General features: G+C 39.5%; 1 protein-coding gene, 1 non-coding gene and 2 pseudogenes across 2 annotated transcripts; 2 read left to right on the forward strand and 2 right to left on the reverse strand.

Annotated features, from left to right (window-relative positions):
• Nucleotides 1-54,827: 54,827 nt before the first annotated feature.
• AR (androgen receptor) lies at nt 54,828-237,256 on the reverse strand. The gene is made up of 8 exons (XM_078065269.1): nt 234,943-237,256; nt 128,125-128,276; nt 91,078-91,194; nt 74,146-74,433; nt 68,079-68,223; nt 63,173-63,303; nt 62,158-62,315; nt 54,828-61,478 (listed from the first exon to the last, which is right to left on the reverse strand). The coding sequence occupies exons 1-8, from the start codon at nt 236,502-236,504 to the stop codon at nt 61,323-61,325; spliced, it is 2,709 nt and encodes a 902-aa protein (XP_077921395.1). The 5' UTR covers nt 236,505-237,256; the 3' UTR covers nt 54,828-61,322.
• LOC118535669 (U6 spliceosomal RNA) lies at nt 154,074-154,180 on the forward strand. Its single transcript, XR_004917286.1, has one exon. It is a non-coding gene; the product is annotated as a U6 spliceosomal RNA (small nuclear RNA).
• On the forward strand, nt 175,580-185,653 carry LOC118533914 (large ribosomal subunit protein uL15 pseudogene; annotated as a pseudogene).
• Nucleotides 237,257-284,202: 46,946 nt separating the features above from the next.
• LOC118535448 (RNA-binding protein EWS-like) lies at nt 284,203-285,959 on the reverse strand (annotated as a pseudogene).
• Nucleotides 285,960-288,358: the final 2,399 nt, after the last annotated feature.

The following is a 288,358-nucleotide window of genomic DNA, read 5'->3' on the forward strand; positions in this document are numbered from 1 at the left end:
ATTCATCTCTTGATAAGTGCTTATTTTGTGCCATGGCCTTATCAAATTTTTAGGAATACAAAGATGGATAAGATAAGGCGTCTCCCTTCAAAAACTCCCAGGCTACTCCTCACAGGTCCTGGTGCACAGCAGTCTCTGACACTATATGATGAACTTAAGTGCTTTAGTGTTGCAGCTCCTTAGGTCTATGAGAATCCTGTGTGATTGGGACATCAGTGTTAAAAGCCAGAAGGTGTATGTGTATGTGGAGGATTTTTGCCTCCCTGTAGACAATTTAAGAAAATATCTAAGACCAATATAAAGACTATCTCAGGCAGGTTGTGCCTGGAGTGACTGAATGAGTGCATTCATACAACATTTGGGAATAGAGTAAAGTCCTTCCAAATGATATCATTAGTAGTTTGCAACAAGGCATTCCTTCCCTGGCTCTACTTTAATATCCTGCCCGATAATTTCACCAGTTCCCTTGTTGAGGAACCAGTGAACATGCCAATCAAAATCACAAATGTTAAGAAGCTGGGAAAGGGTGGAGTCAGGAGACAAGAGCCCAAGAGCACATCCGCAGCCCAAGGACATTGTGTGTGAACTGGGACCTTGGGCCACAGCTAACAACATGCATTTATCTTATTCAAGTGCAAAGTCCTGCACCTCAGCTACATACAAAACCTACCTGTAAAAGTCAATTAAACAGTAAATGCTGACACAATGCAAACCTTGTAGGAAGCTCTAGAATTAGTGGGGGAGACAGGGAGAAAATTATGGTGCAGTGTGATAAGTGCTACCAAAGGGACAAATGCAGGACACTGCATTGAGATGGGGGAAGATTATATCCAGATGGGAAGGTTGAGGGAGTGTCAAGGATATGGCAGTAAACAATAGACAGAAATCACTGCCTTCATGTAACTTACATTCCAGTAGAGGGAGACAGATAATAAACACAAAAATAGTAGGTATTAAATGCTATGGTGGAAAATAAAGCAGGGGAAAAGATGAGATGTATGAGGATAAGGAATGTAATTTCATATAGGGTGTTATCATTGAGAAGGTAATATGTAAATAAAAACCTGAAAAAAGTTAAGGAGTGAGCCACATGAATATCTGGGTATAGAGAGCTCCAGACAGAGGAAATGACAAGTACAGAATCCCTAAAGTGGGAACACACTTTTCATGTTCAAGGAATAAGTAGGGCAACTGGTATACTTGAAACAGAATGAGGTAGGGTAAATAGTTGGGCATGAGGTCAGAGAGATTAGGATTATAAAGCAGGAGAAGGGGCAGAACATGTAGGGTCTTACAGGTGACCATAAGGATTTTGACTTTTACTCTGAATGAGGTGGGAAGTCACTGGAGGGTTTAGCTAAACCCTAGAGGGACTTAAATACTGTATTCAGAGTTGGACTTTATTCTACACGTAATGGGAAGCTCTCAAGGGTTTTGAGAAAGGGAGTGACATGTAGATCTCTGTTACAAAAATCACACTTGTGGCTGGTAGAGGATAGGTTGAAGGGGAGTACCTGGAAGTAGGAAAACTAGTTAGGAGAGCATGTCCCTTCTCCATAAAGTGCCCGTGATGGAGAAGTAATTATCTCTCATCTCAGTTCTTTCACTGTTATTCTTGCCTACTCCATATCCCTGAGGGTGCTGGAGAACAGTTGGTCCTTCTCTCAGAGTCTGGAAACCTCAAAGCCAGCGGAATGAAGGGAGTCTAGAATGGTGGCAAGGATACTGGTTAGGAGACTTTACAATTACCTCAGTGTGAGATAATAAGGACCCAGCAAAAAGGGTAAGATTTGCTAGAGGATAAAAGTATAGGTACAATTACAAGATGGAAAGTCAAGACCCGGTAGCAGCACTTGTGAAAATGAGGTAAGGATTTTATATTTTCTTTCTCCAAATTTTTATTTATTTATTTATTTATTTATTTATTTATTTATCTATCACTGATGCTCTGTTCATTTTATTTTATTTTATTTTTTATTTAAATTTAATTAGTCAATATATAGTACATCATTAGTTTCAGATTTAGTGTTCAAGAATTCATCCATTGCATATAAAAATTTTTATTTAAATTCCAATTAGTTAACATACAGTGTAATATTAGTTTCAGGTATAGAATTTAGTGATTCATCACTTCCATACAACACTCAGTGCTCATCACAACATGCTTTCTTCCTTAATACCCATCATCTATTTAACCCATCTCTCTGCCCACCTCCCTTCCAGCAACCCTCAGTTTGTTCTTTATAGTTTATAGTCTGTTTCTTGGTTTGCCGAAAATGAGGTAGGGATTTTAATTGGGAGTGACTTCCTTGGCTCATAGTAAAAGACTCTTAAAGAATTGAGTAGGCACTCAATATCACTTTGAGCATTGGAATAAATGAATAAATGAATGAGTGAGTAACAGAAAATGCCAGCCTTTTAAATAAAGTGCTTGATGATATTTATTACTATCTAATATAAATATGTAAGCCTCATATATATTTTTAAATGTTCTAGTGACCACATTTTCTTAAAGTTAAAAAAAGTAAAATTAATTTTAATACTATATTTGCAATGACATGGCGGGAGCTAGAGGGTACTATGCTAAGTGGAATAAGTCTGTCAGAGAAAGACAGCATATGATTTCACTCATATGTGGAATTTAAGAAATAAAACAAATCAGGAAAGGGGAGAAAAGAGAGAAAAGCAAGAAAACAGACTCTTAATTATAGAGAACAAACCTTTGGATATTGGGGGGGAGGTGGGTGAAATAAGTGATGGGGATTAAGGAGTGCACTTGTTGGGATGAGCACAGGGTGTCCTATGTAAGTGCCAAATCACTAAATTGTATGTACACTTGAAACTAGTATAACACTGTATGTTAACTGAACTGGAATTTAAATGAAAACTTAAAAAAGAGTTATAATGAAAGGGAAAGTGCATGAGTTTTACAGTCGCAATGACGTGCTACTTAACAGCTGTGTGACCTTAAACAAATTACTTAACATCTCTAAACCTCAGTATTGAGGTGCCTGGGTGGCTCAGTGGGTTAAGCATCTATCTGCCTTTGGCTCGGGTCATGATCTCAGGGTCTGGGACTGAGTCCTGAGTCGGGTTCCTTGCTCAGCGGGGAGTCTGCTTCTCCCTCTGCCCCTCACTCCACTCATGCTCTCTCTCACTCTCTCTCTCTCAAATAAAGTCTTTAAAAAATAAAAATAAATAAATAAACCTCAATTTTCTCATAAATAAAACCTAATGGCTTAAGGTTGTTGAAGGCCTTGGACATAATCTATTGCCATAGTTCATCAAATCTAAGATGCTATTAGTTGAAATCACACCATTATTTTATGTAACACAGGGGAAAAAATACTGTTAATTAGACAACAACACACTACCAAAGACACCATTGATCTCAAGATGTCTGGCAATTTCAAAGGTGTCAAAATGTGAAAAATTTACCACATTGTTCTTCTCATTATTGATTTACAGATAAATATTTGCTGAAAGAGTTTAAGTTCATTTTCTTCATTTGACTGTGAGCTACTCAATGACAAAATCTGGGTCTAAATCACTTCTTTCATTTCCAAACAAGGTCTGGCACAATGTAGTCACTTAATCCACTTTATGTACATTGATTTGACTTCTCTTCCTTCCAACTTGCTCTATGTCAGGTACTGGAGAGACAGAGATGAAGCAGAGTAGGCCCCAGCCCTCTAGGAGCTCCAAGTTTGGTAATAACAACAGCAGCAACAGCAACAGAATAATCATAGCTACTACTCATTGAGCTCTTACTATGTGAAAGCATTTTACCATTACATTCACATGCAAGCATACATTGTTTTATTGCATTTCACTTTATTGCACTTCACAGATAATTGCATTTTTACAAACTGAAGGTTTGTGGCAACCCTGCATCAAGCAGGTCTGTCAAGTCCATTTTTCCAAAAGCATTTGCTTGCTCATTTTGTGCTTCTGTGTCACATTTTGGTAATTCTTTTCTAAAAATTTTTCCAGCTTTATTGAAGTATGATTGACAAAAATTTTATATATTTGAGGTTTTAATGCATGTATACATTAGGTAACAATGGCCACAATCAAACTAATTAACATTTTACATACTTCACATAATTACCACTGCTTTTGTGGTGAGAAAATTTTTCGGCTACTTTCCAAACAAATTCAAATATACAATATATTATTATTAATTATAGTCATCATGCTGTACCTTAGGTCTCCAGAACTTGCTCATCTTATAACTGAAAGTTTGTACCCTTTGACCAATGTGTTCCCTTCATCTCTAACCCTCCCAGCTTCTGACCAGTCAGCAGCCATCAACATGGAGGCAAGACCCTCCTCCAGCATAAAGATGGTGACTTGCTGAAAGCTCAGATGATGGTTAGCATTTTTAAGCAATAGGGTTTTTTTTTATTATTATGTTATGTTAATCACCATACATTACATCATTAGTTTTTGATGTAGTGTTCCATGATTCATTGTTTGCGTATAACACCCAGTGCTCCATGCAGAAGGTGCCCTCCTTAATACCCATCACAGGGCTAACCCATCCCCCCACCCCACCCCCTCTAGAACCCTCAGTTTGTTTCTCAGAGTCCATCGTCTCTCATGGTTCCTCTCCCCCTCCGATTTCTCCCCCTTCATTCTTCGCCTCCTGCTATCTTCTTCTTTTTTTTTTTAAACATATAATGCATTATTTGTTTCAGAGGTACAGATCTGTGATTCAACAGTCTTGCACAATTCACAGCACTCACCACAGCACATACCCTCCTCAATGTCTATCACCCAGCCACCCCATCCCTCCTACCCCCCACCACTCCAGCAACCCTCAGTTTGTTTCCTGAGATTAAGAATTCCTCATATCAGTGAGGTCATATGGTACATGTCTTTCTCTGACGGACTTATTTCGCTCAGCATAACACTCCCCAGTTCCATCCACGTTGTTGCAAATGGCAAGATCTCATTCCTTTTGATGGCTCCATAATATTCCATTGTGTATATATACCACATCTTCTTGATCCATTCATCTGTCAATGGACATCTTGGCTCTTTCCACAGTTTGGCTATTGTGGACATTGCTGCTATAAACATTGGGGTGCACGTACCCCTTCGGATCCCTACATTTGTATCTTTGGGGTAAATACCCAGTAGTGCAATTGCTGGATCGTACGGAAGCTCTATTTTCAACTTTTTGAGGAAACTCCATATTGTTTTCCAGAGTGGCTGCACCACCTTGCATTCCCACCAACAGTGTAGGCAAGTTCCCCTTTCTCCGCATCCCCACCAACATCTGTCATTTTCTGACTTGTTAATTTTAGTGATTCTGACTGGTGTGAGGTGGTATCTCATTGAGGTTTTGATTTGGATTTCCCTGATGCTCAGCGATGTTGAGCACTTTTTCATGTGTCTGTTGGCCATTTGGATGTCTTCTTTGGAAAAATGTCTGTTCATGTCTTCTGCCCATTTCTTGATTGGATCATTTGTTCTTTGGGTGTTGAGTTTGAGAAGTTCTTTATAGATTTTGGATACTAGCCCTTTATCTGATATGTCATTTCCAAATATCTTCTCCCATTCCGTTGGTTGTCTTTTGGTTTTGTTGACTGTTTCTTTTGCTGTGCAAAAGCTTCTTATCTTGATGAGGTCCCAATAGTTCATTTTTGCCCTTGCTTCCCTTGCCTTTGGCGATGTTTCTAGGAAGAAGTTGCTGCGGCTGAGGTCAAAGAGGTTGCCGCCTGTGTTCTCCTTTAGGATTTTGATGGACTCCTGTCTCACATTGAGGTCTTTCAACCATTTGGAGTCTATTTTTGTGTGTGGTGTAAGGAAATGGTCCAGTTTCATTCTTCTGCATGTGGCTGTCCAATTTTCCCAACACCATTTGTTGAAAAGACTGTCTTTTTTCCATTGGACATTCTTTCCTGCTTTGTTGAAGATTAGTTGACCATAGAGTTGAGGGTCCATTTCTGGGCTCTCTATTCTGTTCCATGGATCTATGTGTCTGTTTTTGTGCCAGTACCATACTGTCTTGATGACGACAGCTTTGTAATAGAGCTTGAAGTCCAGAATTGTGAAGCCACCAGCTTTGCCTTTCTTTTTCAACATTCTTCTGGCTATTTGGGGTCTTTTCTGGTTCCATACAAATTTTAGGATTATTTGTTCCATTTCTTTGAAAAAAGTGGATGGTATTTTGATGGGGATTGCATTGAATGTGTAGATTGCTCTAGGTAGCATTGACATCTTCACAATATTTGTTCTTCCAATCCATGAGCATGGAATGTTTTCCCATTTCTTTGTGTCTTCCTCCATTTCTTTCATGAGTATTTTATACTTTTCTGAGTACAGATTCTTTGCCTCTTTGGTTAGATTTATTCCTAGGTATCTTATCATTTTGGGTGCAATTGGGATCAACTCCTTAATTTCTCTTTCTTCTGTCTTGTTGTTGGTGTATAGGAATGCCACTGATTTCTGTGCATTGATTTTATATCCTGCCACTTCACTGAATTTCTGTATGAGTTCTAGCAGTTTTGGGGTGGAGTCCTTTGGGTTTTCCACATAAAGTATCATATCATCTGCAAAGAGTGAGAGTTTTAACTTCTTTGCCGCTTTGGATGCCTTTTATTTCTTTTTGTTGTCTGATTGCTGTGGCTAGGACTTCTAATACTATGTTGAATAGCAGTGGTGATAGTGGACATCCCTGCCATGTTCCTGACGTTAGGGGGAAAGCTCTCAGTTTTTCCCCATTGAGAATGATATTCGCTGTGGGTTTTTCATAGATGGCTTTTATGATATTGAGGTATGTACCCTTTATCCCTATACTCTGAAGAGTTTTGATCAAGAAAGGATGCTGTACTTTGTCAAATGCTTTTTCTGCATCTATTGAGAGGATCATACGGTCCTTGTTCTTTCTTTTATTAATGTATTGTATCACATGGATTGATTTGTGGATGTTGAACCAACCTTGCAGCCCAGGGATAAATCCCACTTGGTCGTGGTGAATAATCCTTTTCATGTACTGTTGGATCCTATTGGCTAGTATTTTGGTGAGAATTTTTGCATCCATGTTTATCAAAGATATTGTTCTGTAATTCTCCTTTTTGATGGGATCTTTGTCTGGTTTTGGGGTCAAGGTAATGGTGGCCTCATAAAATGAGTTTGGAAGTTCTCCTTCCATTTCTATTTTTTGGGACATTTTCAGAAGGATAGGTATTAATTCTTCTTTTAAATGTTTGATAGAATTCCCCTGGGAAGCCATCTGGCCCTGAGCTTTTGTTTGTTGGGAGATTTCTGACTACTGCTTCAATTTCCTTAGTGGTTATAGGTCTGTTCAGGTTTTCTATTTCTTCCTGGTTCAGTTTTGGTAGTTGATACATCTCTAGGAATGCATCCATTTCTTCCAGATTATCTAATTTGCTGGCATAGAGTTGCTCATAATATGTTCTTATAGTTGTTTGTATTTCTTTGGTGTTGGTTGTGATCCCTCCTCTTTCATTCATGATTTTGTTTATTTGGGTCCTTTCTCTTTTCTTTTGGATAAGTCAGACCAGGGGTTTATCAATCTTGTTAATTCTTTCAAAGAACCAGCTCCTCGTTTCGTTGATCTGTTCTACTCTTCTTTTGGTTTCTATTTCATTGATTTCTGCTCTGATCTTCATTATTTCTCTTCTCCTGCTGGGTTTAGGCTTTATTTGCTGTTCTTTCTCCAGCTCCTTTAGATGTAGTGTTAGGTTGTGTATTTGAGGCCTTTCTTGTTTCTTGAGAAAGGTTTGTATTGCTATATACTTTCCTCTTAGGACTGCCTTTGCTGTATCCCAAAGATTTTGAACAGTTGTGTTTTCATTTTCATTGGTTTCCGTGAATTTTCTTAATTCTTCTTTAATTTCCTGGTTGACCCATTCATTCTTTAGTAGGATGCTCTTTAGCCTCCATGTATTTGAATTCTTTCCAACTTTCCTCTTGTGATTGAGTTCTAGTTCCAAAGCACTATGGTCTGAAAATATGCAGGGAATGATCCCAATCTTTTGGTACCAGTTGAGACCTGATTTGTGACCTAGGATGGGATCTTTTCTGGAGAATGCTCCATGGGCACTTGAGAAGAATGTGTATTCTGTTGCTTTGGGACGGTATGTTCTGAATATATCTGTGAAGTTCATTTGGTGCAGTATGTCATTTAAAGTCTTTATTTCCTTGTTGATCTTTTGCTTAGATGATCTGTCCATTTCAGTGAGGGGTCCCCCGTCTATTATTGTATTGTTGTCGATGTGTTTCTTTGCTTTTGTTATTAATTGCCTTATATAATTGGCTGCTCCCATGTTAGGGGCATAGATATTTACAGTTGTTAGATCTTCTTGTTGGATAGACCCTTTAAGTATGATACAGTGTCCTTCCTCATCTCTTATTACAGTCTTTGGTAAGATCTAATTTGTCTGATATAAGGATTGCCACCCCAGCTTTCTTTTGGTGTCCATTAGCATGGTAAATGGTTTTCCACCCCCTCACTTTCAATCTGGAGGTGTCTTTGGGTCTAAAATGTGTCTCTTGCAGACAGCATATTGATGGGTCTTGTTTTTTTTCATCCAATCTGATAGCCTGTGTCTTTTGATTGGGGCATTTAGCCCATTTACATTCAGGGTAACTATTGAAAGATATGAATTTAGTGCCATTGTATTGCCTGTAAGGTGACTGTTACTGTATATTGTCTGTGTTCTTTCTGGTCTATGTTGCTTTTAGGCTCTCTCTTTGCTTAGAGGACCCCTTTCATTATTTTTTGTAGGGCTGGTTTCGTGTTTGCAAATTCTTTTAGTTTTTGTTTGTCCTGGAAGCTTTTTATCTCTCCTTCAATTTTCAAAGACAGCCTAGCTGATATAGTATTCTTGGCTGCATATTTTTCTCATTTAGTGCTCTGAATATATCCTGCCAGTCCTTTCTGACCTGCCAGGTTTTTGTGGAGAGGTCTGTTGCCAATCTAATGTTTCTACCATTGTAGGTTACATATCTCTTCTCCCGAGCTGCTTTCAGGATTTTCTCTTTGTCTGTGAGACTCATAAGTTTTACTATTAGATGTCGGGGTGTTGACCTATTTTTATTGATTTTGTGGGTGTTCTCTGTTCCTCCTGGATTTTGATGCCTGTTTCCTTCCCCAAATTAGGGAAGTTCTCTGCTATAATTTGCTCTAATATATCTTCTGCCCCTCTCTCTTTCTTCTTCTTCTGGGATCCCAACTATTCTAATATTGTTTCATCTTATGGTATCGCTTATCTCTCAAATTCCGCCCTTGTGATCCAGTAGTTGTTTATCTCTCTTTTTCTCAGCTTCTTTATTTTCCATCATTTGGTCTTCTATATCACTAATTCTCTCTTCTGCCTCATTTATCTTAGCCGTTAGAGCCTCCATTTTTGATTGCACCTCATTAATAGCCTTGATTTCGACTTGGTTAGATTTTACTTTTATTTCTCCAGAAAGGGTTTCAGTAATAACTTCCATGCTTTTTTCAAGCCCAGCTAGTATCTTTAAAATCATCATTCTGAACTCTAGTTCTGACATCATTCTAATGTCTGTATTGATTAGGTCCCTGGCAGTCGGTACTGCCTCTTGTTCTTTTTGTTGAGGTGACTTTTTCCGTCTTGTCATTGTGTCCAGAGGAGAATAGATGAATGAGAGAGCAAAATGCTAACAGAGTAACAACGTCCCCAGAAACAAATCAGAAAAGACCTGAAACTGGGGGAAATGAAAGGGAAAGAAAGAAAAAAGAAAAAGAAAAAGATAAAAACAAACAAAAACAACACAAAACAAAAAACCAGAATATGTTCAAATATGATCAGGCTGGTGCATAGATCAGTTCCACACACTAGATTTTGGTCTGTTAGTAGAAAGTGCCTCCCAAAATTTTAAAGAAAGAAAAACTTATATATGTACAAAAATAAGGGTTAATACGATGAAGGGATGGAATATGACTGTAAAGATGAAAATTATAAAAGATTTTATAAAAGGAATTGATAAGATAAGAGGTTGGTTGAAAAAAGAAAGAAGAGGATTTAATAAAAAGGGGGGGAGAGAATGTGATCAGGCAGGAGAAGAACAAAGCTATACACTAGAGATTTAGGGTATATTTTGGTCTGTTAGAAGAAACTGTATCTCAAAATTTTAAAGAGAGAACAACTTATATATATATACCAAAAATAAGGGTAACTACTATGAAGGGATAGAATATGACTCTAAAAATGAAAAATAAAAATGTTTTTTAAAAAAGGGATTGATAAGATGTTGGTTGAAAAAGGGAAAAAGAAAAATTTAAAAAAAAAAGGACAGTTAAAAAAAAATTAACTTTGAAAGACTAAAGAATCATGGTAAAAAAGCCATGGATTCTATGTGCAGTATTCCCCTAGCACTGGAGTTCTGCCGTTCTCATTGATCAGTAAACGTGGCCTTGGCTGGCTGTTCTCGCTCATCTTTTGGGGGAGGGGCCTGTTGCCGAGGTTCCCAAATGTCTTTGCCCAAGGCGGAATTGCCCCACCCTTGCCATCCGGGCTAAGGCATCTGCTCGGGTTTGCTCTCGGGAGCTTTTGTTCCCTGCAAGTTTTCCGTACAGCTTTGGAGGACGAGAGTGAAATGGCCGTCTCCCAGTCTCCGCCCCGGAGGAGCCGAGAACTCGGGGCCCCACTCCCCAGTGCACCCCCAGAGAAAAGCAGTCACTCACTCCCGTCTCCCCGGTCTCCGGCCGCACTCCATTCTCCCCCGGCCTGTGACTGAGCGTTTCTATCTCTGGCACCTGACCCCATTTGGAGTCTCCAAACCCAGCAGATCCCTGCGCTGTGCTCCCATGCCACTCCTCCCGGGGGAGGAAGGGGAGTCTCCCCGGATCTGCCGCTTGTTGGGTCCTTGCTGGAGGAGCAGTGGCCCCACTGTGCTGTGGATCACGGTTTATGGCAACCCCGAGCTGAGAGCCCGCGCCTCAGCTCCGTCTCTGCAGCCGGCTTCCCCGCTCCGATACCTGGGAGCTCTGCCACACTCAGGCACCCCCGGTCTTTCTGTGACCCCGAGGGTCCTGAGACCACACTGTCCCACGAGGGTTCCAGCCCCCACTTAGCCACTGGAGCGACGTCCCTCAGCGGAGCAGATTTCTAAAAGTTCCGATTTTGTGCTCCGCTGCTCTATCACTTGCCAGAAGCGGCCGATGGAGGCCCCCTCCCCCGTCCTCTATCCTCCCGAATATCGCCTCGGATTCACTTCTCCGCACGTCCTACCTTCCAGAAAGTGGTTGCTTTTCTGTTCAGAGAGTTGCTGCTCTTCTTTTCTTCGATCTCCTGTTGAGTTTGTAGGTGTTCAGAATGGTTTGATTCCTATCCAGCTGAATTCCTGAGACCAGAAGAAATTTAGGTCTCCTACTCCTCTGCCATCCTGCTCCGCCAGCAATAGAGTATTTTTAAATTAAGGTATGTACATTGCTTATTTTAGATATAATGCTATTGAACACTTAATAGACTACAGTATAGTGTAAACATAATTTTTATATGCACTGGGAAACCAAAAAATTTATTTAACTTGCTTTATTGTGATATTTGCTTTATTGTAGTTGTGTAGAACTGAACCTACAACATCTTCAAGGTATGCCTATATTCTTTTTCCGTCCTTTATTTTTTACACCCTCCCTTTAATTTTAATTTGAGTCTTTATATTTAAGGTGGGTTTATTTATTTGTTTATTTTTTACCCATTCTGACTACCTCTGTCTTTTTGGTGTATTTAGACCACATTTACAATGATTATTGATATTAGTTTCAGGTGTACAACATAGTAATGCAACAGTTCTATACATTACTCAGTGCTCATTAAGATAAGTGTACTCTTGATCCCCTTCACCTATTTCACCCATCCCCCCACCCACCTCTCCTCTGGTAACCATCAGTTTGTTCTCTATAGTTAAGAGTCTGTTTTTTGGTTTGTTTCTTTGATGTTAACTATACTGGAATTGAAATTTAATTTTTTCCTAAAAATGATACAATAAAAAAGTGATTATTGATATACTTGAATATGTAAACATCTCTAATGTTTGTAACTGTTTTCTATTTGTTGTATTTGTTCTTTATTTCCTTTTTTCTTCCCCTCTTTTTTCTGCCTTCTCTGGTTGTAATTGAACATTTTACATTACATTTTATATGATTTAATTTCTTCTCCTCTCTTAAAACATTATTTATCCTTTTAAAAAACAGTGATTTAGACTGTACAACTAAGTCCACTTTCAACCTAATCTATGTTGAATTAATTTACATCTAATCTAAGTCCACTTTCAGATAGCACTATCCCACTGTCATGTAGAAGTTGGTGTACCTTAGAGCATTCCCTCCTCCCTCCCATCCCTTATAACATTGCTGTCATTCATTTCATTTATCCATATGCTAAAATCACACAGTACATTGTTACTAGTATCACTTTAAACAGTTTCAGATTAATTAATAATGATAAATTATTATATTTTACTTTTATTTATTTTCTACAATATTCTTCTTACCTATTTATGTGCATCCAAATTTCTGTCCTATATGGTTTTATTTCTTGAGTAAGTTCTTCAAAATTCCTTGCAGGGAAGGTCTGCTGGCAATAAATTCCCTCAGTTTCTTGTGTGTCCAAGAAAGTCTTTATTTTTCCTTTACTTTTGAAAGATAATTTTGCTGGATATAAAAAATTCTATGTTCGTGGATTTGTTTTTCTTTTGGCCCTCTAAATTGTTCACTCTCTTCTTGATTGCAAGGTTTCTGATGACAAGTCTGCTGTGATTCTTATCCTTGTTCCTGTATAGATAAAATAACTTCTGTATCACACCACCATCACCGCTAGCTTCCTTCAAGATTTTCTCTTTGTCTTTGGTTTTCTACATTTTAAGTATGATATGTTTAGATGTACATTCTTGGGATACTTATTCTGGTTAGATAAGACATTTGTGCTTCTTGGAACTGTGACTCAGTGTTTATTATTAATTTTGGAAAGTTCTCAGCCATTAATATTTCAAATATTTCTTCTGCCCTGTTCTTTTTTCTTATTCTGTTATTCTGAGTAAGTGTATCTTACACCTTTTGGCATTACCTCATAGTTTTTGGATATTCTGCTTTTCTTTTTCTTTTTGTGTTTCAATTTGGGAAATTTCTATTGACATATTTTTAAGCTAATTAATTCTTTCCTTGGTTGTGTCCATTCTACTGATTCTTAATTTCTGAGTTTTTATTTAGAGCATTTCTTTTTGTTTCTTTATTAAAGTTTCCATCTTTCTACCTCTGATACTGATCTCTTTTTGAATGTTGTCTACTTTTTTCCTTATAGCCTGTTACATATTAGTCATAGTTATCTTAAATATTCTGCCTAATAATTAAAGAATCTGTGTCGTATCTGAGTTTGGTTCTGATGCTTTCTTTGTCTATTCAGACCATGTTTTCTTCCTGCCTTTAATTAGTGTACATTGCAATGTTTTGTTGAAAGCAGGAAATAATGTATCAGATAGCAGCAATGGAGATAAATAGGTCTTCGGTGTGAGGTTTTATGTTTATCTGGCCAGAAGTTGGGCTGCATTTAACATTTTCTGTAGTAGTAGGTGCCAGAGGCTTCAAATTCCTCTTGTCCTTGTGTTTCCCTCTCCTGTTGTCTTTAGGTGTCCCTAAGACTTACTCCTTAAGTAAGCTCTGTGTTTTGCAGTTCTTTCTGTTGTAATCCACTGTTATTATACTGGAGCCCTATTGGTGTAGTGCTAAGGTATGAAGCGGAAGTGTTCTATGGCCTTATGATTACATTTCACTCTCTTATTGGACCTGTGTTATTGGGATATGACTTTCACAAGCATTGTTTGTTTGTTTGTTTTAGCTTTTTTAAAAACTCCCTTATGTGAAACAAAGTCTTGACGGGACTGGAGTTGAATAAATGCCTTATCCCTGCAAGTGGGATAAAGCTCTGGTAAAGTCTTTTCCTCTGAAGAACAGGCCTTTGTTGTGAAAATGCTCTAGGTGCATCTTAAAATGTTTATTTTTCCTCTACCCTGCCAGAGCTGCAAGGGGGATTTTTTTTGACTTTCCAATATGAGAAAATGATGGAATTCTTGGAGATAAACTCTATAAGATTATGGGTTTCCTTACTAAAACCGATGCTCCAACTCACACTAATACACATTCAAATTCCAGCAATTTGTCAAAATTACCATTTAAGTGTTCTTACAAGTTTATGGCTCTAATGATTGCTGCTCTAGATCTGGGTGGTGATTCTGTAGATTCACCTGTTTTTCCAGATTTTGGTGTAGTGGTTTGCCCTGAAATGTCAATTCTCTGATGGCTCCAAGAAAAGTCATTTATATTCAGTTTGGCTTTTTTTGTTGTTAGGACAAGATTGATGTTAGATCTGAAAGTAGAGGTCTGGGAAAATATTTTAAGTGTGTGTTTTGGCCCATAAAACAAACTTATGTGATAAACATTATTGCCATGACAATTTTCTAGATGAAGAAATTGAGGCTTAGAAATGTTAAAGAATTTGTCCAAGATCATTCAGTAAGTAGTGGAGCTTGAATTTGAACTCAGCTCTGACTCTGATAGCTAGGACATAGGCACATGTAGCTAATAAATGAGTCAGAAAGTGATGAGAATCATAAGGGGACAGAGAAAGTATTATGACACTGTGGAGCATGAAGCTGTCACTTCAGGATGGGGGAAGGAAATTTTATTAGATGAGGTAGAAGTTAGGTGGGTTTTGAGGTATTTAAACACAGGGGAGACCAGAACAGAAACTTTGAACTCTGGAGGCAGGGAATGATGATATCCAGACTTTAAGATTACCTTACATGAATGTCCCATAATTTCTAGCCTGGCCATTGCTTATCCTACTTCTCTGTGATAAGAAACAAGTAAGGTCATTCAGAGCCTGACGGAAGTGAAAGGTTATTGGCCATTCTCCTTCACTGGGCTAAAATTATATGTCAGGCATCTGGGATTTGATTAGTTTTATTATCTTCAGAGGCTCCACCTTGGGAAATTGTTAAGGAGAGTGGAAGACTCAATGCCAGAAAGGCCCTATCCTTCTAAGAGTGGCCTATGTCCTCTCAACATGGAAAAGCCAAGAAGAGAAAATGACTGCCAGTGAATTACATCTTGAACGGACTAGAAATTGTAACAACTGCCACTTCTACTCACTCCCCTCAGGATAGCCTTTCATGCCAAAACCTTCTTTATTTTGCTTTCTAACCATGTTCCTGGCACTCCCTAACCTGCAGAAATGCTGATGACAATCCCATCCCATATAATCCTGGAAACAGAATTGATTCTTAGTTCTTTCTTGGGATTGAAAAATTCCCTCTTCTTGTCCAAAAAAGAACCCATGAAAGACTTGTACACTGAAAACTAAAAGACACTGATGAAAAAAGTTGAAGAAGACATATAAATAAATAAATAAATACATTAATTAATTAATTAAAATGGAAAGATATTCCATGCCCATGAATTGGAAAATTTAATATTGTTAAAATGGTCATACTACCCAAAGCTACCTACAGATTTAATGCAAGTTCTATCAAAATTACAATGGCAATTTCACAGAAACGGAAAAAAGAATCTTAAAATCTGTGTGGAACCACAAAAGACCCAAATAGCCAAAGCAAACTTGAGAAAGAACAAAGCAGGAGGCATCACACTCTCTGATTTTAAGCTATATTACAAAGCTATAATAATCAAAACAATATATTATTGGCATAAAAACAGATACATATATCAATGGAACAGAATAGAGAGCCTAGCAATAAACCCACACATATATGGTTAATTAATTTATGACAAAGGAACCAAGAATATACAAATGGGAAAGGACAGTCCCTTTAATAAATGGTGTTGAGAAAACTGGACAGCTACATGCAAAAGAATGAAACTGGACCACTATCTTACACCACTCACAAAAAGTTAAGTACTTGAATGTAAGGTCTGAAACTATAAAACTCCTAGAAGAAAACATAGGCAGTAAGCTCATTGACCTCAGTCTTGGTAATGCTTTTTTTTTGGATCTGACTCCAAAAGCAAAGGCAACAAAAGGGAAAATAAATGAGACTACATCAAACTAAAAACATTCTGCACAAAAAGAAAATCAACAAAATGAAAAGGCAACCTACAGAATGGGAGAAAATATTTACAAATCGTATCTCTGATAAGGAATTAATATTCAAAATATATAAAGAACTCATACAACTCAATAACCAAAAAAATCCAATAAAAACGGGCAATCTGAATAGACATTTTTCCAAAGAAGACATATAGATGGCCAAGAAGTGCATGAAAAGATGATCAACATCACTAACCATCAGGGAGATGCAAATCAAAACCACAATGAGCTATTACCTCACACCTGTTAGAATGCCTATTATCAAAAAGAAAGAAAGAAATGAAAGAAAAGAAAGGAAAGGAAAGGAGGGAGAGAGGGAGGGAGGAAGGAAGGAAGGAAGGAAGGAAGAAAGAAAGAGAAAGAAGAAAGAAAGAAAGAAAGAAAGAAAGAAAGAAAGAAAGAAAGAAAGAAAGAAAGAAAGAAAGAAAGAAAGAAAGAAAAGGAAAGAAAGAGAAAAAGAATTGGGGAGGATGTGGAGAAAGGAAAACCTTGCACACTTAAAAATTCCCTTGTGTTGGTGCTGACATAAATTGGTTCAGTAACTATGGAAAAAAGCAAAGGTTCCTTGAAAACAAAGGTTCCTTGAAAACTTAAAAATAGAATTACCATATGATCCAGCAACTTCTCTTCTGGATATTTATCCAAAGAAAAATGAAAACACTAACTCAAAAAGATATGTTCACCCCCATGTTTGTTGCAGCATTATTTACAATAGCCAAGATATGGAAACAACCTAAGTGTCCATCAACAGATGAATGGAAAAGCAATACAATGGAATATTATTCGGTCATATAAAGAATGAAATCTTGCCATTTGCATTAACATGGATGCACTTAGAGCATTATGCTAAGTAAAATAAGTCAGGCAGAGAAAGACAAATACTGTATGATCTCACTTATATGTGGAATCTAAAAAATAAAAAAAAAAGCTCATAGATACAGAGAACAAACTGGTGGTTGCCAGAGGCCATGGAGAGAGGAGTCACGAAATTCTTGAAGGCGGTCAAAAGGTACAAACTCCCATTATTAAATAAGTAAGTCATAAGGATGTAATATGCAGCCTGATAAGTATAGTTAATGTATTGCATATTTGAAAGTTGCCAAGACAGTAGATCTTTAAAGTCCTCATAACAAGAGAAAAGTTTTATAACTATGTTTGGTGAAGGATACTAACTAGATTTATTGTGATCATTTCACAATACATACAAATATCGAGTCATTATATGGTACACCTGAAACTATTTTAATGTCATATGTCAATATACCTCATTTAGAAAAAAAGAATTTATGCTCTGAGAACCAGGCAGACACAGGAAGTGCTAGAGGGCCCTGTATGGTTTATTCATACTTGTCAATGGCACACCAGGGTGAGTGGAGTCTAGAGGCAAACACTGAGGACCAAAGATGGAAGCCCCAATTTACCAATCCCAGAAGGCCTTGTTCTTTTCTCCTCTTAGGTGTGTTTCTGCAGAAAAGACTCCCTGAAGAACCTTCTTACACTGTTGGTGGGAATGCAAACTGGTGCAGCCACTCTGGAAAATAGTTGGAGGTTCCTCAGAAAGTTAAAAATAGAGCTACCTTATGACCCAGCAATCGCACTACTAACTATTTATCCTAAGAATACAAACATAGTGATTCGAAGGGGCACCTGCACCCCAATGTTTATAGCAGCAATGTCTACAATAGCCAAAATGTGGAAATAGCCCATATGTCCATTGACAGATGAATGGATAAAGAAGAAGTGGTATATATATATTAGAATATTAGCCATCAAAAAGAATGAAATCCTGCCATTTGCAGGGACATGGATAGAACTAGAGGGTATTATGCTAAGCGAAATAAGTCAGTTAGAGAAAGACAAATACCATATGATTTCACTCATATGTGGAATTAAAGAAACAAAACAGATGAACATAGAAGGGAAGGAAAAATAAAATAAGACAAAAACAGAAAGGGAAACAAACCATAAGAGACTCTTAACTATAGGAAACCAACTGAGGGTTGCTGGAGGGGAGGTGGATCGAGGTGTGGGGTGACTGGGTGATGTGCATTTAAAAAGGGCACTTGATGTAATGAGCACTGGGTGTTTATGCAACTGATGAATCAATAAATTCTACCCCTGAAACTAATAATACACTATATGGTAATTAATTGATTTTAAATAAAAAAAGACTCCCTGAATACACTCATTATCTTGGTGGGGAGGCTAGGACTACCTAAAATGCACCAGATCTAGTGTACAAATAAAATCAGAAGATTCTACAGTTAACAAAGAAGGTTGCTACCTTTATTTGAGAAGTACTGAATCCCAAAAGGCCTCTGCTCAAAGTTGTTTCCCCCAGTGAACTACCTACAGCTTGTCTCTGGCCATCTCCTCTGTTTAAGGCAGCGACTTTAAACATTTTTTACCCATTGATCCATAGTAAGGAAGACATTTTATTGTATGAACCAGTAAATGCTTTCACTTGCATGTGTATTTGTGTGTATATTCATATATATTTTCATGTATATATGGATTATAGTTTTTATACGTCAAAAATTGGTAAACATTGGCAATTTCATATTGTTCAACCAAATATAAAAACAAGTTTCACTAAACAATAAGGATCCTTAGTATGTGAAATCACTGTGATATTTTCTATTTTGTTCTATGTAATTTTCAAGACATGTCAGTTGTTACCCACTAAATTGATTTCATAATTTACTAGTTTGTTGTGACTCACAGTTTGAAAAACACTGGTTTAATGTGTTATCTACTAAAGGCTCTTCTTAAAATACAGGAATTTTCCTTGGGATAGATAATGCCATAGGTTAAGGCCAGAGGTTCCTCCAGAGAATGTGCTGATGAGAGAAGGGAGAGAGGGAGAAAAGAGAAAGGAAAGGGTTAGAGGCTCTTGACCTAAAGTCTTGGGCTTCTTCTTGCCAAGAGGAATTGTGGCAATACATGGCTTATTCCCATAGGCATATCTAGCCTAGCCCCATAGGCCAGAACTGGCACTAAGTACTCACAAGGATTTGTGTCCTAGCACATGAGCCAATGGTCAAGATTTAATCAGACTCCTGTTGGATTCTGTACATGAAGATCAGCCCTAGTCTGTTTGACATGCCTTGTCATCAGCAACCTATTCTGCTGCTGACAGCTCCTGTCAGCAGAACCAGTGTCTGGTTACATGCTCATCCTAGCTAAGACAAGGACAGGGAAGAGGAATGCAGCCCACATGCATAACTGTCCCTCAAGCCAGCTCTCTGGTTTGGACAAGGAAGAGATGGCTTATGGACTAATGGGAGCAGCTATAGACAACAGGCTCTCAGGATTTTTCTTCATTTTTTTAAAAGATGTATTTATCTATTTGAGGGAGGAGGGGCAGAGGGAGAGAATCTTCAAGCAGACTCCCCCAGCTGAGCAGGGAAACCAATGAAGGGCTCGATCCCATGACCCATGACATCATCATATAAGCAGAAACCAAGAGGCAGACGCTCAACTGACTGAGCCATCCAGGGTCCCCTCAGGATTTTTCTTATTAGACCCTACTTGGATTCCAATTTCTGCCTCCCTTCTCTAAGAACAGTTAGGACCTTCTGACCTGACCAATAAGCTCAGACTGTTTTGAACTGAGGCTTTAGTACCAGCCCAAAATAAGTGCTACTTGTCTTCCTTTTGTTACTGCTATGATGCTATCTTGGGGCCCCTAATCTGACATTTAATTTCCTGTCTGGGTCACCTACCTTGTGCCTCCAGCCTAGGATCAGGGATCATTCAGTGATTATGAATCTGAGCAGGTAGCAGGTTGCTCAGTGATTATGACCCTGATTAGGCAGCATGTTTTTAAGGACTGGATTCAGGGGATCTGAACTCATCTCTGAGTAGCTGGGCTCCTGGGTTGCTATGAAGTTCTCTTACCCAGCCACAGAAGGTTGAGTGAAATAGATAAGCATCTACCGGAGGCTTGGTACTGGGACCTTCAAAGAAGAGCAACTGATCAATCAGGGCTCTTCTGGTGGGTGGTTCTTAGAACAATACCCAAAATCCAACAGTTTCCATTTAACTATTCTGCAATTGCCTCAGGAAAACTTCCCCCTGCTGAAATACCTCAAATACCAAAGCCTGTGGCCTTTAGATAAGAACCATGAGATTCTGGGGAAATCTTCCATTTTTCTTCCAGCCAAAGCAAAGGACTTGAAGCCCTATTCCTTGTGTGAGAGTCTAGGTAGCTCTCTTCCAAGAAAGGCTAGACTGGCGCCTGATGAACTTCTCCACCTATACCCATCTTCTTGGTGGTGGTACTCAAGGCCACATTGTAGGGTTGTACCATTTACGCCTTACAATTGTCCTGCTTATCAAATAGCTGCTCATAGTGCTGCACTCACCCAGAAGGCACACCGTTGTGTAGTGGGTCTGCCCAAAGAAGATTTTTTTCTAACTCATACTGCATAGCCTAGGGCAACACTGATGACTCCAGAACTCCTCTTGAAAGAAATAGTTAAGAAGTTTCTCTGGACTGGTCAGAGTTCCAAAAAGAGAGGCCTCTGTGAACTAGGTCTTCCCTTCTCACTCACTTTAACCATCTGGTACTCTCTTCTTCAAGGCTCCAAGTCTTACCTATATGATGATCTATCCTTAATTCAGTTCTTCAGCCCTAACTTCACTCCTGAACTTCAGACAGGTATGATCCAACTATCTACCTACCATCTCCACCTGGAGAATACACAGACACCTCAGAGTACATTCCAAACCACCTCCCTGTCAATATTCCCTATCTGCACTGGACATTTTCTACTTGCTTGTCCAGATGCACTCTCCATTCTTCCCCTACACTGCTCTGTTTCCTGCAACTCTGACATATACCTCCTTATTGCCTTCCCTGATTCTCCTTTCTTCTCATATGCAGGTCAGAATCCATGATCCTTTTCTCTCAGCTTCCATAGCACTCTGGAGATGAGCAGTTTGTGTATGTGACTGTCTCCTCTGCTAGAAAGTGATCCCTTTGACAGTAGGGATCATGCTATGTTCATTCTGTAGCTCCAGTACCTATCAGAGGGTCTCCCACATAGTAAGTACCCAAATAATTGATTAAAGTTGATTTTTTCCCCTATTTTTTCTTTTCTTTTTTGGTATGTATATGTGAGCACATATGTGCTAATAAAGATGGAGGAGTGGGGAATCAGTGTACTGAGGATCACAACAAATGAGGAGAAAAAGTTTAAAGCTAAGGGTACAGAATGAAGAAAGTGCTAAAGAAATAAGAAAAGGGCAGAAAGGAATTGAATTTTAAGGAGCACCTATTGTATGCCAGGCTTCTTAGTCTCTGAGAAGTTGAGTTAACTTTCCCAGAATCACAAGACTAATAAGCCCGGGGAGAAAGTTGAAGAGAGCAGTAAAGGACACAAAAGGTTTGGGTGAACTATGAAAATACAGAAAGGAAGGAGAGGAGTCAATGGTTGGAATGGCAAAAGGTACAGTTTTGGGGTTACTTATTTGTAACCCAACAAGTAGTAGGAGCAAGCTGGAGTAGCCAGGTAATTTATTAAACACTCAAATTACTGGCAACTATTGTCCAACAATCCTGATTCAGTAGCAAAGGATGGAGCTGGGAACATAATATTTTATAGGTGCCTCACATTATGCTAATGCAAAGGATTCATAAACCACACTTTGAGAGACCCTGAGGTAGGCAGCAGGGTCCACTGAAGATTGAGTTTGTTTGTTTTTTTAAAGATTTTATTTATTTATTTGACAGAAAGATAGAGAGCATAAGTAGGCAGAGCGTCAGGCAGAAGGAGAGGGAGAGGGAGAAGCAGGCTCTCCGCTGAGCAAGGAACCCGACGTGGGGCTCGATCCCGGGACCCTAGGATCATGACATGAGCCTAAGGCAGACACTTAACTGACTGAGCCACCCAGATGCCCTGAAGATTGAGTTTTTTAAACTTACTAAATAATAAAATCTCAGAGATGAAAGTGGCAAGAATCACTTCTTCAACATCCCTGCCAAAGGGCCTTCTAGTCCCTGTTCTTAACCATAATGTGAGACCATCCCCACATTACAAGGAAGTCTACCCAATCTATTGTTAGACTGACAACTTAAATCATTAGAAAACTCTTTCTTTAAAAAAAAAAGAAAATTCTTTCTTAAACTGAATCTAAATTGGCATCTCCAAAGCTGTCACTCATTGGCACTGTCTCTGCTTTTTGAAGTAGTGCACGTCAACTCTCTCATCATGGGCTGGATAGGCAGGTAGCCCCAAAGGATAGGTAATGAGGGTACCTTGGGAATAGCTGCTGTGGGACTACAGAATTAAACTAAAATTCTCTCTATGAAGTTCCATCCAAAAAGTAGAAATATCTCAAGAAAGCCCAACCATTTGAGATTTCATGTGGTAGAAAGCTCAGCAGATTTCACATGGTGGAAAAAGTTCAGGGGTCATGGATACATATGTATCCATGTGAATTCTATATGGAAGATAGTATTCCAGGAAAAGGGTGTGATTTTTCTGCTCCCACCTCTAATACCCTAGGCAAACCTATAGGATCTGGTTTACAGGGTTTCCTGGGGGTTGGGTGGGCAGAGATTCTTGGAAAGGAGTATGGGAAGGGGGTTCTCAGAAAGAACTGGTTTTTTTCTTTCCAAGTTTTTATTTAAATTCCTGTTAGTTAACATACAGTGCAATATTAGTTTCAGGTGTAAAATTTAGTGATTCATCACTTACATACAACACCCAGTGCTCATCACAAGTGCCCTACTTAATCCCCATCACCTCTTTAACCCATTCCCCCTCACCCACCTCCCCTCTGATAACCATCAGTTTGTCTTCTATAGTTAAGAGTATGTTTCTTGGTTTGCCTCTCTTTCCCCTCCATGTTCACTTGTTTTGTTTCTTAAATTCTACATGTAAGTCTCCGAAGGAACTCCTGAGCAGAGCTCCTTCCTGACTTTTGATGCCTCCCAATTTCCCCAAAGAGATCTTTTCATCAGCTGTGATCACAGCATATTAAGTTAGGCAGTTCTATTTAAGATGAATTTTAGCAATATAATAATATAATATATATATTATATACAATGAAAGAAATATAATAATAGCCAACATTTATTAAGCATTTTTTGTGAGCCAAGAGTATTCTACATGCTAAACGTGGATGAACCCATTTAATTTTCATATTTATCCAGTGAGTCAGGTATTATTATAGTCCTCATTTACATATGAAGAAACGGGAACAGAGAAAAGCCCAAATTACCAGTTAGGAAGCAGCAGAATGAGCTCTTGTCGAGAATTTAAAGAATTAGAATTAAACCCTAGTTTTTCCCCTAAGTCACTGTGTAATCTTCTCTTTTCCTGATCCCAGGTTCCATATTTGTAATACAATATGTAATGAGATATGGACCAGGGGCTTCAACTAGATTGACCCCAAGTTTCTTCCAGGTCATTCATTCAGTTCATTCAAATATGGTCACTCAATAATCACCTCAACGCCAGGCCCTATGTAATCAAGACACAATCTCTCCCTCACAGAGCTCCCACTTTATCAAGGGCAGGAAGACCACACTAACCTTTCCTGGGTCTCAGGCAGGTGGATAATAATCACTTGGTGTCTGCAAACCATAAGTGTTCCTCAGTCAAGGCTCTTAAAGGGACTCAGGGTAGGGAAGATGGACTGGAGACACCCCTGATGGCACAGCACAGACATAGCTGGGGATTTGGGCAGGAAACAGAATAAGAGAGGTCAGAGAGACAACTGGGGACAGGAAGGAAGAGGTGAGATAAAGGAGGATAGGAGGGAAGAAAGGAAGGAGGGAAAGGAAGAGTAGGGGAGAGAGGGAGGGAAGTCCTCCCAGCTAGTATGTAGGAACTGAGCTGTTCTCCATAGTCATTTTGTTCTTGACACCCACAGGCATGGGGTGAGTTACCTTAGAACATGACATGATCTAAAGGACCAAGGTGAGAATCAACACCAAATCTATCACCTCTCTGTCGTGACTTCTAAAGAGTACGGGGACCCAAGAAAGCCCAGAAAAGCAATGAACATGGCCTACAGATAGGAAGCTTCATTTCTCTTCTATGCCCTGAACTTTCAGCAACCAGTATTATCCTATGTACCACTATCATCAGGTTTGAGCTGCCTGTCAATCAGCTCTTGCTATCAGTCTAGGCCTACTAACGAGCCTTTGGTTGCTCCTTTGGCCCCTCCCAGAGGTATAAAACACCAATGGTGGAATTCCAGGCTTTGGGTCAGGTGGTGGGAAGATATACTACAAGATCTTGAATAATAATCATGCAGTAAAAATGCCACCATTCTTCCATTATGTGCTTGAGCACAAATCACTAATTGATCATACCATTGTCTTCTGTACAACTTAAATAAGCACTGCCTCAGAACCATCCTCTGTCAGTGGATAAGCATTGGAATAAAAAATTATATCTATTTGCAACCCTGTTTAGCCTTATCAGATCATACTAAGTAGGCAACCACCTGCTCCATGCATGCAAAATCCTGTGATTGAAAGCTGCAAGCAGTCTATAGGGGCTCATTCAGTGTATGATCTTCTATTTATACCAAGCACTCTCATGGAAAGAACCAGAAACTACAGCCCTGAAAGGGTCCTTAAATATCATTTAGTGTAACTGAGGCACTTACATTGCTTGCGCTGAGAAGTTTAGTGCTTGAGCTATAAAAAAGGGGGGGAAGTGGTAAGCTATATAATTTCTATATTTGAGAAAAGAAACTGAGTTGTTTTGGAGAACAAAAGTTCTCCTGGAATTTCTAGAGGGGAGGGGGGTGGGGGAATGGGTTAGCCTGGTGATGGGTATTAAGGAGGACACATACTGAATGGAGCACTGGGTGTTATATGCAAACAATGAATCATGGAACACTACACCAAAAACTAATGATGTAATGTATGGTGATTAACATAACATAATAAAATATAATTTAAAAAAAAAGGTTCTCCTGGATTAAATGGGAAGGGAATTTATGCAGGAAAAGGCTTACTGCATGCTTCTTCTGTTTTGACATTATGATATGGTAAGAATCTTGATATGAATTATTTCCTTTCAACTTTGTGACAGTCCTATAAGATAATAATTATTAATTTTATTTTGAAGATGATGAAATTAAATATTAGAGAGGTAAAGGATCCTGCCTGAGGTCAATAGCTAGTAAGTGATAGAGTCAAGATTTGATCAATTTGATCAATTTTATTCTAAAGAACCTTTCCAACATACTATGTTGCCTTCCAATGTAACACAGAATGACGTAATGGAATTGTATTCCATTTATTCCACAAATATGTTGTGTCCTATGTGCCAGGCATGGTTCTGGCACTGTAAGGAACACGTAGATGGGGTTCTTGTACTCATGGAATTTATGGCCTAGAGGCCAAGGGGTTAAGGGGGACACTGGCAGTAGTTAAATTATTACTTAAAATGTTATTATCAATTATGGAAATATTAATAAAGGAAAATATGGGGAGCTTGGAAAGCATATCGAGGAGGGGTTTGATGTAGTCTGATAGGTTTGAGTTGAATCTGTAGTTGAAGAATGGTAGGGAGAGTGCTAAATCATCCCAAGCTAACAGAAGAACTTTGCAAAAATCCTATAATGAGAAGACCTGAAAAAAGTCCAATATGTCAGGAGTACAGAACAGGAGGAGGGGAACAATTGATGAAGAAGACCCTGTAGGCCTCAATGAGGAGTTTAGATTTTATCTTACGAACAAAGGAAAACAGCAATTGGAGAATTTTAAGCAAAGGAGCAAATGTATATTTTGAAAATATATTTTTCCATTATGATATATGTCATATATGCAGAAAACTGCATAAAACTTACTTGTACAATTCAATGAATATTTATGAAGTGAAATGCATATAACCATCACCCAAGTCAATAAATTATACATTGCCAAAACCACAAAAATACTTCCATGTAACCTTCCTTGATTATAATCCATTCCCTTCTCCCAGTGGCAATTTACTAACTTGACTTTTGTGATATCCATGTCTTTTTTTTTGTAAAATTAAACTTCCCATTTTATGGTAATTGTAAATTCAGATGTCATAAGAAATGATATAGAGATATCCCTGTACCAAGTTTCCCTCAATAATAGCAATTTGCAAGCCACAGTGTCACAACCAGGATATTCAAAATGATATGGTCAAGATACAAAACAGTTATATCACTACAAGGGTCCCTCCTGGTGCCCTTTTTTGACCATACTTACCTCCTTGTCCCCCTGACCTACCCGTTCCTATACCCTGGCGACCACTAACCTGTTCTCTATGTTCTCCATTTCTATAATTTTTTCCATTTCAAGAATGTTATATGAATGGAATCATACAGTATTTGACTTTTTTGGAATAGCTATTTTCACTCAGCATAATTCCCTGGAGATTCACCCAAATTGCTGAGTGCATCAATAGTTTGTTCCTTTTTATTGGATTCCATGGTATGGATATAGCACAGTTTGCTTAACCATTCACTCACTGAAATATGAGTGGATTATTTCCAGTTGGGGGTTATTAATAATAAGTTGATATAGACCTGTATATATATATATAGGTTTTTGTATAGGCAGAATTTTACATATTCTATTATATTCTATATATTCTAAACTGCCTATTTATATATATAGGTGGTTTATATATCTAGGTTTTGTATGTAGGTTTTCTGTTTATGCACAGAAAACCTATATATACAGTATATATACAGGTTTTTGTGTGAACATAGTTTTCATTTCTTTGGGATAAATGGCCACAAGTGCAATTTCTGCAATGTATGGTAAATACATGTTTAATTTTTTAAGATATTGCCAAACTCTTTTCCAGAGTAGTTGTATCATTTTCATTCTCACCAGAAATGCATGAATTAGCCAGTTTGTTCATATCCTTACCAGAATTTGGTGTTGCCACTGTTTAGTTAAGCCATTCTGATGGATGCACATGATGTTTCATTGTGGTTTTAGTTTGCATTTTCTAAATGTCTGATTATATTGAACATCTTTTCATGTGCTTATTTGCCATCTGTATATCCTCTTCAGGGAAATGCCACCTCATGTCTTTTGCCCATTTTCTAGTTGGATTGTTTGTTCACTGTTGAGCTTTGAGAGTTTGTTATGGATATTATTCTTTGTTGTATGTATATATAATCATTTGGGTTGATTGTATTGTTTAGTTTCTTTTCTGTTTAGTACTCTATAAAGCTTTGAGAGTAGGGGTTGAAGTCATCTACTACAGTAGTAAATTTGTCTATTCTTTTAGCTTTTTCATTTTTTTGCATCTTGTGTTCTGATGCACAGTTCTTTGATGTATATGCATTTAGGAGTGTATGCCTTCCTAGTGGACTAATCCTTTTATCATTATCTCATGAACTTTTTTGTTTCTAGTCATTTTTTTTATTCTGAACTATATTTTATCTCATATTGATATACATATTCCTGTTTTCTAAATTAATGTTTGTATAGCATATCTTATCCTTCCTTTGCCTTTCAACTTAGCACTGTCACTGTATTTAAAATGAGTGTCTTATAGAAAGCATTTTGTTGGATCAGTTATTTTTTTCCTACTCTGTGAATCTCTCTTAATTATATTGGGGGCATTTATATTTAAGGTAATTATTGTTATGTTAGTGTGTCATTTTTTTTCCTGTTTGATTTTTCTGTTCCCTATTCTTCTTCTGTTCTTTTCTTACATTCCTCTGGGTGATTTGAACATTTTTTTAGGATTCTATCTTCATCTATTTGTAGTGCTTTTTAGTATATTTCTTTGTATCATTTTCTTAGTGTTTGCTGTAGATATTACAATACACCTACATAACTTATCTCAGCTTTCTGGTATTGCAGTTTAATTATTTTGATTTAAGTGCAGAAACCTTACTTTCTTTATGTCCCCTTACCCTCCCCACTTAAAAAATATAATTTGTTAAGTATTTCTTCTACATAAATTGGGCACTATATCAGATTTTATAACTTTTAGTTCACTTATCAAATACTAAGAAACTAATGAGAAGTAAGAGTCTATTATACTCATCCATATTTTCCCCCATTCCAATGTTCTTCTTTCTTTTCTATGGTTTCAACCTTTCTTCCACTAGCATTTACTCTTTATTAAGAGAACTTCTTTTAGCTATTCTTTTAGGGTAGGTCTGCTGATGACAGATTCTCTCAATTTTCCTTTATTTGAGAATTTCTTTATTTTTCCTGCATCATGAAGTATAATTTAGGTAGATATAGAAATCTAGGTTGATAGTTCTTTTCTTTCAGTATTCAAAAAATGTATCCCATTGGAGGAGCGAGATGGTGGAGGAGTAGGAGACCTAATTTTGTCTGGTCCCAGGAATTCAGCTAGATAGGGATCAAACCATTCTGAACACCTACGAACTCAACAGTAGATCAAAGAAAAGAATAGCAGCAACTCTCTGAACAGAAAAGCAACCACTTTCTGGAAGGTAGGATGTGCGGAGAAGTGAATCCCAGGTGATATTCGGGAAGATAGATGGCAGGGGAGGGGGCCTCCATCAGGTGCTACCAGCAAGTGATAGAGCAGCGGAGCACAAAATCAGAACTTTTAAGAAGTCTGCTCCACTGAGGGACGTCGCTCCAGTGGCTAAGCAAGGGGTGGAACCCTCGCTGGGACTGTGTGGTCTCAGGACCCTTGGGGTCACAGAAAGACCAGGGATGCCTGAGTGCAGCAGAACTCCCAGGTATCGGAGAGGGAAGCCAGCTGCAGAGACGGAACTGAGGAGTGGGCTCTCAGCTCAGGGTTGCCATAAACTGTGATCCACGGCACAGTCGGGCCACTGATCCTCCAGCAGGGATGCAACAAGTGGCAGATCCGGAGAGACCCCCCTTCCTCCCCCAGGAGGAGCGGCGCAGGAGCACACCACAGGGATCTGCTGGGTTTGGAGACTCCAAATGGGGTCGGGTGCCAGAGATAGAAATGCTCGGTCACAGGCTGGGTGAGCACAGAGTGCGGCCGGAGACCGGGGAGACGGGAGTGATTGACTGCTTTTCTCTGGGGGCTCACTGAGGAGCGGGGCCCGAGTTCTCGGCTCCTCCGGGGTGGAGATTGGGTGGCCGCCATTTTCACTCTCATCCTCCAAAGCTGTGCAGAAAGTTTGCAGGGAACAAAACCTCCCAAGAGCAAACCTGAGCAGATGCCTTAGCCCGGACTGGCAAAGGCGGGGCAATTCCATCTCTGGCAAAGACATTTGGGAACCACGGCAACAGGCCCCTCCCCCAGAAGATCAGCAAGAACAGCCAGCCAAGACCAAGTTTACTGATCAGTGCGAACAGCAGAACTCCAGCGCTAGGTGAATACTACACATAGAATTCATGGCTTTTTTACCATGATTCTTTAGTCTTTCAAAGTTAATTTTTTTTTAACTTTCTTTCTTTTTTTAAAATTTTTCTTTTTCCCTTTTTCAACCAACATCTTATCAATCCCTTTTTTAAAAATTTTTTTTATTTTTTATTTTTAGAGTCATATTCTATCCCTTCATTGTAGTTAGCCTAATTTTTGATGTATATATATAAGTTGTTCTCTCTTTAAAATACTGGGATACAGTTTCTTCTAACAGACCAAAATATACCCTAAATCTCTAATGTATGGCTTTGTTCTAGTCTCCTGCCTGATCACATTCTCTCCCTTTTTATTTTTTTTAAATCCTCTTCTTTCTTTTTTCAACCAACTTCTTATTTTATCAATTCCTTTTATAAAATCTTTTATAATTTTCATCTTTACAGTCATATTCCATCCCTTCATCGTATTAACCCTTATTTTTGTACATATATAAGTTTTTCTTTCTTTAAAATTTTGGGAGGCACTTTCTTCTAACAGATCAAAATCTAGTGTGTGGAACTGATCTCTGCACCAACCTGATCATATTTGATCATATTCTGTTTGGTTTTTTTTGTATTTGTTTGTTTTTATCTTTTTCTTTTTTTTTTTTTCTTTTCTCTTTCTTTCCTTTTCTTTTCCCCCAGTTTCAGGTCTCTTCTGATTTGTTTAGTGTATATTTTTCTGGGGACATTGTTACCCTGTTAGCATTTTGTTCTCTCATTCATCTATTCTCCTCTGCAAAATGATAAGATGGAAAAATCACCTCAAATAAAAAAGAACAAGAGGCAGTACCGACTGCCAGGGACCTAATCAATATGGACATTAGTCAGATGTTGGAACTAGAGTTCAGAATGACAATTTTAAAGATACTAGCTGGGCTTAAAAAAAGCTTGGAAGATATTAGAGAAACCCTTTCTGGAGAAATAAAAGAACTAAAATCTAACCAAGTTGAAATCAAAAAGGCTATTAATGAGGTGCAAAAAAAAATAGAGGCTCTAACTGCTAGGATAAATGAGGCAGAAGAGAGAATTAGTGATATAGAAGACCAAATGATGGAAAATAAAGAAGCTGAGAAAAAGAGAGATAAACAACTACTGGATCACGAGGGAAGAATTCAAGAGATAAGCGATACCATAAGATGAAACAATATTAGAATAATTGGGATCCCAGAAGAAGAAGAAAGAGAGAGAGGGGCAGAAGATATATTGGAGCAAATTATAGCAGAGAACTTCCCTAATTTGGGGAAGGAAACAGGCATCAAAATCCAGGAGGCACAGAGAACCCCTCTCAAAATCAATAAAAATAGGTCAACACCCCAACATCTAATAGTAAAACTTACAAGTCTCACAGACAAAGAGAAAATCCTGAAAGCAGCTTGGGAGAAGAGATCTGTAACCTACAATGGTAGAAACATTAGATTGGCAACAGACCTAACTACAGAGACCTGGCAGGCCGGAAGGACTGGCAGGATATATTCAGAGCACTAAATGAGAAAAATATGCAGCCAAGAATACTATATCAGCTAGGCTGTCATTGAAAATAGAAGGAGAGATAAAAAGCTTCCAGGACAAACAAAAACTAAAGGAATTTGCAAACACAAAACCAGCCCTACAAGAAATATTGAAAGGGGTCCTCTAAGCAAAGAGAGAGCCTAAAAGCAACATAGACCAGAAAGAACACAGACAATATACAGTAACAGTCACCTTACAGGCAATACAATGGCACTAAATTCATATCTTTCAATAGTTACCCTGAATGTAAATGGGCTAAATGCCCCAATCAAAAGACACAGGCTATCAGATTGGATGAAAAAAACAAGACCCATCGATATGCTGTCTGCAAGAGACTCATTTTAGACCCAAAGACACCCCCAGATTGAAAGTGAGGGGGTGGAAAACCATTTATCATGCTAATGGACACCAAAAGAAAGCTGGGGTGGCAATCCTTGTATCAGACAAATTAGATTTTAAACCAAAGACTGTAATAAGAGATGAGGAAGGACACTATATCCTCCTTAAAGGGTCTATCCAACAAGAAGATCTAACAATTGTAAATATCTATGCCCCTAACATGTGAGCAGCCAATTATATAAGGCAATTAATAACAAAAGCAAAGAAACACATCGACAACAATACAATAATAGTGGGGGACTTTAACACACTCCTCACTGAAATGGACAGATCATCTAAGCAAAAGATCAACAAGGAAATAAAGGCTTTAAATGACACACTGGACCAAATGAACTTCACAGATATATTCAGAATGTTCCATCCCAAAGCAACAGGATACACATTCTTCTCTAGCTCCCATGGAACATTTTCCAGAATAGATCCCATCCTAGGGCACAAATCAGGTCTCAACTGGTACCAAAAGATTGGGATCATTCCCTGCATATTTTCAGACCACAATGCTTTGTAACTAGTACTCAATCACAAGAGGAAAGTTGGAAAGAACTCAAATACATGGAGGCTAAAGAGCGTCCTACTAAAGAATGAATGGGTCAACCAGGAAATTAAAGAAGAATTAAAAAAAATTCATGGAAACCAATGAAAATGAAAACACAACTGTTCAAAATTTTGGGATACAGCAAAGGCAGTCCTAAGAGGAAAGTATATAGCAATACAAACCTTTCTCAAGAAACAAGAAAGGCCTCAAATACACAACCTAACACTACATCTAAATGTTTTTTATTTATTTATTCATGAGAGTCAGAGAGAGAGAGTCAGAGGCAGAGGGAGAAGCAGGCTCCCCGCCTAGCAGGGAGCCCGATGCGGGACTCGATCCCAGGACCCCGGGATCATGACCTGAGCCGAAGGCAGACGCTTAACCATCTGAGCCACCCAGGCGCCCCTAACACTACATCTAAAGGAACTGGAGAAAGAACAGCAAATAAAGCCTAAACCCAGCAGGAGAAGAGAAATAATGAAGATCAGAGCAGAAATCAATGAAATAGAAACCAAAAGAAGAGTAGAACAGATCAATGAAACTGAGAGCTGGTTCTTTGAAAGAATTAACAAGATTGAAAAACCCCTGGTCCGACTTATCAAAAAGAAAAGAGAAATGACCCAAATAAACAAAATCATGAATGAAAGAGGAGAGATCACAACCAACACCAAAGAAATACAAACAGTTATAAGAACATATTATGAGCAACTCTATGCCAGCAAATTAGATAATCTGGAAGAAATGGATGCATTCCTAGGGATGTATCAACTACCAAAACTTTACCAGGAAGAAATAGAAAACCTGAACAAACCTATAACCACTAAAGAAATTGAAGCAGTAATCAAAAATCTCCCAAAACACAAAAGCCCAGGGCCAGATGGCTTCCCAGGGGAACTCTACCAAACATTTAAAAGAAGAATTAATACCTATCCTTCTGAAAATGTTCCAAAAAATAGAAATGGAAGGAAAACTTCCAAACTCGTTTAATGAAGCCACCATTACCTTGATCCCCAAACCAGACAAAGACCCCATCAAAAAGAAGAATTACAGACCAATATCCCTGATGAACATGGATGCAAAAATTCTCACCAAAATACTAGCCAATAGGATCCAACAGTACATTAAAAGGATTATTCACCACGACCAAGTGGGATTTATCCCTGGGCTGCAAGGTTGGTTCAACATCTGCAAATCAATCCATGTGATACAATACATTAATAAAAGAAAGAACAAGAACCATATGATCCTCTCAATAGATGCAGAAAAAGCATTTGACAAAGAACAGTATCCTTTCTTGATCAAAACTCTTCAGAGTATAGGGATAAAGGGTACATACCTCAATATCATAAAAGCCACCTATGAAAAACCCACAGCAAATATCATTCTCAATGGAGAAAAACTGAGAGCTTTCCCCCCAAGGTCAGGAACACGGCAGGGATATCCACTATCACCACTGCTATTCAACATAGTATTAGAAGTCCTAGCCACAGCAATCAGACAACAAAAAGAAATAAATGGCATCCGAAGTGGCAAAGAAGAAGTTAAAACTCTCACTCTTTGCAGATGATATTATACTTTATGTGGAAAACCCAAAGGACTCCACCCCAAAACTGCTAGAACTCATACAGAAATTCAGTGAAGTGGCAGGATATAAAATCAATGCACAGAAATCAGTGGCATTCCTATACACCAACAAGACAGAAGGAAGAGAAATTAAGGAATCAATCCCATTTACAATTGCACCCAAAACCATAAGATACCTAGGAATAAATCTAACCAAAGAGGCAAAGATTCTGTACTCAGAAAACTATAAAATACTCATGAAAGAAATTGAGGAAGACACAAAGAAATGGGAAAATGTTCCATGCTCATGGATCGGAAGAACAAATATTGTGAAGATGTCAATGCTACCTAGAGCAATCTACACATTCAATGCAATCCCTATCAAAATACCATCCACTTTTTTCAAAGAAATGGAACAAATAATCCTAAAATTTGTATGGAACCAGAAAAGACCCCAAATAGCCAGAAGAATGTTGAAAAAGAAAGGCAAAGCTGGTGGCTTCACAATTCTGGACTTCCAGCTCTATTACAAAGCTGTCATCATCAAGACAGTATGGTACTGGCACAAAAACAGACACATAGATCAATGGAACAGAATAGAGAGCCCAGAAATGGACCCTCAACTCTATGGTCAACTAATCTTCAACAAAGCAGGAAAGAATGTCCAATGGAAAAAAGACAGTCTCTTCAACAAATGGTGTTGGGAAAATTGGACAGCCACATGCAGAAGAATGAAACTGGACCATTTCCTTACACCACACACAAAAATAGACTCCAAATGGTTGAAAGACCTCAATGTGAGACAGGAGTCCATCAAAATCCTAAAGAAGAACACAGGCGGCAACCTCTTCGACCTCAGCCGCAGCAACTTCTTCCTAGAAACATCGCCAAAGGCAAGGGAAGCAAGGGCAAAAATGAACTATTGGGACCTCATCAAGATAAGAAGCTTTTGCACAGGAAAAGAAACAGTCAACAAAACCAAAAGACAACCAACGGAATGGGAGAAGATATTTGCAAATGACATATCAGATAAAGGGCTAGTATCCAAAATCTATAAAGAACTTATCAAACTCAACCCCCAAGGAACAAATGATCCAATCAAGAAATGGGCAGAAGACATGAACAGACATTTCTCCAAAGAAGACATCCAAATGGCCAACAGACACATGAAAAAGTGCTCAACATCGCTCAGCATCAGGGAAATCCAAATCAAAACCTCAATGACATACCACCTCACACCAGTCAGAATGGCTAAAATTAACAAGTCAGGAAATGACAGATGTTGGCGGGGATGCGGAGAAAGAGGAACCCTCCTACACTGTTGGTGGGAATGCAAGCTGGTGCAGCCACTGTGGAAAATAGTATGGAGTTTCCTCAAAAAGTTGAAAATAGAGCTACCCTATGACCCAGCAATTGCACTACTGGGTGGTCTTCGGTTGGGGCTCTGCATCAGGAGGTCTAAGGTCCATCCTCCTATTGCTAATGCCTAGCTTCCTGCCTAACACTATTACTTTGTTGTATATCATGAAATCTGGGATTGTGATACCTCCAGCTTTGTTCTTTCTCAAGACTGCTTTGGCCTTTTGAGATCTTTTGTGGTTCCACACAAATTTCAGCATTATTTGTTCTAGTTTTGTGAACAAATGTTGTTGGTATTGTGACAGGCATTGCATTAAGTCGGTAGATTGCTTTGGGTAGTATGGCCGTTTTAACAATATTGGTTCTTCCAATCTATGAGCATGGAATATCTTTCCATTTGTTTGTTTCATCTTCAATTTCTTTCATCAATGTCTCATAGTTTTCAGAGTACAGGTCTTTCACCTCCTTGGTTAAGTTTATTTCTAAGTATTTTATTATTTTGGTGTAATTGTAAATGGAATTTTTTTCTTAATTTCTCTTTCTGCTACTTCATTATTAGTGTAAAGAAATGCAACCAATTTCTTTTTTATTTTTTAAAAGATTTTATTTATTTATTTGAGAGAGAGAGAGAGAGAGAGCATGAGTGGGGGGAGGGGCAGAGGGTGAAAGAGACTCCCTGCTGAGCAGGGAGCCTGATGCAGGGCTCAATCCCAGTACCCCGAGATCATGAGCTGAGCCCAAGGCAGCTGCTTAACCAACTGAGCCACCCAGGTGCCCCAGAAATGCAACCAATTTCTGTATATTAATTTTGTATCCTGTGACTTTACTGAATTCATTTATCAAGGAACCCTTGTGCACTGTTAATGGGAATGCAAATTGGGGCAGCCACTGTAGAAACAAGATGGAGGTTTCTCAAAACCTTAAAAAATAGAGTAACCATACGATACAGTAATTCACTATTGTAATATTTACCCAAAGAAAGCAAAAACCCTAATTTAAAGAGATAAATGCTCCGCTATGTTTATTGCAGCATTATTTACAATAGCAAAGATATGGAAGCAGTCCGTGTCCGATCATAAAGGAAAGCATAAAGAAGTTGTGTGTGTGTGTGTGTGTGTGTGTGTGTGTATATATATATATATATATATAAAATGAAATACTAACCTTCAAAAAAGAATAAGCTCTTTTTTTGCAACAACATGGATGGACCTAGAGGGTATAATGCTAAGTGAAATAAGTCAGAGAAAGACAAATACTATATGATTTTACTCATATTTGGAATTTAAAAAACAAAACAGATGAACAAACAAAGAAAAAAAGAGACAGACAAAAAAAAAAAAAAAAAAAACAGACTCTAAATAGAAAGAACCACCTGGTGGTTGCCAGAAGAAGGTGGAGGGGGCATGGTGAAATAGATAAAGGGGTTCAAGAGTGCACTTATCCTGATGAACACTGAGTAATGTATAGAGTTGTTGAATTATTATATTGCATATCTAAAACTAATAAAACACTGTATATTAATTATACTTCAATAAAAATAAATAAATAAATAAAAGGGGCGAAAAGAAAAATAAAAGATCTTCCCAGGTACAAAGTTAAGCATGCATTGGAAGGAGTGAGTAGAACATATTTTCAATGGCAATTTTATGGATGATATAGACATACCCATCTTATTTTAGATTGCTATTACAACAAAGGATGTGTTGGGGAAGTGCAACTAAGGAAAGACATTTCAGCAAGTGGAGGAGAAGGTGAAAGTTATGACTAAGAGTGTCCAGGAATTTGTGGCCCTGGGTTCCTAAATTATGAATGCTGAGGTTCTTTAGCGTACCATAGTAAACAGGGACAATGTGGCATGTTTTAATTTTTTTGAGTGAAGCATCAAGTAGTACTTGATATCTATCAGACATTCTGCAAGCTACTAGCTTCAGGTAGTTTACAGTTTCAACATTATATTGTGCTATATTTCTTTTGATGGTGATGATAAAAATCAAGTACTGTGCGAAAATCCATATGGAACAGGAAATGAAGAAAGTGATGTCCAATCTGATTCAAAGATCTAAGAAGTTATGCACTGCATGAAGTGTGGCTATTTAAGATAAATTAAAATGATGTTTTACTGTTTATTAATATGTATATTAATATTTTTCTATTTATGTGTATTATTTTGTAATCAGATACTAAATTAAGTCTAATTAATTCTAATTACTAATTATAAGTACTTAACTGAGTTGTTTGAACTTAACAGCTTAGTAAATGGAACTGTTAGATATTTCTTTTGGCTCAGAGATGCTCTAAAAAATTAATAAATTTTTTCACTAAGCTAAGGGTAACCAAGAAAGTTTGGGAACTTTTGGTATAACCTGATAAACCAAAAGAAGAGATGGGAAGGTGACCTAACTGCTTTCTCTCTTGCCCATCTCCCTGTTCTATGATACAAGCTGCAAGACAGCCTAGAGCTTTATTCCACTTTCTCCTTCCCTGTATCAAACTCCTTACTGCTTGGGGGTGCAGGAGGGAGCTTGGACAAGCATTTCTATACCTGACCTATCTGCAGAAGAAATACTGCTTTTGACTGGAACTCCAAGAATCTATTATAGTCTCTCAATTGGGGGTGAATTTTTCATGGACCATAATAAAGTAGCTTTATCTTCTCTATATTAGTAATAGTTTCTCATTTGAAGGAGATGTTATTTATATGTTCCTATTACCAATGTACAAAATGAACTCATTAACTTACATTTTGAGCTCATTTTATAAGAAAAAAAGGTCCACAAAAGACAGATTACAATCAGAAGAGGAATTGCTATGTAGTTAATTGATCTTATTCTTCACTGGTATGAGGAATTCTAAATGCTATGCTTAACACAGACAGATAGGTAGGTAGGTAGATAAGCAGATACATAGGTAGGTACATAGATAAAGATAGAGATAAATATATATTTATAATTATGCCCAGATGAAAATATTAAACTTTTAAATATTCTCATTAAGAAGGGCAGAGAAAAACCTCAGAAGCTAGATAATAGAATGTTGGGGTGGTAGGGCATCTAGAGACCCTTTAGCCACATTACAGATGGGAATACCAAAAAGTCAGATTCTGACAGAGTGGGCACAGCATCAGGGCCCAAGTCCTTGTTTGCTAAGGGAGCAAGCATATAACAAAAGTTTTAGAATTACCTTTCCTTTGTCACATGGTCTTGCTTTACATTGCTATCTTTAAGATCTCTTTATCGAAGTCTTAGAAAACAAAATGTTAACGTATTATCTATTTTTAAAAATTAGAAATTTCCACTTAAGGAGAATATGTTCTGGAGGAGTTGCTATGCTTCTGGGAGATTCTGAGACCAAGAGAGTAAAAAGACTTTTCCAGGACACACAGGACTAGAACCTATGACTCCTGACCGAAAGGCCAAGGCTCTGTCCAGTCAGTCTTAGAGTCCTGTCCTTATGTCCCAGCATGATGGGTCGGGAAAGCTATGATCTGAACTTGTTTTCTGAATTTCTGTAGGCTCGGGAACTCCTTCAGTTGGGGCAGTTTGGCTCCTGCATCTGGTTTCAGGCCCAATGCCGAGCTTGCTGTGCTGGGAAACTTCCCAGACCTGTCTGCCGCGCTTGGTTTCCGTACCTAAGAGCTCAAGGGAAGGGACGAGTGAATCCCTTGGGGTGGCTGAGATTTGCAGCATCTGGGAGGCCTGTCGGAATGCTTGCTCCTAGCTGGCCCTGGAAGGAAATAAGAAAGGAAAGAGGAAGAAATGGGGGAGGGAGGTAAAGAGGCAGAGAGGCAAGGAGGTGGTTTCTCCAAATATCCCTCCCAGCAGGCACTGGCCAGGACCATTAGGCCCAGTGCTTGTGGCCTCAAGGAGGCAAGAATTTGAGGATTGTTTGCTGGCTGGGTTTTCTTCCCCCCTCCCTTTTCCCCCTCCTTCTGCTCCTTGGGTTATGGTGACCTGAAATGTGTCTCACAGTGAATTCTGAGGCAGCAGTGTCTGAGAATAGCTCACGGAGCTGCAGCAGTCTCCCCCACCCTCTGAAAAGACAAGCACGAGGAAAACTGTAGCACATTCTGCCTGCCCCACCCCTAAGTGATTTGGGGGGCTGAGCACTGGAGGTTGGGGGAATCATGACCTTGTGTTCCTTGATGTTATTTGATGTTGGTTTTGGCTGCAATCAGAGAATTAAAAAGCACATAAAAATGAAGCTAATAAAACTGCAGGAGTAGGGAATGGGCCAGGCACAGGTTGTGGGCTCCCAGAGCAGCTGTGGCCAAGCTTTCAGGCCTAGATGGCTCACCATCTTTTCAAGGTGCAGACTTGGGCCAGGCCACAGCCAAATAGCAGAAATTAGTTGACTTTGGTGGCCTATCTTATTAAAAATCCTGATTAACTTTATACGGGGGAAAATAATGAGGGGTATAAGATGTGCATCTTTAGGCTCACTTTCTGGCATCCATAGGTACAGGACCGAGGTTGCTTTCCTTCCAGGCAGCATTTACTCTATCCAGGCTGGAACAATCAGGGTGCTTCTGCCAGTCCTCCTACCAGAAGACTCTAGGCTAAGAATAAGGGTAAGAACTGGTCTTACCAGGGAGTAGTGGCATCGGGTTGTGAATAAGAAAGAAGGGGGGTCTGGTCTAGGCCAGGAAGGTACTGTATTCAGGAAGATGCTGAGAGGCTGAGAGAGCCATAGAGTGGCAATGAAAACAGCAGTCATCAGTACTTTTTCCCTGATTACCTGGTATGAGGCATGATAACCAAAAGAATGCCTAGTATGAGTGTGAGTGGAGGTCACTTACACATGTTTCCTCATTTCTACTATACATGGTGGCCTACATATATATAAAACAAGAAGAGGAATCTTTGCCACATAGACTTGATTGCAATAAAGGCAGAGGGTTAGGCTTTCCTAGATATGTTCATAGCGGCAAGGGCATTGGATTTGGAGACAGAAAGCCAAAGTCCTAACTCTGTTGCTTCTTAACTACGTGATTTTGCATGAGTATATATATAACCTTCCTTTTGGCCTTAGTTTTCTCATCTGTAAAGTGGTTATAAGACCTTTGCACTGAGTAAATGAGATAACAGATGTAATGTATTTGGCAGTGTATCTAGCATATGCTTAGCACTCAAAAAATTCTAGTCCCTGCTGCCCCCCTTCATTTACTAAAGTCTAGGATAGAAAGACAAGTGAGGAGGTTTGAAGCTATATATCCTCCCTAACGTAATCATAAATGTTGGTACAAAGAATGGAAAGCTGGAGGCCTGGCAGAGCCCCACAGAAGATTGTTCCCATAGCTATTCTAATGGGTGGGAGTAGAAGCAGGGAAGTGGAAAGGAGGGAGAAAGGAACAGTGGAGGGATTTGAGCCAAGTGTTAGGAAACCTAAATGATTCAGAGAGGGACAGCTCTCACCTGATTGAGATCAAGGACACTTTCTACTTCAGTGTAAGAAATTGTAAAGATGGGGAGTTGGTAGTAGGTGACCTCTCAGCTGCATTGGGCATTCTTGTACCTGCCCTCTCCTCTCTACTTCCACTTAAAAATAGTCTACCTTTGATAATTTCCCCATTACCCTGTCATCCATCTTATCCTCAAACTGGCAAGGGTCACTAGACCCTTGCACCACTTGTCTAATGGAAGAGCCAGCTGGCCCATGGCCCAGACCACCCAGCAGCAAAGGGTAAGTGGTGCTATAATCTTGAGATTTACTGTGTCTGCCCTCTCATGGCCAGCAACAGAGAGTCAGAGCTGCATTAAATTCACTTAGCACTTATTGAGAAACCTCAAGGATAACATAGTGAAATTATGTTCAGTTTCCAGAAGGGGAAACTGAGGATCATAGAGATAAGGTGACACATTCATAGTCATCTGGTGATAATTCGGGCATGTCTGATTATGATGCAAATTTCTAGGGGAGTCTTAAAATAGAAGGCTCCATATGGAGATAAAAGGTGAGAAAATCTTCCCCATCCCTTTTCTCTCCTTCCCAAAGCCCTTATTCATAAACTCCTCTTTGACCAGAGTTTTGGTAGGAAAAGTCAGGGCCTCTTGTACCAAAAAGGACGAATTCTTGGCGGGGGGCGTGCCTGGGTGGCTCAGTCAGTAAAGCATCCAACTCTTGATTTCGGCTCAGGTCATGATCTCAGAGTTGTGAGATCAAGCCCCGTGGTGGGCTCCGCACTGGACATGGAGCCTGCTTAAGATTCTCTGCTCCTTCTCCCCTCTCTCCCTCTCAAAAAAAAAAAAAAAAAAAGGCCAGATTCTCTCCTTGTGGTGACCCACATGTATTCACTCTGAAAGAGAATTTAAACCAAACTTCTGGCTATAAAGACTGTAAAGTCTGCTTTCTCATTTCCTCTGTCTTTAGTTCATTGTTGAGGACAGCTCACTCTTCCCCTTTCATCTTCAAAGAAACATGCTTCCTTCTGGGATGTTTGGATGCCAGCACTGGAGTTCTGAGTACAACTGCCCCCACCCCTCCTTCCAAGGCAGCTCTTCCACCTCTGATTTGTACGCTATTCTCTCTAGTCCCCATGACCAGTGTTTCTCTCAATTCATGTCTTTCCCAGACACCTGCCCCACTCCATTTCATATTCTGTTCTCATCTCACTTCTGCTTTAACTAACATCGTCTTTCCCCCTAAGTTCACTTTTCAGCCTTTCTCACCGGAGTTCTCCGTCTAGTTTCCTTCTTGGGATCCCCAGTTTTCTATCCTCAGTTCTGTTGGTGTCAAAACATGTGTGTCCCTCTGCTTGTTGATTTCTCTTCCTTCTAGGCAACATTTACTCCTTATAGGCTGGTATGATCAGGGGGCTTCTGCCAGCCAACCCAGCAGGGGACTCTTGGCTAGGAATAAGGCTTAATAGCTCCATTATATTTGTAAGACACTTCTGTGTTTACACTGAATATACCGAAATATTAAACTTGCATCCAAAAGGGCTCATTATACAAACAATCATGGGGGAAGAGGAAGCCTACTTCTGCTGTCCTGGGACACTGAAAACAGACAAAGCAGGGAGCTGGGTCCTGGGACTGACTCTCAGATCATGATGCAAGTGGGTGGATGGCAATTACTGCAGTAAGAGGTGAGTGTTGGAATTATTATGCTTCAAAATGAAATATTTGTATGACATTTTTCTCTCATTTCCAATAAAATTAAGAGCTTTGGGGTCTAAATGCTATAACCTTCAAAAGATACAGTCTGAGCACTGCAGTATTTGTCTATGCACCAGAATAAAGCTTATAAATTAGAATCTGTCAGTCAGAGTTCCCCATGGAAAGGTTATGCTGTACCTGAAAAATGTGTACTACCTAATTAATTCCAGTCTGGATTGTGGCTGTAGAAGAAAGATAATGTGATGGGGGAGGAGACCAGGCTCAGGCTTTCATTTGAAAGCTAAACTCTGATTTCTTCATTACTCAGTTACAAGAATTCCAGGGGCCCTAAGACCTTGGTAACATGGGCTTAGTGGAGAGAAAATAGTCTGAGAGAAGACTATCCTGACTGCAATGTTAAGGCCCAGTAGATATAGGTAGCCCATCCAAAGCAGGACAAAGCAGGGAAGAATTGCAGCTACTTTACCACTCACTTGGTTAGTGATGTGAGATTTGGTTATGGGAGGAGTGAGAGGCACAAGAGTGGAACCTGCCCTTAGAGGAGGAAAGCTGAAGTGGGAGGTGGCTATGAGTCCCAGGACTAGCGCTACATGAAACAGGATAACCAGGCAGGAAACCAAGCTCATGCACCGGACAAGCATGAGGTAAGGGAACAGAATACTGAAGCTTAAGGGGCTACATAGATGTTTATGTCTCACTCTTAACTCACCAAGTGTCATTCACTTAGCAGCAAAGAAGACTGGGGGAAGCAGTAGACACAATATAGTAACCCAATGCCAGGTACCAGGTCTGAGGAGTGTAACTTCTTTCCAGACTGCACTGACTGAAAGGTATAAAAATTCTAAGATTCTCTCCAACTTGATCAAGACAGGCTCAGGATCTGTGGCAGGAAGAGGTCTGAGAAAGAGGTCAAGAGTGTGGCAAATTTGGGTTGGAAAATTGGGCAAGGGGAAAGCTAGGACTTAGAACCACCTGGATATTTTTCTCCCTTCCAACTCCTTCTCACACCTACCCTCCACTTCTGCTCTCAATTGCAAGCTCTAGAGATAGATGTTAATCATTCCCAGCCTGGTACAGTGATAATAGCATGGACTTTGGAACCAGAAACAAATCTTAATTCTACATCTTCCTAGTAAGCAATTTTAGTCCTGCCTTCTTTTCTTCCCTGAACCTCAATTTTCTGTTCAATTTCCTCATCTGTAAAATGGGAGTAACATCCCCTTCTTTCTTTGCAAAGTTGTTGTGAAGAGTCAATAAAATTATGCATAATGAAATCAAGCATAATGTTAGATACAATTGGTTGCTATATAAATACTTGTCGAATTGGAATACTTGAGGTAAATTTTGGATCTATTTGATGTACACATTGGCCTTAATACAATTCAAAACTAACTGCATTCTTTGACTGACTTATTTCACTTAGCATTATACTCTCTAGCTCCATCCATGTTTTTGTAAATGGCAAGATTTCTTCTTTTTTATGGCTGAATAATATTCCATTGTGTATATGTACCACATCTTCTTTATTCATTCCTTTGTCGATGGACACTTGGGCTGCTTCCATAATTTGGCTATTGTAAATAATGCTGCTATATTATGGAAGTGTGGAATGATTATATGGTCCCCCTGAAAATATTATTACACTGTATGTGAACTAACTGGAATTTAATACAAACTAAAAAAATAAATAATGCTGCTATAAACATAGGAGTGCACGTATCCCTTTGATTTAGTGTTTTTGTATTTTGGGGATAAATACCCAGTAGCGGGATTACTGGATTGTAGGGTAGTTCTGTTTTTTTTTTTTCCATAGGATATCACTCATATGTGGAATTTAAGAAATATAAAAAGAAAACGAGGAAAGGGAAAAAAAGAGAGAAAGAGAAACCAAGAAACAGACTCTTAGCTATAGAGAACAAACTGGTTACCAGAGTGGAGGTGGGTGGGGGATGGGTAAAATAGGCAATGGGGGTTAAGCAGGGCACTTATCATAATGGGCACTGGGTTGTTGAATCACTATATCGTATCCCTGAAACTAATATCACACTGTATGTTAACTATACTGGGATTTAAAATAAAGTAAAATAATAATAATAAGAAAACCTAACTGCATTCTTTGTACTGTTTTGCACTGGCACCTGGCAGAAATTAGCCAGGGCTTAAAAGACAGGACCTAGTCTCCTAGTCTCCTAGGTCCAGCTGGTCCTAGCTCCAGCTCTGAGCTGAAGATTAGGGGAAGGGAGAGGGAGAAAGATTGAGATTTGAGAAAATGAAAGGAACTAAACTGGCAGAAAGGAATGGGGCAGTAGAAATGGGAAAGGACAAGAGCATCAAGAGAAGGGAAAGCAATAGAGAGAGAAAGAAAAGATGGATAGAAAGAATAAAGGAAGAAAGAGGAGGGTACGAGGCAGAAAGAGCAACGGAGAGAGGGGACAGAGATAGGAAGAAGAGAGAGACAAAGAGAAAAAATGAGAAAGATAAAGAAAATGAATGAGGGCTTGAAATCAACCAAATTAAGTTACCATTTGGGCACAGTTGCCATGTGACTCAGAAATTCCACTCTGAGCTATCCACCCAAAAGAAATGGAAACAGATGTCCAGGCAAAATCTTGTGCATGAATGTTGATAGCAGTATTATTCATAATAGCTAAAACATATAAACAACCCAATTGTTCATCAACTGATGAATGGATAAACAAAATATAGTATGTCCATGCAATGGAATATTATTTAGCAATAAAAATAATGACATGCTGACACAGGCTACAACATGGATGAACCTTGAAGACATTAGGCTAAGTGAAAGAAGTCAGTCACAAAGGACAAATATAATTCCGTTTATATGGAATGTCCAGAATAGGCAAATCTGTGAAGACAGAAAGTAAATTAATGGTTGCCTAGGGCTGAAAGAAGTGGGTATGGAGAGATTGGAGGGTGATAGCTAAGAGGTATGGGGTTTCCTTTTGGAGTAATTAAAGTGTTTTATAGTTGACTATTAATGGATGCACAACTCAGTAAATACTATTAAAAGCTATGGAATTATACTCTTTAAATGAATGAAATGTGTGGTATGTGAATTATATCTCAATAAAGCTATTTAAAAAGGGAAACCAAAATCAGGCAACAGGCTGGGTTTTTCCCAAGGGCTATAATTTTTCTGGCTCCAGGCCTAGCACATGGACCATTTTCAAAAATGTTTAATATGTGCTTGAAAAGAATATGCATTCTCCAGTATTGGCATACAAAAATGTGTGTTTCTATATACTAACAATGAATTATATGAAAAAGAAATAAAGAAAATGATCCCATTTACAATAGCATCAAAAACAATAAAATACTTAGCAAGAAATTTAACCAAGGGAGTGAAAGATCTCTACATTAAAAACTACGAGACATTAGTGGAAGAAATTTAAGAAGACACAAATGAATGGAAAAGTATCTCATGTTCATGGGTTGGGAGAATTAGTGTTGTTAAAATGTCCATACTACCCAAAGCCATCTATAGATTCAATTCAATGCAATCCCTATCAAGATTTCAATAGCATTTTTTTTTACAGAAGTAGAAAAAACAATCCTAAAACTTATATGAAATCACAAAAGACCAAAAATAGCCAAAGCAATCCTGAGAAAGAACAATGCACACTTCTTGATTTCAAGCTATATTATAAAGCTATAGTAATCAAAACAGACAGTATTATACTGACATAAAAACAGACACATAGACCAATGGAACAGAATTGAGAGTGCAGAAATAAACCCATGCATATACAGTCGACTGATATTCGACAAAGGAGCCAAGAATACTTAATGGAGAAAAGACAGTCTCTTCAATAAATGGTGCTGGAATAATTAGATATTCACATGTAAAAGAATGAAACTAGACCACTGTCTTACACCACTCACAAAAATTAACGTGAAATGGATTAAAAACTTAAACATAAGACTAAAAACCATAAAACTCCTAGAAGAAAACACAAGGAAAAAGCTCCTTGACATTGTTTATGACAATGATATTTTAGATATGACACCTGAGGCACAAGCAACAAAATAAAAAATAAACAAATGGGACTATATCAAACTAAAAAGCTTTTGCACAGCAAAAGAAATGAGGAACAAAATGAAAAGGCAATTTATGGAATGAAAAAAATACTTTCAAACCATATATCTGATAAGGGGTTAATATTCAAAATGTAAAAAGAACTCATACAACTCCATAGCACCAAATAAACGAACAAAAAACAACCAAAAACCCCCCAAATAATCCGTTAAAAATGGGCAAATGACCTGAATAGACATTTTTTTTTCCAAAGAAAATGTACAAATGTCCAACAGGTACATGAAAATGTGCTGAACTCCATTAATCATTAGTATTGTAAAAATAAATGCAAGTCAGAACCACAATGAGATGTCACCTCATTCTAACACCTGTTAGAATAGCCATCATCAAAGACAAGAGAAAACAAATGTTGATAATAATGCAGAGATAAGGGAACCCTTGTGTATTGTTGGTGGGGTTGTAAATTGGTACAGCCACTACCGAAAACAGTATGGGGGTTCTTCAAAAGATTCAAAAATTCAAAATAGAACTAACATATTATGATTGCACTATTGTAACTATATCTGAAGGAAACAAAAATGCTATGTTGAAGAGATATCTGCACCCCCATGTTCATAGCAGCATTATTTACAATACTTAAGACATGGAAACAACCTAAGTGTCCACTAACAGATTAATGGATAAAATGATGTTGTATACTTATGTGTCTGTATTAGAATATTACTTAGCCATAAAAAAGAAAGAGATCCTGCCATTTGTGACAAATGGATGGACCTTGAGGGCATTATGCTAAGTGAAATAAGTCAGACGGAGAAAGACAAATACTGTATGACCTCACTTATATGTGGAAACTAAAAACAAAACAAAAATCATAAAAAAAAAAAAAATCAGATTTGTGGTTACCAGAGGTGGTGGGCAAGAGGTGGGGGAATAAGATGGAGGCATTCAAAAGGTACAAAATTCCAAATATAAGATAAATAAGTGCTGGGGATGTAATGTACAACATAATAATTCTAGTTACCACTGTGGTATGGTATGTTTGAAAGTTGTTGAGAGTAGACATTAAGAGTTCTCATCACAAAGAAGAAAGCATTTTTTTTCCTTTCTTTTTGTGATCTATACGAGATGATGGATATTAACTAAATTTACTGTGGAAATCATTTCATGGTATTTGAAAGTTGAGTCATTATGCTGTACATCGTATACAATGCTGTATGCTGATTGATTACATTTTAATAAAATGGGGGAAAATAAAACAACTGGACAAAAATAAAGTTAATGAGCATCTTTATCTTCTTCCTCAACAACTTAAGGACTTTGCTTTTTTTTTTTAACTCTAATGACCCTTTCTCAATATATAAGCTGTTGTCAAATTCTTTCTTCTTATATTCCCACACATTAGACATTATTTTTTAGTCAGTATAGTCAATTTAGTTTTAGATTTATTCACATGCTTAGCAATATCTTTGCTAATTATTGCCTCTTGCATCTCAGACCTTCCATCCAATGTCCTTTACCATCTATCTGAACTGTATCACTTAGAATTTCCTTCATTGAGCATCTGCTTAAAGATATCTTTAACTTGAAAGATAGTTCTGCCAGGTAGAAAATTCTCTCAGTACATCAAGGTTAATATTTGACTGTCTTCTATGCCATTATTATTATCAAGAAGTGTAATTGGCTACCTTTGCAGATGATCTGTTTTGTTCCTGTTTTCCCCTCCTCACTGTCTGCTTTTATTATATATTTTTTTCTTCAGTGTTCTGAAAAATCACTATGATGTATCTAGATTGGATTTATTTGTCTAGCTTGGGACTTGTCAGGACTCTAGGTCTTAGGAACAAATGTTTTTGAGAAATGCTGAAAAGATTCTCAGCTATTGTGTTTTTGAATAATGCCTCTTTCCTAGTGCTCTGGAAGTCTAGTTAGGTATATATTAGATCTGTTCTAATTTCCTTGTATGTATGTATGTATGTATGTATGTATGTATTTATTTATTTGACAGAGAGAGACACAGCAAGAGAGGGAACACAAGCAGGGGGAGTGGGAGAGGGAGAAGCAGGCTTCCCGCCGAGCAGGGAGCCCGATGCGGGGCTCGATCCCAGGACTCTGGGATCGTGACCTGAGCCAAAGGCAGACGCTTAACGACTGAGCCAGCCAGGCGCCCCACTGTTCTAATTTCCTATCTCTTAACCTCTCATATTCTCCATTTTATTGTCTTTCTGTTTTACATTATGGATAATTTGTTTGCCTATCTCTCGCTTTCCTAATTCTCTCTTCAGTTATATTTAATTCTACTATCTATGTTTTAGTTCTAGTGATTCTATTTTATTCTTTTTCACATTTTGAAAAATTTGGTTAGATGGTTCTGTAGAGTCTCTTGTTCCTTGCTTATATTTCAAGCATTTTATAAATCTCTTTAATCACTCTAAATAAAATTAACTTTATATTTTATGTGTGATGGTTTTACATTCTTTAGTTTGTGGGTCTGATTCTGATGCTTGTTGTTTCTGTGGGCTTTTCTCAGGGTATCTTGTTTTGTGTGTGTGTGTGTTTTGTAACTTTTGACTGTGAGATGCTCATTTTCTTTGGGCCATTATATATAGGAATTTTTGAGGCTTGGATGCATTCTTCCATAGAGGATTTGCCTTTGCCATCACCTGTGGGAACTGCTGATCTGAAATCCCAGCTTTTAGTTTTTCAGACCTCATACATATGTTGAATTATGACTACAAAAATCTATGAAGACCATCTATGGCTATAAATTCTCATGAGAGATTTATTTTTCTTCTTCACCCAGTGCCAAGATCAAGCGAGGCAGGTTTTCTTGCTATCTCCTTCTGTGAGACAGATTAATTCTTTACTCTTACATTAAGCGTATAGCCCTTTAGAGTGCCAGCCTTATGTGGATGGCTGCATAATATTCCATTGTATATATACCACATCTTCTTTATCCATTCATCTGCCGATGGACAGCTAGGCTCTTTCCTTAGTTCGGCTATTGTGGACATTGCTGCTATAAACATTGGGGTGCCCCTTCGGATGACTACATTTGTATCTTTGGGGTAAATACCCAGTAGTGCAATTGCTGGGTCATAGGGCAGCTCTATTTTCAACTTTTTGAGGAACCTCCATACTGTTTTCCAGAGTGGCTGCACCAGCTTGCATTCCCACCAACAGTGTAGGCGGGTTCCCCTTTCTCCGCATCCCCGCCAACATCTGTCGTTTCCTGACTTGTTAATTTTAGCCATTCTGACTGGTGTGAGGTGGTATGTCATTGAGGTTTTGATTTGTATTTCCCTGATGCTGAGTGATGTTGAGCACTTTTCCCTGTGTCTGTTGGCCATTTGGATGTCTTCTTTGCAGAAATGTCTATGCTCATAGATTCTCTGAACACTCAGTAGACTGCTGTAGCCCAGGTACCTCTAAGGAAAGATAGGGAGGGAGACCAAGAGACTTGGCAAGGCACTTGGGAGATAGTAGGGCTGGAGAAGATCATTTTTTCTCCCAACAGGACTGATCTGAAGTTTTGGGAGGAGGCAGTTCTGTGGAAATCGTGGGCTCATGTATACCAGAAATCACTGTCACTCTTGGAGTAGCTGCTTGTAAAGACAATTCCATTACGATATAGTACCTTCTTTATTCCTATGTATAATGCTGTGTGAATTGAGTTCTTTGAGCCTCTTTGCAAAGACCTAGAAAATAAACCAACCTTTCCCAAAAAGAAGATATAATGCAGAGATCAAAATCTTAGGCTTTGGCAACAAGCATACTTTAGCTTGAGTTCAGGCTTTATTACTTAGAAGTAACCTTGGGTCTGAGCCAGAAATCATGTTGGGTCAGAGCCTCAGGTTCTTCATCGATATAATGGGAGTAACTATGCTCAACTGATAGGGTTGATTTGAGGATTATGTAATTCTCAGTATAAGAAGTTTAGCTTTAGCAATTCTTGGCACATAGTAAGTGCTTAGTACATTCTATTATTATTCCCTGAGTCAATCTCTGTGTCACCCTCTATTGTATTCTTATATAATGTTTTAGTATAGCTTCCATCTCCCAAAACTAATTGTTACATTTTTGTTTAAAAAAATCCTTAATTATGTCAAGTGGTGTTCTATAATCAGCTGTGAGTTGTGGCAAAAAAGAAATTGTTGATAATACCTTAAACATTAAAGTTGGTGGATATTTTCTTAAAAAATATACACTAGGAGGTTCACATTTTTCCTTTCAATACTGTCAGGCTTACCTGTATTTGCTTTTGTAAGTGGGAGGGAGGGGCTGAGCAATAACTGTGTGTCAGCAATTGCATGGAACACTGGAAGCTCCCTTAGAGTATGTCACATGCAGCCTTTAGCTTTCACATGTGGCAGCTGAGAATGACCGGCCTACAGAAAAGTTCCACTTCTTAACAGGATACACGGGCTTTTCATAATGAGCTCTAGCCCAGACTCATCTCTAGCACTTACTCCCCACTAGTTGTTTTTTTTTTTTTTAGATTTTATTTAAATTTAAGTTAGTTAACATATAGCGTATTATTAGTTTCAGGGCTAGAATTCATAAGTTGCATAGAACACCCAGTGCTCATTACATCAAGTGCCCTCCTTCATGCCCATCACCCAGTTACCCCATCCCCCCACCCACTTCCCCTCTGGCAACTCTCAAGTTTGTTCCCTAGAGTTAAGAGTCTCTTGTGGTTTGCCTCCCTCTCTGTTTGTATCTTATTTTTCCTTACTAGTTCCTATTTGCTTTGTCAAAGCCATACTCTTTCCTGCCTCTTTGATATTTATCTATGCTGTTCCCTCTGCTTTGCTTCTCTGCTCAGCTACCTTTCCCTCCTGTGAAATTTCCTTTCACTGTTCAAGGCCTGAGTCTGGACATACTATCTTCTCTAGAAATGTGGAATGTTGTCTCTTCTTCGGCATTTTTTTCCGAATTCCTGTTTTGATCAATCAGTGATGCCCCGTGCCCACAGAACACCAAGTTGGCTGACTTCCCACAGCCTGCATTACTCTTTAAAATGCTGCTACCACTCTCTGGGATGCCCTGTCTGCTATCTAGGAACCCCATGCCAGTGAGTGTCACTCAGGAAGACAACGGTAGGTACAGGTGGGATAGTAGACAGCACATACTGTCACCACAGAGACGTTTAGACACATTCTAAGAATTGCATCAGGTCCTAAAGTCTTTGATAGATTGGTCTACTCTGGGAAGCCTGAGACTGGAAATAAGGAGATTCAGTTTTTTTCAGTTTATACTTTCGGCCCTTAATTATTCAGGAACAGCCTTGCCAATTATTTACCATATAGAGCCTCAGTTCCCTTATCTGCAAAATCGGTTTGATCTCTGACCTTCCTGCCTCCGCCGGATGTGGTGAGATTCAGAAGAGATCTTATGTTCTGGGAATTGAAATGCTGGCAAGGATTTCTACGGTTCCCCTTTAAACTTGGGGTAAAGGCACAAATTCTTTAGGGTGACACGTAGGCCCTCATTGGCTTTGCTTGCGCCTCCTCTCTACCCTCTTCTCTCACAGCTACACCCTTCTTCCAACTTTTCCCTCAGGCTAAACTATTCGTAGTTTCCCTAACAAGGCTGCTCTTGACTGAGGAAGAACGCCTTTTTCTTTACCCTCAGCCCCATCTTCATTCAGCTTGGGTCACAACCTAGACTGCTCTAAGAAGGATTCCGACTAGACCTTCCCACTACTCTATGAGAGGCATTCTTCTTCTGTACCCCAACAGAACCTTGAACTTCCCTCACCATAGTACCTATTACATTATATTACAATTGTCTGTGTTTTTTTCTGTCTCTCCCACTAATACTGGAAGCTCCATGAGGACAGAGACCATGTCTGTCTTGTTCCTGTGTGGGGTACATAATGGTTGCCCAAATAGTTTGTGAATAAATGAAAGAACAAATGAATGAGGGAATAATTGGATATTGAACCCCTGTGAAGAATCCTTGCAGGCTTTAGAGGTGGTGGGGCTCTTTCACAAGTTTCATATCCACTCTTACCACTATGTATAAGCACCAAAAGGCCTTACTTCCTTTGGGGACAAGTGTCACTGCCCAGGTGGCAGGTGATGTGCCTCTCACAGTTATCTGCTGCTCTGCTGGCCATTCTGACTGGTGTGAGGTGGTATGGTATATTTTCTGATCTGAGATTTGAAGTACCCAATGGCGATTGGGAGGGGTGGGGCTATTTGCAGAGTCTGGTTTAAGTCCGCTTTCTTGGCACAGTCTTCCTGGTTGGCAGCCAGTCCAAGTTCCCCAAATGGCCTTCTCCTTGCTTGAAGTACCCTGGGGAAGTAGTTGAGGGAAGAATGGAAGTTGTGGTCTGAAGAAATGGTGGCAGGAGAATCTGAGAATGTGAATCATCTGCATCTGCCTGTTAACTAAGAAGCCTACATTGTCATACTTCAGTGTGCTTTTAAATGTTTCTCATTGCTTCTGCAGTTACTTCTCCAGCTTTGTCAATAATTCTCTCCTCCTCTCACCCCACCCCTGCAGTGGCATGAAGAAAACCTCTTGGGGAGTGGATGGTAGGCGAAGTACCTGCTGTGGTTGGAATAGAGATTCTTGAACTGTGTACATGGGAAAAACAGATGAGAAGCAGAGGCTCTCACACCAGGGTACTGAACCAGTGTGCAAAGGGATGGTAAAGATTCTCAGGTGCCCTGTCACCCTAGCATTTTGCCTGCAGGCATATGAAGGGACTATAAGCTGGGTGTTTTAGGGTGTTTTAGGGCTAGTCCATTGCCACAAGTCCTAATTTTTTTTTTTTTTGGCCTGGATTCCTCATGTGAAGAATGTTTGGGCTAGATGCTAAGACCCTTTCTATCTCTAAAAGGCAGCAATTATCGATCAAAAGTTAGCCTAATCTTGTCTGAGGGATGGATGTAAAGAGGTTGGGGGTGGATTTGATAAAAAGTCCCAGACTGGCCTGGCCTGAGGCATTTAATAGGCTATAAACTCATGAAAGCATGGACCGTGGCTTGCTTAACTCCTAAGTATCTCTGCTATTTATGAGATCATCCAAATGGTAAACAAATTATTTCACTTTTGAGCCCTTTCCCATCAACCAAGGGGTTGACAACATCGATAACACAGGACTCAATTGTTGTTTTGACCCTGTGCTCTCCAGGTATTCAGTAAATTTTTCTTGAGTACAAATATGGGGATTTTAGTTCCAAAACTACGCGTTCTAGGGATAATGAAACGCCCATTCCTTTCCCCTTTTATGTCATGATTAAGAAAGGCGTTACTGTAGTTTGCAATAAGCATGGTTTCCATATTGGAAGGGGCTTCCCATTTCGTCTAGTCTTATTCCACATCTTCAGATACACTCATTTTATAGATGAGAAAACTAAGATCTAGAAAAAGGCAGAGAGCTGCCCAGGACCATATAGCAAGTGAATCAGCAGGTCAGAATCCTAGGTATACACTAGCTATATGACTATGAACAAGTCACACACTGGACTCCGGATTCCAGGCTCTTTTTAAAATCCACCAGATTGGTCATTGTCTCCCTGACCTCTGTGCTTTGCTACACCTTGGAAAATTTATGGCGGAAGCTAACTACCTTGTTACTTTAGGCAGGGACTGAGTGGTAAATAAAACCAAGTAGGGTGGCTGTTAGACCACTCTCTGTAGGTACAAGAGAAGAGAACTAAGCAATGGTGGTCAGAGGGGTCTTCTGGAGGCAGGTTCTGACACACGTAACCCACAAACGTACGTATTCTCTTTTAGACACACACATCCCCCAAATCTCTTGTTTTCTTCTTCTCTCCGTCAAGCATTGTGTTCAGGAAAAATTTGAGAAATCCATCCACTCTGAGGGGGTCGATGACAAATACATCTCAACTTGGGATCCTTCTCAGGGGTTCTCACATTTTAACAGGGAATGAAGCAAGAGCATTTGTCTCACCAGCTGGGTCACATACATTCTTATTGAATCTCTAGCCTGGCCCAGGAGGGAGGCATTGTGACAACCCCTGTTACAGGTGAGGACACTGAGGCACAGAGTGCTTTCATACTGTTCCTTAATGCATCTGTCACACCTCATTGATGGTCTGTATCTTTAGCTCAGAAATTCAACTTGGGATCTCATGTTGGTATCCAAACTGGGAAGAGACAGGAGGCCACTTTGCCTAAACCTTTAAAAACCTCAAAGAAAGCTGGTTCAGATTTTACTTGAGTGGCCAAGGACAATATGGCTCTTGAAAAACAGTGAAAATGTGAACATGTGAACATGCCCATTCCTTATCTGAAGTTTGGCAAGAACTGGGCAGTGAAGCTCCCAATCATTTTATGTTCCCATAAGGATGAAGATGAGGGTAAACAGCTGGGTTTTGTGTGCCTTTCCCCTGTTTGACAAGCTCAGGGTTTTTGATGAGAAGTTGTAATGGGTCATCAGGGTCCATCTGTGCTTTCTTAGCCCAGACTCTTTGATATTTTGGTGGTCCCAGCTCAACCTATGCTAGGGCCAACACAGGGCAAATTTATAACCCCTGTGCAAAGATTTTTTAAAATATGTGAAAATCAACATAGCATAAAAGGCCACTGGGCATGATACCAACTCTTGACTTCAATAAAGACAGCCAATAAAAAAAGAGCTAATTAAAAGAACTCTGATGACATTCCCCTGAAATTTTAGATGGTTTTATGTTTTAACAAATTAACAGTGGTGATAAGAGGACATTAGCAGCTTTTCTCGAGTCTCTTTGTTAACAATAACTTGAGCCTGCAGCCACAACAGGGGCCGCGGCCAAGTTTTAACCGGCAGACCAGCAAGCCAGTATTTTACACAATGGATGACATTTCTGAAAGCAGAGACAGAGACAAACCCAGAGTCACACATGTATTCCAACAAACAAGTTTCTACCATTTTTAATTGTATTTAGAGCAACAAAAGATTCCAAGATTACAAAAAGAAGAACACGGCACTAGCGCTTGGGGCTGGTCCTGCTACCCAGTGGAGGCCAAGTGCCGCTGTAAGAACTGAAGCCCCATCAAAAGAACTTCCAAGCAAAATTAATGTTTCTTTAAAAAAAAAATCTTTATATGATGCTTTCTTCTTTTTTCCCCCAACATTGAAAGTTAATTCTTACATCTGGTTACATTGTCTGCTCCCTCTTGCTGCCAAATTAATCTCAAGGACAGCACAAGAATGTCACATCTAAGGCACTCCCTAATCAACGTTCCAGTCTAGGGGAAAGCAGAAAGGTGTCACTGAATGGTGAGGGGACTCTTTTTTTTTTTTCTTTTTAGCTTGGGTTATCCCAATGGTGGCTACTCTCAGCACCTGAGTGGCTTATGGAATAGGACAATCCCACAGGCACTTCACTGCAGGACAGTTAGCACCAAGGGCTAAGGATGGGAAAGACTGCAGGCCTGGCCTGCCTGCAATGCAGGAAACAGAGTCCCAAAAGGTAAAACAGCAGCCAGGGAGGGGGGCCACCGGAGAAGCAGCAACATTTTAGGAATTTCTTTCTGTTGGGATACGTATGTGTTTCAGTCTTTGGTGGCCAGTGGAATCTGCAGCCATATGACAGACAGCCTCATGAATTAGTGCATGTGGAGACTGTTTTAGGCTACAGGGGCTACTCAGTCCATAGCTCTTCATTTAATTTCATAGAAGGCTAAGAGACAGGTGAGGTAAGGAAAGGGATCAGCACCCCCACTATATTGAATTGGGGTTGGTAACCAATCAATGCATATTACTTTTTGGCTTAATCGAATGGGGATAAATCAAAACTGCATCAAAGGCTGTTTTTCCCTTTAAAAGTCTACCTGCCAAATTGAAATACTTATCACTAATTTCTGGGTGCAGGAACATTCCAAATTGTTACCTCAGCCTAAGCATCTGAAGAGGAGGAGTGACTAATGTGGAATTTTCTGCCTTCACCTAGAAATGGTTTAAGGTTGGGAGGCTCTGGGCAGCAGACCCCAGTGTCAATTTCTTAACTGAAGAAAAACATCCCTACCCAAGGGCAGAGATGGACCTGCATCTACAGAGATACAACTTCTAGTACACTGACAATTTTTTGACAGATAAAAACACATTTTCATTGTCGAAATCTTTACAGAACATATCCAAAACCAAAATTAGAGCACACAAGACACCCAGTAGCAAGAGCACCTCAATCGTAGGTGAGTGGATTGTGTAAAAGATGGAGCACTTGCTCCAGGTTCCCAAGTGCAGGAAACTGCCCTTTTCTCACAAGGATGGTGAAGAACAAAGAATGTTTCTCCTTCTTCCAACGCTCAGGCCCCATCAGGGGTCCATCGGTTAATCATTTGGGTGGGCCTTTGGCCCCAAGTCTGGGCCTTCTCTATGGGAAATCCCAGTTGATTCCAATGAGTCTTCACCACCCTTTAAACATTCATCTGTCTTGGGCTAGTAAAGTGCAATACATCATGTACCCTATTCTTTTCCCCCTCTGCTCCTCTGTTAGGCCTGTGGGTAAGGCCCCAATAGAGGCAGAGATCTCTTAGTTATCTGATCAACCCACGTATCTTTTCCATTCTGAGAGAGCTTCCAAAATGTAACTGTAGCCTCTCTTACAAGTACAGGGTATCAGTTATGACCTGGAACCAAATATAAAGGTGCAGAGAAAGATAAAGCTATCAGAACACATTATATCTATACATATATAATTCAATTTTGAAACATGGATACAAATACTCATTTACAATATATTTCAACCTTCTGCCTTAAACCCAAGAGAACTTTTTGTGCCGTCCAAAGTGGGCAGAAATGAGAATTTCTGCCTGCTGTCCCTCTAGTGCAAAATCTAGTCCTTTAAATGCTCCCCTTCTCATCAGGGGCTTCACATCTTCAGATACGCTAACACGGGCACTAGCAAACACAGTGGCCAAGACAGCTCCGTTTCCAACCATGCAACAATGGAGCTTTAAGAATTTGCTCAGCAACTACTAGAGAAAAGGAAAGCTAGTTTTGCTTATAAAATCACTTAGTGAAGGACCTATAAACCCAGTTTTTTCAAAATTATCTTCCACTTTTCTAAGCATTTATATTGTTGGGGGAAAAACCCACAAAACTCTTACAAGTCAGTCAACAACAAAGTCCTTTAGTCTGTCTTTGGATAGTTTACCAAAGAGGCACTAATGCTTGTTCCCTCCCTGCTCTTAAATTTTGGTATCCTAGCAGATACAGTGTAATCTTTGGTTACATAATGTGATGCTTTCATCTCTTTGTCTTTAAAAAAAAAAAAAAAAAAAAAAAAAACTGCTTTCAAAGATTTTCAAAGAGATTAGTGGTGAGAAACAGACCTGCCTATAAAAGGCAGCAGGGGTAGAAACTTCCTTTTACAAGAAAATGCACATGCTAAATGACTTATTTTGACCCTAAGTTTGGGATTGAATCCTGTGCTTAAGCATTCCTGGTTCCCATGACCCCTTACAGGAGGTTGAGCACAAAGGCCACTCTTTTGGCCCAGTGCCCTCTCACCTGGGCAACTGGCACAAGATAATTAGTAGTCAGCCTCTTGTCTCCCCAGAGCCATGCAGGGATAGTTACAGGGCTGTCTGGAGAGAGTCTCATGAAGTGCAACCCTGGCACAGGGATGGAACGGGGTAGATGGGAGTGGCTTGGGCTTTTGAGCCCTGCAGAATTATCAAGAGAGAAAAGAGGGCAAGGCCATGTCTGTGCTGTGGCTAATGAAACAAACACTTAGAAGCTACTTGAAGCTCAAAGTTAGGTCATTTGTGTAGTGTTACTATCATGTGGATGATGAAACTACTTTCTCTTAAATGCAAATAGAATACTTCTTGCTATATAGGCCTATATGGATTTAGAAGTAGCGTATGGACAGAGAGGGACTCTCTGATGCTAGCATCAGCACATTATTTCGCAACCTGGAATCACCTCAGCAACTATCCAAAGGACAGGGCAAAGTGTTTTCTTCTTTTTTAGTGCCAGTGAACATACATAAAAATATGTGTATTACCGATTTTCTTTTTCAAAGATGTATGACAGAATCCTTCAGAAAATTCCATTCTCACGAGAAAAATAATGAACTCTCCAAGAACGATACTGTCTGTGGCACAGAAAAGCTATAGAACAAAGAACCCAACCCCTGTTTCAGCTCAGAGGCCAGGCCTGGGAGAGCTGCTCAGTGACCAAGAGCTGAAACTGCCACACGACTCTTTTCTTTGGCCACAGAGTCTGCGGCTCTGGCGGCTGTCTCCCGTGTAGCACAGATGGGGCCTTGTCCCTGGTGCTCCTTCGTTTTCTCTTCCTCGCTCCATCCCCATCGAGCACTGCAAACCGCTTTGGAGACAGTTACCACGACTTGCCTGGAGTGAGCCTCATCTTTCAGCTCACCAGGTCAGTGGATCGAGGTGGCCGAGCCTTCACGGGTGAGCCACAGTGTACCAACCACATCAACTGTTTGTACAGCAGAGCGCATGCCAAATGAGACTTCTGTCAGTTACACTGGCGAGCACATCAATGACCAAAAGAAAAAAAGAGAATCCCCCTTTTATCTGTAGGAGAACAAAGCCAAGCTAAAATCTCCTTCACTCACTGAAACCCCAGTGCGAAAACACTAGGCCTAGAGCCTTGTTTAGGCCGTTTTTCCCTAGTCTTGCCATTCAGAATTTCAGAGTAGTTTAGTTGTTGCTGTTTTTAATTTACACTGCTGTTTCACTGATTTTTGGCTTTCACAAATGCAAAACATATATATTCATAAAGACAAGAGTCACAATTGGGAAATCCATAAAGGTGAAAAATTTGGTAGTCAGAGAAATAAAAAGGAGAGCATCTAGTATTTACAAGGAGAGATATTAGAATGATATAATCAAATCCATGTACCATAAAAGAGGAAAATAATTTTAAAACAGATGTAAAGGAGCTATTAAACTATAGCCTAGTGTAACTGAAAAGAGTGATGGATTTTTTTTTTTTTCTGTTTAAAACAGCCAGAAGTAATCTCGTGAGCTTACATAAGCCAAATGATGTCCTAATGAAGAAAACCAGGATTTGTCTATCCTACCCCAGAAAGAGAACCTGTCAGTTTTAGTTTTGTTCAGCAGTCTTGGATTGGTGTATCACCCATCTTAGGTTCCCCTGTCCCTTGTTATTTAAAGAAGCTGTTTTGTAAGTTCATTTGGCTATTAATATCAGCACAGAAATCAGGGGAGGAAACCCATGTAGATAATAGCGTGTCACTCAGAAACTATCTTCTCAATAAGTAGAGTGAACCAACTGAAATGGGCAGCTTGGTAACTGGCCCCTGATTTCTTGAATTTAGCAGATGAATGTAAGAGCTAAGTGAGGAGGCAGTTGCCAAGATAAGAAAGTAGGCGGACATTGCCCCTGAACTCAGGATTGGGGGACAAAGTCAGCAAAAGAGAGGTGTGCCAAAGGACCATATGAAACCAGTGTCCCAAGAGCACACCCTGAGTTCATGGATGGCAGCCCATTGGAGCCACGCAAACCAGACCTTTCCAAAGGAGGTCATGGTTCTGTAGTATAAATGTTTCAGCCTCCCTCTGGCTGAGAGGCAGTGACAAAGGTGGGGGGTCTGAGTGAGTATGGCCGATGTCAGAGCCCAGAATAAGCAGCAGAGGAGGATGATGAGTAAACCGACCAGATGGTGCCCATCTGGCTTTAGATTTTGCCTTTGAAGACTTTAATTTAGTAGTCAGTCTCCTCTTAGTTTCTTCTCTCTTCTTCCCATGACTTCTGCAGGTGGATATGCTGGGGGGCAAGGACAGCATTTACAGGGTTTCTGGTTCTAGTGCCTTCATTCTTCTCACCCTGGTAATTGAGTTTTCTCTTTAACCCTGACCCGCATAGCCCCATTAGCTGCTCTGAAGGAAGAAGTAGGTATTTCTTCACTTGGTGGGAAGGTATCATCTCTAGGGGACAAGGGCAAGATGTCCGGCTTGTCCAGTCCCATCGATGCCTTCTTTCCAGTTTGTCTAAGGGCTCCAGAGATCTAATAGTTGATGAACGACATTTGGTAAGAAGTCTTTGAGCCTACTGGCATCAAGACTGATAGCTTGCTAGCCTTCCTGGTGGTAGCAGCTCTTAGCAGAGAGTCTGTGAACATGCACAAATAAATGGGACAAACCTCACCACCATGGCTGTAATACAATCTGGTGAAGTCCAGGCCCACAAAACACTGAAGGGAGGGTAAGAGGGAGCTTGCAGCCACATGGAGTCAGGCAGAAAACATTGGGGTCTTTTAAAGGTAAGGGCAAAGAGTGATCAAATCTTCAGTGTCCTAAGCAGGAAAACAACCAACCCATCGATTCTTTTTCCGCTGACTCCAGCCCCAGCCTCTTCCCTGACCCACAAATGGGAAAGCAGACCTGGCTCTGGATAGGGCCTTCCAAAGGGTCAGATCTCTCCTTTCTTTCTTACTGGTCTGACTCTTCAGTGGAAGTGGCCAAGTTTTGGCTAAAGAGAACATTCAGTCCAAAGCTCTTAGGAAAGCTTATTGAAAGTCAATTTGAGGGTGGAGGCAGAGGGTGAGAGAGAAAAAGGATTGGCTGGAGGGGAGGCGTTCACATGTAGACACGTTTTCAAACAAGAAGCACATTTTCAGTACAATGAATTGCACTGCAGTTAAGCAGTCTAGCCGTCAGGGGCCAAGGCTGTGGGCAGGTACTGGTGATCCATCTGTCCTTTTTGTCCTCTCTTAAATCTGTCTCCCCCCTCCTAACTCATCTATGCGGTCATCCTGCCCTCTAATGGCAATAGCCATTGGCAGAAAATAAAGTCTCCCCGGGAGGCTGAACTTGGGAAAAAAGAAAAAAAAGCAGTGACTCCCCATGGGCTTGCAATTTTCACCTTATTCTAGTCACTGTTGGCCTCGTTGGGGGAATTCTGTTTGTTTTTCTATTTTTTTAAGCGGAAAAAACCCTACAGGATTTTTGGTTTTAGGAGGGTTGTTTGTTTTGTTTTTGTTTTTCCAGATACTCAGCTCTCTAAACTTCCCGTGGCATTAGGTGAGTAAACTTTTGTGTGGCTGGCACACAGTGCAGTGCTATAAACAAGCACAACTTGACACTGAGCCACATGAGGATCATCACAGATTTAAAGAAATACAACACCATTCAAAGCACAGATAAGAGCCATGGCAGGGAGCAGAGTCTGAAAGTGCCATGGGAGGGTCAGATAGGAAGGGAAAAAAGAGAAAGGAGGAAAAGCGGGGGGGGGGGGGAAGTGCAGCAAATAGAACTCAGGAACATCTTCATGACAGACTGTACATCAAAAGAGGAAATTCCCCAAGGCACTGCAGAGAAGTAGTGCAGAGTTATAACAAGCAGAAGATATCTGAAAAGGGGAGTGGAGTGGGGTGAGAAAATGGGGGCTTCCAAAGCTTCACTGCGTGTGGAAATAGATGGGCTTGACTTTCCCAGAAAGAATCTTGGGCACTTGCACAGAGATGATTTCTGCCATCATTTCTGGAAAGTCCACGCTCACCATGTGGGACTTGATTAGCAGGTCAAAAGTGAACTGATGCAGCTCTCGCGCAATCTGTAGGGGGAGCAATGAGAGGGAGAAAACAGGTTTGACCAGGAGTTGGCTTCCGTCAGGCTCTTCCCCCCACCTTTGATTTCTTCCTCCTTCCCTGTCCTTGGTCCTCCCTGTGGATGTGTGTATGTTCGCACACATGTACACTAAATGGTCTCCAGGGAGTTACTGAGGGATCCCAAGAGATCCCTTACACCATTGCAAGCTCTCTGACTCAGGACCTTGTGTTCCTCTTCCCCAGCACATGCATGTGAATGCACACACCCACCCACACACCCACACCCCCCCCACACACATTCTCTTCCTGCCTCTTTCTCACACACACACACACACACGCACACGTGCACACACACACACACACACACACACACACATGACTGAAGGGAGAGGGGAAAAACATTCAGGTCTGTTTTGTCTGCCTGGAGAACTTATCTGCTCTAAGCCCTTTCCCTGAGTCCCAACTGCTCTGTTCTCAACTCCTCCACCTCTTTCACAACATCCAGGGGCAATGTGACCTGTGTTCCTTTCTTCTCCAATGCATTTTCTTCCTGGACCACACTCAAAGCCAGAGGAGAATGGAAGCACCTCCCAACAGGTGGTGCCGGATCCTAGAGGAGCATATGATCACTTAGCTCTATCAACTTGCTTCTCCCTGACGAAGCACCCTCCATCATTTGCTTACAGGTTGCACAGAGTCCAGGAGCTTGGTGAGCTGGTAGAAGCGCCTCGAGCAGGATGTGGGATTTTTTCTCTTGCAAGCAATGATACGATCAAGTTCCTTGATGTAGTTCATTCGAAGTTCATCAAAGAATTTTTGATTTTTCAGCCCATCCACTGGAACTGATGTGGGATGAAGACAGAATGGGGAGGGGAAGCATGCCCACAAAGGAGCATTAGACAAAGCACCAAGTTTTCTGACCACAAACTTGACCCCCACCCCCACAGAGAGGGAACCATCTACTTGGTTTCCTGTCAGTTGAAGTCTGTATGCCTGGGTCCTTCAGTCTGCCAGGAAGTTCTAGAAAAAAGGCTAGCTGGACCCAATCTGAAGGGCATCGAGTAAACAAAATTTACTGAGCCTTTCCTTTTTCTAGTCTTCTCATCTACACATTTCTTAGAACCTGTGGTTTTATGTTGTCACAGTCCAGCTCTGATTTAGACAATTAAAATATATAGCTTCAAATATCAAATTTGACCTCCTTTTTCCCTCACGGGGGCTAAGATAACATTCTGCTTAGAAGAGACATTAAAGAAACATTACTTGGCTGCCTAATAAACCCTATCTGAGTTGCTCACACAGACCTCCTATTATTGGCAGAAGAGGAAATTCCTTCCAGAGGCAATTCCTTCTGCTCTGCAATAAATATAAGGTGGTCTTTGCCTGTTTCTATGATAGAAGCTATGGAAAAATTCAGAGACCTGCTATAGCCAGCTCCAAAAGCCTTGTTCCAAAGAGAGACTGGAGGTAGCTGGGGATCTAACAGAGGTTGAGTTCTAGCAAAGAAAATAGTCTGAGCCATGAAATTCATACCTGGTAGAAAAAAAGGATGCTAAAGGGAGAGTGGAGGAGGGAGGGTGAACGAAGAAGGGAAATGCCTAGGGGCTGGCTTCTCCCTGATAAATCTTTAATGGAAAAAGTAGCTCCCCTCTGAGCCCCTATTGACCCCAGGGGCATTTTTGTCTTTCCAGGCACTTACTAATGCTGAATAGCAGCAGTGCCTTCATGCACAAAAATTCTTGGGGGGTGATCTGAAGCCATCCGAATTCTTGAGAGAGGTGCCTCATTCGGACACACTGGCTGTACATCCGGGACTTGTGCATGCGGTACCTGCAGAGGAGACAGACGGAGAAAGGAAAGGAGTAAGGGAAGGCTTAACAATAAGCTCAGAGAGAATGTCTTTGGTTGCCCTGCCCTGCCCAGGTTCTCCAAGAAGAGCTCGTTGTTTCTCTTGCTGGTGCTTCATTGACAAGGAACAAGGTTCTTCTTCTTTTTTTTTTTTTCCCCCAAATCCTGACATCCTGGTAACTACTCATCTTCCCTGGTCAGGATACGGGTTAGCACATGGAATTTCCAGGTCCCCGTGCCCCTCCTGTTTCCTGAGACAGAGACAGGAAAGCCTAACCAAATCAACACAATGGGCCAGGCTCATTTGTCTCCCTGACTACAGTTCTAATATCCCAGCTACAGCCAGAGCCAGAACCTGCCTCCCAGGCATCCCAACACGGAGTATTTCTAGGAGATAAGCTTTAGAAATCAACTCCTAACATAAGGACACCAGGATTTCCAAGTGACCACAGTAATTTATCCTGTCAATTCCCCTGTATCTTGGCATAAATACCATTTCTTTTGCTAAAAATTTTGTCACTTAAAAAAAAAATCCAGGGAAGAAGATTCCCCACTGTCCCTTCACAAAGTGAGTTCCAATACTTATCAAATCAGCCAGGAAGTGTTTCCAAATGTCCAATCTAAATGTACCTTGAAGGGGAGCCTACTCCCTCATATAATGGTGGTTCCTTATCACAGTTCGAGAGTTGTAAACACATGTGAGCTGTTTGTACTATAGTGACTTGTCAGCAAATCATCACATTATCGCCTATAAATTATATAGAGAAGTGGCCAAGGCTTGAACAGTTTCTAAGGGGTGAACAACCTCTCTGTTTTATGAGTGGCCATGGCAAGCGTAAGCCTCTAGGAAGATGCACCATCTTCCTGCTAGTTGGTTTTCCTGGTTTTCAGCACTTCAGAAATCATGTGTGTGTGTGTGTGTGTGTGTGTGTGTGAGAGAGAGAGAGAGAGAGAGAGAGAGAGAGAAACTGATTTTGTATCTTGTGGAGAAAGGAAAGGGCATTTAACACCCACTTAAGTGGTGAAGAAAAAGACCAAGATTAGGCTTGATGTTTGTGGTTTGACATTTTGGTCCCCAAACCACTAGCCTTGTCCATGGGCTAAGCAGGCCTGGTACTGGTTGGGTGGAAGCCCAGCATCCTATCTCAGAGAGATCTTGGCTGCCCTAAAGAAAAAGGGAAGGGGGGCAGATGGTGTATTCAATTCAGGCTGGAGACCAGCTAAAAAGAGGAAGTGTTTAGACAGTATCACAAGTCAACTGACCAAAGCAGTGTTGCTCCAAGGTCTTTCACCCTAGAGAATTTTTGAGTAAGATCTGCTGACCCTTGGACCTGATCTGGCTCCAGGCTCTACTGTACTTCCAAGCCTCTGCTGATGATAACACTGCAGTCTTTTTACCATTTGAAATCATGGTCCTGATGTGGAGGATTGATGTAACACTGCTGCAAGTCCCAGGGACAGAGAAATGTGGGGGAAAAAAAGAAGAAAAAAGGAAAGGCACGGGAAGGAATTCAGAGGGGAAGGGAACAAGAAGGAGAAAGGACAAAAAGAGTAGGGAGAGAGTTAATGGGAAGGAAAGGGAGAAGAGAGTGGAAGGCAGAAGACAAGGGGCAGGAATGGAATTCAGGAAGAGGGCAGAGATAGGTGAGAATGAGAGAGAGTGGTAACAGAAGAGATGAAAATTGGAAAACACTGAGCACAGTGCTTGGCACATAGTAAGTGTTCAATAAATGACATGTAGGAAGGTGCCATTCTAATACTATTCACCATTCTACAGATGAGAAGACTGAGGTTCAGAAATTAGGTGATTTAGTCAAGGTCACACAGCTGGGGTCCAAGCCTATTACCCTCACAACATGTGTTCTCCACAAAGAGGGGAGGAGGAGAGAAGAAAGCAGGGCTGATGACAGGGCTTGGTGTCAGAGAGATCAGGAAATGGGCTGGCTCATAGTCCCTCTCTCTCTCTTTTTGGGCTTCAGTCTCCATATTAATATCTTGAGGAGGCTGGCAAAAATTAGTGGCTGATACTGGAGTGTACTACCTCCCTAGTGGATGCTAGATATATGTGGGGGAAGTGTGGCCTGTTACAGTGACAGAGATCCTATTGGTATTTAGCGGGCTGGTGCCAGGCATGTTAAACATAAACATATTCCAATATGCAAGAATATCCTACACAATGCAAAATTATTCCTCTGAAAATGTCACCAGCATCCCTGTTGAGAAACATTGGTTTAGATGTTTCTAGGGACTCTAAGAGCTCTAACATGGTGGTTCCTACAAGAGGAAGGGGGGCGCTGTTGTTTCAGGAGCGCTGGGGCTTGATGGGTCTAGGACCCTGCCCGTGCTGGGAGTCCCATTGTGCCTTCTGAAGAGCTACATGGGAGTGGGCCAGAAAGCTGAGAAGGAGTGCCTCATTACTTCCACGGAGGCAGAAAAGGGAATGAGGATTTAGAAAACACCAATTATCATCTTGCAAAGATTCAAGGGTCTTAGGGCTCTGGATGGGGAGGGTGGTGCAGGTGCCCAGAGTGTTAATTCAGTCACTAGAGGGCAGCAGGAGAGTAAGGGTGAGAGATACACAGGAGAGGGCTTTTAAAGGCCTGTCCCAGAAGATGGCATCGTAAGTAACTCTTTGGAGACCTTGAAACCATAAAGCAGGTTGTGCCAAAAGCCCAATGGTTATTCTTAGCTCCTGGCTACCAGGGTTAGCTGGGTTGGAAGAGGGCAGCTGGGGATACTCATTTTCCCCCATATGGCCTTGCTGTACTGGAAGGAACCAGTAGCCTGTACATTTTATTTTAAGGCTCTTCTGGGTTAGAGGGCTGGAGGGGAAGGAAGGTCAATTCCTGCCCTATCCAAAAGGATTCTCTGTGGTGAGACTAGCTCAAGGTCCTTGGGGAGATTTTTTTGGCCAGCTCCAGTCACATGCTATCGGGGGACCTCGAACAACAGACAGAGAGAAGATTATCACTATTAGGGAAAGAGGATCAGAAAGGTCCTTCTTTTTTATTTCTTGCCTATCATGGGCCAGGCATTTCACATCCATTAGCTCCCATTTTAGTCATCATAACAAACCATTTAAGAAAGTTATATTTTATTAACAGACAGGGAAATTGAAGGTCACAGAAGTCAAGTCTTGCCCAAAGACAGTGATTCAGGAAATTATAGAACAGATATTTTAGTTGAGGTAAGTGTAATTCCAAAGTCTGAGCCCTTGGCCAAATTCATGAAGGATAAATAGAGCTGGTGGGCAGGACAAGGATTAATTAAATCTGTTTTTAGTTTTTATTTTTATTTATTATTTTTAAAAAATATTATTTTATTTAAATGCAGTTAATTAACATACAGTGTATTATTAATTTCAAAGGTAGAGTTCAGTGATTCATCGGTTGCATATAACACCCAGTGCTCATTCCATCATGTGCCCTCCTTAATGCCCATCACCCAGTTACCCTCATCCCCTACCCCACTTCCCTCCAGCAACCCTCAGTTTGTTCCTGTAGTTAAGAGTCTCTTATGGTTTGTCTTCCTCTCTGATTTCAAAATCTTATTTTATTTTTCCCTCCCTTCCCCTATGATCCTCTGTTTTGTATACTGAATTCCACGCATGAGTGAAATCATATGATAACTGTCTTTCTCTAATTGACTTATTTTGGTTAGCATAATACCTTTTAGTTCCATCCATGCACTACTTGCAAATGGTAAGATTTCATTCTTTTTGATGGCTGAGTAATATTCCATTACACACACACACACACACACACACACACACACACACACACACACACGACATCTTCTTTATCCATTCATCTGTCGATAGACATATGGGCTATTTCTTTTAAGATGTATTATTTATTTGAGAGAGAGACAGAGAGCACAAGTGGGGGTAGGGGCAGAGGGAGAGGGGAAGCAGACTCCTTGCTGAGCGTGGAGCCCAATGTGGGGCTGGCTAGGTCTCATGACCCTGAGATCATGACCTGAGCCAAAACCAAGAGTTGGACGCTTAACCAACTGAGCCACTCAGGCGCCACTTAAACCTGTTTTTAAAGAGAAGGGAAGTGGCTGGGCCAACGTCACATGGCCAGAGAGTGGTAGAACTGCTCCTCCCTGTCATTTACCACCATGAAGCAGTATAAGAGCTGAGAGTTATACAGACATACTTTGAATTCTGTCACCATCATGCCTTGGGTGAGCCACTTTATTTTGCTGAGCCTACTTTTACCCATCCATTAAAAAATATTACCTATAAAAAGGGGAAATCTCATCCTGAGGGCTCAATGAGAAAGGATTTAGGAAGTATCTAGTATAGTCCTGGCACAGCAGAGCTGCTCAACAAATGGTGACTGGCAGTAGCCCTCAGTGGTAGCAAGGGGACCACAGGAACTTCAGCTCTCACAGCTAGTCTTTTTGCCCATTCCCTGTGTTGCTCAGAGTGAAGGAGAGGGACCTTGACATGAGGTTGAGATAATCTACAGGACAGGTCAGAAACATGGCCAAAATACTAGGTCTTGGGTGGGAAAGGAATGGCTCCACACCAGCCACCACCCCCCTCCACCGCCATTGCTTTCCACCAGGTGGCCTTTCAGCAGGGCAAAGGCGCCTCAGATTGGGGAGGCTGGCTGGAGCCTCTACTGCCTCACCTACAGGTCAAATGGGCTACCCCCTCCCCCACTGTTACTCCCATTATCATCATCACCGCTGACCAGGTCTGGCCAGGATGTTATGTTTATGTGAGTTCTGGGCCCACGGACACTTACTCATTGAAAACCAGGTCAGGGGCGAAGTAGAGCATCCTGGAGTTGACATTGGTGAAGGACCGCCAGCCCATGGCAAACACCATAAGTCCCATCCAGGAGTACTGAATGACTGCCATCTGGTCATCCACGTGCAAGTTGCGGAAGCCTGCAGATGGGGCAGAGGCGGTGGTCAGACTGAGCGTTGATGGGCTGAATGAAGTCCCAGCCCTCTACTGGGCCAAGAACCTCTGGCACTCAGGCAGCTCCTGAGGAGCCCCAGGGACCATTAATGCTGAGGAGCAGGGGAAGAACAAACTATATGGTGGGGATAATATTCCTTGCTCTCCCTACTGCACTAAGCTACTCAAATGAGATGATGATGGAGGCCAAAAATGGTACTGCATTTGGAAGAGAATAATAATCTAACACTGGCTGCTTACAATGGATGAACTCTTGTATGTTACTTACATTAACTCATTTAATCTTCACAGCAATCCAATAAAGTAGGTACTATCAGTAAGCCCATTCCATGAATTAGTAAACGTGAATGACAGAAAGGTTAAAAACTTGTCCAAGATCATAAGGCTAGTAATTGGCAGACCACATTCCAAAGCCAAGCGGCCTGACTCCAAAGCCTGTGCTCTTGCTTACTATGCTTTTCTGAAGATGCAGTGTAATAATCACTTCTCCTGTGTGAACAGCACTTTTCACTCTACAAAGATCTTTTCTAGCTATAATCTTAATTGTCCCTTCTAACAACCCTGAGAAATGGATATTATTACATATCAGCATACGTTGGAATGCCTTTGATAGCCACTGCCTTCTCTATACCACCTTCAGGCTCCCTCTTTTTTCTCTGATCCTCTTTTGGACTCTCACTTCCTGTCCATTATTTTCTACTCAGCAAGTAACCTGGCTCTGCTAGTTTCCTACTCTGCCATTCCTGCCCTATTGCCATTATTCTACACAAACAAGTGCTTTATGGCCTGCCTCCTTAGACTGATTTCTTGCCACTTCTCATAATTTAGGTTCCAGTTATTCTAAAATGTTTAGTTTGCTGAACACACCATACTTTCTTATGCCTCTGCATCTCTGCTCTCTCTGCACAGGCAGTTGCCTTTGCCTAGAATGCATTCCTCCTTCCCCAGGCTTTCCATCTGATAAATATCTACTCATCTTTAAGTCTTCACTGAAAAGCTACTTCCTCTGTGAAGCCTTTTCCAATTCATCTAAGCAGAAGACTTAATGATTCTTCTTTTACCTTCTTACTGAATTTTGTGTAGCCCTACAAATTACAGCACTCATTACACAGTACTGGAATTTACTTATGTACCCTTATGTATACTTATGTACACATCTGTCTCCTCCACAAGACTTGTCGATTCCTGAACACAGGAACCATCCCTTTTTTTCATCTTTTCCTCCCTAGTACATAGCACAGTTCAGATATTTGAGTACACACCTTTGAAATATTAATTTAATATTTATTATATATATTAATTTGATAGTAATTAAATGGAATAAGGACCCCCATTTTTTTTCATTTTACAAAATGGGAATTAGATGATCTCCAAGTTATCTCCCTTGGTCTGAGAGAACGGAGGCTCCTAGATGCTACTTCCACAATACCGCACAGGTAGGACAGATGTAGTTATATTCTTCTGGAAGTTTCGAGACAGTTGGATGTTTAGAGAATCACCTCAGGGCTCATCTCCTACCAGTATCCGATTTCTCTTTTCCCCAAAAGAGCCAGAATTATCTGTTTGTATTGCTATACCTCATTAGGAATGCTTCCATGAATTCAGATAAAGCTTCTAACTTTCCTGTTGATCACCTAATTTAAGTCTCACAATAACCCTGGAGGGTAGACAATGTGACACTCATTTTGCCAACAAAGAATCTGAGGGCCAGACAAGTTAACCGACTTCCCCAAGGTCGTACAGTCTTTATGTGGCTGAACTGGGACTAGAACTTAGGTGTTCTAATTCTCTACTTCAGTGCTTTTCCCACTCTACTGCTGAAGGACACAGCCCAAGAACTACCAAGTGTGAGTGTTTCTTAACCATAGGCCCAGGTCTGAAGTCTACACTGTCTAGACACATTGTTCTGCTTGGTTGGTCCTTGCCCACACAAAAAACCCATTTCGCTTTTCTTTTCTTTTAGGTCCCAAGCCTACCAGACATCAGGGACTGTAGAGTCCCCATATCACCACCTCTGCAGCTCAATGGACTGGCTGCAATCTTAGCTCCCAGGCCTGTGCCTCCCATCTTCACTGTAGTGATATGCTGACAGACTAGCTGAAGTCTCAGACCCCAGAGTATTTCCTGCCAGAAGTCATTCTGTAGCACAGAGCTCCTGGTACTGACTCTTCCTAGTAGGACACAAAAAGCAGGGACCAAGCATGGAACACCTCTTGGGGAAAGGGCCTGGGAGCTTGAACCCTGAACCTCTGCAGTGGAAGCAAGGAAAGACTTGACTGCTTAGTTTGTGAATACGAGGGTGCCGAGGGGGAATGAGGATTAAACTATACAAGTACCAAGGAAGCTGTCAATACTGATGCTTTTTTCCTTCCTTGAGATGCCAGAGAACTAACAAAGAAGAGAAAAAAGGGAAAGCTTAGTTTGGCTGTAGTACTAATTGTAATAATACTAATGGTCCTTAGTGAGACTTGCTCAATCCTAATTACTGTGTCCACATCAGCAACACAGCAGGCTAATTTTCCTATAGGTCTAATATGATCACAATACCTAACTCTGTTTTTTAATGCCCAGCCTTTGAAGTTGCCTGCCCAGCTAGCATGACTATTAAGTAAGGGACGACTTGAGCAAACAGGAGCTCCAGCCTACGGGTTTCCTTCAGCACACCTTCACTTAACACCTATTTGCCACTGTGTTAGGCTACTCTGGAGAAATAGAGAGGAGTCACTGTCAGGTTCTGAAACACACCAAACAGGTTAGGGAGCAGAGAAAGTTTCACTGAGATTCTGTTTTCTCGATAAAATTCAGTCAATTATAATTTCTTAGCAATCTGCAGTGGAAACCTGTAGTCCCCTATCTAGTCTGGGAGGACGTGTCCAAAGAAAGGCCCGCTGGGAAATCTTTAGTGCTATAGTGCATCTGACAGCTAAGGTCTTCACGTAAGATAAAGCATCCCTGGGACCCAGGCATGAGCTTCTAGGCAAGGCTGGTGGCAGCTTAAATTGATTTTGGTGAAAGCAGTGGCTTGGCATTCCCGCCTCATAATAATGACCCATCATTTACACAGCATCTACTGTGGTTTCAGCTACTGTGCTAGGTCCTCTTTCGACATGATCTCAATGTTACTAACAATTAGCAAGTCAGTGACTGTTGTACCCCCTCTACAAATGAGAAACCAGAAGCACATGCAAACATGTGATTTGCTCAAAGTCACACAGCTAGTGTTTAGCTGAGATTCCAAACCAGAAGCAACTGATGATAAATGTACTTGTATACAACCTACTCACCCACCCTCAGTTGACAGTTGTTACATATTAATGTCCAGGTACTATACTAGGTGATTTACATATATCATCACCATCACAGAAAACTTATAACAAATTTTATTGGAGTAGATGCCTAGCACAGTGGCTCGCACAGGACAGGAACTCAATCTGCTGGATGAGCAAATAACTTGAACTAGCAGGTAATTACTGATGATATGAATAATAGTTCTTATGAGTGTGGCAATTGGCTTTCTTTTGAAGCTGTCACTTTAAATGACTCAGGATTGGAAATCATCTCCTTGGATGAGCTAGATGGTGAACTGACACTGACTTGCAGACTTGTTAACGTAAAGAGACGGTTTCCCATTCTGGAGGTTGAGCTGAACAAAGCCAGTGACTGCCGGTCATACAAATTCTGCCATAATGATTTGCACTAGGTTATTGTTAAGACCACCAAATTAGAAATCAGACAATGTAAGCCCAAATTCTGGCTCCATTTGTTAAATGACCAAATGGAACAAGTTAGTTAACCTCTCTGAGCCTTGTCATTTGAAAAGGAAGTAATAGCTGCTCTGAATAACAGGACTGCTGTGAGGATTAAGTGTAATCACATCTTTGAAAAGGTTCTCTATCCCATAAAATAGGATAATTTAAGTGGTTGGCAACAGCTAGGAAAGATTAAGCTGATTCTCTGTTATACACGACATCAAGACATCCAGCCGAATAAGTAATAAGAATTCAAGCAACTTTCTCTTTTATTCTTTTTTGTATTTTTTTTCCCTTTGTGAACCCTCTGTTTTGTCACAGTGCATACACAACCAGAGTCCTCAGGCTATCTTCCCAGTGATCTTACTGGCTAGTCGACCTCAGCTTCTCAAACGAGGAAGGTGTTAGGATGGTCTGGTGGCTATGACTGGGCCTTGTGAGTTAGAAAGACAAAACAGAGGCTTGATAGCCAACATACAATGTCTTCGAAGGCAACAAGATCATATTATGACCCAAGTGGGCTTGGATGAGGTTTTGGCCCCTCACTGTAAATCCCAGGGCTCCAGAACTACAGGGATACCACACAGACACATCCCACAGTAGAGTGGGATGAGGAGGGGATTTGGAATCAGGAGGGGACCTGGGCTCAAGTTGCGGCCCTGCTACTTTCAGACTGTGTAACTGTAGGCCAAGCACCTGACTTCTTAGAGCTTTAGTGGCTTTATCTGTTAAATGGGAAAAAGAATCCCTGCTTTATAGGACTGTTAGGAAGATGAAATCAGGTAATACAAAGGAAACTGCTGTGTTCACTATAAATTTCCTTCTGAATGGCAGTTTTTCTTAGAAGGCAGGTTAATCTTTGACTCCATAACAGGTTTAGGTTGTTGATGTTTCAAAAGAATCTTTGAGTCATAGAACTTTAGTATTAAGACAACCCTTAAAGAATTTATGCTTCACTTGTTTCCAAACTGTGTTCCTTGGAGCCCTAAGATTCTGCAAGAGTGACTTGAGGCTTCTCTCAGGGTGGTGAGGGAGAGGCACTGGCTTTAAATCAACCAGCTCCACTTGGATCTGTATACAATGTTTTTAAGAAGTAAACAGTTGGGCTGATAAAGGAAAGGTTGGGAATCCTTGGATAGAGGAGCTCTGAGGCTTCTTCAACCTCTAATATGTTAATAATCAGACCCGTTCAAACATCAGATGGCCTAGGAAGAGAGTGAGTTCCCCATCACTGGTGGTAACCAAGCAGAAGTTAGACAAACACTTTGTATTTCTTTCATTATCACCTAATATTACCTCTTACTATAATTCCTAGGGCAGTTTAAAGAGCACTAAGAGTTCCTTGAAGCACAATTTGACAACCATCCATTTAGTCCAAACTACTCCTCACACAGCATAGATGAAGAAACTGAGACCCAGAAAGGGAAGGGATCACACAACGAGTTACCAGCAGAGCTAAGACTAGAACCTAAGTGTTCTGACGCCCAACTCTTTCTTTCTACCATACTGTATTATAAGAGTTCCCATGGTTTGCCTCCTGCGGGTAATACTGAAGACAGAATATCAGTCAGGCTCAAGACAATCTCTGCGGGTAAGCCGGTGTGTGCACATGTACAAGAGTGTCTTAAGGCATATAAGGGTATGTCCATGTGATCTGTGATTATGGGGAAATTTGCTGACTATGTCTGTAGGTTGAACATGCAAACATGACCGCTGTGTGCTGATGTGAGGAACATGGGATACTCTATAATGCTGCTCTTCTCCTTGATTTAGGAGTTTCCTTATTTTTCTTTTTCTTTTTTTTTTTTTAAGATTTTATTTACTTATTCATGAGAGACACAGAGAGAGAGAGAGAGAGAAGCAGAGGGAGAAGCAGGCCTCCCGCTAAGCAGGGAGCCCGATGCGGGACTCGATCCCAGGACCCTGGGATCATGACCTGAGCCGAAGGCAGACGCTTAACCATCTGAGCCACCCAGGCACCCGGAGTTTCCTTATTTTTCAAGTGGGAATTATACCAATCTCTACCCTCCATAGGGCTATGATGAGGACTGCATGAGTTAAGACATGGTGCTGGCCCACAGGAGCAATTCACTAAATATGATCTCCTTTATCCCATGCCCCCTCTTCCCATTTCCTTACCAGGCAAGGCCTTGGCCCACTTGACCACATGTACAAGCTGTCTTTCGCCCAACTCATTAAGGCTAGAGAGCAAGGCTGCAAAGGAGTCAGGCTGGTTGTTGTCATGTCCAGCACACACCACTCCTGGCTCGATGGCTTCAAGGACATTCAGAAAGATGGGCTGACACTCATAGCCTTCAATGTGTGACACAGTCAGCTTCTGGGTTGGCTCCTCAGTGGGGCTGGTGGCATTGGAAGCCTCCCCTTCCTCTTGTAGTTTCAGATTGCCAAGTTTCTTCAGCTTCCGGGCTATAGGGAAGGAAAGGAAACCTTGGATTTATTATCGACGACAAAAACACACCAACTCAGCTACCCCGTTAGAAAAGTTGCCTAAGCTAAGAAAATAGGGATATTCATTCTGCCTGGTCACAGAATCTAAACTCCTTAAGGACAAGTGCTCAGTTTAAACACTGGTTGAATGAATGAGTTATCATTTCAAATCCCTACTAAACCCATACTTTCATATCTTGCTTTCTCTTCAATCCCACCCTGGATTTAATAAATGGGAATTCTCTGGTGTTACAGCGTTTTTTACTGAACACTATACAGCCTCAGATATTGTCAGACATTATGCCCATAGTTGAACATACACTGTAACACACATAGTGAGTTTTTTTCTTTAGCAAAGGGCAGATTGAGAAGCTAAAGGGCTGAAATCGCCAGTATTATCAAAGGAGTAACAGAATATCCCTGACTCTATCAGTCTGTGAAATGGGACCCATCCTGAGAAGCAGCCATTAGAAAGGATGATAGAAATAGCTTCTTTTGAAACAACAATAATCCCAAACTTGAACCTTAAGAAACATCCTCTACCCCCCGCGCCCCGCCCCCCCCCCCGCCGTGCTTGCACACACACAATTTAGAGGTACTTGGGCATCCTGATATTTACTAGCGTTCATATTGGCAGAAATAGAAATAACTGGGGAGGTCATAACTTTGAGGCCTAGCAAAGTCAGTGGCACCGGAGAGAACCCTAAACCACTTTATCTCTAATCCCTTTAAAGTAATAATAAATAAAAAATAAAACAAAGAGATAAGTTGATTGCTCAATTTAAATGGATAAATGCAACAAAACCTGTCGCTGATATGTTTCTGGATCCTATAGAAAAAGATACTTATCTGGAACTGACTTTCGGCTCTAATTAGAAAAATAAGTCCTGCAAACTCCAGTCATAGTGCAACTCAGTAAGTTAGCGCAAGAATGGATCACATGTTTAGATCAACAACCAGGAGAGAGAAGGAGAAAATGGTGGGGTTGGTGGTGTAAGAGAAGCACAGAGTACTCAGAGTACTCTGGAAAATCAGCCCAGAGTGCAAGACGACATTGTCCAGCAGCCATTTCTGCAGGGCTTGGACAGTCAGTGATAAGGAGATATGCACACACACAGTCAACTCCCACCTCCCACCTCCCACCTTCCACCAAGGGCACAGGATGGAAGGTATGGGCCCATCTTCTCCCAGATTTAGAGGCCTGGCCTCCAAAATGTCTTGGCATCTGGCGAACCCATGGCTGACATGGCTTCTTGTAGGCAGCTCCACAGACTGGCCGTGCCTACTGGGTCTGTTCCTTTGGTACAGTTTCTAGAGGGAGACCCCATCTTTCTCATCACTAGCAGTTTCTGGCCTTGAGCTCAGGAGCTGACAGACCACATAGTCCCCCATTCCAACCTGAAAGAGGACAGAGATGTAATTAGCCCTCTGCCTGAGGGCTAACTAAGAAAAATGAGGGTGACTATTTTTTCAGGGTCTTCTACGTGCCTCAGTCTATGAACACATTACATCATTTAACTCCACAATGATTTTAGGAGATTAGGAATATTTCCTATCCCTGTTTTACAAGTGAATAAACTTAGGAAACACAGCTATCAAAGAAAGAGAACCCTGGGGCACCTGGGTGGCTCAGTCGGTTAAACATCTATCTGCCTTCAGCTCAGGTCACGATCCCAGAGTCCTGGGATCGAGCCCCCCTTTTACTTCTCCCTCTGCCGGCCACTCCCCCTGCTTGTGTTTTCTCTCGCTCTCTGTCAAATAAATAAAATCTTTTTAAAAAAAGAAAGAAAGAGAACCCAATAATCTGAACCCGGTCTGCTGACTACAAAGGTTATGTTCTTTCTACTATATATATCATGCTGCCTCCTCAAGGTCTCTGAAGCTCTGAACCCTACTTCTAGCTGAACAGTGGAGTTGAGGAGTGGGGCTGGGGTTATATCCTCCCAGATTTCCATCCTCACCCTTGACTCCAAACTTCAGGAACTAGCATCAAATCCAGAAGACAAGAGGCAGGAAACTATGAAAATACTCTAGTCACGTGCCCAAAGTAGAACCAGGCTTGGAGCACTGTAGTGGCCTAAAAATTCACAGCATGACAAAGTAGGAAGGGCCTTTAGAAATCATCTCATCCAAGGGCCACAGATTCAATATACCTTCAGAGTCTACACAGGTAATGCAGTGGTATGTGCGTGTGCGCGCGCGTGCATGCGTGTGTAGGGGAATGGGAGGAACTCTGGTGAACTGGAGTAAACGACTACTGGCCGTCCTGCCCTTGCCATGCACATGCATGTGGACACCCACATACACAAAACCCTAGAAGGCATTCATGTAATATTTAAAAAATTTTCCTGGAACTCATCTGTATTCCAAAGTTAAATTCAGTCCTTAGCTACCATTTTGGGACTTCTGACCTTGATCCAACATTTCGCGTCAAAGCTGGGGAGGCTGAAGCCAGAAAGAGTGAGGTCACCTAGTGGTAGAGCTAAGACTAAAACCCGGGCTTTTATTCCTAATCCAGAGTTCCCTGTGCTACATTGGCTCTCTTTTTGACTAACCCGTTTCTACTCTATCACAGCACTTACCTCTCTGAGCTCCTTCTAGGTATGCCCTGTCCAACACAGTAGCGGCTATCCACATGTGGCTACTTAAATTGAAATTAATTAAAATTAAAGAAGATGAAAATAGAATTCCTTAGTCTCACTAGCCACATTTCAAGTGCTCAACAATACAGACATAGAATATTTCCATCATCTCAGAAAGTTCTATGGAATAATGCTGTGAACTTAGACTGTTCTCTGGGGCAGCTGTCTCATTTGTTATGCCCTACTCATGCTATTGATAAAGAAGAAAAGAATCTAAATAAATTTTATACAGATGAATCCTTGGGCTTTTCTCAAAGGTACGGGGACAAAGCAATTGGTGCTGGTGCAATCAGTGAAGTACACTCTGTCACCTCGACTCTCCCACCAATGACTCAGATCTCAGTGGGGTGATGACTCGTGGACCTAAGCAAACTCATTATAGGCAAGATCAATATGTGCAGAGACTGTGGGGAGAGTCCATCAACATGAAATAATTCCCCTTTTCTGCACAGTGCTAATGAGAACTTGGCTGGTATTTTCACATCCTCCTCCTCTAGACTTATATGGTATCTGCTTGAGAAAAGAAGCTGCATTCCCACTTGCGTCTAGGACCTGGGTAATGTGCTGTCCCTGCAGCCACAGTGGCCCAAGCTGCACCAGGTGTTCTGGCCTCTCAGCCTGAAGAGGGTGACTGTACTGGACATAATTGAAATCAGATTCCATTCATTCTGCCAGGGGATCCTCTGTTCTCTTTCTGCAGCAGAGGCCAGCATGTTGCTAGACGACTTGGAATGCTGGACAATGAGGCTTGCTAGTCTCAGCTGTTACTCAGTGCCCAAGGCCTTGTTTTCTTCCATGAAGGCCACCCCCACAGCCTTCCTTCCTCCTGCACCTGAGCCCCAGAGTCAGCTCTAACTCTTTCATGTGAGGTACAGGCCTGCCAGCCCCCGCTATAGGAGAGACCCATTGGTTCACTTACATTGAGAAGCCAGGAGAAAAGGGACAGTAAAGGTGGATGATCTAACAGTGTTTTAGTTGCTTTGCATCTCTTCCCCATCTTTCAGTCTCAGATCAGTGACAACAAAAGGGCACTGGCAAGTTACTTCCTTGTCCCTACCAGCTCTTTAAGGGATTGGAGCACCTGACATGATGTCTGGATCCTGTGGAGAACTCACTTTTCAGCCTGGTGGCATTAGACCCCTTGTGAGGGCTCTCTATAGCACCAGAGACAGATTTTTCAGTTCAGTTTCCATGGCCCATCCCCAAGGAGAGGTAGATGTGATTTATATGCAGCTTCTGTAGCCACTGTGACCTTTGGGTACTGTTCCAGCCTCATTCCTTGCCGCCTCAAGATAGAGGCCTTCTCATCCCTGGGCAGGGAAGAGGCAGGTGAGGTGAAGTTCCACAAGTTTTAGAAAACTGGAATCACTCTCCCTAAGGTCAAGGATATTTCTCTTCTCCATAAAATTTGGAGCACAAAAGAATCACTTTCTGTTGTAGGTGGACTTCTGAGATGGCACCCAAGCGTCCTAATCCCTGGTTGCTCACAATCTTCTTCCAGTTATTTAGTCAAACACTAATCTACCTGTGGTTGTGGAAGGGCTGGATAGATGTAATTAAGGTCATAATTCAACTGAATTTTAAGGCTGGTTATCCTCGACGGGCCTGGCCTAATCAGATGAACCCTTAAAAGGGACAGGGCTCTTTCTGGAAAGACATCTGTGGAGTCCGGGGAATTCAACATAAGGAAGATTCTCTGTTGCTGGCTTTGAAGGTGGAGGGATCAATACACCAAGAAACGAGAACAGCCTCTAGGAGCTGAGAGCAGCCTCTGGACGGCAGCCAGAAAGGAAATGGGAACCTTAATCCTACAAATGCAAGGAACTGAATCCTGTCATAATCACATGAACTTGGATGAGAACCCTGAGCTCCAGATTAAAATGCAGGCTGGCCAACACCTTGATTTCATACTTGTGAAACCCTGAGCTGAGAACAGCCCGTCAGGCTGTGTCAGACTTTTGACTTATAGAACTGTGAACTGATAAATAGGTACTGTTTGAAGTTGCTAAGTTTGTGGTCATTTGTTATGCAGCAATAAAAAACTAATACACTTTCCTTACAGAAGTGTGGTATAGGGCAAGATAATAGGCTTCAGAGTCAGATGATCTTGAGTTCAAATCCCAGCTCTGGCAATTACTAGCTTTGTAAGTTTGAACTCCTTGCTCTCTCAGCTTTTCTGAGATTCAGTTTCCTCATTTGTAAAATGGGGGTACCACCACCTAGTTCTTAGGACAGTTATGACTACTGGAATGAGAGAGAATGCCTGGCCCATAATGAGCCCTCCAAAATGACTCCTTTACTCTCCGTTCATTTCTAAAGAGCTGGGAGTGAATGGTCTGCGGGCGACCTAACTCAGGCACGGGGAAGAAGGAACACAGCAGGATTAAGAGAACCAGATATAGCAGAGAAGGGAAGAGTAACACATTATAAAATGAAAAACAGCAACTCAGTTTCTTCTGCACATAACTGCTTATAAGACTGAAGTCAGATCTTAAGTGTAATTCTAAATGCTAAGTAAACATGAAGACCTGTTCGGTGCAGGGCTGCAAATTCTTTGTGAAAGCCAGACTAGGCCATACGTATATGCGTGTATTTGAGTATGTGTGTGTGTGTAGCTGCTTCTATCTTACAGTGCTTAAATAAAGGGGTCATGAACTCAAATATCTTCACTAGTCAGGCAGATATGTAAATGAGTAAAATAGCCTAGTGCACAGAAATAGGGTAGGCTGGGGAAAGTGAAAGTAATTGATGCCCTGCCTAGGGGCGGTCTATGTCAATTTTCTAAACAAAGACTGTGCTGGGCAAACAGAATTTTGTAAGTGAATATCGGCCTGGGGAAAGCCAGTGTGTGCCCTCTGGCTTACATCACGCCAGCCATCTTTTCATCCACTGGGGCTGCAGTCTGAGGATCTCCCTGTACAACTTTAGGCTTAGAAGATCAGATGAACACTGGATTACGATTCAGGGGAGCTCACTATATGACCTTGAGCACATCCTTTTCCTCCTTTTGCATTTGGTTTTCTCATATATGTATAAAAGGCAATAGTTAAGAGCAGAGCATTTGGATCCAGACCATCTGTCGTAAGCCTGGCTCGACGCTTACTAGCTGTGTGACTTTGGACAAGACCTAGCCTCTCTGTACCTCAATTTCCTCATCTCTAAAGTGGGAGATATTATTAATACCTAAATAATAAAGTTTTTAGTGAGGAATATGTAGTTACTGTGGTGGCACCTGTGAGTGGAGGGACGATTCTACACCACCAGGAGGACTCTCCAAGGCTGAAGCATGATGAAAAAAAAAATACACTAAACTTAAGGAGGCACAATGCAATGATGACCTCAAAGTTCTAAAATGTTATTTGCAATAAAGGACTTTTTATTACTGTGGTGGTGAATTCAGAGTCTTACGGGATATGTGACCTTGAACATATCCCTTGACGTCTCCTGCACCTCCATTTTCTCATCTATATATTGGCTCCAATCTGACCTGACTACTGCATAGGACTATTATTAGGAGGAAGTGAAACGATCTCAGTGAAAGTGCTCTGAATCTGGTAAAAGTGTATGCCGTTGGGCAGGCTATGATGTTTTCCAATAATGGATCTTCAGTTAGAAAACATTCTGAAAAACTGCCTAGGGTGGCAACCTATAGGAAGCATAGCCTTCCACCTTGGGCATCTGGTCTCAAGCCAAAGGTTGAGGGCCAAACTGACAGGTTTCAGAATCCTAAGATAATAATAGGATCGTCTCACAGCATTGTTGTAATTTTCCCTAAGAGAAAGCATGCTAAGACAAAGGTGCTTAGAACAGAGTAAATTCCGTGAGCCAATAAATTCTGCCTTTTACTTTTGCTGGCTGCTGGGCCCCACACTGCTCTGCTTCATCCCCTTTATCTTAAGCATGTAAGCTTCTTTCTGAATAAGCTACCTGATGAACCATACCGAGTTTCCAAGGGGACTGAAATCAATTAGGAGAGAGAATCAGAGTTATAAGAGCCCCAGACATCAAACCTACTACGACAGTAGAGCCTCAAGAGGTCTACAAGTTCCATTAAGGGCCTCTGAGAGGAGGCAAAGTGGGCCTGAGGATGTGGCTCCTTCTTTCAAACTAGAACAGCAGTGCTTTATTCCGTATCTACATTTGGGACTCTTCGTCAGATTTTGTTTGAAGAAAAGGTCACATTGCCAAGAGGATGTTTGAAGGCCCCAGATCTTGTCTACCCCTCCTCTCCCCTTCAAACCAATCCCTGTTTAAAAGATGAGTAGAATGAAGGCCAGAGCTGTTTTGCCCCCAGTCACACAGCTAGATAGTAACAGATCACAAAACAGACTCAGGTATCCTGACTCCTTGGGTGGTACTCTTTCCATTTCATCAGGTTGAATAGCATGTTAATGGGGAGGAGGGTCAGTTGGAGATGAGTGGGGAAGAAGCAGGACAGGGACAAGAGGCAGGGAACAAAGCCAGTCCTTGGCAAGCATGGAATGAAAGATTAGTAAGGGGTGCATCCAAATATAAGTGTACACTAATAAGCGTAGGCCAAATTTTCTCAGGCAAGAAGCCTCCTTGGTCCTCTCCCCCGTGCCACCATTCTCCTCCCAGTCCCAATTCTGAGTCATAGAAATAGTCTGCAAAAGGAATATCAAATTTTATCTTTCAAGGTTTATGTTGGACTATTTAGTCTAATGGTTTTTAGTTCATGGAGGAGTAAATGTAATTAATAATAGAATGATATGCAATGCTGCACAGCCTTGCCCAAAGCACAGGATCTGGCAGAAACTATTTCCAAGTCTCTCTCTGACTAGTCAGCCAGAAGAAAGGGGGTCACTGTCCAGATGCCATCCTGGGTGAGGGGCACAGAGTCATTAACAAAAATCTGTTCATGTGAAATTGCAGAGCCTGAAAATGCTTTCACATACCAGGCTTTTCCACTGGAAAAAGTAACTACATGAATTTAGAGCATACATGCTTTTACAATTACATTTAAACTGACATTAAAAACAAATGTGAAACAGCCCAAGCCGAACAGGTCAGCATGACCTGGAAAGCAAACGAGAGAAAAAAAAAAAAAAAAAGAAAAAGCAAAAGCAAAAAAGGCCCAAAGTTAACAGCATTAATTCTGTCAGTCTGTTGTAAATAAGAAAATACCACTGATATATTAATGGCTTTATTAAGGAAAATTCACTAGCAGAAATATGCAACGTTCAAACAAATAGAAAGCAGTTAAAAAATAAACTACATTAGCCTTTCAATCCACATTAGGGAACCTCTCCTTGGCCTGGAGATTAAAATTCTGTCCCAAGGAGCGGGAAACTCCCCTCCCTCCTAAAGTCCTTCCTTGGCTTTTCTCCAGAATGTTGCTGAGTCAGGGGAAGGAGAAGGGGGGGGGGGGCGGAGGGAGACAGGAGGTGGGGAGGGAGAGGGCAAGGGGAGAAGGAGGGATTGAGAGAGAGGAGGGAGGGAGAGAAGAGGGGGGAGGGAGAGGGGAGAGGGATGGATGGAGAGAGAGAGAGAGAGAGAGACAGAGGGTGTGTGTGTGTGTGTGTGTGTGTGTGTGTGTGTGTAGGTGGAGACTGGAGAACGAAGAGGGTGGAAAATGCAGGCCCCAGGCAAGGCAGAAAGAGTGCTCTCTCATATCTGTGGGTCCCTAGTCTCAGAGACTCCACATCCACCAGAAGGAAACTGCTTTCAATATGGAGCTTCTGGGGCAGAGACAGAGAATAGCAAGATATTATGAACTCTAAGTGCCTCTCCTCTTAGAATAATGCAAAGTTTGAGGCTAGCTTGAGAAAAGAACAAGACCTCACACGTGACGGAGAGGCAAGTGGATGATGTGAATGAGTACTGGGGTATTGTGGGGGCACTAAGGCTAGAAGTAAGGGGTAGAGTTGGATCCACTTTCCTCCTTCATCAACAGGAAATAAGAAGTCGGCACTGGTTTTTAGATTTTTGCCTTCCTCCCTCTGTATGAAAGGGTTAAAAGTATGTGTTTCTGAAAACAGAATCACCTTGACTTTGGGAATAAGGAGAAAATAACTGACTCTAGTCCCCTGATCTGTTTGGAGAGAGGGGCCAGCTGGCTTCTTAGGGCTCCTCCAGGAGAAGCAGAAATTTGGTCCTTGTTTACTAAACTTAGGTGCCTTCAGCTCTGTGATGGGGCCTGAGGTTAAAAATCTTAAGTCCTTGGCAGTGGTCCAGCAGAATGGAGGTAAGGGGAAATTCACGAGCTGAATAATGACCAAGTAGAAATGGCCACAGGAGCCTCAGATAGGCACGGGAGCTTCTTGTTCTAGGTAGCACCTTGAGTCCCCGGCAGCAAAACTTCTTCCTGACAGCATGCTGTGGAAAGCGAACAACCAAGCCAGAGCTTCACTGCATCCATCCACCTGAGTGCTATCACATATGATCAAGAATAATCAAAAAGCACTCTGCTAATGCCAAGTCATATTACAGAAATCAACAATCGTGATATTACTACATGAATGATAATTGATGCTACTTCTAGAGCTAGTCCTCACAACCGCCCTGTGAGGTAGGGAAACGATCAGTCCCATTTTGGGGAGTCGTTAACCAAAAGAGTAGCCCCCAGTCCCAATGCTGGATGGAGTCTGTATTGAGGAGCAAGGGCTTGAGGCCCTAAACTTCAGATTCCAGGTGTTTCCAAGTTATCAGTTAGAACCCTCTAGAACCCTCATTCTGAATGAAGCAGGTCAGCCTTTCTTCAGCGTCTGGTTGTTTTGAGATGCTTGCAATTGCCAACGCGGAATTTTTCTAATATGAAAATCGGGATGTTGAAAGTATCAACTTAAAGATGGGCTTGCACCTAGCAGTTCCCATAATCAGATGCCTGAGACAGGTCCTCGGATTTAAGAGGCAGCATGCAAAATTGGGGAAACGGGGTGGCTGCCATTTTGGACTGGGGTTCTTTTCTCTTTTCCTACCTACCTGTTAAGTCAGGCAAGGTGGAAAAAATGGAAAATTCTTTACTTAGATTTGTTTTCTCCCCCCTTTCTTTTCTGCCTCATTGACAAATATACTAAGGAGCTTATATATATGCTTGTGTGTGCCTCTTTGTACACCGTGGGCAATAATTAGTCAGTGGGAGTGGAGGATCTGGAGGAAAAGAAGGAGGCAGAATTTAACAGTCTCATTACGGTTACTCAGAGACCAAAAAAGCCTCCCTATTTGGTCTTCTGAATTTCTTGCAGCAGCCAAACTCCCATAATATTAAAAGCATTATTATTCAGCCTGGAGATGGGAATGCTTCGAAATTAATGTCTCTGTGCCTAACAGCTCACTAATCAAAGCTTCTATGCCTCATTTTCCACCCTGGGGAGAGTCCTCAGTCTCTTCCAGTTTCACTGTGGCCAACATGACACACCACCCTGTGCAGGCCTGGGCTGGTGACCTTTTTATCTTGGTCAAGATCCAGATTTTCTTCTTAATTCTAAATGCGAGTCCAAGTTTTCTGCAGGTGATTTCTTCAGGATTTGTGCTTACATTTTTAAATTGCTGAGTGCTAGAAGGCTGAAATGTCCCTCAACAATCAGTTTTCACTTCAGCCACAGAACCATTGGTTCTGTGTATTAAGGAGTTCGGAGTATTAAGCAGGGGAAAGAAACCCATTTCTATGCCTGGCTTAAGAGATCTAAAAAGTGTAGCCAGGATTTACTAGACTGAGGAAAGTAGAACTTGATTTTAGAAAAGGTGACCCAGGGTAGTGATACTATTCTGTTTACTTCCTAGATACCTGTTGTTGTCATGGAAATATTATCAATAAAAGACAATCTGGAGGCTCTACTGATTTCTGGGTGGCCACGTACTTTTTCCCTTAGTTCTACTTCATACAAACATGATCCCAAAGGATGGGCAAAATTCTCTAAAAAAGCATCTTGCTCAGGTAAATTGTCTATGTATAAGTTCAGTTCAATAAGAAAATATTTTAAATGCTTTTGTAATCTTAAGGACTATATCCTACAATTTGTAAAAGCAGGTGGCTATCTTTTTAGATCAAAAGTTAAATGTTTTCAAACAAACAGCTTTGTTATTTCAAATAATTTGTTTCTGAATTGTTATATTTAGAAAACACTTGCCTTTGTATATATGACCTATTGTGTTCTGTGTACTCCTAGCTTTCTGCCTACTGCCTTCGAAAAATATTGCCTATGACATCATTTTACTCTCTCAAGAGCAACTGAGGGATTTTAGAGCACTTACAGCAAAAGTAAACAACAATAAAATCTTTCTGCTCCTGTTACACTTTAAAAACTCAAGGATTTTAAGTGGAAATTTTATAAGTAAGATACTCATTCAAGTACCAGATATGGGGTATCATCAATTTTGATGACTTGAAAAAATTATTTACTTCTAACCGTAGTTCTCTAAAAGCAAAGACTCAAAGACAGACTACAACATGTATGTGCTGTCCCAGATAATTTGGTTTGAGGGAATTATGAGACACAGTCTCTGGTTTCTCCACATACAAGTTTGCTTGAGAACTATAATTAGAGAGAAGTATACCTTTTTCCCTCCAATGTGTCACCAAATATGTATGCAATCAACTGGAGTATGGCGATCTAGACCATGGAGAACAGATTTCAAGAGTTGATTCAAAGGTGATACAGAGACCAGTCCCATGCCATGGACCTAGTTTTCTCAGAACCCATGCCAGGAAACACTAGCCTAGACCAAGGCAAGGAGTCTGTATAAGGGAAGAACTTATGTACGTGGTCAGTACTTGCAGGTATCAACCCAAATGGAGGAACCAAGACTGCAATCCTAAGTGTGAAGCAAAATTTGGTGCTAGACTTTTTTTTTTCTTCTCTCTCTCTCTCTCCCTGGCCTACTATGTATTTTTCTAAAGTTTAGGTCCTCACCTATACCACACTCATGCTGCCAGTAATTGTCTTAAAAAACCAAATGTAGAAACAGACAAAATGATATGTGAATGTCTATCCCATGTCACAGATCTTCAGCTGCCTGAAATCCAAACCATTTAGCATAATAACTAAGTCCCTTTTCAATGTGGTTTTACCTTACCTCCCCCATTTCCCCAGATCTGGTCATATTAAACGACTTGCTATTCCTCAAACCCTCAATGCATTTTTTCTTATGTCTCTGAGCCTTTCTTCAAACTGTGCCCTTTGCCTTGAATGCCCCGTCCCTTCTATCTCATTCAACTTCTTCCCAGTCATTTCCTCTTCATCCTTTAAGGTTAAGATGTATTCATTATCACTGTCTGTCGCCTATTTAACTCTTTGGGGTCAGGGATTTTATCTTAATCATCTCTGCTCCCCCAACATGCCTACCATAGGGTCTGGCACATAGTTCGCACTCAATAAATAAATATTTGCCAAATGGATAAATAGATGAGTGAACGGGTGGAAAAACAAAAGGACTAGCTAGTTGGCTGGCTGAAAGGATGAACAGATAAATAGATGGATGGATAAATGCTGTGAAATTTGTCTCCTGAAGAACCATGCTGTGAATAGTGTTTCATTGTTGGAATCACTCTCTTGCATCTGGACATGTGTGGACATGTGATCCAGAAGTACCAATGTAGGGCTGCTCCCGAGCATGGAGAATGATGAAAGAGCTGGCCTCAAGACGGTCTTCAACACTGGACACCACAAGGGTGTTCACAGCATCCATGATGACATCAGATTATGGCCATGGGCTCCTTGAGCCATCCTCCCAACTAGAGAATCCTGGAGGCTATTAAAACCTGCAGGTCTGTTAACAGTTTTGAGTCTCAGATGTAAAGTTCAGTCTTCTAGTAGAAAACAGACTTCTCAAATGTGCTAAACTAACCTCTGAAGAAAACGCTAAACACTTGAGATTCTCACATGTTCCAGGTTTCCTCTTCTGGGGTTTGGCTGCTACATGAAATTCCTGAAAGGCCTACCATCTTCCAGGGTCCAGGAGAGGAAGGAATAAAAGCAGGGGCTAATGCCATTTATTAAAAGCGGAGAACTCAAGAGTTGCAAAATGCAAAAAAAAAAAAAAAATGTTTGGGAAGGAATAGGAGGGAAAGTAAGAAGGAGGAAAGGGTTAGGAGAGAAGATGGCAGGTCAGGGCAATTCTTTCTTTCTCATTACATCTTGGAAACTGGAAGTATATCCTTGGGAAGTACTGAGAAAAGTGAGAGAGGGCTGTGCACTTATTCTAATTATGGGCCGTGAAAAAGCCACAGTTAATTCACTAGAGGGAAGGTCCTTTTCTGGACAGTTATATTTCTAAGTATTTTCTTTACATTAAAAGTAGGCAAGAGGTTTAGATTCTTGAAGCAGGGGCACCTGGGTGGCTCAGTCGTTAGACATCTGCCTTCGGCTCGGGTCATGATCCCAGGGTCCTGGGATCGAGCCCCGCATCGGGCTCCCTGCTCCGCGGGAAGCCTGCTTCTCCCTCTCCCACTCCCCCTGCTTGTGTTCCCTCTCTCGCTGTCTCTCTCTCTGTCAAATAAATAAATAAAATCTTAAATAGATTCTTGAAGCAATTAGCAATGTGAAGCTTTTCAAAAGCAGCCAGAAATGAACGAGGTACAAAGAAAGGCCCATCCTTGTTGTGAATGGGCAGTTAATAGCCTGAAGGTAGTCTTTAAAGGACCCACCCAGAGAACCCAACCACCCTTGGAAAACACCAAGAAACACCAAGAGCTGCTAAGAAAAGAAGCAATGAACATGTAGATAAGCCTAGAAGGAGAAAGGAAAAGGCTATGTGTTTTAAATATCTCTGAGTTAAGGAGATCCCATCACCAAAGAGTAGATGGAACACTACAGAGAAAGCCTTGAGGCCTCAACACTAAGCAAGCATCAGCTACAGAGTGCCAGCTTCTTTAAGATCCAAGGTGATAACCCTTCTGCCCTCCACTCCCTCAATAATCTATACATCCAGTCTACTTTGAGAAACGTAATATATCTTACACAGGTGTAACCTGAGGCAGCTAAAATGATCAGGCAAGTCAAAACACTCACCTCTAGACAGCCTATACTTCTGAGGGCAGTGGAGATGTGATCCAAAAAAAGACCGATAGGCTTTTTCTGTGACCTTAGACCCAGAATCACAAAACGATTGTGCCAGAAAGGTCCTTGGTCAATCTCATTATCCCAGTTTTATGATGGGAAAACAGCCTCAGAGGGGAGAAGGGACTTGCTCAAGGCCACATTCCTCATTGCCATTTTAGAATATATTATACCATTTTGAGTTGAGTGATGGGAAGAATAAAACAAAATTATATGAATTCTCCTTCAGTGTGATCAGAATGTCTATGCTAAACCCAAATCTTATGAAAAGGGAAGTCTATTGCTCAAGTATTTAGAAGGGCCACTCTACATTTATGTTTTCTTTCTTTTTCCCATTTTTTGAGTAGAGGTGTAGTGTACACTGAATTTGCAAGTTAACCATAAACTTGAGAAGGGTTTGCAGCAGGGAATCAAGGAATGTGAAGGTAAGTTTATGCAGATGGAAAGGTTTGTTTTTCAAACAATGGTGTTTAAATGGGTAAACACTTGGGATGTTACTGACATGGTACTTGAACATAATATATGACTCCCTTAACGACGAATTGGCTTCCAAACAGGATTTTGATGGTACTTTTAGTTTGAGGCGATCAAGCGTGATTTCTGCTGATGTTCTCTCTGCCTGTTGGAATTGTTACATATTATAGGGCATGCCAAGTGACTCAGGGTAAAAGCCAACTGGGAAGTGCTCACCATCTAAATTACTAGTGACCTCACTGTCATAGTAAGCCCTCACATTTGTCTAAGCACATTGTCAAAACCAAGGATGTTCACGTTCATCACGTTCATGTCACAGAATGATACCACTAGATTACAGATGAAGAAATTGAGGCTTAGAGGGGCACAGTAAATAATGGAGCTGGACCTTTAGCTTAGGTCTGCCTGACTCCAAAGGCAAGACCACATACACAATATCAAGAATCCTTGTATCTTGTAGACCTTTCTTCAAGTTTGCCAGCCTGAGCTCTATTGCCTAGTATGGTGCCTTTGTATACAATTGACACTCAATAACTATCACAGGAAAAGATCTGCAACGAAAGCCATTCACAGCACTTCTTACCTTCTTTTCCTTATGTTGGGACCAAGCCCATTTCAAATGTGAGCACTCTATCCAATAAATCAATTTGAAAACTTAGTGTACCGCTCTCTCCATGAAATTAATTCACAGATTTATGCCTCACTGATATAGGGAGTAGTGAAATTACTCCTTTTCAAAAGAGGTTCACTATAATCATGTCACGGACTGTTTTATAATGGAGGATGTTGGCTGAAACATGAAACTAATTTTAAGATTTGGACCCAAACTTTAGGAGAACTTTTGTTACCATTAAATTTCACCTGTGTCAAAGCAAGCTTACAATTCATAGCAGCAGATGAAAAACCAAGGGGTTCTCTACCTGGGAGCCTCCATCTCTTACACACCATTCACAGAGGGCTAAAAAATTGAGAGCTGAGTGTATCAGAACTCTCACCATAGGGCTGCAGCATTCATATGAAGAAAACTTCCTCTTATCACTCCCTTTGTCACCCTTCCTGGCTTTCCTTCCACACTTCTCCACCCCAGTCCTGCTTCTTCCTCCCCACTGTAGACCACAGTTGTAGGATTTCTCTGGAGTATACCAAGCAAATAAGAACAAAGTTGGTCTTTCTCCGGTATTTGAGTCTCATTTAATGCGGCTGCCTGGAAAACTCACAAGAGCATCTGCCTGCGATGTCTGCGAGTACTAGACACTACTTGAGATGGTTCTGTTGCAACTGTCTCAAATTGACCCTGAGTCAATTCATTTGTAGTACTTTGGTCTGTTTAAAGACTATTGTTGCCCTGTAAGGGGGGGGGAGGATACAGTTACCAACGTGAAGACCCACACAGAGAAAACAAGTTGGTCTCTATAACCATGTACATAGGCAGACAAGGTATTGAGCACCTTGCAGAGAGCCAGAGATGGACAAGGGCTCTAAATGAGCCTTGAGAGGGGGAAGGAAAATGGCAGGATTCTAAGAACTTGGGTTTTCCAGGCTGATAATGAATAATCAGGTAGGAAGCTATAGTATCAGGCGTTCGGAAAAGAGCTTGCTTTTCTTCAAGTTCCATTTCCAAATCCAAGTAGACTAATGAGCTTGCTTTTTTTCATGAAAGGTGCTTCTTTCTCGAAGCAGCAGGCAGCGGGGAGTACCCCCTGCCACTGAGCAGTTGTAAACATGAAGAAATGAGGGATTTGGAGGGGGAAAATAGAAGTGTAAGCCAAGCCTTTCTGGAATGGTGACAGTGCTCACAGTAGACACAGACTAGGGGACAGAGAGCCTTATGATGAACGGCTGCACTTGAAAAAGCTCTATCTTCCTTCTGTCAAGCTACTGTGCTACGAGAAAATGCTTTTGGAAGTTATCAATAGATTTGCAAATAATGGGAAATGATTAAAAGGCCTGCTCAACCCTGGGAGATACGGGATAGGAAACTGGTTCTGCTTGGCAACCTTAGTCACAGGCTCCAAAGAGAAGCGGCTTTTCATTCCAGGTGGCCAGCCCTACAATATAGGGGTAGTTAACTGAGAATATTCCTGGGTATTCAGGGCCAGCCTGTGCCTGGGTCATTCTGCACCTGTGATTATTCTGGATTCTGCAGTTCTCTCATCCTGCTCATCATGCAACAACATAGGGCCAGTATTGCTGTGTCCCCTGGGGAATCCTTCATAATCACCTCCACACTCACTGACCCCCGGTGGGTCCTGATCCCTGCTTCACACCTCCTGTTCCTATGCTGAGCCCCAGACTGGGGTGTGACATGGTTAAGGATAAAGAAAGGCACCAGCTGGCTGATGGCCACGTTGCGGATGAAGGAGTCAGTTTGCATCTAGAGTAGAGCTGGCCACCTCAGAAGCACCCAAGAGGAAAATCTGGTTTAAAGAGAGAATGAGAGAATGAGGGAGGGAGAGGAAGAAAAAGAAAAAGGAAGAGAAGTATCATACCTCCCAGAGTCATCCCTGCTTCATAGCATTTCCGGAGGCGACAAGATGGACAATTTTTCCTTCGGAATTTATCGATGGTGCAATCATTTCTGCTGGCACACAGGTACTTCTGTTTCCCTGGGAGAACAAACAGAACAGTAGATGCCCCATTAATGCATTTCCAGAGTCTCTCTCCTTTAGTATTTCTAGGCAGAAAGGGCATAAGGATATATCTTGCCGGATGAGAGAAGTGGACAGAGAATGGCCCTAAACAATTTGATCACACAGAATCACACAGCCTGGTTTAATTCGATGCTGTATTGTTTGGTTTTCATAGGTGTTTTTGTAGGGATGAACAATTGAGGTCCTGCTGATACTTCCTTTATGACAAGGACTACTCACTGGTTTATAAAAATAAAGATGTTCTACCTTTACTAAAAGCTAAGAATGGGACACCTGGGAGGTTCAGTCAGTTAAGCGTCTGCCTTCGGCTCGGGTCATGATCCCAGAGTCCTGGGATCGAGCCCCGCATCGGGCTCCCTGCTCAGCGGGGAGGGAGCCCGCTTCTCCGTCTGCCTGCCTCTCCCCCTGCTTGTGCTCTCTCCCTCCCTCTCTCCCTCTCTCTGTGACAAAAAAAATAAAATCTTAAAAAAAAAAAAAAAAGCTAAGAACGTCCATGGGAAAGTGATCAATGGCAGAAATTATCACTCCTTTAGCATGACACAGCAGAGACTTGGACTTAGGCAATGCTTCTACGTCCTGACCCCTGCAGTCATTCAAAGGATCATACTCAAGCTAATACAGTGCTTTATTTCATAATAATAATACAGGTAAAACTTCTATAAAAGAGAACTCCATGAGATTTCTAATTGTCTTTAAATGGATAGTGATCATATCCCCAATCCTGCAGTTTATAAAAATCAGAGATAAAGCTCACTCTTTGTGAAGTGAATCACAACAAGTGAGAGGAAGTCCTTTGAAGCCAGCAGAAGAAAAACACTTGCTGTCCTGCTCATCGGGAGTTGTCACAGATACACAGAAACATGCTCACACACATGCACAGACCCAGAGAGCCTCAGGATCACAGCTGTTCAAAGAAAGACATGGAGGGCCACTCAAAAGCACATATTTTACTCAATATTTTGCCTCCTCGCTCCTAACATAGGCCTGGCATACAGCAGGCCCTCAAGAAACACTGAATGAATACACAAGTGGAACAGGGAGATCCACAGGCACACAGAGTCACCAGCAGAAATAGAGATACATACCCTGCTGCTCTGAAACATGCAGAACTTCTCATGCTTGGAGCCCTGTGACAGCCTGAGCTCGTGCATCCCCTCACTCCACCCCTTTCTTTATCCAAGTCCCTCTTATTTACTGCTGCGCTTTAGTTTATGGGAGAGACTGGGATTTTAGGGAGGCTTCTTTTGGCAGAGGAGGCATGTTTGTGGTAGGGAAAAGGAAGAAAAATTGAAAAGCAATTGCTATTTGATAGCAGGGAGAAAAACACATAAATTCAGCTATAGCTTGTCTCTTCTCTCCCTGTTCAACCTAAAATGTATAGATCAGGCACAGAAAACACATGTATTATAGTAGGTTTTTTTATGTAGGAGATTCAGTAGTAGCCAGGTCAGCAAGACCTTTGTTTTTCTTCTTTCCTCCTTCCCCCTCTTCCTCCCTCCCTCCCTTCCTCTTTCCCTGCCCCTTTCCTCTCTTATTACCTTCCCTTTGTCAAAAGATTCCAAAATGCTGGGCTTGAAGGGACTGTTAAAAACCACCCCAGTACAATCCTTTCATTCCAAGGATGAGTTCTGGGAAGGTGACTTGCCTGAAGAACACTCAACTGGAGGCCCACGAAGGAAGAATCTCACTATTTAATAGGTACCTACTATGAACCAAGCCTGTGTTGGCAAGTTTACATATGCCATTTAAATGAATAACCTCAGCCGCGTTTTGAGGTAGATACTACCATTACTTTTACTTAACAGATGAGAAAACTAAGGCCTCTAAGCCAGTACTCTTTCTACCATACCACAGGATTTTATTTGTATAAACAGAACACATAATTTACTAACAGCCTTTTTTTTTTTAAATAGGCTCCACGCCCAGCATAGAGCCCAATGTGGGGCTCAAACTCATGACGCTGAGATCAAGACCTGAGCTGAGATCAAGAGTTGGACACTTAACCAACTGAGTCACCCAGGCGCCCCACTAACAGCCTTGTCCTGCTGCAAACTGAGGATTGTTATATGCACGGAAAGGACGGCGTTAGGAGTGCCATTCAGTCTTTGAGTATCAACTCCTAGAAAGGAGGCCCTGTATCCAATTCCAGTGGGTTCACGTCCAGTGCCATGGGTGTTCTAGAACAGGGACATCCCCACAGTTTTTGTGCTGCTGCAACCCTCAGAACTAGTTTTCACGTTAATTAGTAAAATAGGGTCATTATGAATACTTCTTTGAAGAATCTCTTCTTCCACAGGAAAATACTAGCTCCTGAACCCAAGTTTGCAAAGGAATGGTTGCAGAGCCACTGGATTAGGGCTCCCAGAGGAGTTCTAGATTCCACTGCTAAAAGTAAACCACCCTCTGAATGAGGAAGGTTACAGTGGAAATGAAAACATGTTTTTCAATTTGGACCATCTCTCTAGCTATAGTTCATACTTGGTCCCAGAGTGTCTCTTGGCCTAAAACAACATGACCTAAAACACAGATAACCTTTACAATTAACCCAGGAATAAGTGCAAAGCCCACTGCAACCAATACCATTGTGCATTTATTTAACTTACTGAGCATTTATTATGGGCAGGGTTTTGTACTAGCTGTTGAGGATACAGAGGAAAATCTCTGCTGAAGAAAAATGTTTAAGTCCCAGATAACAGAGAGAGCACTAGGCTGGAAATCACAAGACTTGAATCCTTGTTCAGTCTTATTACTAACTCACTATATGACCTTGGACAAGTCCTTTATCTTCTCTGGGCTCCATTGATAATATGTAATGCTCGAACTGGAAAAATCACTAAAATCTTTTCCAGCTCAAAGAATCTTTATTTTATTACTTTATTTTAATTCCAGTGTAGTTAACATACAGTGCTATATTAGTTTCAGCTGTACAATACAATTCAACAATTCCATATCCAGCTCAAGGAGTCTTAAAGGATATCTGGATTTTATCCATAATATATTTGTGGAGTCTTTCATATAAAGGTCACAAGTATTATCCATAAGCAAGACATTACCAAAATAATGGTCTCTTGTCCCTCAACTCTCTCCTTTTAGGATAGCAACTTACTGTAACATTGCCTCTTATATCTGCAGTTATTCAGTCTTTTCTCTTTGTTTTCTAAAGTCCTTCAAAAAACCAAGGCACTTAACAGTATTGGAGAGGCAGTGTTATTGCAAGCCATATGCAACATATGTATAAATAACATGTTTATTCACATATGTGGACTCATGTATGTGTGAATGCACCTGTGTGTGGGTGTACACCCACAATAGGGTTCCTGAATTATCTTTGTATATATGTGTATGTGTGAGCACATAAAGTATATAACATATTAAGTCATATAAATGCATACATATGACATGTGTGTTTCTTTGAAGCAGAATAGTGACGTTAAAGTTTTAAATGACACTTAATAGTGACCGAAGTGGTCGGGGGTCCCAAAGATGGATATGGAAGGAATCTCCTAAAAATGGAACTGTGACTCATCTGCACAGTTTGGATTAGGAACAAAAACAGGGGATGGACTACCCTCTCAAGGTTGCTTCCAATCCACTTCTCCCGCCTGAATTACCAACTTCCCCAAATGATGGCAGAGCCAATGTACAATCACTGGGTTGCTATTACTTCTCTATTTATTCTACTTCTCCAATATGGCTGAAGTTGTCAGCATTCTTAATTATAACAGTGGATTAAAATATAATACATAGGGGCTCCTGGGTGGCTCAGTTGGTTAAGCGACTGCCTTCAGCTCAGGTCATGATCCTGGAGTCCTGGGATCGAATCCCGCACTGGGCTCCCTGCTCAGCGGGGAGTCTGCTTCTCCCTCTGACCCTCCCCCTCTCATGCTCTCTCTCTCTCTCTCATTCTCTTTCTCAAATAAATAAATAAAATCTTAAAAAAAATAAAAACATAAAATATAATACATAATAATATATATTATACATACTTACCTTTATATAATAACTATAAAACATATAATATATAGTAATAAATGAAAACATAAAATACAATAACATAAGATTAAAAATGTCTCCCATTTGATTAGCTTACAAAAGTTAATATCAATCTTGTACAGAGTAGTATAGTAGGGATTATTGTATACCCCATTATATAACTGAAGAAAATGATGCTCACTAAGATGAAACTGACCTGCCCGGCATCACACTGTCAGTGTGCTACAAATCACAGTCCATAAGGCTATGAATCTCACAGATTGGAAAGAATTTTAAACAGTATTTGGTCACAATACACCCACTCCTCTGTACAAGGCTTGAATCCCCTCTGCAACATCCCTGTAAAGGGTTGCCACACCTTTTGTGAATTGCAGCCCATTCCATTTCTGGACTCTGTTATAAGGCTATTCCTTCCAGGAAACTCAGTATTTGTCTCCTTGGAGCTCTGACCCATTGGGTCTAATTAGAACTACATCATCTTTGGACTGTAAGGGACATTAAAAGCCTTATAACAAAATGCCCCAATGTGATGCCTGACTCTTCATTTATGAAAATGGACACGAAGTATTGAAATGACATGTCCCAAGCCATAGGAAGTTGGTGATAGAGCTAGAGAAAAATCTGGCACCTGCATCCAATGGAGATGTAGTGTGGGTGAGTGTAGCCTCAAGACAGAGAACTCTGTGGGTGTTGAGGATCTTTGTTCATTGTCTAGCAAGTATATGGCCCTGTGAATGCCTTCTCAGTGTTCAGCTGGAAGAAGTATAAGTGTATAAGATACGTATATAAGTGTAAGTATAAGATCTGGGCCTGCCTGCTCCAAGGTAGTCTTAGAAAGTCCTCTGTTGCCATGCAGTAGCCTAGGTGACTGAATAATTAACACAGACAACACAAACTCCTCTCCATCTCTCCCTCCTCAGATTCTGCAAATATTATACCTAGCTCTTTGACACTGCTGACCTTCAATAGCAAGCTTATATCAACAACCTATAACCAGTCTCACAAAAAATGTCATGGTGAAAATTTTGGCAAAATACAAAAATCCCCTTTCACGTTGAAGGAGGTAAGTCTACACTCTAGAATTGCAGACAGGTTGCACATTTAATGCTTGATAAATCTCTTATTAGAACAGCTGCAAACCCTTGACTACCATGAATGGTCACATAATGGGATAGCATGAGGTCCTCTGTATGCCAGCTGGCTCTGAAATCCCTGACTGCCTGATGGTGTTCTTCATGTTTCTTCATGGTCCTATTCTTCCCTCAGAAAGCTTAAGTATGATCCAAAACTCCAGCAGGAACAGAGGTCATGAGACTAACTTCAGATATTTTCTCCACAGACTTTCCATTTCATTGTTTTTTGGGGTTTTTTTGGTCATCCCCATTGGTGCTGCCACGCAGTATGAGTTGAGGCCAATGTTTGACTAGGCTTCCTTCAATATGTTCATTCTGAAAAATCCTACTTAAAGCAGATCAGGTAAGGCAGGAGAGTTACCCACCACCTGCAGTAGCATATCATGCAAATGAGAGGACTGAATCATCATGTTCACCATGAAGCTATAGAAAAGACTGAAGAACATAGGACTTCTCATACTTTATAACTAGAGTGTGAATGCAAGACTTATATGAACGAAAAAAAAATACTGAAGAATGTAAGAGAAGACCTGAATCAAATGGAAAGATGTACAGTATTCCTGGATGGGAAGATATAATATTGTAAAGATGTTGGTTCCCTTCTCCCCAGTGAAATCTACAAATTTAAAACAACCCAAACAAATCTTGACCAAACAACCTCAAAGTTTACCTGAAGGAGTAAAATGGGTGATATTGCCAAGATATTTTTGAAAAAATTTCCTATCAAACATTTAAAGTATTATAATGCCATAATAATTACAGCAGTTTGATAATGGCTCCAGTATAGATTTGATCAGTGGAAGAGACCAGAAAAGACAGAAACAGACTCCATATATATACTATGTTATTCTAAATCAGTGAAGAAAGGATGACTTATTCATTAAATGGTGTCAGAACAATTGGTAGATCATTTGGGAAAGTGAAAAAACTTAAATTACTAGTTGAAACCAAAATAAACTCCATATGAATTAAAGATGTCAATGGAAAAAAAAAAACGAAAGGAAAGCATCAAAGTACTGTTAGGAAATACAGGGTTTTTAAATTATTTTTAAAGGTAGAAAAAGGCTTTTTAAAGAATGGCAATACAGAAACGTAAGTGAACATTTTGATAGACTTGACTAGAAAACATTTAAACTTTCTTATAAAACTTAAAGACAACCACAAACTAAGGAAAACACGTTGACATCAAGCACGTAAAAGTGGTGGTCAATTCCCTTGATATATAAAGATGATCTGTGCAATAGAAAAATGGACAACAGACATGAAAAATAAATTAAAAGAGGAAATATAAATGAACAATAAATATATTAAAATTGTTGAACTTCAATTTCACTAGAAATCATAGAAATACAAATTAAATAAGATGTCTTTTTCATAAGTCAGACTGGCAAAGATTAAATACCAAATATTGGCAAAGAGGTATTACTCGTAGGAGTATAAACTTTTAGAGAGCAATTTTGCAACATATCCAAAAAAATTAAATACACAGAACCTTTAACCAGAAATTCCATTTCTTGGAATCTTTTTATAAGAAAACAATTATTTAAGTACAAAAAAGTTCAATATAGCACTATGTAAATAGGGAATATTGGGAAAATGTAAATGTCCAACATTAAGGGGACGGTTAAATTATTCCATTTTTATGCAGTAGGATGCTGTACAGTCATTTCTTTTTAACTCGGAAAGGTGTTCACAATATTCTGTTTTGTTAAAACAACGACAAAAATGAAGTTACCAAACAACATATTTTATTGAATCCCACCTTTAATACCTAAGGCTTTAGAGCACATTTATTCAAGTTTTTTTTTTCTACTGCAGTGAAACTTTTTTTATAAGTGAAATATTACATAGAGACCCCATATATAGAAAACAGATGAAATTAAACCTAATCTGCCTGAAGTAGGCATAGGAAACTTAGAACTCGTCCGGCCACACCTCTCCCTGTCTCCCCTTCTCTGCAGCCTTAGCATTGTGGTATGCCTTAGAGAAACTCTGTAGGAGTCCCCAGGGCTTTGTGGAAAAGCTAAGACCTACTGATTTAACCCAAACCCCATCTCTCCTATTTTATGGATTAAGAAACTGAGACTCAGAGAATGGGGGCAGGGGGGAACCTTGCTTAAGGCTATACAGCATGAGTCAAGGTCAAAACAGGGACAAGAATCCAGGCCTTATTATTCATAATCCAGCAGTCTAGTGGTATTCTCATATGAGACAATACATGTGAAAATAACATAAAAAGCATAAAGCATTATACAGATCTTATCTATATTATTTATTTAAATAATAAACTCCTTGGATGTCAGAAAGGCAAGGGCCTCTGCAGAGATTATCTAATCCAACGTTCTCATTTTACAAATGGGGAAACTGAGATCCAGAAAGCAGAATGGACAAGACTAAGATTAAATAATCGGTCAGTGACAGTGATGGGATTAAAACTCAAGTCTCTTGCCCACTATGTTCTCTGCACATTTGCTTTATTATTTCAAAATAATTTTCATATTCATTATACTGCTGAGCCTTTCTTCAAAGGAGGGAAGGTACAGACAATTACCCTCAATTTATATATGAGGAAACCCAAGATACAGAGTGCTTACTGATACCAAAGAATATAGCTCAGTTTCAATCCAGGGTGCATATGCTTTCTATTTAACCACTATAACCGAACAAATATCTTCTTTGCTTCTATCCTGACTTATGTGACCTGAATGCTACAACTACCTATACTGCCTATTCAAAGTGTGAAGGATGAGTAAAACTTGACTTCTTGGGCAAGAGCAATAAAAGGAAAGGGGGGATCCCACTGTGCTTTGATTGGGTACTATTCAAACGGCCTTCAAAGATGTTACTTCATTTAATTCTTGTCAAAACTCTTCCAGGTAACTACTATTCCTATTTTAGAATTGAGGAAACTAAGTCTCAGAGATGCTGAATGACTCACCTACAGTCACCAGTTAGTAAGTGGCAGAAGCAGGATCAGAAACCAGGTCTGTATGACCTGCGATGTTGATGTTTGCCCTTATCAATGTGTTATCTCTTCTCAAACGGGTCCTGACACTACGCTTCAAAGACAGAGGCAGGGCAGAACAGTCAAAGAGTACAGAGGAGGAAAGAGGAAGACCTGAGGATTAGCCCTTCTGTTTCACTGAATCACTATGTGACCTGGTGTGTTATCTCTACTTCTCTCTTGACCTTGGTTCCCTTAATTTAGAAAGGAGTGTGGTAGGCACTAAGAAAATAGTAGTAACCTAAGGAAGGTGGATTCAGAAGTCTTTTACTCACACTGGAATTTCTGATGGGTGTCTCAGAGTTCTCCTGAGTGTGATTCAAGGAGGTCTCTAAGGGCTTCCCCTGAAAAACAACACTACTCGATAGAAAAAAGGAGCTAAGCGCCTCTCCCCGAGTGTCCTACATGGACTGGAACAAGTCCAAGGCCTGTTTAGGGTCATGCACCCTACGGATGTAACTTTTTCTGGAGCCAAGACAACCTAGAACCTCTGGCCTAATTGTCCAAGGAGTCCTCTTCTTTGAAATGCAATTCCAAGCATTGTTGATTCCTAGTAAATTTTTCCCCAAGATACTGCTTTTGGGCCTATGGAACAGGCTAGACAACACCAGGCACACAGTCTATACCCTGGCAAAAGGAAGTTCTTCTGTGAAAAGGGCTTAAAAGATAGCAGAGTCCCTTTGATTCCATGGATGTGACCGTTTCCCCACCTGTCCTACCCACCCAGAAACACAGGTATCAGTTAATCCAGTACGACAGATGGGCTCTCAGCTAATGCTTTACTGGGAGGCTTTTTAAGAGTGTTTATAAATAATGAAAATAATTCTTACTTCTTTTGACCTAATGGTTAACTCTAGTGAGAGGGGACAGGGATCAAGCCCAGATCCATCTTCCTTGCTTTCAGTACCTTCCACAATCTGACCTAAGCTCCACAAAATGAAAATGTAAAGACCACTGGACTGACAATCAGAAGAGCAGGTGTCAGGGCACCTGGGTGGCTTAGTTGGTTGAGCGTCCCACTCTTGATTTCAGCTCAGGTCATGATCTCAGGGTCCTGGGATCGAGCCCTGTGTAGGGCTTCACACTGAGCACGGAGTCTACCGTCCCTCTCCCTCTGCTCCTCCCTCTGCTTTCTCTCGCTCAATAAATAAATAAATAAATAAATAAATAAATAAATAAATAAAATCTTAAAAAAAAAAAGACAGCAGGTGTCAAAGCCCAGCTCCAATTGCCCTCATTAAGTCTGAGCCTTGATTTCTCACCTAAAAAATGAGGATAACCATAATGGCATCATCTACTTCATAAAGTTATACAAAACAAATGGTACAGAATACATGTGCAAGTGATCTGTAAAAGGAAGAACATTAGAAGACTTACAGGTAATGTTACTGAACTTATCTTGTCTTCTATTTCCCTCCATCAGCAACCATCTTCTGGCCATGCTGCTCTCTTCATTGGTCCCTGTGCTGGTCACAAACATTCCATCTTCTCTCTGTCTTAACACCCACCCACCCCCCCCCACACACACTTCTCTGCTAAAATGAACTCTTCAGTGTTCAGTTTCAAACCATCTTCCCTAGCTACTGCCATTCACATGGGCCCCCTGCTTCAAGAGGACAGGAAGTAGAAGGTAAAGCTGACAAGTTAGATAGTGGCTGGATCGTGAATAGCCCTGAATGCCATGCTATGCAGCTTAAATTTTAACATAAAGAAGTTTTTTAATTTATCCATTGAGTTCATCCATAGAAGGTGTTTAATAACTATCCTCTGATGATTAAATAATCTTTGAGTGTACACTTACTATGTTCCAGGTACTATTCTAGGCAACCAGGGAAACAACAGTGCATAATAAGTCAAAGGCCTTGCCTGCAACTTGGGTGATCTTTTGGTGAAAACCGACAAGTAATAAATAAGTGGTGAATAATAAATTAAATATTTTCAGATGGTGATACATACAATGAAGGAAGGGGTACTGTGATAGAATGGGGAAATAAATTGAGGTAGAGTGGGGAAAGATTCTATGAGGATGTGGCATTTGAGCTGACAGCTGAATGATAGGAGCCAGACATGCAAAGAGCCAGAGGAGGAACATTCTCAGCAGAAGGAATAGCAAATTCAAATGTAATAAATGTAATAAATGAATTTGGTGTGTTCTTGGAATAGCAAGGTGGCCAGTGGGGCTGGCATATGTTAAGGGAGGGGATGTGGCAGGGAAAGTTGACTGGGTGGCAAAACCAGGTTGTACAGGGTAGTAATTCTCAACCATGGGTACAAGTCAGAAACACCTGTAGAGATTTTACAAAGTACTGATGCCTGGTTTCACTCCCAGTAGTTCTAATTCAATTGATTGGGGGGTAAGGGTGGGCACTGTGATTTTTTAAGATGTCCCCCCACTGCTTCTAATGTGCAGCTAGGGGAGGAAACTTGCAAGTGACTTAATAGCTTATGGATTTTTTTTAAAGATAAGGGTCCAACGTTATTCTTTTTTTTTAATTTAAAATCAATTAATTAACATACAGTGTATGATTAGTTTCAGAGGTAGAATTTAGTGATCCATCAGTTGCATATAACACCCAGTGTTCATTCCATCAAGTGCCCTCCTTAATGCCCTCACCCACCTCCCCTCAGCAACCCTCAGTTTGTTTCCTAGAGTTAAGAGTCTCTTATGGTTTGTGTCCCTCTCTGATTTCATCTTGCTTTATTTTTCCCTCCCTTCTCCTATATTCATATGTTTTGCTTCTTAAATTCCACATGAGTGAAATCATATGATATTTGTCTTTCTCTGACTGACTTATTTTGCTTAGCATAATACCCTCTAGCTCCACCCACATCATTGCAAATGACAAGATTCCATTCTTTTTGATGGCTGAGTAATATTCCGTGTATATATATAGTATATATATATATATAAAATGTATACTATATATATACCAGCAATGTCCACAATAGCCAAAATATGGCTTATGGATTTTTACAGCTGGCACATGATTAATAACAGGACAAATGCTCAACACTGGAATAACATTTGACAGTTTACAAAGCCCCTTGCTGTTTTTGCTACTCTGGAGATTAGTGAGGTTCAGGCCACTCAGATAAGTACTTTGGGGAGCATCAAACAGATGATGTCCTTCAGATGGGATTTGGAAAGACCATCTGGGAGAGGTACAGGCTCCAAACTCACCAAGGAAAACACCATGAGGAATGGCCAGCTAACTTCTGCCAAGGTCATTTGACATTTGGTCAAACCAAAGTTTTATGTTCTCAAGCTGTCTTCCCTTGAGCTCTGTCCACTGTTGTGCTGGAGTTGGCTTGTAGTGACTCATAAAAACCGATTCTGAGCATCACTTCCCAATTTCACATTCAGTGCTATAATATTGGTAGCTTAAATCAGTCCTGATAGGAGTATCTACAGCATGGAAATTAGCAAACACTACAATATCACGGGCTCCCCACTGACCCTTACCCCTTGCAGGCAGAAATCCAGCTTACTGGCACACAACTGGTTCTTCCCTAATAGTCATTTTACTTTCTTTTTTCTTTTAAGATTTTATTTATTTATTTGAGAGAGAGAGAGAGAGAGCACATGAGAGGGGGGAGGGTCAGAAGGAGAAGCAGACTCCCCGCTGAGCAGGGAGCCCGATGCGGGACTCGATCCCGGGACTCCAGGATCATGACCTGAGCCGAAGGCAGTCGCTTAACCAACTGAGCCACCCGGGCGCTCTAATGTTATTTATTTATCAAGTGTTCCACAATAAAGAGCTTTAATCAAATTATTTATATCTCCTTCCTATATACCCAAGATCAAATTTGAAAACTGAAATATAATAATCTACAGCTGAGACACACATCTGTGTGTGAGCACTGTGCTCTCCTTCTCGGTGTTGTTCTGATCAGATGTCCTGAAAGTTCAAAAGCTACATAGCAAGATGATTATAGTGTAGACCTTACCAAAACACTTACATGCTTCTGGACAAGATTAAAGATGAGAGAGACAGAGAAAGAAGAAAAAGAAAAGAAGGAGGAGAGGAGAGGGAGGAGGAACGGGTGGGGCTGAGAAGGAGAAAGGAAGGATGTGGTGAGGAGGAGAAAAGATGAAAGGAAAAGAAAACAAAAAGGAAAGGAAAAGGTATATAGAAAGAAAAACCCAAGCCTGGGCCCCATTAAGGACTAGCTGAACTGTGTGACAGCTTCAAGAAAATCTGGAGAAGCTTTTAGTGCCTCCCCTAAGTGCTGCCTCACTGAGGTCAAGGTTGCCTGTGGTGTCACGGCCATCCCTAGTGAGGGTTGAAGCATGATTAATTGGAGGAGGGAAGATGCGAGCCTGCATCCCAATTATTTCATGGCCACCTTCTCCAAGTCTCTCCCAAGGACTGTTCTGAGTGACTTCCGCCTTAGGAGAGTCACGCTGTGATGGACTCATAGCACTAAGAAGCCAAAATTTCTTTCTGACTCTAGCAAAGCCCCACAAAGGTGCTGAACGTTTGAGGTGGGGCACTCAGAGGAATCAGTGGAAACCATAAAGAAAGGAGCCAGTGTAGTACAGCAGGGAAAAAATGGGGCATTGTAGTTGCACAGATTGCCTTCAGGTCCTTGCTCTGCCTCTTACTAGCTGCAACTTGGGGCAAGTCACTTGACTTCTCCGGACCTCAATTTAGCTTACTGTAAAATGGCAATGTAGAGCATTTCAGGCAGAGGAAAGGATACATTTGAAAAGGCACAAAGGTTGGAAAGAGCCAAGACTGATGAATTTAACAGGCTGTAAAACTGATGATTTGTTGGTCATCAAAAACTCTAAAATATCACAAACACATTGATTCCATCCATTTTTCTCTCCCTGTGTACCAAAAACAACGGTTTTTCTTTTTACAGCTACCTTGAGACAGACAAACAGATGACCGTTCCTTCCCCCAACGTCTGCTTTGGCCTGCCTTTTGGTGATTACTATCTGAAAGATCAGTTACCATAACTGACCAATAGGCATGGCTAGGAAAATGACATCTGGAGGTTAGTGGGGTGGTAGAATGAACGGCTGGCATGCTGACTGCTTAGTTAAAGCACACCTAGGCTTTACCTTCCAACCATCAGAGAATGAGGCAGGGAAACTGCATCCATTGAGAAAGGTCCATCCATACCCTCCATTTGCCATAAAGATAATGTATTTTCCTGTTATACATTTGAATTCCCCAAAAGAATTCTCACCAAAAATGTAAAAAAAAATCAACTGAATTATGAACAAAAATAACGGTTACTGACAAAATGAGAAGTCTATCATTAATCTTAAAATTCCTCTATAATGTAGAACCCCAAAAATGAATAAATTACTCCTTTCCATTTGTGACTAGAAAACGCAGGAGAACTCAAAGAGTACATGTTGCTAGGCTTTCCTTAATGAAAAACAAAACAAAACCAAAAAGAAAAAAAAAAAGAAAAACCCACCCAGGCCAACTGGAGGAACATCAGCTGACAAACAGGTCTAACTTCATCTGTTCTTTTTTCACGGTCCCAAGGGCCCCTAGGTATTTGAGTGTCGATGCACTTTGGAGTACATTTTCAGCACTAAGGGCACAAGAAATTTTCCTAAAAACACAAGAGTCATCCTTGGCTCTAAAACATGTAAAACATCAATAATTATTAGTAATCCAGGACAAGGAGACTTGCAAAATTCCAGTTTTGAAAGAGGCCCACTCTGGAACATCAGGAATGTAAAATTATCTTCAACTAATGATAGGCGACCCCGATGTTATTCAGGCTTAGTCATTCTCATAGTGAGTGTACCCCTTCTTTGTTCCCTAAATATCCACCAGTAAGGATCAGTTCATGTATATCCAGCATCTTCCCAAATCATAAACATTTATATAGCCTCCACCTTGCATTTGTAGGTAGCTTTACAACTTACAGATAGTGTTCCCATCCACACTGTCTTCTCTGAACCTCACAACAATACAGCTATTCAGGGCAATTATTATCATTTTACAAATGATAAAACTGAGGTTCAGAATGGTTAACAGAGTCATCCAAGCTCATGCAGTTAAGAGATGAAATCAGTGCCACAATCAAGTATTTTGACTCTTAACTCCCATTGTTTTCTCCATAGTTTTCCAAATAGCAACAAAACAAGTTAATTATAGTCACCCTGCTATGTTTTGGAAGGCATGCAAACCATTTTACCTATTCCATTAAGATATATAAAAATTTTAAAACCTCGACTTTCTGGAGATCAGTTATCTGGAAAAGTTCATTTAGGTGGAACATTCCATTTACCTGACAATACTGGATAAACAAAGGGTTGGAAATGGGGCATAATATTCATTATGTCATTCAACAAAAAATTACTGAACACCTATTAAGTTGCAGAATCTATACTAGGCACTGGTTTCTAGTCCATAAAACAGATAAAATATTAAGAAAAATCTGGGCAGAATTACAAAATTAATTAATTCAATACATATTTATTAAATATCTACTCTATGCCAGGCAGTGTTCTGGATGCTTAGAACATGTAAGTGAACAAATAATAAAAAAAATCATTACCTTGACTAATATTCATTTTAATGTGTGTGAGGAGGCGCCGGAGGGAAGGAAGCTGACAATAAACACTAGACTCAATTAATTAAAAAATTAAGTAGTATGTTAGAAAGCAACAATTGCTATGGACAAAAAGCATGGTAAAGGGGAGGAGAGTGCTGGGACAGACTGATTTTAAATTGAGTGGTGGAAGCAGGCTTCATTGGGGTGACATTTAGGAAAAAACTTGAAGCAAGTGAGGGAGTAAGCCACGCATATCTTAAGGAAGAGCATTCAAGGCAGAGGGAATAAGTGATATAAAGGCCCCAATGTGGGAGAATGCCTATCATTTTTGGGGACTGGCAAAGAAGCCAGTGCAACTATATAGCAGGAGGAAAAGTGGTAGTATATGAGGTCTGAGAGGTAACAGCAGTACAGATCATTTGTGATCTTAAAGGCCGATAACTTTTAGGTCAAGGACTTTTATTCTGAGTGAGATGGAGAGAGACTGGAGGACTTGGAGTAGAGGGGGAAACATGGCCTGGCCTACATTTTTGTATGAATCACATGTGAAAGACAACATTTTTCTTCTTGCTTGTCAAACAAACAAACAAACAAACAAACAAAACAACATTGGGGTGAGTGACCTTATGAATAGCTGAAGGATCCTGAAAATTCAATTAACTTTCAGGGTCATTTTTCTTGGACACTGTAGATGTTCACTTTTTTAAAGGTTGGGAAGTTCTCAATCAAAACATCTTAGACTGGAGTAATGTCAGAGAAAATGAAGGAGGGAAGAACTCCTAAAATTCTCTACTCCATAAAGGAAATTAGAAAACTGGCAAAAAAATGGGGGGGGGGTCAGAATCAATATTTTAAGAACTCTAGAAATTAACCAAACACATGTAGCTAGGGAGAATTTACTCAAAACTTTGCAGTGTTTAAATTTACCCTATTCCCTGTCACTCCTTCCTCAGTAGCATAGTAACCATGAAAAATAGCCTGCAGTGATGGTGAAAACCAGTCATGGTAAAAACCAGCCTGGTAACCAAAGGAGGAGACAAAATGGCGTTGGGACTCCTTCAAATACTCTTTCTTAGAGAACTGCCTTTATTTGACCTGTCTGGGGATTCTGAAACACTACTCTCAAGACTGTGTTTATTTAACCTGACTTATAGTCTGCTTGGTATAAACAGCTTTTTCCCTGGGGGAGTTTCTAGAAAATAATCAGAGGCAAATGCTGACTATCCACCTGGCTAAGTTGGTAGATAGCAAGTGTGGCAGTCAATGAGCTAACTGAAATGCTTGGAGGAAGTGGAGAAATGATGGGGCTCCTGGCTGGCTCAGTTGGTGGAACATGCAACTCTTGACCTCGGGGTTGTGGGTTCAAGTCCCATGTTGGGTGCAGAGATTACTTAAGAATAAAATCTTAAGGGGCTCCTAAGTGTCTCAGTCAGTAAAGCGTCCGACTCTTGATCTTAGGGTCGTGAGTTCAAGCCCCATGTTAAGCTCCACGTGCCAATAAATAAATAAATAAATAAATAAATAAATAAAATCTTTTTTAAAAAGTGGGGAAATGAAATGTTCACAGGAGGCTTTGAAAAGCTTCAGTATATTCCCAGGCATCTAGAATTAGTTCCAAAGAGTCACTAAACAAGCAAATAACAGAAACAACAACAAACACCAGCAAGAACAAACCATGAGTTTTGGCAGGTGTAAATTCTACCTTATAATAAGGCACGTGTTGTGATGAGCACTAGGTGTTATAGTTCAGCACTACATCAAAAACTAATGATGTACTATATGGTGGCTAACTGAACATAATAAAAAAATAAACTAATTATGTTAAATGTAGTTGGAGTAAACACTGCCATTAAAAAACAGATTTGCAGAATGGATTGAAAAAACAAGATGCAACTATGCTGTTTATAGGAGACACTTTAAATTAAGAGACAGAAATAGAGGTGCCTGGGTGGCTCAGTTGGTTGAGCATCCAACTCTTGATTCTGGCTCAGGTCTTGATCTCTGTCTGCTTGTCTCTCTCCCTCTGCTCTTCCCCCCCACTCGTGCACTCTCTCTCTCAAATAAATAAAATCTTTAAAAAAATAAATTCAGAGACAAAAATAGATTGAACGCAAAGGGACTGAAAAAGATATTCCATGCAAACAGTAACCAAAGGAGAGTTGGATTGGTTATACTAATATCAGATGAAATAAACATTAAGACAAAATATGTGACTAGAGACAAAGATGGACATGTTATAATGGTAACATGTTGAATCCACTAGGAAGACATATAGTTGTAAACATATGCATCTAATAACAGAGCCCCCCCAAACATAAAGTAAAAACTGGCAGAATTGAATGGAAAAATAGATGATTCAACAATAAAGGCTGGAGACTTAAATACCACACTTTCAATAAAGCATAGAACAAGTAAGAAGATAAGGAAAGGGAAGTCACGAACACCATAAACAAATTAGACCTAACAGGCATCTACACAACACTCCACCCTGAAACACCACAATACATATTCTTCTCAAGTGTACATGAAACATCCTCCAGGAAAGAACACATTCAAGGCCATAAATGAGTCTCAATAAATTTAAATTGATTGAAGTCATACCAAGAATGTGCTCTGATCAAAATAAAATAAAATTATAAACCTGTAACAGGAGAGCTTCAGAAATTCACAAATATATGAAAATTAAACAATGCAGTATAATGAGTCAAAGAAGAAAATATAAGGAAAGTAAGAAAATATAAAATGAATTGAAATGAAAAGACAACATGCCATAATTTATGAAATTCAATGAAAGCAATGCTTAGAGGGAAATTTATAGCTATAAAAGCCTACATTAAAAAGATGTAGTTCTCCCTACTAACATCCCAAAAGACAGAACTAGAAGAGGGAGAACTAACTAAAAGAAAGCAGGAGGAAAAAGTGATAAAGATTAGAATAGAAGGGGCGCCTGGGTGGCTCAGTCGGTTAAGCGTTTGCCTTCAGCTCAGGTCATGATCCCAGGGTCCTGGGATCCAGCCCTGTGTTGGGCTCCCTGATCCGCAGGAGCCTGTTTCTCCCTCTGCTCTTCCTCCCACTTGTGTTCTCTCTCAAATAAATAAATAGAATTTTTTTTCTTTAAAAAGATTAGAACAGGAATAAATGAAGTAGGGGTGCCTGGCTGGCTCAGCTGGAGGAGCATGTTACCCTTGACTTTGGGGTTGTGAGTTTGAGCCCCACACTGGGTGTAGAGATTACTAAAAAAAGAAATACATTAAAAAAAGAAATAAATGAAGTAGAGAATATAAAACAAAAAAGAAAATGAACAAAACCAAATCTTGGTCCTTTGGAAAGATCAAAAAATGGATAAACCCTTTAATAAACTAACCAATATAAAAAAGAAAGAGAGCTCAAATTATGAAAATCAGGAATGAAAGACAATACTACTGAAATAAAGAATTTCTTGAATCATCTTACCTGAAATAAATCTTACTGAAATAAAGATTACTAGGGAATATTACAAACAATTGTATGCCAACACTGATGAAATGAAGAAATCACCGGAAAGATATAAACCACCAAAACTGACTCAGAAGTAAAAAGAAAATCTGAATAGACCTATAACAAGATATTGAATTAGTAATGATAATAACTAATAATAATAACAATTATTATTATTTCCCATAAAGAAAAGCCCAGGAACACATGGCTCTACCAGGGAATTTTACCAAATGTTTAAAGAACTAATACTTATTATTTACAAACACTTCCAAAAAAGAAAAAGATAAAGGAGTGCTTTCCAATTCATTTTATGAAACTATTATTACCCTGATAACAAAACAAGAATAAGACAGTGCAAAAAGAAAACTAAAGACCACTATCTCTTATGAATATAAAGGTAAAATCTGAACAAAATACTTGCAAACCAAATCCAGCAATGTATAAAAAGGATTATACCCCATAATCAAGTGAGATTTATCCTAGGAATGTAAGGTTGTTTCAATAAACAAAAATCAATCAATGTAATATTATAGTTTAATGAATAAAATGCACAACCACCTGGTGATCTGAATAGACGCAGGAAAAGCATTTGACAAAGTCCAACAAGTTTTCATGATAAAAATACCAGGACTACATAGAAACTTCCTCAACCTGATAATAGGTATCTATGAAAAACCCACAGCTGGTGGTGAAAGACTAGAAGCTTCCTCAGTTCCTCCCCAAGATCAGCAACAATGTCTGCTCTCACCACTACTATTCAACATGGTAGTAGATGTTTTAGTTGGGGCAATTAGACAAGAAAAAGAAATACAAGGCATACAGATTGAAAAGGAAAATGTTAAACTATTTCTTTTCACAGATGATATTATCTTATATGAAGAAAATTCTAAAAAATACACAAAATAAATATTAGAGCTTATAAATGAATTCAGCAAAGATGCAGTATAATAGATCACTATACAAATATTAATTGTATTCCTACAGAGTAGCAATGAATAATCCAAAATGAAATTAAGAAAAAAACCCCATCTACAAAAGCATCAAAAAGAATAAAATAATTAGGGGTAAATTTGACAAAATTACTGTAACACTTAGACACTGAAAACTATAAAACATAGCTGAAATAAATTAAAGAACAATTAAATAGACAGCCATCTTGTGTTGATGAACTTAAAGACTTAATGTTGTTAACGTGACAATGCTACCCATATTGATCTACAGATTCAATATAATATGTATCAAAAAACCCAGCTAGCACTTTTCCTGAAATTGACAAAGTGACCCAAAAATGTATATGGAAATGCAAGTGTCCTAGAATAGCCACAATTATCTTGAAAATGAAAGACATGTAGAAGACTCACACTTCTCAATTTCATACCTTACTACAAAGCTACAGTAATCAAAATACTATGGTAGTTGCCTAAGGAGAGACATATAGTTCAGCAGAATATAACTAAGAGTCCAGATATAAGTTCATACATTTACGATTAATAGTTTTTCAACAAGGATAATAAGACAACTCTATGGAGAAAGATACTCTTTTCAACAAATGGTGCTAGGACAGCAAGATATCTACATGGGAAAGAATGAGGTTGGACCCCACCTCATACAAATCAATAATAAAAAAGGAATAATACAATTAAAACATGGACAAATAATATGAATAGTCATTTATCTATAGAAGATATACAGACACCCAACAACCACTTGAAAAAATGTACATCATAAGCCATTAGCAAAATGCTAATTAAAACCCCAATGAAATACCATTTCATACCAACTAGGATGGGAATAATAACAATAATTAATAATAAAGTAACAGATAATATGGTATTAACATGTATGTGGAGAAATTTGAGGCCTCATACACTGCTGATCAGAATGTACAACAGTGCAGTATCTATAAAAAAAAAAAACTACCTGGTCAGTTAAACATGGAGTTACCATACAACCCAAAAATTATTACTTAGCCAGAAAATTGAATGAAGTACTGATGCATAATAAACCATGGATTAACCTTGAAAACACCATGCTAAATGAAAGGATCCAGGTAAAAAGTCCACATATTGTGTTGTTCCTTTTATATAAAATGTCCAGAATTGATAAATCCACAGAGACAGAAAGTATTTTAGTGGTTACCTGAGTCTGAGAAGAGAGGAAATTGCGAGTATGTGCTAACAGGTGCAGAGTGTCTTTTCAAGATGATGAAAATTCTCTAGAATTAGATAGTAGTGATGCTTGCATGACTTCTTGAACATACTAAAAACCATGGAGCGGCACATTTACAAAGGGTAAATATTGTGGTATGTGAAATAAATATAAATATCCAGCAGTATATGAAATGTGATAGATCATTATAAAATGAAGTAATAGATATCTTCCTCATTAGATTGGGAGGGAGACAAGGAGAACACTTACTCTTTTTTGTCATTCCAGACTGGAATGAATAGAAAAATCTCCATATACATTAGTTGAATGCATAAATGAATAAATGATTGATTTTTTTCATATTTTGTTGGCCAAGAGACTTCCCTATATTGTGCTTCTTAAGGAAGCAGTCCAGGTCCTGGAAGCTCATAAGGTTTTGATAGTTTCCTAAAGAAGAGTAATATTTTTCTGGAATGAAAAGAATCAACAAAGAGAGCACCATAATTTTACAAATTTTAAGTCTCATTCCTTTTCTCTGTAATGACTGAAAACATGGTTCCCCTTCAGTCTCAGTGAGTTTGGTGAGGCTGCTCTGTGGAATGCTGGCTTAGAGCCCTCTGGATGATGGATGGAATGGGTCAAGGGAGGCCAGAGGACAAAGCTCAGCTTACTGCCACCTCATTGTCAGCCCACCGCAGCCACTACTGACCCTGGCAGTTTGGGCATCAAGAGAAAAAAAAAAAAACCAAAGAAAAAGACCTTGGAATCAGTTTCGCAAGGTTCATGTGTTAGCCAGGCAAGAATGCCCAGCGCAAAGCAAGCATATTAAAGGCAGAGAAACTGCTCCACTGGGGAAAACGGATACAATTTTGAGGATGATGGAATTGAAAAAAACCATATATTTATAACTTACAACAAATAAATTCATTCCAATAATATCACTTCTCTTCCCCAATTTGTGTGCAGCTTAGGACACTGCCCTGTTGCCAAATGCCAGATCAAAGTCATGTCTGCTGGGAATTAAAAACACTAGGCAAAGAAACAAGGGCTTGCTCTTGGAGCAAGTTTTGGTTTTTCTATAAACCTTGCAACTTATCTGCACAGGATTTTAGTAACCTTCCAATGAAAGCTGGAAGCTGAGCCCTGATGGGAAGGCACTCTTCATGGCCTTTCTTGGCCATTTTCTGGCCACTGCTCACTTGCTGGGAGACAGTATCTCCATAAATAAAATTATATATCTGCCTATCCCTGTATCATGCAAAAGTGGTTGGACATATTGTATATCAATTTGTACGTTATATTTGTAATGGACTATTGGGGGGGTACTTTCACTTTGAGAAGCTCTGATTCAAAGGTAATCATTGTGATGTGACTGCAGATTGGAGGAGATATGCTTTATGTATTAATGATCTATGTGCATAAAAAACATGAAAGCCAAAAAAAGAGAAGAAGTAAAGAAAAAGAAAACATGTAAGCCATGAAGTAATTTGCTAGTAAAGCTTTTTCCTCTATAGGCAACTCTCCTTACAAAAGGTTCCAGGGTGGTCAGAGGCCAAGTATTTATTTAACAATAGCCATGATTGTCCTGAACAATGGTAAGGAGATCCCCTAAAAAACAGAAACTCATACTCATATGACACTTTGCAATTTATACAGTGATTTTATAAGCATCAATTTCTTTGGCTTTTCAGCCAACTGCGTTATCTCCATTTTATAGATGAAGAAATTGAGCTTAGAGAGATCAAATGAATTTCCTAAGGCCCACTCTACCACATCTTAGCTGTTTTAAAATCTCTGAAGCTAATCAGAGCAAGGCTTATCTGCAGGACCCATTGTCTGTACATACTCCCTGATGTGAGTCAGCAAACTCTGGATTGTATTTCCTAGAACAGTGAGGGTCTCCGTGAAGCAACCTATCAATCACATTCTGCTCCAAAGAGGGGTCAGGTCACTCACTAGTGTTCCGAGCAGCGTCGGTGTCAAATGTTCACAGCGTCGTATAAGGGCTTGCTATTAGAAAGTGACCTTCCTTTGGCTGGATATGTGTTTAAGTTTTTGCCATTTCCGTAGGACACCCTAGGAGCATAGTGGATGGGTTCACAAATAAGGAAGAATGTTACCAAGTAAAGACTGGGCCAAGGTGACATGGCCAAAGGAGAGCCACCTTATGGGAAGACATCTCATGCCCAAAGAACGTTCTTTATTGTCTTATCTGGGATTCCAAGGAACAGATTCCTACCTTTATTTTCTGTACGGGTATCCAGTTTGTTTTCCCTCAGTATTTACTAATATGCATTTTGATGAATAAGAGCTCATCTTTTTTGTTTTGTGGGAACCCAAAGAATGTGGTCTATACTTATATTGAGGGTGAAGAGGCCAAGAACAGTGGGTGGTAGCACGAGGAACCAAAGTAAGAGAAACTGAGTCCCAAGGGGGACAAAAAGACAAACAACAACCCTGGGGGATAGAGCTGGAAAATGCAGTTTGATTCTTACAGAGCCTCCCTATCCTCAAACACAGAGGGTTCCATGTTCTACTGTAACCTGGGGAGCCTGTTTTTTTGTTTTTTTCCGTATAGAATTTACAGTTCTGTGGTAGATTTTGCAGTCTCCACCAAAAAAGAAAACTAAAGTATCTGAAAGCCACAACCCCCGCACCACGTCAATGAAGTCAGCTGATAGGTGAATATAGACAACTGCCTCCCTCCAATTCCTCAAAGGCACCTACCTTTTCTAAAGGTTTTCCCATCACAAAAGGTAATGACAGCTGGCCTCCATCGTACATTAGTGGTTGTAGTCCTGTGTGATGGCTGCTGTGAACTGACTTGTATGTACTAAGTCTGCTGTGCTGCCCTAAGTTCTCCTGCCCTGCTGGTTTTCCGATGTCCGAAATCCTCATGGTTTTCTAATGTCTACAGAAGCTAATTTGGACCTGGATATCCCCTCAGGCCATCACCCCTACAATTCTATCTAAAGTCAGCTATTGGCTGCTCAGAACTCAATCATCTCTCCCTAGCATAAAGTGATCTCACTGCTTCTGTTGTACCCACGAACCTAGCACAATTCCAAGTCCTGTTAAGTGAAACATATTTCTCTCTCTCCACAGCCCTTCCTCTGCTTCTCTCTTCCCCTTCTGTTCTTTCATCCTACCAAATGCTCAATGCCTTCATTTGACCCTTGGCTCCTCAGAGCTTGCCACTTTGATGCTTTATCTAAGCCTTCCTATTCTAGATAAAAGATAACAGAACCTGTTCCAAATCCCCTATGCCTTTCAGAATTTATGAGATTGGTATTTCATGCCTCCAGAGTCCTGCCAATGGATATACCGACAACCTAATTCCCGATAATATTTCCTGATAATGGCTGAATGTGTCCCAGAAAGTAAAGTCTTCCAAAACAGTTCCACATATGGCGGGGTATCAGACACTGTGACAGATCATGCATAGCAAGATACTTTCAAGCAGAGGGGCCTTTCATGATTTCTTAACACAAAGCATATGATTTTGGCTGTCTATATAGCCACCTGCCTCCCTCCAATTCCTCAAATGTGTCTGCCATTCCTAAAGATCTGCCTATCACGTGCTCCCACCCACAATCCCTGCTTTTGACCCAGTATTTCCACTGGTAGAAATGGGTCCTAAGGAAATTATAAAAAGAAAAAAATGTAATGCACATGAATACAACCTAAGTACATGTAAACAATCTAAATATCTAACAGTAGATGCATAAGAAAAAAAAACCTGTTGTTCTATAAATTATGCATGCAAGAGGGCAAGGCCTAAAAGAATGAGATACATTTTAGTCAGTTGTTGTGTGAAGGTGGTGGGCATTTAAAAAAGCCATTAGTACAAAGTATAAAACTCCGGATAGGTGATGTAATTTCACATGTTTAAGATTGAAGGCTGAAGCCCATGAGGCACAATACAACCCAAAAGAGGTTTCCATTGCATCTAGAATAAAATCATGGTTTCATCAAAATGAGCCTTCCACTGAAGAAATCACTCTAACAAAGGGAAAAATATAGGTAATAACATTACTGACAGGTAAAGCAAAAAGTGGTAAGAACCACAAGAGAGGGGCTCATGAAGTGCTGTCGGAGTACACACAAGGGTTTGGTGCCTTTTGATGGGGTGGAGGCTTCATGGAGGAGGAGGCATTTGAGTGAAGCTTTTAAGGAATGTAGGACTTAAGGATACGGGGATGTGGAAAAAAAGCACTTGTAGCAGAGGGAGTAGCCCGAGTAAAGGTGAGGAAGAAGAAAGTGTGGGCGTGCAATGGGATAACAGAAGAGTTTAACTACATTGTAAGTACAGCCTCCTGCAGTATTTTGTTATGCTTGGGTGCAAAACAAATACTTATCATCCATTTTAGGAACAGAATGAAAAATGAAAAATGAAAGGAACACAAATGACCAAGCTGGAATAAAATTAGATTAACATTCTTTTTTTGGGGGGAGGCTTTGATTTAAATCAATTAGTTTCTCTATAATTCTTTTTTTTTTAAAGAATTATTTAGTCACCCTAGAGAGAGAGAGAGAGAGAGAGCCCACCTGAGTCAGGGTGAGAGGCAGAAGGAGAGGTAGAGAGAGAGAAACTCATGCAGGCCTCACGTCCAGCATGGAGCCTGACTCAGGGCTCCATCTCATGACCCTGAGATCATGACCTGAGCTCAAACCAAGAGTTGGATGCTCAACTGACTGAGCCACCCAGGGGCCCCTCTCCATAATTCTTAATAACATTGTTTCTTTTGGCTTTTGATTTTAAATAATCATTTGCTGTATAATATGTCCCATTTTTTTACTGAATCTCTCTTATGATACTTATCAGAGCAGTATTTAAGTTTTGGGTCCACATTGATATCCCCCACTAAACTTTGAGATCTTTGAAAGGAGGACTGTGTCTCATTCATCAGTGAGTTTCCAGTATCAAGCAGAAAGCCTGGAATATGCTTGCCTCACTGTGTGCTTATCTGTTGCTCCTGCTGGACTGAGATTTTTACTCATTTTTCTCTCCTTAGTTCTTAGCACAAGGCCTGATATATAATAGAGGTTGAATGTATGTTGAACTGAGATGGATTAGTTTCCTTCCTGTCCTCTTAGTCCTCTGTACCTCAGTTTCCTCATTTGCAAGTGTTGTGAAGATTAAGTAAGCACTTAGTGTAATGCTTAACACATAGAAGATGTTCAGTAAATATTAGCTGCTATGATTATCATCATCATTATTGTTTGTTGTTGATGATAAGGCTTCCAGACCTGCTGATAGGGATAGGCCCCTCAAACCGTGCTGGTTTTGGTCAGAGTTGTCTTAAAACTTAGCTGACCTTGCAGAGTATGTCCATTAGACTAGAAACTCCCTGACAATAGGGCCAACTCACACTTGTCTCTGGGCCCACACAGGGCCTGACACAATATATTCTTGTCGAAAAAAATGAACGAGTAAAAGCTACTCACCTCCAGCCCTTCTTCTCTGCCACTAGACCATGAGAATACCAATACCTAAAATCTAGTTGCCTCTCACTAGGAGACAGGGCCTAGGGAGCTCTGTGCTGCCCTTGATTGCTCTAGGCAACTCCTTTTGGGTTTTTTGGTACTTAAGAATGTACACGTCTGCCGAACTATTATGTTCTGAATTGTGTCTGAAATATGCCATCTGTCTGAAAATAATTACTACCAAATTATCCATGTAAATAGCAACACATGAATTATTTAATTATTACTAGCATTTCTACAGTGAAATCATGGGACCCCTAAAAACATTCTATAATTTGATATGGGGCTGATTTTTCATTCATGTAGTAGGAGGCATTGTCCACAGTGTTCAGTTCACTTTATTTTTTAAAAAGTCTGGCACTGTGCAAGGAAACTTCCAGTTGCTTACTTCATGGAACTCTTTTTTTAAATATTTTATTTATTTATCAGAGAGGGGGAGGAGGGAGAGAAAACCAAGCAGACTCCTCACTGAGTACAGAGCTGGATGCAGGGCTCGATCTCATGACCCTGAGAACATAACCTGAGTTGAAACCAAGAGTCAGGCACTCAGCCAACTGAGCCACTCAGGCACCCCGACCTCATGTAATTCTTATAACTACTCTGGGGATGGTCATCATTATCCTCATTTTACAGGTGAGAAGACTAAAGCTCAGGGAGACGTCATTTTCCCAAGGTCACGCAGTTAACAAACGTCGGACTTAAATCTTAAGTATTTTACCCCTATATCAATAGGGCTCCTAGGTAGAGAGCATTTTAGTATCTTTGTAGGGCTCTTAGGTAGATGAGAAGTTATTCCACATATCCAAATCCCTTTATTTTGTTTTCTACATCTATTTCTGCTCCCTTGTAATCATAATCTGAACCTAAATTTGCTGGCTAGTCCTCATCAATTTGCATAAAGGCCAAAGAAAGACGTTTTCTAAGTAACATGGGCTACAGAGGAGTTTCTGAGGAGTCATGGAGGCTACACAGGTGGGGTGGCAGAAGAGGCAGGGCAGTGGGAAGTAGGAGGCCTTTAGTCATGATCAACACAAATAAAGGACAAACCCTGTCTGTATTTTGAAGCTGAGCAGAGCTAAGGAACCTCAAGAACTGGATACCCACCTACTGCTGGGCCCTGGGAGCCCCTGAGAGGGTACTAACCATCCCCCAAACACATAGGGTTTTAGATAAGATCTGAAGGTGATTCAGGTAAGAGTTAGAGATAAGCGGTATGCTACACACTGGTTTTGGTTGGATCGGTTTTAGAAGGATCAACATTGAAGAGTGAGTGGGGGTGGAGGGACGTACAGCCAATCTATGGGAAGCAGAATGAATTCCAGCATATCCCCAGTGTTCATTTTAAACACAGTAGAGTCATAGGTCATACCAAGACATTATCCTATTTTTGAAAGAAATCCCCCTTACCCCACACAACAACAACCACCACCACCACCACCACCACCAAAATAATAACACTACATCCAAACCAGATTCCTCCAAGAGGTCCCAAGGCACCAATAATAGAGAAGGCAGCACTCTACATAAAAGACAACCTGGCTTGGTTTCAAAAAATATCCATCCGGCTTCAGGAAAAGAGGCCTTAAAATTTTATTTACACAGGTGCTGGCTCAGGTTTCTATTGAATCTGGCCTCAACATACTTTAAAAATATGCCTCTGGCTGGACAAGGGAAACCAATGGCTGAAGAACATGGAGGATAATTTATGACCTTTGTTAGCTTTTCTCCTGGCCTATGGCTGTGGACCTGCTTACCAGGGAGGTCAGACAAGTCTTGAGGATGAAGACACACAGAAAGCTCGAACACCTTCAAGTCCAAAGCCTGGAAGCCAGGAGATGCAATGAAACATGTGCTTGCTTAGCTGTCTGGGGAATGTTACACACAGTGCCCTGGAAGGCAAAGAAGGAAGGAAGAGACTAACCTTTGCTATATTCTTATACAAATACTATTGGCCCTTCTGATCAGTAATTAAGTAACACTGAAGAGGTGTGTGTGTGTGTGTGTGTGTGTGTCTGGGAACCTTACATTAACCAGGGGACTACCACAAATACCATTTCCCATCTTTCCTTTCTGGCTACCCAGAGGACACCATAAGTGTATGTGTGCCAGTGACTAAGGCTTCACTCCAGGAGAAGGGACCAAAACTTACTGGGCACCAGGAGCTGTGTTACACATCATTTAGTTCTTACAATAGCCATGTGAGCTATTACTCTCCTCACAGAAACACAGAGAAGTTAAGTGACTTGGGATTGAACTCAGGTCTACCCATTTCCCATGGCTGATGCATAATAAAGCGAACCACTGACAAAAGGACACATCTGTAGTATCCATAAGATTTTAGAGATTTATTTTAAATATTTAGATTGTTACAGATTTACTGTTAAATTCTTCAGAACCATACAGTCCAACCACTTTATTATTCAGATGGAGGTTTTGTGATGCAAAGATGGAATGAGACATGCCTAAGGCCTCATGATAAGTCAATGGCAGAACCAGAGCCCCTCTGGCGCTCTTGCGTTGCTTCTTGATCCACTACCTAGACAGTAGCCTACTTCCAAAAAGCTCAGAGATTAGAGTAGAACAGGAATGCATAGCTCGGCATGGGGTGGGGCAGGCATAAAAGGCTGACTGAAGGCTGGTCAAGGGACCTGCTGCATGTGATAAAGGGAACTCAACCACCTCGGCACTGTATAATGTTTCCCAAATAAGCCTCTTGCTTTCATGTAGTCCTGTCTTTGGTTAGTCTGTTCCCTCTTCCTGAAGTTCCCTTCCTACCTTTTTGTACCTAGCAAATTATTATGCATCCCTCCAGACCTAAATCAATCCTTAACTTTTCTGTGGAGCCTTCTCAAACGTTCCAGGTAAAACAACTCATGCTATGAAACTCTCCCCGCCCCCCCCAAAAAAATCCATACACATTTATACACATGAGACTTTGCAAGAATCTTCATACCATAAAATGTCTCATAGAGCCCTTCTACTATAGACTAGCATTAGTACTCGTTCCCCGGCCGAAGGGAAAAACATATACTTAACAAAGATGCTCTTACACGTGGTAGAAGCAGAGGGGACTCACAGGGGCTGAGCACTTTCTGGGAGCCAAGGGTTGTTCTAAATGTTTATTTTGCTGCCTCACATAATTCTTGGGGGTTTCAAGGTAACAATCTCTGTGACTCTACCAATTGGCTGTGAGGCCAGAGAGCCCCTCAGATAAGAAACAAGAAATCTCTAGGAAGCCCTAATTTCTGCCAGTTATATGTTCTGTGAACCTGGAAAAGCCATTTCCTCTCTCAGCCTCAGTTTCCTTGTCCATAAAATGGCTTGGTCAGATTTTTAGATTTCTGTTTCTTTTCTTCAAGTTTTAAAAGATTAGCATTTTAAGAGCCTGTGACTGCAGGCACTGCAAATCTTTTGTCTTTTCATCAAACAGCAATTTTAAAAGACAACAAGACTTTGTGACTTTCTACCTCTGTCCTAAAATATAGCATTTTTTTTTTGTTTCTGACATCCAAGGGGAGGAAAATAAATTTCTCTTGTTCCTGGCCCCATGGAAAACATTCTGCGGTACATTCTGAGAAGGCTCAAAGCCAAGGGTCAAGGAATCAGGCCTCTACCATTTGTATGCATATGCTCTGTCTCTGAGCTCTTCCCTTAGCTTGTTAATGAACGAAATTCTCTTGCGAAAAGGTTAACACCTTTTATGCTTTCTGTTCTGTGACCGTGTGATGAGAGTGAATTAAAAGCCAGCAAGGCTGGTTGTATCAGAATCAGAATTTTCCTTATGAAAAGTAGGAGGTGGTGAAAGCAGTATGGCTCGCATCTCCCTGGCCTTACCTGAAGAAGAAACTGCTGATGAGCCACCAGCTCTTTTTAAGTATTTGGGGCTTTCTTCAGAAGACAAGCTCCTGTCAAATTAGTGCTACTCAGTGGCTCCTTGGTTTCTCCCCACAATACTTATGTCTTTCTTAACTTCTTTCTGTCATTTCTGACTCTGTTGTTCCTCTTCACTGTTGGCTTTTCTTGTTTGCCTAGGCATAACCCTTTCTTTCTACTTTGGGTTAGTATGTTTTTATATTTGAGGGGCAGCCGCGCTATAGCAGAGTGACTTTGGACTCAGAACACCTGGAATCAAATTCCAGCTATTCCATTTACGATCTGTTGATTAACTGGCAATGCCTCAGTTTGCGCTTATGTGGACAACCACAAGGATGACTTTGCCTTCTGTCCCAGATGATTGTGAAGTTCAAATGAGCAGTGGATATTGTGGCCCTGCATTCATTGAAGAGATTTAAAGATGTCCAGGATCGGGGCACCTGGGTGGCTCAGTCAGTTAAGCATCTGACTCTTGATTTCGGCTCAGGTCATGATCTCAGGGTCACGAGATGGAGTCCCGGGTCAGGCTCTGGGCCAGGTGAAGGGCCTGCTTAAGAGTCTCTCTCTCTCTCTCTCTCTCTCCCTCCCCTCCACTTGCACATGCATGCTCTCTCTCTCTCTCTCTCTCTAAAAAAAAAAAAAAAAAAGATGTCCAGGATTATGGTCACTAAGCTCTTTGAGGAAAGCTCTATATCTTGAGTATGTGAGCCCAATACCCCACATGTAGTAAGCACCCAGTAAATGTTTACTGGCTGAATGCACGAGCAGATTACTACCAGGCCTGTTCTTATGAGGCATTCAGTAGAAGACAGGCCCTAGTCTAGCCAGGAGCTGAGGAGATTCCACTGCGGTGCCCTAGGAACTGCAACAAAGCCTGGAAGCAAAGGGACTGAGAATTCTAATATTTATTCCCTTTATAAAGATTCATTCACCTCCCAAATCTGTTTCTTCTTTTGTATAGGAGGAAGTTTCTTCTTCTCTACACTCTTCTGGCAGGTACAAGCTCACCTGCTTACTTGAAATGCTGAGAGCAGTTGCCTAGCCATGAAAAGGAGTGTCGACACCTGAATAATAGGTTCCAGAAGTATGCACACATAGCTATTGTAACTGAAGAGATTGTTTGGTGAAATAATGGCTCATCACTGAGTTCGATCATTTTGAAGGATAGTGTGTTTCTTGCTATGGGACTAGAGGCCACAGAAGTAAGAAATAACTCCTACCTTTGGAGAAAATGTGGTTCTAACATTTACCCTTTCAACAGAAGCCAAACTGCAAAGATCTACCACACACAGTTTCACAATTACCAAGAGATTCTGTGAAGGAGAGGAAAAAAAGTTCTGGCTAGAGTATATGGGCTTTAAAAATATAACAGATTGGGGAATAGTAACACAAGGTGGAAAGCAGGCAATGGATTCAGAGGATCTTGCAAGTGACATAGCAACTTCTTGTTAATCGTTACTTCATAAAATGTACATGCTATAAATAGACAGGCACAGAGCACTATATAACAGCAATGGCAAATTTTTTTTTTTGAAATTTAGTTTTTTTAAGATTTTATTTATTTATTTGAGAGAGAGAGAGAGCACACAAGAGGGGGTAGAGTCAGAGGAAGAAGCAGACTCCCCGCTGAGCAGGGAGCCCGACGCGGGACTCGATCCTGGGACTCCGGGACCATGACCTGAGCTGAAGGCAGTCGCTTAACCAACTGAGCCACGCAGGTGCCCAGTAATGGCAAATTCTTGACATGGCTCCCAAACTGGGCACTAATAAGAGACTTGAGTGGATATCAACTGCAATGCGTTACAGAGCTAAATTATTTATTCTGAAGGCCTGTGGTCTAGTCTTGTTATGGGGACAACCAGAATTAAGCCAGCCAATGTGTAAAGACAAAGAATTATGGGGCAATATATGGCAGATCCATAACTCAGCTGACCACCTGGGCTCTGCTTTTTATCAGACAGAGAGTTTTTCCATACCACTTAGTATCAGATAGTCTCCAAAGTCCTTCCTCTTTACCATCTGGGTTTTATGTGGCATCGAGCAAAACTCATTCATATATATTTGATAGCTATCCACAAGCTTACAGTGCAAAAGTCTAGAAAACATATGAAATATTTTCAATTTCTGTGTATTGTAAAGGGGAGTGAGCTACTAGATCATTAGAAAAAATGTGTCCTCTTCTAGCATCCCTATGTTAATTTACATTTTTCTGGTTTACTAAAATAATGCTCAAGACCCAGAGGCCACCAGACCAGGCATTCTGGACAAACAAGACATGCAAACTTTGGCCACTCGGAAGAATGTTTAAAATTAGATAATCTAGAGAGTTACTAAAAAAAGTGAAATTTACTATGCAGATTTGCAAGCACAGGAGTGACCATCTAAAGCAGGAGTCAAAAACTACAGTCCACAAGCCAAACCAGTGTGCCACTTGTTTCTGTGTGGATCAAGAGCTGAGAATGATTTTTAGATTTTAAATGGCTGAAAAATATCAAAAATATATATATATATTGAATGGCATGTGAAAATTAAATGAAAGTCAAGTTTTATTGTAATACCCATTAGCTTATGTTACATATTGTCTAGGGCTGCTTTCAGGCTACAAAGGCAGAGTTAAGTAGTTGAGTCAGAGACCATATGGTCCACAAAGCCTACAATATTTACTATCTGGTCCTTTACAGAAAAATTTGGCTGACCCCCTAATCTAAAGTCTGGCTTTGACATTTAGAAAAACCCGAGACGGATAAAAGATAAGAGGAACTTTGTGAAAAGTTATCTAGGATCGGTGCAATCAGGATCAGTCAATTTCTTGGCCAAATATACCTGATCAAGGCTCTGTTGAAGCTGCAAGCAGATCTTTCTAGCATAGTTAATTTGTCCCTGGGAAATGTTACTCAAAAAGCCAGGGAGTGAAGAGGACACTGAAAGACACAAAAAACTCTCTGCAAGACTCCAAACAAGAAGTAATATTCAATTCCACATGAGTTGAGGTGGGAAAGAGTGGATTTAAAGGACAGAGAGAGTTCAATTAGGGTTCACTTACATTTCTTCCCTCACAAAAACCTGGGGTGAGAGAGGGAATCAAAGCCATACTTATATAAAATTCGCCAAGAATACTAAATTGGGACATATTGTAAACATCAGTGACGATGGTGTAATTCTTTGAGTCCAGAATGTAAACTACAGTTTCAATTTTATGATGTGTACCAAACAGCACTCCATGTGTACAAAACAAATGGATGTACAATCTCCAACGTTTTACTAGAAAATGTCTGAAAAATAGTAAATTCTTGAGCACACAGAGCACATGATGAACTAATTAACCCTCTTTGAAACATGATGTGGTAGAGATGGGGATTTATGTCCTGATTGTCCAGATGAGAAAATGGAAAAGAAAGGAAGTTATCCAACTATGGTCACAATGCTGGGGGAAGGGGGAATCTCGGAGTCCTGAATTTTAACCTAGCCCATCCACAGTGCACTTTCTCAGCTGGCTCTATCCTCATCTGAAAATTGATTTTTAAAAGAATGGGAGCTAGGGTTCACCAACTGTCAGGGAGGCAAAATCAAAAGTGCATATAGGTAGAAACACATGTTTGTTTGCTGATGTAATAGTTTTGACAGTGATGATGTATGTAATTTGTAGAACCATCATAAAAAGTCAAAGCTAGAAAGGCATATTAAAAATATCTAGGGGCGCCTGGGTGGCTCAGTCTATTAAGCATCCAGCTCTTGGTTTTGGCTCAGGTCGTGATCTCGGGGTCATGAAATCAAGCCCGGCATCAGGCTCCACGCTGGGCGTGGAGCCTGCTTGGGATTCTCTCTCTCTTCTCCTTCCCCCCACTCAAGCTCACACTCTCTCTAAAAAAAAAAAAAAAAAAAATCTAGCTTAAGTCCCTTATTTTACAGACAAAGAAAACTGAAGTCTAAATAGGAAACTTAATTATTCAAAGCCAGACAACTAAAACCCCTCTGAGCCCGTACTTCTGTGTATGGGCATCACCTTCCTTTGATTTCCTGGCCTTTTAGATGGCATTCAACATGCCTTCCCTTGTCACCTCCCTACTCATCCCATCACCCCACCAACTAGCTGATTCTCCTCATGCCTGTTTCTAGCCCGCAGAACATCCTCCAACTGCACGAGCATGTATGCACACGCACACACACAGACACAGACAAACACACACTGAGTTTTCATCAACCAGATTTTAGTGATTTTACCCCCATGGCCTAGCATCATTATTTTTTTTTAATCTCAAAATATGCAGCTATCTCCCTGACTAGCCTAATCGTCACCCCAAACTCCCAGAATCACTGACAGTGAGAAAATGTGGGGCTCCCTCCTCTTCCTTCTCCTCAATAGGAAAACCTGGCTCGATTACAATTGACTCTGTGCTGAGCCTTGCACCAGTGACAGCATTAAAACCTCATGCTTTATGAACTACCAAAGCTAGAAATGGATTTCTGTCTGACGTGCCAGGCTTTTAAGTCTTGTACCTGTGCCCAGTCTAGAGATTTCTGAAACCATGAATAAAGTGGTAATCAACACTCTGAATACTCAGTCTGACTTAACTGACAACAAACAAATGAGGAAAAGAAAGATTTGTGTTCCCACTCTCTCCAAGACAGGTGGAATTCCAAGTTTCAACAAGGCAGATTCAGAATCACTTTCATAAAGGCCACTGGGGTGATAAGGACACATTGTAAAAATGGGGGAAAAAAACAAATCAATAAATGTTCTCTGTGGATAATAAGACAGCCCCTTGCCTTCAAACAGAGATAATGACAGAAGTAAACTCCAGCCAACAAGCTTTACAGGTGGGAGGAGAAAGAAAATGCCTTTTTTTTTTTCTTTTTTGCTTTGCTTTGTTTTTCTTGTGTGTGTGTGTGTGTGTGTAACCACCTTCTATCGCTCAAAGGACTCAGGACTGGAACCTGGGGTTCATATTCCAAAGGAACCAAGGGGTTTGTAGCTTTTTAAGAAATCCATTTGTGGCTTTCTGTATTTTAAGCAGTCGAGAGTATTTGGCCCCATGAGCTCAGAGGCTCATTTTCTCAAAGAAAATATTACCCAGTTTCCCTAACTTAAGCGATTCTAGGGTCTAGAGCATTTTGAGACCTTGCTGGATTTCCCAGTATTCTGTATGTTGAGTGAGTACCCCTTTCCGCTTCTTTATTCTCAAATAGCCCAAGACCCACATCTAGCCCAGCTCCTCCCAGGAAGCCCTGACAACTGCCATTCTGCCCTTCTCCCTCCTTCAGCCCTAACTTTGGCAGAAAGCTCCCATGTGGGATATGTTATGACAGCAAAATAGTCCCTTTTACAATACGTTTGATCACTTTCCCGGTTTTCTAAAAATATCAATATTGTGACCCAGATTTGTAAAGCCCAGAGGCAGTATCAACTACAATCGAATTGATCTGACTGTTGAGTTTGCTTGTTCAGTTGCGTACTTGAACTCTTTCCCCAACTGATACGGCTGCTATTACTGGGTCCCTGGGCTTACTGACCCACTAGCCCTAGATGAGGGCTCTGGTGTATTCTCTGCTCTACGGGCAGGGCCTACTGGATGCTGGGGTTGCGGGAGGAAGCACATTCTCACTGGGGAAACTGGGGGGGGGGATCTGCTGTCTTTGGGCTGTTCCTCACTTTCTTTTCTGACAGCCATCCTTCCGTAAGTACTCTTAAGAAAGGCAGGAACTGCTCTCTGTGTCTCTTTCTAAACTGCCCAGGTCTAGGTACTGGGGCCCTGGACCTTATACTAGCTCAGCACAAGCAGTAGCAATAGGCCACGTGGGGGTAGGAAGGAACATGCAGCATGTTTTCAGTAACACTAAAAGCTAGCTGTCTCCTTGTTGCTTTGGGGACTGGAAGAAAACAAAATAACAATTTTCTGTTTTGTAAGTATTCCTGCCACCAGTCTAAAATGATGAAAAGGCAACCATTCCAATTGGCTGTCAATGGGAAAACCAGTAAAGGACACCTGCTTTGCACCTTTTATCTAAAGGCTAAGAACTGCTTGGAGCTTCTGTTGTCCTCTGGTGGACGTTTCCAGTGAAAGGTGTGGCTTATATACCTGCCACTTTTAAGAGTGTCCTCAGGGTTTGTAGCCCTTAACTAAGGCAAGACTGTTTTGGTTCTGACTTGGAACTCAACACCTCTAGGCCAGTGAGAGAGAAGGAAAGGTTTTGGCAGGAAGTATTTCCTTTGTGGAAAGTGGAAATAGGAGTAGATACTGGTGTTTGGCAACTGGGTTTGCCCCCAGAGCAGAGCATCTCTGTCTAGGGGCTGCTTATCAGTGTCCCATTGAGAAAAGAAGCCCTTAGTACAGGATGGGGAATGAAGAGGATGAGTAGGAGGTTTGAGCCCAGGTTGATTGGGAAGGAAGGAATCACTAGCATATATGGGAAGTCTGGAAATGGGAGTTCTTGCTGTAGCATGTAGGCTGAGCACCTCTAGGAGCTGATCAGACATGAATGGTTCTAAGCTAAATAAGACTAAGGAGCCAGGGCTTGAGCCTGCTTAGCCAAATATAAGATGCAACTTAGCATGAGGTGCTATACCAATGGGTAGGCCCTGAGGAAAAGTCTATGGAGAGAATAAAGGAGTTTTTATCACTCGGGCTCCCTATTTACCTAGGGGCTATTGATGCAAAGCAGTCCCAATGAGCCAGCAGCAGGAGGGAGCAGGCGCCCAGACTGATGGTCTGCTGAACAGCAAGAACACTTCCTTTCTGGGGCTGAGGCCAAGGAGACTTTGTGAAGGAACACTCCCATATACACTATAGAGAATGGGTGGGGACTCAGTTGGGGTTTCTCCACTTCTAACTTCTCTAATCAAGATATTTTTCCCCCTCACTACACAGCAGAGTGAAACACAAACAGGGAAGGAGTTAAAACTTTTCGAATCATTAATTTTCTTCCATTTCTAAGACTGCCCCAAGCCCTAAGCACCAGATAGGATCACCGTCATTGACTACACTGCCTGTACTACCAAGGTTGCCAAAACCAGGGGACCAGCAAATTAAAAAAAAAAAAAAAAAAAAGAACAGAAAAAACAAAAAACAAAAACAACAACAACAACAACAAAACCTTCTTCTTTAGGTTTTTAGGTTCTTTGAGAGGGTCCCACCAGTGACCTTGTCTCTGAGATGATGAAATCCTGGGCTCTGGAAGATTGGTGTCTTTCTATAGATGATAAAGGAGAGAGGGAAAAAGAAGTGAGTGTGCAAGACCCTTTACCTTCAGCGGCTCTTTTAAAGAAGACTTTGCAGCTTCCACAAGTGAGAGCTCCATAGTGACAGCCAGAAGCTTCATCACCGCAGATCAGGCAGGTCTTCTGGGGTGGAAAGTAATAGTCAATGGGTAGAACATGGTCCCTGGCAGTCTCCAAACTGAAAAGACACATGAGAAACAATGCAATAAATGGCAGTGGCTGGCAGAGATAAGAGCACAGAAGTCTGAGGTCTTCAGGAGTAAACTTACATGTGTAAATTATTAATTTTTATAAAATAAAATTATTCCTTACTTAATTGAGTCAGTGTGAAGCTGATTTTTTCCGGTACTTCTAGGGATGATGTTTGTAGGGTTTCCTGTCATGTAGACAGAGCCTTTTTGCATCCTGCTAAGGAATTCGAGAGGTTCTCTGGGATCAGCCAGTCTCATGGGCTAAGTTTACATGAAGGAAGGATGAAGACAGAAACCTGAGGTTAAGGTATCTAACTTAAGGTAGTTCTGGCAAAAATTTCAGAGCAGTTAAATGGTATGAACCCAGCTCTATGGCCTTCCCTTATCCAAAAGGAGATCTAAGGCAAAACAAGTCTTAACAAAACAGTTTGGTATGCTTTGCTCTGAGCCTCACTCTCACCTGTCAATAATATTGCCCATCCTACTGAGCTACTGTTCTGAGCGGCAGTATAAATTGTATAAAAGGATAAAAATCCTTTAAAATGAATACACAAGTGAGGGATCACAATTCGTGTTATCATACCAGTCTGATTTGGTCTTCCCCTGCCCCCCATTCCTTCACTTTCCTTAGCCATCTCTTGTAGATCACGTGAACATCCCCTCACCATTCTACAACACAAAGTAGCAGAATCCTTATCTTTTTAAAGATTTTATTTATTTATTTATTTGACAGAGAGAGACACAGCGAGAGAGGGAACACAAGCAGGGGGAGTGGGAGAGGGAGAAGCAGGCTTCCCGCTGAGCAGGGAGCCTGATGTGGGGCTCGTCGATCCCAGGACCCCGAGATCATGACCAGACATTTAACGACTGAGCCACCCAGGCGCCCCTGGCAGAATCCTTATGGCTGAGGCTCTTGTTGGGAAATGATACACGGGGATGCTGGAAATTTCTCACACTACCATCTCAACACTTGGCCATTAAAATACTCATAGGGTCTTTAGGCTAGGATGGAGCTTCAGGGGTCACCTAGTTTAAACTTCCTATTTCTTCTAAGCATAGGTCACATTTTTTTTCTCTCCGATGCTCTATGTCTAAGCATTGAACAAAACTCGAGGGGGGCGCCTGGGTGGCTCAGTCCTTAAGCGTCTGCCTTCGGCTTGGGTCATGATCCCAGGGTCCTGGGATCGAGCCCCACATTGGGCTCCCTGCTCAGCGGGGAGTCTGCTTCTCCCTCTCCCACTCCCCCTGCTTGTGTTCCCTCTCTCGCTGTGTCTCTGTCAAATAAATAAATAAATAAAATCTTTAAAAAAAAAAAAACTCGAGGGACCTCCTGGGTTAATCTGCCTAAGGAAGATGACAATTGCCCATATTCTCATCTACAGGAATGCAGCCATATTTTTTTATGAGCACTTCTTCCTTACTAAGGAAGGAAGGAAGGAAGGAAGGAAAATAAGCCTTAATGACAGCCTACTTGCTGTGTTGGGTGATTTCTACACTTCAAAACAACTCTGAGAAACATTTTTTTTTTCTCATTATATCGTATGAAGAAAGATTCAGAGAGGTGAAACCCAAAATGATTTGACAGCAAGCCCAGGATCTCTGGCTCCGAATCCAATACAGTTTTCATTACCCTATCATCTTCCTGCCATTCTCTCACTTTCTACACATGGCTCTTTGATTATCATGCTCAGCATAGTCATCAGAATCCAAAAAATAAATAATCCAAAAAAGCATGAAATGTTATCCACCCCTCAATAACCATGGATCAGCCCTGGCAGGGCAAGAGCAAAGAAAATTTTTGCTTAAGCTATAGTTGACAAGCACTTTACCTCTAAGACACAAATATTCGCCTTTATTCAAGTCCCAAGTACAACAGAAAGCACTCAAAAAGTTTGGCTGATATGCAAACCCAGCAGCTGGCTACGGTGGCCTATCTTTTCCCTCCGACAAGCTCTCCTTTTCCTAATTTGACTTTAGAAAGCCAGCAGTTTGTCCACCAAACCAAGACTAGCAGGACCACAAGTTCCACAGGAAAATAGCTCACTTCCCATGTATAAATGGGCCAAATGTTAAGAGCATCATTCCTTTGGCTAAAAATGTCATTTCCTTGGGTAAAAAATGTATCCCCATCCTCATTCATGAAACAAGGAGAAGCAGAAGTTTTTTGTTTTTATTTTTGCAAGTGTCTTCATCCTTTTCCCTCTTTTTTTGACTTCTGGAACTAATGAAAGCCATTCAAATAAAGTAAAAGAAAACACAAAACATGTATTTAGGCACTTTATGTACCCGGCCATTTCATATATATCATCTCACTTAATCTCCCCCCAAAACCCTGCCAGGTAGCTCCGTATCATCTCTATATTGTAGGAAGAGGAAGCTGATGTTCAGGAAAATTGAACATGTTCAAGATCACTCATCTCATAAGTGGGAATGCCAGATTCCATCCTAGGTAAGTCTGACTCCAAAGTGCCGATTCATAACCCATGACTAACCATGTTATAAAATTGAAGGTTGAAATTAGATTGACTCAACTCCTAGCACCTAGCTCTATGAACCAAGCAAAGGGCTAGGTGCTAGGGATATCATGACAATCGATATATTATTCTTGCCTCTAAGAAACCTACTATCTAGTAGAGAAGACAGACAGGAAGCAAGAAACTGTAAAATAACATAGTAGATGATATAATAAAGCAGAGTACAGATTGCTGCAGATGAGGAAGCACCTTAAAGACACGAATGTTTTTTGGAAGGTATAAAGGTATATACGGGTAAATGAGATGACGATGGTAATGACAGTAATTTTTATCATATGATTGGAAAATAAATATTAGATATAAAATATGGAAACCTGCACAAATAAGAGGTCTTTTTGAAAAGAGCCTTTAAGGAACAGAAATTTTCATCCATTTTAAAATACAGTTCAAATTGTTCAAAATAATCTAATCAAATTTATAATCAATGCTTAAAGACTGAAGAAAGTCATCAATATTTTATTAGATATAAGTTTAATAAAATGCACTATTTACAAAAATAACTATAAAAGAGGAGGAAGAAGAAAAAGAAATAATAAAGACAATTTTAGAATCTGAACTTTTCCTAATTACAACCCATTTTGACTAAAGGATATCTGTTAAACTCTCCAGGCTGGTGTCTGCCTACCTAGGTACCCCTCCTTTTTCTGGCAAAATATTTTGGATAGCACTCTCACTGAGCCTGGCCTAGGGTGGACAAAAGGCACATTTCAGTTCTGCCTCATGGGCTGAACTTTGGGTATTGGAAATGAAAAGTGCAACCAGAGTCCCTATCCCAGGCTTATACCCTAGAGAAACTCATGCACATTTGTACCGGGAAGCATGTGTGGGAATGGTCACAGCAGCTTTATTTACAAAAGCAGAAATGATAAACATCCACTAAGAGGGGGCGCCTGGGTGGCTCAGTCGTCAAGCATCTGCCTTCGGCTCGGGTCATGATCCCAGGGTCCTGGGATCAGGCTCCCACTCTCCCCTCCCCGCTCCCCCCTCATGCTCTCTCTCTCTCTCTCTCGCCATCTCTCTCTCAAATAAATAAATAAAAATCTTAAAAAAATCCACTAAGAGGAGAAAGGATAAATTACATCACGCTCATTCAATAAACCACAATTCAGCAATAACAAGAAAGAGAATACAGGTACACATAGGTAAATCTCACAAGCTAATGTTGCATAAAAGACATAAATCACAATAGCCTACATATGATATGATTCCATTACATACAGTTCCAAAAAAAAGGCAAAAGTAATCAATATATATTTTGGGAATATCTATCTATATCTATATCTATATCTATCTATCTATCTATCTATATAATAACATATTCACGCAAGGGAATAATAAACCCCAAATATAGGATAGTGGTTATTTCTAAGGGGAGACTGTGGTTAATGATATAAGGAAGGAGGATACAAGCTGATTTATGCATTCATTTAAAAATATTAAGTGTCTATCACATACGAGGCACCATACCAGGTCCTGGAGTTAGAGCAGTAAACAAACAAAAACTGGTTTTAATGTTCTTATTCTTTAATCAGGGCTCATGAGTGTTCATTTTATTATTATGCTGTATAACTAACTTATATGATACACGCATGCTTTGTATGGCTGTAACAGCACATAGTGAAAGAAAAAATAACAACCTGAGAAGTTTCTAACATCATCCTAAATAACAGCCGAAGTGCAAGAACAGCAGAGGTTTGCTTTGAGAACAAGTAAGTTCAGAATTTGCATGCAACATTTGTATTTCTTCTTGCCTCCCCTGGGTTCCATGCTCACTTATACCTATGCAGGACATTCAGCTTTATGAGTCCGAAGGAAAAACACTGCCATAAAAAATGGAAGTTTCCCAAACCAGAATACCACTTGCTTTTCCTCAACAGTTCCACAATTAATTAAATAAAAGTGGATTACTATAAGCTACAGGACTACAAATGCCAGCTCAACTATGGGGAAGTTAGGCTCAGAAATCTTCAGCACCGAGCTATCATCTCAGTCTGTCTCTCAGACTTGAAAATACATTAAAGTGTCTGACTACTTTAAGCAAGTTCCCCAAGGATTGTGGAACCAAGGTGAAATGCAAAACTCACAGACTAGTTTTCCTTGTTTGGAAGATGAATGTCAACTCAGCAGGGCTTTGGAGCCCAGCAGAGCTGGGCTGGAATCCTGCATCCACCACTGAAACTTGGTCCCAGTCATTAAGGCTCTCTGAGCTCTATTTGTCTCATCTGGAGATTGGGGATACTTTCTAACCTAAAGGGCTTTTGTGAGAATTACATTAAATAGTACATGTTAAGCCCTTCCTCCTGTGCCTGGCACATGATAGCTGCATTGTAAGTACAGGTTGCCTTCACCTTTTGCCTTACCATAAAAAAGGGGGAGAAATGTCTAATAACCTTAAAATAAAAAAAGATCATCTTTCTTGGTTATACAATGCATTTGGGGAAAGGTAAATACAAGTGGAGAGTAAAAGAAGAAAGGTTAGATATGTAAAAGTGTATCTTTTTCATACTTATCTCTGTACTTTTTAAACAAGAAGAAATTTAGAAAACCACTAAACATCTTTATAAAAGCATCATATTTTTCCTGATGTTTAGCAACTTGAAATATTTTTTGTTAATCACACTGTGGAATATAATGACAACTTTACATGAGTTTTTAAGATAAAAATTCATAAAAAATTATTCTCCCCTCATAAATCTCTTGTGCCTATTTCCTTATGGGCACAAGGGTTATTTCAGTGGAGAAACTGACAAAGTAACAATGTAAGACTGGGAGCTTCTTTTCTCCCTGCAAGCCTGAGATTTGAAATTTGATGACTGTCTGTCCAAGAGGACAGTTGGGTTTTCTTTCTTTTTTTTAAGATTTGTTATTTATCTGTATGTGTGTGTGTGTGAGAGAGAGAGAGAGAGACTGAGAGCACGAGCAGGGGGCCGATTTAGAGGGAGAGGGAGAAGCAGGCTTCCCCGGCTGAGCAGGGAGCCCAATGTGGGGCTCGATCCCAGGACCGCAGGATCATGACCTGAACCTAAAGCAGATGCTTAACCGACTGAGCCACCCAGGCGGCCCCAGTCATGTTTTCTTTTAAAAGTACTACCTGATTGCTAGAACTAATACATGAATTCAGCAAAGGTGCAGGATATGAAATCAATGTGCAGAAATCTGTTGCATTTCTATACACCAATTAATGAAGCAGTAGGAAAAAGAAATCAAGGAATCAATCCCATTTGCAATTGCACTAAAAACAATAAGATACCTAGGAATAAACCTAATTAAAGAGGTATAATATTTATACTCTGAAAACCATAGAACACTTATGAAAGAAATTGAAGAAGACACAAAGAAATGGAAAAGCATTCCATGCTCATGGATTGGAAGAGCAAATATTATTAAAATGTCTATGTTACCAAAGCTATCTACACATTCAATGCAATCCCTATCAAAATAACAACAGTATTTTTCAGAGCTAGAACAGTACTAAAATGTGTATGGCACCAGAAAAGACCCTGAATAGCCAAAGGAATATTGAAAAAGAAAACCAAAGCTGGAGGCATCACAATTCTGGACTTTAAGCTGTATTACAAAGCTGTAATCATCAAGACAGTATGGTACTGGCGAAATAGCAGACACATAGATCAGTGGAAAAGAATAAAGAACCCAGAAATGGACCTACAACTATATGGTCCACTAATTTCCAACATAGCAGGAAAGAATATCCAGTGGAAAAAAACAGTCTCTTCAACAAATAGTGATGGGAAAATTGGACAGCCACATGCAGAAGAATGAAACTGGACCCCTTTCTTACACCATACACAAAAATAAACTCAAAACTGATGAAAGACCTAAATGTGAGACAGGAAACCATCAAAATTCTAGAGGAGAACACAGGCAGAAACCTCTTTGACCTTGGCCATAACAACTTACTAGACGCGTCTCCAGAGGCAAGGGAAATAAAAGCAAAAATGAACTACTGGGACTTCACCAAGATAAAAGGCTTCTGCACAGCAAAGGAAACAATCAACAAAACTAAAGGCAGCCTACAAAATGGGAGAAGATATTTGCAAATGTCTATCAAAAAAAAAAGGCTAGTATCCAAAATCTATAAAGAACTTACCAAACTCAACATGCCAGAAACAAATAATCTAGTTAAGAAATGGGCAGAAGACATGAATAGACACTTTTCCAAAGAAGACATCCAGATGGCTACCAGACACATGAAAAATGCTGAACATCACTCAACATCAGAGAAATCCAAATCAAAACTACGATGAGATACCATCTCATACCTGTCAGAATGGCTAAAATTAACAACACAAGAAACAACAGGTGTTGACAAGGGTGTGGAGAAAAGGGAATCCTCTTGCACTGTTGGTGGGAATGCAAACTGGAGAACAGTATGGCTGTTCCTTAAAAAGTTAAAAATACAACTACCCTATGACCTACCTAAAAGATACAAGGATATGGATTCAAAGGGGCACATGAACCCCGATGTTTATAGCAGCATTTTCAACAATAACCAGTTTATGGAAAGAGCCCAAATGTCCATCGACTGATGAACAGGTAAAGAAAATGTGGTAAATATATACAATGGAATATTACTCAACCATCAAAAAAATGAAATCTTGCCATTTGCAACAACATGGATGGAGCTAGAGAGTATAATGCTAAGTGAAATAAGTCAGTCAGAGAAAGACAAATACCATATGATTTCCTTCAAATGTGGAATTTAAAAAAGAAAATAGGTGAACATATGGGAAGGGGGAAAAGAAAAAAGGGGGGGGAGGAAACATTAAGAGGCTCTTAAACTGAGGGTGGATGAAGGGAGGTGGATGGGGGATGGCCTAGATGAGTAATGGGTATTAAAGAGGGCATTTGTTGTGATACACACTGAGTGTTATATGTAAGTGATGATTCACTGAATTCTACTCCAAGAACCAATACTGCATTGTATGCTAAAATTTAAATTAAAAAAATTTAAAATAAAAAAAAAGTTACATGATTTTACTTCACAGCTCTCCAATTCTCTTTAGTAATGTCTTGTTGAAGTGGAAAGATACATAGATAGAAGATCTGTTTTTCATGCCCATCATTCATTGCCACTTTCTAACAGAATGACCTTGAACAAGTCATTTGGCTTCAACTTCTTCATGTGTAAAATGGATACAGAAATACAGAACTCACAAGACTGCTATGAGGATTCAGTGAGATTTTGGAGGTTAAGCAGTCCACACTGTTGCTGGCACAGTGCTTAGCAAATGGCCATTATTATAATAATCTCACAGGAAAGTGGTAGGAAGGAGACATGAGAGAAGAACTGGGTTCTAAAAAGCCAGCTGTGAGGTAGGTATCATTACTCTTTGAAGATAATGCAAACTGGAACTTAGATAAGGTAAATAACTTCTGAGTTCATACGGCTAGTAAGTGGCAAAGCCAGAATTCATACCTGGGATTATTTCTGCCCAAATCCATATTCTCCTACTATCCTAAATTGTCAAGGTCATAGGATACTTATGTTATAACCTAGGTTTAATTTAGTTAGGTTTTTAATAAGTTTATTGATATATAATTCACATACCATAAAATTCACCTATTTTGGCACATTCACATCTATTACCACAAACTAATTTTATAATATTTTCATCACCCCAAAAAGAAACTCCATATTCATTAGCAGTCATTCCCCATTCCTTCCTTCTCTCAGACCCTAATTTACTTTGTCTCTAAAGATTTGCCCTTTATGGGCTTTTAATATAAATGGAGTTATACAATACAATCTTTTGTGACTTGCTTCTTTCATTTAGCATAATTTTTTTTATTATTTTTAATTAGCCAACAAATAGTACATCATTAGTTTTTGATGTAGTGTTCAACGATTCATTGTTGTGTATAACACCCAGTGCTCATCACAACACGTGTAGCATGTTTTTAAGATTCATCCACATTGTAGCATGTATCATTGCTTTATTTGTTATTTCTGTGTAATATTCCATTGCATGGATATACCACATTTTGTTTATCCATTCATCAGTTGGGGGACATTTGAGTTGCTTTCATTCTGGCTATTATGAATAATGCTGCAATGAATATTGATATACAAGTCATATATATGCATATATATATATATGTATGTATGTATATGTATGTGTGTGTATATATATATATATATATATATATATATATATATATGAGGTCAAGTGGTAACACTTCCAGAAACTTCCAGGCTAGTTTCCAAAGTGGCTGCACCGTTTCACATTTTTCCACCAGTTTTATAATAATGGCTCTAATTTCTCCACATCCAAGCTATTTGTCTTTTTTACTAGTCATCTTAGTGGGTGTGAAGTGATACCATATTTCAGTCTTGATTTGCATTTCTCTAATGAGTAATGGTGTTGAGCATTTTTCATTTGTATATCCTCTTTGGAGAAATGTCTACTCAAAATTTTTGCATGTTTTAAAATTGGGTTATTTGCCTTTTTATCATTGAATTGTAAAAAAAAGTTCTTTATATATTCTAGATTCAATACGCTTATCAGATATATGACTTGCAAATGTTTTTCCTCACTCTGTGGGTTGAAGTTTTACTTTCTTGATGGTATCACTTGCAGCACAAATGTTTTAAAATTTGATTAAGTCTGATTTAACATTTTTTTTTCTGCTGTTGCTGTGCCTTTGGTGTTACAAGCTAAGAAACTCCAGCCTAACATAAGGCCACAAAGATTTATGCCTGTATTTTCTTTGAGGTGTAATGTCTTAGCTCCAGCATTCAGGTCTATGATATATTGAGATAATTTCTGTGCATGGTATAAAGAAGTGGTAGCATATGATTTCACTCATGTGTGGAATTTAAGAAACAAAACAGATGAACATAGGGGAAGGAAGGAAAAAGAGAAGGAGGCAAACCATAAGAGACTCTTAACTATAGAGAACAAACTGAGAGTTGCTGGATGGGAGGTGGGTGGGGGATGGGCTAAATGGGTGATGGGTATTAAGGAGGGTATATGTTGTGATGAGCACTGGGTGTTATATGTAAGTGATGAATCACTAAATTCTACTCCTGAAACCAATATTAAACTGCATGTTAACTAACTGGAATTTAAATAAAAACTTGAAACAAACAAAAAAAATAAGTGGTCCAAATTCATTTCTTTGCATGTGAATATCCAGTTGTCCTATTTGTTGAAAAAACTATTCTTTCTCCCATTGAATGATCATGGCATCATTGTTGAAAATCAGTTAACCATAATGTAAGTGTTTATTTGGGGCCTCTCAACTGTATTTCATTGTTCTATGTATCACACTTAGGTCAGTACCACACAGTCCTGATTGCTGTAACTCTTAGTAAGGTTTGGAATCAGGAAGTGTGAATCCTCCAACTTTGTTCTTCCATCTCAAGACTTTTTTGGTTTTTTGTTTCTTTGTTAATTATTTATTTTTAAAATTCCAGTATAATTAACATACAGTGTTATATTAGTTTCAGGTGTACAATACAGTAATTCAACAATTCTATACATCACCCAGTGCTCATCACAATAAGTGTACTCTTAAACCCTTTCACCTATTTCACCCATCCCCCCACCCACCTCCTCTCTGGTAGCCACATATGTTCTCTATAGTTAATAGTCCATTTTTTTTGTTTCTCTTTTTTCTTTGTTCATTTGTTTTGTTTCTTAAATTCCACATATGAGTGAAATCATATGCTATTTGTCTTTCTCTGACTTATTTCACTTAGCATAATACTCTCTAGCTCCATCCATGTTGTTGCAAATGGAAAGATTTCAGTCTTTTTTATGGCTGTGTGATAGATAGATAGATAGATAGATAGATAGATAGATAGATAGATAGATAGATATCTACCACATCTTCTTTATCTATTCATCTGTGGATGGACAGTTGGGCTCTTTCCATAGTTTGGCTATTGTAAATAATGCTTCAATAAACATAGGGGTGCGTGTATCCCTTTGAATTAATTGTTTTTTTTATTCTTTGGGCAAATACCCAATAGTGCAATTGCTGGATGGTAGGGTAGTTCTTTTTTTAACTTTCTGAAGAACCTCCATACTGTTTTTCAGAGTGGCTGTACCAGTTTGCATTCTTACCAACAGTTCATGAAGGTTCCTTTTTCTCCACATCCTTGTCAACACTTGTAGTTTCTTGTGTTTTTTATTTTAGCCATTCTGACAGATGTGAGGTGACATCTCATTATGGTTTTCAATTGCATTTCCCTGATGATTAGTGATGTTAAGCATCCTTTCATGTGTTTTGGCTATTCCAGGTTTTTTCAATATGAATTTTACAGTCAACATTTCAATTTCTGCTAAGAAGCAATCTGGAATTTTGAGAGGGACTGCCTTGAATCTATGGGGAATATTGTCATCTTAACAATATAAAAGCTTATGATCAATGAAAATGGAAATGATTTTCCATTTATTTATATCTTATTATTCCACAGTGTTTCATAGGTTTAACTGTATAAGTCTTACACCTTTTTTGCAAAATTTATTGGTATTTTATTATATTTGATATTATGAATGAACTGTGTTCTATCACTTTTAAATTATTCCTTGCTAATATATAGAAATACAATTGATTTCAGCACATTAATCTCGTATTCTGCAACTTTGCTGAATTAATTTATTAGTTCTGATAGTTTATTATGGATTCTTTAGGATTTTCAATATACAAGATTATATCATCTGTGAATAAAGATATCTTTATTTCTTCCTTTCCAGTATAGATGCCTTTTCGTTCTTTTTTTTTTTTTTGTCCAATTGCCCTGGATAAAACCTCCAGTACAATGGTGCACAGAAATGGTGAGAGCAGACATCCTTGTCTTGTTCCCAATCTTACTGGGAAAGTTTTCAGTTTTTCACTCAAGTATGATGTTAGTTGTGGTTTCTTCATAGGTATCCATTTTCAGTTTGAGTATGTTCCCTCCTATTCCTGTTATTTTAATTGTGAAAGAATGTTCAATTTTTTGCCAATTTTTTTCTGTATCTATTGAGATGATCATGGGACCTTTATTCTCTTAAATACAGTATAATATATTAAATAACTGATTTTCAGCAGTTAAACCAATCTTACCTTCTTGAGATAACCAGTTTTATATGATTGAGATAAATCCATCTTGGTAATTATAATCCTTTCTATTTGTTGCTGGATTTGGTTTGGTATTTCATTGAAATTTTTTCTTATTAATATTCAAAAGTGATATTGGTCTGTAGTGTTCTTTTTGTGTGATATCTTTGGTTTTGTTATTGGGTAACACTGGACCCACAGAATTAGTTGGGAAGCATTTCCACCTCTTCTATTTTTTGGAAGACTTTGTAAAGGATTGATACTAATTCTTCTGTAAATGTTTGATGGAATTCACCAGTGAAGACAACTAGATCTGGGCTTCCCTTTGTGGTAAGTTCATTCTCTTTCTTTCTTTTTCTTTTTTTGAATTTGAAAGGCAATGTTTATTTATCTGTATAAGTTCTGGTGCCCTGGTAGAAGCAGATAGTATAATTATTTCCATTCCAAGGATAGAGGTGGAGGTACAGAGTGTCCTGGCATCCTCCCTCCAAAGTCTGAGCTATTCATACTGTACTGGCTCTCTCTGACACTGTGGTTTTGTTTGTTCATTTTGTTTTTCAATTTTTTTGACTATAGTTGACACACAATGTTACATTCACTTTAGGTGTCCAACATAATGATTCTACAAGTTTATACATTATGCTATGCTCACCACAAATGTAGCTACCCACACACAGGCTTTCAGTTAGGGAATGAATAAGTCACCGGAAAAAAAGGTACAGCATAAGGAATATAGTCAATGATATTGTAATAACATTGTATGGTGGCAGATGGTACAGGAACTTCTTTATTATATTACTAACATAATGAAGTAATATTATATTCTCTTCACTTGTTAAAGAAATATTCAGAACTTTTTTTTTCTTTTTTTAAAGATTTTATTTATTTATTTGAGAGAGAGAGTACAAGAGGGGGGAGTGGGAGAGGGAGAAGCAGACTCCCTGCTGAGCAGGTAGCCCGATGCGGGACTCGATCCCGGGACTCCAGGATCATGACCTGAGCCGAAGGCAGTCGCTTAACCAACTGAGCCACCCAGGCGCCCCAGAATTTCTATTTCTTAAGTTAGTTTACATAGTTTGTGTCTTCTTGACTATTTCCCATTTCATCTAGGATATGTAATCGGTTGTCATGCATTGTTCATAGTGTTCCCCTTTAATCCTTTTTTTAAAATTTTTAATTTAAATTAACTTTAATTAACATATTACTGTATTTTTTTATTATGTTATGTTAGTCACCATTCAGTACATCATTAGTTTTTGATGTAGTGTTCAATGATTCATTATTTGCATATAACACCTTGTGCTCATTACAACATGTGAACATACTACCGTATTATTAGTTTCAGCTGAATTCTACCTCTGAAACATATTACTGTATTATTAGTTTCAGAGGTGGAATTCAGTGATTCATCAGTTGCATACGACAATCACTGGTCATTACATCAAGTGCCCTCCTTAATGCCCATCACCCAGTTATGCCATCCCCCCCACCTCTCCTCCAGCAATCCTCAGTTGGTTCCCTATAGTTAAGAGTCTCTTATGGTTTGCCTCCCTCTCTGTTTTCCTCTTATTTTATTTTTCCTTCCCTTCCCCAATGTTCATCTATTTTGTTTCTTTAATTCCACATATGAGTGAAATCATACGGTATTTGTCTTTCTCTGACTTATTTTGTATGCATAATACCATCTAGTTCAATCCACGTCGTTGCAAACAGCAAAATTTCATTCTTTTGATGGCTGCATAATACTCCATTGTATATATATACCAAAATTTCTTTAGCCATTCTGACTGGTGTGAGGTGGTATCTCACTGTGGTTTTGATTTGTATTTCCCTGATGCCAAGTGATATGGAGCACTTTTCATGTGTCTGTTGACCGTCTGTATGTCTTCTTTGAAGAAATGTCTGTTCATGTCTTCTGCACATTTCTTGACCAGATGTTTTGTTTTTTGGGGGTGTTGAGGTTGATAAGTGTTTTATAGATTTTGGATACTAACCCTTTATTTGATAGACATTTGCAAATATCTTCTCCCATTCCATAGGTTGCCTTTTAGTTTTTTGACTGTTTCCTTTGCTGTGATTTTTGTTTGTTTGTTTATCTTGATGAAGTCCCAATAGTTCATTTTTGCTTTTATTTCTCTTGCTTCTGGAGACATGTCTAGCAAGAATTTGCTGTGGTTGAGGTCAAAGAGGTTTCTGCCTGTGTTCTCCTCCAAGAGTTTAATGGATTCTGTCTCACATTTAAGTCTTTTATTCGTTTTAAGTTTATTTTTGTGTATGGTGTAAGAAAGGGGTCCAGTTTCATTCTTCTGCATGTGACTATCCAATTTTCCCAACACCATTTGCTGAAGAGACTGTCTTTTTTCCACTAGATATTCTTTCCTGCTATGTTGAAGATTAGGGTACCATATAGTTGTAGGTCCATTTCTGTGTTCTCTATTCTGTTCCACTGATCTATGTGTCTGCTATTTTCCCAGTACCATACTGTCTTGATGATTACAGCTTTGTAATACGGCTTGAAGTCCAGAATTGTGATGCCTCCAGCTTTGGTTTTCTTTTCCAACATTCCTTTGGTCTTTTCTGGTGCCATACACATTTTAGGATTGTTTGTTCTAGCTCTGTGAAAAATGTTGATGGTATATTGATAGGGATTGCATTGAATGTGTAGATAGCTTTGGGAAGCATAGACATTTTAATAATATTTGTTCTTCCAATCCATGAGCATGGAATGTTTTCTCCATTTCTTTGTGTTTTCCTCAATTTCTTTCATAAGTGTTCTATAGTTTTCAGAGTACAGATATTACACCTCTTTAATTAGGTTTATTCCTGGGTATCTTCTGGTTTTTGGTGCAATTGTAAATGGGATGGATTTCTTGATTTCTCTTTATTCTGCCTCATTATTAGTGTATAGAAATGCACCTGATTTCTGTGCATTGATTTTATATCCTGTGACTTTGCTGAATTCCTCTACCAGTTCTAGCAATTTTGTGGTGGAGTCTTTTGGGTTTTCTACATTGAGTATCATGTTGTCTGCAAAGAGTGAGAGTTTGACTTCTTCTTTTCCAATGTGGATGCCTTTTATTTCTTTTTGTTGTCTGATTGCAGAGGCTACGATTTCCAGCACTTTGTTGAACAAAAGTGGTGTGAATGGACATCCCTGACGTGTTCTTGACATTAGGGGAAAGTTCTCAGTTTTTACCTGTAGAGGACGATATTCACTGTGGGTTTTTCTTATATGGTTTTCATGATATTGAGGTATGTTCCCTCTATCCCTACACTGCAGAGTTTTTACCAAGAAAAGATGCAGTATTTTGTCGAGTGCTCTTTCTGCTTCTACTGAGAGGATCATAATGGTTCTTGTCCTTTCTTTTATTAATGTGGTGTATCACATTGATTGGTTTGCAGATACTGAACCACCCTTACAGCCCAAGAAGAAATCCCACTTGGTCATAGTGAATAACCCTTTTGATGTACTGTTGGCTCTTATTAGCTAGTATCTTGGTGAGAATTTCTGTATGCATGTTCATCAGGGATATTGGTCTGTAATTCTCCTTTTTGGTGGGGTCTTTGCCTGGTTTTGGGATCAAGGTAATGCTGGCCTCATAGAATGAGTTTGAAGTTTTCCTTCCATTTCTATTTTTGGAAACAGTTTCAGAATAGGTAATAATTCTTTTTTAAATGTTTGGAAGAATTCTGCTGGGAGGCCATATAGCCCTGGACTCTTTGTTGGGAGATTTTTGATTACTGATTCAATTTCTTTGCTGGTTATGGGTCTGTTCAGATTTTCTATTTCTTCCTGTTTCAGTTTTGGTAGTTTATATGTTTCTAGGAATGCATCCATGTCTTCTAGATTGCTGAATTTGTTGGCATGTAAGTGCCCATAATATTGTCTTATAATTGTTTTTATTTCTTCAGGGATGGTTGTGAGCTCTCCTCTTTCATTCCTGATTTTATTTATTTGGGTCCTTTCTCTTTTCGGTATGTGTGGCTAGGGGTTTATCAATCTTATTAATTCTTTTAAATGAACAAGCTCCTAGTTTCATTGTTCTGCCCTACTGGTTTTTTTTGTTTTGTTTTGTTTTATTTCTGCTCTTATCTTTATTATTTCTGTTCTCCTGCTAGATTTAGGTTTATTTATTTGTTTATTTACTTATTTATTTATTTATTTGCTGTTCTTTTACCAGCTCCTTTAGGTGTAAGGTTAGGTTGTATATTTGAGACTTCTTGTTTCTTGAGAAAGACTTGTATTGCCCTATACTTCTGTCTTAGGACCACCTTTGCTGCATCCCAAAGGTTCTGAAATATTGTGTTTTTATTTTCATTAGCTTACATGTATTTTTTTTTAATTCTTTTTCATTTCCTGGTTGAACCATTCATTCTTTAATAGGATGCGCTTTAACCTCCATGTATTTGTGTTCCTTCTAATTTTTTTCTTGTAGTTGACTTTAAGTTTTAAAACATTGTGGTCTGGGGTGCCTGGGTGGCTCAGTCGGTTAAGCATCTGCCTTCGGCTCACGTCATGATCTCAGGGTCCTGGGATAGAGCCCCAAGTTGGGTTCCCTGCTCAGCGGGGAGTCTGCTTTTCCCTCTGCCTCTGCCCCTCCTCCCCCACTCTTGCTCTCTCTCTCTCCCTCTCAAATACATAAATAAAATCTTTTTTAAAAAAGCATTGTGATCTGAAAATATGCATGGAATAATATCAATATTTTTGTACTGGTTGAGACCTGATTTGTGACCCAGTGTATGATCTGTTCTGGAGAATCTTCCATGTGCACTCAAGAATAAGGAGTATTCTACTGCTTTAGGATAAAATTCTCTGAATATATCTATGAATTCCATCTGATCCAGTGTGTCATTCAAAGCCCTCGTTTCCTTCTTGATCTGCTTCAATGATCTGTCCATTGCTGTGAGTGGGATGTTAATGTCATCTACTATTATTGTATTATTATCAATGAATTTCTTTATGTTTGTTATTAATTGGTTTATATATTTGGCTGCTCCCAAGTTACGAGCATAAATATTTACAATTGTTAGATCTTGTTGGATAGACCCTTTTATTATGATATAGTATCCTTCTTCATCTCTTATTATGATATTTGTTTTAAAATCTAGTTTGTCTGATATAAGGATGGCTACTCCAGCTTTCTTTTGATGTCCATTGGCATGATAAATGGTTCTCCTCTCCCTCACTTTCAATCTTGTGGTGTCTTTTGGTCTAAAATGAGTCTCTTGTAAGCAGAATATGAATGAGTCTTGTTTTTTTTTATCCAATCTGATACCCTATGTCTTTTGATTAGAGCATTTAGTCTATTTACATTCAGAGTAATTATTAAAGGATATGAAATTGGTGCCATTGTATTACCTGTAAAGTCACTGTTCCTATAGATTGTCTCTGTTCCTTTCTGGTCTTTGTTACTTTTGGGCTCTCTCTTCATTCAAAGGATCCTCTTTAATATTTCTTGCAGGGCTGGTTTAGTGTTCACAAATTCCTTTAGTTTTTGTCTTGGAAATTATCTCTCTTTCTATTCTGAATTACAGCCTTGCTGGATACAGTATTCTTGGCTGCATATTTTTCCCATTTCTCACATTGAATATATCATGCCAGTCCTTTCTGGCCTGCCAGGTCTCTGTGGACATTTCTGCTGCTAGCCTTATGTGTCTACCTTTGTAGGTTAAGAACCTCTTGTCCCAAGCTGCTTTCAGGATTTTCTCTTTATTTTTGAAATTTGCAAGTTTCACTATTATATGTCAAGGTATTGACCTATTTTTATTGATTTTGAGGGGGGTTCTTTTTGCCTCCTGGACTTCATGCCTGTTTCCTTCCCCAGATTAAGGAAGTTCTCAGGTATAATTTGTTCAAATAAACTGTCTGTCCCTTTCTTCCACTCTTCATCTCCTAGGACAGCTATTATTTGGATATTATTTCACTTTATTGAATTGCTGATTTCTCAAAGTCTCCTGTCGTGATTCAATAGTTGTCTTTTTCTCTTTTTTTCAGCTTCCTTATTCTCCATCATTTTGTCTTCTGTATCACTGACTCTCTCTTCTGCCTGATTTATCCTCACTGTTAAAGCCTCCATTTTTGACTGCATCTCAGTAATAGCATTTTTAATTTTGGCCTGATTAGATTTTAGTTCTTCTATTTCTATAGTAAGGGATTCTCTCATGTCTTCTATGCTTTTTTTTTTTTAAAGATTTTATTTATTTGATAGAGAGAGACACAGTGAGAGAAGGAACACAAGCAGGGGGAGTGAGAGAGGGAGAAGCAGGCTTCCCGCCGAGCAGGGAGCCCAATGCAGGGCTCGATCCCAGGACTCCGGGATCATGACCTGAGCTGAAGGCAGACACTTAACGACTGAGCCACCCAGGCACCCCTCTTCTATGCCTTTTTTCAAGCCTAGCTAGTATCTTTATAATCATTTTAAGTTCTAGTTCAGACATTTTACTTACTTCTGTAGTGATTATATCCCTGGTGGTGTGTATTCTTTCTTTTGGGGAGAATTTCTCCTTCTAGTCATTGTTTCCAGTAAGGAAGGATGAAAGAAAAAAAACCCAGCAAAAGCAGCAGTAACAACAACAACAACTACAACAACAACCAAAACTTCAAGAACTGATTCTGGTGTATGCTGTGTACACTCTGCTGTTGTGTTTTGGCCGCTCTTTCCCACTGGCCTTTCCTCTACAGAGTTCTTCCTTGCTTGTAGTGGGGAGTGTTTGGACCTTTAAGTAGGTGTGCTTTGATTTGTTTGTGAAGATAAGCCTTGCATCTGCCATGTTCTCTCACTCCAATTTGCAGACCCTTTCCTTAATCCTCAGATCATCTTCCTAGTTGTTCAAAATAGTTGAATGTTGATCTAGCTGTATTCAAAGGACCAGGTATGTTCAGGGTCCCCCTACTACTCTGCCATCTTAACTCTAGAAGCCCTTTAATCCTGTTTTATTGTTTTAAGATAGGTAGTGATATCCTCACTTGCATTGCTGATTTTATGTGAGTCTTCTTTTTTTCTCAATCTAATGGTTTGCCAATTTTGATCTTTTCAAAGTAACTTTTGATTTCGTTGATTCTATTGATTCTTCCTATCTTTTATCTAATTTATCTCCCCTCTAATCTTTATTAATATTTCTTCCTGTATTTTTGTTTTTATTTTGCTTTTTTCTAGTTTCCTAACGTGAACAGTGAAATTATTGATGTGAGATTTTTCTTCTTTATTAATATAGGTGTATTAATCTGTTCTGGCTAGTACAATAAAATACCACAGACTGGGTGGCCTATAAACAGCAGAAATTTATTTCTCACGGTTCTAGAGGCAGGAAGTCTGCGATCAGGGTGCCAGCATTGTTGTGTGAGGGCCCTCTTCCAATATGCAGACTTCTCCTTGTATTCTCACAGGGTAGAAAGGCAAGCAAACTCTAATCACTTTCTTTTATAAAAGCACTAATCACATTCATGAGGGTGCACTTCATGATCTAAGTACCTCCTAAAGGCCTCACTTCCTAATACCATCACATTAGGCATTAAGATCTCAACATACAAATTTGCAGGGGAAACACATTCAGACTACAGCATTAGGCATTTATAGCTATAAATTTCCCTTTAAGTACTGCTTTAGCTTATCTGTATCTCATAGGTTTTGACACATTACATTTTTGCTGTTATTCAGGAATTTTCTCATTTCTCCTTTGATTTCTTTGATCCACTGCTTATTTAGGAGTGTGTTATTTAATACTACACATTTGTGAATTTCACATATTTCCTTCTGCTATTGATTTCTACTTACTTTCATGTGATCAGAGAACATACAGTCATTTTTCTTGAATAAGAGCACTTCAGATTGTTGCTAGACTTTGTTTCCTTTCCAGGGTTCTGGAGAAATTGGTTTTCACAATTTTTGCTAGTATGTTTGTTGCTTTTATGAAAAGGTAGCTTTATGGCAGTCTTCACTCTACCATTGTTTAAGCCTTCCTTATATTCCAAGCCAGGTTATAGTTCACAAGCTACAAAAATCACTCCTTCCCCCAACACATACACACACACACTAATCCTCATTGTGTGTCATGAAGGGAGGAAGAAGAGACATCACTCATACCATTCATTCATCCATTCAAAATTCATATCATTCATACATTATGAAGGGGGAGCTCTGCTAAATGATGGGTATGTAAAGATGAGAAAGACACAGCCCCTGTTTGCAAAGGAGTTTTCATGGGTTCGTTTTGGGCTAATATGAGTGCACAAATGGTTAATCCAATCTGTAAGAAAAAAATACTATAAAAGGGGCCAAGATACTGATTACTACAGGAAAAGAAAATTGTGTGTTTTGCCTGGGGGTCTTAGAAAGTAATGCCCACCAGGTACTAAAATCCTCGTACCAATCTAGCTAGATGTTTTACATACTTGTCAAACATTTACTCTGGAATAGATTGGATGAGGATGCCCACGGTTCTAATGTGTACTCAAGCCACAGACCTGACATGCAGAGACATGTATGAATAGAACAATTACTTATCACTATGTATCCAGTAGTTGTAGGCTTACTGGTGATTTACATTTTCCTGTAGTTTATATCAACTGACAAACATGCCAAGACAGCTGGAAGGGGGGCAGTAAGACTGTTTTTATCAGTGTGCCTCACCAAAATGACCAAGCTGTCCTTTTCTTCTGAAATCACTTTCAGAAATGGGGCTGAACAGATTAATCCTTATTACAGTCATGCCTTTACGTCTCCCAAGCCACATCTGCTGTATTCCGTGAGCCAAAATCTTTCCAATGGCTTCCTAGCCATCTCAGCCAATCAGCCACGGAAGAACTAGCCAGATTCCTTTCTGCAATGTCATCAAATCTGAGGGCTGAGAGATGTTTCCACATTCTTTGTTTCTGGAATCCATTACCAAAAAAACAGGAAATGAGAAAACAACTTGTTTTTAATTTACATTAAATCTTACTGGACCAATATTTTCTTCACATCCTCCATTTGAACTTCTGATACTAGAGATTGAGGGCTTACTATGTATTAAGCACTGTCAAAGATGCTTCATCCTCACAACTACTACTACAGGATACACAGACTATCTCCATTTTACAATGAGGAGCCAGAAGTACAGAGCCATTGATTAATTTTTTCAAGATCACAGAGCTAATTAAAGTAGAACAGCAAGGATTTGAATGCATGTCTGGCTAATTCCAAAACCTATGCTTTGTCTACCATGCTATATGGCATAGCACTGTCATTGACTGTCAGGGCTGGATGGTTCTCAGAGATCATCTAGCCCAGTGTTTTTCACCCTTGGGTGCATGGTAAAATTGCTAGGGGAACTTTCCACCACCCAATTCTGATTTAATTGAATTTAGGTGGGGTCCAGGCATCCTATTTTTTAAAAAGTTGATGTTATTGATATTAATGTCAAATCAGGGATTCAAACCACTGATTTAGTCTCTCTTACTGTTCAGGGGAAAATTTGGGGCCCAGAAAATGACAGAGAACTGACTAGAAGAAACAGTTTCCCAGAGATAGGCCTGAGACTAGAAGCCAGGTGTTACAACCTCTATGCCAGAGTTCTGTAGAGCAATGTTTTTAGTCACATTCTGTAGACTAACTTTTCCCAGGGCCTAGAATATGCAAGAGTCAACCTATGGGGGGCGCCTGGGTGGCTTAGTCGGTTAAGCGTCTGACTCTGTTTTGACTCAGGTCATGATCTTGGGGTCCTGGGATTGAGCCCTGTGTTGGGAATCCCCACTCAGTGGGGAGTCTGCTTGTCTCCCTCCTTCTCTGCCCCTCTCACCGCATATATATATATAGAGAGAGAGAGACAGAGACAGAGACAGAGAGAGACAGAGAGAGATAGAGAGACAGAGACAGAGAGAGACTGGGATATATATATATATATATATACATACACACATATATATATATATATATATATATATATATAACCATGAGTTAGTCTGGATATAATGTAATAATATACGTCCTCAATGTGTTTCACCTACCATCCCCACCTAGCAGTCCCCTATCAGTGACTACTATCTTTTAATTTACTGCCTAAATAACACCCACCCTTCCCCCCCACACAACCTTACCTTCAAAATACCTGCAACTCTCTTATTGAAGTCTTTCTGCTTTCTGTCTGATCCTCTCCAATCCATAAATTACATAGGACCCCAGAGGAATTCTATCTAAAACATTTGCTTCTGTAACTCTCCTCCTTAAGACTTTTTAATAATTCCCTATGGTCTACAGCAGTGGCCTAATTCACTGATGCATCAGAATCCCCGGAAGAGCTACAGAGCTCTGATCCCACCCTAACTTAGCCCAGAGTTGTCTGAATCTGAAGCTACAGGTGAAACCTGAGTATCTGTAATTTTATGAAATGCTTAAGTGATCTTAGGCAGACACTAAAAATAACTTGGCCTATAGGATACAAATTCAAAGCATTAGCTTGGCATTCAAGGCCTATTTCTAGCTCCTTATCTCTTCCACAAATTTTCCCATATGAACTTCAAGCCATACCACCACATCCTGTTTCAGTTCTTCTGTCTTAAGTCTATTTTACCCCTCTGTGTCTTTGCTTACATGGCCATTCCCTCCAACTGGAATGACATTGCAGTGCTCCCAACCATTTGTCTCCCTTGCCATGTTATCTCATAATTCAAGTCCCAGCCCAAGAGGCCATCACCTACTCCATGAAGCCTTTAAAAAAAAAAAAAAAAAGATTTAATTTATTTATGGGAGAGAGAGAGAGAGGGAGAAGTAGACTCCCTGCTGAGCAGAGAGCCCGATGCGGGACCCGATCCCAGGATCCTGAGATCATGACCCTAGCTGAAGGTGGACACCCAACTGACTGAGCCACCCAGGCGCCCCCATGAAGCCCTTCTTGACTCTGTATGCTTTAGATGGAATATGATCATGCCCCCAACTTGCACAGTCTTCTTTCAGAAGCACCTATAATGTTTTATATCACAAATAATCTATGTATGCGTCTGTTTCCCATCCATCATGTGGCATTCATTGATGAATTTCCAGTGTCTAGCCCAGATACTGCCTAAGCACTTCCCACTCAACTCACCTCCCTCTTTCCTCCTTGATTTACTCTTAAGCCTCACAACAAAGTTGGAAAACAGCCATGTTGCCTTTTAAACAACATCTCAGTTTGAAGGCCAAGATAGATCCTAAACAACTTTTGAGTTCTAATTAGGACACTGCTAAACTATATCAGATATATGAAAACCTCTCTTAAAAAATACCAAATATTTAACAATATCTATTTGATTATAGTATCTCCCACTTCCTGCCTACAAATTCTTCCTCATATCTGACCCAAATCCCTGAAAATATATTTTTCCTCTGTCCTCAGCAGAAATGGAGAACAGCTCCTTGACATACTCTTACCTTGCCTTACTTTCCTTCTATAGTACAATTAAACACAGAGTTGAACAAAATGTAATCTAGGATAAAACCTGAGAAGGAAAATGTGTCATACTTGGCATCTTTTTGAACTAGGTGACAGTGAAGTTGTAAAGAGCTGGTGGAACTGTCATTGTTAGATAAACATAGATGAATTGTTCAACTTGATGAACAAGCTCTTTCCATTCTGCAAAGTGATCATGTGGTCTCTGACACAGTACCTTCCTAGTTCCCCTTCGCCATTATTACGAACAGATAAGTTGCTGTCAGGCAGAGCCTGCTTTCCCTTATCCTTGGCCACTGTTTACTTTCCTCCACAGTTTCTGCTCTGGAATCTGTTTTGGTATACTAGACTAGGAGTTGGAAGCCTGAGATTCCATGATAAACTGTGATACTAACTTGTTGCCATACCAACCTTGGACCAGTCACCTTTTATCTTGACCCTCAGTTGTCTCATCTTATAAAACCTGCATTATCAAGTACATAAAGCTCACTGATACACCTTTGTCTCCTGAGATCTGCATAACCACTTTATGAGGCAAACAGATGAGTCAGGGGAAGTTTGGGGAGGTTAAGCAAGTTGTCTGAAGTGGTACAGCTAGAAAGTAGCAGGGTTGTAATTTGAACTCTGGTTTTAATTCCTAATCTGGCACTCTTTCTAATATACCAAACTGCTTTCTGGTATCTATAAAACAAGGGTGTTGGATTAGAGATGTTTAATTTAACAATTATATGAACAGCATTTCATAAATTTTAAAATACCTTCACATTCATTATCATCCATTCCGTCAATAAGAATGTATTCAGGACCGGGGCGCCTGGGTGGCTCAGTTGGTTAAGCGACTGCCTTCGGCTCAGGTCATGATCCTGGAGTCCCGGGATCAAGTCCCGCATCGGGCTCCCTGCTCGGCAGGGAGTCTGCTTCTCCCTCTCACCCTCCCCCCTCTCATGTGCTCTCTCTCTCATTCTTTCTCAAATAAATAAATCAAATCTTTAAAAAAAAAAAAAAAAAGAATGTATTCAGGACCTACCATAAACCAGGCACCATTAGATTAGGGATACAGTGATGAAAAAGTCATACGAAGTGAATGACTGCCTTTAGGAAGCTTCCATTTGGGGGGAGGTGCATGAAACAAGCATATGAAGACTCAAAAAATAATTTCAGCTACTGATAAGTACAGCAGGGTAAGGAGATACACAGTTGACTGAGAAGTATCTTATTTAATTTCCCCAACAACCCTGCCATATAGAGATTTTCATTAATCCCATTCTCCAGATAAGCAAAAGGAGTCAGAGGAGCTAAGCCAGTGAGCAACACAGCTGGGCCTAGACACAGTAACTTCGGACTATGTGTTCCACGCTCCTTCCATTCTGCTGCCTTGCTCCTGGTACTAGTTTTCTAGGATTCCATGATTTAGTCTCCAAATGACTGACTCTTGAGTACTTGGTTCAATAATGCCCTATCTCCGAAGGAGGATGAGATGTAGGCTAAATTCTCTGTGATCGTGAGATCAGGAGCACCAGACAGTTAGCTTTCAAAGCAGAACCAGGTTGTGGGTTCACTTGTTTATCTTTATCAATTCCTTGAGAGTCGCAGAGTTGTTTTTGTTGTTGTTTACTGTTCTACTCCCAGTGCCTAGCACATGGCTTGGCTCCTAAGTAGTGTCTGTTAAATATTTGCTGAACCCAGGGGTGCCTCTGTGGCTCAGTGGGTTAGGCGGCCAATTCTTGGTTTCAGCTCAGGTCATGACGTCATGGGTTGTGGGATTGAGCTCGGCATGGGGCTCCAGGTTCAGGGGGTAGTCTGCTTGAAGATTCTCTCCCTCTGCTCCTCCCCCACTCACATGTGCACTCTCTCTAAAATAAATAAACCTTTAAAAAATATTTACTGAACCTGTAAATGAATGAATGTATAAATGAATGAATGAATGAACGAACTAATGAGAAAACAAATGAACATAGCTTGCAGAAAACTAGGTTGGTGTGTTCCTGGCAAAGGGAGCAGTTTAACCTTCAACCTCCCCTGAGAAGCAAGCTTCAGCTGCTTTCTCCCAGGGGCAAACAGGCATGACAAAAAGCCAGGTGGGAGCTGGCATCTGAGGGTGAGAAAAAGGAAACATCATACTACAAGAAGCATAATCAGCTAAGTTGAAAATGCAATGCCCTCTCTAAGTAGATAGGAGAGGACAGTGATACAATTTTCTTCCCCTCTCAGCTCTGGAAAGCTGTACTTTTTTCTCCATACTTCTTCTTTTTTTTTTTTTTTTTCTATCGTGTTACGTTAGTCCCCATACAGTACATCATTAGTGTTTGATGCAGTGATCCATGATTCGCTGTTTGAGGTTAACACCCAGTGCTCCATGCAGTACGTGCCCTCCTTAGTACCCATCACCAGGCTCACGCATCCCCCCAGCCCCCTCCCCTCTAACACCCTCAGTTTGTTTCTCGGAGTACATAGTCTCTCATGGTTCGTCTCCCCCTCCAATTTCCACCCCTTCATTTTTCCCTTCCTTCTCCATACTTCTTAGGCAACGAGGAAATAGTGGATCTGAAATGTGGTTCTTGCTTCCTGCAGTTTGGAAGTTGAAAAGGGCAATATTCTATCTGATGAGGACTAGAGTGGTCTGGAGACCTTTCATGGGGCTAAGTAATACTGGGCTGCCTGGGGCCCTGTGCCTCACTTTCATTAAATGTCCTAAACACAACTAACCAATCAATCAATATCCTAAACACAATTTGCCTAGATGCTTATGCTATACCCATATAAAAACAGAGTGGTCTCATGCTCACTTCAGCAGCACATATACTAAAGTTGGAACGTTACAGAGAAGATTACCATGGCCCCTGTGCAAGGATGACATGCAAATTAGTGAAGTGTTCCATATTAAAAAACAAAACAAAGCAAAACAGTGGTCTCTGGACATCTACAACTGACTTGGATAGAGACAAGAAAAAATACCCATGTAAAGGAAGAAAGCTAGTATTTACTTAACACCCCATGCCAGCACCATGACACCTATAGTCACACTTACTGAGCAACTACAGTTCCCATCCATAAAATGGAGATAGTCACAACATCTACCCACCTGGTTGTTATGTGGATTAAGTGAGCTAATTCATGTTAGATGTTCTCCAAGTACATGGTATGTAATATGCATTGAATAACAAAATAAGATGCTACAGCACACCACCACCATCATAATCATTATTACTGTCATCATCACCATCATCTATGTGCAGTGTATATTTCAGGTGCTTTCATATCAATTATCATAATGTATCCTCTCCACAACCTTGCATGGTCGAAATGATAGATGAAGAAACTAAAGCACAGTGAGACATCGCAACTTGCCTAAGGTTCTGCAACTGGAAAGAAACGCATCAAGGAATAACAACTAGGGGCACCGGTGTGACTCAGTCAGTTAAGCATCCAACTCTGGTTTTGGCTCAGGTCATGATCTCAGGGTCATGAGATTGAGCCCCGAGTCAGGCTCTGCATTCAGCATGGAGTCTGCTTGGGATTCTTTCCCTCTTCCTCTCCCTCCTCCTCTGCCCCTCTCCCATCCCTCGCACACACACTCTCTCTCTCAAATAAATGACATCTTAAAAAAAGAAAAAGAAAAAAAAGAAATAACAGCTACATCCATTTGAATATTCTTTCACTGTATACACACAAGGCTAAAATAAACTCTGGCCACCACAACTGGTCATAGATATTCGGAAATCCTGAATGTTTTTACACTAATACCATTTGCACACCACTGTTGGAAGCAAATGTAATTATATCTTAAAATTCCATTTTTATTCCTAGATAAGCAAACGGTTGTGGCTACAGCTGAAAAAAAAAATCAAGAATATTGTTTAGGATTTGAAGGGAAAAAAACATGCTTTTATAAAAATGTAAATCAAAATTAGAAGTTTTAATATAAGATATGCCAAAGCTCATTTATGCTTAAGGGAGAAGTGCATTTTCTATAATGATCCCTCTAACCATGGAACTGGTCTCTTACAGATTTGTATATAGGTAACAAAATTGCCACATTCTGTATTTGCTACAGCTCATTATCTTTATCAAAGCCTTCACACCCATTCAAAAGGTGGCAACTGAATTCTATGCGCCAGGGACACAGAAAGAAGCAAGCAGCAGACCCTGTTTCTTGAAGCCATCATAGGCAAACAGCTATTAAAATATAATTTGAAAAAAAATTAAGTGAGAATAATACAGAGCGATGTAAAAACATGGTAGTGGGGGAAAACACAATCTTTTTTTTTTTTTTTAAAGATTTTTTATTTATTTTTTGACAGAGAGACACAGCGAGAGAGGGAACACAAGCAGGGGGAGCGGCAGGCAGAGGGAGAGGGAGAAGCAGGCTTCCCACCGAGCAGGGAGCCCGATGTGGGGCTCGATCCCAGGACCCTGGGATCATGACCCGAGCCGAGGGCAGACACTTAACGACTGAGCCACCCAGGCACCCCAAAACACAATCTTTAAACAGCTTCACTGAGACGTAATTTACATCCATGAAGTCCACCATTTAAATTATACAATAAAGTATATATATATAATATATATATAATTTAATGTTTTTTAGCATATTTACAGAGTTGTGTAAATAGCACCACTATCTAATTCCAGAATATTTCATTACCCCAGAACAAAACCCCATACTCATTAGCAGGAACTCCCATCCTCCCCTCCATGGTGCCCCTGTGAACCTCATTTACTTTATGTCTCAATGAATTGGCCTATTCTGGACATTTTATATAAATGAAGTCATATAATACATGGCCAATCATGATTGACTTCCTTCACTTAGCCTGATGCTTTCAAGGTTCATCCATGTTGTAGCATACTTCATTCCTTTTTATGAATGAGTAATATTGTATTATAAGGATATACCACCTTTCATCTATCTATTCATCAGTTGGTGGACATCTGGGTTGTTTCTACCTTTTGGCTGATATTAACAAAGCTGTTATAAACACTGACAAGTTTTCATGTGGATATAATGCTTTCAATCATCTTGTATATATACCTGGGAAAGAAGATGCTATAAGTCTCTACCTATATACCTAAGAGGGAACTGTCATGTTTGGTTTTATTAAGAACTCCCAAAGTGTTTTCCAAACCAGCTGCAACATTTTTCATTCCCATCAGCAGTATATGAGGGTTCCAGTTTTCCAATATTCTTGCCAATACTCGATGATAATTGATGATGATGGTGGTGGTGATGATGATTAACCTTCATAGTCTGTATCAAGTTTTATCTCATTATGGTCTTGATTGTTATTTCCTTAATGGATAGTGATATTGAGCATCTTTTCATTTGTATATACTCTTCAAAGAAATATCTATTCAAATGCTTAGCCCATTTTTATATTGGGTTATTTTTCTTTTTATTATTTGTTTGTAAGAGAGTTCTTTATATATTCTGCATACAAGGTCATTATTAGATATGATTTTCAGACATGCTCTCCCTTTCTGTGGGTTGAGTTTTCACTTTCTTGACTGTAAAATTTGCAACACTAAAAACTTAATTTGTGTCCTATTATATGGTCTACTCTGCAAGATGTTTAATGTTCTCTTGAGAAGACTTTGTGTTCTGCTATTGTTGAGTGATGTGCTCGCCACATTAGGTCATCACTATTAGGTCTACCATGATACTCTCTAGCTCCATCCATGTGGTTGCAAATGGCAAGATTACATTCTTTTTTGATGGCTGAATAATATTCCATTGTATATATGTACCACCTCTTCAACCATTCCTCAATCAATGGACACTTGAGCTCTTTCCATAATTTGTCTATTGTAGATAATGCTGCTATAAACATAGGGCTGCATGTATCCTTTTGAATTAGTACTTTCGTATTCTTTGGGTAAATACCTAGTAGTGCAATTGCTGGGTCATAGGGTAGTTCTATTTTTAAATTTTTGAGGAACCTCCATACTGTTTTCCAGGGTGGCTGTACCAGTTTGCATTCCCACCAAAAGTATAAGAGGGTTCCCCTTTCTCTGCATCCTCATCAACACGTTTTGTTTCCTGTGTTGTTAATATTAGCTATTCTGACAAGTGTGAGGTGATATCTCATTGTAGTTTTGGTTTGTATCTCCCTGGTCAGTGACGTTAAGCAGCTTTTCATGTGTCTATTAAGCCATCTGGATGTCTTCTTTGTAAAAATGTCTATTCATGTCTTCTGCCCATTTTTTAACTGAATTATTTGGTTTTTGGGTGTGGAGTTTTAGAAGTTCTTTCTATATTTTGGATACTAACCCTCTATCAGATATCTCATTTGCAAATATCTTCTCCTATTCCATAGGTTGTCTTTCAGTTTTGTTGATTGTTTTCTTCACTGTGTAGAAGCTTTTTATTTTGATTTAGTCCCAATAGTTTATTTTTGCTTTTGTTTCCCTGGCCTCAGGAGACATATCTAGTAAGAACTTTCTGTGGCCGAGGCCAAAGAGGTTACTCCCTGTGTTCTCCTCTAGGATTTTGATGGTTTCAGGTCTCACATTTCGGTCTTTAATCCATTTTGAATTTATTTTTGTGTTTGGTGGTCCAGTTTCATTCTTTTGCATGTTGCTCTCCAGTTTTCCCAAAACCATTTGTTGAAGAGATTGACTTTTTCCCATTGGATATTTTTTCCTGCTTTGTCAGTGATTAATTGACGATATAGTTGTGGGTTCATTTCTGGGTTTTCTATTCTGTTCTATTGATCTAGGTGTCCATTTTTGTGCCAATACCATACTGTTTTGATCACTACAGCTTTCTAATATAACTGGAAGTCCAGAATTGTGATGCCTCCAGCTCTGCTTTTTTTTTTTTTTTTAATCTCAAGGTTGCTTTGGCTATTCAGGTCTTTTGTTGTTCCATACAAATTTTAGGATTGCTTGTTCTAGTTCTGTGAAAAATGCTTTGGTATTTTGATAGAGATTTCATTAAATGTGTAAATTTAGGCATTTTAACAATATTTGTTCTTCCAATCCATGAGCATGGAAAGTCTTTCCATTTCTTTGTGTCAGCTTCAATTTCTTTCATCAGTGTTTTATAGTTTTCAGAGTACAGGTCTTTCACCTCTTTGGTTATTCCTAGGTATCTTACCATTTTTGGTGCAATTGTAAATGGGATTGTTTTCTTAATTTCTCTTTCTGGTGCTGCCTATTGGTGTATAGAAATTCAACAGATTTCTATATGTTGATTTTGTATCCTGCAACTTCACTGAATTTTTTTTCAGTTCTAGCAGTTTTTTTGGTGGAGTCTTTCAGGTTTTCTGTATATAGAATCATGTCATCTGCAAATAGTGACATTTTTACTTCTTCCCTCCTGATTTGGATGCCTTTTATTTTGTTTGTTGTTGTCTGATTGCTGGGGCTAAGACTTCCAGTGCTATGTTAAATAACAATGGAGAGGGTGGACATCCTTGTCTTGTTCCTGACCATAGAGGAAAAGCTCTTAGTTGTTCCCCATTGAGGATGATATTAGCTGTAGGTTTTTCACAGATGCCTTTATTATGCTGAGGTATAACTCAGTCAGAGAAAGACAGATACCATATGATTTCACTCATATGTGGAATTTAAGAAACAATACAAGTGAGCAAAGGGGGAACAGACAGAGACATATAAACCAAGAAAAGTATTCTTAACTATGGAGAGGAAGCTGACGGTTACCAGAGAGGAGGTAAGTGGGTGGGGATGGGTAAAATAGATGATGGGGATTAAGGAGTGCACCTGTTGTGATAAGCATGGGATGTTGTATGGCAGTGGTGAATCACACCTGAAACTAGTATTACACTGTATGTTAACTAACTACAATTTAAATGAAAACTTTAAAAAAGATGTCTATTAGGTCTAGCTGTTTTATTTTGTTATTCAACTCTTCTATTTCCTTGCTGATCTGTCTAGTTGTTCCATATAATGGATAGAACCTTCCAACTATTATTGTTGAACTACATTTCTTTATTTTGGTACATATATGTTTATACCTGTTCTATCTTCTTGATTAATCCTTAATTATAACAATATGTCTTTTATCTCTAAAACTAGTTTTGTCTTAATGTCTATTTTGATTAAAATTAGAAGGAGCTAATCCAGGCTTGTTTTATTTATCTGTGCTGATAATCTCACTTTTTGATTTATTTAACTTATTGTCATTTAATGTTATTGTTGCTATAGTTAGAATTACCTCTTCCATTTTGCTTTTTTTGTTTTCTTTATTTCTCATTACCACTTTTTCCTCCATTACTCGTTTGCCACCTCTTTTGCTAAAGTAGGTATTTTCTTTTTTTAATTTAAATTCAATTAGTGATCATATAATACATCATTAGTTTTTGATGTTAATGTTTAATGATTCATTAGTTGCATATGTATTTTCTAGTGAACAATTTTAACTGTGTTTTAAATTTTTGTAAACTATATTTACATTTTTTTTCTCAGTGGGGGTACCTGAGTGGCTCTGTCAGTTAAGCGTCTGACTCTTTATTTTGGCTCAGGTCATGATCTCAGGGTTGTGGGACTGAGCCCCGCGTTGGGCTCCACACCAGGTGTGGAGCCTGTTTGGGATTCTCTTTCTCTCCCGTTTCAAAAAAAATTTTTTCTCAGTGGTTGCTCTGTGTTTCTAACATGCATCTTAAATCATCAGAATCTATCTCAGGTTTATACTAAATTCCAAGAGGTTATAAAAACCTTATTCTTCTACAGATCCATAATCTCCCCTTATATAACTATTATACGTAATTTGTCTCTATGTATTACCAAACAATGCGTGTTTATACTTTTTGCTTTATATAATCATGTCTATATTTAATAGCTTATTTAAAACTAATAAAGGACAGCACAGTTATAGAGATTTTTATATTAATCATATTTATCATATTTTTTCATTTCTTTCTGTGGAGTTCATTTACTATCTGATATGATTTCCATACTCCAGTTTAGCTTAATTCCCACTCTTCTTTTCTGCACTTTATTATATTTACAAATATTTTTACAGGTATACTTCTATATGTCACCAACCAACAATACAATTTTATTGATATTGTTTCATGCAATTAATTTTTATCAAGAAAAAAAGAAATATGAAATTCTACTTTTTAAAAAAGATTTATTTATTTTAGAGAGAGACCATGAGTAGGAGGGGCAGAGGGAAAGGGAGAGAGAATCTCAAGCAGACTCCACGGTAAGCATGGAGCCTGATGCGGGGCTTACCCTGAGATAATGACCTGAGCTGAAACCAAGAGTCAGATGATTAACCAACTGTGCCACCCAGGTGCCCCTATAATTCTACTTTTTATCATTATCTACATAATTCCTTCTACTGTGGCTCTGTTTTTTCATGTGGACTAAAATTATTCTCTGGTGTCATTTCCCTTCGGTATTTCTTGCAAGGCAGGTCAGCTAGCAACAAATTCTCCCAGTTTCTATTTATCTGGAATGTTTATTTCACCTTCACTTTTAAAAGATAATTTTACTGAATACTGGATTATTGGTTCACAGGTTTTTCTTTAAGCACTTTGAATATGCTATAATGCCATCTTCTGCCCTCCATTATTTTTGATGAGAAGTCAGTTGTTAATCTTATTGCAGTTCCCTTGTCATTTCTCTCTTGCTAATTTCAGGATTTTTCTCTTTACATTTGGCCTCAACATTTTGAGTATGATGTGTCTGGGTGTCAATCTCTTTGCATTTTTCCTACTTGGAGTTTGTTGACCTTCTCGATATGTAGATTAATGTTTTGGATCAAATTTGGGAATACAGTACTCACTGTTTCTTGAAATATTCTTTCTGCTCCTTCCGATACTCCCATTACATGTAAGTTGGTGCACTACTAAGGTGTCTCACATTTCTCTGAGGTTCTTCATTTTTCTTCATTCTTTTTTTTCCTTTCTGTTTTTCAAAATTCATACTTTCTATTCATCTATGTTCAAATTTGCTGATTCTTCCACCAACTCAAATTTATTCTTGAGCCCCTTTAGTGAATTTTTCATTTCAATTATTATACTTTTCAACTCCAGATTTTCCATTTGGTTCTTCTTCATGATTTCTATCACTTGATTGATCTCTATTTGATGAGAAATTGTTCTCATGCTTTCCTTTAGTATTTTAGAAATTATTTCCTTTAGTTCATTGAATATATTTAAAGTAGCTATAAATATATTACTTTGTCTAGTAAGTCCAACATCCGGGCTTCTTCATGGACATTTTATGTTGACCACTTCTTTTTCCTGTGTATGGGCCATACTTTCTCTTTTACTTGTACATCTCATATTTTTTAAATTAATTTTTATTTTTTTAAGTTTTTATTTAAATTACAGTTAGTTAACAGACAGTGTAATATTAGTTTTAGGTGTACAATAGTGATTCAACACTTCCATAGAGGTATATGAGGAACCACATATCCTAATTTTTAGTTGAGAACTGGATATTTCAGATACTAATTGTAACAACTCTGGATGCTGACGTGCCTCTTTCTGGAGCTTGTTCTTATTTTCTGTTTGGTCATTTGTTTACTTAGTGACTTGGCTGAATTAATTCTGAGAAGTCTATTTCCCCCACATTGTGAAGTGTCTGATGTCCTCTCCTCAGATATGTTTCTTTGTTTTTAATCTTTTAGACTGGCTTCCCATAGGTCAACACCAGATCTACATAAACCACTTTTTGGTTAAATGTTGCACTTTAAGCCTCCTTAGACTTAAAAATTTTTACCCTTTACCACTGGATGTGCATGTGGCTTGAAGACTACTTTCATATTTCTGGGAGTTCAGAATTTTGCCCCACATTCAGCCAGGAATAAGTCTCTCAGAGTTTCTCTTTCTGGTCACTCTTCAGGGGTGTGGCTGTGGACACAGTCTTCCATTCTGCTAAAAACAAGTTTTTTTTTTTTTTCTTAATTAAGCCTGGCTTCCTATGAGTTGCCCCGGGGTCAGAGTAGCATATTGTTCAGGCAATGTTTGGTCAGAGATTTGTGCTTAAATATCTCCAGCCTTAAGCCTTCTACATTTTACTGATGCATCTGCATGTGGCTTGAGGAATGTTTTAGTCTGCCCCTCATCTTGATCTCATTTCTCCTTAGTGGGTGCAGCCTTACACATGTGCACAGCACTCCACAGAATCAGAAATGAGTGTAATCACACACAGCCTCTTCTTGGCTGTCTATTTTCCTTGTTCTCTTTGGTAACCTTCCATCTGGTCTAGTATTTAGCTAGATGGAGCTACCAAACCCCTCTTCAATGCTAACCTCCAAGATCTCCACTGTTTTTGACAAAGCCCATAGGCATGAACTTTCTCATGCTCTGTTCCAAATAAATTCAGTCCCCTCAGGCAGACCTGTGGAGCTCTCCATCCTAATGGGTCTGCTTTACCCCCTTAGTGGAACCTCTATGTCACTGCAGTGGAATTGGGGACCAAGGACAGTGATCTGCTTCTCCCAAAGTGACTCCTCTGCTCAAGGAGTGGACCCTGGGGAGTGATGGTAGCCCCTAGTCCTCTTGGCTTGCCTTTCTTCGTATGGAACCTTCACCCTATATATGAGTTAGGTCAGGCAGAATCAGTTCCCCAATATTCTTGGCTTACCACCACTGGGGCAGAGCCTTCATGAGTAGAAACTAGGTAATCTCCAGTCTTCTAGAATAGTGCTTCTGCAATACAGGGCTAAGGGGCATAAGAGAGGCTGATGTCCTGTCCCTCTGGGGGTGAAACTATAGCCCTTGAGTAGGAGTTGGAAGGAAAGGGAGCACTCATCTTCTTGGCCTCACTTGCCTGGAGAACAGCTTCCATCACACAGAGCAAGGAGTAAGGATGAGAGCAGGTTATGGTTCAAATGCCATTGCCTCCTGCTATTCTTACTGAGAATTTTAGATTTTCCTGAATAAGTGTTTCCCTATTTGCTCTATGCCCTTAGGACAATTTCCAGAGATTTTAAATGGCTGTTTTTATAAATTTTACCATTTAAATGGCTGTTTTGTTGGGAAGAGGATCCACCGTGATCTTTAAAATTGCCACTCCAGAAGTCCTGCCCATAGAAACACTTAGTCTTGGAGTAGAAAGATTGGAAAGGGTTTCATAGAAGTAGCAGAAATAATGTTTATTTGAATTGGTTTTTCAGGCAGGCAACTGGGCAAGAAGACAGTTGCCCCAAACAGAGAAAGAGCATGTACAAGCAGAAGTGTAAAATAAGGCTGGAAGACTGCAGTACTAGAAGTCAAGTTACTATAATAATTAAGCTAGGCTAAGGGGCTTGGACCTTGCCCTACAGTCAATGAGGAGCCATGAGAGAGCTTTAAAATGGGGAATGATCTGGGCAGATCCACATCCAGACAGGTTGGCTTGCTAAGGTTCCAAACAATTTAAAAGGAATTAGATTTAGTCCCAGGATTTGCAAAAGCAGGGAAAGAAAGGTGAGAATGAGGTTAGCATTCAAGCCAATGCTTTTTGGTTCTCATGTGTATCAGACCAAAAGTCTACTTAATTTCTGTGAAAATAAGTCAACGTTTCACACTCACAACTAAAATAATTGAGAAATTTAAAAAAGTTATGCTCCTTTGGTTAGAATATTTGCACATTCATTTAACTAAATGCTTAAACACATACGTGATATATGTTTAACAGAACATATGCTGATGTTTTTCAAAGTAAAAATTAATCTGAAAAATAAAAGTAAATCTTTGTTTTAAAATGTGTTTTGTACTTCATTGAAAATAAACTCCTGAGTACCTGGGTGGCTCAGTCAGGTAAGTGTCTGACTCTTGATTTTGGCTCAACTCATGACCTCAGGGTTCGGAAGTCGAGCCCCACATCAAGTTCCATGTTGGATGTGGAGCCTGCTTAAGATTCTCTCTCTCCCTCTGCCCCACCCCGCTCATTCTCTCTCTCTCAAAAATAAATAAGTAAATAAATAAATAAACTCCATCTCTGAGTTGTTTAAATATGTATTTTTTAAAGTAAGAAACTCATTTTATCAAATAATCTGCTTAAACTGAATTATCACTGGAATAGGCATCAAGAGCACAGAGTCCCAGTCTGCCTTTTTACCATTAGCTTGCTTCGAACTTTTATAGTCCGTTCCCTTCAGTGGGACTAAATTTCTTTTTCCTCTGCAAGAAGAATTAAAAAGATATGAAGAGAAAAAGGTTGAATTATGCAATGCCTAAGATCCCTTTTAGCTCTTACATCCATAATTGAGGCTTTTTGGCAAAAAAGGCTTCTAGTATATGATTTAAATAAAACCCACCTAGAAATACCTTTGAAGCATGGACCTCCAAACTCAACAGCCTTAAAGGAAAAGAATGATTAATTTAACTACGTAATTTAAGACTGTCGGACAGAAAAACACATAAACAAAGTTGAAAGATAAATTGGGAAAACTATTTGTAACACATATGACAAGAAGCCAAATTCCTTTATATACAAAGAGCTCCATAAATCAATAAGAAACAGATGAAAAGCTAAACAAAAACAACAACAAATGGGCCAAAGCCAAGAACAGCCAGTTCACACGAAAGAAATATAAATGGCCAATAAACATGTGAAAAGATGCTCATGCTCCCTCATAATTAAAGAGAGGAAACTTAAAATAATGATAAACCGGTTTTTTTTAACCTATAAGATTTACAAAGACTTAAAACTCTGATAGTATCCAATGTTTGTAGTTTTTTTGGCAAGGTGGAGAGGTAATATCTACCAGATTTAAAATGCATACACTGTTTTATCCAACTATTTAGCAACTAAGAATCTGTATTTTTCAAAAGTATGCTAATAAAAGTATACAATCATATTAACTACTAATTGTTTTATTTTCTATGCGCCTGACACTTACTGTATACTTAAGTTCTTAATGTGTATTATTAAGAATCCTCATAATGGGGGCGCCTGGGTGGCTCAGTCGTTAAGCGTCTGCCTTCGGCTCAGGTCATGATCCCAGGGTCCTGGGATCGAGTCCCGCATCGGGCTCCCTGCTCAGCAGGAAGCCTGCTTCTCCCTCTCCCACTCCCCCTGCTTGTGTTCCTGCTCTCTCTATGTCTCTCTGTCAAATAAATAAATAAAATCTTTAAAAAAAAAAAAAAAGAATCCTCATAATGGTCTTATAGAATAGAGACCATTATTATCTCAATTTCTTTATAGAAGATATTGAGGCACAGAGAAAATAAGTACCTTGCCCAAGGTCATACAGTAAGAAGATGGTAGCACCAATAGTTGGATGAAAATACTCTGGCTTTAGAGCTATTCCCCTTAAACACGGTGTATACTGCCTCTTGAGGATGTTAATTGCAGCACTACTCTTAATATCAAAAAAGTCAGGGAGAAAAACAAAATATATATCAGCAGTGGGAAATTACAAAATAGACTGCAACATATCTATACAGTTAAATATTGTGAAACTTTTAAGAATATATATATTCTTATATATAGAGAGAGAAATGCTGATAGAGAAAAGTGTATGGAAAAGTATATATGGAAAAGTGTATAAGATCTATAAGTGAAGAAATCAATTTGTAGAAAGCAATTTTAACGTGATAGCATTTGTGAAAAATAATATACATGTATTTAACTATATAACATGTTTTTATATGCACAGAAAATCTGAGGTATTATAGAAGAAACTGGTCACCATGCTTATCTCTGATGAGTGAAAAGGGGGAGGAGTGCAGAAAATGGGCAAGGTCATAAGTAGGACTTTTATCATTTCATACCTGTTTGTATGGTTTGATTATTTTACCATGAGAATGTATTAATTTTATTTAGTTAAAAAATTAATAAAAAAACATCAAGCCCACTTTAAGCACTCTACCAGAAGTTATTTGCTGTTTTTCCTCCTATTTGGAGAGAGATCTTTGAGAAACTAATTAGTGTGATGTATGAAATGCTCTAATACTTAGCTTCAATTCCACTGAATTTCGCTTTGGGTCTCACAGACACCAGGTCCAGGACCTCAAAGAATTTAGGATGCTCTCAGAACTGGCCCCTGTGAATTATCACAAACACATTTTTTAAATGGGTACCTCAGGGTTTTCAGATATGCCTTAGGTGGAGAGAGCAACCAGCTAAGCCTAAAAAATATTTAAAATCCTGAAACTGCTAAGTCTTGTTACAGGTCAGGGATTTGGAGAAACATACAAAATGGTGAGTCCCTCCTTCCTTTCCGGTCTGTAGCAATTTATCTACCTTCTGTATGTCCTGTAAGTTAAAATGCCCGTTTATTGAAGATAATTTAATTCTCATTGTCTCTTTTAATGACCCTTAAATTTACATTTAAAGGTAGTCTGAATAGACATTTTTCCAAAGAAGACATCCACGTGGCCAAGAGACACATGAAGAGATGCTCATCATCATCAATCACCAGGGAAATGTAAATCAAAACCACAATGAGATGTTACCTCATACCTGAGGCTACTATCAAAAAGACAAGAAATAAGCTTTGGTGAGGATGTGGAAAAAAGGGAACCCTCACGAAATGTTGGTGGGAATGTAAATTGGCGAAGCCACTGTAGAAAACAGCATGGAAGTTCCTCAGAAAATTAAAAATAGAAATACCATACAATCCAGTAATTCCACTGCTGGGTATCTACCCAAAGAAAATGAAAATACTAATTCAAAAAGATATATACATCCCTTGTAATGTACAGCATGGTGACTGTAGTTAATAATATTGCATATTTGGAAGATGCTAAGAGTAAATTTTAAAAGTTCTCATGACAAAAAATGATATTGCAACTATGTGTGCTGATTTGATTTTAACTAGACTTATTATTTTACTTATTGTGATTATTTCATAATACATACAAATACTGAATCATTATTGTATGCCTGAAACTAATATAATGTTATATGTCAATCATATCTTAATAAAAAAGACTTATTTATAACAACAAAAAACAACAAAAAGATATATACATCTCTATGTTTATTGCAGCATTATTTACAATAGCCAACCTATGTAGGCAACCCAAGTATCCATCAATAGATTAATGGATAAAGAACATGTCACACACACATGCGCACGTACACACACACACACGCACACATAATAGAATACTACTCAGCCATAAAAAATAATGAAACCTTGCCATTTATGGCAACATGTATGGACATTGAGGATATTATGCTAAGTGAAATAAGTCAGAAAAGACAAGAACCATATGATTTCACTTATATGTGGAATCTAAAAAATAAAACAGATGAACAAACAAAACAAAACAGAAATAGACTCATAAATAAAGAGAACAAACTGGTGGTTGTTTGTTGTGGGGCAATGGATAAAACAGTGAAGGAGATTAAAATGCATAAACTTTCAATCATAAAATAAATTAAGTCACGGGGATAAAAAGTACAGCATAGGAAATACAGTCGATAAAATTGTAGTAACATTGTATGATGATACATAGTAACTATACTTAGCATGGTAAGCACTGCATAATGTATAGAATTATTAAATCACTATGTTGTATACCTGAAACTAATATTTTTTTAAAGATTTATTTATTTATTTGGGGGGGGAGGGGTAGAAGGAGAGGCAGAGAATCCCACATAGACTCCATGCTAAGCATGGAGCCCAACATGGGGCTTGATCTCAAGACCCTGAGATCGTGACCTAAGGTGAAATCAAGAATCAGATGCTTAACCGACTGAGCCACCCAGGCGCCCCTACCTGAAATTAATGTAACATTGAATATCAACTAAACTTCAGTTTTAAAATATCATGAGAAAAGGTGGTATAAAAAGCAGTCTTGATAAAACTTCACTTTGGTGTCTATTTAAATTTTTCTAGCATTCTAGAGGATACATTAGAATACACTGGATAAAAAAAAACAATTTTTTTTTCTTGTGATGAGAAATTCTAAGATTTATTTCTTGGCAACTTTCAAATATGCACTACAATATTATTGACTATAGTCACTATCCTATACATTATGTCCCCATGACTTTATTTTATAACTGGAAGTTTGTTCCTCTTGACTCCTTTCACCCATTTCACCCACTCCCCAATCCCTCTTTCTCTTAGCAGCCACCATTCTGTTCTCTTTATCTATGAGCTTTGTTTTGTTTAGTTTGTTCACTTGTTTTGTAGATTCCACATATAAGTGAGATCATATGGTATTGTCTTTCTCTGTGGACTTATTTCACTTAGCATAATACCCTCAAGTCTTAAAGTTCACATCATAAGAAAAAAACTGTAACTTCGTATGGTGATGAATGGTAACTAGATTTAATGTGGCAATCATTTACCAATGTATACAAATTTCAAATCATTACATTGTACACCTGAAACTAATACAATGTTATATGTCAATTACATCTCAATTTAAAAAGTTAAGGAAATGGAACATATATTGGTCACATACCAATATATTGTATGTCACCACTAAGGGCAGACATAAAATAATTTAAAATCTGGGGGGAAAATTAAGTGTTATTTATTTATTTTTAAAGATTTTATTTATTTATTTGACAGAGAGAGACACAGCGAAAGAAGGAACACAAGCAGGGGGAGTGGGAGAGGGAGAAGCAGGTTTCCCGCTGAGCAGGGAGCCCGACACTGGACTCGATCCCAGGACCCTGGGATCATGACCTGAGCCGAAGGCAGATGCTTAACAACTGAGCCACCCAGGCACCCCGAAAATTAAGTTTTATTAAAAAAAATTTGGTAAGTTCTTTTTTTTTCTTTTCTTCCACAGGACTCAATGACTTTTGGTAAAATATAAATTCTGGATACTAATGCTCAAGAAATAGTAGTTAGCATTTTCTTATATATTGAGGGACTTTGTCAAAAATAATCTTGTCTATGAATATAGAGCTACCTATGTTTCTTGAAATGTAAAGGAATATACAATATAGGTCATACACATTATATTACTCCTTTAAATTTAAAACCAGCTAAAATTAAATTATCCTAAATTTGTTAAAGATTATATTGGTGGAAAATCTGATATATGTTACATATATATACATTATTCATACTGATAAGGAAAATACTAAAGAATCAAAATATAAATAAGGAAAGATGTAAATATACAGTACCATGGAAGAAAAAGTAAAACTAGTATAGGAAACCACATCATCACCAATAATAAAAAGAAATGCAAATCCAATCAAACATAAACTATATTTTTTTAACATGAACTATCTTTTAATGAAAACCAGAATAGAAAAAAACCTAAAATTTATAAGGTCCAGTGTTGTTGCGAATGCAGTGAAACTATTATATGCTGCTCAAAGCACTTAAAATTGATATAAACCTTTTTGAAAGGACTATGACAATGTACTACACGTTTTTTATTGTTTTTATTTCATTTCCATTTAGTTAACATAGTGTTATATTAGTTTCAGGTGTACAATATACTGATTCAACAGTTCCATACATCACCAGTGCTCATCCACAACTGCCTTCCTTAATCCCCATCATCTACGTAACCCATCCCCTCTGGTAACCATCAATTTGTTCTCTATAGTTGTCTATTATTACTTGTTCCTTGGTTTCTCTCTCTCTCTCTCCCTTTGCTCATCTGTTTTGTTTCTTAAATTCCACATATGAGTCAAATCATATGATATCTGCCATTCTCTGACTGACTTACTTCCCTTAGTTATACTCTATAGCTCCATTCATGCCCTTGCAAATGGCAAGATTTCATTCTTTTTTATGGCTAATATTCCATTATATATATAGATAGATAGATAGATAGATAGAGATAGATAGATAGACAGATAGATAGATAGATAGACAGATAGATAGATATACTTCATTCACCTATTAATGAATACTTGGGCTGTTTCCATAATTTGGCTATTGTAGATAATGCTGCCATAAACATCAGTATGCTTGTATCTCCTTGAATTAGTACTTTTGTCTTTTTGGAGAGTGATTACTGGATCATAGGGTAGTTCCTTGTTTAACTTTTTGAGTAACCTCCATATTGTTTTCCAGAATGGCTGCACCACATTGCATTCCCACCAATGGTGAACAGGGTTCTTTTATCCCCACATACTCGCCAACACCTGTTTTTTCTCGTGTTATTCATTTCAGCCATTCTGACAGGTGTGAGGTGGTATCTCATAGTTTTGATTTTCATTCCCTGACGATCAGTGATGTTGAGCATCTTTTCATGTGTCTGTTGGCCTTCTGTAGGTCTTTCTTTGGAGAAATGTCTGTTCCTGTCTTCTGACCCTTTTTAATTGGATTATTTGTTTTTTGGTGTTGACTGGTATAAGTTCTTTATATATTTTAGATACTAACCCTTTATCAAATATGTCATTTACAAACATCTTCTCCCATTCAGTAGGTTGCCTTTTAATTTTGTTGACTGTTTCCTTCACTGTGTGGAAGCTTTTTATTTTGATGTACTCCCAATAGTTTATTTTTGTTTCTGTTCCCCTTGCCTCAGGAGATATATCTAGGAAATATTATTAGAGCCAATATCAGAGACATTACTGCCTGTGCTCTCTTCTAGGATTTTTATGGCTTCAGGTCTCACATTAGGTTTTCAATCCATTTGGAGTTTATTTTTGTGTATGGTGTAAGAAAGTGGTCCATTGTAATTTTTTTTTGGTATGTAGCTGACCAGTTTTCCCAACACCATTTATTGAAGAGACTATCTTTTTCCCATTGGATATTCTTGCCTACTTTGTTGAAGATTAATTGACCATATAATCATGGGTTTATTTCTGGGTTTTCTAATTCTGTTCTATTGATCTATGTGTCTATTTTTGTGTCAGTACCATAATGTTCTGATTACTAATAGTTTTGTAATATAACTTGGAAGTCTGGAATTGTGATGCCTCTAGCTCTGCTTTTTTTTTCCCCCCCAAGGTTACTTTGGCTATTTGGGGTCTTTTGTGGTTCCATACAAATTTTAGGATTGCTTGTTCTAGTTCTGTGAAAAATTCTGGTGATATTTTGACAGGGATTGCTTTAAATGTGTAAATTGCTTTGGGTAGTATAGACGTTTTAACAGTATTTGTTCTAATCCATGAGCTTTTGGAAAGTCCATTTCTTTGTGTCATCTTCAATTTCTTTCATCAGTGTTTTAATGTTTTCAGAGTACAGGCCTTTCACCTCTTTGGTTAAGTGTATTCCTAGGTACTTTATTATTTTGGTGCAATTATAAATAGAATTGTTTTCTTAGTTTCTCTTCCTGCTGCTTCATTATTAGTATATAGAAATGCAACAATTTCTGTACATTGATTTTGTATCTTGAGACTTTACTGAATTCATTTATCAGTTCTAGCAGATTTTGGTGGAGTCTTAAGGCTTTTATATATATATATATATAGTATTATATATATATATATATATATATATAGTATTATCATCTGCAAATAGTTTTACTTCTTCCTTACTAATTTGGGTGACTTTTACTTCATTTTGTTGTCTGACTGCTGGGCTAGGACCTCCAGTGCTATGTTGAATAAAAGTGATGAGAGTGGACCTCCTTGTCTCTTTTCTGATCTTAGGGGGAAAGCTCTCAGTTTTTCCCCATTGAGTATAATGTTTGCTGTGGATTTTTCACATATGGCCTTTATTTTACTGAGATATGTTCCCTCTAAACCTACTTGTTGAGGGATTTTATCATGAATGGATGTTGTACTTGGCTAAATGGTTTTTCTGTGTCTACCGAAATGATCATGTTTTTTTTTAATCCTATCTCTTTTTGATGTGATGTATCATGTTGACTGATTTGCAAATGTTGAACCACCCTTGCAACCCAGGAATAAATGCCACTTGATCGTGGTGAATGATTTCTTAATGTATTGTTGGATTTGTTTTGCTAGTATTTTCTTAAGGATTTCTGCATCTATGTTCATCAGAGATATTGGCCTGTTGTTCTCTTTTTTGAGTAAGTTACAGGTTTAAAAACTATGTTCATACTCTTTGACCCAATAACTCAGCTTTTCAAACTGGTCCCAAGAAATAATTCAACCAAATCAAATAGCTACATACATAGAGTTATCCATAATATTTAAAACTGAAAAACAGACGTCCAACAACAAAAATTGGCTTAGCACATTATGGCACATTTACTTTATGGCTGTGCTCTCCAAAATAGAACTTTCTGTGTTGATGGAAATGTTCTAGATCTACACTGTCCAAAACAGTAGTCACTAGACACATGTGGCTATTGAGTTCTTGACTTGTGGCTAATGAGATTGAGAAACTGAATTTTTTCTGTACTTTACTTTTAATTAGTTTAACTTAAATATCCACAAATGTAAGTGCAGCTCTTTGGTATATCAAGAAGCAACTAAAATCAAAATACTATATGTCAAGAGAAAAAAAGCAAAAATATAAAAGAAATGAGCCATGACAGAAAACCACATTTTATATAAGCCAAATATAAAAACATATGTGTATGGATAAATATAAAAAATAAAAATTGTTAAATATGCAAACATTAAAATGAATTTTAAACATTTTTAAAAGATTACAGGTTGGAATTTCAACTTTTATGGTACATATTTCTCAAATATCCATTAGATTCACTAATACCAATTAATCAAGTCAGTCAATAACGCTTTTCTTTAAATGATTTTAATCTTCTTTGCCAAGAGCAAAGAGATAAAGAACCAGGCACTTCCTAATCGTCTTGTCCTCAAAAATAGCTCTTTGAAAACATGATAGGGTCCATGAAAACCAAAAGCCAGAGCATCTTAAGCTGGTTCCACTTTAGCTAAAATAAAAGAGAGTGGAGAGAGAATAACTAGCTAGGAACATACTTCTGTTAATGAAATAAAAAAACAGGACAGAAGGATCTGAAGGCCTCTAAATCTTAGAATTTTGAGGGTAAGGGTCAGAACTGCTCTAATTTCTCACTTCTATCCTCCATTTCATAGATACCAAAGGCACAATTTTCATATGACTAACTTCCACTGGAAGCAGCAAACTGTGGTGGGGTCTGCCTGCTAGGTTGTTTCCACTGACCACAAGCAATATAAAACTTGATTTACATATCACACCTGGTTTCATGGTGATGGCTGACCTTTGAAAAACCTGTGGCCCTCCTGGGCATAGAACTTGAAGATTGGTTTGTCTGGCCAATTTGTTTTTTTTTATTTTTATTTTTTTAAATTTTATTATGTTATGTCAGTCACCATACAATACATCATTAGTTTTTGATGTAGTGATCCATGATCCATTGTTTTCGTATAACACCCAGTGCTCCATGCAATACATGCCCTCCTTAATACCCATCACCAGGCTAACCCATCCTCCCACCCCCCTCCCCTCTAAAACCCTGTTTGTTTCTCAGAGTCCATAGTCTCTCATGGTTCATCTCTCCCTCCGATTTCCCTCCCTTCATTTATCCCTTCCTTCTCCTAATGTCCTCCATGCTATTCCTTACCTTCCACAAATAAGTGAAACCATATGGTAATTGACGTTCTCTGCTTGACTTATTTCACTTAACATAATCTCCTCCAGTCCCATCCATGTTGATGTAAAAGTTGGGTATTCATCCTTTCTGATGGTGTCTGGCCAATTTGAATAAAAGGAAATTTGGGGTTTTTGTTGGATCTGGAGGCCTGTCCCCAAATTCAGCATGTACATCGGCAAAATAACTGGATGTGAGCATAAGGCTAGTGACAACTCGGGTAAAATGGGTGTTCTTTCAGTCCTGAGCCAAAATTTGACAGGGAGAAGTCAATGCATAGAACCTTTTGATCCCATTTGATTCTGTTACATGTAGGAATCCAGCCTGTGGAAATTAAATGGAGGTTTATCTGCACAGTTCTGAATGAGTACATGAGTCACCATGGAGAGAGAACATCTGGATGCAGAATGAATTGTTCTCTTTTATTATTTTTATTAATACTTAACATTTGAATCACACTTTAAAGTTAACAAAATGATTTCCAATCCATTACTGCATTTAATACTCATAACAACTCTGTGAAGTAGGTACAATACTGAGAACATTAAATAACAGCTGCCTCTAGAACCAATATTTGTATAGCACATTGTCTTTCATGGGTATTAGCTCAATTGCTCTCTACAACTCTAGGAAGTAGCCAAAATGTTTCAAATTCCTATTTTATAGTTATGGAAACTGAGGTTCAAAGAAGAGCAAGTTCCCTATGGATTCACAACTAATTATGCAGTAGCACCAGGGCCTGAATCCTAGTATTCTAGTTCTAAGCTTCAAGGTCTTTCAAAACACTATGTAGTCTCTTTGTATTGATATATATTAACAATATGCACAAAGAGCCAATAGAAGGCCTGGACTCTTTCATTCAAATTTTTGTGTATTTGCAATCCCTAGAACCACCTAATAAACATACTGCTCATCCTTTTCTGTCATGGCCTTTTTTCCCTGCAATAGCCTCCTTAATGCTCTCCCTACTTCTAGGTTCACCACTTTGCATATATCACTCCCAAAGTCATCATTATAAAATACAAACCTTGTGGATCATACCTCTGCTTAAAATCCTCTAAGGACAAACAAACTAATGGCTAACAAGTTTTAATGGGGAAAAATAAAACTGGAGATGGCAATACTCATTTCATATACAGTGTCTGGTATATAAGAAGTGCTCATTATATAGCAAATTATTATTTTAAATCCTTCTAAGACTGTTCACAGGACAAAGTTCAAAAGCTTCAGGATGACATTCAAGGCTCTTCATAACCTAATACCTAATATTACCAACTATGTGCATTCTGCTTAAGCAACACTGGATTATTTGCCATTCCCTCAAACTCAATGTGCTAGCATGCTTCTGTGCTAGTCCCTTTGTCTGGAGTGCCTTTCTTTCCTTAACTTGACCTCTTCTGAGAACATTCCATTTTTTTTTCCTCAGAATTAACCACACTTTCAGAATTTTATATCCACTATGCTATGACATCTTTTAAAATAGCAATTTGCTTATATGTTTGTGTTCCCTGTTAGACGACAAACACCTAGAGGAAAGAAATTCGTGTCTCTTCTGTTAACAGAATGCTTAGCACAGTGCCTGGCACAAAGCAAGTTTTAACATATGCTGACTGGATTAATTCACTTCAATGAAAGGGTACCAATTATGTTACCTGAAAACCAGAATATCGCATATCCAGTTTGGGGCAAATACAAACCGATAAACCTTAGATTTGATGTTCTTGTCCAGTTCCTGAACAGACAGATGGAAGGAAATCATATGGTTTCCCTGAGCTACCCTTGTGCTGCTTAGCAGCCATGAAGATAAGAAGGGAAAAACTGCTTTTCTCAAACAAATAAAAAGGCCAGATGACCATTTCATAGGCTGCAGAGTGGCTATAAAACAAAATGGCAAATCACTAAACAAATGCTTTCTCATAGAGAACACTCCAGGGTAGAATGAACATACATGTACACCAAACTGGTCCTTCAGAGTCTGTCCACAATGAAAGTGGAACTATCCAAGCAAAAAGGGTGAGTCATCCCACAACCATGCACATATCTCCTCAAAACTACCAGGTGATTAACATAACATAATAAAATTAAAAAATAAAAAAAAAAAAACTACCAGGCAATTCCAACAGAGTCCTCTGTAATACAGGCCACTTGGAGAGTCCTTTGGGAATGTCTAAGGCTGAGACCTTAGTGCTTTCCAGTGTACTGAGATTCCTAATGAACTCATTCCCAGAAAAGGAAGTGCTTTCTTAATTATTTTTGGATTTCACTTAACCAGGTCCAGACCATAAAATTTCCTTTCTCACACTGGTCACTGAAAGATCAAAGTGAAGGGGACAGTTTCAAGGAAGCCATGAGACTCAACTCTGTAACATTTCAAAAAACATTCACCAGGCCAAGCCCCCTCCTTTGGAGACACACAATGGTGGCCTGCAGTGAAAACTACCATACTACCAGAATAAAAGCTTCACAGAAGAAAGAAAAATGCAAATAAGTTTTTTCAATTTCCTTTATAAGGAACAAATTTTTTCAAGCAGTGGTTGAGTATGCTAATATTAAAGTTAATTTGGTGTGATCTTGTCATAGTCACACACAAGTTGTGCAGAACCAAGAGAGAATTTTCAACAACAATAGGGAGCTCTAGTTTCATTCTTTAAGTTAATGGTCTAGGCTGGTAATTATCAACCAGGGTGTATGAAGGGATATATCCGAATTTCTAGGAGGTGTCATTCAGAGAAACATATTCAATACCATCTTTCATTATTCTGGCACAATGACTAATTTACTTGAGGATTTCAAACACCACATAAAAATAAATAAACGAATAATTTTATGTTAATTGAAAAATGATCCATGCTTATTAGAAATATCAACTCCTGAGCCTCAGTAAATCTGAAGTAGCCCATGAATCTGCACTTGCAACAGGTACCTAAGAGGACTCTATATAGGTGGTCCTGGGTTCACATGTTGAAAATCCTGCCCTGGACTATCTGGGAAACCACCCAAATCCCTATGCTGTAAGTGCTACATATTTCCCAATAGATCATGCTATACACACCAGGAACCAGAAAGAGGGACAAACAGAAAGTTAGCAAATCTTTAGAACAGACTCATAACAAACAAATGTGGATTTCAAAAGCTACCTTCAGGCATTGTGAGATGGAGTCACTCTATTCTCTCAGAGGACAATGAGTATGTAGAATGTGGTGATGCCTGGTGAACTCACCCAAACCTCTAAGGCCTCTCCTTGGAGCAGGTGAGTGCTGGTGGCTCACGGAGCCCACTGCAGTAACCTTGCCTAATCTGTTCCCCACTTATATTCCTAGAAGCAGCACGTGTGCACACACACACTTACATCTCACCCCAACTCCTAGCCTTCAATCAAAGAGCAGCTGCAAGGTGGACAGGAGTGCTGCTCCTGTCACATCACATATAAAAGAGCTTTTTCCTGACTTTTTTGTTGTTGTTGTTATCCACCATCTCATGAGTGAACAATACTGGTTAAGCAAGAGCTCCACAGCCAGGCTATTTGGGTACTAATCCTGACTCTGTACTTCCTAGCTGTGGGACTTCTGTTGATCTCAGCACCTTACAAACATCTTGAGCCTTGCTTCCTTGACATACTATGTCCATTTTTCTCTGTGACTCCCCTAAAACATCATCCTTCCTGTCTTTTCCCAAAACCACTCTCCTACAGTTATGCCTCTGTCATCTCTCACTTTCTTTCCTTCCTAAAATGTCTCCCTATCTCCAGTCTCTGCCTCATCACTCTTCACACATCACCACCAACCCTTATCCACATTGCTGCCACAATTTTCTTTCTAAATTACAAATCTGGTAATTTCACCCTTCTGTGCAGAAACACATAATAATGTCCAAACTCCTTAACCTAGAACTCAAAAGTTTCTTATGATCTGGCCCCAAGCTATTCTTTCAAACTCATTTCCTATTACACTTAGGCATCCTACACTGCAGATATACTGAACTACTTGTTATTTGTTGATGTGGCCTTCTAGATTATCAACACCTTTGTTTGTGCTCTTCCCTCTAACTGGAATGCCTTTCTTTCTCGGTCTCCTGTTATTCAAATCCTAACTATTCTTCAAGGTCCAGTTCACAGGCAAGCTCCTCTGAACTCTTACCAAGCTTTATTTATTCATCTCAAGACATTAAGCACTTCTTATGTTGGAGTACAATTAATATGATCCCATATTTTCTCTCTTCTACTATATTATGTGTTACTAGAAGCCAAAGACCATGTCTGAACTTTTTTCCCCTTTGTAAAATCTACAGAGATACTACGGTGCTAGGTACAGAGTGAGTTCTCAATATGTATGTGATACAAATGGAACAGTTTTCCAACCTCCATATTTTCTCTGCTATAGTAGAATGGCAGGCATAAGGCCTGGGTATTCTAAGATCACACTGTGGGAAAGTCTACCTAGGGCCAAATTATATTTCTTTACTTTCTTATTTCTGTGTGAAAAGGATTTTTATAGGTCCAGAAGAATAAAAATCATTAGTAGTAATACCACCAAAGTTAATAATACATGTCTCCTCTTACTGTAGAAGCCACATTTTACAACTACAGTTTCAAAGCAGTGTAGGTTACTTCCATTGTGACATGCAAAAGGAAACTGAGACATAAGAGATTTGATAAAGGGCTTCTCTTAGAGCACATGGTAAGTATATTCGTATCTTTACTGCTGCATAACAAACTGTCACAAACTTAGCAGCTTAAAATAACACTCATTTATTATCTCACAGTTCTGTAATTCAGAAGTCCTGGTGGGTTCAGTTAGGCTCTCTACTAAGGGTCTCACAAGGTCAAAATCAAGGTGTCAACCAGATTGATCCCTTATATGGAGGTACTGGGTGGAAGAATCCACTTCCAAGTTCACTGGTTGTTGACAGAATTCATTTCTTTTGTAGCTCTAGGTGTGAGGTCCCCATTTTCTTGCTGACTAGTCAGGTGGGGCTCCCTCTATCTTCAAGTCAGTATTGGCACATCAAATCCCTCTCAAGCTTCAAATTTTCTATTCTGTTACCAGGTGACAAAATGTCTCAACTTTTGAGGAGCTTTGTGTGATCAAACACCTCTTAAAGTCAACCATGCCATATAACATAACCTAGTCATGGGAATGATGTATTATTATAATGATATGTTATATAATGATATATTCACAGGTTCTACCCACACTCAAAGGTAGGTTATCATACAAGGACAAGGATCACTGGGGTAATTTTAAAATTATACTTACTACAGTAAGTTATTACTGAAGCTAGGATTTTATCTATGTGGGGGGAGACTTTAAACATTCTGAAGTCAAAATTCTATCTGGGTAACATACTATTGTATTAAAATGGACTGACCTATAGATAATTTAGCTCGTTATTCTGAAACAGAAAGATAAAATGTGAAAATGTGAAATTATCCTTTCTAATTATAAAGTATTTATGGTCATGTAAAAGGTCTAGAAAAAATTTTAAAGAGATCATGGTCCTATGTCCAACTTAATTTATTGCCATATTTTTCAGGACACATTACTATGGTCAAGCCATAACTGCAAAAGGGAATTTGACATTGGAGTGAATATTAGTACAGGTAGCTCACTAAAATTGAAAAGCAAGAGACTGAATTAGGTCCTCCACTGACTTGTGTGACTCTGAGCAAGTCTCTTCCCCTCTGTGGGCCTCAGTTCACCCAACTGTAAAACGAGAGGATTGGATTGAATTATCTACAAGCTCCCATTCATTTGAAACAGTCCAAGTTTCTACTTCTCATTCATGTCTCTGTATTATCCTTCTGGGTTAAAGATAAACCTTTCAAGAATTTATGCTTGCTGATAGGACCTGAAAAAAGTGAAACCAATGTAGTAGTCAAGCCCATAGAATTTGAATCTGAAAAAGACCTTTGTTTTTATAGTTATCTGCAGGCCTATAAAGAATAAAATAATAAATCTAAAAGTACCTACTATACAGTGAGATTCAAGAACCCCTTCTTTCTGAACTATTATTATACAACTACATTGTTGACTGCCTACTCTGTACTTAGTATTTCCCACTGCAAGGGGATTTCAAGCATCAGAAGACAGACTGACTTGAGTATAGGGCATTTAAGTTTCTTTCAACCCTGAAATCCTAAGATATAAATTTTAAGATACAAGATACATAGTGTTTACTATCAATCAACTTATAGCTGTACTGGAGAGAGAGGGAATTATTTGGGAAGTAAAAGGGCCAAAAATGTGTTTTTCTTCCTCAGTTTATGAATAAACAACAACAACAAAGTACACACTGTTAGCTGCTGCGTAAGCCCTTATCCCATGTGTTTTCTTGATGATCTTGATGAAATCATCCATTTATTTTAAAAGCACAAAAAATTTACACTTGAAACTTCAAATAACTAAAAAATATAAAAGTACATCTTTCTACCAAAAAAAAAAATATGTGTATATGTGCTGTTAGAAAAATCATCAGAAAGAACTAAGTACAATTTGTTGAAGATCTTCTTTTTCAAGTGACCATTGCTGAACTAACACATATGTCCCCAAAATACCCAATTTAATTGGAGATGGTTTCCTTGTAATCACTTTTGTTTTGTTTAAAACTTGTAGTGACCAGCTCTATTATATCTGAATTTTAAAATAATTTTCTAAAAAAAAAATTGAGGGGCGCCTGAGTGGCTCAGTTGTTAAGCGTCTGCCTTCAGCTCAGGTCATGATCCCAGGGTCCTGGGATCGAGCCCTGCATCGGGCTCCCTGCTTGGCGGGAAGCCTGCTTCTCCCTCTCCCACTCCCCCTGCTTGTGTTCCTGCTCTCACTATCTCTCTGTCAAATAAATAAATAAAATCTTTTAAAAAAATAAAAAATAAAAAAAATTGAAAAAGTAATTCATAATCACCGTTTTAAAAAAAAATCAAATAATGCAGGGTGTATAAGGTAAACACTGAGACCCAACTGTCCTCAATCTTACTCAGGAGGATCCATTTTTATCAACTTGAGGTATATTCTGCCACCAGTTTTTCTATGCACATATAAACACATGCATATATGTACATTCAAATGTAGTGATTTTCTTTTTACAAAACTCAGACAATACATGTTGATTTCAAATTTGCTTTTTTGACTCAACAATATAGAATGTCAGCATATGCATACCTTCCTGATTTAATGGCTGCATAGTATTTCATATTATGAGTATACCACAATTTATATAACAATTTTCCTGGCAATGATATGTAAAAATCATAAATTTGGAACAAATAAAATAAATAAAACCAATTAATCATTCAGATTTATCTTTTAGCTTCAAATGTATTTTGAGATAAATTAATCAGTATTGTGAAATCTCTAAACCCAAAATCTACATGTATTTCTAGGTAGTAAAAATTACCCTTAAAACTATATTCATTTGTCAAATAGTAAACTTCATGGATTTCTATTATTTGTACTGTGGAATAAATATTTACTGAACACCTGTTTGGTGCCAGGCACTGGGCTAAACACAGGAGGAGAACACCTGTTTGGTGCCAGGCACTGGGCTAAACACAGGAGGAGAGGGACAGTTACAAGTTCAAAAATTAATAAAATACCTATCTCCTTCCTCAAGAATCTTACATCTCAGTAACTGGAAGACAAGTATAGGCTGTAATATCCAAACACAACATTGGTGATTTAAAAATTGCCCAAAATGGACTTTCTGAACTAAGTGACCCGAATCCAGTTTCTTAACCAGCCTCTTAAATCAATCCCGTTCTCAGGGTCAGATTTCAGTCGTGAGCTCACTATGCCATGAATCTATTCACTGAGCATGCTACATTTTTCATGTAGCAAAAGAACAAAATGGTCCCCCACTGTCCTGTACTCTTATGGATGAGTAGATAGTCTACACTGCCAAAATACAGTATCTATATAGCAACATTACCTACATAGAGTCACCAAAGCCACAAACAGGTAAAAAGTAGACTATATAGGAGTAAGTAATGCCACAGATACTACCTTCCTGTTTAAGTAGCCTTCTTCCCCCTCTTCTCGAATTAATACCTACTTCTGTTCTATTTGAGTACCTTCTTCTGGATAATTTCCTCCACCCCCCACTCCCTCTCTCACATTTCTATTTGAACCTGTGACATTTCATGTGTTCCACAATCACATGTGGCTAGTGGCTACATATTGGACAGCATGGATCTAGACTGAGCTCTCGGAGACCAAGGATTCTACTCTGCTCATTACACAGTGAGGCACTCAGGAAATGGTTGGTAAGTAAATTACCATCATGCTTGTCTTAGGATCACAAGAGGACATTCTTTGCTTCAAACTTCGCCTTGAGAAAGAAAAAAAAAAGGGGGGGGGAACTGAGGTGAGAGAGGGGATGAGGACAGCTCCATTAGAGCCAAATAATTCCATATTACTAAAATAATATTTGAACTAATGTTCTATGGTAAACTGGTACCCTTATTATAGGTAAACTCAGCAAAGAGCCAAAGATTACTTTTCTAATCAGAATAAAAACTAATTGCTACAAAGTGCTGCAAAAAAGCAGTAACAGGCGCTTCTTCAAGCCGTGGATTGTCAGCACTTTTTGTACTGCTCTCCCAATGGCCCACTCATATCAGTTCTTTCCTCATCTTTACTTGTGGTAGTACAAGGCACTTTTCACGTCCATTATCTCCTTTAGTTCTCACGACCCTGAGAGATAATTACAATTATTATCCTCATCTCAAAGATGAATAACCTAAGCCTCACAGAGGGGAAGTGACTTGCCCAAGGCCATAAACACTATAGTAGTAAAGGCAATTAGGACTTCAAAATCTTGTCCAAGCGTTCTGTGCCTGCAATAGTGTATTTACCACAAGTGTATCTGGTCTAAGATTATTTTATCCAGAAGGAATGCACACTACAAAATGGCAGTTGGATAGCTCTATTTCTCCTCTTCCAGCCAGCCCTGCTGAAACACATCTATCTGTAAATCAAGGGATGCCTACAGTGTCTATGCCATAACTAGCAAAAAAACTCTCTGTAGAAAGGATAGGGCACGTACTCACCTGGAAAACAGTTACCAGGGCAGTGAGCAGATAGTTATAGGCCATTATGAGCCAACTGTTCTGTATTGGGTATTAATAGGAATCTGGAAAGCCTGAGTGCCAGCTTTTGTGAAAGGGGCCAAAGATGAAACTAGAATGCAGCAAATAAGAGAAGTGCTCAGACTGTTGTAAAAGAGGTCAAGAGGTTAGTTTCTGGTGATCTGTGGATTTCAGTGTGCTCTTACTACAAGTATATAATGCAATTCTTCATTTAGTTATGCTCCCCAAGGATGAAAAGGAGAGCAAATGGAGATACCAAGCAGGGTCATGGGAACTTAGGGCATGTTCAAAGGCAGGGATGGGCAAACTATGGTCTGTATGCCATATCCAGCCTGCTACCGTTTTGTGTAAAGTTGTATCGGAATACAGCCATACCCATTTATTTATGTACTGTCTGTAGCTGCTTTTGTCTTACAACAGCGAAGTTGAGCAGTTGTGACAGACCACAGGGCTCACAAAGCCTAAAATATTTACTATCTGGGCTACTGCAGAGAAAGTTTGCTGATCCTTGCTCAAGAGAGGTTACAGAAACATTTCCTACACTTCAGTGAAATGACTTTTTGAAGAAGTTTCCACACTAAGCAAACTACTTCCTCGCTATGTAATTTAGGGCCAGTCTGTTCCTCTGTTTCTCTCCATGTAAGATGGGTATGATGTGGCTGTAAGGCATCGTATAAAACCTAACTACTGTTTCAGTGCACAGAACAATGCTTGGCACACGGTACCCAGAGAGAGAGAACCAGAACAACTACTCCTCTTAAAGGAATCCTTACTTTTCAGTACAAATTAGGGACCACTTTATTGTTTGAACTGCCTGAAAAAAGATCTTCGCATAACGCTTTTCAAGTGAGATTGTTGCAGGAATGACACAACCAGTTTCACTAGAGAAACAGCATGTAATGTGTGGTGCTCACTAATCTATGTATGTTTAAAGTGTGTGAAGATCATGTTGGCATGATAATCCAACTATCCATCTGACTAGTTTCTTACAGGGTTGTGTGGGAGAACTGAATACACATAGTGTAAACACAGTCAGAATCTCCAAAGCAAAAATATGCTTAAAGTGTGTTTTTTGTTTAAAATTGCATACGGAGGCCATGGTAGATTTTTAAACCATTTTAAAAATCCAATATTCAAGCTACTTCGTCTGAGCTGCTGACAGGCCATCCAGAGTGTGAGAAAGACCTGGAAACTTCAGGGCCATGGGAGCCACGGTCACAGCCCCACAGGCAAGCACCAGAAGCACCCAGGAGGCCAGGATAATGCTGGTGGCATGCATCACCACAGGATCAATGTCAACAAATACCATCCAGGTTACTTTGAAAAAGTTGGTCTGAGGCATTACCACTTAAAGAGAAACCAGAGCTTCTGCCCAACAGTCAACCTTGATAAACTGTGGACCTTGGTCAGTGAGCAGACACAGGTAAATGCTGCCCAAAATAAGACTGGAGCTGCTCCCAACATTGATGTGGTGCGATCAGACTACTACAAAGTTTTGGGAAAGGGAAAGCTCCCCAAATGGCCTGTCATGGTGAAGAACAAATTCTTCAGTAGAAGAGCTGAGGAGAAGATTAAGGGTGTGGCTGGGCAGGGTGGGGGGAGGCTGTGTCCTGGTAGCTTTAAGTCACCTGGAGGGAAGTTCATTAAATGCTAACAAGCACTTTTCAAAAAAAAAAAAAAAAAAAACAGATATTAAAAATAATCTAAAATAAAACTTTTAATTTCAACTGCTTTGTGTAAAATCGATCTTTAAATATTTTTAAGAAATACATATATTTATTTAATTCAAAAGTAAAAATTAATTGACCTGAAACTAATACAATATTATGCTAACTATACTGGAATTAACATTAAAAAACTTAAAAAGAGATTTAAAAAATTAAACGAAGCAAAAGCAAAGTACATAAATTCATTATCTAGAATGTTACACACACACAAAAGTGGAGTCACCAAGGAAACTCTCTCCCTGATAGGAAAGAGAACATCATGAGGTTTCATAGGTCTATAAGCTTTTGATGCTACATAATTCTTTGAGGATTATGTAATTCAATCTCTCATTTTGCAAGGAGGAGCCTGAGGCCCAAAGAAATGTTAAATGACTTGGTAGTTAGTGGTGGAGTTAAGACTAGATTCCAAGTTTCCTGGATTCCATTATCCCAGGGTTTCTCAATCTCCACACTACTTTGACTTTGTTGTGGGTGCCTGTTTTGTGTATTATAAAATGTTTAACAGCATCTTTGACCTCTACCCTAGATGTTAGAAGCACTTTCCCCACCTCAGTTGTAACAAAAATGTCTCTAGACTTTTGGTTACAAAAGTCCAGGAGGAGAAGGGCAAAACTGACCTCAGTGAGAACCACTGAGCTATATTATGCTAGTAGTAATTTTTCCCCAGGTTTATTTAGATATAACTGACGGACATACAACACTGCATATGCTTAAAGTGCACAACCGATGATTTTGATACATTATATATATTATGAAATGATTACTACAGTAGGGTGAGTTAACACCTCCATCACCTCACATAAAAAATATATATATTTGTGATGAAACATAAGATCTACTCTCTTAGTAACTTTCAAGTATATAATACGGTATTGTTAATTATAGTCACCATGCTGTACATTAGATCCCCAGAACTTATTCAACTTATACCTAAAAATTTGTACCCTCTGAACATCTACCCATTTCTCCCAGCCACTGGTAATCACCATTCTACTGTTTCTATGAGTTCAACTTTTTTAGGTTCCACATATAACTGAGATCATAGAGTATTTGTCTTTCTCTGTCTGACTGATCTAACTTATGCTGGTAGTAACTTAGTACTGTTTTATTACTCGTCTTTATGTTTTGAAGAAAAAGAAGAGACATGAAAAAAAAACGAGTACTCAAAGCAAAACAAGGAAGAGTGAAGGTTCTCCAGATCCTTAGGATTAGTAAAGCACAAGAAAATACAAGATTTTATACACAGTAATTAAAATAAAGTCTTTCACTGTTTGAGTTCAAGTAAATGATGAAACAATCACCAAATCCCCTGTGAAATCCATCACCAAATCAGAAATTTCATGACCTAGTGAAGTCAAGAGTTCTTCTTGTTAATTTTGTGAATTCCATGAGAAACATACAATAAAATAATAAACAAAAAAAGATCATTTAGATGTGAAATAATCTTTATCTGAGTTAGACTGAAGTATGAAGATAGCTTTACAAAACTAAGATTATACCTTCCATCATACATTATTTAGATACTATGGTCTCATAACTTTTCTATAATTGTTTTTAAAGCAGGCAGTGGCAGACCATGATTGTTTTTCAAGCTCATTTTATTGCTAAATTTTTCAATAATCAGTATGACGGTTTTGTAAATCTTTAATTACTACAGAAAAGCTAGCTGTGACACAGCATTCATCAACAATCCTTTCACGGGGGCGCCTGGGTGGCTCAGTCGTTAAGCGTCTGCTTTCAGCTCAGGTCATGATCCCAGGGTCCTGGGATCGAGCCCCGCATTGGGCTCCCTGCTCCGCGGGGCGCCTGCTTCTCCCTCTCCCACTCCCCCTGCTTGTGTTCCCTCTCTCGCTGTGTCTCTGTCAAATAAATAAATAATCTTTAAAAAAAAAAAAATCCTTTCACGATACTTTCTTAAATGTTCACGCTAAGACCTTTCAAGTAACTGGTTTGCTCAGAATGCTTTGAGAGAGGGAAGTTTAAGCACTGGTGAGGCTCACTTTAATTTAGCAGATATTCTAGTCTAAATCAAAGCCACAACTTGTGCAGATCTGAAATGGTAACGGTCTTCTTTTGGAATCTATTTCATTCTATATTGGGAAACTATGTAGGAGTTGAAAAAGTAGGGAAGATTTTCATTTCTTAATCATCAAGAGGTAGGAAGAGGAAGCTGAAGACTGAACTGGTCCCATAAGCCAACATTCTAAGTTTTTCACATTGATTTGGTTTAAAGTTTATGTAGTGATTTTTTGTTGTTGCTGTAGTTGTTTAAAAAACCCCTACTGTAAAGTTTTTGTTTGGTCTGATTTATTACTTACCTGGTTAAAACATTTACGTTTGTTGTTCAAGATAATTTTTTTTCATTTTCATTAAATAAATATATTATAAAGACCTGCTTGTTGGTGGGAGCTGTCGTTTATTACATATATAATGGCAAAACAACTCCAATTATACATATTTTGTCCATTACATTGGAAATACTTGTCTTCCGAAAGCTTAACAAAGATCTAAAATAAATCATTCCTCAGTTCTCTCTGATTAAAGGTTTTTGATGCCTGGAGTTAAGTGACTAAGTAGAAGCAGTCACCTTTCTGAGAAATTAGTATGAAAAAATTACCTACTGCTTTAATGTATTATGTGCTTCCTAAAATTAAAATCACCTATCTATGAGATGCAAAAATATGTTCAATGTTATAAAGACATTAGTTCACTTTTTGAGGAAAAAAAACATTTATAACTAAGGAAAAATCCATGTGAATATGCCATTGCTTTATGAAATGGTTTAACATTCTGTTGCCTAACAAAACAGTCTGGATCGTTAAAAAAATCAGATTACCAAAAAGTTCACTTAAGGAAAACTTACTACTGGAACCATTTATGGGAGACCCAAAGCTACCAATCTAAGAAGTTTAGAAGTTCAGAAATTTAGGTAAGGCAAAGAATCTAGAGAATAAGATAAAGATAAAGGTCTATTTCAGAAAGATGACTCGGGCTTCAATAAAAAAGTAAAAAAAGCTCAAAAGAAATAATATACGAAGTAGACTGTCTAGGGGAGTTTAAGATGCTCTGCCTTTGAAGATGTAAGGTGAGAAGTAAAACAATACTCTTAACAGTGATGAAACACTGGAACTTTGATTCCTAAGTCAGCTGGGAACTGACTGAAGTAGACAGAGTTATAGCATTTTCAAAGTAAAAGAGTTATACTGTAGACTTTTTGGGTAGTTATGTGATATTCTTTTTCCTTGGCACTACTTTGTTGTTGTTGTTGTTGTTAATAGAAATGCTAGTGTGCCATTTCATCTGGTTTTCTTAGTTTTCTACTTCTTCACATTGTTGTTATGAAGACAAGAGGCACCAGTTAGTATTGACTCAATGAAACAGTTTGTATAGTAATTATTCTCTTTAGGACATGCTCAAAGCTTTACCGTGATAAGAATATCATGAAAATCTTTATAAGTAGTTGATACTGGCATCATTTAAACAGATTCATCTTTAGTCTTACCCATTATACCTACTAGATTAAAAAAAAAGTTTTCCCAGGGCGCCTGGGTGGCTCAGTCAGTTAAGTGTCTGACTCTTGATTTCTGCTCAGGTCATGATCTCAGGGTTGTGAGATGGAGCCCTGCCTAAGGCTCTGTGCTGGATGTGGAGCCTGCTTAAGATTCTCTCTCTCCCTGTCCTTCTGTCCCTCCCCCCCTTAAAAAAAGTTTTACCTAAGAATATTGCTAAAACAAGAAAAGAACTCAACAGGAACCATGATGAGATATGCAATCAATGTATTTTGTAATCACTAAAGAATGCCAACTGTATGAAGGGAAGCACATTTCCTCTATTAGAATTATGTTTTTATACAGTTGCTAGAAAGGCAAATGTATATAAATCCAAATGTATTTGAAATGTATCCAGGGAGCTTCCTATTTGAAGGGAATCTTATTCAAAATCCTTTAAGGAAATAAAAGTGAGAATAATGGCTCCCTAATTAATCCTTTGTATAAATCTGGATTTTCCTATATCGTATTTGCTTAGAGTAGTAAATACCTGTGGAGTTTACACTCCTTCTTGTTTACCCCATGTCTTTGCCAGCTCCAACCTGCATTGGTGGCTGCAGTTAGTGGACACAGATCCCCACATCTCCACATAAACCTAAAGTGGCTGCTTTCAATGAACAACCAAACCACAAGTTCCTTATTAATAAACCTATCTATAGTCTGTCAAATGGAACAGTAGGGTTTCTCGGGGCTCTACGTCAGCAAAGCATCACTCTTGAATCCATCACCTTAGTTTCATATTTAGATATGATATGGTGTTTTAAAGATTTTATTTATTTATTTGAGAGAGAGCGAGCGAGCACAAGCACGGGTGGGGTGGGACAGAGGAAGAGAGAGAGAATCTCAAGCAGACTCCCTGCTGAGCATGGAGCCTGAAGCAGGGCTCCATCTCACAACCTTGAGATCATGACCTGAGCCAAAATCAAGAGTTGGCCACTTACCTGACTGAGCCATCCAGGTGCCCCATGACATTGTGTTTTAAATTCAGGATATATATCCTAGCTTAATTATGCCTCTTCCCAAATCCTCTACCTCTGTAAAGAGAATCACCACCCAAGTGAAGAAAATACTCCCACTTTTCCCAGCACAATTTATTGAAGAGACTGCCTTTTTTCCATTGGATATTTCTCCCTGATTTGTCAAAGATTAGTTGACCATAGAGTTGAGGGTCCATTTCTGGGCTCTCTATTCTGTTCCATTGATCTATGTGTCTGTTTTTGTGCCAGTACCATGCTGTCTTGATGATCACAGCTTTGTAATATAGCTTGAAGTCCAGCAATGTGAAGCCACTGACATTGGTTTTATTTTCAACATTCCCTTGGTGATTTTGGGTCTTTTCTGGACAGCTACATAAAGAAGAATGAAACTGGAGCATTCTCTCACACCATACCAAAAGATAAACCCAAAATGGATGAAAGACCTCAATGTGAGACAGGAATCCATCAAAATCCTAGAGGAGAACATAGGCAGTAACCTCTTCGACATTGGCCACAGCAACTTCTTTCAAGACACGTCTCCAAAAGCAAGGGAAACAAAAGCAAAAAATGAACTTTTGGGACTTCATCAAGATAAAAAACTTCTGCACAGCAAAGGAAACAGTCAACAAAACTAAGAGGCAACCCACGGAATGGGAGAAGATATTTGGAAATGACATTACAGATAAAGGGCTGGTATCCAAGATCTATAAAGAACTTCTCAAACACAACACCCAAAAAAACAAATAACCCAGTCAACAAGTGGGCAGAAGACATGAACAGATGCTTCTCCAAAGAAGATATACAAATGGCTAACAGACACATGAAAAAATGTTCCATATCACTAGCCATCCAAGAAATACAAATCAAAACCACAATGAGATGCCACATTACAGCAGTTAGAATGGCAAAAATTAACAAGGCAGGAAACAACAAACGAGGATGTGGAGAAAGAGGAACCCTCTTACATTGTTGGTGGGAATGCAAGCTGGTACAGCCACTCTGCAAAACAGTATGGAGGTTCCTCAAAAAATTGAAAATAGAGCTACCCTATGACCCAGCAATTGCACTACTAGGTATTTCCCCCAAAGATACAGATGTAGTGAAAAGAAGGGGCACCTGCTCCCCAATGTTCATAGCAGCAATGTCCACAATAGCCAAACTGTGGGAGGAGCCGAGATGCCCTTCAACAGGTGAATGGATAAAGAAGATGTGGTTCATATATACAATGGAATATTACTCAGCCATCAGAAAGGATGAATATCCACCATTTGCATGGACATGGATGGAACTGGAGAGGATTATGCTAAGTGAAATAAGTCAAGCAGAGAAAGACAATTATCATATGGTTTCACTCATATGTGGAATATAAGGAATAGTACAGAGGACCACAGGGAAAGGGAGGGAAAACCTAATAGGAAGAAATCAGAGAGGGAAACAAACCATGAAAGACTCTGGACTCTGGGAAACAAAACCGAGGGTTACAGAAGGGAGAGGGGTGGGGGGATGGGGTAACTGGGGGATGGGTATTAAGGAGGGCATGTGATGTGATGATCACTGGGTGTTATACACAACTAATGAATCATTGAACACTACATCAAAAACTAATGATGTACCCAATGGTGGCTAAATGAACATAATAAAAAAAAAAAGAAAATACTCCCACTGAAGGTTCTTCCAGAGAGCTTTTTTGGGGATCATTTACAGGATTCCATGTCTTGCTTATTTAAGAGAAGAACCTATTTTACAAGTGGTGTCAGCAGTGGAAACAAAGGAGGGGGCAATGAAAACTCAGAGGAAAATTGGGTGGTGGCACTGCTGTGAAGTTGCCTTTCCAGTCATGGGTTTTCATCTCATGGTTCTTCCCAAGGTATCCATCCCATCAGGCCCCTTGGAGGATTTTATCTTTGGTTACTTAGTTCCAAGAGATAAATTTCCTTACCCATCTTCATATACTAGACACATATCCTCAGGGGCTTGCCTCCTCAGAAAGCCCTATTAAACCTTACTGAGGTTGCAGAGAGGGCACAGTGTTCACCAAGGGGCACAAACTACCCGCTCAAGCCCACCTTAAGGATTTAACTTTCACTTGCCATGGGAGCTGGAGAAGGGAACTAAGCCTGCTGTATCTGGCATCAAAAAGGAGTGCTTTATTCAAACATATATTCAGGACAAATCAAACTCTCCAATTTATGTCTCACATTCTAGCATGTGATAATTCTGTTACCTCTAAACTCACTTCTGTGTTTTTTTTTTAAGTTTTTTTATTATGTTATGTTATGTTAGTCACCATACAGTACATCATTAGTTTTTGATGTAGTGTGTTTTCTTTTATTTCACTTTCTTTTTTTTTCCTCAGCTTTGCAGAGACATGTATTCCGACCCTATTCTACTTTCTTACACCCACCCAGCCAGCAAAAATTTCCACCAAAGCATCCCACACTTGTTGGTGTCAACTGTGATAAGCTGACAGATCACTTTTCCAGGCCCAGAGCTGTGGTCCCAAATTGTGTTTCTAGTAGCATACTTGCCTCTTGCCCACAGCTCTGACTTTTTTCCTTCTCAGGTTAATTTCCTTCGGGCCCACTGCACATGCAGATACACATGGCTGGCCTAGAGTTTAATCTGATACCTGAAAGATACTCCCACATAAAATGCAGAAGCAGGAGAATTCTGGGATGAGTGTGAGGTTGCAAAAACAGCAAATCAAAGGTCACCATGACCATTACAGCCTTATTGTTACCCAAGGGGGGGGGGGAAACAGAACCCAGCCAATTTCTTGTCATTTGCATTTTACTATTTATTTGAACAATGGTCAGACACCAGAACTTAATGGAGGAACACTATCTCCAATTACACTTTAAGAGACATTATCAAGACTGATGAGTTCCAGATTTCTACTCTGACTTAAAAGATGATTTTCCTACTTGGGATACTCTGGAATGGCGGGAAGAAACATAGTTTATAAACCCTTAAACTGGAAGAGAGTTTAAAAAGTCTGTACATCCCTTTGTCCAGAATCACATCTAAATCATCCATGCTGTACATAAGGCAAGAAAACGGAAGTTTTGAGAGAATAGAGTATGAGAGAAAAATAAGAATAGCTTTTTATATCTTAATATCATTTCCCCATCTACAAAATGTTTCCCCATCGTTTATCTGACTTCTCTCCCTACTGAGGGGATTATTATTGTCATCATTTCCATTTCACAGAGTAAGAAAACTGAAACTCAAAAGAGGTTAAATCACATGTCTGATATCATTAAATGGTGTGTCCAGGCCTTGAACCCAGATCTTCACATGAGACGATCTGAGCAATTGCTATTACTGCAAAGTTATTCTTTGCCAGTGATATATATGACAATTCAAGGCTTTTGCTCTGAGTTCTAAGTTCTCTTTTCTGCTTAACCTTGAAAGGAAAAAAAAAAGCTTTCACTTCCTCCACCTCAACCTAGTCCTTGAATTTCTATGTTTTTTATGACCTAAACCAAACACCTGGCTCCATACCTGGCCAGGGGGAGCAATCATGAGGCTCTTGCTGATCATCAAACACCTGCAAAGAGGAAGGAAATGAAACAAGAAGAGAAAAGCATCAGAATTTTGGTAGTTTCGTAGCTGTGGCTTTAAAAAGTACAGAAATCAGGGGCGCCTGGGTGGCTCAGTCGTTAAGCATCTGCCTTCGGCTCAGGTCATGATCCCAGGGTCCTGGGATCGAGTCCCACATGGGCTCCCTGCTCGGCAGGAAGCCTGCTTCTCCCTCTCCCACTCCCCCTGCTTGTGTTCCTGCTCTCGCTCTCTCTCTGTCAAATAAATAAAATCTTGAAAAAAATAAAAAATAAAAAAAATAAAAAGTACAGAAATCAGCTGAAGGGGGGGAGGGAACAAAGGTTCCTCCTTTTAAAATATGAAACTTCAAATGAAGGTGCCAACCCCGATGTGTTCTAAGCTTCTCTATGGGACTATCAAATAGTCAATGAGCCAGGGCATGGCACCACCAGGCATGCTCCAGGATCAAGCTCCTGGGCTGGAAGCTCAGCTCCACCCCCCAGCTGTGTAAGCAAGGAAGGAAAAAGGAGAAACTGGCTGCTTGTATCCCACCACCTGAATACCAAAAACACAACTGCCATGTCTAATTTTAGGCTTCTCTCCCCTGAGAGCACTCCTATAATTCTCTTTTTAGAAAGGCCACAGGCAGTGAACTCTAGGAGGCAGATGGGAAGGTTGCAACCTACAGATCAAGTCTGCCTTCAAAATGTGTATCAGTGACAAACATTCCCCTGTGGGACCCCCAAGGGACACAAAAGTGAATACAACAGGAAAAGAGGACCCTACGGACAGTCAGAACAGAAGCCATTTAAGTCTCGTCTCAAATTGAAACCAATTAGAAGGCCGTGGGGAGGGGAGTTCATTTTTTTTTTTTTTTTTTTTTTTAACACACATAGTCTCTTTGCAAGGCCTTGAGCTGAAGTTTGGTCTGGCGTGGGGGAGTATGGAAATGAACAAGGTAACCTACAAATGGGGGAGTGCTGCTTACAAACATGGCAGGAGATAAGATACAAGCAAGGGAGTTCTTAAATACTTACTAACTTAGAGTTAAGCCCTTTTTGAGAGTTTACTGTGTGTGCCTGCCAAGCACAGAGAGATGAGCAAGACAGACTCAGCCCTTGCCTCGGTGAAACTTAGTGAAATAAAAATTTGAACAAGTAGTTACAAGTGTATTGAATGTTACTAAAGAGAAAGAAGCCCAGGGTGCTATTGCAGTTTTCATTTCCAAAACCTTCCTTGCTGTAAAAGAAATGGTGTGATGGTGAGGAATAAAGGTGGACAGAATAGGGATTGCCCTAAAATTACACACACCCTGGCTGACCTCTCCCTGAGAACATGCTGGAGATGAGAAGGGTGAACAAAAAGAAAGGTGGGGAAAAAACAGAAGGGGGAAAAAGAGGTGGAGGACAAAACCCAATCGTGAGGCCATGCCTATTTGGTCAATGTCCTGAGGCATCACCCTGGCTTGGCACCATCACATTCTGCTTTTTGATAGAGGCAAATTTGCCTGAGCTGGTTATTCAGGTGAAATTTGAAGAGCCAAGGGCACTTTCATAAAGGGTACATAGGGAAACTGCCAGCTAACATTCCCTCCCTCTCGGCTCTTCCAATAAAAACAGGCTTGATGATCCCCAGCTGGGCATGACTAATTGTGAAGTGTTGGGTGGTGGCTGCTGCACCGGCCCGTGTGGCCTCAGTGCTTGTCACACTGCCTTGCAAAGTGCTTTGGGATATCTTGACGACAGCAGATACCACCAATCACTCGGATTCTAGTCGATATAAATAAAGCCCAGTAAGTTTAAAGTGCTCCCCTTTTAAGAAAATGGTGTGGGGACAAGGGCAGCTTGGGAAATCTACTCCCCGGACAAGTCTGAGCCTGGTCTTTTCACCTTTGAGATGGATTTGGGTACAAGAGGCAGTGCAATGCATGACGCATATGTGGGCTCCAAGACCTGGAGTGAGCCTTCATATGAAGCGTGCAAAGAGGAATTGGGAGTGCGGGCCAGGAGATTGAGTAACAGCCTCTGATACCCTACAGAACATCCTGTACCTGCCCACTTTGGAAGCCCCCAGAATTAGGGGGGAGCAAAACATAGGGGGCCTTGGAAGAAAGAAAAATAGATAATTAGTTCTTTTAAGAGCTGTGGATTTCAGCATAGAGCAGTGGGATGACTTCTAAATGCATGCTTGTGGGTAACTAATGGCTGGGAGGACAGGGCTGGGGTGTAAAAAAGGAAAGAAGGAATATATATACTGAGTGACTTCTATGTCCCTGGTGCCGGATCTCATTTCCACTGTCACAACAATCAGGCAAGATGGGGTTTTTAAACTCCATTTCAAAGGATAGGAAAAGTGAAGTTCAGAGAAGTTAAATAATTTGTTTAGGGTCACACTGTGAGAGACTATAACCCAAATCTAACCAGTTCCAAAGTTCATTCTTTTTTCCATTATACCAGGCAGCCTTCCCAGTAGCATTCTAGTAGAATTCCCTATTATGCCAAATGTGATGATGCTCAAGAGTGTGTCTAAATCAGAAAATATTCTGGGACTCACAAATATTTTCAAAGATATTTTGGAAAATGTCCATCTATGTAGATGCAGTCACATTTAAAATCTATACTAGAGCCACCTATCACCAAGAAGTGTGTTTCTCAAATAGGCAACCCCACTTTGAAGTAAATTATCCAAACTTCATGGCTGTTTGTCTGCACTTGCCCTAGCCTGCCTTCCCCCTGGGAAGCATATGGGTAGCCAAACAAATGTAACAACATTACTGAATACTTATCCAGTATAAATTATCACTGTCTTCCAGCAAAGATGTACACATTTAGGCAAACATCACACATGGCATTCCATTCCACACCTGATTTTACTGCCTGATTCAGTGTGGTCCAGTACAAAGAGCAATGGACTGGAAGCTAGGAAGACCTGGGTTAAACTCCTGCTTCCTCCACTTCCGAGATGCATTACCTGAAACAAGTAACTTCACCTAAATGAGCCTCAGTTTCCTCATCGATAAAATTAAAACACCTAAGTATTTTATCGGGTTGTTCTGAGTATTACATATGATAATGGGTAAGGAAGGATCTTGCAGGTGACAGCTACAGAGAAGTGGGGCGTGTTAATATTCTCACCAAACAAGCCAGGGAAATCAACAAATGAATTGAAATTGACACTGGTGAATCGCCACCCTTATAACAAGGCATAAAATAGGGCAGTGTCATTTCTTACACCAGCCTTAAAAGAGAAAGAATACAACTCTTAAAACAACTGGGTCTGGAGTGGGCTTTACTATGTCTGGGACCAGTCTTTGACTGCACTCAACAATACAAGAATTATGTAACTCCATAATGCCTTAATAAAAATTGGTTTCTGTAGGCTCCTGGGTGGCTCAGTTGGTTAAGCGACTGCCTTCGGCTCAGGTCGTGATCCTGGAGTCCCGGGACTGAGTCCTACATCGGGCTCCCTGCTCAGCGGGGAGTCTGTTTCTCCCTCTGACCCTCCCCCCTCTCGTGCTCTCTCTCATTCTCTCTCAGATAAATAAATAAAATCTTTTTAAAAATGGTTTCTGTGTGCACCTATTAGCCATCTAACATCATCCTCCAAAATTAGGAGCTTTCATTTGCTCTCCTTTTCAGAGGGAAAACTAGGAGCCTGAAAGGATGAAGGTCATTCATTAATTTATTCCCTCAACCTTCAAACATTTACAGAGTGCCTACTCTATGCCAGGGTCATGAGACCCAGAAATGGAGAAGGCAATTTCTTCCCATGCAGAGGTATAACAGATAAGTGAATATATTCAGCACAACAGAAGGTATGATAAAATGGTATAGATAAGTAAAGTTACATTGGTATAGATAAGTACAGTTACACTGAACTGGGATTTTGCCAGGTGAAAGAAGGGGAAGAGCTATCTAGGCAGAAGAAACAAAACATGCAAATCCACACAGAAGTGAAAGGAAACAGAAGTTCTGTGTGGCTAAAGCATGGAGTGAGTGTATGTTTGTGTTCGTGGGGAGGGTTGAGTAATTGGCAGGAAATGAAATGTTCTTATATGGAGATCGAAGAGGCTATCACCTCCAACCATGATTTGAGGGGTATATGGAAGATTCTCCTCTCCCAAAATATCTCCCCTCACACACATGCTGTACTGTGCGCTAATCACTGCCCATGGGATGCCTTGATCCATTCACACCCTCTCCCCATTGCTAAACACTTGGAACCAATACTGGAATGTGATTTCTAAAGCTTCTTACTGGTGGCAGGAGTAGGCTGTGGTCATGGAGCAAAAGAGGAGTGAGGGATCTCAGGCAGGACTCAAAGTCTCAATGCTAGGTAACTTCAGTCTTCTCATTTCAGGGATATGCCTTTCCATGGACAATGAACAGACCAGGCCAGTCATTTGAGTTATATTAATGCTCACCATGGTCTGCCAAGTGATTGTTAGAGTCAAGGTCATTGATAATATTTATAAAAGAAGCCAAATGTCTCATTGTATCATGGTGTTTTATTGTTCCGCCAAACAGGAACTCACCTCATTATGCTTATTGCTGTTGCTAATAACGCTGATATTAAATAATAAAGAATTTAAAGTGTGTGATATGGATAAATATTTTGCTCTCAATTCCTATTCTTTTTCATAGGGGAGATAATTTCTCACCATTAAGGTTACCCCAGTGAGCCTACTATGAGTTCATGCTCTCCAAAGTTGGTTGAGAACTACTAAAAAATAATTGCTGCTCACAGTCTTTTTCTTTGTTTATTCATTTGTTTTTTTAGATCCCACATATGAGTACAATCACATGGTATTTGTATTTCTCAGTCTGACTTATTTCACGTAGCATAATACCCTCTAGGTCCATCCATGTTGTCATAAATGGCACAATCTCATCTTTTTATGGTTGCATAATATGCCATTATATGTATATACCACATCTTCCTTATTCATAAAGAACTTCTACAACTCAACACCAAAAAACTAAACAGTCAGATTTAAAAATGAGCAGGGGACCTGAATAGACATTTTTTCCAAAGAAGACATACACTTGTATCCTACAGGTATATGAAAAGATGCTCAACATCACTAATCATCAGGGAAATGTAAGTTGAAACCACAATGAGATGTCACCTTATACTTGTCAGAATGGCTAATCAAAAAGACAAGAAACAGCACGTGTTGGTGAGGATGTGGAGAAAACGGAACCCTCATGTACTGTTGGTGGGAATGTAATTAGGTACAGCCACTATGTAAAATAGTATGGAGGTTCCCCAAAAAATTAAAAATAGAAATACCATATGATCCAATAATTCCACTACTGGGCATTTACTCAAAGGAAATTAAAACACTAATTCAAAAAGATATAATCACTCCTAAGTTCCTTACCCAAGTTCTTTTAAGCGGCAAAGCCAGGAGTCAAATGCAGAACTGTCTGAACTCAAGTCAGGTACTCTTTCAACAGAGTCTACAGTAGTTTCCTCTGGTTCAAGATTTCAACCTACTTTTCTACAACATTACCTCCAAAAGTCCTTAATCTGTGTCTCCTCCAGAGCCTACCTGATTCATTTTCTTCTATTAAGACCATGGCCAGTCTTGCCTCAAAATCCAACTCCATCCTTTAAGATCTAGCTCAAGTTCTCTCTCATCTATGAGCTGTCCCCTTGGTCTATGAATGTGAAGAGTAATACAGATAGGAGTTTTTGAGTGGGGATGAGGTCTGCATGAACAGTGGACACAGACACTATGTTTTCTTTTCCAGGGTCCCCAATAAGTAGCATCTGCTGTAGAGTTGTTGAACACCCAGCTAATATTTATGGAGTGACTAGACAAGGGAACTGGCCCCTTTTCCATTTGTGTTTTATCTATTAATTTACTCTTCCTTGATCATGAAGACCTACTAACCCTATGTCTTTTGGTTGCTATACAAATAGGCAGAAATTAGCACTAATCTGAGGGCATATCCTAAATAAAACAAAACTAATACCAGAAAAACTCCACCAGGATTGCCTAGGGGTCAGGCAATACCTCAAAATGTACAGGTCACACGTGCATTCCTAAATTCCACACGCCAAATGTAGGATGCAGGTATTGAACAATGTACAGTTCCCCCATTCTTCCTTGATATTGGGGAGTTATATACCTACCACCAATGACTACAATTGGACACACTACATGAGCCTTAGTTGTTTCCGTTGTTATTCAATATATCTGGTGCAGATGACGATCATGCCACAAATTATATAAAGACTTGAATCTGTGTAGGTATCTGTCTAAAGGAGAACCAGTGTGGTTCACAGAGTGACCACTGGGGAACAACATTCAAAACCAAACTCTTGATTCACAGTGGAGACCTATTTCCCAAATCGCTCCATCAGCATTAAGCACAGACTAATCAACAAGCAAAAGATCAAGCACTTGTACAGTTTTGCATTCCTATGGCAATGTAATGGCTGTACAAATACTGGAAAAGCTTTTGTAGCTCTTTGTTGTAGAAAATGTATGATTTTCGTTCTAGGACTCCTGACTTTGCAACAGAACTGGAGATCACTGCCTTATACAGGAACACCACTTGAGGATTTGGGGGATTTTTACATAAACCAAACTTAAATGGATCATTTAAGCAGAATGTGTTTCTTCTGGAGGTATTTGCAATAGAAAAAAAAAACTAATAAATGTCTCTATTGAGAAAATGAGTGGTTCTCTTACTCTTCAAGGCTTCCAGCTGAGGACAGAGATTCCACAGTAGTCTATGGCTCAGAATTAACTCACTTTTATAGTTAAGACATTCTTTATCAGCAGAGAGGTGTATCAAAATTTCTATACAAAGGAATTCAAAGATGATGAGTACCGTCTCTTTTCCTTTATCCACAAATAGACTCTATTTGTTATGTCCTAAGATACAGCTTCCACTTCTATCCTTGGGGAGAAAAATCCATATTCTAGCTGCTCTTATATTTTTGCAAATTTTTCTTCCAAATTCCCTCTATGTGGAAAGGCTTCACTTTTTTTTTTTTTTAATTATGTTATGTTAGTCACCACACAGTACATCATTAGTTTGTGATGAAGTCTTCACTTTCTACTAATCTTTACATATTCACATCTTTATCTGTTCTTCAAGGTCAAACTTAAATGCCACCTTGGAGAAGTATAACGAGGTGGAGGAGTGGACAAGTTCAACTACAGGTTTTCAATTACAGCTCTATGTCAAAATCTCGGAATACACTTAAAAATAATATAGATTCCTGCCTTTCATGTCAGACCAAATAAATCAGAATTTCCAGGGACAGGAACTAGTATAATTACTTTTGAGTCCCTAGGAGATTTTGATCAGTTATGACTGAAAAACAACACTTTCAGTTTTGTGTAATTAACCACAAAGTAAATGGTAAGGCCTAAAGTGTCCCATCACTTCAGGAGGACCTAGGTAGGAACAATAACAGAAACAGATGAGGTCAAATATGACTCTGTCTACTTAAAGTTGAGTCCACAGGCTTTACGTTGCCAAAGTCCACACATAATCAAGCACTTTTTCCTATATAGAAAATATCACCTACTACTTCCTTGATAACCAGGAGCCAGTCTGCATCCCAGGGCTCTGGAGATGCCAGGTTCCTTGATCAATGTGATGCCGAAATAATGTTAAAGACAAAAGCTCTGGTCATCAGCTAAAAGAGTCAGGGACAAAAGTGAGGAAGCGGCCCTTGGACTGGTACATACATTGTACCTTTACTTCAAAGAGCACATCACATTTGCAAAGCCAAAACATTATAATAGGAGTAAGAAAAGAGATGCCATGTGTAAATATACACACATTTACCACTACAGTTTTACAAAACAGATGTGATAATAAAGAATTGTAAGAAAAAAAATTTTAACTGAATCTGATCCAGACTTCAACTTAAAAATTGGAAATACATTCCCATGTTAACGTATCAACCAAATGATATCAACATTTGGGGTAGCAAAAGCGTTAAGGTAAGTAGGCTAACCTCCAAGGTAAGCCAGGTACTGGTACTCTGGCCCTCACTTCAGTAGCTAGGAACTGTACCCTTTACATTCTCCCTTACAGAAGTCTTGTAAAATTGGGCTATGTCTTTAAAAAATCATTTCCATTATCTCTACTGCACATGGTAAGAAAAGGGAAAACTTCATGGAAGGTGCTTTTTGATTTACACCCTTTCACCTCCACCCTGACCCCTGCCTTTAATAACTAGGGCTTAGCTGCTTACTGTCTATATAAACTAACCTCTCTGAAGTAAGTTTTCCCATTTATAAAATAGGGATGATATTAACGATCTCGAAGACTGACTGACGGATTATGAGGGGAGAAGAGGAGTGATTTTCCTTGTTTGACACTAATTACTCAGTGAGCGCTGCTATGTGCCAAACAAAAACAACACTGAGAACTATTATCATTTCCATTTTACAGATTAGAAAACTGGAGGCATAGATAAAGTGATTTGTCTAAAGTCAGCCAGCCAATAAGTTGATTTTACACTGTTTAATAAGTGATTTGTAGCCTCAGCTATGCATTAGAATCATTTATGATCTTTTTAAAGGTTTTTTTTTTTAATTGAAGTATAATTAACACAGAGTGTTATGTTAGTTTCAGGGTAGAATATAAAGATTCAGCAATTCTATACATTTTCTCAGTGCTCATCAAGATGATCCTTTGAAAAAATATACATGCTCAAATTTAGACCTGCAAGTTATGACTGAGTAGATTGGGATGGCCTTTACATTGTCTTAAAGTTCCATTAACGATTCTCATATGCAACCAAGGGAGAGAATTCCTGGCTCAGACTTACTAAGAATTAGAACATGAACTCTTCCTTATGATTTATTCATTCAACAAATATTTACTAAGCATCTCCTATGTATCAAGCACTCTGATAGTACTGGGAATGTATGTAGCAGTGAACAAAAGGTCATGGTCTCTGCCCTCACAGAATTGACAGTCTAGTGGAGGGGACAGAAAATGAGCAACTGAACAAATTTATAACAAGAAATTGTAATAAGTGCTTCAAAGGAAACAAATAGGATGCTATGACAGGGATTAAGGAGAGGTCCCACTTATAGTAGAGTGGTCAGGGAAGGCCCTGCTGAAGAAGAGGCTTTTAAGCTGAGTGACTAGAGTCAGAAAGACTAACCATGGGAATAGTTAGGCAAAGATGATATATTTAGATCCAGCAAGGAATACACTGAACATTCAGGTTATGGATTAGTAACTAGGGAACAACCCTCCATCCCTTGGCCAGAATAATAGTAACACTTAATTAATTAATTAGTTTCAAAATTATAGGGGAAAATTTCTTACAAAATTAATCTTCTTAGCTGTTCTTAAACCATAGTAGAGCAGTTTATAATAAATCCAAAGCTTTGTATATTTTGACAAAAGATATTACTACTTGTTAAAGTCTTTATTGTGTGCATTATAATCATTATCATTATACCTCCCCTGTAAACACAATAAAAGGCAAACAGAAGAAAAGGGTTTTTTGGTTAGCATTTGGGGAAAAAAATTCTAATTGTCAGGATGGCGAGGCACTAAATTTTCCCTGAAGATGCCTTTTTCCCCTTGAGGATCTTTAGAAAAAACACAGACATCTATCTGCATAAGATGAATTAAGAACTCCTGGGGAGTTGGGGAAGCAGGCTCTGACAAATATGTGTGGGAACTGCTGAGTGGTGGCTGAGGAAAGGTGAAAAAGACAAAAAATGGCCAGTCAGGGTCACGTGCCAACTAGAAGAAAGAAGAGCAAACTGACACATACGGCGCCACTCACAAAAGGAAGTAATCCAACATTTTCAATCTCCTGGGTGCTGCCATTTTGTTTTGCAAGGGGCTGAATTGACATGAAAAGTTACAAATGTTTGCACTGAGGAGATCTGAAGGAAAACAAACCTATTTATTGCTTTAACCAAAAAGAAAAAGAGTGAGAGAGAGAGAGCACTAGCACACAAGCAAGAGCAAGTGCGAGCTCTAACCAGATTGAGTATGTTTTGTTTAATAGCTATGTAGAAACCTGAAGCTCATAAATTTTCCTTCATGTGCCTAGGAGGACAGAGAATTGCAGATTTATGAGCTTTGTGTTGGAAATCTGTAACAGTATATTCTACATTATACAAGGTTTGTTGAAATCGCATTCCAAAGACTGCTTGCTGGACATTAAAGAAGGTAATTCAACACAACCATCTACCACATTTTTCACCCATGATCACAGTCCTTCTTTCATTCAAAGTTTCTTTTCTGATCTCACAACACTCTTCTGACATAGTGCTTTTAGGTAATACAAAATAGCCTTCCAAATAGCTTCAGTAGAAAGTCTACCAGCCCTGAACTCTTGTCTGTGCACCCAATCTTCTGCAGTCTTTTCCACAATTTTCAGCGTCCTTCTAAAGGCAAAGCTATTCACCAGGACCACCTGGAGTATTAAGATATTCAATGACAATGCTATAGGCATACTGACAGACATTGAACCATGAAAAATTTTGCCCAAGGTAAACTACTAAAAGGACCTTGAAGATAACAAACTGACAAAAGAATACATCCCATTATGCATGATGTAATGGGGAGAAAAAAAGCTACCTTGGGTAATAAGAACTGGGCTGTGGCTCAGGCTCTGTCACTGAACTGCTGTGTAAATTTAGACAACTCACTAAATGTCTCTGGGCCTCAACTGTCTCATCTAAAAAATGGAACTGATACTAACTGGCATACCTCCTTCAGAGGTTATGAGTAGACAGTGAAATAAAGGACATTAAGTACTTCTAAAGGCACGAAACAGTCTATAAATATAAGGGATTATTATTATTATAAGAAATTTCTGCTCGGTAAAAATTCTCTTCAAAAGCATCAGATAACCAGGAGAAGAAACTATCAATAGCTACCAAGCACTATGCTTAGACAAAGCAGAAAATAAATACTCCAAGTCCTTCCATTATCCCAGTCCATTCTGTCTATGGACTCTGATACCAACCCAGATTAAACTGTACCATTAGTGTACAGGTTCCCGTTAATAAACCCACTTGTCCCTATCCTCAAATACAAAAGTAGGAGCTAGCTTATTATGTGCCAGACACTTTATGTACATCATTTTATTCAGTCCTCACAACATTTTGAGAAGATGGCTTTCTACATACCTCACCAATAAAGAAATGGAGATTCAGAGAAGCAAGGTAACTTGCACAAAGGCACACAGCTAAGAAATAGAAAAAACAATATTTGAAACTCAGGTGTGGGATTTTAAACTTGTTTTCTAAAAAAATTTTTTTAAAAATAAAATAAAATTTGTCCTTCTTACATTGAGTTCCATGGCTTTCCACTTTGGCTTATTTTATTTTTAAATCATTAATATAAATTGCTAAAACAAAGCAAGAGCTATTCATCATGTCCATTGTTTCATGCAAGTACATAGAGGCCATACATAAAGTGAATACACTTTTGACTAAGTCTTATAAATACTTCAAAATATCCCAGAGCTTAACATGAGAGATTTATTCAGCCAGGTGACCCATCACACAGGACAACAAGTATATGCTGATTTGAATAAAACTTACCAATTTTTCTATCACAATTTCACATGCCCTTCCTCTCCTGTCCCTGCTGAAATCTGCATAAGGCAGAGCAGAAAGAAAAGGTCGCAAACCCAATCAATCTAAAGTAAAAACAAAACAAAACAAAACAACAACAACAAAAAATACAGACCTTTAAATGTAGATTCTCCTTGTCCCAGATAAGAGTGGGGGTAGGGGGCTTAAATGGTAAATTTCTGATACATTTCTGATAAATTTCTGTTCCTGGGCTGCATTCTCAGCAGGGAAGCCAAGGTCACTCAGATTCTGCTGTCATTTGTACCCAGCAAAGCGGCTACTGCAGCTAAAATATGTAACACCAGTAGATCTAAACAAATCCTTGCTAGAAAACTTCATATAACTTTAAAGTATCATCCTTAAAAAGACAAACATATCCAAAATATATTTAACAATCTGACAACTCAATAATAAAAAGATAAATAATCCAATTAAAACTGAGCATAGGATCTGAATAGACATTTCTTCAAATGACACGTTTCTTCAATAGACATTTCATTTCAACACATGAAAAGATGGTCAAATCATTAGCCAAGGGAAATGCAAGTCAAAAGCACACCACTTTGCACCCACTAGGATAGTTATTATCAAAAAACAAAAACAAAAAAAACCACATATTAAAATAAAAAGAACAATAACAAGTGATGACCAGGATATGGAAAAGTGAAACTCTCATCATATACTGCTGGTGGGAATATAAAATGGTGCAGTTGTTTTGGAAAAGTATGGTAGTTCCTCAAAAGATTAGACATAGAGTTACCATATGACCCAGCAATTCCATTCCTAGGTATATACCTAAGAAAAATGAAAACATATGTCCAAACAAAAACTGGTACATGAATGTTCATAACAACATTATTTATAATAGCAAAAAAGTGGGAAGAGTTCAAATGTCCATCAGTTGATGAATGGATAAACAAATGTGGTGAATTCATACAACAGAACATCATTCAGCCATAAAAAAACGATAAGTGCTACAATGTGGACAGACATAAAAAACTTTATGCTATGTGAAAGAAGTCAGATGTAAATGGCCACATATTGCATGATTCAATTTACATGAAACGTCCAGAAATATAGATTTCTATAGAGGTTGCCTAAGGGTAGAGGGGATGGGCAGAAATGGGAAATGACTCCTAGTGGGTACAGGGCTTCTTTATACGGTGATGAAAATATTCTAAAATTGATTTTGGTGATAGTTGCACAACTCAATATACAAATAATACTGAACTGCCACTTTGAAGAGGTGAACTTTATGATATGTAAATTTTATATTAATAAAGCTATAAAAGGCAATATGCTTCATATGAAAATCTGAATCAGTTTTTGCCAGAGAAAGAAGAAAAATAGAAAAGTTATGCAGCCAGGTGTCATAAGAGTGAATTACAGAAGGAGGACTCTGCCATCTGCATCAGCAACCATGCCCCTTTTAACATATCTGCCTCAGAAGAGCCCTCTCTACAGGATCTCGGCACACCAGCTCCAAAAACCAAACCCTGTAAAATAAAATCCTTCACTGCATGGGGGCATTTTGCTGAAAACATGACCTCTGAGACTGAGACCAGGGTATCCCAACTCGGATAAGGAAGTATACAGAGGAGGGCACTTGCCAGCCTGTTTTCCGACCTTTATGTGTTTTTCTTTTGAAAGAGAAGGTCCATTAAGTGGGGGAAATAACAATTATTTAAACTGTAGCTCCCAAGGCACTAGCTCATTAATTTATGAACATAATTCCCTGGCCTAGTTGTCCACATACACATTCAATATGGTAACTCATCCATAGGCACAAAAGAAAACGGGTATAATGCCAAGGAAGTTAGTCCAGAGTTAAATTAACAGTGAATTCCATTTATCAACTACACAATGGAACCAAACAGAGGCATGGCTGTCACTGCTTTTAGCACCAATAATTAAAGGGAAAAAGAAAATTTAGAGGAGTATACTGAGAGCCTGAATTAAAAGCCTGCTCTAACCAGTGATTACAAAATGCCCATACTCCAACTTGCCAGCCATGAGGACTTCATGTCTGCAGCCATGTTGCTAACATGGGAACACAATCATTTCTTTTTCTGAAGAAAGCACTTTTTGATATGCATTCTAAGTCTCCTGGCCTCGATGGTTTAGCAACTAGATGACAGAAAATCTTTCTGTGCAACATACATAAAAAACCCCCAGGTTTCTTGAACAATTCAAATAGACTTGTTTGATTCTATTTTTTAATACTGCTTCTGACTGTTCCTTTCCTTTGCCTCTTCATATGAAACTTAAAGTTTTAGTTGAAAAATGAGCTGATATTTACCAAAATAAAACACACCAGTTTCCGATGCAAACAAAAGCATAATAAACAGAATGGTTAGTACCACAGCACACCCCAAATAGACACCGAAAATGTAATGGGCAAAGGAGAAAACATCTGAAGTTACTAGCAAGCTAAGATGTTAGCAATTACATTTCTGAGATGCTAATTGTAATTTTTTAAAAGATTTTATTTATTTATTTGACAAAGAAACACAGCGAGAGAGGGGACACAAGCAGCGGGAGTGGGAGAGGGAGAAGCAGGCTTCCCACAGAGCAGGGAGCCCGATGTGGGGCTCGATCCCAGAACCCCGGGATCATGACCTGAGCTGAAGGCAGACGCTTAATGACTGAGCCACCTAAGCGCCCCGCTAATTGTAACTTCTGTATTTTCTTTTTATAAATCTCAAAAAACTTTATGATGAGCAAAGAGAAGCCAGATACAAGAGTATGTAACTATACGATTGCATTTATATAAATTTCAAGAAGAAGGAATGTACAACAAAAGATTTCAGAGAAGTGGTTGCTTTCAGGAAAAGGGTGGCTTTCTCTTTTTGGCTGGAGAAACAATAAGGATTTCTGTATTATTTTTATTCTGATTTACAGGCAGGGGAGAGATGGTGACTCTTCCATATTTTTCTCTCCACAACCATAAGCCTTTCTCAGTATATCAGTATAGCACTTAGAGTTTGAATTTCTGAAAGCCCTTATTGCCTTCTTCAGGTACCTGGCCACAAGCATTTCATTTCTTATTTTATTTTATTATTTTTTTTTGTATTGCACTTATTTTTTTTCACTCAGTTAAGATGATTTAATTAAAGTATGTACTAATGTTTTACACACCAGTTATCCACACACATATATGGAGGAAGCAAAACCGTTAACACTTAAAAAAAAATCTATGTATGTATTTTAACATATACATTTATTTAATCTGTCATTTCTTATTTTAAACAGAAGCACTATTATTTGTAAAGCTGTTCTACTTTGATAACTCCTGGACTATTTGGTATAGCTACATACTGTAACCCCAAACAGATCCTAAAGTTCTGACTACAGCCAGAGCTAAGCTACCTACAATTACTTCTGTAACCTCTCAACATTCTGCAATAGAAAAGAGAACTCTTTGACCTCTACAACTGTCAGGGGGGAAAAAAATCCAAACAAACACTTATCACTTTTCAGAAGTCAAGGATTTCTAAGGATTTTGGGATCTCTTTCAAGGTTTCTTTTCAGTGGATGAATAGCTCAGTTTTGCCTTTTTTCACTCCCTCTCCTTTTAAAAAGTAATTACAAATACTTCCTCACTATCCTTACCCTGCCCTGCTGCACTGTCCAGTACATTACTTTACGGGGCTTTGAAAATGTGTTAATTCTTACCCAATTCTCATACCCTGAGCAGATCTGTCTTTCTCTTCTACATACATTCAATGCACTGGACAGTAGACTCAGATCCCATAAGGGCCCTGTGAGTGCAATGAGCAGAAATCATTATGTGCTGTCCACATTTTTTTAGATTAAAAAAATATTACCCTTACCTTTCCCAATGACATTAGCCAGAAATCATCCCCAAAGAAAGAAAGAAAACTGGCTCTGTAATTTGGGTTTATCTTTATGGTTTCCTTACTTTGCTTAATATTGTTTGGTGCCACCAGAAAGTCAGAAACTTAAGCTTGTAGTCTTTACATAGTACTGAGAAGTAAAACAACAACAACAACAACAACAACAAAAAAACAGCTCTGAGTTTTGCTTAGAATCAAATGGCCTCAGGCTAATTATTTCCTTCCCAGCAGTTGACACATCTGTACCAAGAAGGAAAGCCCTATTGACATCTCTTCTTTTACTTGGATTAATTGTAGCACTTCTTCTCTAAAAGAGTTTATAAATCTGAGAAGCATTTGGGAGGTATCTAGAAATACTACATTTGATTGAGCTTTTTAAACTCAACACTACTGCCAAGGTTCTAGAGATGAGATCCTCTGCTGCAAAGCCAGTGAAGGAAAGCTCAGAGGCAATAGAGTGAAGTATGATGGCAATCATTTCCCCAGGTTTCAAGGCTGGGTGACAGGTTAGGGAGTGGGCCTAAGCAAAAACTGAGAGCCCAGAGCACACACATGTCCAAACCAGCCCAATGGGTCATTAGGACACTTGAGTATATTTCCATTTTGACAAAAGGTGTTTTCAGAAATACACTCTTATGGGAAATTATACAAATGGGTGCTGCCTCTATTGTTTGAGAGGGTGGGTAGAGAAGGAGAATGAAAGCCAAATCCAACTCTGAGAAAAAGCTGGAACTCTCACCTTCTAGAAGACATGTCAGGAAGGAACACACTCAGTCACTAGTATTTTCTCAAACTCCTTTCCATGGGTGGTGTCCAATAGACCTTCCATAGCTGAAGTGAACTAAATCATCACTTAGAGGAATCGTATGTCCTAATACGTTGGCAAGAGCCTTAGAGATCATCTACTCTTACCCCTCCTACACTCCCATCATGTTTTACAGATGAGGAAAGTAGGACCCAGAGAATGGAAAGGAATGTTATCCTTTTCAATACCTGTAAGACTCAGAGCAACGTCTCTGCAAGTGTAAAATGTATACTGCTAGTGAGGTGATGAGTTAATGTGACACTGCAGTACATTTTTTAGCAGTTACACATTTATTTTAATCAGCATTTTAAAAGTACTGGTTCTCGGGGCGCCTGGGTGGCTCAGTCGTTAAGCGTCTGCCTTCGGCTCAGGTCATGATCCCAGGGTCCTGGGATCGAGCCCCGCATCGGGCTCCCTGCTCTGCGGGAAGCCTGCTTCTCCCTCTCCCACTCCCCCTGCTTGCATTCCCTCTCTTGCTGTGTCTCTCTCTGTCAAATAAATAAATAAAATCTTTAAAAAAAATAAATAAATAAAAGTACTGGTTCTCACAGAGTATTAGATAATATTCGAGATTATTATTTATTTTGGTGGCATGTAATGGTGATTTATGATTACGTTAAAAAGAGAAAATCCTTACTTTTTAGATACATACACTAAAGTATTTACAGGTGAAATATGTCTGGATTGTTTTTAAAACACTGCAGCAAAAAAAAAAAATGAGTGAAGAGATAAAACAAGAATTACAAAATGTTGATAATTATTGAAACTAGAAATGGGCACATGGGGGTACATTAAGTTGTTCTAATTTTGTGTATTTTTGGAAATTCCATAAGGGTTTTTTAAAATAGGAAAGGAAATCTTGGTTTCTCATGCAACAATACTAATGTGAAGGTTTCTTTTTAAAATAAATGTGTTCTGTTGGTGGGAATGCAAACTGGTGCAGCCGCTCTGGAAAACAGTGTGGAGGTGTCTCAAAAAGTTAAAAATAGAACTACTCTACAACTTAGCAATCACATTACTACATACTTACCCAAAGGATACAAAAATATAGATTCGAAGGGGTACATGCACCCCAGTGCTTATAGCAGCATTATCAACAATGGCCAAACTATGGAAAGAGCCCAAATGTCCTTTGACTGATGAACGGATAAAGATGTGGTATATGTACAACGGAATATTACTCAGCCATCAAAAAGAATGAAATCTTGCCATTTGCAACAACATGGATAGAGCTAGAGAGTATTATGCTAAGTGAAATAAGTCAGGCAGAGAAATACCGTTATGATTTCACTCATATGCGGAACATAAGAAACAAAACAGATGAACATATGGGAAAGGAAAAAGAAAAAGAGAGAGGGAGGCAAACCATAACAGAGACTCTTAAGGATAAGGAACAAACAGGGTTGATAAAGGGAGGTGGGTGGGGGATGGACTAAATGGGTGATGGGTGAGGACGCTTGTTATGATGAGCTCTGGGTGTTATATGTAAATGATGAATCACTAAATTCTACTCCTGAAACCAGTATTATTCTATATGTTCACTAACTAGAATTTTAATAAAAATTTGAAAAAATAGAAAATGCAAAAAATAATAAATGTATTAAATGTAAATGGCAAGTCAATATAAAGACAAATATCAAGTATGGAGCAGTAGAGATGGTATGTAAGAGTAAAAAATTGTGAAGGTGAAGTTCATTAGGAACGAGTAGAAGTTCAGGAAACACTATCCTAGATCAATAGTCCCAAGACAATTGAGGCAGGAAAGTTTTACTGACAAGTACTATGGAAATACTTGACAAGTATTCCTCGAAGCACTCCTAGATGACAATAACTAACTTTAACTAGATCGTCAGTCACTAACTGGAACAATTATATTTTAAGTGAAACTTCTATTTTTTTATTTTAATTCCAGTACAGCTAAAATACAGTGTTATATTTGTTTCAGGTGTACAATATAGTGATTCATAAATTCCATACATCACAACAAGTGCACTCTGTAATCGCCATCACCTATGTCACCCATCCCCTCCGGTAACCATCAGTTTGTTCTCTATAGTTAAGAGTCGGTTTCTTGGTTTGTTGCCCTTATTTTAGGTGCTACTTTTAATTATCCTTTCTCAAACTTTCACAATAAACTAAAACACCCGAGATAAAACCACCTATTCTACCAATTCAAAATAGATATTTATTCAAGCAGTAACTAGCTGCATGACCTTTGAAAAGTCCCTTCACCATTCTCAGCCTCAATGTTCCCTATATACAATGAGAGGGTGTTAATAATATCCTGAAACTGTAGGTCAAAGGGTGGCAGGACAGGAGCCTCGGTCACACACCCAATTGGGTCAGCTCACAGTCTTGTGCTGTTAGTTACAAAGGTAATAGAGATGGTATCATAAAGGAAGGCTTGGGATCCTGAGAAAATGTCACAGATTTGAAGAGTTGGGAGGGAATTTTATAGGTCAGCCAGTACAGAAACCCAATCCATTCTTGCCAAATTTGCTGTCCTCAAATGGAGAAACATTATGGAGCTATACAGAACAAATAGAACTGTTGGCCCAGACCACAGAGGAGCAAGATAGATAAATACTGATCCAGGGGAGAATGGGTTCCTCCATCCTAGTCCACCTTTCTTACTAAAGTCTAACGATCTATGGCTAAATGTTTCGTAAGTACTTTCCGAAGGATTCAGTATTTCAGTTGCCTCTGTTTGCTTTTCCTAGACTTAAGCATTGCTAATGGCCCTCTGAAAGTGTAGACAATTCATTTGAATGGCCTACCAGTCTCTGCTTTCTAGAATGGTTAACCTCAGAGAGCAGAGACCATGGTTGGTGATGATGATCCATGAGGATTCCTAGGAAATAAAAAGTAATTATTTCCTCATTAGCCCAGTTAATTTATGTCTCTGAGTCTCAACTTATTTTTCTATAAAATAGATTCCTACTCACCTCACTGGGCTATTGTGAGGATTAAGATGTCAGAGCACTTTACACATACATAGTAACTTTGCATCATATGAGGTAGGTTGGTCTTGAAAAGCATGTAAGCACAATGGAACAAATTTTAGAATGCTGATTTGGGTATTTACACTATTTTTGACTACCCATGATATATTAAACTAGCCAAATACATGGCAGAGTTTCCCACTTGAAAAGTGATTTGATAAGACAGGTTTGATCGCTTTTGTTCCTCAAAACTCAAGGCTTACCTTGCAGTCTAACGATCTACTTATAATTTGAAATCCAGGTTCCATCACACCAGTAAAATAGAGAAAATAGGTGTGAATTGATGTTTCATAGAAACTACAATAAGCTCCAAGAAGTGGTCTTTTTTCTTTTACATACTAGATTTTTTAATCTAATATTCTATCAATAAATGGGCCAACATCTACGACCTCCATTCTTTTAGGGGATATAGAAATTATCTTTATACTTATGCTTGTTTTAATGACATTTTACCTAATATTCTGATTTGGATTTCTTTTTTTTTTTACAAAGGATTAAAAAGAAAATAAGGAAGTCTCTACATACCTAAGGTCATAATTGTGGCACTTAAATATTTCTTGACTAACATAATTGACACTTTATGCCGCATGTATAGAACATTATTTTTGCATGGATGTATTATCTCAGAAAAGTCATGACTCCCTCTCAACCCAGTGATCACTCTCCCTCCCCCAGAAAAGGCAGAAACAAACCTAATCAATAACTTCCCAAGCAGAACAGAACGGCCAGAGTTTGCCACAAAAGACAATTTCAGAGTATCTCCTTAACCAAATAAATTTCATTTGATAAAAAAAAATCTACTTCATGGTCTTTATTTTTAAAATGTATCCCTACATAAGCGAAAAGTTTGCCATATCCAATCATTTGGTAGCTACTGAGATAGACTTTATTATGAACATTATACAGATGAGGAAATCGAGGTTTGAAGTTACCAAGATTGGCTAGAATGTGAAACCCACATTCAAACCTCCATCTTCTGACTGGAATCCAGCACTACAGACACCTCTGTATTCAAATGAATGTAAAAAAAATTTCAACTCAACTGTCTGAATTACAAAACATGACAGATTTTACCTATTAGCTTTGTTATTTGTAGTATTTTACGTTCAGTAATTTAAATTAAGAGAGTCTATGGGACGCCTGGGTGGCTCAGTCCTTAAGCATAAGCCTTCGGCTCAGGTCATGATCCCAGGGTCCTGGGATCGAGCCCCACGTCGGGCTCCCTGCTCAGCGGGAAGCCTGCTTCTCCCTCTCCCACTCCCCCTGCTTGTGTTCCCTCTCTCGCTGTGTCTCTGTCAAATAAATAAAAAATCTTAAAAAAAACAAAAAAGAATCCCATGGATTCCTCAGAAAGCAGGTTCTTGTGAGATCCATGGACACATATGCACAGACATACAGCCAACAACACAAAAACAGACAGAAGCTGACACACACACAGAAAGCTACACAGAAATATCTTGTCACAGAGAAACAGAAAGATACATGGACCAGTAGCATGCAGTCAGATACACACAGAGAGACAAAAAACACAACTGATTAGAAACATAGATCATTCTTCCCAAAGCTGATGCACATAAAACTTAAAAGATGACATGTGCTCAAGAAAGATCAAGAGGCCAATTCCAATGGATGTATACAGAAACATAAATAAGCTAAAAATTACAAAGCCCAGAAAAGCAACACACAGGGACACACAGTCAGAGAAATAAGAACAATGGTTAGTAGGCAGATTCATTAAAATATACACACAGAGAAACATGTGGAAACAGAGACACGAGGGGCAAAGAAAAAGACACACAGAGAAGCAGACACAAAAAGAACAATTAATACACAAACAGAAATAGTCATCCCAAAACAGCTTTGCATAGGAACACAAAAGAAGACCTAACCAGACGCAGAAATCCATACACCAACAGAAACAAAGAGCTACATACATAGACACAGGGACACATGGACTTGGGAGTGAGAAACGTTCATAAACATAGAAACATGCCCAAACCGAAAGGAAAAAAAAAATACCAGGAAAGCACAGAGACACAAGGACAGAAGAATGGATAAAAAGAGACAGGGGCACAGTGACTTAATAGGATGCATGAATACACAGAGACACAGGTACAAAAGAAGAGGCATGATCCCATTATCAAAGCACACAGAGTTCGACCCTGTTTCTAGGTCTCTGTGTCACAACTGCTCAGAAATGGATCCATATAAACAGACACACACAGTCTGGTATACAATTACATAGAAACATCAAGCCAAGACATGTGCGTAAAAACCCACAGCTGTTCCATGTTGAAGCGGTTGAAAACCTGAGGACACCAAGTATGTCGCTTAACGTCACTAGGGGTCTTGCAGGCAGGCTAATGTGCATGAAGAAAGCAGGCTTGGTTTAGTGGATTAAGTGCTTTGTTCATGTTAATAATAAAGAGGTGCTCAAGACCCCCAACACAATCTCCCACCCATACTATAGTCTGCCCCAAGCCGCTGAACACCAGAACAGCTTAACAAGCAAGATCATCTACATATATGTGCCTATAGCTAGTGCTGTGGCTGCATCCTATATACCACAGTCCAAACCTTACAACACTCACCACTGAGTTCGAAGTTTTCCACCAAAGAACCTGCCACCTGGGAGGCCAGAGTATCATGGGGAAAAGACAAGGAATGTGAGGAGCACTATGCATTCATTTCCCTGGTGGCCTGTACAAAGTCCTGTTCAAAGCAGGCCTCCAGCGTCTTGGGGGCAGGCTTTTGCATAGGCAGGAAGATGAAGCAGTGACTTCTGAGGAATCCCTCTCTGCTCTCAGCACCTACAGTAGAAGAGAGCAGCTCGATAAATCAAAGCTGATGGACCTTACTGCTATGGACAATGGGTGAGAAGGGGCAGATAAGCAAACATGCTCTCCCCATATAAATCATTTCTTTGTTAATTAGTAGAATTCACAAGTGATTCTAACAACGACACTGGTATGAAACTATTACAAGTGGTAATCACACTCCCTTCATCCACCAGGCCCCTAAAAAATACAAAGCAGGGGAGGGAGGGCACATATTCCCACTTTAGCCAGAGCTGGGACCTCAGATCTCATTGTCCCCAATCTACAGTAGAAAGGGTCAAAATCATGGGCCATCACAGAACATCTGAGCTGAAAGGGGCCTTAAAGAGCATCTGGTGCTGACCAGGGAGTAGAAGCCCTTGATTTCCGATCTGAATGTGCCATGACGGGTTTTGTGAACTTAGTCTAACTCCTTTTCCTGCCTGGGTTCCAACTGTCTAATCTATACAAAAGAGGACTGACCTCCAGGGTCCCTTCTAAATTTTGACCATCTCTGATTCTTTGGTATACGCTTGCCGCCTTTCAACTTGCTATTGAGAATTCATGTCTAGAGGAGAAGTACACTTAGTCCCTGGAAATGGAAAGGAGAGTAGTGTTTTCCACCAAGTCAACGAACGCCTGTTATAAACACAAAGAAGGGGGGAAAAGCCCAGCTACAGACATGCCTACTTGAAACAGGCCCCAAATGTTAAGTCTCAATAAATAAGAGGGGCTCTGGGGAGATTTGAGGGGGACTCTGAGGGTCTGCTCTGCCTGCCATCTGCTGACCCCTGAATATGAAACCTTCTTTTCACATTTGCTCGACGCATAAGCAGTCCACTGATTGCCCTCAGCCCATAGTTGCTACCATTGTAATGTGGCTGGTACAGGGGCAATGCCCCACCTCTTACGCTACACATGTTCAGGCGTTCAGGAAAAACAGGACAAGGTTTCATCACTGAAGCATAGCATTTACTCTGCGATCATAAAAAAGCAATACTTTAAATCTGTAAGCCCTGTCTGAATTTACGAAACACTTTTAGACTTATCCTTTCATCTATAAAATTCGAATTTATGTTCTAATTTACAGATGAGGAAATTCTGACTCACAACTGTTAACCTGTCCTAGGTTACACAGATAGTAGCTAAAAATGTCTGGACACAAACCCTGGTATATTAAGCATACATTCACTGCTCCTTCCTGTACCCCAGTCTTCTTCACTCATGATCCTCCTGGTAGTCATTCAACTTCTCCTCCCACTTTAGTCCAGCCAGAGGAAAAGAAAACCTTGGCATGAACTCGGGGCTAAAAAGAACTCATGTCTAGCTCCCACCTTCATGTGTGCACAGAAAATAGGGAAGCAGGAGAGGGTGTGGCTCCTGGCTGAAGGGATCTTAGAAAGGAAGGAAAGGAAGCCTTTCTCCCCATCATCCTCATTACTCCCAGTTCTCAGAGAACATTGTGGGTAAGTTTATAAAGCTAAGGAAGTAAAATAAAGATGACAAGTTGCCCAGGAAATTCACATCCCAAATTCATTTTTCCTAAATAAGCTATGACTTTGATTTTCCATTTTACAGTTAACCAAAGCACTTAAGAGCCTGAATTAAGGCTCTGGGCCACAGTACCCATGAAAGTTGCAAAATCTTTTCTGAGGATTACTTAAGAACATGTTAGAGAAGAATAATGTTGAAGGGAGGCAAGAGGCTTTGGCTAATGGAGGGTACATTTAATGGCCTGTATGAAAAAGAAAGCTCAAGTGGTATAGAACAGTGAAAACAGCAGGGAGGCCAGAGGACAAAAAGTCAAAAGTAAAAATTAAATCCCAAATCCACCAAATTGCTCACTGTGTGAGACCCTGAACAAATCATTAACCTCTCAGAAGCTTAGTTCCTCATCTATAAAGTGAAACTAATAAGAACTGCTGAGGATTAAATTAAACAAGAAAATACCTTGACAATATCTAACACAGTACCTAGCACAGAGAGGTGGATGCTCACAAAAATAGAATATTTGATCAGAATCAGTTTACCCATGCTAGGAAAAAGACTTGTGTGTCAGGTTTTCAAAGCAAGTGGAATAGTGATGCTCTAGATCTGCTGACCATTTATTTGGAAAAACCTGAGATAAGCTCTTATTCAACAATCCTTGCCACCCCAATCCTCTATACAATACATACATACCGGTTTGGACCTCACTAGGACAACCTAAGTCTCCCATAGTTCCTATTAGCAATCCCCCATCTATCATCATACACGCAACCCCGCCCCCCCCCACAAACACACACACACACACGCAGAAGCAGAAACATTTCACTTCTGTTCTTAGGAACACAGAATTATGTTGAAAGGCAGTTATTCATAAGGCTGCACATTCATGTACTCAAAATATAAGACATCCCCACTTTTAGGAGGGCCATACTCACTGTGCAAGAATGATATGACTTGAGATTTTGGTAATGGCATTTCATAAGCAGCTGCTTTTATGTACACTATTCAGATGTTAGTCCCCAGTCTGTGAGATCTCTGAGACCTGAGATGATGTCTTATTTCTCTTTGTATCCTCAGAATCCATTACAAGGTATCAGTGAATAAAAGAATGAATTGGTGAATTAATGAATGATATGTTTACCAAGCTGATATTGCTGAGAATTAAAATGTTCCACAAATGACAGATCAAATCTTTAACTCAAAGTTGGAAATAATGTTCCCAAATCAAATAGGTACTCGTTCATTCATTTGTTCAATAGCTAATCTGGGCAGTGAGCCTGAAAAAAATTAGGCCTACAATCAAAAAATGTATGGTCCTAATCCTGGTTGCCCCACTTATTGTCTAAATTGCCGGTGAACTTTCAAGCGCTTCATACTTCCTAGGAATTGGAATCATTTAGTCTCAAACAGGTCCAGTGGCTCCACTCCCAGTTTCCAACCCCCCACCATTTTTCTCATCAACTGGCTATAACAAAGCCAGCCCCCATACCTTCTGAAAACCATCTAAAAACGGAATGCAAAAGGGAAAGGATATACAAATATCAAATCATTATGTTGTACGCTGAAACTAACATAATTTTAAATGGCAATTATACCTCAATGGAAAAAAAAAATAAAGGAGGAGGAAGGAAGGCAGAGGACTAGGTCTCTTGACGGCTTTAAGCAATTTTGGCTTACCTGATTTCTTTTAGGTCCTGAATATGGTTGCCAGAACAAGTCACTGCTGCCACTGATAAAACGATCTTATAATACCTTTTAAAGTCATCCAAGAAGCATCCTTTTTGGAACTACAGACTTAGAGGATGAAAACCAGAGGGACAAATGCCTCTAAGGAAGCCCCGACCTGTACCTACAATGAACACTTGCTAACTGCTAATTTCTCCACTAATAAATTCAGAACTGCAATAGAGAATAAAGTAGAAAAAAAATATGTATCACTTTTCAGCAATTGGCATGTGCCATGGTAACAATGCACATGACCAGAAACTAAAAAGGAAAAGAGGGAAATGAATATATCAAACTGACACTCTCGCTACTCTCAGCTACCAATAGCAGGAACATTACAGCTCCAGACAGCTGATGCCAGAGCTCCTTCCCTTTCACTCTTACTCTTTTATAAACTGAGAAGGAAACCAAAAGTGATAGAACAAGGAGTCTTAATAGAGGCTCTCTAGAATCGTGGGGGCTAGAAGTGGGTCACCTTGTCCTTCCCCATGGGAGGAAGCCGAACAGATTTCACCTATCAACTTACTCCCCACCCATAGATTGGGGTACAGTCCTTGTCTCTTGTGATTGGCCAGCTTACTCTTCAATGACTCAGCAGATCTTTAAATATACTCAGGCAAGGAGCTGCTCTGAGACATAGTTTAAAAAAAAAAGTTTTAAACTGTTTGGGGTATTGAGAGGCAGTGAGGAAGGTCCTTTGTAAACATGAGGTTCCCAAGCAAATTTCACACTGCTATGAAGCTCGCTCTCTATGCTAAGAGGCTTGTTTTTACTCTGCTGACTGCCTTTTGCCAGCTAGCTGTGTGGAAGCACAAGGATGAGAAGGCGGACAGTTCCACGCCATGGAAGGAGGCAAGTAAATTCCTGCCCAGTGATTTTTGTGGGGGAAAGAGGCCAATGTATGCAATGGAGTGACTGGTTTAGTGTAGGGGGCCTCAAACTCACCAAGGCCCCAGACACTGTACTGGGTCACTCTGTTCCCTGTGGAGGACCATGACCACTGGCTGAGGGGAAGGGTCTTTTCACTCTCCCTCTCTTCTCAGACCAGCTCAGTCTTGCTCTCTGAAACAAGCATCAACTAGTGAAAGATTTCAGCTGAGCTGAGGGAAGTAACTTAGTAACTTGCATTACCAAAGCAAATCACACTCTCTGTTATCTGCGATGACCTCACGCTTACATTCCAGTCAAAGCATTTTGGAGACTTGGAGCTTTAGTGGAGGGGAGGAACGGGCAGCAGTGGCCTGGGGAAAGGCCCATGCACTTCAGAGTCTGCTGTGCATTTTCCCAAGCTCTGCTTGACTGGTATGATAATCGTAACAATAAAAAACAATACAACAACAATAATAGGTACTATTTATCAAGTTTTATTCTGGGCCAGGCACTGGTCAAAATTTTTTACACTCATTGTGTCACTCATCCTCACAGGAACCCAACAAAGGAAGTATTAGTATCTTCATTTTAGAAACGAGGAAACCGAAACTAGGAAGGATTAAGTGGCCCAGAACACGCAGTTAATAATTGTCAGAGACAGGATTTAAACCAGGTCTGTCAGATGCCAAAGCCTATGCCTGAATCCCAACACATTATACTTTAGCCCTGATCCCAACCTCTCTCCCAAGAGCCCTCAGCCTTTTTGTTGTTCATTCAAAATCCCTAACTCTACAAGATACCTAAAATCATTGAGATGGGCATTGGGGAGTAATTGTTAGGAACCAACTGTGGAAATCACCTACTGTGAGTCCAAACCTCTGCCCTATATACATAGTCCCGCACGAGTCCATCTTCTTTCTGAATGCATTCAATGAGGGTTAATTTACTACTTGTGTAACAACACTGCCAGTGGACAGAAAGGGTGTGATGAGTAAGGAGGGAACTAATATTTCAGCATCTACTAAGTGACATGCCCTTTATACAAGTTGCTTTATTTAATAAACACAGTGACACTGTGAGAAGAACATTCCACAGATAAAGAGGCTGAAGCTCAGAGATGTTGAGTTACTCACCCAAGGTCATACAGTAAGTAAATGGCTGTGCCAGAACTGAAAGCCAGTTTTAATTCTGATTTCAGGGTTCTTTGTACTTTTCTTTAGTCCCTCCTCTATGAAGAACAAAAGCCTCTGGGGTAAGGAAGGCTTTCATCATTTGCCTGGGTCCCTGATCTGACAGGGATGGCAAATTCACACGCCTACAAGAGTCAAGCAAGTAACTTAAGTGAATAAAGCAGGTTGTTGGTGTGTGGGCAAACTGGAAAGTGCACACCCCATCTGGAGGAGCACTTGCTTCTTGCTTCTGCCTAGTTTTTGCCATGGAGGAATATAGGCCCAATGATGCCTGATCTTCATTCCCGAAGCTGGAAATATGATTTTTTTAAAAAAGATTTTATTTATTTATTTGAGAGAGAGAGAGAGAGACAGAGAGAGTGAGAGAGAGAGAACACAAGTGGGGGGAGGGGCAGGAGGAGAAGCAGGCTCCCTGCTGAGCAGGGAGCCGTGGGGCTCGATCCCGGGACTCCAAGATCATGACCTGAGCCGAAGGCAGACGCTTAACCAACTGAGCCACCAGGGCGCCCCTGGAAATATGATTTTTTTATGTGAAATGCCATCGACTAATTTGATAAACATATATCCACACATGCAGGTGCAAAGAAAACTCATCTGGCCCAGCTTCCCAACTTCTGATGTAGGGTGAAACTACTCTGAGAAAATGTTTTCTTTTTACTAAACTGCCATCTGTCCTCATTGGTTTTGCCCTCTGGGGTACTAGAGAAAAATATCTAGCTCCTTCATTCCATAACAGTCCTTCAGTTACATTGAGAGAATGTTTATTGTCTACTGCTCCCTGACTCCCTTCCCACACCCAACCCGGTATCTCAGTTTCTCCATGCTTTACAAGAGGAGATGCCCCATGAACACTCGGTTGACTGCAAATATAGTCCTACCAGAATTTACCTGAGCAAGACTTTCACTTCCTTTATTCTGAATCTCATATTTCTATTAATGGGACTTATGATCCATCAGTTGTTTTTGGCAGTCACTTAATACTACCGACCGAGAATCACTTGATAAAAAAAAAATATGGAATACCTTATGGAATACCTACTGTGTGCTAAGTGCTAAGCTATGTGTTTTGTATATCTTACACAAAGCTATCCATGAAATAATTTTTACCCTGAAAGAGGGTACAGTTTAGGAAGATATAGAAGACATGCACACAAATAATTATCATAATTTAAGGAACTAAGTACCATATCTATGGAGAAGGAAAAAAGGGTTACATCTAAAAGGCACAATTGCTGACTCTTGACTTGTACCCAACGTCCATCATGACATCTGATCTGCTCCTGCCCCGAAACTTATAAACTAGAGATTTCTAGCCCTACTTTACAGATGAAGAAAGTAAAGCCTACGTTCTTTCAACCATATTATATCATAGAGATCACTCCTCGATGGGTTAGGGGATGAGAAATTTTATCTGGTAGGAGACTGTTTTTGAGCTAAGCTTAAAAGAATGGATGGCATTAAAATTGGGATAGCTTCAAGGCCAAAGGAATGATAGGAAAAACATCAAGTTCAAAGAATAAAGGAATAAGGATGGTTTAAGGTGACAGGGACTAGATCCATCTGGCTGGAGCTGAAGATTTTTGTAAGGGAATTATAGGACCTGAGGCTGGAAAATAAGCCAGATCATGAAAATCCTTGAACACCAGACTTAAAGAATTTAGACTTTAACCTATAAGCAAATGAGGAGTAGATGCAATTTCAAACGCGTATTATGTAACTGTGTAGAGCAAGGCTTCCTCTGTACTAAGTATTGGGAATAAAGAGATGAATTAGAATTTCAACCCTCAGAAAACTTATAGGCCAGTGGATGAAAGAATACTTTTAATACTATAGATGACCTTTGAGAAGGTTAACCTGGAGGGATGAATACAATATGAATCAGAGAGCAGCAGGGAGGACTAGAGAGAGCAGGCAAGAGGTCACTGCACTAATCCAGGTAAGAGGTGATGAGGATCCGACCTCAGGTAGAAGGAATGACTAAGAAGGCTTTGGGAAACAACAATACATCATTTCACTACACTAATTCCCCAAGACTGTAATGCAGCTTTTCCCAGACACTGCAGGGTCATCTCTGATGGGGAACTCTAACTTGGAAGAGTAGAAATATCCCAAAAGAAGAGCTCATCCTATTCAATTCCACATCTGACCTGGCATATTTTGAGCCAATCCAGCACCTCAGCAAGGTCCAGCAAGTATCCAAAGCAAACTACATACTATCTGAAAATATGAGCATGGTTACCATTTTCAGTCTAAAATTAGGTAGTTGATGACTGAAATTTCTCTGTCTAATTTAGTCTTTTTTTTTTTAAAGGCTGATCAAACAGATTTTTCAAATGAACAATTGGAAACTCCCACAGAATACACACTTGTTAACCTTTGTATTTTTAAACAAAGATGAAAGAGAGGAAGAGTGGGCAGAGTAAACAGACCCAAAACATGTTTTGGACTCCTTTCTGCACTCAAACATCAAACATCAAGGGTTTCCATCTTTACTCTCAACTCTCGGTTCATGCGACCTCTTCAACCAGTTAGAAATTAGGTAATGCTTTCAGAAAGGTGACCCACTATGACAGGTTTGGAAGAATGCTTTCTCTTATGTCCTGCCAATTTTCAAAAGAAATAACTAAGTAGTTATCACTTATATGAGTGGTAAAATTGCACCTTCTTTTTAAAAAAATCTGGAGAGAAGCAGACTTTTGTAGTCGCCTCTTTCTATTTCCACAGTAACAAAAATGTTATCTGACAGCCACATTCAGCTCTTCCTAGGGATCCCGCACAACTCATTTGAGGCTAGAAGGACAAAAGTATGCATCTTGTTGTACTGTGAAGTTCTTTTTATTTAGGGCAAATTCCACAGGCTGACATTTTTTCCTGACATTTGTGTTCCATTTGTCCAATGTCTGGAACGATATGGATTCTGATCATTTTCCCCATTCTCTGTCCAATCTTGCTGATGCATAAAGTTTTTTGTTTTTTTTTTTAAGTAACAGGTGGGTTGATACAGAAAGAGGAATAGAAGGATACAAGTTAGTGTGAGAAGAGAGCCAGAGTGAGAGAATGCAAAGAAGTCTGGCAGTCTGGAGTCTCAAATTCAAGCTCTGGTTTTGCTACGCACTCACTATGTGACCTTTGGTAAGTACCTTTCCTCCTAAGAGCCCTTGAAAGAAGCAGGTGTATTGTAAGGATAAAAGCTACACAATGTTTGAAGCTCAGGCACTATGTTTTATATTTTAAAAAATTTAGTATGAGTAGTACCCCTTGCCCTGAATGTACTGGAAAAGAAAAGAAGTTCTGTAGAGCTGAACTGCCTAGGTTCTAGTATAGGCTCTTCCACTTAGCTGTTCTGTAACCTTGGTCAAATATGTTACTTAATTGTTCTGTGTCTGTTTCCTCACCAGTAACACGGGACTGATAACAGTATCTACCTCAGGGAGTTATTTTGAGTATTAAATGAATTAACACATGTGAAACACCTGACTTCAGAAATTCAGCTATTTTATGTTTTCTTAACTTGCTAGTCCTCCTACTGAAGCAGGCACGGACAGAATTGCCCAGGTGTGTATTGGCTTTGAGATTTTCAACCACCTCAGTAACTCTAGGCCCTTTTCAATAATTTCTATAGTTCTGCTTTCCAATTCCTATTATAAATGATCAACTTCATTCCACCACCTTCTTTGTGTCCCTCTACCTCCACTTTAATCCCCAGGCACTCAGCTTCTTGGTGAGGATCAGTAGACTGTAACAGAGGCAGTACATAATTAGGTCATCCCAGTAACCAGTCTTTTAGGATGGGAGCGGTAATGGCTGGCTCATCTGAGAAGCTGCTGGTTTTACACCGTGGTTAGAACCTTGTGGTTATAAGCCAGACTTCCTGGGTGTGCACACAAGCTCTGCTACTTCCCAGCTGTGTGACCTTTGGGCAAGTTATTTAGCATAATTATAATATTTTGGTTTGATCGGAGGCAGCAGCCAATTTGTGTGGTGTCCTGGTTTTTTATTCACTACTTAGTTTAATTACCTGGTTTAAAGTTGGGGTAAGAAGAAAAGGCACACTCTCTACCCCAAATGAGGTTTCAGAATAACACTGAGAAAAGAAGTACCGAGTCGGGATCCAGGAGAACTGAATTTATGTTCTAACTCTATTGCCAGCCTGTTGTTCCACCCTGGATAAGCCTCTACCCTCTCCTAGGCTTTCATCAAGTAAAAGGGGAGAAAGGAGAGGGCACCAAAGGCCTACATGATCTCTAATCAATCTTAATCTAATCTAATCTAATTAATCTAATTAATCCCAATTAATCTTGAAGAGCAGGAAAGGTGAGGACACTGCATGAAAAATGAGAGGAAGCCATCAGGATGTTCACCAGACAAGTTAAGCTTTATAAATCCAAAATCAAGCTCTTGATTCCTACCTGCCTCACACAATAACTGCTCTTGCTTAACAATCTTTACCATCTCAGTAAATGGTAATCAGTTTTCAAATTGCTCAGATCGAAAGTCTGGCAATCAGCCTCGACTCCTCCCTTTTTCTCACAATGAATATCTAATCTGTCAGTAAATGCCATCGGCTCTACCATCAGAACACATCCAGAATCCAGCCACTTCTCATGTCTTCCACCAATACCACCCTGGTCTAAACCACCATCATCTCTCACCTAGATCACTGCGGTGGTCTCATCTCCCTGATTCCCCCTTGCTCCTCCAGTCTCTTCTCCACATAGACAGTAAGTAAGCAAACAAGTGCATGTACTATCAAAAAGTGGTAGATGTTATGAAGAAGAAGGATTCTGTTAAAATATAAGTCATATCACATTATTTCTCTGCTCAAAACCCTCCAATGAATCCCCATATCAGAGTAAAAACCAAAGTCCTAATGAAGACCTGTGATGCCCCTCATTAACTCTGATCTCATATGACTCTCCACTTACTTAAACTAGCCATACAGGCCTCCCTGCTGTCCTCCATCACAGCAAGTGAGCTCCTATTTCAGGCCCTTTGTACCGGGGGTTGCTTGTGTCTGGAATAGTCTAACCCCAGGTATCTCTGTGGTTCGCTTCTTCATTTCCTTCCTGTCTCTGCTCAAGTATCACCTTCTCAGTGAGGCCTTCTCTGACCAACAAATATAAAATAGTCTCTCCCACAGTGAATCTCTATCTCCCACAATCTGTTAAGCTGTTCTTCGTGACACTTACATCTCCTCTCACTACACTGTGAACTCCGTAAAGGGAGGAATTTTTGTCTGCCTTGTTCATTGTTGTACCTTGGTGTCTATTATAGAAGTTGGCAATATAATAAGTGTTCCATAAGTATTTGTTGAATAAATGCAGATTATAAAGTCAGATGGTAGGTTATTCGCACTGAGATCTCTTATACAAACCAATCCACCAAACTCAGTCTGGTGAGTAAATAAGAGACCCAAAAGCCTTACAAGCTCTACCAGTTTCTATTACTGATACCAATTAAGGTTCCTTTGCCTCTCTGAATCTCCTACTTCCTGAATATGACGTGAGAGAGATGTGGGATTAAAAAAAAGGAACATTTGATTTGAGGAAGAAAGAGTGAGACGGAGATCCTAGCAGTGTCCCTTTGAAGCTGTTTGACTTTAGACATGTTACCTAACCTCTCTGACCATAATATGTACAGTGGGAGTAACAACAGAATAAAAGTATGAAGAGTATTATACCTAAAACCTGGCTACATGTACAGGGTAAGAAAAGAGGATGAAATGCAGGCATGGGATATGAAACTGATCCGTAAACTGTAAAGTACTACTGGAATATATCCAAGGTCACTGCTCCCAGCTTCACATTCAGAAAAAGGTATTAAGAAATCAGTGTTACTAAAAATGGTTTTTTGCACTTTGGGAAGCGACATCCCAGATAAAAAACTAAGTACCACAATGACTTATTTATTGTCTGGTAGTAGGTGGCTCTGGCTCAAGTTAGCCTGTACAAAGGAGGCCAACCATTCCCAGGGAATTCCTGCTGCAGGACACTTGCAGTCCCCCTAGTGGCCAGATTGTGGGACTACACCTCCACAAGCAAAGAATCTACTCAACCCACAGAAAACAGAATCCATGATTAAAAGGGTGGGCCATTTCAAAAAGCTACATCATCTAATTCAACAAAGCCCTTATTAAAAAAAAAAAAAAAAGCTTTCATGTGCCCCTTACTCCCAGAATTGTTTGATCTGTATTTCTCACTTCCCTCCCCTCCCTTAACTAACACCCTGAAATCCCATTCATACAGAACCTCAAAGCTAGCCACCATGATCAATGGAAACCCTGAGAGCAGAATAATAATTCTTAATTTAACCACCACACTAGATACCTTCATTGACTCTCACACCAAAAATAGGCCCATAAATCACCCTCAATTTTAATTAATTCCTCATATTATTACAGATATCAAAACTTGTTCCCAGCATGTGCAATAATATAACCAAAGAAACTGAGGAAGAAACTAGTAACTACCTTGACTGGGGTGGTACTTCTGAAAAAACAGAAATATATTTCAACCCCTCACTCGTCATTACCTTTACAGAGGTACCACTTCCTGGTGTTTGAAATATCCATCAAGACCTATAATCTATTGCTAGAGTTCAGTCATGCCCCCACTGAATCCATGAAGGATAAGAGGCAGCCACAGGTAATACTGCTGACCAAATTCAGCCCACACTGATCCATTTCTTTTTCAAATGCCTGCATTTTAAAAAAGCTGTGCCATACAATCCAGCATCTCTCATCATACTGGCATCACAGTGTTGCCATTCTGTTTTGTTTTTTGTTGTTGTTGATGTTGTTTTAATGGTTATAAACTTATTGAGGGTAGTGATCTCAAGATTCTTCTGAATTGTGTCCTTTTTACCCTAACCTCCTTATAGCACACAGGTAGGCATACAGCAGGCGCTTAATGAAAAGTGGTTGATTGATGTGTACTTTTAAAAAATCACTTTAATACGGTCATTTGTAAAGACAGCCAGGTCATGATAGGACCTTTTGTTCAGTGGCCTGCCGTTTATGCACCATTATCAAGACACAATAGCTGGAGCTAATTAGATATGACCCTTAGCCTAGAGTGTTAGTGAGGCCAAAGTTCAGTCCCTTTATAGGTAAATTGTATCTTTGCTTCATGGTTAGAGAGTCCATCCCCGAAAAGAAGCCCAAATCATATGAGAGTAAATGAACCATTTCCTCATCTAGAAATACACACCAGAAAGAGTGGTGGCATTTACTGTATCCAAAGGACAACACATGAAAACATAAAATTATGACTCCAGCTGTTTACACAAACCTAAACATAAGCCAGATATAGCTAGTTATTTCTTTGGCCTAGTTTGCATTTGTTACCTCTCCATGCTAGTTTTGTGTGTAGAAATTATTAATTCCTCATCTCCTTGCTAATAGTTTCCAAATCCAAATACTAAAAGGGGACTATTAACCGCATAAACCTTATTAGGTTTCTTTCCTACTGTTCTCTAAAGATCTGATAATTTTAGAGGCATTCTTCTATTCATCCAGAATTCATACCAATTTCAATTTACAGCTAAAGAAAATTGAGAAGTGTCCCTATGTGGCCTTCATATAGGCTGAGACAGAGTATGCTTTAACTTTAGTACAGCAACAGGAACGTGCCTCTTAAGTCCCAGACATGTTCAGAACTCAGGTAGTTTCAGCAAAGTTGCGGGATACAAGGTCAATATACAAAAATCAGTTCTATCGCTATATACTGGAAGGGAACAATTTAAATGGGATATAAAGAAAATGATTTCATTTATGATAGCATTAAAAATTAAAATATTTAGGAATAAATCTAACAAAAGTACAAAATTTATACTCTTAAAACTACAGAACACTGTTGAGAAAGAGCTAAATAAATTAAAAGATCCCATGGTTGCAGATCAGAAGATTAAACATTGTTAAGATGGCAACACTCCCCAGATTGATCTACAGATTCAATGCAACCTGTATCAGATTCTCAACTGGCTTCTTTGTAGAAATTGACAAACAAACTGATCCTAAAATTAATACAGAAATTCAAGGGACCCAGAAAGGCCAAAAGAACAATCTTAAAAAGAACAGAGTTGGAGGACTCACACTTCATCATTTCAAAACTTACCAAGCACCTACAGTAATTAAGACAGTGTGGTACTGCTAAAAGAGCAGTGGAATACAATTCAGAGTCTAGAAATAAAACTTCACATTTATAGTCAACTGATTTTATACAAAGGGTGCCAAGACAGTTAAATGAGGAAAGATTCCACAAATGGTGTTGTGATGACTACACCATTTGTTGATAGCTACATGCAAAAGAATGAAGTTAGACCCCTACTCACATCTTATGAGTTATATAAAAACTGAAAATTGGTCAAAAACCTAAACTTAACAGTTAGGAAGGAAACGTAGGTGTGACTCTTTGTAACCTTCGATTAGTCAAAGCCTTCTTATATATGACACCAAAATCACAAGCCACCTAAGAAAACAATAGATTGGACTTTATCAAAATTCAAAATGTTTGTGCTTCAATGGGTACCATTAAGAAAATGAAAAGACAATTCACAAAATGTGATAAATATTCACAAATTGTAATTTGTTACAGGACCTGTATCCAGAACACATTAAAAAACTTTTGCAACTCAATAATAAAAAGACAAATAATCCAATTAAAAATGAGCAAAGGTTCTGGATAGAGATTTTCCCAAAAAAGATATACAAACAGCCAATAAGGACATGAAAATATGGTCAATATTACTGGTCATTAAAGAAAGGCTAATGAAAAACCATTTTGAGATACCACTTCACACACACTAAGGACAACCATAATTAAAAAGACAGTAAGTATTGGCACGATGTAGAACCACTGGAACCCTCATATATTGCTGGTGAGATTGTAAACTGGTGCAGTCAATTACGAAAACAGTTTGAGAGTTCCTCAAAGGGTCAAACAGAGAGTTACCATATGATCCTGAAACTCCATTCTTAGGTATGTACCCAAAAGAATTAAAAATATTATGTTCACACACCCACAAAAAATTTGTATGAATTTTCATAAATGTTCATAGCAGCATCAGTCGTAGAAGTCAAAGGTGGAAACAACTATAATGTTCAAGTGATGCATAGGTAGATAAAATGTGATACATCCATATAATGGAACATTATTTGGTTATAAAAAGGAATGAAGTATTGATACCTGCTTCAACATGGATGAACGTTGAAAGTATTATTCTATATGAAGGAAGCTAGTCACAAAAGATCACATATAGCATGATTCCATTTAAATGAAATGTTAAAATAAGCAAACCCATAGAGACCAAAAGTAGATTGGTGGTTGATAGTTGCTCAGTGTTTGGCGGGGTGGGGGGGGGTGACGCTAGGTGATTGAAATATTTTAAAATAGTGGTGATGGCTTCCCAACTCTGAATATACTAATATACTAAAAATTTTTGAACTGCACACTTTTTTTGAAATACTGTATTTATTTGAGAGAGAGAGAGAGAGAGTGAGCATGAGATGGGGCAGGGGCAGAGGGAGAAGCAGGTTCCCCGCGGAGCAGGGACCCCATATGGGGCTGGATCCCAGGACCCCGGGATCATGACCTGAGCCAAAGGCAGACGCTTAACCCACAGCCACCCAGGCGTCCTGAACTGCACACTTTTAATGGATGAAAATGAATTATGTTTCACCAAAGCTGTTACTAAAAAAATAAAATAAAACTCAAGTACTACCTGATCTAAATTGGCAGCATGCTCAGGTAACCAGCACTTTAGAGCTATAAGCTTATCTGGATGAGCCACTCTCAACCCTAATGTGGCCTGCAGGTTGGCAGCAGGAAATGGTTTAAGAGAGAAAGGGTGGCAGCACCCATGAGTATGCAAGGAATTGTGCCTAATTCACAGTCCTATCATTTCCGGCAATAGCCACTGACAGTAGCCCTTACTGAGCACCAATCTAAAACATCTACCGGGTGGGAAGCTGGTAGAAAAAAAGCTGGGAAGCGCTGCTCTAGAGAGGTTTTTCCACATGGTAAACAAATGTTATAGAAAACTCAACTATTTCTATACCCTCAATTAGCAAAGGGTTGTTCGTTCGCTAAGCATCCTCCTGGCCTACTCAAACTTACGCTTTAGCCAGTAAACTATAAGACACTGGGTCTTTTCTTTGAAAAAGGTGCTCTAAATACGAGATTTCATAATTCTCTTCAATATGACAAATGCCAACCCATACTGGTAACTGCAGTTACATTACAAGCAATGAAAAAAAAAAAGGTCAGCTTTGTGTTTAAGATGATGATAACTTCACTCTGAATTCAACATTTCAGAACTTGATGGAATGCTGGTAGGGGAAGTCTGAAGTAGAACAGTTTCTTCAATATCTTTCTTTGTTTTCAAATGATTACTTTACATAGCATCAGCATATTTATTAGCCCAGCCAGACACTTTGAACAAGCATCCTCACACACAGATTTAGGTATTGCTTGTGAAAGTGTGGTGGAGGTCTGACCCAGCACAGTCTCAGTGAGGGTCCGGTTATTTTCAGGCTTTGAGAAAAGGTTGCCAAAATGGCCAGTAAACAGAGACAGAGGTCAAAAGAGAGAGACAGCGGCTGGGCTGGCAAAATATTTCATTAAATCACCAAGGCCTCAAGCCATCTAGTTCAGTTCCCTCAGCAACTGTTGAATCAGGCTCTAACCTGAGGCTAAAAAAGCCCAGCTATTAATTTTGCAATCCCCTCAAGTCATCTAGCCTTAAGAGAGGGGTTGGAGTTGATCTGATCGGTTACTTTCCAGATTTAAAAAAAAAAAAAAAAAAAATCTTTAGGAGCATGCCACAGGTGTAATGAGGAAAATATCCCGAAAAGTAGAAAGAAATGTCTATGTTTCCATTTAGTTAAAAGCATGAAAGGAGAGAAATGAAAGAAAATCCGGGACAGGCAGCACTTGAAGAAGCTGCAGACAAAGAGAAAATGGTGGAGGTAGGGGGTGGGGAGAAGTTTCCTTTTCCCTCTCTGACCAACCTCACAAAACTTGATTTTTGTTTGCTTTTCATTTTTCAGAATCATGATTTCAGGTTTGGTTATAAAATAAGTCCCTTGCTTGCCACTCCCAGCCTACATTCTGTTCCCTGTTTGAGCAGACTTCCAAATGAAAAACTGGTGGTCTCTGTACCACCATGGGAAAAAAAAAATAACAAAACTGTCCAGGTCCCTAACTCCAACTCATAATCCCACCAAGAGCAGTCACAGTACAAGTACGAGTCAGAATCCTAAGGATTCATTGTTTTAAATGTGTATATGTACACCACAGGAGAAAATTATTACAGGGAAGAAAAACACTTAAAAAAAGAAAATTTAATGTGCCAGCAAATTCAATATATTATATCAAAGTTTACAACTCAAAGAATGGAACTCTGATGAGGTAAAATTAGCCCTGGCAAGAAAGTGCCCCAAAGTGACCCTGCAATTGGAAGGCTACAAGCTTCTTGGAAAGTATCTTTTACCGATGTTAACCTTTGGCCGAGCTAAAAGAGATACTCTGTGGACGACAAAGAGGAGCCTTCCATCAGTACATCTTGCACATTATTTCCAAATGGGGTCCCACCCAGTGTGGCTACTTGATCCTCTGGTTCTGATCACTGGTACTCAAACATAACTCACTAGTTATTTGCTGACAATGGAGAAAGGATGCTTCTTTCCAACATACTGACTCTCAAGGACTATGGACAGAAAGCATCAGACTATCTCGGTCCCAAAGCAAAATTCTGCGTTAGGAAAAAAAAAAAAAACGCTCCTTGCAAAATAGTCATAAAAACTTGTTTGATAACTGAAGAGGGGAGAGGAGATGGAAAGGGGATTAATAAAGTGCCTTCTTTTTAAATAACTAAGAGGGGAAAAAGCAGGATTTGCCAATCTCAAAGCACTACAAAAATACTATCTATTATAAAGATCAGAATAAATTACCAAGAGAAAAATTCTTTTTGCATCCAGATAATTAATCTAAATCCCAACTCTTATTCTGGCACTTGCTTCCTTGGGCCTCAGCTCCCAAGAATATTTTTTCATATTATTGTGCTGCTTGCTGGAATATAAAAGGTCTTACTTCTGTCAAGTGGGCAGGTGGTCAATTAACAAAGTTGTAGTCTTGTTTGATCTCTGAAAGAAGACAGCTCCATTAAATATCATCAGGGTTGTACAGAAGCCCCATCACTTTTTATTCTTCCTTCTGTTCAAAGTACATGCTAAATTAAGTTGTTGTTGTTGTGGGGGGTTGTTGTTGTTTTTAAAGGACCACCTTCAGTTTCTCTCCTTCCACCTCTCTCCTTTGAGCAGAAACATTGTAGATGTGTAAGAACATAGAGTTATTCCAAAAGTTACTAAAGTTAACCCCCCCCCAATTAACTAATGTGTATGAACACACACACACTTGGGAAAGGAGGAATCCGACATTATTGGAAGCCTCTAGAATTTTTAGATTTTTAACTCAAATTTAGCACATAATGCATGCAATACAGACAGGGTGGAAGCTCTGGCTTTGGCTTAAAAAATCCCTTGCCTTTCACCAGATTGTGCCCCAACAAAGTGAGGGAAAGAAAGATAAAGTAAGAAAACGTCAACTTTTAGACTGGGGTTGGTCGCATTTTGATGAAATTGATAAATTTTCAAAAAACTGACTCAACGATTTTCTATATCCTAGAAATGAAAATTCTTCGTCAACCCACAAGACAGGAATGCCAGTTTTCCCTTTCACTAGACTCTCATAGCCAGTGCTGCAACCACAAACCAGGGAAGATTAATAATCTTTTACTTTCTTTGGGTACTGTTAAATTCTCACTAGTTAAGGTCATTAATTTAAGCAGGTTTTTCTAACAGAGAAATTTTCCCACTAAGACCTGGGATAAAATAACCTAGCTTACTGCACACCTCATGGGAAGAACTTTTTGCTTTCTATATCTACTTCCTGAAATTCTCAGGTTATATTTTCAAAGAAACATCCCTTGGGGCGCCTGAGTGGCTCAGTCGTTAAGTGTCTGCCTTCGGCTCAGGCTGTGTCTCTCTCTGTCAAATAAATAAATAAAATCTTCAAAAAAAAAAAAAAAGAAACCCATCCCTTAACAAAGATGTGGAATTGCTCATTTCCTCCCTATTAACTGAGCTAATTGTTGGGGAGGGTGTGCGGAAGAGAAAAGGTTCCAGTTTAACATCATGGTTGTGTCAAGAAGCACCTGAGACATCCCCATCCCTCAAAAAAGTTCACAGTAGAACTGACTAGCAACAACCCTAGGGGAAAAAAATTAACCCTACCAAATAAATCTGTTCTTATAAAACAAAGAAAAATTCCACGGTATAACCACATTGCAAAAATAATTTAAAAAAAACCAAACTAACTGGAAAACATTTTGATGATATAAATAAACCCTTGGAAAATCCTGTAAGCTAAACACTTAAAATCTAATACTAGGATGTAAAGGCTGGTAAGAAGCTATTTCTTCAATAGCCCAAAAAATAATACTTTATGAAATCCTATCCTCCTCGTTCTGTCCTAACACTGTTCTATCAACCTTCCAAGAACAAAAGCATCAGTGAAAGGAGGCAAATTGTTGGGCTTAAGTCGCCAAAGATGCTAAGGCTAACAAAGAAATTTTGGAAAAGTCACAGATAAAACAAAACAGCTAAAGCAAAACGTAACAAGACACAACTCCAAGGGGACATAAGTACCCAGCACACCTGAGGAGTTAGTTCCTTGGTCAGTATTCCCTCCCTCATGGAGATAAACTAATATCTTTGTTGGGGTGGGGAGGGGGGAGAATCTTCAACATGATCTCCAAGAAGCTCAACAAATGTAGGAAGAATTTTTAATAAGCAAGGTGAAATTGACCACCACTTTTCTCATGTCCTAATTAAAACTCATGGGCAAAATTATGGCTCATAGGTCCCTAACAGTTCTTACTAAATTTGTTAGAGGTAGCAGCTCATGTTTTAAAATGCAAGCACGTCTAATATAACACTGTATGTCAACTATACTTTAATAAAAAAAATGCAAGCATATTCTTAAAATGAAGGAATATATTGAAGAGCCTCACTCCTCCCTCCCAAAAGCAATTTCTGAGCACACTGGAATAGCAGGAAATTCTTTAAAAAAATTTCCAACACTTTGTAAGTCAGACTCAAGCCTGGCTAAATTATTCATTAAAAGAACATTATCCTCTTTTATGGATCTGATGCAAACTTGAAGTAGGGGACTGTGGATCTGCTGTACTCCATAGAGAAAATAAACTCTTTACAAGAGAAGACCGACCCAAGCAGCTACGTCCAGTATGGTCAACCTGTGAGAGCAAATACTGCCCAGTGTTTACCAAGAAAGTTGTCCTCTACCTTTGCCTGCTCTACTCCTGCCTGGCTGGATTCTCTCTGCTGACTTCCAACTCTGGGGCAACTCCTCAGTTGTTGCCAGGGAAGGAATTTCACCCTGTCTTCACACAGCGTCCCTCAGAACCCAGAGAACTCAGACCTTCTTTCCCTAATCCGGCACCTCCATTTTATGTCTTTGGAGGAGGCGAACTGAGAAAAGTTTGGGCCAGTCTTTTTGCCTTTAAGCTGCCAAGACAGGCCACAGGCTGGAGGGCAAACCCTAACACACTCTAAGAGGTGAAACTGCCCATATTTCCTGTCCAGGTTCTCGGATTTGGGAAGAGGGATGACAAAAAGTACTGGAGGACTTAAAAGCTTTATTTCTGAAGGTGGCTCTTACTACTGGATTTAAGTTTGGAGCCTTTGGGACATAGAGCACCATGAGGTACTCAGGATTTTAAGAGGCTGGAGGTGGGGTAGGTGTTATTAAGGTATCTGGAAGGGCACACACCAGCACCCAGGGCTCTCAGTGGTGGGGACTGGTGCACACAGTGGGGGTTCTGAGCACAATGGTCTTATCTTTGGCAGGCTAGGAGTACCCAGAAGGCTCCAGATTCAGGACGGCCCTTTTTATGGAACACTGTTGAGCTCTTGCAGGGATAGAGTGTTCCCGCAGGTAGGAGAGGAGAGATACCCCAGAACGCCGACTAACTCTACATTCAAAGACATGTCTAGGAGAAACTTACCGCATGTCCCCATACGGTCCGGAGTAGCTCTCCATCCAGGGGCCCATCTCGCTTTTGACACAACTGGGACTCGGATAGGGCACTCTGCTCACCACACCGCCGGGATACCACACATCAGGTGGAGGGAAGTCACCTTCCTGGCCTGCCAGCCCCTGAGGTGGCCGAGTGTAGCCATAGGGGGCTACAGACCCTGCCTCACCAGCGCTGCCGCCTCCGCTCCCGCCGCAGGGCCCGTACAGCTGGCCTTCTTCTGCTGTGAAGAGAGTGTGCCAGGAAGAGGAGGCGGTGGCCGAGGGTGAGCCTGAGCTGGGTCCCACTGTACCCCCGCCATGCAGGCTCGCCAGATCCCCGTAACGGCATTGTGCCGCCGCAGCCGCCCAGGCGCTGCCATAGTCCAGCGGGTTTTCCAGCTTGATACGGGTGTGAGGATGGGGAGGTGGCGGAGGGGGCGGCGGCCCGGCTAGGGCGAGCGGAAAGTTGTAGTAGTCGCGACTCTGATAAGCTGCCGCTTCATCTAGTGCTCCAGACTTGTAGAGAGAAAGGGTGGATGGCAGCTCAAGTGTTCCGGAGCCCCCTGCTTCACCGCTGCCCGAACAACCCAGGCTGTCGCCATCCAATCCTTTCGCATAACCTGCCTTGAAAGGGGAATACTCAGCAGTTACTTCGGTGCCCTTGCCTGGCCCGTCATCCAGCAGAGAACCTTTGCATTCGGCCAGCGGGGCGCAAGGACGTACAGCGGGTGGACCTCCCAGGAGCGGGGCGTACATGCAATCCCCCCGAAGCTGTTCCCCAGGACTCAGATGCTCCAACGCCTCCACACCCAAGCCCATGGACACCGACACTGCCTTACACAACTCCTTGGCGCTGTCCGAGATGGTCGAACTGCCCCCTAGGTAACTGTCCTTGGAGGAGGTGGGAGCACCAGCGGCCTCCCTCGCTCTCCCGCTGCTGCTACCTTCCGATACTACTACCTCCTGCTGCTGCTGCTGAAGGAGTTGCATGGTGCCGGCCTCGCTCAGGATGTCTTTAAGATCGGTGGAACAGCTACCTAAGCCCGGGAAAGTGGGGCCCAGCAGGGACAACGTGGATGGGACAGCTGAGTCATCCTCGTTCGGTGGTGCTGGCTGCTGCTGCTGTAGCCCCTTGCCGGTGGCTGAAGCCACTCCAGGCTCTGGAACGCAGCCGGTCTCCGGATGGCCCTTGGGGGCTGGCTGTTGTCCCTCGTCCAGGGCCAGGTAGCCTGTGGGGCCTCTGCTCTGGGCTTGGGGAGAGCCATCGTCACCCTGATGCTGCTGCTGCTGCTGCTGCTGCTGCTGCTGCTGCTGCCGAGGACTGGTCTCCTGCGGCGGCGGCGGCGGCGGCGGCGGCGGCGGCTGCTGCTGCTGCTGCTGCTGCTGCTGCAAACGGGCGCCGGGAGGTGCTGCGCTCGCTGCCTCAGGGTGCCGGGGGCCCGGGTTCTGGATCACTTCGCGCACGCTCTGGAACAGGTTCTGGAAAGCTCCTCGATAGGTTTTGGACGGCGGCCGGGGGTAAACCCTCCCTAGCCCTAACTGTACCTCCATCCTTGAGCTTGGCTGACTCTTCCGCCTAATTCCTTTATTCCGCTTCCCCTTCTCTAGCTGAGAAGAGTTCAACAGGCTGCGATGCGGTAGTCACTGCAGCTAATTGCCCACCTGCGGGAAGCTCCTGGGAAGGAAACTTGCAGGAATAACCACGCAACAGCACTCTGACAGCCTCGAAGTCTCCTGCCCAGGAAAACACGCGCTGGACACGATCTGCCCTGCTAGGCTCAGTCTGTTCCTGAAATCTTGGGAGGGTAGAGTCAAAAGATGCCCAAGTCTTGAAGGAAACAAAACAAAAACAAGGAAAACCCTCTGCCTTCCAAATTCAGTGTCCACTGAAGCAGGTGCAAATAGGAACCGGGTTATTCTCTTTCTGTTTTATTTTGGGTTTGGGGGTTTGTTTTGTTTGGTTCGGTTGTTTTTGCTTTTGTTTTTAATTGTCGACTGAAGCCCTCACTGCCCCCTGCCCTTTCATTGTTTGGTCTCTGGCCCTGCAAACTGAGGGCGCGGAGGGCGGGGGGGGGGGGGCGTGTAGCTGCTGCGTGCAGGAGATGGAAAGGGAATGAGGGGAACCTGGGGGCCAGCCCCGCGTACCGCCTAACTAGCCGGGTCCCAGCTGCAGTGCTGAAGCGGCTACGCTGGTCGCCCGGCTCCCCAGAGGCGTCTTTGCAACGTACAGCTAGCTCGCCTGTTCGCAGCCAAAGGGAGTTACCTCTCTCCAAACTCGGGCTGGCCGCGCTGGGCCGACTGGGGGGGGGGCGGGGGGTAGGGGAACGGGCAGAGAGGAGCGGGCCGAGGCAGCAACAGGAGAGGAGACACAGGGCGCGGAGTGGGGTGGAGGGGAAGAGGACAAAGGCAGCCGTCAGTCCTACCCGGCACTTTCCTCGCTTCCTCCGAGTCTCTAGCTGCTTTTGAAAACTTCACCGAAGAGGAAAGGGCAGCTCTGGGGCGGCGGCTTCAAGCCACCGCGCTGCAAGAAGCGTTCGCTGTCGCCGGAGCCCAGCTGGGGTTGACGCGGTACGTCCCTTCAGCTCCTGTCCGGCACTGGAGCGGCTAGCTCCGTCGCTTTCCTCTGTTGCCTCCTCTGCCTCCCGGTTTGCTCGGGACCCTCCAGCTCTCCCAGAACGCTGGCTCCCTGGGATCTCGGAAGGGGCGCTGGGAGGTGGAGAGCAAATGCAACAGTTTGCTAGTCGGGTCCCGCCCCCGCCGGGCCGGCCTCCTTGCCTTCCCACCTCCTTTCTCCCTCCCCTTTCCTTTTCTCCCCTCCCCTCACGGCGCGCTAACACCGGGTGGCTTTGGAGAAATGAGTGCTGGCGCAGCGTGGGTGAAGGCAGGAGTGGATTGCTGTAGCCCAGGAGAGCCCTAGCTCCCTGAATACCTCTTACTTTCCGGGACCAGGCTTGAGGTGCCAGAGCTGAAGCTTTAACCCGGAGCTTTATTTTGAAGACAGGGCTAAGCGGAGCTCCCGAAGGCCAGCCCTTGCAGATTTGGTTCCGAAGTCCAATCTCAAAACAGACTCTGCTTGTGTGTGAGGGGGAAGGGAGTAGGTAGGGGCGATAGGAGTACCAGTGAGTCAGGAGAGGGACTATATGTTCAAAAGCAGACAGAAGCACAGACGGGAGGGTCTCCTACAAACTGAGGAAGAAGCTATGGCCAAGGCAGCTGATACTTGCTGAAACCTTTCAAATTTCTCCGTAGGGGTAGACTGGGCCTTGTGGCATGATGCCAGTTGCTCTAGGAACCCTCTGCCTAATAATCAGAGGTCATTTCTACCCTCTTCTCTTCCTGTTTTCCTGTCTAATTGCCTCTAAACGTACACTTCTCATCTATCCAGTGTGCAAAGGCAAAATCACCCAGATAAGCAGGCAAACACGCAACACCAGAAACGTTGGTCATGTACACAGGGACCTCGATTTTGTCCAGGGTTTTGCAGCGGTGTTCTTGCTCTTCCAAGTTGCCTTGCATATTTTAAGCTTGCAAACTGCACTATTCAAGGAATGGAAGCTACATATGACTGCTTTTCTTCTTCTTGGTGGACAGCCAGGAGTGGGGGGTGAAGTGGGATATTGCAATTGCTCCTTTATGGAGGCGGTACATAGTCTTTCTGTAAAGATGGAGAGTCAGATGGGGATGGAAGAGTAGAAGTGACAAGGTAGACCTATGGGAAAGGAGGTTTCCCTTTGTGTCAGCAGGGGCCCTGGGCCTCCCTGGCCTTAAAATTTCTTACACCTCTAGATTTGGGCAGGGTCTGTCTCTCCCAAAATGTTGGTGGAGATTTTTGTGTGGATCTCCTCTACTTTTTACAGGCTTCCACAGAGACTTATCTTGTTCACAGCTAAGTATCATGGGCATTTACTTACCCTGACCAAAGGAGGTAACTTAATCCCACAGGCAGGGAAGAGTGGGTATGATCAGCTCTATTTTCCAGATGAAAACATTGAAACAAGGACAAAATTTGTTCTGTGTTCCACATTAGTAGAACCTAAACTAGTCTTCCATCTCATTGCTATTGTAGCTAGATTAATCAATGTCAAGGGCACTTGGGCAAGAGTTATAAATGAACCTTCCAGAATGCAAAGGCCTAAGAAGCTTTTTACCTGAAGTGGTGAAAATTATCCCCTGGTATTTTAATGGCTTCAGCCTTGCCTGGATATATCCCAAATACACCCCTCCCTGCCCTTTTTAGTGAGGAATCTCACAAATCACCCCTTATGGTAAAGAAGCAGCCTTATTCTTAGACATGTCAAATTGTAACAAGGCTAATTTTCAATTCCCCATTATAATAGGAAACAGGAATATGTAATTGAAATGCGCAGATACTTTGAAAACTTTATTTGAATAGTCATCACAACCTCTAGTTCCATCAAAACTCTTAACTAGGGTTTTTCAAAGGGAATTGAGTCAGCTGGACTGGTGAGAAAGTCGAATGAAAATAACATAGGTCTCAGAGACAGGAGAACTGTCTACAGACTGACAATGAATCTCTTCCAATTCCTCAGCTTCAATTTCTTGCTCTGTGAAATGGGGGGAGAAGAAGGTAGAGGCTGGATTGGATGGTCTTTCTGACACTGACAATTTAGAGTGCTGTGACTAACTTGAGTTTTCTTCTTATTTACACCCAATAGAGGGGTGGGTACATGGAGGGAGTGCTAATGGTAGTGAAATGACCTATGGATAGGGGTAAAGAAGCCTTAAAAAATTAAGTTGTGAAATAATTCTCTGAAGTTGCCCATTAAATAAATGGCAGCCCGACAGACATTTAAACCCAGGTCTGAAGGATTCCAAAGTTCATGTTGCTTCTACAATGCCAAAATTGTCTTCAGAGTTTTTTCATCAGAAAATTGTGGCCAATAATACCTGCCTTAGAAGACTGAAGTGGTAGTTAGAGAAGATGATGGAACAACTTAGTAAACAGGAAAGCACTCTACAAATCTAAAGAATCACACTGTTATGTTTTATTTTTAAAAGGGGTGTTATCAACATTTATATCTTTGTCAGGAAAGGCTAACTACTGTGAACATAATAGGGCATCCACTTCATTCTGAATTTAAACTCTAATCTCCCTTCTCATCTTATTTTCTTCCCATGGCTTTAAAAAAGATCAAGAGACACTGTTGATTATTACATAAATTATGTGCTTGTACCATCTTTATTCTTCTTATTTTTCTTCTTCTCCTTCTCCTTTTTCTTTGCAGTTAAGAAACTGCAACCAAATTAGCAACCAGTGGTGTCCTCTCAGGACATTTGAGGTGAGGGTAAGTTTTTGCCATTGGCTTCCTCTTCAATTTCAAGGGAGTTTTGTTACTGTAATTTTTCCTAGCTCCTTACTTTGGAAAGCCAGGATGAACTGACCTTTGGAAAATGGTGGACATTCTCCCAGCTCCCGTAGGTTTTATTTCCTAAATATCTTACAAATCTGCCCGATTTTCTTCATCTCAGTTACTGCTAACCTAGTTCAAGGCACTTCCCTTTCTCACCTGGATCACGGTAAATGGTCTCTGTCTTTTTCACTCTTCCTTACCTAGAAGTCAGTTCTGCATTGAGCAGCCAGAGGGATTTTTAAAATTAAGACTTAATTTTTTAGAGCAAGTTAAGGTTCACAACAAAACAAAGAAAGGCCCAGTGATTTCCCATATGCCTCCTGCACCCACACATGCATAGCTTCCCCCATGATCTACATTCACCTCCGGAGCAGTGTATTTGTAACAACTGATGAACTTACACTGATACATTATAATCACCCCAAGTCCATAGTTTACATTAGGGTTAACTCTTGGTGGTGTACATTCTATGGGTTTGAACAATTGTATAATGGCATGTATCCATCACTATAGTATCATACAATGTATTTTCATGGCCCTAAAAATCCTGTCTCCAAATATTTATTCCCTCCACCACTCCCTAGCCACCATGGATCTTTATACTGTCTCCATAGTTTTACCCTTTCCAGAGAATGTCAAATAGCTGGAATCATACGATATGTGACCTTTCAGACTGGCTTCTTTCACTTAGTAATAGACATTTAAGTTTCCTCCATGTCTTTCCATAACTTGATGGTTCGTTTCTTTTTAGTAACAAATAATATTCCATTGTCTGGACATACCACAGTTTATTTATCCAGTCATCTACTGAAGCACATCTTGGTTGCTTCCAAGTTTGGCAATTATGAATAAAGTTGCTGTGAGTATTGTGTGTAGGCTTTTGTGTGGACTTAAGTTTTCAACTCCCTTGGGTAAATACCAAGGAGCATGATTCCTGGATCATATAGTAAAAGTAAGTTTAGTTTTGTAATAAACCACCAAACTATCTTCCGAAGTAGCTGTGCCATTTTGCATTGCCACCAGCATTTGCTGTTGTCAGTGCTCCAAATTTTGGTAGTTCTGGTAGTGGTAGCTCATTGCTGTTTTAATTTGAATTTCCCTGATGACATATGCTGTGGAGTATATGTTTTCATATGCTTCTTTGTCATTGAATATCTTCTTTGGTGAGGTGTCTGTTAAAGTCTTTGGCCCATTTTTTAATCTGGTTGTTTATTTATTGTTGAATTTTAAGAGTTCTTTGTATATTTTGGATTACAGTCCTTTATTTGTGTGTCTTTTGCAAATATTTTATCCCAGTATGTACTTTTTTCTCATTCTGTTAACATTGTCTTTCACAGAGCAGAAGTTTTTAATTTTAATGAACTCCAGTTTATCAATTCCTTTTGTTCATGGACCTTGCCTTTGGTGTTATATCTAAAAAGTCATCACCACACCCAGGGTCATCTAGGATTTCTCCTATGTTATCTTCTAGGGTAGTTTTGCATTTTACATTTAGATCTGTGATCCATTTTGAGTTAATTTTTGTGAAGAGTGTAAGGTCTATCTAGATTCATTGTGTTCTAGCACTATTTGTTGAAAAAACTGCATTTGCTTCATTGTATGGCCATTGCTCCTTTGTCAATAATCAGTTGGTTATATTTATGTGGGTCTATGTCTGCGGTTTCTATTCCAGAGGGATTTTTTAAAACAGCATAATTAAGGTATTATTGACATAAAATAAATTACACATATTTGAAGTTGTACAAATTGATAACTTTGGACATATGCATATACTCGTGAAACCATCACCTAATCAAAATAGTGAAAATACCCATCATCCCAAAAGTTTCTTTTGTGCCCTTTTTTACTTTCTAAGACCTAAGAAATCTTTTTTAACCCAAGATCTCAAACTGTGTTTTTAAAAACCTGTGTTTTGATTTCTAGAAGTTTTATAGTTTTCAGTTTTACATTTATTTAGGTCTATAATCCATTTTGAGTTATTTTATATATGGATATCCACTTTTGTATATAGATGTCCTATTTTTTCAGCACCATTTTTGAAAAAAAAAACTATCCTTTTTCCTCTTAATTGCCTTTAGACCCTCGTTAATAATCACGTGTCAACATATGTTTGTTAGAATTTTTTTTTTTTAAGTTGAATCTGGTCATATTATTCTTCTACTTAAACTCTGTCTCTGGCTTTCCATTGTTCTTAGTATAAACATCCAAATCTTTAAACATCAAATCTACATGATCTAATATCTCTCTACCTTTCTTTTCCTCCTGCTTTGTGAACTCCACTCACACCGCTTTTATTCAGAATTCCTCAAATGCCTGACAGTCCCCCCTGCCTTTGCATGTGCTGTTCCTTGTACCTGAAATGCTGGTTCATCCTTTTCCCTGTTCATTAGTTAATGCCTATGCATACAGAACTTCCAGGAAGACTTCCTGGACCTCCTAGGCTAGCTCAGGTTCCTCACTCACCCACCTTTTAATATGTTTTAATAGTACCCAGTATTTTTCTTTTGGAGGACTTCTCACAAATACAATTAATATCAATTGTGCATTTACTTGTTTAAAATTTTCTTTCTTCACCAGACTGTAAGTGTGTTTCCTGAGAACATGGACCATGTGAGTTTTTTTCATCCTCAAGTCTTTAAAACTCAGCTTGGCATGGCACATGGTCAGTGCTCAATCAATACTGTTGAATAAAAGGATGGATTCTATGTCCACAAAATTAAAATTCTATTTTCAAACTAGGAGTTTGGCTTGGGGGGGTGGGGAGAGGGTTACCAAAACCCCTGTGGTTTCAGCATGTAATAAAACTTTCCTCTACTTACAAGTAAAGTAGAGAATCCCTCCAATTCATGTATTGAATGAGTATTTACTAAGCACTTACTGCTTGCCAGGCTCTGTGCTAGGCACTGGGATTCACTGATAAATAAGACACCGTGGACTCTGTCTTTGGGAGTTATTCAGAGTCTAGGAAGGAGAGTGAAGAATCATCTAAAAACATCTGAGTTGCATTAGAAATGAGGAGTGAAGCTTATGAATAAACCCTAGAGTTCTTCTCTCTGCTGATTTGTGGATGTTTGCTATTTCTTCCACTTAGATGGTTATAAAGGATTACTTTCACAGCTCATATGTTCTTCCTGCTCCTCAGTGTTGGAGCCTCCATCTCATTTTATCCTTTCCCACAGATCCAGCCCTAATTCCTCCGCTGACTACCCTCTTCCAGGCTGTCTTCAACAGAATCAGAATCATAGGCCTATGTCTAAAAGGATAACTCTTCTCATTGCTCCTCTCTTCTGTAACCTTCAATTGCCAATACCAGGGTTTTGGGTTTGTTTTTTTTTTTAAGTTTTATTTATTTATTTGGGAGAGAGATAGAGAGAGAGAAAGCATAAACAGGAGGAGGGGCAGAAAGAGAGGGAGAGAGAATCCTTGAGCAGACCCCCATTGAGCGTGGAGCCCCACGCATTGGATCCCAGGACCCTGAGATCATGACCTGAGCCAAAATCAAGGGTCAGCCTGATCTACTGAGCTTCCCAGGTGCCCCTACAACAGGAGTTTCAAACCCAAATGCCTCATGAGTAACAAAAGTGAATGAAGAGAACCTGGTATGAGATACATAAAGGGTAGGGTGGTGGAGGCTGTGGCGAACTAGAGAGTACATGCCCCATCTGAAAGGGGCAGCTATCACTTAACTCCAGAACTGGTTGTTGCCAGGCAAGAATGCAGCTTCAGTATTTCAGATGTTCCATTATTTTCAAGAACAGTATTCTAGACTTTAATGTGAAATCTGAATTTTTTAAACAAGTTGGTAACTAATTCAATTAGTTTAAGAACATCGTGTAAGCCAATTCTTTTCAACACCCTCCCCATCCCCCCCAAAAAACATGTCTACGGACAAGAATTAGTTTGTGGGCTGCCAATCTGCAACCTCTGGCCTGCAGGTTCAACTCCAAGTTCCGTAGCCTAGACTTTGAAGTTTGTCACAGTTAGGCCCTAATGCTTCTCTGTAGCCCTTTCTCCCATCTTGTTCTCTTATCAACCACCCACCTCTTCAGCCACATCAGACTTCCCGGGCTCCCTCTGAACATATCCTACACTCTCAGGTCTGCCTACCTTTGGGTCATGCTGTTTACTTTTACTAAAATGTTATTCCCTTCCTTTCCTCATGACCAAATTCAACATATTTTTCATAACACAGCTGAAATATTGAGTGCTCTGGGAAGCATTACTGGATTTGTTAATCATAATTTACATAACATTTTATTTTTATCTCTTCCAAAAACACTTATCATAAACCAGATATTATATATATATTTATATATATAATATATATGAGATATATATATATATATATATATATATATATATATATATATATATAATATATCTTATAAGTCTTCCTCCTCTACCAGGCAGTATTCCCCTCTTTGTGCATTGTCATTTATTAATTTTTCATCTGTTTAACAAATGTGTGGAACTCCTACTATATGCCAGGCACTCTACTGGGCACTGGGACTGAGAGCTCTAAATGTTCCATTTAACCAAACTATAGGTATAAAATGTTAAATGCAAGCAGATTACAAAAGTAGTATGAGAGAGAGGTTTGTCCACACCTCTGCTATTTGACCGCTAACAATGATAGTTAACTAGGAGCCCATTGTGATGCATTACAGGTCATTAATAATTACTTTTGCACAAGATACCAGGTGAGTAGGTGTTATCTCTATTTTGTAGAGGGGGAAACTGAGGCTCAGAAATATTAAATAATTTGTCCAAAGTCAGCTGATGGGGGCAGGACCAGTACTATGACTCTAGTTGTTTTATCACAAAACAACTAACCTCTTACCACTAGGCCTCAGCTGCCTCTCTGATGCTCTGGTGAAATGCCCTGCTTATCGATAGCATGCAGACTCAACATTAGATAACCAAAAGCAGTATTGAATCTGTGGTATAGCAAGGCATTTTCTAACAGGTTTTACAATTACATTTGATGAAGAATAAAAGTACTTTCCACTTCCATTTATATGTTACATGACCTCTGGCTAATCTCCCAGGTCAGACCTTTTTACTTTTTTTGTAAAATGGACATAATAATAATTTCCTTCTTGACAATTTGTTGTGAAAACAACAAACAAACAAAAGAATGCAAAGAAAACATGTAACAAGGAATATCTTCAAAATTTGTTCATTAGGTGCCAATATAGATATTATTTGTAATCCTTACAACAGTTCTGCAAGGAAAGTATTATTGTTTGTCATTATTCCCATTTTAAGATGACAGTACTGAGGTAGGACTAGAAGTTGAACCCTGCTGTGTTGGACACAAAACAATGTTATATTGCTTCTCAGGCGTTAGGCAACAGTTAATTACTGGTATCATCTGCATAGTGCTATTTACTTTTCAAAATGCCTAAGGATATTTGACCCCAAGTTCAGGTGCCAGGGATAACATTTAGGATTCAAAATTTCAACTCCACATTTAAAAGGTTTCAAAACGTGTGAAGCAGAGGTCAAAAGTTGGGAATCATTTCAGCAAGACCCCTTTCTTCCCACCCACATCTTATGCTTCCCCAGCAGAAGGGCCCTATTTTGTCCTACTCTGGAAATGTCCTGGGCAGCATTTGTTGCTGAAAAACACATTTGTAGGTGGCAATGTACAGGGAATCTTGGCTCATATTTGTTTTGGCTTTGCCAGGTACTGAGGAGGAAATCAAGAGCTGCCAAAAGGGAAAGTGACCATCAGTCAGAGTACGTATGTCACTTATGGACCTTTAAGAATGCAGTGTTCTGGGGAAATCAGAGTAAAGCCAAAAGACACACTTGAGATCACTGTTATCCTTCATAGTAGCAGAGCCTCCCTGTAGAGTTCAAATCTAGGAGAGGTGAAACACTGAACAACTGCCATCATATCCATGTATTTTCTCTGGATTAACCAAAAAGAGCGGGGGGAGTGCCTTCACCCTATCTCTGTGATGTCTCTACAGCTTTGGGTTCCGACAGCAGTGATCTTTGCACAGGACAGTGGAGTTCACAAAGAATATTTGCATATAATACCTCAGTCAGTTTTCATAGCAACTTTTGGAATTAAGCAGAGTATGCATGATTAGCTCTGTTACACAGAAGAGGAACCTGTCTTCTGAACCTGATGTGACTTGCCCAAGGTCATTCAGCTATTCAGATGCTGAGAAATATGGGGCCATCATTCTTTGTTAGAGTTCTTTCTTCCACACCAGAATGTTCAGTGATCAGTCCTCCTCAACAAGTGATCCCCTGTCCCCAGAGAAACAGATTATGTGCAGCTAAGTGAAAACTTTGGTTAGGGTTGGACTAGCTCTGTCTGAAAATTAGGATAAATTCTCTAGAATCATTTCCTGGCCACTGCTTTTGAGCATGAGTGACAGTGAAGCCACACGAGGGTAGAGCTGAGGATGTGTTATAGTTGGATTCATACAATCTTTTGCTACTGCCTTCCTGTACATGACTTCCCCTGAGAGAAGTATGACCTATATCACAAGTCTCTGAGAAAAGGCCCCCACCCCTTAGGTTCCACCCTGACCCAGGGCAGCTAACTCCTTAGAGTATCATGAATCAATCTGTAAACATTAAAAATTTCTTTAATTTCTGACTGAGTTAAAATGTAAATTAACGGGAAGAAAGAGGCAGCATCATTATACCTTGCAAAGTGGAGTTATTAGTAGAAATTCTTATACTTTACCTAATGAATCACAAATAGTGTTTTGATATCTGTCAGTTGAAAATCTGTTACTTTATTTAAATAGAGGATTCAAGGTTGTGTATACTGGAATTGTGAATTATTATGATCAAAGCCATAGAGAAAAGCAAACAATATTTTTCAACAGACCAAAACTGATTACATTCTCATAGAAACTGCAAAGGATACTGATTCCGGTTGTTTTCCTTCCTGAATCAGCTTAAACCTGGAACTAAAGCAAATTCAAATACAATGATCAAATACTAGCTTATCACCAATAACCCCTTTGTCTCCTATCTAAGGTGACCATTCCTTAGTCACCGGCTTTCCAACGCTGGCCAAACTGCAATTACATGTGCTATGGCAGTGCCCAGAAAACTTGTCTACAAAGCTGTTAAAAGCAGCTCCTGTCACAGATGGCAAACCAGGACAGGGACATGAAGACAAAAGTAATACAGTATTGCAAGAGCATTTGTATTGTATCATTAGATTGAAATGACAGGGCCTCATATAGAAATAGTTAGGACAAGCTAGGTCTCTTATCACCAGAGTCTATGCAATGGATTATAATAGCAACTAATATTTATTACAAACTTATTATGTGTGCACCATCCTTTTAAGAGCCAAGCATAAGCTAGTTTATTTAATACTAGGAGTGCTTACTCTGTGCTTGGCCATTTTCCTACTAGCTTTATGCACATTAACTCATTTAATCCTCACAACAATCTTATGAGAAAAATACTATTATTACTCTTCTTTTACAGATGAGGAAAGAGAAACTCAAAGAAATAGAGCAACTTGTCCTAGATCATAGAACTAGTAAGTAATAAATAGAATCAGATTTGGAACCCCTGAAACCTGGTTCTTTAATTTATGTTATCCTGACTACTGAATGATATTTGCATATCATCTGCATGATCCTTTTCTCATTGACAAAATGCCAGAAACTTTCAATGAGTAACTTGACCTTTTTTTAAGCACCTACTATGTTCTAGGCATACCCTCAAAAAATACAGAATAGAAGAAGAACAAAGTCCATTCTTTTCTTTTGTTAAGAAATCAAAAGAATTAGGACATGTTCAGCATTTTAGAGTTTTCAAAGCCCTTTCCCCCATCTAATCTTAACAGAAACTCTATGAGTTCAGCTAAGAAGGTATTTATATCTTCATTTTACAAATGAGAAAACTGAACCTCAGAGATTAAATCACTTGCTTAAGACCACACATTTGAAAGTTATAAAAACAAGATCCAAACATCTTCTGATTGTACAAATTGTGCTTTCTTAACTACTATATGCCATACTTCATGAAGTGACTGTATCAATTGCCTGGACTCAAATGCTATAACAGTAGCTTTAGGTTTATAGATTTTGTCACTCAGGTGGTTAGAAGAAACATTTTGGCTTTTTAAACCAGCCATCTCTATCAGTGAGAATCGCTAGTATAAAGGCAAGGGACCCCATCTTGGGCTGAGACAACAAAGTTCATGAATAACCGAAAATCATAAACCTTGATATGCTTTCCAGCTCTGATATTGACCCTTGATAAGTCTTTGTCTTGCTTTGTGCCTCAGTTTCTATAGGTCTCTTAATCATGCAAAAAGCACATGGCCTACAAATAAGGTCGTTAAAAAAATCGTACGTGATCAAGTAATAATATAAATAAAAGCAAAAAATACTTCTACAATGGTAGGATTGTGTGAATATAAAAGCTCATTGATGAATTGTCTTTGGTTTTGATTAAGTATAGGGCTTTACTAGTTAGGAGTTATGGTTGCAAGTAATGGAACCCAGTTGAGCTCACTCCAGCAAAAAAAGAAATTGAATTATTTAACCTACATAGCTATTTATAATTAAGTTTATAGGGATATCTCACAGAACCAGAATTCTGCTCAGCCTCAGAAACAATTAGAACAAGGTACTCATTGCTGTCAGGACTCTCTCTCTCCCTGTATTGTGTCTGCTTCTCTTGGCATGTCTCCTCCTTTCTCCATTCTAAGTCCACATGGGAGAAAATGGCCACTAATAACATCTATACAGTTCAAATTAGAAGCCAGACTGGGCTGGAATCTCTTGATTCAAAAGCCCAGATAAGAACTCTGATTGTACAAGCTCGGGTCACATGCCCATCCTTTGGCCAATTAATTATTGCCAGGAAAAGATCACACTGTAAGAACATAGTAGTTCTCAGTAACCATGTGAATAAGGGGATTTCTTCTGGAAAAGTTGAAGGACAGTTCTCTTCAAAGGGGGTTTCTGGGAAGATAATGAAATAAATAGGTTTGTTCTACAGAGGCAAAGACTATACATTTTTTTTTTTTAAGATTTTATTTATTTATTTGACAGAGAGAGACACAGCGAGAGAGAGAGCACAAGCAGGGGGAGTGGGAGAGGGAGAAGCAGGCTTCCCGCCGAGCAGGGAGCCCGATGCGGGGCTTGATCCCAGGACCCTGGGATCATGACCTGAGCTGAAGGCAGACGCTTAACGACTGAGCCACCCAGGTGCCCCAAGACTATACATTTTTGCCAACTAATGCAGCCTGGGAACCTTACTAGTAAGATTTGGAGATGGGTTTCCCTGCATGTACCAACAGAGCTGTGCTCTCCCCCAACCCTAACAATGGTTCATATAAGATCTATGTTTTTTGAGGCTACTGGAAAGGATTTCCGGGGATATTGGTCATCACTTCATCTTCTTCCTTTTTAGAAGAATAGATGAATGTTTAACGTTCTAGTGAACGTACTTTGAGAAGTGTTTTAGCTCCGACATTTTATGGTTCTATTATTGTTAAATCTCCTATAGTTGGACCAGTCTTCATCCACTTGATATAATTTCAGAGAAACCTGAGCTTTATTAATATTTCCCAGAATTTTACCATTAGTGCTCTATTTCATTATCTTAAGGCAAAGCCCCCAACTCAATGCTCCTTTCCTTGGGAGTGGTCATCCATGAAGTCTTTTCAACCATTGACAAATTACTATGAATGAGTTGACCAGATCATTTTCTTAGAGCAGATTTATTTAGAGGAGTGAAAAAGGAAAAAGTTAAAAAGGCTATGGGAGGGTTGCTGGAGGGGAGGGGATGGGGGGATGGGGTAACTGGGTGACTGGCCCTGGGGAGGGTATGTAATGAGCCCTGGGTATTATATAAGACTGATGAATCACAGACCTGTACCCCTGAAACAAATAGTACATTATATGTTAATTAATTGAATTTAAATTTTTAAAAAATTTAAAAAAATACTATGGGAATATGGGCTTCCTGTCTGGAAAGTAGGGAAGTTGAGTACAAGAAGAAATGACTAGAAATCCAAAGACAAAGGCTTTCTCTTTCAGTACTATAGACAGCCAGACCTCCCCGGCTGTACAAAGTGCCTTAATACCTCCAGCAGCTGGGCCTTGATATTGACAATATTCTCATATTCACTCCAGTCTGGCCAGGCTGCTGGCCAGGATTCTGTGATAATATGCTCTTTGGTATCTACAGCTAGCAACTCATGATTTTAATCCCCTCTTCCAATCAAATAGGAACACAACTGCTAATAATTTCATTAGTAAAGTAATTTACAGTTCACAAGAATGCTTCTGTGTTCATTATCTAATTTGACTCTTACAACTTCCTTATAAGGTATGTTTGGGCAATGACTATCATTCCATTGAGCGAACTGAGGCTCAGGGGAATTAAGTATTACAGGCACACAGCTAATGTATGTCAAAAAAGCCCTGGCCTGCACATTCTATAAAAATAAAGTTCTTATTTGCTTTGTTCACTGCTCTGTCTCTGGCCCCAAGCACAGAGCCCGACACTTAAGAGAAACTCAGTCGCAATTTGTTGAATAAATTTACTTCACTTGGGTCCTTATCTTCTCTGACTCTCAAACCTATGCCCTATAATACCAGGGAACCAAACAAAAACTGATATTTGAGGAACATTCCAGGACCTACATATACAAATTTTATTTAATCCTTATGAGAATTCTGAAAAGTAGGAATTATTCTTTCTCTCTGAGACTGAGAGAAGTATAAGTTCTCACAGCTAGGAAGTGACAGAGCTGAGATGTGAAACCAGTCATCTTGGCTCCACAGCCTTCAAAACTTCCTACATATATAAGTGTAATACCAGTTCTCTTTTCCCAGAGTCAGAGTGAAAGGAAGATGAGTCTACACAAGTCACTGAAGAGATCAAAGTGCTGGGCAAAGTGAAAAATGATAATTAGCATTGCTGGCACACTCAGTCAAACTGTATTTACTTCTTCTTAATAAAAAATCACTTTCCCCAAAACTCATTTCCTCCAAGAATCTCACTTTAATTGAGAAGGACTAACAGAGCCTGAAGCCGCCCACCTGGTAACTCAGGTCCTTCTGAACTTTGAATAAGCTCAACACAATGTGAGAAGAAAGAAAGTTTCCCATTTGTATAGTTTCTGCCTTCTTCTTTCTTGGTAAGGTTTATAGAATGGTTTATAGAAATGGCCACCACTCAGTGATGAACCCAGAAATGATTAAATCAAACCATTTATTGTGCAGTAGAATAGCAATAACAAAAACAGCAATAATATTTTTAATCGTTTCTGTGAGCATTGTAATTTACAGTTTGAAAAGTTCTGACACTTCCAGTAACTCATTTCAGGGCTTTGGTCTCCCACTTTTTTATCACTTTCTTTCAATCTTCAAAACCAACTGGGTTTTCACTTATCACATTTTGTACAAAAGTTTCTTACTGTTGGTAAAAAAACAATGATACCCACCCTGGTCTTGAAACGCCTTGGGAAGCTTTTGCTCACATTATTTCCTCTTCTTGAAATGCCCTTCTTCCTCTCCCTTCTCTCTTTATCAAAATCTTACTTACCTTCTAAGGCTCAGGTCAAAGCTCACCTTTCCTCCAAAGTTGGGTCCACACCAACTCACAGTGCTCTTGTCCTTCTCAGAAGGCCTCAGACACTTCTGTTATTCACTTGGCACTTGACAGAGCATGTCTATTGTTATTTTGGTGTATACATCCTTCTTACCCAGCAAACAATTGGTGCCCAATAAATGTTTCTTGATCATATTGCTAATGCTTCCAATAATACACCAAAAACTCCCCCAAATGTTTAAAAATAAAATTTATTTTATTTCATTAAGAAATATTGAATGCTTACTGTAGGGGAGATATAACATGTAATAGAAAGAAACTTGGATATAGAATGATAAACCTGAGTTGGAGCTCTAGATTAGTCATTTTTCAGCTGTGTGAATTTGAATAAGTCCCTTTACATCACAAATCTTTCGGTTTTCTCATCTGTAAAAAGAGGCAAGAAACGCCTTCCCTGTACAGTGCCTGGAAGGTAGCAGATACTCAGTAAATATTTTGTAAAATAAGGAATCAATATTTATTTCATAGGGTGATTGTGACTGTCATATGGGATCATGTATTCAGGAGTGTTTTTCCAACTATCTCTGCAAAGAAAATAATCAGTAATCATAATTACACAAATGAAAAGGGTTTGGTCTGGGGGCCTGCCAACCAAGCTGCTGACAAACTCCTCCAGGGAGATGAAATCAGCACACAAAACATAACAGCTAGAAATATACTAGATGGGTCAGAGTAGTATAAAAAGACTTTATGAAGTTGTGAAACATGAGCAGAGTAGGGTGGAGAGCAGGACTCAACATAAAGAAAAGTTTGAAGGAATGCTGAAGATGGCATGGATGGGGTACAGAGTGTGAAGAAGACACCCTGGCTAAAGAAAAAGATGTGTAAAAGAAGGCTGAGAGAAAAAGTTGGCTGGATATGACAGGAACTGATTATGGAGGGTCTTGCCCTCCATAGGGAAGGTCTTTCCCTCCCTATGGAGGGAAAGAATGATGTGGAATTAATATGGGGAAGGACAGGAAACGATTACATATTTTTGAGCGGTGGAGTGATATGTCAGAGGTGGTCTTTAGAAAGATATGTTAGACAAAATTGGAAGATGCAGGAAAACTGGAGTCAACAAGACCATTTAGTCAGATCTTGATTTGGTCCAGGGCTAAGGTCTTTTTATTTCTACCATATAACACCATATTCTAATTGTTAGTTTTCTGGTCTCATGAAAAAGGGTCTTAGTTGCCAAAAGTTTGAGGTATTGGGCTTGGTCCTGAAACAGGCAACCTAAGACCCAGGTAAGGAGCATTACCACCCACCAATTTCCACCAGCTCCTGTCAGTGGCTTTCTCTTCCTTCATTTACCACTAATTAGGTGCCAATAACCCCACCATTAGCTGCCAGGATCCTGAAGCCATCACAACCTACTAATTGTCACCTATGAGGGATATTAAAGTAAGTGTTGGTGTTTTTGAAATCCTATGGATTTCTCATCTGCAAAAGGGGGCATCATAAGATAGTGGGAAGAATACTCATTTCTATCTGTGCATCCTTGGGTAGGTTATTTAACCACTTTGAACTTCATCTGTAAGGATGGGGAACATAATAACTTTCTTCAGTAAATAGTAATTATACACTTAATATGAACCTGACTCTGTACTGGATGTTGAAAATATAATGGGGAATATATTAGTTAAGGTAAAATAGCTGATATAATAAACTTCCCAAATTTCTGTGGCTTAACATGAGTTTATTTCTTGCTCGCATGAGAGCCCAATAGGGATATTCCTGCTCAGCAGACAGCCTTTCTCCACAGGGTTTCAGGGATCCAAAAGTCATCTGGCAATGGTCCTTAACTTTGCTTACCCATTAGAATCTCCTAAGGAGTTTTAAAATTTTTTTTTAGATTTTATTTATTTATTTGACAGAGAGAGACACAGCGAGAGAGGGAACACACGCAGGGGGAGTGGGAAAGGGAGAAGCAGGCTTCCTGTGGAGTAGGGGGCCCAATGCGGGGCTTGATCCCAGGACTCTGGGATCATGACCTGAGCCGAAGGCAGACGCTTAACCAACTGAGCCACCCAGGCGCCCCTCTCTTAAGGAGTTTTAAAAAACTGATGCCTGGGTGTCCACAAAGAGATTTAGTTGACCTGGTGTACAGCAAAGGTATCAGAATTTTTTAAGTTCCTAGGCGATTTTAACATGCAGTTAAGTTTGAGAACCACTGCCCTAGGGCCTAAGAGGCAGGAGAAGTATAAAGGAAGGATAAAGAAGCACACTTGCTTTTTAAATGTGGTGGCTCAGAAATGACACACATTACTTCTCTTCATATTGCATTAGTAAGAGCTGGTCATGTGTCACCTTTCCCTTCCCTGACATATTAGGAGGACTAAGAAATATAGCCTCTGGCTGGGCACCCACTTCTTAGCAACAACTTTATATTATAAATATATCATAATTAAATACTCATGTCCACTCATGTAAATCGCAATTATGATAAGACAAAGAAAGGTATCCATGCCAAGAGTATGTAACAGAGAGACTTGACATGAGCACTGAAGTCAGGGAAGGTTACCTTGATTAAAGTGATCAGTGAGCTATGATCTGAAGCATGAGTAGAATTAGACAAAGATAGGTAGGAAGAACTGTCCAAACAAAGAGAAAAGCACATGCAAAGGCCCTGAGACTCACTAGACCATGGTTATTATAAGAATCAGTTGTTAAGATGATTTATGCAAAAGCGGATTATAAAAATAAAGTTCTATGCAAATGATATCATTTTAAATTGTCATTATTAATTATTTTCATAATCTGTCCTGAAACCCTCACACTTATTTCTCTGGGCTCAGCCAACCTGGGAGGAACAAATAAGCCAAGGTTATAGAACTTTGGAAATAGTGATAAAGGAATCAGAAAAGAACCTGGGTTCTATTTTCATATTATATTAAAAACATGAAAATTAAATACTCACTGACTGACACATTCTATTAGCCATCATTTTGTAGATGTTGTAAAGCTTTTCCCCTTTGCTGCCAGGCAGCTAGGAAACATCCTGTTAATATATTTAATTACTTTATTTTTCTTACCTGGCTTGTGCTATTGTGGCTTTGGTTTTACAGCAAAATCCAGGGAAACACCTACCTTTTTTTTTTCTAAGTTTTTATTTAAATTCAAGTTAGTTAACATATAGTGTAACATTAGTTTCAGGTGTAGAATCGAGCGATTCATCGCTTACATACAGCACCCAGTGCTCATTACAGTAAGTGCCCTCCTTAATACCCATCACCCTTTTAATATCTGACAGCGGATCTCTTGGGGTATAAAAGCTTTAAATGAATGAGTATGTACCCTGTGAAATTTAACTTGAGAGGCTCACTTTGTGAAATATTTGTGTCGGCTTTAATGGGCTGCTAGGACTAGGCAGAGTCAAGGCAATGCAACTCTAAATGTCACTGGTCCCCATTCTTTAAATATGAGAGAATGAGAGAGAGAGGAAGAAAGAGAGATGGGGATATTTCCATTCTGAGTGAGGAATTCTGTTAAGTATCTCTTAGAGACCTTTTCCAGTATTCATCTATCATAGGGACTAGGCATTTTTTTCTTGTAGACCCAAGTGTTTTATGTATCCCCTTGCTATATCATCTATACACCTCTAGGAGATAGGAATGTGGACAATATGAATACTCTAATCCTAAAGAATTGGATCTTGGATGAGAGAGATTGATAACATTTTAGGAAATCAGTTGGAGTAATATATAGCTTGAGACACTAAGGCACAGAGCTACTGCAGTATTGACGGCTGTAAATCATGGCAGGACATGGACTAGAGTCTCTCAAGTCATGTCTCACCCCCCACTCTTCAGCCTAACTTGTGCTCTTTCTACTACACTCCACAGTTAAACTCTTCCAGTGCCAAAATGACTAGAATGGTCTGATTTTAACCTTCTATTTCAACCAGTTGATTCTTAGATTATTTCAACCAACATTTATTGATTGCTGACTATGTGAAGTGCTAATGATGTTGAAATAAATAAGGTATCTTCTTTGTTTTCAAGCAGCTCATGCCAAATGGGGAATACTCAGGGAGTCAAAGATGTTACAACACTGTGTGATAAAAGCTATAAGGCATGATCAGGGTGCTAGGAGAAGACAAGAAGAATAATTAGGGGTAAGGGAAGGCTTCTCAGAGAAAATGATAATTGACCTTGTTCTCAAAGAATTAAAAAAGGGAGGGAGTAAGGGACTAATTAGGAATAGGGAATAGCTTAGCTTTAAATGAGTAGAGAATTGTAAATTTTATCTCTGGCGAGAACAGAGTGAGTTGAGAATGTAAGTTTAGGTTAGAGGCACTTGAAGAGAATAAAACCAATGAATTCTGGCTTTATTCTGTAGGCTTCTGGAAAAACATTGCACATTTAAAAATAAAGGTGTGACATAGATTTGTTTATTCATTCATACATTCACTGCACTCCAAGTGATCTTTCAATTGACAAATCTTCCCCGCTTAAAACTCCTAACTGGCTCCCCATTGGCTTTAGGCTATAAGATAACCTCCTCAATATGACTCCCATGACTACTTCTCTATCTACTTCCCTTTCTACTCTCATTTCTTACCATCACAACCCTTGCACTTTAAATTTTAATTTTCCTGACTTCATATTTCCTTGAGCATAGAGTGCTATTAGACACTCCTTTCCATTTGCTCTTTTTCATTCTTTGACACTTATTTCTCACTGTTTTTCCCCTAACTAACTCCTTTGAACACAATCTGTTAACCCCTCCTCCAGGAAGTTTTCCCTGATGCCCTTAGGCTGGCTTGAGTGCTTCTCCTCCGTGCTTTCAAGACATCAAGTTCTCATCCTTTGCCTATCATTAATCATATTATATTGAAATCATCTGTTTACTCCCTCTGGCTTTGTAAACAGGCTGTGCACTCCTGAAGGGCAGGGACCAGGCCTCAATCCACTTTGTACCCTTAGTTTTCAGTACTGGCCTGGCACAGAAGTATTGGCTCTGTAAGTGCATGTTGAACTAGACTAAGAATTGGTCAATTAGAAGCTTTTGGTAGCCTATCTAGGTTCCCATGACTCTCAAATCAATTCAGGTCTCCTATGCCCCAGAGCCAAGGGCCAAAGTCAACACAGAACATTACGCCATGCCTGAGGGGCTTCTGAAATCAGATTATTTTAAGAGAGTCAACTGGTTTTGGTTAAGGTAAGGCTGAAAGCTAAGTTTCAACAGTATGCAGGCAGCCAGACACGCTAAAAGCCAGGAGTTGAAGAAACATCCTCCCTCCCTCACTCTTGCTCTCTGACACAAGTGTTGAGGTGGCCTGGTTTAGCCTGGCCCACAGTCCACTCAGGAGGCAGGTCGGGGAGGTGGTACCAGCCAAAGGATTGACTGGAGATGTTCCCAGTCCCAGGGAGCTCCAGGCCAAGCCCTAGCTGGCTTACCCTGCTGCAGCTCCTTGCTGTCAGAAGGCTACTGAAAAAGGGAATGTTCTAAGCATTCCACAGTTATACCTTATGTGGAATTAAAAGCATTGAACCCTTCCAACTCCCTTTTAGAAAAGAGGGTAAAGTCCCCTCAGAAGCCCTGGGGAAAATAAGCTCTGAATGAACTTCTTTATTTCTCCACAACCCCCATTTCTAGCTAAGGCCTTCACAGTACCAGAAAAACAGAATAGAAAATGCTAAAAAATCAGTTAGATTAGTTATTTAGCCCTAGAAACAAAAAGTATGTGTAAAACTACTGTGATTATTATTTTCCACCTGTGTCTGTTTATTTATTCCAGATTTCAGTCAAACCGGTTTCTGTGTATAGGCAAAGTCTAAATGCCAGCCCACAGACCAGGTATTGCTGAGCATGCTTCTCTTAATAATAGGAAGTGCTCCCCTGCTAAGCACCATCTTCAGAATATGGTGTGTGTCTGAGGGCCAGAGAGATGAAACAGCTAATGCAACCCAGGCATTCAGTATTGGAGCTGGGCAAAATCCCACCAGATGTTATGGCCTCTTTATTTGGCTTTTGCTATTTCATCAAAAGGGAAGTACAGCCACTCAGCTACCACAAATCTGTCAAAGATCACATTATGTGGTAGTGGCAGTTATGAGAGAAGGCCCAGACCCCACAACTCCCTGTTCTATCCAAGTCCCGTGTTTTCTCTACCCACCAAGGATTTCATCTTCAAAGTATTTTTTTTTATAAATATTAACCAGTGAAGGCTCTGACCCAACTGTGTGGGATGTGAGCAGCAGTCACGTACTGGTCCAGTGAATAAATGTGAAGTGGCAAGAAGCCAATATGGGTTGTTAATTTTGGTCAAAGAGAGCCTGGACTTTTTTAGGGAAGGTCAGTGAGAGTCACAGAAATAGTATCCTATTAAAAGATTGATAAAAGGCCATCTAGTCAATTCCTCTGTCTCTAGGAAGTCATCATGTAAACTAGTAAAGTCTTTGAATCATTCTTTAGCATCATTAGGAGACTTTTGTTTTCTCTTTCTGCAGCATTTTACAATGTGATCATCACATAGGGGGGTATAGTTTAATAACCATTAAACTTATCAGGTTTTCTGACAAGGGACAGTTTGAATTTGAGAATCACCAATGTGTTCTGGTCTCTGTGTAAACAGGGAACAGAGATGGCTCCATGAGCGTGCGACCTGTGGAGTCTCATAGAGCCCCATAATTAGAAGGAACTGGGGTTTGGTTTAATTATTTTCTAACTCCATCAAGAAATTTTAGTAATTTCATTTTGTTTTATTTTATTTTAAAGGCAGATATACATTTGCTGCTTCCTAAAAAGATTTTTTTAAAAGATTTTATTTATTTATTTGACAGGGAGAGAGAGAGAGCACAAGCAGAGGGAGAAGGAGAAGCAGACTCCCTGCTGAGCAGGGAGCCTGATGCGGGACTCGATCCCAGGACCCTGGGATCATGACCTGAGCCTAAGTGCTTAACTGACTGAGCCACCCAGGTGTCCCAAGAGATGTTAGTAATTTTAACAAGGAGATCTCACAGTTTCATTTCATAGTGGGCTCTGCAAATTACATAGCCAACCCTAGCAGTTTCACGCCCTCCCTGACCATATGCATGTCTGCATTTCTGAAAACATACACTACCAATTCTGAGCCCCTCTAGCATGGGTAATATAGAAAGTGGTATTATGAAACTTTAAAGACATGTCTGACAACATTGCAAATCTGAAGCTCCTCTCCCAGATTGCATGCTGCAGAGAGAACAGGTATTGGTGATTTCCATTTAGGCACAACCTAAGGAAGTTAAGGAATTGAGGATCATTTAAAACAAACAAACAAAACAAATAAACAAAAACTACCCCAGTGCCTCATATTTAACCTCTAGCCATTCTCTCTTTGAATCTACAGAGGGTACAATGTTGAAACAAGAAGTACCTAAGTGCCAAGCTTCTGGGCTCTGCCAGGCCTGTGAAAAGCACATACGACTTTTTCCCCTTTGTACTTTCACTGGTGGGAAAAGTTCTAGAAACTGGTGTTGGCAGAGCTTTGGAGTGGTGCAGGAGGCAGAACAAAATCCAACTCACTCTTTTCACAGCTGTCCCGACTCCTTCCTGACAGCTGCAAAAGTTAGTTTTTGTCAAGTATGCAGCTCTAACTCCAAACAGGCCTCAGAAGAAACAGGGTCCTGGGAAGCCAGTTGCATAGTGTTTAGTTCCTGAGCACAAGGTTTCTTGATGGCCCATAGTTCTTCACCAGAGAATGTTCATTCTAAACTTGACAATTAAACTAGTGCTGCTTGGCTTGTTCCCTACCATAACAAAGTAGCAGCACGAGAGGCTAGGAGCAAGAGACAATTGACCTTGTGGAGGTGTGAAGTCATTTTTCCCATAGAGTGTACTATCCAGGCTTTAGTCCATATAGAAGAAAAGGGGAGGAGAGTCAGCCAGCACTTACACAACTTTTATTTTTTATCAGTCTTAATTTACAGTTTTTCTATTTACAAATTTGTCCTAGATAACCTTGAGAGTCTTTTCTGGCCATGAAACTCTGATACTAACTATAAAAAATAATTCTGAGAAATCACAACCTGGCTTGAAAAGTTCCTGAGTCTACACCCATGGTTTTCTGCTTGAGTTTCAAGCTATATTTCCAACATTTAAGGAGATCTAGTGTATATTCAAGGCTCTGGGATAATCTTGACAAAGGTTATGTTGAAGAGAGAAACCTTATTTCTGTTCATGTTCCAGATAGAGTAAAAGGGAAAAACAGATGGCCAGCCTTGGGTCTGGTTTTTGTCCCATAGCAAACGTGTGACCCTTCATCTCTCAAAACCTCGACCTTATTATCTGTCAAATGGGAATGAGATCCTTTTTCTGTCTACCTATCAATTGTTGTAAGATCAAATACTATTGTTGATTTTTCAGTAAATATTTACACCTGGTTGTACAAGATACTATCTTATAAATAAATGGGCAAAAATAAAAATAAAAATAAATAAATGGGCAAAAGCTAAAAAATTATACAAGGAAGAGCTATCAAACACAAGTTATATAACCAGTCTTGTGCCTAAGTTTTCTTACCTTTAAAAGCAGGATAACAATAGGGGCACCTGGGTGGCTCAGTTGGTTAAGCAACTGACTCTTGATCTCAGCTCAGGTTTTGATCTCAGGGTCGTGACTTCAAGCCCTGCATTGAACTCCACATTGGGTGTGGAGCCTATATTAAAGAAAAGCCTTATAATAAGGATAACAATAGTACTTGCCTCATAGGGTTGTTGTAAGAAATAAATTGAATATAATAGTAGTTTAAAAAATAAAAAAATGAATAGATTAACAATAAATAAATAAATAAATAAGTCAATATGTGTGAAGTCAATAGAATGGTGCCTAATGTATTAGATATTATCTTTAATATTTGTTGAATAACTAAAAGAATAGATAAATGAAATTTTGAGTACTTATGGACTTAATATCAACCCTACAGAAATTAATTATATGTTAAAGAGTGTGGACTAGCAATGATTTGATAAACATCTAAATTCATCGATGGGAAAGATCCTTTAGCCCAAGAATTCCTCAAGACTGACTTACATTTCCAAAACCTGAGATGTGGCCTGTTGAGAAACAGCAGGTCAACTGAGGGGAAAATGAAAGGGCATATGTGTGTGTGTGTGTGTGTGTGACAGAGAGAGAGAGAGAGATTCTTGGAGCAAAGGCCTAGAGCAATCCAACTGTTGAAATGTGCTCTGTGAGTAACTGTGGCTGGAGACCAAAAAATAGTCTTCCCATATGCTCAGAGGACAAGAGACTTCCTAGTTGCTCAAGAGACATTTTCACTCATGAAAGGCACTGATTCTTGAAAGTGCTGTAAATTTATTTGAAGGATGAAGAATAGGTGCATGTGTCCTTTCTCCGCCTCTTCCTAAGGATTTCTAAATGACTATTTTTATATCTTCCAAGGGGATAGGATGTTTTGGTGGATAAGGCCAGGGACTTTGGAACTGGGTTCAGATCCCAGAGGCATCACTTACTGTCATCAGAAAGTCCATGTGTTTTTTTTTTTTTTTTTTTTTTTTAAAGATTTTATTTATTTATTTGAGAGAGAGAGAATGAGAGACAGAGAGCACGAGCGGGAAGAGGGTCAGAGGGAGAAGCAGACCCCCCGCTGAGCAGGGAGCCCGATGCGGGACTCGATCCCGGGACTCCAGGATCATGACCTGAGCCGAAGGCAGTCGCTTAACCAACTGAGCCACCCAGGCGCCCCATGTGTTTTTTTATCATTGGTAAAATGACAATGATAAGATGCATTTCACAAATGTGCTATGACAATTGAATGTGATATGATAATTGAATACTCTGATTTGTCCTTTTTACACAGAATAGTGGTTAATAACTTTAGAGTTAGATAGCCAGGCACTGGGAAATGTGCTTTGCAAGTATTATCTCATTTAGTCATCATAGCAACTTTATGGAGGAGTGCTATTATTATTGCTATTGTAGAGAAAAAAAGATATGGAAATCTTAACTTGTAAAAGTAACAAATTAGGGAGTGATTATTTGCTTTCCAAAAATAAGTCTATCTTTATGAAGAACTGTAGCCTCCCAATCATGCAATTTTCTTCTTAGAGGGTAGGACCCAGAACTAAGCATGTAATGCTGGTATGGGTAGATTGGCACAGAAGATGTAGCTGTCAGCTCCCTCTTGATGGATGCTCAGTTTCTGTTGAAATGGCCTAATGTCACATTATGTTTGTTGGCAACAGCACATTGTTGATTAACAAGGAGTTTACCATCATTGACTAAAACCATTAAGTCTTTTAGTATGTATTGCTGTAAAGCATCATCTCTCAGCCATCTCATGCAGCTAGTTATTTGGAGCCTTTGACAGGACCATACAGTTATTCTTACTAAATTTCATCTTATTAGATTTAAATTGATGTTTGGATTCTCATTTGGTGATAGAATATTTGTCTATTATCTACTTAACTGTCATCTATCATTTACTCAGATGCCTATATTCCTTTAGTCTTCCTATTCATTAACATTAATCAAGAACCTACTATATGTTAGGCATTCTTGATGTGAATATTAGAGATCCAAGAATGAATTAAATATGTTCTGTTCTCAGAGACTCCCCATGTTCTCAGGCAAAACTCATTATGCATAATAAATTTGGGAGTACAGAGGTAGTAACAACTAGATCTGTCCAAGGTGGAGTGTGAAATCAGAGATAACTTCATAAAGCAGATGATGTTTGAGACAGAATTTGAGAATGATAATAATTGGTACTATAAATTCCTTTAATATTAATTCAACAAATATTGACTTATTCATCTAATCAATTATTGAATATTAACTATGATTCTGGCACTGTCCTGGACATTGGGAGACACAGCAGTAAATCACACAGGTCTGGACCTTATAGTCTGGTGTAATTCCATAATTATAAGCTATTAATAAATTTATTTAAAATGAGGGACAGCATAGTATATTGCTTTAAAAGCATGGATTCTTGGGCCAGACTGCCTGAGTTCAAATCTCCATCTCTACTACTTACTAGATGTATGACCTTGTAATGAGCACTGGGTGCTATATGCAACTGATGAATCACTGAACTCTACCTCTGAAACTAATAATACACTATATGTTAATTAATTGAATTTAAATTATAAAATGAAAAAATAGATGTATAACCTTGTGTAAATAATTTAACCTTCCTGTGCTTCAGTTTCCTCATGTGAAAAATGGAAATAAAAATAACACCTACTTCATAGTATTGTAATGAGAATTACATTGAACAACAATATAAAGTGCTTAGAACAGTTCTTGGCACATAGCAAGTACTATATAAGTGTTTGTTGTTATTATAAGTGCACAAGGTGCAGCAAAGAAGGAATACTGGGGTCTAGGAAGCATATAGCATATCACAGAGGAGGAGAGGCAATGTTGTTTGGAGATTCAGGAAAAGCTTCTGAGGAATTTGACAATTAGGCTAAGACCTGGATCAGGGTAAGTTTTTCAAAAGAAGGGACATCAAAATTGACACATCTGAAAAAATAGTAGGAGTTTGTGATGCCAGGTCCTTGAGAGATGGTTCAAATGGCTAACAGACACATGAAAAAATGTTCAACATCACTAGCCATCTGGGAAATACAAATCAAAACTACAAGGAGGTACCACCTTACACCAGTTAGAATGGCAAAAATTAACAAGACAGGAAGCAACAAATGTTGGCAAGGATGTGGAGAAAGGGGAACCCTCTTACACTATTGGTGGGAATGCAAGCTGGTACAGCCACTCTGAAAAACAGTATGGAGGTTCCTCAAGAAGTTAAAAATAGAGCTACCCTATGACCCAGCAATTGCACTACTAGGTATTTTCCCCAAAGATACAGATGTAGTGAAAAGAAGGGACACCTGCACCCCAATGTTCATAGCAGCAATGTCCACAATAGCCAAACTGGAAGGAGCCGAGATGTCCTTCAACAGATGAATGGATAAAGAAGATGTGGTTCATATACGCAATGGAATATTACTCAGCCATCAGAAAGGATGAATACATACCATTTGCATGGACATGGATGGAACTGGAGGGTATTATGCTAAGTGAAATATGTCAAGCAGAGAAAGACAATTATCAGATGGTTTCACTCATATGTGGAACATAAGGAACAGCATGGAAGACCACAGGGGGAGGGGGGGAAACATGAAGGGGAAGAAATCAGAGAGGGAGAAAAACTGAGGGTTGTGGAAGGGAGGGGGTTGGGGAAATGGGGTAGCCAGGTGATGGGTATTAAGGAGGGCACATGTTGTGATGAACACTTGGTGTTATACGGAGCTAATGAATCGTTGAACCTTACATCAAAAGCTACTCATGCACTGTATGGTGACTAACATAACATAATAAAATAAAAAAAATTAAAAAAATTAAAAAAATTAAAAAAATTAAAAAAATAAGAGACTGGTCTTTGTCGTAAGGAAGATGGGAAGCCATAGGTATATTTTAAAGATTTTATTTATTTATTCATGAGAGACACAGAGAGAGAGAGAGAGAGGCAGAGGGAGAAGCAGGCTCCCAAGGAGCAGGGAGCCCGATGCGGGGACTCGATCCCAGGACCCCGGGATCATGACCTGAGCCGAAGGCAAGACGCTTAACCATCTGAGCCACCCAGGCGCCCCCATAGGTATGTTTTAAACAAATGAATGATATGACAAAATTTGGATGTTGGAAAATCACTTTTGCTGTACGAAATAAAAATAGATTAGGAGAAAACTACAGGTAGCAATACCATTTTGGAGGCAGTGGCAAGATCCAGGTGAAAGATGATGGTGCCTGGAACTAAGGTCTTATCAATGGGAATGAAAAGGTGTGGATAGATCTGAAAGATATTCAGGAGGTAGAAATTGCAGAAAGAACTTAAGAACTAAGTAATTCAGTGGGTGTGTGTGTTTATGAGTGATAGAGAGAGTAATGATAGAGAGAGAGAAATTGAGGATGATATTCAAGTATTTTTGTTTTGTATAACTGGGTGAATGGTGAGATCATTCACTGAGGAAAGAGAACTGTGATGGAGAAGCATATTCATAAGGAAAAGAGATGAAGAATTGTTTCTTGAGTTCTTAATATGTGCTAGATATCATGTTTTACACTTTGTATGCATTATCTTATTCAATATTCAGTAGCCCTCTGAGATGAGCATTATCATTTTACATTGCCATTTTTCAGATTAGGAAGTTGAGGCTTAGAAAAGTTAATATAGGGGCTCCTGGGTGGCTCAGTCGTTAAGCATCTGCCTTCGGCTCAGGTCATGGTCCTAGGGTCCTGGGATCGAGCCCCGCATCGGGCTCCCTGCTCTGTGGGAAGCCTTCTTCTCCCTCTCCCACTCCCCCTGCTTGTGTTCCCTCTCTCACTGTGTCTCTCTCTGTCAAATAAATAAGTAAAATCTTAAAAATACGAAAAGTTAATGTAACTTGTCCCAGATCACACAATTTAAGAAAATGGAAGAATTAGGATGTGAATCAGGATTTGTCTGACCTCTAAAGCTCATTCTGTCCACACTTCCCTATAGTCCCAGGGAATGACTTATATCAGCCTAGTCAACTCCAACCAGCACCAAACACCTGACCTCTCCTTGCCTTATTTCTCAACATCTGCCTCAGTAACTAAAATAAAGTCCTTAAATTTTAAGTAAACTGTCCAAGATTATTGTCAGCTCTGATTTTAAAACCTAGAAAGGGTTGGAAACATGAGAAACAAAAGTAATGACTTCTCTAAGCAGAGAACTCAATACAAATAACTTTCCCTCCACTCAACATTGCCCCATCACTGCTAGCAGAGTCAGTTTTCTCGCAGGCACTTCGGCTTCTCTGTTTTTTTCCTTCCATACGACTGCTGGCACAATCATGTTCCTTATGAATGATGATATTTTCCTAATCCTGAACTGGCATAGACAGTCTGGCAAAGAGATTTTGTGCAGTCTGGCAAAGAGATTTTGTGTTGTGTTCAGTTGTAAAAGGAAGTCTGGTAGATGTATTTTGGATGCCAAAAGTTTGTAATTTGGGGGATATTTTGACCATTTTGATGGTGTCTGGAGACACTGGGACAAAATATCTGAAATCAGGACTGCTCTAAAAAAAGTCCAGGTCATTTGCTTTTCCTCCTCATATCCGTAACTTCAAATTAGAATAGTATATCTTCTTAATTTTCATCCAGATCTTTGATAAATCAGTGAGAAGGGATAAGGCCAGGGCTTTTTCGCCAGATTCATGTCAGCATGTTATTTAATTACTCATCACCTTTCAGGGTTGGCCCTCAGTCAGTTGTGAATCCTAACAGTGTTTCCTTGTAGCCTCTATCTAAAAAGATTAGCATGAAAGAGCTTGCCAAATGCCTTACTGAAGTCCCACACTATTCTCCTGTGTGGGTACCTTTGTTAGAAACACAAATAAAAACAAATGAGGTTGGTTTGTCATCAGTTGCTCTTTGTGTATGCATGTTGGCTTCAAGGATACATTTTTATTTTTTTAAGTCCTCAATGATTGTTGAATGATCATCCTTTGAATCTCACCTAAGATCAGGAAGTTCATTTGTGATTTATCAAAAACACCCTTTTCCCCTTTCTAATAATTCTTATTCTGTGGAATTATCTTCAGCTTTCAAACTTCTCTGCCATCCTGCAGGGATGCTTAATACCTCCTGGTTTGATCTTTACTCAGCAACTTCTTGGTATATGACTTTTCTGATTTAGGAGCCTTGTATTCATTTAAAGCAATTACATCCTGTTTTAAAGTCTCCTCATGTCATTTGTATTTAGAGTACTTCTAACCAGTGTTTCATTTCATTGTGTTTAGGCCTAAGGACCACTCTCCTTGTCACTTATTTAACACTTGATAGTAGGAATTAATTTATCAGGTTAGCTAGCTGTCTTCCAGAAGGGAGCAATGTCCTGAGAGGTAAGATAGTGTAACGAGTCTGTAAAAGCTCTGAGAAAGGCCTATAATGGTCCATTAGCAGGGCAGCAGCTAACTCATGTGTGAATTAACAAAGGTCACTCTCACACTCTTCCCCACCTCTCACACCCTAAACAGTCCCAGCTCTTCAAGCGAATGGTTTGGTGAGTAGACTACACCTTTCTGCAAATTAACAAAAGATGCCCTTCCTTTGCAGAGATGCAGCTTGAAACCAGGGCAAATAGGACAAGTGGAATGGGGGCTGGATTTCAACACTTGTGCTCTCCACCAGGCCCTCTTATGCAGTGGATAACCTGCAACACTGCACATGGTAGGTTCTGTCTGCGAAGGTAGAAAGAAACACCAATAGATAGAATAAGGCCACTGTTAAATTCCCCTACATCAATGTTGCTAAAGTTGGGTTGAGGCACAAAATTTAGTTCCCATCTTAATTTCTTGAAATTATATCTATGCTTCCAGAGAAGTTTCTCTATGAGGGATTTATCTTAAGGAAATTTATAAAGACATTAATTTCATGTAAAATGGATGAACTGATTTTGATTTCAAAACAACTATCCAGAAAAGGCCCTTCAGACATTAAAAAATAGAGAGAAGTTAATTTAATGGAAACAGACTGTCCTGTCTGAGCAAGATAACTCCTATAATTTCTCTGGCAAATGGCTGGAATGGAAGAGATGGCCCCTTCTAGTGGGTTCAGTGGTTCAAACCATGGGCTCTTGAGTCAAACTACCTGTATTCATAACTGGTCTTTGCCACTTCATAACTGTGTAAACTTGAGCAAGTCATTTGATCTCTGTGTCTCATCCCCTCATGAGTCAAATGAGGATCATAATAGCACCTACTTTATATTTTTGTTGTGAGAATGAGATGAAATAATACATGTAAACTGTTGAGTACACTGCCTGGCATATGGTGAGCATGTAATAACTGCTAGTTATTAATATTAGGCAGCAGTTTTTATAGAAGTACAGATTGTTTGACTTGGAACAGAACTCAGAGAAATTTAGTCTACTGCCCTATATGTAGATTGGATGGAATTATAGATAATCTGAATGTCTGAACCAGAAAAACTCCATCTGTATAGGAAACTATGAAAAGAGATTTACCGCAGGTCACTCAGTAGAACTAGACTTTCCTGCCTAGAACCCAACCCAATGTGTCTGCCACTACGTAGTTCTGAACTGGAATTGCGCATTTGGAGGACATAACAAAGTTTAAAAGCTATAAACCAATGGGACTGTTCTTTCCCTCTAACTCCTCTCATGGATAGAGAGAGTAATGATAGAGAGAGAGAAATTGAGCAAGTCATTTGATCTCTGTGTCTCATCCCTTCATTCCCTGAAAGAAGCTACAACCAATAATGACTTAGTGGTTTCACTGACCCGGAGGTGAATAGCAAAGAAAACATGGGGTTTGATGTCCAGAGTCTTGAATTCTAGTCCTGATTTTGTTACTTAACTAGCTGTGTGGCTTTGGGGCAAGTCACTTGCCCACTTAGAGTTTCAGTTTCCTCATATAAAAATGTGGATAAAAATAACTGTCCTGTTTTCTTGACAGAATTCTTGGAAAACTGAATGCAATAATGTATGTGTATGCCAAGTGCTATCCAAATGTTGATTGATATTTTTCTCAATCTTATGTTGGACTTATCAGTCTTATGTTGGACTCTGTGCTCATGGGGACTCTGCTTGTGATTTTCTCTCTCCCTCTCCCTTTGCCCTTCCCCACTACATGCTCTCTCTCAAATAAATAAATAAATCTTTTAAAAAATTACTTAAGAAATCTGTGAGTTAAAAGCAATTAATTTCTATAGAAACATTTGCACAAGTTCAAAAACAGGAACTGGAAGGTATTATGCTGAGCGAAATAAGTCAATCAGAGAAAGACATGTATCATATGACCTCACTGATATGAGGAATTCTTAATCTTAGGAAACAAACTGAGGGTTGCTGGAGTGGTAGGGGGTGGGAAGGATGGCGTGGCTGGGTGATAGACATTGGGGAGGGTATGTGCTATGGTGAGCGCTGTGAACTGTGTAAGACTGTTGAATCACAGACCTGTACCTCTGAAACAAATAATACATTGTATGTTAAAAAAAAAAAGAAGAAGATAGTAGGAAGGGAAGAATGAAGGGGGGGAAATCAGAGGGGAGATGAACCATAAGAGACTACGGACTCTGAAACAAACTGAGGGTTCTAGAGGGGAGGGGGTGGGGGGATGGGTTAGCCTGGTGATGGGTATTAAGGAGGGCACATACTGCATGGATCACTGGGTGTTATATGCAAACAATGAATCATGGAACACTACATCAAAAACTAATGATGTAATGTATGGTGATTAACATAACATAATAAAAAAATAGTGGGAAAAAAACATTCTACAGTTTTAACAAAAATGTTCAACTTTGGCTATTAAATATAATATTTAGAAACGTACATTTTATCATTTGGAACTAAAATCTCAGTGTTGATATGGGAATTGTCCTTTAATCCTAATTTATTGTATAATGTCTATTGGCTAATTTTGATTTGTTCATATGTTTTTGAATTAAAATTAAAATTTAAAATTAACTTTTAACAAAAAAACATGTATATGCATGCATGTAATAAAGATGTTTAATGTAGCATTCATTATATTTGTGAAAAATTTGAATTCTCATATTTATTAGTATCAAGTTGATTAAACATATATTTCCATACAATGATATACTCTGCAGCCACTAAAATGGAATAAGATCAATCTATATCTGTTGACTAGGAAAGATTTCAGGATATATTATTAAGTGCAAAAAGTAAATTGTAAAACATTAAGTATGTATGATCATACATATGTAAAATAAACAATAATATGTGAATAGGCATATATAGTATATGTAAAATATATAAGAATTACATATGTAATAAAAAGTTTATATAATTGAATATATATTATTTGTCCATATTACCATATATTATATATATATATATATAATATTTTGTGTTTAATCTAGATCAGGGCTCATCCAATGACAGCCCATGGGCCAAATTTAGCCCCACTTCCTGTTTTTGTAAATAAACTTTTATTGGAACACAGCCATGACCATTTGTTTATAAATTGTCTCTGACAGCTTTCATGTTATGACCCATAAAACCTAAAATATTCACTACTTGACTCTTTACAGAAAAAGTTTCCTGAAGTCTGATCTAGAGAAATGTATGCTGTACCATTAGCAGTTTTTACCTCAGGGTCATGAAACAATGAGAAATATTCACTTTCTGTGGCATATTTATTCAAGGGAAGACCGTACCCTTCATCTGATTTCCTCAAATGGTTACATCTTACATAATTCTTGATATCAACCCAAGAATTTTACTTTGGGAAAATGTATTATATAGTTCTGCATCATTTTATTGCATGTGTAGATTTGTGTAACTATTACTGCAATCAAGATACAGAACTTTTCCATTACTACAAAGATCTCTTTTGTATTGCTCCTTTATAGTTATACCCAGCCCTCCTCTCACCCCATTATCCTTAACTCCTGGAAACCATTAATCTCTTACCCATCTCTATAATTCTGTTATTTCAAGAATATTATATAAATGGGTAATACAGTATGTAACTATTTGAAACTGTCTTCTATTCAGTATAATGCCTTTGAGACTCATCTAAGTTGTTGTGTGTATCAACAGCTCATTATTTTGATTGCTGAGTGGTATTCCACTGTATGGATGTACTATAGTTGTTGACACATAGGACAGTAGATAAACTTAACTGTTCCAGTCTCTTCAGAATTAATATTTTACCACTATGAGTGCAATGTAGAAAACTTACCATCATATAGGTCCCTTTACCTTCTGTTTTGTGTTTAAGTTATAAGTATTACATCTACATACATTGAAAACTCCACTAGATAGTGTTATCATTTTTGCCTTCAACCATCATGCGTATTTTAAAGAACTTAAAAAGAGAAAAATGGTCTATTATATTTACACAGATATCTATCTTTTTGTTGCTCTTTTTTCATTCCTTATGTTTCAAGTTACTCCCTCAAATAATTTTCTTTCCATCTAAAGAGCTCCCTTTAGCATTTCTTTTAGAACAGGTCTGCTGGTGATGAATTCTTTTATTTTTCATTCATCTGAAAATGTCTTTATTTCAAAATCATTCCTAAAAGTTAGTTTTACTATATATAGAATTCAGGTTGACAGTTGTCTCAGTACTTTAAAGATGTCTTCTTGCCCCCATGGTTTCTGATGAGAAATTTGCAGTCATTTGACTGTATTTCTCCATGTGAATTGCATTGGTTTTCTCTAACTGATTTCAAGATTTTTGCTGCTGTTGTTGTTGTTAGCTTTGGTTTTTAGCAGTTTGCTTATGACGTGTCTAGACGTGGATTTATTTGACTATCAGTTTGAAATTTGGCTGAGTTTTTTGAATCTGTAAGTTTATGTCTTTCTCCAATGTAGGAATTTTCAGCCATTTTTACTTCACCCAATTTTTCTCCATAACATTCTTTATCTTTTCTTCTGGGACTCTGATAACATGACAATTAGACGTTTTGGTATTGTCCCACAATACCCAAAAAATGTCTGCTCATTTTACTTTTCTTTTTCTTCAGAGTGGACAATTTATATTGCCCTGTTTTCAGGCTTACTAACTCCTTCCTGTTATCTCCAATCTGATATTGAATGCTTTCACTGAATGTTTTATTTCAGTTATTGTACTTCTTAGTTCTAAAATTTTTCATTTCATTTTTTACAGCTTCTATTTCTCTGGTAAGACTTTCTATCTTTCCATTAATTTTCAGGGTTCTTTTTTACTTCTTAGTTATAATAGCTATTTTAGAGTGTTTTTCTGATAATTGTAGCATCTAGGTTATCTCAGGATTGGCATATTTTGATTGCTTTTTTTCTCCTGAGAGTTGTTGAGATTTTCCTAGTTCTTTGTATGTTGAGTGATTTTTATTATAGACTGGACATTTTAAATACTATGTATGAGACTCCAGGTCTTGTTCTAATTCTATTGAGAATGTTACTAATTTTCTGTTTGCTTTGGCAGGTTTCTGTTCTCAAGTTCTAATCCACCTTTTGTAGATTGTGGTTTGAATATCAGTTCAATTTTCAAAGCATTTAAAATGTTATTCAGATCTGTCCCATGTGTCTACTACCTAGTCCATGGATGCACTGGCTCAGAGGCCACTGTGGGACCCAAGTAGTAGACTCTATAGCTAATTCTATGGTTAAGTTCTGCATGCCTTTCATGTGCTTTTTAGGGTCAAATCTTCACATGTACAGTTTGGGAGTAACCCAAAAATTCATAAACATCTCTATGTCCTCCATTTCATAAGCTTTCTCTTCTTTGTGATCAACCTGACACTCTCTGGGTACCAGAGACCCCTTCCTGGTCCTCTGGCTAAAAAGCCAGGGCTTTTTAGTGTCCTCACCAGGCTACATTCTTCCTGTGATTGGATTTGCCTCCAAGCTAAGCAATGGGAGAAAAGGCAATAGAATTTTCTCCCACATTCTTTTGACTAGAATTATTTTGCTCAAAGAAAAGGAGTTTTTTTCCTAAGAATTTTAGTTTCCTGCCTGGCGATCATTGCTGTTACCCCCACCATGACCTTGCACCTTAGAAGTTGAAGCTTGCCTGAAGGCTGGAGATAGAAAGAAAAATAAAAACAACAGGGGATTTCTTCCACTTTATCTTTGTAGGTTTTATCATTTCTGGTCCTTGGATGAAAAAAAATGAGGGATTTTCGTGGAATTCTTTTTGTCTATACTTGTGTGGTTTTGGACTTCATGATGACTTTGATTCCAGAATAGGGGATATATAAGGAAAACATAAAGGAAATTCACTGGTGTATTGCTTGTACTTTAATTTTTGTTTTCCTTTAACAATTCACCTGCTACCATTTATTCTTCAGAGTTTTTGTATAGTTCCTCTATGCCTTCTGTACAAGAATTTTAGTTGCATTCAGTGGGAAATACAGATTGGAGTGTGTTTCTCCATCTTAATCAGAAAAAGAATTTCTTCATTTTTTGGTTACCTATCTACTACTAATAATAAAAAATCAGAAATAACCTAAATATCTAACATAAATACCATTTGGCATACCAACTTCAAGGAATAATATGCAACTATTACCATTTTAATTAGGCAAACTGCAACACTATGGACAAATGTTTCCAATATGGCATTAGGTTTTTTTTTTTTTTTTATGTGAAACAAAATTACATATACACTAAGATTACAAGTCTATAAAATAGCTATAGATACAAAAAAAATTTGCTTGGGAGGGTTCATAGGATTATGGTTTTATGTTTATGTTTTCCCCCTTTTTAAAAGATTTTATTTTTCTGATTTCTGTGCATTGATTTTGTATCCTGCCACATTACTGAATTGCTGTATGAGTTCTAGTAATTTGGGGGTGGAGTCTTTTGGGTTTTCCACATAAAGTATCATGTCATCTGTGAAAAGAGAGAGTTTGACTTCTTCTTTGCCAATTTGAATACCTTTTATTTCTTTTTGTTGTCTGATTGCTGCTGTTAGGAATTCTAGTACTATGTTGACCAATAGTGGCAAGAGTGGGCATCCTTGTCGTGTTCCTGATCTTAAGGGAAAGGCTCTCAGGTTTTCCCCATTGAGGATGATATTTGCTGTGGGTTTTTCATAGACGGATTTCATGAACTTGAGGAATGTTCCCTCTATCCTTATACTATGAAGAGTTTTAATCAGGAAAGGATGCTGTACATTGTCAAATGCCTTTTCTGCATCAATTGAGAGGACCATATGATTCTTCCCTCTCCTCTTATTAATGTGTTCTATCACATTGATTTGCAAATGTTGAACCACGCTTGCATCCCGGGGATAAATCCCACTTGGTCATGGTGGATGATCCTTTTAATGTATTGTTGGATCCTATTAGCAAAGATTTTGTTGAGGATTTTGGAATCCATATTCATCAGGGATAATGATCTAAAATTCTCCTTTTTGATGGGGTCTTTGCCTGGTTTAGGGATTAAGGTAATGCTGGCTTCATAGAATGAGTCTGGAAGCTTTCCTTCTGTTTCTATTTTTTTGAAACAGCGTCAGGAGAATAGGTATTATTGCTTTCTTATACACTAACAATGCAACTGTAGAAAGAGAAATTAGAGAAACGATTCCATTTACAATAGCACCAAAACCATAAGATACCTCGGAATAAACCTAACCAAAGAGGTAAAGGATCTATACTCTAGGAACTACAGAACACATATGAAAGAAATTGAAGAAGACACAAAAAGATGGAAAAATATTCCATGCTCATGGATCGGAAGAGTAAACATTGTTAAAATGTCTATGCTACCCAGAGCAATCTATACCTTCAATGCCATCCTGATCAAAATTCCCATGACATTTCTCAAAGTGCTGGAACAAACAATCCTAAAATTTGTATGGAATCAGAAAAGACCCCAAATCGCCAGGGAAATGTTGAAAAAGAGAAACAAAGCTGGGGGCATCATATTGTCCGATTTCAAGCTATATTACAAAGCAGTGATCACCAAAACAGCATGGTACTGGCACAAAAACAGACATATAGACCCATGGAACAGAATAGAGAGCCCAAATAAGGACCCTTAACTCTATGGTCAAATAATCTGCAACAAAGCAGGAAAAAATATGCAGTGGAAAAAAGACAGTCTCTTCAGTAAATGGTGCTGGGAAAATTGGACAGCTATATACAGAAGAATGAAACTCGACCATTCTCTAACACCATACACAAAGATAAATTCAAAGTGGATGAAAGACCTCAGGGTGAGACAGGAATCCATCAAAATCCTAGAGGAGAACATAGGCAGCAACCTCTTTGACATCAGCCACAGCAACTTCTTTCAAGATACATCTCCAAAAGCTAGTGAAACAAAAGCAAAAATGAACTTTTGGGACTTCATCAAGAGAAAAAGCTTCTGCACAGCAAAGGAAACAGTCAACAAAACAAAGAGACAACCCACAGAATGGGAGAAGATATTTGCAAATGACACTAGAGATAAAGGGCAGGTATCCAAGATCTATAAAGAACTTCTCAAACTCAACACCCAAAAAACAAATAAGTCAAAAAATGGGCAGAAGACATGAACAGACACTTCTCCAAAGAAGACATACAAATGGCTAACAGATACATGAAAAAATGTTCATCATCATTAGCCATCAGGGAAATTCAAATCAAAATCACATTGAGATACCCCCTTACACCAGTTAGAATAGCAAAAACTGGCAAGGCAAGAAACAACAAGTGTTGGAGAGGTTGTAGAGAAAGGGGAACCCTCTTACACTGTTGGTGGGATGCAAGTTGGTACAGCCACTTTGGAAAACAGTGTGGAGGTGCCTCAGAAAATTAAAAATAGAGCTACCCTATGACCCAGCAATTGCCCTACTGGGTATTTACCCCAAAGACACAGATGTAGTGAAAAAAAGGGGCACCTGCACCCCAATGTTCATAGCAGCAATGTCCACGATAGCCAAACTGTGGAAAGAGCCAAAATGCCCTTCAACAGATGAATGGATAAAGAAGATGTGGTCCGTATATACAATGGAATACTACTCAGCCATCAGAAAGGATGAATAGCTACCATTTGCATCAACATGGATGGTACTGGAGGAGATTATGCTAAGTGAAATAAGTAAAGCAGAGAAAGTCAATTATCATATGGTTTCACTTATTTGTGGAAATTAAGGAATAACATGGAGGACATTAGGAGAAGGAAAGGAAAAATGAAGTGGGGGGAATCGGAGGGAGAGATGAACCATGAGAGATTACGGACTCTGAGAAACAAACTGAGGGATTTAGAGGGGAGGGGGGTTGGGGGATGGGTTAGCCCAGTGATGGGTATTAAGGAGGGCACATACTGCATGGAGCAATGGGTGTTATATGAAAACAATGAATTGTGGATCACTACATCAAAAACTAAAGATGTATTGTATGGTGACTGACATAATGTAATAAAATAAAATTAAGTAAAAAAAAACCACGGAATCTTACACAATTTCTAGATCCCATTAAGTTTTGCTCATTCCTGTTAGCTTCTTCTTTTGAAACAAACAAACAAAAAAAGCTTTTATTTATCTGACAGAGAGCGAGAGAGAGAGAGAGAGAGAGAGAAAGAGAGAGACAACACAAGCTGGGGGAGTGGCAGGCAGAGGGAGAAGCACGCCTCCCGTTGAGCAGGGAGCCCGATGTGGGGCTCTATCCCAGAACCTCGGGATCATGACTTGAGCTGAAGGCAGACACTTAACGGACTGAGCCACCCAGTTGCTCCTATGTTTTTCCTTTTGAAAATATCCTTTTATGTCGTTAGAATGATAAGATTAACATTACTATGTCATAAACTATTTCATAATGTATCATGAACTATATTTATTTTAAAAGTTCTTTAGATCATGGGGTGCCTGGGTGGCTCAGTTGGTTAAGTGTCCAACTCTTGATTTTGGCTCAGATCATGATCTCGGGATTGTGAAATTGAGCCCTGCATCAGGCTCTGTGCTGAGGGTGGAGCTTTGTGCTGGGCATGGAGCCTGCTTAAGATTCTCTCTCCCTCTCACTCTGCCACTCCCCACCCCACCTCAAGTAAATAAATAAATAATGAAAGTTCTTTAGATTTTTTTTTTATGTTCAGTTAGCCACTGCATAGTACATCATTAGTTTTTGATGTAGTGTTCAATGATTCATTAGTTGCATATAACACCCAGAAAAGTTCTTTAGATCTTTAAGAGACTAACATTTATTCAGTTGTTAGCCCTATATGAACTTTTAAAAAATTATATTTATTTATTATTTCTAAATCTTAATTTTTTTTTATTGATGATTGAATATCATTCCATTGTAGTAAGGCAGTTTATTTAATGTTAGACTTAATGTCTATCACTGATATGAGGATAGACATTAAATTTGTTTTTGTTTTGCTTAATGAATCATTGAACACTGCATCAAAAACTAATGAGGTACTATATGTTGTTTAATTGAATTTAAAAAAATAAATAAATAAAAAGGTAAAAAAATAGTCTGGTTTCTGGATGTAGCCTTAATATAAGTGACCATATCCACTCTAAATTCTGAAGCAAACCATGTATCGTTTTGACAAGGTACCTCCCCCTTCTTCATTTCCTTGTCAGTCTGAATGAGGGGGTTTGTGAATTTGACCAAAGTCTTTTTGGTCAAGCCTGATAATTAATTCAGGTTGCTTGGTTTGGCATGCTGGAAGACTTCTCTTACTTAGTTGTTACTGTTTACTCGGAGAGTCGGGAAGGCAATTGAGTCTCCTAACTAGAACAGAGAACCAGAATCCAGGGTGCCCATCTCCTCTCATCAGCTGCTTCTCCATCTTGATACTTGGCTTACACAAAACCATGCACTCTCAGGGTCACTTCTGAAAACCTTGACAATTGACTTCCCCACATATTCTGATGACTTTGTAAACCTTAAGTTGTGGGTGTCAATTGTTATTCACCACTTTAAGTATATTTTTTCTTCCCTTTCTTCAAAAATATCCCATTTAGAGAGTATTACTTTGGATATATCCTCGAGAGGCTTAGGAAGATGGTGGAGTAGGAAAACACTAAGCTCACCTCTTCACACATTAATAACTAGATATCACTCACATCTGAGTAAATAGACCAGAAAGCGATCTGAAGACTGGTAGAACAAACTCCATACTAAATGTAGAGAAGAAGCCACATTGGACAGGTTAGGAAGAGCAGAAATGGTGGTCAGGAGCTTCCTTCTGGAGGAAGGGAGTTGCAGTCATGAAGAGAAGAAAGCAACAGGGAACCCACATGGGAAAATGAATTCCCATAACATCTGGCCTTGAAAACCAGAGGGGCTGAATACCAGTGGAACTTGGAGCCTAGAGTTTTAAAAGTCAGCTGACTTAGCACTGGCTGAGCCAGGAGGGTGAGGGAGAGCAGAGTCTCCCTCCTTAAAGAGACAAGAGCCCAAGGAGAGGCAACATAGAAGTGACAGCTTGCACAATGGGAGGGGGATCTGTTTATACTGATTTCAGAGCACGTTGGGGGACTTCTCTGGGAACAAAGGAGCTGACAGTTGCCATTTTCCTCTCCCACCTCCTAGCACAAACACAGAGCCATATACGGGAGGCACCTCTGTGCAGACACTTGTTACTTAACCTGTTAACAGGGTGCCCAACCCAAGAGTTCTGAGGACTCACCCACTCCAAGCCTGCTGGCCTTGGCCCTGGGCTCAGTGCAAATTTTGCTAATGCCATACCTACACCCTGCCCAGCCACTGCCTTCATGGATGCTGAATGCCCCTGGTCACCACAACTGCTATCGTGTACTTTACCCCAAGGGGCCACTTGGCTGTGGGAGATCCAGCCTGGGATAGAGGCTCAGAACGAATTTTCCTACCACCACCACCAAACTCCGAGACTTTCTGTCATCATGTCCCCTCAGAGCCAGCCTGCCTCGGTCTCACTAATATTACAAAGAGCAAGCACAGCCCACAGCAGGCAAAGAGTCAGTGCAGACTTTAGGACTGAAAGGAAAAGTGATTCAGACACAATAGCAAGACATAATCAACACACATAAGAGACTCCCATACAGTGCCAGGTTCTGGTGAACAGGGGACACTGCACTGCAGCACACTACAGGACTTCTTCATAAAGCCACTACTTTCAAGAGCAGAAGATGTAGCTGACTTTCCTAACACACAGGAAGAGATACAGAGATGTAAACAAAATGAGGATACAGAAAAATATGTCCAAAATGAAAGAACAAGACAAAAGCACATCAGGAGATCTAAGTGAAAGAAAAGTAATATGCCTACTACAGAATTTAGATACTGATCTTCAGAAAAGGGTGGAAGATATCAGTGAGAACTTTGACAAGGAGATAAAAAATAATATATCAGACATGAAGAACTCAATAAATGAAACTAAAAATATAATAGATGGAATAAATAGTAGGCTATAAGAAGCATAGGAATGTTATCAGTGACCTAGAGGATAGAGCAATGAAACAACCAAGCTGATCAAGTGAGAGACACATACTGCATAATGAGAGTAGGCTTAGAAAACTCTGTGATTCCATCAAGTGTAATAATATTTTCATTATAGGGATCCTAGAATATAAGAAAGAGAAATGGGGGCAGAAAGTATATTTGAAGGTATAATAGCTGAAAACTTTCCAAATCTGGGGAGGGAAACAGACATCCAGATCCAGGAAGCAGAGAGCCCCAAACAAATTCAACCCAAGGAAGTCCACACCAAGACACATGGTAATTAAAATGGCAAAAAATAGTGATAAAGAAATAATTTTAAAATTGCAAGAGAAAAGAAGATAATTATATACAAAGGAAAGTCCTTAAACCTATGAGCTTATTTTTCAGCAGAAACTTTGTAGGCCAGAAGAGAGTGACATGATGTATTCAAAGTGCTGAAAGGGAATACTTTATCCAATAAGGTTACTATTCAGAATAGAAGGAGAGATAGTTTCCCAGACAAACAAAAGTTAAAAGAATTCATGACCAGTGCTACAAGAAATATTAAGGGGCACTCTGTGAGTGGAAAAAAAAGCCATAATAACTAAGAGTAAGAAAAATAGGAAGTGTAAAAGCAAAACACACTTAAGTGTATCTGTAAAAATCAATCAAGAGAAGCACAAAATAAAAGGATGTGAAAGATGATACCAAATATCTGCAATGTGGAGAAGAGAGGAGAAAAGAATGAATTCAAAATTAAGCGACCATGAGTTTAATAGAGACTGGTACATGCAGAAGATGTTATCTATAAACCTAATGGGAACCACAAATCAAAAAACAGTAAGAGATATGCAAAAAAAAAATAAGAAACACAAGTATATCACTAAAGAAAACCAGCAAACAGTGAAAGAGAGAGAAGAAAGGATCAGAAAAAAAGCTATTTAAAAAAATTAAAGTCTATTAAAAAATCAAGTTAACCTTTCTCCATGTAAACCTACATGATGTGCCTGGATTGTCTAAGGGCAATAAGGTACAGTACTGATCCTAAAGGAGCTTACACTAAAATGGAATAGAAACATGATCCACGTAATATAAGGCAGATTATGAAAAATTCTAGGTGCCCCTATATTTGAGAGATAATATGAGGGTAGTGTGAAATACACAGAATTTGAAAATGACTATACCTCAAGGAAACAGAATGAGGCTAGCATCTTGGACAAAAGGAAAATAAAACTAATTAACTGATGCCTGTCGAAACAAAACAAGGTAAAGAAAATAAAACTAACAAGGGCAAAAATTAAGTTGTAAACTTTTTTTTTTTTTTTTTTTTGCAAAAGGACTATAGCATATCTCTAGAAAGGCTATTGGTGCCTTTTGTCTTAGTCATCTTAATTGCCAAAGTAAAACTCATTATTTTTAAAATCATTTATTATATTTTCTTTTTATTACACTATAGTTAACATAGAGTGTTATATTATTTTCAGGTGTACAATATAGTGATTCAACAATTTCATACCTCACCGGGTGCTCATTAGGACAGGCGCACTCCTTAATTCCTTAATTTCCATTGCCTGTTTCAACCGTTCCCCTGTCCCCTCACTCCTAGTAACCATCAGTTTGTTCTCTATAGTTCAGTGTCTGGTTTTTTTTTGTTTCTCTCTCATTTTCCTTTGCTCATTTGTTTTGATTCTTAAATTCCACATATGAGTGAATCATATAGTATTTGTTTTTGTCTGACTGACTTATTTCGCTTAGCATTATACTCCCTAGCTACATCCATGCCATTGTAAATGGGAACATTTCATTCTTCTTTATGGCTGAGTAAAATTTCATTATATATATGAAATACATATATGCATACATATACAACTTTTTAATTTAAAGTTTACTTAGTTAACATACAGTGCAATATTGGTTTCTGGAGTAGAATTCAGTGATTCAACACTTACCCAGTGCTTAACACAAAAAGTGCCCAATATACTTCACCCATCTAGATGTGATACACACACACACCTGTACACACTCACGTGTGCGTGCGCACACACACACACACACACACACACACACTGGAATATTACTCAGCCATCAAAAAGAATGTAACCTTGCTATTTGCAATGATGTGGATGGAGCTAGAGTGTATGATGCTAAGTGAAATAAGTCAGAGAAAGATAAGTATCATATGATCTCACTCATGTAGAATTTAAGAAAGAAAACAGATAAACATATGGAAATGGAGGGAAGGGAGAAAGGAAAATAAAACTATATACCACTTCTTCTTTATTTATTCATTGATCAATGGAAACTTGGGCTGCTTCCCACAATTTGGCTATGGTAAATAATTCTGTAATAAACATAGGGGTGCATGAATCCCTTGGACTTAGTGTTTTTGTATTCTTTGGGTAATACCTACTAGTGCAATTGCTGGATCATAGGGTAGTACTATTTTTAACTTTTTGAGGAACCTCCATACTGATTTCCAGAGTGGATGTTCCAGTTTGCATTCCCACCAACAGTGTAAGAGGGTTCCCCTTTCTCCACGTCCTCGTCAATACCTGTTGTTTCTGGTGTTGTTGATTTTAGCCATTCTGACAGATGTGAAGTGTGAGGTGATATCTCATTGTAGTTTTGATTTATATTTCCCTGATGATGAGTGGTGTTGAGCATTTCTTCATGTTTCTGTTAGCCATCTGTATGTCTTCTTTGGAAAAATGTCTATTCATGTATTCTGGCCATTTTTAAATTGGATTATTCAGTTTTTTGGGAATTGAGTTTTATAAGTTCTTTGTATATTTTGGACACTAACCCTTTGTCAGATGTCATTTGCAAATATCTTCTCCTATTCTGTAGGTTCCCTTTTAGTTTTGTTTATTGTTTCCTTCTCTGTCAAATGTTTTTTCTGCATCTGTTGAAAGGATTGTATGGTTTTTATCCTTCCTTTTATTGTTGTGATGTATCACATTGATTGATTCGCAAATATTGACCCACACTTGCAACCCAAGAATAAATCCCACTTGATCGTGGTGAATGATTTTTATAATGTATTTTTGGATTTAGTTTGATAGGTAAGGATTGTTGCATCTAAGTTAATCATGGATATTGGCTTGTAGTTCTCTTTTTTTACTGGTGTCTTTATCCAGTTTTGTTATCAGGATAATGGTGGCCTGATAGAATGGATATGGAAGTTTTCCTTCCTTTTCTATTTTTTGGAATAGTTTGAGAAGAATAGGTATTAACTCTTCTTTAAATGTTTGGTAGAATTTGTCTGTGAAGCCATACATTCCTGGACTTGTTTTTTTGGGAATGTTTTTGATTACTGATTCAATTTCTTTGCTGGTTATTGGTTTGTTCAAATTTTCTATTTCTTCCAGTTTCAGTTTTGGTAGTTTATATGCTTCTAGGAATTGATCCATTTCTTCTAGGTTGTCCAATTTGTTGGCATATAGGTTTTCAAAAAATTCTCTTAAATTGTTTGTATTTCTGTATTTTTGGTTGTTTTTTTCTCCTCTTTTGTTGGTGATTTTGTTTGAGTCATTTTGTTGTTGTTTCTCTTATGTGCCTGGCTAGAGGTTTATCAATTTTGTTGATCTTTTCAAAGAACCAGCTCCTGGTTTCATTGATACATTCTATTGTTTTTTTAGTTGTAATTCATTTATTTCTGCTCTAATGTTCATTATTTCCTTTCTTCTGCTGTTTTTAGGTTTTGTTTGTTGTTCTTTTTCTAGCTCCTTTAGGTGTAAGGTTAGATTGTTTATTTGAGATTTTTCTTCCTTCCCATGGTAGGCCTGTATTGCTATAAACTTCCCTCTTAGAACCACTTTTTCTGCATCCCACAGGTTTTGGACCATTGTGTTTTCATTTCCATTTGTTTCCATGTCCTTTTTAATTTATTGTTTTATTTTCTGGTTGATCCATTCAGTGTTTAGTAGCATGTTCTTTAACCTCCATGTATTTGTGGTCTTTCCAGATTTTTTCCTGTGGTTGACTTCTAGTTTCATACCATTGTGAGCAGAAAAGATGCATGGTATGACTTCAATCCTCTTGAGTTAACTGAGACTTGTTTTATGGGCTAATATGTGATCTATTCTGTAGAATATTCCATGTGCACTTGAAAAGAATGTGTATCTTGCTCTTTTAGAATACGATGTTCTTAATATATCTATTAAATCCATCAGTTGCATTGTGTCATTCAAAGCCATTGTTTCTGTATTTATTTTCTGTTTTGATGATCGGTTCATCAATGTAAGTGGGATATTAACATCCCTTACTATCATTGTATTAGTATCGATTAGTTCCTTTATGTTTGTTATTAGCTGTTTTTATGTATTTAGGTCCTCCTATGCTGGGTGCAAAAATATTTACAATTCTTATATTTCTTGTTGGATTGTCCTCTTTATAATTATATAGTATTTTTCTTTGTCTTCTTTTACAGTCTTTGTTTTAAATTTTATTTTGTCTGATATAAGTATTGTTACTTGGCTTTCTTTTGACATCTATTTGCATGATAGATATTTCGCCATCCCCTCACTTTCAATTTGCAGGTGTCTTTAGGTCTAAAATGAATCTCTTATAGGCATCATAGAGATGTGTCCTGTTTTTTTCACCCATTCTATCATCGTATATCCTTTGATTGGGGCTTTTTGTTCATTTGCACTTAAAATAATTATTGCTAGATATGTATTTATTGTCATTTTATTATTTGTATTGTGGTTGTTTTTGAAGATTTTCTCTGATCCTTTCTTGTCTTTGTTTCTTGATTTTCTGTTTTTTTTTTCTTTAGTGATATATTTGGATTTCTTTCTCTTTATTTTTTGCATATTTATTAGTGGTTTTGATTTCTGGGTACCATTAGATTTGTATACAGCATCTTCTGCACATAGCAGTCTACATTAAGCTCATGTTATTTAAGTTTGAACACATTCTTTACTCCTCTCCTCCCCATGTTTTAGGTATACGGTGTCATATTTTTTATGAACATTTGGAATTTTATGTAAAAAAATATCACAACCATTAACATTGTTACAGTTTGAGGCCCTCTTCGTTCTCCACACTGATACTAGCATGCTCATAAGGGGTTCCCATTGTTTAGTCTTAGTTAAACTACCATGTTTAAAGGAAGGATAAAAACTTGGCACATTACCTTTTAACTTGTTTTAATGTTTCATCACAGATGATGAAAGATACTAAAGTACAGACAAGGAATAATCATAATGTTGTGGTCAAAATTATAAATATGGAATTATAAATCTAAAACATTCTCTATTTAAAAGATAAATCTGACAGTCAGTGCAGTTCTGCAGGGTCTCTGCATCCAGTAGGGCTGGTCTCTGCCTTCCTGGCATTTTTCTAGATGCTCCATGCCGGCCTCTTCTTCCTCTTATCTGTTCCATCAAAGTTCCAAGGCCACCTCGTATTCCTGCACCAAAGACATCTCAGTCCATGCCCCGGCCACTATGGAAGCCACCTTGGTCTCCACAATGGCCACCTCTGAACATTCCATGGGGACTACAATGGTCCATGAGGCCATCTCTTCCTCCCATCATGCCACCAGGCCTGCCTCTGCCTGGTCACCACACAAGCGGTGGAAAGGGTGATGGAAGAAAGCCTTCAGGCTTTGGGAACTTATACTTCTTGCATCCTGTTCTCCAGGTGAAGTTCTGGTTTCCACACTCCGGATTGGGACACTGCCAGTCCCAGCTCAGTGCTAGATGTTTCCTCCCCCAGATGGGTTCCCTTGGGAACCCTGGAGCCCTCTTAGGGGGAAGCCACCTCTGTCTCCTCTACAGCCTCCCATGTGACCCATGGGGCCCCCTGGACCTCCACAGCATGGCAACAGCATCCCTTTGCCCTCAGGTGAAGCATACCAAACTGCATACTGTTCATTGGAGGTTTCCTGTGAGCAAGAGAAACCGTAAGTTCACTCCCTTGAAAATACTTCCCATCAAACCATTCCATGGCAGCCTTGGCAGTTGGTGGGTCTTTGTAAGACACTGTAGCATTGCCTTAGGGTTTTCCTTGTCCAAGTAGATATGAATTATGGGTTTTCTGGTTCTTTTGAAGAAGTATGCCAGATCATCTAAAGTCACATTATCATTTAAGCCTTGCACATAAATTGCACTGTTGTGAGAGTCTTCATCTGGATCTATAGGTGGGCCTATAGATCAAGATCTTGTCCTTCCTCCATGGGTCCACTAGGCTTATTGAAACCACCCTGCTTTCCAGAGCTGCTCATTCAACCATGTCCTGCTACCTCCCCACCTCTGCTCAGCCTCCATAATCAAATTTCCCTCTTTTCCTGCCCTGGTTATCAGGACCACTCATGCTCTAGTTCTCTCCTGGTCTGGAAAATTCTCCAGACTCCTGCCCATAAACACCCATGCTACTGGGGTGGTACTGTTGGAATGAACTCTGCTGGTGCTCTGTTGGCTATATTGATTTGGAGCCTGGCTGTAGGATCCAGTTTGACAGGAGGTTAATAGTGGGTGACTGTTGCCCATAGCTGTTTTGTTGACCATAGCTACTCTGCTGTCTGGAGCTGCTTGGCTGCCCATAGGTGTTCTGCTGAGAGTAACTACTCTGATCATAACTAGTCCACTGTCCAGAGGAATAGAAGGTAGGAGGATAAGATGGTGGTGCCGTGACTGGCTGCATGGGGTAAGTCCCAGGTACCTGGACATAACTGTAGTTACTCTGTCCATATCCTAGGCTGGGCTGTTTATAACCCCTTGTGATAGATTAAGGTTGATTAGTTTCAACAGATTTGTTACCATCCTATGGTCTTACAGGTGTGGCGGCTGCTGGCTGCTGCCCATAAGCTTGGTAAGCAGGCTGAGTGCCATATGCAGACTGAGCTGCATAGGAGGCCTGGGTGGTAGCAAACATAACGTGGTGGTATCATAAGCACCAGTGCCATACCCCTAGACAGGCTGACTATACACCTGGGGGGCAGTTGGAGAAGTATAACCAGTGGGAGCCTGTCCATAAGAAGTTGCATAGGCGGTCTGGCAGAGGTTGCAGTGCTCTGACCTGGGTATAGCAAACATCATTGGGCTGTCCACAGGTGCCATTAACTTTGCTGCCCATATGGCTGGGTGGTCTGTGCATATCCTTGAGTGGACTGGACAGTGTAAGCACTGTAGCCCTGTTGGGTTGCAACTTGGCTGTAGGGACTGTAGTCCATAGATGACATTTTCTCTCCTTATTTTATCAACGTCCTTCTCCCTCTTGCTTTTCCATGGTGTCATATTTTATGTCTTTTTTTACCTTATTTTTTTATTATGTTAAATTAGCCAACATATAGTACAAGATTAGTTTTTGGTGCAGTGTTCAATGATTCATTAGTTGTGTGTAACACCCAGGGCTCATCACAACACATGCCCTCCTTAATATCCATCATCTGGTTACACAATCCCCCCACCCCCTCCCTTCTGTAACCCTCAGTTTGGTTCCTGGAGTCCAGAGTCTCTCATGGTTTGTCTCCCTCTTTGATTTCTCCCCATTCAGTTTTCTCTCACTTCCCCTGTGGTCCTCTACCCTATTCCTTATGTTCCACATATGAGTGAAACACAATGATAATTGTCTTTCTCTGCCTGACTTATTTCACTTAGCATAATACACTCTAGTTCCATCCATGTTGATGCAAATGGTAGGTATTCATCCTTTCTGATGGCTGAGTAATATTCTATTGTATTAATGAACCACATCTTCTTTATCCATTCACCTGTTGAAGGACATCACGGCTCCTTCCACAGTTTGGTTACTGTGGACATTGCTGCTATGAACACTGGAGTGCAGGTGCCCCTTCTTTTCACTATATCTGTATCTTTGGGGTAAATACCCAGTAGTGCATTTGCTGGGTCATAGGGTAGCTCTATTTTTAACATTTTGAGGAGCCTCCATACTGTTTTCGAGAGTGACTGTACCAACTTGCATTCCCACCAACAGTGTAAGAGGGTTTCCCTTTCTCCACATCCTCACAAAAACTTGTTTCTTGTCTTGTTAATTTTTGCCATTCTAACTGGTGTAAGGTGGCATCTCATTGTGGTTTTGATTTGTATTTCCCTGATGACAAGTGACACTGAACATTTTTTTCCTGTGTCTGTTGGCCATTTCTGTGACCTTCTTTGGAGAAATGTCTGTTCATGTCTTCTGCCCATTTATTGACTGGATTATTGGTTTTTTGGGTGTTCAGTTTGATAAGTTCATTATAGACCTTGGATACTAGCCCTTTATCTGATATGTCATTTGCAAATATCCTCCCATTTCATAGGTTGCCTTTTAGTTTTGTTGACTGTTTCCTTTGCTGTGCAGAAGCTTTTTATCTTGATGAAATCCCAGTAGTTCATTTTTCATTTGTTTCCCTTGCTTTTAGAGACGTGTCTAGCACGAAGTTGCTGTGGCCAAGGTTGAAGAGATTTCTGCCTGTGTTCTCCTCTAAGATTTTGATGGATTCCTGTCTCACATTGAGGTCGTTCGTCCATTTTGAGTTTATCTTTGTGTATGGTGTAAGAGAACAGTCCAGTTTCATTCTTCTGCATGTGGCTGTCTAATTTTCCCAGCACCATTTATTGAAGAGACTGTCTTTTTTCCATTGCATATTTTTTCCTGATTTGTTGAAGATTATTTGACCATACAGTTGAGGGTCCATTTCTGGGGTCTTTATTCTGTTCCATTGATCTGTCTGTTTTTGTGTCAATACTGTGCATTTTGATGACCACAGCTTTGTAATATAGCTTGAAGTCAGGCAACGTGATGCCCCCAGGTTTGGTTTTATTTTTCAACATTCCCCTGGTGACTCAGGGTCTTTTCTGGTTCCATACAAACTTTAGGATTGTTTGTTCCAGCTCTCTGAAAAATGTCGATGATATTTTGATAGGGACTGCATTGAAAGTGTAGATTGCTCTGGGCAGCATAGACATTTTCACAATGTTTATTCTTCCAATCCATGAGCATGGAATGTTTTTCCATCTTTTTGTGTCTTCCTCAATTGCTTTCATAAGTGTTTTGTAGTTTCTAGAGTATAGATCTTTTACCCCTTTGGTTAGGTTTATTCCTAGGTATCTTATGGTTTTTGGTGCTATTGTAAATGCAATCAATTCTTTAATCGCCATTTCTTCAGTTACATTGTTACTGTATAGAAATGCAACTGATTTCTGTGTATTGATTTTGTATCCTGCCATGTTGCTGAATTGCTGTATGAGTTCTAATAATTTGGAGGTGGAGTCTTCGGGGTTTTCCACGTAAAGTATCATGTCATCTGGGAAGAGAGAGAATTTGACTTCTTCTTTGCCAATTTGAATGCTTTTTATTTCTTTTTGTTGTCTGATGGCTGAGGCTAGGATTCCAGTACTATGTTGAACAACAGTGGTGAGGGTGGGCATCTCTGTCATGTTCCTGACCTTAAGGGAAAAGTTCTCAGTTTTTCCCCATTGAGAATGACATTCACTGTGGGCTTTTCATAGAATGTCTTTTATGATATTGAGGTATGTTCCCTTTATCCCTACACTTTGAAGAGTTTTAATCAGGAAAGGATGCTGTATTTTGTCAAATGCTTTTTCTGCATCAATTGAGAGGTTCATATGATCCTTG

This window comes from Halichoerus grypus, chromosome X (genome assembly GCF_964656455.1).
Source record: "Halichoerus grypus chromosome X, mHalGry1.hap1.1, whole genome shotgun sequence".
NCBI lineage: Eukaryota > Metazoa > Chordata > Mammalia > Carnivora > Phocidae > Halichoerus > Halichoerus grypus.

Excerpts from the sequence above, each read along its gene's own strand:
- AR (XM_078065269.1), bottom strand. The coding sequence starts at position 236,504 with ATGGAGGTACAGTTAGGGCTAGGGAGGGTTTACCCCCGGCCGCCGTCC. Across the intron at positions 91,195-128,124 it reads CTTTAAAAGAGCCGCTGAAG|GGAAACAGAAGTACCTGTGT; the intron begins GTAAAGGGTCTT and ends TTGTTCTCCCAG. Across the intron at positions 62,316-63,172 it reads ACTGCTGCTATTCAGCATTA|TTCCAGTGGATGGGCTGAAA; the intron begins GTAAGTGCCTGG and ends ATCCCACATCAG.